We start from the raw sequence: 287,643 nt of genomic DNA on the forward strand, positions 1-287,643 counted from the left end.
TCTCCTTACTTCCTCTAATCTGCTTCTCACCCCCTGGCAATGATTTTCTGCTTTTTTGCTGTTTGTGTTTATTCTCAAATTCTGCCTTGCTCTTTAATCTTCCCTTATAAGTCTTCCAGCAGACGGAGACAGAGAGAAAAGACCTAATGATATTTGACCTGACAAGACCCAGACACCTACACCAAACTCGATCAAAGGGTGAATAATAATACAGTTCTTTCTTTCTCTTTCTCTCTTACACACACACACACACACACACACACACACTGGCAGTGGTCTCAGATGACCTGTTGTGTTCTACTTCTGTCTCTCTGTGGGTCATTAGCAAAGCAATCTTAACAGGTTATAAAGCAATCTGCCCCCTGAGACTCCCAGCATATTGAAAAACCTCATGCTAAAATTGGCCTTTTAAAACACTGTAACATAAACCTGGCTGGTGCTCAACATACCACAAACGGCAAACCAAAATAATCTGAATAAAATAATAATTTAAAAAACAGAATTCACGACAGAAACACAAGAGCTGAATGAATCTGTCAACGGGGATTTAAGGATTAAGTGTTCAAAGGACAAGAATGTTGCTAAAACTATGAAACAAAGAAATCTTTGAAGGAAGGATCTTTCTTAAGCGTCTGTAAATGAAATAGACACGAGTCTTAGATATGTGAGCTGTTACGACAGCCACTAAAGCTAGCATGCACACCTGGATCAAGTGCATGTACATTGTCCAAAATAAATGACACTCATTTCTCTCTTGTATTGTGTTTATAAACATGGAATGTTTGAATCTGTCGCAGATACATTTCTGAAACTAGAAAATAGATTTTTATTCTTTTTGTGTACTTCCTGTCTGAAATGTAATATTTTTAATATTCAAACTAATTTTAATCTGCAAACGATCACAAAGTCAATGTATTTAAAGTCAAAAGGATTTAATCTAAAAAAATATTGCCATGTTACTATCCATTAAAATAAGACTGAAGAGCAAACTTCTCACAAAAGACTGTGGATGTTTAGAAATTGATTCTCAGTATCTCAGTACAGGAGCTCAGATTTCTGAACTTATAGACTCCATGCTTTGGCATCTGACCCCTTATTTTAGCAGTGCTGATTTAACATGTCTGCCCCCTAATGGACAGTGACCTCCATGGCATGTACATTTAGCTTCAGTGCAGCATTCATATACGTTTACAGTTTTGGCAAGAATGTCACAATATTGTGCAGACAGAAATAAAAAAAGCTTCTGAGAAATGTCAGTTTAAATGTTCTTTAAACCACAGAGCAATGTTGAAGAAGCAGTCAGTTTGAGTGTTGACTTTAGACAGCGAGTGACCCTCATCACTGTACCACAACAACCTGAGAAACAGACAAAGAGAGAGAGAGAGATAGAAAGAGCAGGCTGAAGAGTCAGTGGTATTTTTTAATACATTAAAACTTATATTACGTTAATACTTTTATTAATATTTTATTATTAATACTGCGCTTGTATTAATAATTTTATACATTAATACTTTTATTACATTAGAATGATTTAGAGTGACAGCAAAGACATTTATAAATGTTAGAAAATATTTCTATTTCAAATAAATGTTTCTTATTCATCAAAAAATCCTGAAAAAAGCATCAACATTGATCATAACAAAAAATCTTTTTTGAGCACCAAATCAGCATAGAATGATTTCTGAAGGACCGTGCGACACTGAAGACTGGAGTAACTATCCAGAAAATGTTCCTTTGCCACAACAGGAATAAATTATATTTGATAATACAATAACATATGTTAATGGCCAAAACCAATCATCTCAAAATGGGCAAATACTGACTGTTTAAATCAGCCTGGTCTATCAATATTATTAACAAATAATATGAGTATTCAGTATGTTTGTATATTAAATGATGGTGTTTGTTTGTGTGTTTGTACCTGACAGGTGTATTCCTGCTCTTGAGTGCTCTGTAGAGCTCCAGACCCTGGTGAGGCGATACTCTCCTGTCTCTCCCGCCCAGCATTAACAAAACAGGAGCTCGGATCTAAACACACGTACACAGACCACATTAAGGTTTAATATATAAACCTTAAGCTTATTATGCAACACAAGTAATCGTAAATTAATCACTTTTCCTATGACAAGTTTGTACTCCAAAGAGTCCAAAACCTAAGAAATAATCCAAAAACCTCCTTTTAGGGTTATCCTCATTTGTAAAAAATTGTAAAAAAAATTAAAAATAAACCCAAAAATTCAGTAAGTTTTAGGGTTCAGTATTCATAACTATCTGTACATAAAACCAATAGAAGTCTATGTGAAATCCCTAGTATTTAGATATATATATATATATATAAAATGTGTGTCAGTGTATACCTGTGCAGCGTGTATTATAGGTGACTTCTCGAGCATGGAAGTGAGGGACTGTGATGTGGGCAACTGGTCAAAAGCATACTGAAGCCCAACAGAGGAATATCTCCTGTAGGGGCAGTACAAACACACAACACCATTACAGTTACCTTTGGAATAAAGTTGAATAAAGCTGTTATTTTTGGCTTTTTTGAGCACAAAAAGTATTCTTGTCGCTTGATAAACTTATGGTTGAGGCACTGTAGTCACTCTGACTATTTTAACAATGTCTTTAATAACTTTCTGGGCCGTCAAGTTTAAATTACAACGGAAGCCTATGGAGGAGTGAGACAGAGCTCAGATTTAATCAAAAATATCTTAATTTGTGTTTCGAAGATGGACGAAAGTCTTACGGCGTAAGAACATCATGAGGGAGAGTAATTTTGGGATGAACTAACCCTTATAGAGAAACTGGTTCTATGCTTTTAAAGACCCAAATCAAAATGTACTTTTTTATATTAAAGGAATGTTGCCATTATAAATAATTTATCTGTGTACATTATTTAAAAAAATGCATTTAAAAAAAAATTGTGTCCTCTTAATCAATGATGATATACGATGATGATGCAAGAGTTGTTGCTTTTTAATGTTTTTGTTAGCCTATCCATTTGAACTCACTAGGGCAATGCTGCTGCATTTTTTTTTTATTCAAACCATTGCAGAAATTGACTCTAAACAGAGAAAAGATCTTGGTTACGTCGAAACCATAACCAAGCCTTTCACACAAAACACATTTTTCTGTTCTGCTTTTCTATTGTTTCTCACATCTTGCACTTATTTAGCTCATTACACCCCCTTGTGGCCTCAGGAGACAAGACAAAAGTGAAATTATGCCTTTTAATTTTCAATATTAGTCATATTTAAGTATAAAATTTGAATGTAGTTTTTCAACCATTTTTACAGCCCTAGTAATAATGAATGTAAACATGATACATTACCAGTCTATGATATCACTGGTCCCGAGCAGCGTGGCGGCATTGATGACGGGGTTTCGTGCTGCACATGCTTTGTAGAAAGCTGGATACTGACCGACCAGATGGCAGGCCAGGAATCCACCATGAGAACCACCCATTACTGCCACTCTATCAGGATCGAGAGTAGTCTCATTATGCAAAGCGCACAACACTGCTCTCTGGACACAAAGAATGACAAACAAGCTAATGCAATACTTTTTTTTAACAGGCACATGTTATTTGTGCATATACACACCTGAACATCTTTGACGTCCTGACTGCCAACATTTCCAAGCAGAGACTCTATGCCATCTTGACCGAAACCAGTGGAGCCTCTGTAGTTCACTTTAACACACAAAATGTAAAAATACTTCAGTGCACATTTTCGATTTTTTTATGTTGTGACAGGAACAAGAATTGACATATGAACACTCACCCATAAGAACAGCAAAGCCAAGTTTGGTTAAAGCAGCAGCTGTGGCATTCCAGTCAGCAGCGAAATGAGAATGAGGACCACCTGCAGAGAGAAATACTTTACTAGAGCTGCGTTTCCACTGGAGGAACTTTCCAACAAGGGACTTTGGGTGGTACTCCACGTGTTTACACCGCAGGAACCAGGGTCTAAATGAAGTTCCGGTAAATATTTACCCCTCCGAAAGTCCATGCTCATAAGGGTAGTACTTTCAGGGGTGGGACTTGGGTGCTGAACATGCTGATTGTTTGCGTTCATGCAGGGAAAGTTCCTGGGACTAATTGTTCCAGGTAATTTCGGTTGAAATGCGGCTTAGGTATGTTTACATGCAGTAATTTTCAACAATCCGAATTAGTCCAATCCAATTTCAGATTCTGAAAGTTATGTTTATATGAACCCTAAACTTTGCAGTCCAATTTACATTTATGTATTCCAAACAAAGCATTAGCACAAACTTTACTACAAAAGGGGGCTCTCGTAAACATGCATGCATCATAGCACTGCACATGTGCGCAAGGTATTTTTGAATCTGATAACTGTATTCAAACATTAAATAGGCCTTTTGCGATTATTAAATGACCTTTTGATTGCAGTTATTTGGTTTAACGTGGTTATTTCAGACAACCGTGATTAGCACATCAGTATTTTCACCCAAAAAATGGTTTTAAGCCAGTTATATCTTTTACAGCAGTGTCATTAGGAAATATCAGTTTACATATCCAGTATTTCTTTTGTCATCAATTGTAGTAATGAATGCACAAGAAGTCTGACAACAGCAGGTATGATCTGATCTCACCATCAATTACATCAAGAAACAGAAAAAACGAAACAGACTAAATCCAGAATAACTGTGGCAACATCTTAGATATTTGAAGAAAGGGAAATTTGAATTAAAATAAAATAAAAGAAGTACCAGCCTTACCGTGTATATTCACCACTAGAGGAGTTTTTCTTCTCTCTTGTGGACTGTAAGGCTTCAACAAAATTGCTCCGAAATACAGTCCAGCTATATAGAGGCAGCGAGGAGGAATGAGAAAAATCACAAAGAAGTATTGCTAGTAGCGGCTGTATATATGATGATAGATCCATGTTACTCACAGAACTGATGGTTCTCCTCTTGAGAAGAGGGTGTGATCAACATGGGCTGCCAATAAAATTCCTCATACACATCTGCTCCACCCAGATTACAAAGTTGCAAATCCTCAGCCTGATCAAATGTTGAGAGGAAGCCAACTCTCTACAGAAAACACACAAAGCTGTGTCATGCAGTATCTTCAGCGAAGGTGACTATTTTAAGTGTGTGCGTGTGTGTGTGTGTGTGTGTGTGTGTGTGTGTGTGTGTGGTTGTACCAGGCAGGGTGGCTGATTTGGAGACGAGCAGCTCATCACCATCAGTTCTTTTTGTATTGTCAACAGCTGCACACTCCCGAAATCATCTACCAAACACAAAAATACAGAATTGAAGTCACAAATGCAATGACACTGAGAGTAAATATAACAAACAGCCTGAAGTCAAAGCAGTCATGACATCACTCCATATTCACACTACCTAGTCTTAGCACATCCAGCCCGCACACTTGTGAGACTCTTCCTGTGGTTCTGTTGACTGAGAAAACTGCCTAAAAGAACAGGTGGAGCAAAAATCACAAAATCTTAACATCAGGAATTAGAAATTCAGAATCCACATTGTGAAGACAAGGGACTCACACAGGTTTCTATGCAAGCTTTTTTGCACTTTTTTATTATTTTGGTAAAGCACCTGTATTTTTTTTGTCCTCAGCTACATGCACATTTATGTATTTGTTAACCTTATTGTTTTCACAGGCACTGCTGAAGAAGATTCTCTCACTGTCTGCAGACCAGCATTGAGACGGCAGTGACTCGTATATACCAGCAAACTGACCTGTGAGGAAAGAAAACATTGTGAAAAGTGCTACACAAATTAAACTGACATGAACTCACTCTTCAATGTGTGCATGTGTTTTTTATCCAAGTACCCTTTTCTGCTCTCCTGACCACATCTACCAAAACTGAAGTGCTTTTGTTCTTCATATCATACTAAAAGGGACAAACAAAAACAGAGAAAATAGTTTAATAAATGTAATAATAAATATAGTATGCATAATATAATTTTAAATGCGCGCGCGCGCACACACACAGCGGTTCAGAAGCTTGGGGATAGTAAGAGTTTTGAAACGTCTCTTATACTCACCAATTTTGTTATTATTTTATTAAAGTAAATATAGAGTAGTGAAATACTGATACAATTTAAAATAATTGTTTTCTATTGTAAAATATGAAAAATGTATTTCTGTAATGGCAAAGCTGAATTTTCAGCAGTCATTAGTCTTCAGTGACACATGATCTTTCAGAAATCATTCTAATATCCTGATTTTCTTATTATTATCAATGTTGTTGTTTTTTGGAAATCATGATGCACATTTTTTCAGGATTCTCTGATGAGAAGAAAGTTTATAAAGCAGCATTTACTAACCCTTTTAATCAATTTAACACATTCTTGCCGTGTAAAGGTCTTAATTTAAAAAAAAATTAATAATAATAATTATCCTTACTGGCCCCTACCTTTTGACCAGTTGAGTATATAATATAATAAATATTAAACAAAACACTAAAGTTTAGCATTTCATTAAAACATTCCTAGGTGAAATATTATTACATTATATGTTAAACAATTATTTGCATTCTTACCAACATCATGCTCAGGCACTGATGATGCGGTCCAAAGACCTGGCCCTGTAAGTAGACGATCCAACACGAGTCTGGACTCATCCGAGGGCTTGACACAGACATGCTGTCAGATGACAAGCACTCTGACCAGGTCAAGGGTCAAATTGAACAAAAAGGGGTTATAAAAGTGCATACATACAATAATTTCTTTATATATATATACAAATATTAAAAAAAAAAAAAAAAAAAAATCTCACCACAGTTCCCTTTCATATTCAAGTAGAAGAGAGCTGATCTTGAAAAAAAAAAATCACAAAATATTATATTTTAAGACATAGTATTTTAAAATCTTGGCACAGTAAGCCAACTGAGATAAGCATCTTATTAAATAGTAGCACTTGAGGATGTAAATATAACTGAATCAAGTTGTTAAAGGGATTGAAGCTTTTTCTAACTCTGCCTCTCACCTACGATTGGAGCAGAACTTCAGACCCAGTCTAAATGGCTCATTCCATTGGCCCACAAACACTACACCCCTTCCATTAGGCCCCCACAGCGCCTTGAGAGAGGGAGGAGTATTTAATAGTTCAGTTATTATTTAAAGCACTTGAATTTGGGATTACTGAATCTGATATAACATCTACCATTTAAAGCCAATATGGCATAACATAACGATAATCAATTGGGTAAATAAGAATAGTGAGATATCTCCGTCTCACCTGTCCTGGTGATATATTAGGAGGGATGCCAGCATACACAATGACAGCAGCTTTATTGAGATCAGCTACACACAAGACTGGACAGCTTTTACCCACCAGCCCCTCACCCCAGTCTTCAATATACACATTCTTATCCTGAGAAATGTCACAAGCTTTTTAAAACCTCAAATGCATTTCTTTTAACATCTAGTTACAACAGTTATTAATGCACAAAGCTACACATGGGATACGCTCAGTTGAGAAGATTTGATAGACAGACATATCACCTGTTCCTCAAGCAACACTAGCCCTCCATCCTCACTGACTGATGCAGATGACGATTGAGCTGACGGCTCCAGCCTCTTCTTCTCAGCCACATACAGTAACTTCTTTTCACATGGTGACCAGGCCAAGCATGCAAACTGAGCTAATGATGCACAAAAAAAAAGCCACTGATTCACTAAAATTAACCATTAATATCCAAATTACAGAACCACTCAATATACCTGTCTATTTTGAAAGATATTGAGAAATCTTATGACATATAAGGCTTTTGAACATCCAGCAAGTAGCATAGCTTAAAACATCCTCCAAAATATTAACAAAGCATTTATTTAATCAACCTCCAAAAACAGCTTGTTCTGATATTGGGTGACCCGTGACATCATACTGGCAAATACATTTGCATATGACTGCCTCCAGAGCAAGACATCAACGAAGATTTATACAGCATTGTACCATAAGCCAGATTCCATTCAGTCACAAAACACAAAAGAGAGAAGTTTCTTGTTTTACAGTTGTAGACTGATATAACTCTCACAAACCTGAAGTGCACCTCATGTAAAGGTTCCTGGTTCATCCCAAATGAGACATGACTGAAAATGTCTTATGGTCCAGTGAGTGAGTAAGTTTTTAGATTTAAAGCCTCATTTTAGACATAGGCCTGATTCACAACAAAAAAACAAGCTCAATAGTAATTTGTTCACAATTAGCCATATTCGGCCCACGGGCTAGTGATTCAAGACTCTTGTTTTGTAACACAGACAATAAAAAAGTGTTTCTTATCTTACCATCTTCGTACACTTTCCCATGCTTATTCAGAGCTATGAGGTCTAAGCTGTTCTCCAGACCATTTTGACCCCAAACCTACCAAGAAAAACAAAGAGAATTAATATATTTTATATTTTCCATATATATTTCATAGATATCAGTCATTACCTCCAGGTACTGATGTTCTGCTACCTCTCGGATGACAGCTTGAAGAGTCCCAGAAGGAGACTGGCAGCTGAGCAATCTGAGTGAGAGATGAATTTTGATGACGGGCGTGCTGTCTACTTGTAGTCAAAGCTATCTTTCTTTTTACCTCTTGAGGACACATGAATATCTGCATAAGTGCATATTATATATATATACACAGTTACACACACACATATATATATATAACTTACTCTTTCTCTATGTGTGAGCTTGTTCCAGATGGAAGAACATGCTCTATTGTGTCGTGTGTACACAGTAGAGACCATCTTTGAGAGAAATGCAGTTTCACCCCTCTCTCCAAATCACACTGACTCCACCCTACAGAGAAAGAGTGTTAAAACTCTAAACTACGCAAATTCACCATAAAAAACAAACAAACAACAGAACTCTCCACTAAACTCACGGGCCAATACAGTAATGCACCGCTTGTCAGTGGCAGTGTCCATAAGCTCTTCAGTGACCACAGAGGCCGAAATGGGCACAGGAAACCTGATACAGTGTCTGAACACATCTCTGATCGTGCTCTCCATTGCAACCTGAAACCACAAACACATTAAACTACAAGTTAACAACATGAAACCCAAAACAACATGAGTAAACAAACCTGATGAGCAGCCAAACCTGAACCAGCCTTACTGTACTTGCAGGAACAGACTGTTAATAACCCATTTTTTTTATACTTTAGAGCCCCCTGACTAGAGTATATAAACTGAAGTACATAATGTGTCACATACTAGTACACAACAGTATTCAAAACTTGTTACATGTAATGTAACTAATTTTTAATTAGTTACTTGTCCCACATGTAGGCAATATTTCTTGCCCCATTAAATAACTTCTTTTTTTTTTTTTTATCTCACTGGCCTGTATAACGTTATGATAACGATACACTTCCGGTAAGCTCATTAAAATGTTTATGCTGTCAATAATAAAGCAACATATTCATAAAATATACGTTAATATAACCGTTAAAAAGTAGCATCGTTTCCGATCGCACCTAACAATGAATATGGGCCAGAAAGGCGCAAACGAAATATGGCTAAACAATAACAACAGCCACTCCTCCCCAACGCATGTCAACAACGATGAACCGCGCCGTTCGAGTGAAAGTGGACCGTCGTGACAGAAGAGTGAGATCGGTGGAAATCGCTGGAGTGTCGAAGGGGGCCGATGTTTCAACAGCGGTCAGAGAGCTTTCTCTGCGGACGCATCCATTCTGCGGCTATGAGGGGTGGATCGGTTTATTCATCACACTTTTGACACCATGCTCTTTATTTTTGACTTCGCCAATATTTAAGAACTGCTTGTGTTTAAGAATAATAATATAACCCATAGTATCAGGAGCAAAGTATTGGGTTTGCTGCCTTTTTATGATATTGGCTTTTTTTAGCTGCATAAACTGCAACGTTGCTATTTATCTACTTATCTATTTTATGAACCCGTGGGTCCAGATGAAAAGGAATTTCAGACATACAAATATGTAAATGCAGAATGAAACCAGAAACTGCATAAACAAGCGACAACACAACAAAAATACCCTACTAATCTCTATGCCATATTTTCATATTAGTGGTTGATGGTTGGTCTAACAAAATCCTAATTTAGAAAAAATTAATAAATAGTGTACTGACTTTTTTATTTTTTAAATAAACCCTTTAGCTGCACTTATTGCATTTGAAATAAGCCAAGTGATTTATAGGTATACAAATTTACAGTGTACAATTAAAAGATTGGTTAAAAGCTGTTTGAAATTTGGATTTTGTTAGACCATAACCTCTATTATGAAGCCCCAATTTTAGCTTTAATGTGTCCTTTATATAGCCAAGAAACAGTGTTGTGGAATGACTTGGCTGACTGAAAATTGTGTGCGTCTGTTTAGAAGAATAGCTGGAATCTTTTTTTTTTTTTCCCTAAATAGTAATAGTAGTAATAACAACCAACAGACCATTGCACTCAGTACGTTTCAAATGGGTGGATAGACAAATTTTGTCAGTACTATTATTATTCGCAAGATAAATTTGCAAAGGAGTCAAATACAATATCATCGCCTGAATTTTCTTTCAAAAGCGCAGGATTTTTTTTTTTGTACCAAATCAACGTTCTCCCCAACCTATAGTAAAATGAGGTGGGTGACATCTTTTTTTTTAGTATATGAACGATCAGAAATCCACTTATTTCTGATAACCTCTGATAGACCTTCCCTATTGAGAGATGTCTCATCTTTAGTAGAAATTAGAATGAACAATAAAAATAAGACACTTAACTAATGACCAAAGATAAATGAAATGGATAGTCTCACTGATCAACTTCTCTGTAAAAACTCAATGCAGTAATTGCACGTACACCCTTTTCAAATCTTTTCTAATACACGGGCCCTTTTATGGAGATGTGCCCTTGTATTTTTCTGAGCATGTACAGGTCTTACTGGTCCAGTGACTGTTCCTCCAAAAGCAGAAATTCCATTTGTGTGGTCAATGCACGTTGACGGACGATGGTGATTTATATTAACATCAGGAGTAAAAAAGGAATGACGTCTTTGAATGTGAGTTTTGATGTTTTTTTTGTTTAAAATCCTGTTGCAAAAGCAGCACATTGTTCGCTTCAGCCTAGACTTAAGTATTTTTTTGTTACTGGTGGAGATGCATTTAGTTGGGTTGGCAAACACAATATTTTGATTGTCCGAGGGCGTTTCAATTGTAGGACGTAAAACAGCAGTCTTCAAGTCTGTCAAGGAACTCGGTGTACGCGGAGTGCTAGAAAAATCTTCTGTTTCTGAGGCACTGTGGTCAACCATGCATGGCGCAGAAATAATGGGAGATCCAGAAGTGCTTGCGACTGGTGGAGAAGTCAAATCTCGAGGTAAACCTTGAGTGGCTAAAGGTTTAGGGATAGGATCGCATGTGGCAGATACAGTTGAGATGCTGTGGGACGATGGAAAGTTAGTTGGTTTTAAAGCACAGGTTTCTCTGGAAGGTTCTGTAGATGGATTGTGAACTTTGGTTGATGCACACTTCTGCACATGGTTAATAAATACGTTTTTTCGAATTATTATTTGACCGCAGTAGCAGCAGTGATAGTGTCCACTATCTATACATCCCAGGTAGCATTTATACATTTTATACCCTGTAAAAAAAAAAAGAGAGAGAAAAATATCATAAAATACTTTTATATATGCATATGCATACTTTTACATGCAGACAATCATTTCAGAGACAACACGATTTTGTCCGCTTTTATAACATTTCACAGCATTACTATAAAAAATAAAAATAAAACATACCTCCATGCTTGACAACAGGCCTCTCGTGGGTCTGTACATGTGCCACCAGAGCAGGATACTCTCCAGTCTTTTTACAAAACAGGCATTTGTACTCATTTTCAGCAAGTGAAATAGGTCCAGGAATACTTCCCTCATTCCGGATGGTAACATGAAACTAGAAATAAATTAAATATTTAATGGAACTCCTTAAAAGTCCACATTACTTATAATAGTCACAACCAAAAAGACGAACATTTAATTTACAAACGTTTGTGTGAAGATAGGGTTTCAATACTAATGAACGTATTAAGACACGTCTGACTCTTGACACAAACCGGGGATAAAGGAAACTAAAGACTATTTACAGTTGTACCATTCCAAACACACTTAAATTGAATGGAGACATATTTGACATCTATTGCAGAGCAGTCCACACACGTTAGGTAAACTAAAATTCCACATGACGTATCACTTTATCAACAACAACTAAGACAAAAAAGCTAATATTTAGTTCAATAACTTACTTTCTCATCTCGACATTGAACCATCTTGACGACATAGAATTCGCGCGTCTATCGTTGAAGCGGCCGTGGGAACGTTGTTGTTGCTGGAAGGCGTTTCTTCTTCTTCTTCGTGTTTAATGGCCATTCACTCCAGGCGTATTTCCGCCACAGCGCCACCTACTGTTTAACTTTCATAGGTGATAGTAGGCGTTTCTTGTAATGGACGCAGACAGAGACAGACACTTCTGTCTTATTCTGGTCTTATTGGCCGCCAATATTTTCAAGGGTTCATAAAAACATATTGGTACAGTAAAAACTGTTCAAAGTTGTTTCTTTAGTCCATTGCCACTAGTAAAAGCCTGCATGTTTGCTTTAATGTTTAACCCACCATCTGAGTCAATAGAAACGTACAGCGAAATGATTCTGCAAGTTGCCCCAAATTTGTTTTGTTTTCCCATAAGAAAAATATTGTTCATAAAATATAGGCACACGCTTGTGAGCATTTCTGTTGTATTGTGGTGATTCGTTGTGTTAACTTGTGTTTGCGTTTCACTGTGTTGTGCACTACTGGGCCACTGTGGGATAGTTCAACCAGAAATTAAAATCTGTCATCACTTTTATGTCATTGAAAAACTTGTATGACTTTCATTTGGAATACATAAAAGGAGAAATTTTGAATAAAATGAGAGAGAATAATGGGGTGAACTGTCCCTTTACTCTAAAGCAGCTTTCCCAACTTGTTTGTTCAGAAGAACCCCTTTGAACTAAAATAAGGGCTTACCCCACAAAGATTTTAAGTTAATATTTCAATAATTTAACAATACATAGGCCTATGCACATTCACAATTCTCTGATGTCAGTAAATGGTCACATGACAGTTACTCTTTAAGTGTTTTATTTTGTTTTTATTTTTAAATTATTTATTTTAACTGTCCATTAACAAATCCCCAAGGAATTCATAAACCACAGTTTGGGAAACTCTGCTCTAAAGAGTAAAAAAAAAAGCAGAATAACTTTGCAAAGGATGAATTTCTCCTCTCACCTTCTGTTGTTTTCGCAAAGGGAGTCTCTGTTGTTTTGGGTGTTTCACTTGTGCAGAGGCAGGTTTCTCCTGGTTTAAAACTTGATCTGGGTGCTTCCTTCTTAAATGCACCTGCAGATTCTTCCTGTGCAGCATTAAACCGCAGAAAGGACACAGATCTTGTGCGTCGGATCTGGATCTTTGTGGGATGGTGCTTTCAACAGGTGTATGCCCAGTGAACATCTCATTTACCAAAGTCTTTACGGCAAGATCAGCCTCCATAGGATGAGGATTGGCCGCAGAATTTGAGAAAGTGGTTTCTGTGACATTGTGATCCACTACAGAGAGATTTAGCACTGAAGGATCTCCTTCATCCACTGGGGATTTAGATGGCTCATCTGCTCTCACCTGCTCCTCCATAATCCTTCCTTCACCTGAGATTAAAGAGAGTAAAAATATTAAGGTCTCTGATCAGAGCATGCTAATATATAAGACTCACTATACATTACACACTGGATTTCATAGTTCTGTTTTTTGGCTAGCCAGACTTACGAAGAATCAGATTTAAAGTCACCATGCAATCAAAATTGACAATTACTGGGGATTTTCTTTATAGAACATTGCAGTGTTCATTATTATAAATTATTAATCCGTGCACATTTTTTAAAACTTTTTGTGCCTTCATAATCTTTAATCAAAATAATTTCTGTTTACTGGTGTGAAGGCGGGACAACCTGTCACTCACATGACATAACAGCAATAGCAAACCACAACAATTTAAACAATCCAATCAATTCCCAATGGACAAAAGTCTCACCCTACATTTTTTCATTGTTTGACAAGTCATTTCATTTGGATATAGCACAATAGAGGGAAAAATGACTATACAAACTCTGGAATAAAATGCACTGCACTACTTTTAAAAACAGATTTTTAAAACAGTAGGCATTCACTTAATGGTCTGAAGTGGGGGAAAAAAAAACATTTATTCGGTGCCCACCATACATTTAGCAATTTTCTGCAAAATTCTCTGACTCTGACTTCTCAAAATTTGTAGACTGGCTCTAACTTTCAGCAACTAGCATTGACGCATTCAGACTGCATAAATGGGCAAAAGTGTTTTTTCCAGCCTAATCTGCTCATTGATTTTAGAATATTAAAGACGTTTTAAAACACCTATAACATCTCAGATTGATCCTAAATGTTCAAAAATATTTCTAATGATATATGCCCTCATCATGTTGTTTAATTCAGCAAGTGGAGCCTTGCCTTAATGCTTTGTGTCTTTATGTTAGCACTAAGATCAAATAACAAGTCAATAAAAATATTCTTATCTCTGTGCCTGATATCACTTCGTTCCTTTGTCACACTGGAAATGGACGGTCAAGACAAGCAAAATTCTGCAGAATGTTTTCTGTTTGATGAGGCTTATCACCTGTGGACCCTTGGTCTGCCATCTCTGAATCAGTGGGCCCTGGGCTCAATGTCTCCTCACTTACAGCCTGCAAATGCACAGGATGAATTTAAAACAGCTTTAAATTTCCACAGCTTCAAAAAAATGATGAGATTTAAAAGAATGATTTTTCTGCTATCTATTTATGATGATTCATCTAAATGAATCTTTTCAGTGCATTAGTTTTAGGGACCATTTACACGACTTTTGCCATTTCTGCATTTTGCCCATTCTTTTACACAACAACAGAGTTTTGGTCGCCTGAAAACACAAACTTTTGGAAACGGGTTTCAAAGTGCAAGTTCTTAAAATGATACAGTCTCCGTGGAACAAAAATGCAAATCTGTGAATATGCTGACTTCTTATACATGCATATTTTGTGTTCGCTTAATAGGCGCGTAGTTTCTTTACAAAGTGACATTGCTAACTACTGGCCTGACATAATTGTTGTGTAAAACGCAACCTTAATGTATATATATATATATATATATATATATATATATATATATATACACATATGCATTTACATACATATATACATACCGGTATTTACATATACATCAGATCCTTAAGGAATCATTCTATGTATCATACTGATTTAGTGCGCAAGAAACATAAATGTGTAAAAAAGTTGTGTTGCTTAATATATTTATGGAAACCAAGATACATTTTTTCAAGGATTTTTGATAAATAAACATTTGAAAAGAACAGCATTTATTTAAAATAGTATTTTGTAAAAATGCCTGTCAACCTTTGTCAATTGCCTCCTTTTGCTGAATAAAGTATTACTTTCTTTAAATAAAAAAAAACTTTACTGACTCCAAACAATGGTGTATACATAAGATACATAAAAAAAACAAAAGTAAAAAAAAAAAAAAAACGTACCATTTTAGGGCACAAGTATTGTTCAAAGTTTGCTTTTCTTCGTCTGATTTTCTGAGCATCCTCAGAGATCCGGCTATTGTGTCCATCACGGTCCATCTCCACAGAGCTGCCAGACTCAGATGCAGTCAGATGAAGGTCTGGTGCAGGTGAATTCTTCTCTGATTTCAACTCCACAACTGTTATCTTGGGTTTTTTGTTGTCACACATTGCCAGGTGTTTTAGAAAACCATCTTTCCTCACAAAAGTGGATGTGCAGCTGACACAGTGGAAGTGTGGACCAGTTCGGCACTTTAAATGACATTTGAAAATGAAGAATTCTGGAAGAGAATAAAAAGGAAAGGCGTCCTCTATTATAGACCCATTATAGTAAAAACAAAGAATAATAATTTATTCTTGTGATGTCACTACCTGAGACTTTAGGTAATCAACATTCAATATGCATGTAATTTCTCACACAAATTATTTAATACTAGCCTTTGTGTCGTATAGCTCTTCTTCTGTGACCCTGTACATGTTTCAAACATTTGCTTTTGATGGTGGGTTTGAACATCTCAGGCACACAGAAAGGGCAGTGGTACAAGGAACAACAGTCTTCACATCTCTGCAGAGTTGGCTGCTCCTCTCCTCGTAAAATTGTTTTGTGTAGCTAAGAAGTGAAAATATAAGAACAAAACATCACCTTAATGTGATACTGGGCTATGTAGCCTACATGAAAACCTTATTTATTTAGATAAATAACCCATGCCAAAATTATGTTTGCTTGCACCAAATCTATCTGAATCTGCCTTTTTTATAAATTAAAAAGGGGAATTTCAACTTCTAAATCTAACAATGTAATTTAAAGCAAAATGAATGTCAAAATGTGGACAGGCCCCCAAAATAATACGTTTAAAGGTATATTGGTATCTGTATAAGGCGGGACAATGCATCTATTACAAAAACTCTCTGAAATAACAGCTGATCCTTTGATGGACTTCTCCAGCCAGGGGCCGATTAGCAGGTCTGCAGTTGATCGCTGCATCAGACCGTTACTCACCTGTAGCTTTTCAAACTCTGTATTTTAATACGTTTGCTTATTTGTTCATGACACAATTCAAGGTGATAGATCTGACCTTATTGTTAAGTATGCAGAAACTTTATAATTTACCTCTGTATGTTGACTTGTATGCCTGAACATTTTAGTCAGAGCCCGATTTGTTTGGTCTAAAATCTCGCGAGATTCCCATGAGCGGAGACGTCGTAAATGGCTTTTCAAAATAAAGAGCTACAAAACAAGAGTGCTGAACCATCACACTCAAATCATTCCTAATATATATATATATAAATGGACTATCAAGCGCATTTTAACGATATACAATTGAAACGGGAGACCCAGGAATGTGAGATGAATTTTAACTGTATTTTGGTTTAATGAAAGCCTGCCATAATGTCTTACTACTACAAATACAATTTTTCTGTCAAAAAAAATTGCAACTCTGTTAAGGATAATTACATAATTTATTTCTCTTCAAAAGTCTGGCTGTTGCATACAGTACTTTCACTAAAAAAAAAAAGTCAGGACAAGGTAGGTTGATATTTAGAAATTATTTCAACCAAATGATAGAAGCATGATCTAAATAGGCACAAATAAGCTTGGGGATAAGAATATTAATTTACTGTGTCACACTTGGAGCCAATAAAAAAAAACCCACACTTTTCAGCAGATGAGTATGATGTAAAACAGATGATTTAGTGGCAGTGAGAAAGGTTTAACAAACGTCTACACTAACTCAGGAAAACTGCAGTCCAAGATGCATTTTCAATTGTTTGCATCATGAGATCACAGGTGCATCAGCATAGTCCGTTTATAAAATTCATATAGAAAAACTACAAAGAATTCATTTTTCTTGGCCTCTTTCTTTGTTGCAGAACTGTAAAAAGTTCGTGAAAAGTGTTTATGATAAAAATGATTTTTCTTTTCCCCCAATAACTCTTGAGGTGGTAAACAGTTTTCAACAGAAAAGCTTAATACAGCCTTACAAAAGGTTGATACAAAGGTACAATATTTCACGTTTTGTTTAATTGCAGAATTCCTAGATTCATATCACACTGTGATGTTAAATAAAAACACCGCATACACACACCCGGCCTTTGCACTCGCACACTGGCAGACATACAATCAGTCGCACGCAAATTTTATCAAGTCTCTGGCTTGGTAGTATGTCAAACTATAATTTCAAGTGAGCCGAGGGGATTTTAAGGATGTAGTGTTTCTCTCTCTTTGTCGCCTTCATCCTCACATCACATCGGCACGTTTGTCCCTCACTTTGTTCCTCAATTTAGTCCGAGCTTTGAACGCAGCAGAGTTGAACAGATGCTGTGAAGAGACAAGCCCAAAGTTACATAAATATCTGTGCAAAAACTTAAATTTAGAATAAAGGGTGCTGCTTTTATTTGCATGAATTGTCTTGACAGATAGTTCAAAAAATAACTGAATCTGACTGCAAACTAATACTTTTTATGATGTTAAGTGTTACAGTACGTCCAATTTATTACATTAATAAATGAAAAGACGAGAGATTACCCTCTCGGTGCGGGAGATCCTGCTGGCTTTAACAGATGCATCCAGGATAAGAGGAGGTCCAAGTCCAAAAATATCCCTCAGCAAAGGATTAAACTACACAAACAGACACAAAAATTCTTTATAATAAACACTTTATAGCAGTGGTCATCTATCACAGGCCCTGGAGCACACTACGAAAGCTCAGCAAAAGGGCTGAGCTTCAAAAGGGGCCTTTAGAAGACAAGACAAGACAAAACATGCATTAAATAATAATAATTATTAATATTATTTATATACACACACATCTAAGTGTTGGACAAGTTACTCTAAAAAACTAACAAACTAATAATGAATTAGATTACTTAATTAGATCACTGTACTAATTACTCCCTCTAAAATGTATTGCATTACTCAATACTAATTACTTTCATCAACTTCGACCAGGTGAACCATACAAAAATTGCCATGAAAAGGCTGTTTTAATTTTTTCAAATAAATAAAATAGAAAATTTAATGATTTGTTCTTGAAATGACTGAAGAATTATGTTACATCAGAATACATTTTAACATATAATTAGTTAGTAATGCAATTACACCCAACAATGTATATATATGGAAATGACAGGTAAATTATTCTTGTCTAGTGAAACAAACAACTGAAAAAGTCATGTAAAAATCAATGGTTAAAAAGAAGGGGGATCTCTGAAAAAGATTCAGCTTTTCTGGAATTCTTAAACTTGCACATTTTAATTATTATTTTAACGGAAAATTTAATTATTTAATTATTATGTACCAGAGGAAAACTATTAATCTATATACAGGGGCCTTCAAATATTATTCTAGACAATGGGGAGGCATTGGAGTCAAACTGCTGCTGGAGAGCACTATTAAACAATGATTTTCTCATTTGTTTTTTATGTGTATAGATTAAAAGATCAAATTTGAATTTTAAGAAACCATTTATTTAAGATCATTTTAAAAATATAAATTGGAATAAAATCTCGATTTGTCTCCAGTACTACATAGTGTTATGTATGCCAACAGTGAGTGGTCCTCCTCACTTGTAGGTGGTGTCTGACTCCAGACTCGAGCACCTCCTTGAAGGCATCATAAATCCTGTGGCGCATCCAGCCATCAATGTAGATGGCCTCAATCCCAAACTGGATCTTCTCCACTGTGAAATCTTCATTCTGAAAATGGAAGGGAATGATTGGTCTGGTGTATGAACATTTTTAAACCATAATCATCTATGACAGTCCTGGATCAACCATATGCAATGTAGCTATAAAATATCTGAATATAATTAACTGACATGATTTAAAAATAAAAAAGCCTCAGTAGCAGATCTCCTTTTCACCTCAATGTAGTGCAGCACCTCTCTGAAGATTGAGCGCTGTTTCCTGCGGTCGTTTTTAGCACGATGTTTGTTTCCATCAGTCGCTAGACTCTTTAGACTGTCACACAATGCATCACAGTCCTCATACTCGAACTCCTGAGGCACAACACATATTATATACACTGCCATCATCCTGATACTCAAACCTATTCAACACTACACAATACACACCTGATCGATGTCACGGCCCAGTTCATACAGCAGAGCGATGGTCTCTCCCACAGCGATCCTGAAGTCCACATCACTGCTTTCTAAACACGCATGCAGACGTGGCAAGTGGCTGAAATATAGACAAAGAGAAAGATTATATTACAAACAAATTGGACTCTCTGTATTCTTATTTGGGTGAATAAAAAGCCATGTGACAACACCCAGATAAAGTATTACATAAAAACATTGGATGCGTAAACCTGTCTATATCGGCCCAATGTCGGCATCCGAGTTTGAACAGGTGAAGGTCTCTACGCATTACTGTCTTTCCGTGTGGCAAAATAATTTCATTCTCTTTTGAGCTTTTGTCTGACTCCATTTTATCACAACCTCAAATTTAGGTTAGATTGCCAACTGGTATTATATTTCTGTTAAAACTCTTTACTTTGTTTTACCCCTTCATTAGGAATCTATGCGGACGTGGACGATTCGGAATCGATTCACAAATGTCAAAAATTGATTTTAAATAACGTAATATTGACAGAACGTAAAAGTCTAAACTCTAAAGTGCAGTGCCCAGACAGTCTGTGGCATGCACATAACAGAGACGCATGATGGCCGAGCACGAAATCTGAACGGCACCCTCTTTCTTAAAAGCTAACCTATGGAAAATTGGCATAATTTCATTGTGGCCAATTTTATATTTTTGTATGAGAGCTGCTTTCTTTGTTTAGTTTTCACATCGATATGCTGTAAAAAAAAAGTTTACTGTAGCCTACTGCCCTCCAGTCACAGTGTGTATCAGTGCAATGCCAGTCACAAAAAGTTACATTTTGACTGTGCTCTCTACAGATGATCATGTATTTTTCTTTTGTATAAGCTGTTTTTAATTATTCTCTACAGCTAAAATTTCAAGTAATTGTTTTTGCAAATAACAGAAGGATGTTGGTTAGAAGCCTAACCCTAACCCTATTATTTTATCTTAGAGATCCAGGAATATGCTGAAGTTCGTTTTTACATTTGTTTATTCAATTTCTTGTATACTACTGTTAAATACACCTACTGTGAAAAAAAGGTTTTTATTTCATTTGTATATTGTATTTGTAATATGCATCTTTGTTCTTGTTTTTAATAACAAAGATAAAATAATCACCCACCCCTACTTTGGCCTAAATGGTTTTATATTTTGTTACCTTTTAAGACAACATTTCTAAAACAGGGAAATTAGTTGGATGTTCTGCTCAGTCACTTGCAAAATAGTAAAACCAACATGAAAAAAATTGTGATAAAATAATAGTGATTGTCCTGAAAATAATGGCGATATGATATTTTGGTAACGCTTCCTTTTACAGTCCAGTTACCCATGTAAATACTATGTACTTATTTTAGTAACTACAATTACTGGGTAATAACTAGTACTAATCTTGAACCTACCCCTAAACCTACCCCTGTTCCATGTACTTACCCTATATTAGCCAGTACTTTCTAGGTAAGTACACTGTAAGTACTGTACTGTAAAAGGAAGCATTACCGATATTTTTGCCCTTGTTATTAAGTTTGTAGAGTTTATACAAAGATGTGTTTTCTTGCATGTCAAACTCACTGGTTGAGAATGGTGTCGATGCGTGACGCAGGGCAGAGGGTGCAGAGCAGAGCCCAAGACTGTAGGGCGGCGCTGTGGAGCGCAGGGGTCCCAGCTTTGACAGAGGGCAGAGTGCCATCACCCAGGGGATATGCAGCCACAAACACACTCTCCAAATGTCCAAGAGATTTTATCAGGTCCTGAAAAAGACAGATGATACTTCTACAAACATGCAGACTATAAATATTAATAAGCTTTTTACGAGATCTGACTGTACCTCTGGATCGTCTGAGGCAGAGACGTAGCAGCAAATACCTAGAGCTCGAGCGCACTGACAAAAGATAGATATATAGTTAATCACATTTTAAAAGACAAAGCAATAGATCTAATAAGAGTTTATGGACCTATTTTGAGGCATCACTCACACTCTGTCGCGCTGAAAGGCTGGCACAGCTGTCAATCAGGATGGAGCTGAGGATGGGGCGGAGCATCTTGAAGCCCTCCTCACCTTCGACTCCCCCCCCGAGCTGCCCACACAAGAGAGCACCCACTGTGGCAGCCGCCGCCTGCTCCTCTCCTCCACCTAAAGGGAATGAGACTTTACTCAGCAAGTCAACTCAGTTCATTTTTCAAGTGGAAGAAACAACAGATACATGTCCATGCGCAGCTTGGGATTTCTCTCCACATAAATAATCACACACTGCAAGCATCAGTACAACAAAACAGATGTTTAAAGGTGCCCTAGAATGGGGCTGTTTTATTATTTTTTACTATTTTCTGGGTAACCCTTAAAATGTTAGTGGGGTTTTTTTTGGATCAAAAATAGTCCTAATTTCGAAACAAGGCATTTTTCCTAGCCTGATTTTAACGCTCTGTTTGAAGCTGTGGGATTCAGTGGAACCGGCCACTGCTGTGATTGGCTAACATGCTTGCATATGAAATAGCTATGCATTACATGTGAAATTCGCAAATACTTTTACAACAGCTATTACTATTACATCTATCAAGATTAACGAATCGTGAGATGTTTTTAAAGTATTTAGATCTATTCCCATCACATTCCCATCTTCAGCTGCGCAGTTCCGCCTGTCATTGAACATGGGCTGGCATATGCAAATGATGGAGGCGTACATATTAATGATCCCGACTGTTGCATCACAGTCGGTGTTATGTGGAGATTCGCCTATTTTTCAGGGGTGTTTTTCAAAAACGATATTTAAATAAGGAGAAAACAATGGTGTTTGAGACTCACTGTATGTCATGTCCATGAACTGAACTCTTGGTATTTAACTATGAAGCACATACTAGGGGCACCTTTAATGCAAAATAATGTAAAATAAAATCATTTATCATCTTTACAGTGCTTTTACTTAAATTCTTACAATCCCGTTTTACTAATTCACAAAAGATAATCAAATATTTATGTAAAACAGTAAATAAAATGAATCATTAAAAACAATGAAACATGAGTTTTGATTAAAAAAAAACATACATTAAAAGGGATACTCCACAAAGTAGAAACAAATATATACTATGGAAGTTTATGGGAGCAGAAACTGTCTGGTGACTGATATTCTTCTAAATATCAGAAAATTGGCTGAATGGATTCGAAAATGGTAAAACCCAACTCTGGGGAAGTTGTAAAATGAGCCTATTTTCCAAAAAAATGTGGAGTATCCCTTTGACAAGCATATACTACAAAAGCAAAAAAAAAAAAAAAAAGTACTAATTCCAACCTTTCCTCAAGCTCCTCTCCAGACAGTCACTAATGGTGAAACGTCTCTCTAACAGGAATTCATACAGGACTCTGGAGGAAAACGCCAAGCGCAGACTTTCCAATCCAGACAGACGGGTCTTAGCACTGAGAAACATAAAAAACAGAGTGAAACAGCTGCAGAGCTTATACGCCTTTCAGTAATTGTGTAATTTCAGACTGTTGTATTTTAGCGTATTGATACCTTTTGTCCATCAGATTGTCGATGCATTGCTTTAGTTTGTCTTCTGTTTCTTCCTGAGCAGTTTGTTCATCTACTGCCTCACCTGCACAAAGAATCAATGTGTGGATGTGCTAGGGGCAATTCATATTTGCGGTAGTTTGTGCATTTATGCAACTGTAATTGTGCATGTACCTGTGCCCTCTTCTACAACAGATGCGCACTCACTGGTGCTGCTGCAGTGACTGAGAACATCAGACGCTAAATCGTCATCACTCACACCAGAATCGCCTCTCACCCCATTCCTCCCTGAAACAGAGAGAGACAAGAATGAGAGATACACATTGAACATTAGTTTAGTGGTTTAAGTTAATAAAAGAGGGAACACAGAAGGGAATGATCATAGGTTAGGGGGATAGATGGGTCAGTGTGATCATGTATGTTTCAACTGTCAACAAAGTTCATGTACCTAACCTAAAACAATCCTATATACAATGATTCACTTCAGTGCTTCAGATAAAACAAACAAACACGCATGTAGGATTGCAAAACCAATTCGTGCCATTTGTTTTAACAATCTAGTGTACCATTGATTTTAAATTGACCTTTTGACAAAGTTTGAACAGTCTGACTATATAGGAAACCAATAGAAAGACAGACCTTTTTCACTCACATATAAACTCAGGAACCCTAAGCCACATCTAAGAAACAAAGCTCTAACTGCAGCCAAAGTTCAATGGGGTGTCTCTCAAACACACATTCGTCAGAGACAGACAATTACCTAACTATTTTTCCCTGAGATACCAGCAGCAGACCTTAAGTACATAGCATGGAAGTATCATGATTAAAAATGACCTAAAATGGAGTGAAGAAAAACATGAATCAATAATCCAGTGGGTGCTATGAGACTCCATCCTCTTTAAATCAGTGTCTCCTCACTGATCCACTCTGGATCAAGAATCTCCCGAATCAGGCTAATCTCTGAAAGGTAGGTTCATATAGTTAATGCTCTTGAAAAAAAATCAATATTGAAACTTATTTATCTGCCTTTTATACTACTTTACTAGATATCCAAAATAATATAGTTAGATTGAATTAATCATGATTTATCTTGATTGGTCTGATTCACTTGGGAGAAAAATTTTAGTGAAGATATTCCTCATTTATAAGTTGGTCTGCTTAATGTACATAACTGTTCAAAAGTTTGGGGTCAGTAAGATTTCCTAATGGTTTGTTTTTAAATGAAGACTCTTATGCTCACAGTCTGGCCACAATAAATTAAATCTCTCATCAATATCAATGTGATGGCTGAATAGACTTTGAAATGGTAGTGCATACTAACTTCTGTACTAATATATCAGCAAAACAAGATCAGATCAGCTGGAATGAGATGGGAAGCAGTAGTGCATTCATGATGGATGGATTTCATGTGGAGGATTCCAGAATAGTTTGGAATTGGTGGAAAACATATCTGAGACAAAATCAAAATAAGGATAGGAACAGTTGGCCAAATATTTTGACTTGAGTTCCAGAACTTTCCAGAAGCTTTGTCACATAGTGGAGCTGTGTAGCCAAGGGTCCTTTGGTATTTCAATCCTACCATTGAAAAAGTGCAAATGACTAATTTTGGTGATCATCCCAGTTTATTTATGATTGGAAGAACAGCCAAAACTCATGAAAGATGAGCTTATTACAGAAGCAGCTAATTGGTGAGAAAATAGGCTTTGAAACTGACAAATTATTTCCAGTAAAATAGAAGACAAAAGGAACACATTTCTGGCTTGGTACCAATAAAAAAAGTAGTTGACCTTTACTGATGTGGTTGTACAATAGACCAAAACATGTTGGGAAACACTGATCCATAGGGTCTGTGTTCACAAGGAAGCAGAAGTGATGCTTGTGGGGAATGTTGGTTCTCAAGTCATGAAAGGCATTAGAGAAATGAGAGATGTAAACAAATACAAATGAATGGACATTGACATGCTGCTGCTCATTACAAATTAATGGGGTGAGAGGCATGAGGTCACAAACAAGATCAGGTCACGCTACCTGGACGTGACAGGACAGTTTTTGACAACTGCAGCTGAAGCACTTCCTGTCGAAGTGAGCCTGCTCACAGTGAACAGGAGGAAGAGACAGATTAAACTACTCACAGATCTTATTTGAGATCAGTTTGACATTTCAAGTTTAACTGCAGGACAAAACCAGCCAACACAGAACAGTAACTATTGCAGTAGCCTCAAATGACTTCCCTAATCGTTCAAAATTACAGCCATATTGAAAAACACCTAAAATGGTGTGCTGGTCTCCCAATCTGGTCATACTTACAGGGGTTGTACAATGAAACTGAAACACCTGGTTTTACAACACAATAATTTGTTAGTATGGTGAGGGCCTCATTTTGCATCCAAATACAGCACCAATTCATCTTGGGAATGACAGATAGAAGTCATTCACAGTGACCAGTGGGATTATGAGCCGTTCCTCTTCCAGAACAGTGTCCAGGTCACTATATGATGCTGGTGGACTCGCTTCTCCAAAACACCTCAATAATATTTAGATATGGTGACTGTGCATGTTCAACGTCACTTTCATCTTCATCAAACCCTTCTGTCACAAGTCTTGCTGTGTGTGTTGGTGCATGATCATGCTGATACACGGTTTGAGCATCAGGTGCTCATGATCCTCCAGAAGGGTTTGGTAGTCCTCGGCAGAGTCGTGTCCATCAAATACAATCAGGATTGTCATGATATTGGAGCTCAAACCATCACTGATCCACCTGTGCTTCACTCTGAAGATTGGCCGCCAGGCATATAGATGTGAAACTTCCAACATTGGCCAGTGTTTCAGTTTCATTGTCCAACCCCTGTACATGGTTAGCTGGTTGTGACATTTTTCAGCTGATTAGGATGGGAATTTACTTTGTCCACCAGCTTTCTACAAACAACAATCTTAAAAGGATACCCAAAAAAGAAAATTCTGTCATCATTTACGCACCCTCAAGTTGTTTCAAACCTGTATGAGTTGTTCTTCTCACGAACACAAATGAAGATATTTTGAAAAACAATGGGAACTTTGTTACCATTGACTTCCATAGTATTCTTTTGGAAGTCAGTGGTGCCAAAGAACTGTTTGATTCCGATCGTTCTTCAAAATATATTTATTTGTGTTCAGCAGAAGAAAGAAACTCATACAGGTTTGAAACAACTTGAGGGTGAGTAAATAATGACAGAATTCTCATTTTTGAGTGGAGTATCCCTGAAACCAGTGAAGACCAGAAAACCACACAAGATTAGTTTAACCTCTTTTGTTTGTTTTTTCCAGCCAGGACAAAACACACAGAAATGTAATCAAGTGATTTGACAACTTTAAAACAAAACTCTTCAGCACTCATCACAGTGAATTCTGTCACGAGAAAGACTAGGGTCTTTTATAAAGTGATGAAAATGTCCTGGTTTTCAAACAACTGCTGGGAAAGATCAGCTCTACAGCAAAATATAGATGAGAAAATGAGTAGGATGAGGAAGAAAAACAGGATAACAATGAAGAGTATTATATATAGTCTATATATATACACACATATATCTATCTGAATTTGTGTCTTGAATTTTTGTGTCAATTTTCTATCCATAGAGGAGGCATAACCTACTTTAAATGTACTGAAATTAATAAGGCATCTTTGAGTAAACTTCGAGTATCATTTGAGTATCTGTTTGCCGGGCAGACTGTCCTGGTTTTTGGTAATCAAAATATGGTCACCCTAGAAAAACCCATTTCTACCTCTATGAATGCCTGGGTGACGAGATAAATGCAGGTACACGCGCACAAATCGTGCTTGCATGCTTACACTGCACGTGACGCTGCTCTGCACGTGAACTTAACAAACAAAAAAGTGTTTTTTTAAAAAAAGGGAAGACCTATTGTTCGAGACGAACGTTTCAATGTTTAATCCAAAATTCCTGTAATACACCACGCGTGAGTGGTCCTGGAAGGCCCGGTTTTCGTGGCTTCGTAACACTTGGGCTAAATATACACGAGCCGGCATGAGCTGCCTTCACCTGTCATGCTGCTGACTGAATAACCCTGACAGTCAATCACTCTGCTTCTATCCTTACTTCTGAGGTAAAGGGAACACACAGTTCCCTAAACAGTCATAGGTAAATATTTAAATATTATTTACTCATTTGATTTAGTTTATTTATAATTCAAGTTTTTTGACGGCTGTTTCTTGAAAGCTCAGCTGTAAGGTGCTGAAATGGTTACAGTTACAGCCACATCAGGAAGACTAAATCAAAGCTATTTGGGTAATGCCTGAATAAAATTGTAAAATAATATGCATCATTATTTCAATATTTTGAAAGAGAGAGAAAATAAAGTTTCCAGCCGGTCAATGTCATCCAACCAAGCACTGATTTTACATATCACCCTATTTTAAAAGGTTACATTATTTTCTTGTTTTAACATAAATGACACATTAGTGAGGTTCATTCTTACAAGAAAAAAACCCAACGGTGTAGGAACAATAATTCAAGAGAGATTGAAAACGCCTCTTTACACAGTTTATGCAAGTACGATGATATTGTTTTCAATATAAATGTGTAAGACAAAATATATTTTGCCGTGTGATAGTGTTATTTTACTGACTATGACAGCAGGTGTTACAGATAAACTCACCCTTACTCGAACTGTTCCCACCTCGTTTCCCCTTCTTGCTTCGTGGCATGCTGACGGCCGCTCCAAACACCAAATGACAGATTATAGAGAACACACTGTACACAGTAACCTGTATATAAACAATCCCAGTGGAGAAATCCTGTCCAGATTATCAAAATACTGTGATGTGCAGTTTGGCCCCACGTCTCAGGCACCACAATGTAACTTAAGGTGCATCTCGCACCGAAATCAAAATAATACTTAAAATTCTATCTTAGTTTTAGTATATATTATCTATGGTTGTCCCCGGGTAACCGATATCTAATACCAGGTTGTGATGGTAAATGTTGTTGGAAATGTTTGGGACGGAGTATCGTGCACGTTGCTGCTTCAGATTCCACCATCTTCCCATCGGTAACGCTCGCACACCCGGCATGCTCCTCCTCTACGGAGTACATAGGAGCTCGGCATTAGGGGTAATGTAGTTCGCTGTAGGAATTCCAACTGGCTTAATTCTATGACAAAGGTAAAATTGAGAACTACATTTCCAACAATGATCAGCCATTTAGAAATGTTTGGATTGCACAGTCTGCAGAAAAGTTACAGCTTTGTAAACTTTTCTGCTTGAAAACAATGAGGCTAATCAGAACTGTCAGTATACCCTGACATTTGTTTTTATGTCGCTAGTAATTCTCATATACTGAGACGGTGGTACACGTCACCGGTGTACAACATCGGCCATTAAAATTCATTCACTCTTTAACAAGTTAATTATTCACAATACCAATACCCACTTTTTTTCTGTTTATTAATTTACTAAGATTAATCATCGTAAAACGTTACATGCTTTACACCCAGTTCCTTTATAACAGTCAAGCTTATTGTCTGCAAATAACCCACATCTAATATATTATAATTTATTTTTAATATAAATTATTTTAAATCATAGTCCACAGTACAAACAGTATTATCACTGTATTACTATGTTACCAATCAGGTAAAGGTTTATAAAATTCTATAAAATAAAATAGTATTATTTAATCACATCCCAAACAGAATTTAAATGTTCTTTCAGACAGAAAGGTTTCACACTGATGTGGTCTGAAATTAAAAGATGATGACATTACATCATAATAAACTATACCTGAGGAATTAGGCACTTTTCTAATATCGCAGTATATATCTAATTCAGACTAATATTGTTAATTATCTTATTGTCTATCATAGAACTATAACACTAAAAAGTACACTGGCATAAAATGAACCAGATGTGTAGAAAACTTTTTAAATGAATCTTACAGAGTTCTCTTTAAAACAATTTCACCTTCCCACATTCTCCCATTTTAAGTGCTCTATGTTAGACACACACACACTAACAGCAAGTGGTCCTATCCCACATCCAGAAAGTCCATTTGATTTGAATTCCTAGTGAAGTGGCCATACCGTTGTGCAATTATTGCAAAATGTTCTGGAATGCAATTTACAGTACTTGAAATAACACAAAAGTAAATTGTGTGTTTAAAGTTTGCATTATGGAATGCTCAATGTTGACGTGTGTCTCAGGCTTTACATAACCTCAAATTTTGGTTTCCATTCCAGTGCTAATCCAGTGCTAAATACTTCCAGACAGATCTACGACAGACCCTCTCTAGGTCTACTGGCCCATGTAGTACTTTGTGGGCACGAATGGCATCTTGCTGACCACTGCTGGCACTGCTTTTTTCCTCACTTCCACCTGGATTGATGTGCCCAATTTACTGAAGCCAGTTTCCACATAGCCCATGGCAACATTTTGCTTGAGGCAGGGGGAGGGGCATCCACTGGTGACCTCTCCTAAAATAAAGTGGACGGGAAAGAACATCATATGGGTTTGGAAAGACATGAGGGTAAGTAAATGATGATTTTGTTATGGCATTATGCCATTTTAAATGTTCCTAATTTTGTTTTGGAGGTCTGATATAATATGTTTACATGCATCCAAGGTAAAAAAACTCTTTCATTTTCTCTTTAACAATTTAATATACATTGCAGCATGCCCTCTTTTTTCACAGTGTCTGAAACAGTTCAATAAAGGATTTGGACTCTTTAAACTGCTCCTTTCCATAAGCCTACTCTGCTTTGATTGGTATGATGAACCAATCTGTTATGGTTGGTCTACCATTTACAGCACATGTCAAAAAACATTACTACATCAGAATTCAGCGCTTCCCCTGTACTTACATAATGATACAAACTCCGTATTAATGGTGTCATCTTTACTATATTAATTCAAGCCCGAGTCCTCATCCTATGGAAGTGCATGCAAAGTGAATTTGCATTCTCATCTTCTCAACATGTCATGAATCAAACTCGATGGTGGGTCAAAGTAGACATTGTCTGCGGGCAGCTAATGAAGACTTGGCACAATGCAAATTTATTACAAACCTACACAGGTTCATGCAGAAACTATGACTAAATTCTAACTTCGTTTCAGGCAGTTCAGAATCAGTTCTTTCTTTTGAGAGACAATAACTATTGTGCACTTTAATTTTTGAAAATTAGCAGACCTTTTACATTCACAAACAGCTATACGATACAATACATGAAGGTAATATCTGAGAAAGCATAATACTGGCACTTTAAACACAAATGCATTTGTTACCTATAACCCTCCCATCAGTTGACAGGATGGGTGTGTGTTGTCTGACAGGTGGTCCAGTGGAGATCAGTCCCACTCTCTTTCTCTGAGTCTTTGCCTTTATTTGTGGAACAATGATGTCAGCACCAGGGAAATCTAGTGCCTGTCGACGGCGCTTACCTTAACACAAACCAATATGTTAACAACCAATACACTTTCATGAGAACTGAAAATAAAAGTCTTTACGCACCTATAGTCCAGACAAGACTTGCTTCCACAGGTGTGGTGGTCTCATCAATGTCATTGCCATAGAGACAAAGTCCTGCCTCCAGCCTGAGACTATCTCTGGCACCGAGACCAGCGAGCTTCACCTCACTATTGGCTAACAGCTTTTCAGTCAGCGAGACAACGTCTCCAGGTGGCACCGATATCTGAATAAATCATATGTACAGACAAGAAATGTAACTTTACATGTATGTAACAAAAAATAAAGACACCAAGCCTTGCCAAAAAAGTTTTTAAGACTATCAAATTATTTATGTTAGATAATTTTTTTTGATCAGATCTAATATTTCCTTCATTGTAAAAACAAAATATGAGATTTGGCCTTCTAATTACTTATAATGGTCGTGTTTTTGGAAAAAAAAAGTATCCTATGCTCACCAAGATTTTTGATCAAAAATACATTAAAACAGTTATATTGTGATGTTTCAGAACTATTAGAAAACACAATTTTCAGAGTTGGTGCTCAAGTAAAATTTCTTATTATTACCAATGTTGAAAACAGTTGTGCTTCTGAATGGTAGTAAATAATATCAGGATAGTTGTCCTACAATCAGATGGAGATCACACACACCTCAACTCCATCCTCCCCTGTATAACCGCAGCGTGTGACCCTGCAGCCCTGGATGCCAAACACTGTGGTCAAAACACTGGTCATAAAGGTCAGCTTCCTGAGGTCATCACCCACACCTTTCTGCAGAACCTGGGCCATTGATGGGCCTGGGTACATATAGATAAATATACAATCAGTCGAATGCCTGAAAATGTACATCATACATTCATCCACGTCCATCACCTTGTGTTGCAGCATGATAATGCACGGACCCACACACCTGTGCAATAATCATACTGTCTAATCAGCAACTTGATATGCTACAGTGAGGTGGATGGATTATCTCGGCAAAGGAGAAGTGTTCACAAACACCAATTTAGACAGATTTGTGAAAAATGTTTGAGAGAAGCAGGCCTTTTGTGTACATAAAAAAGTCTTAGATCTTTGAGTTCAGCTCATGAAAATTGGAGGCAAAAACAAGTGTTGCATTTGTAATTTTGGTCAGTATATCACAGAACCACAACTTACCCTGCAGAGCAATGAGACTTTCTTCCATAAACTCTAAATCTACATCATGACCCGCTGATTTAAACTCCTGCAGTATGGCCTACAAACAAACACAAACATTTGAGCAAAAAACACATAATTAAAACATAATTAATCCTAAATAAACATTAAACTACATTAAAGAATCAGATTCATACACAAGACTATTTATTAAAACTGGAAGTGAAAAAAATGTTAAGGAATTTGGCCCTCTTGTGGCGTTTACGGTTAATATAATCTTTGCAATACATACATTACATTTTCAGTCATTATTAAAAATATTTAAATGCTCATCATTTGATTGTGATTGGTTGATCATGGCATTTTATTTTCATGAGCTTTTACTGGCCTGCATATGAGCAGAGTCTTTGTCTGCACAGCCAGCATTGGAGACAACATACAGGTACTCCTGATCTGTTTTGGTCACAATCAGATCATCCATGATTCCTCCTTTAGTGTTTGTGAAGAGGGACAGAGTGCCCTAGGGAAAAAAAATGGTTTTGATGACTAAGCAAGTTGTATTGTTATGTAAAGCTGGTGTGTACCGGTAGCTCTTAGTGTAAGGGCAAATAAAAAAAGACCTTTTTGAGACCCACAAAAACCATGGAAGTTACAAGAAAAAATAATGATGTGCACACATAATTCATTTATAATATATGAAGAGTTCAGATGCAAAAGCCTCAAAGTGCCATTTGAAATTTTCTTCTAGAATGATAATTTTTATCAATCTTGTATATTTAAGTTCAGTGATTTCACTTAAATGGCAATGATAATTACCTATTAATTGTTATTTAAGTGAAATTACTGAACTTAAATATACAAGTTTGATAAAAATCATCATTAAAGAAGAAAATTTCAAATGGCATTTGGAGGCTTTTGCATCTGAACTCTTCATATACTTCAATATTACAAATAAAATTCCATTAAAAAAAACAAGAATTATACATTTTGATTTCATTGTGACTGAATTTGCGGTTATTACCACTGTGTGTGCATCATACCTGGTTGTCTTTTAGTTCAGCAATGTCTCCAACAATCAAAGACTCTATAAACTTCACTCTGTCTCTACCATAGACTTTAGTCTGAGGAGAAAGCAACAAATCCAACACATTGAATGAATATTGGTACTTTAAACTGATAGATGTCCCACTTTTTTACTCTATTAAAATCAGCATTGGGTAAATAAATTTAAAAAAAATCACATGGATTGGTCTACATACACCTACAATGTCAGTCCTTTGAATGTCTACACACTGACCTGCAGCATGTGACTGACATCAAAGATGGAGCAGTGCTGGCGTGTGTGCATGTGTGAGTTAATGTGACTGTCTTTGTATTGCACAGGCATACTCCATCCCGCAAACTCCACCATCTTACCACCCTGAGCCCTGTGGAAATCATATAGCGGGGTCTTCTTCAGTGCCACCTAGATACAGAGAAAAAGCAGTGCAAATAAATCATTTAGGACAAAGACAGTTAACATTTATTTAATTATAATAAAAAAGTACAATATAGTTTTTTAAAAACTATCATTTCCATGAAATCTTATATGTTGTTCAGCATGGGTTTAAAAAATAAATTCCACAATGAATAAGAGATCATGTGTGTGATACTAAAGTAGCTTATGATCTAGTACTGTGACCTTTGACCTCAAGGACTGGCTCCTGCCTATGTGTCCAGCCACTCACATCACATTAGGCCACATTAGCTATTGATAGTTTACGAAACCAGTCCAAAGTCAACTAAGAAGTCTGAATGAGAGACTAGGACACTATCTGATCTACTGTGTGTGCGAGTGTGTGTGTTTGAGCTTTTATCTTTATTACTTTAGGTGTCACACACTGTTTAGAAGTTCAAGAAAATTCAGTGTCCCGTCACCCTATTGCCAGTTCAATGATTTTAATATGAGTTTTTGCAAACAGTACACATGTAGTTTTCACAAGATCATATTATTTGAGATACTAAAGGGAATATGTTTGATTAATTTGTAACACAATGGGGTCACTGGAAACGAACTAGCAAAGGCAGAAAGAATAGCAGAGCATGATCTAATACAATTTCGTATTTAAGTTTTAACTTTAAACAGGCCATGGCATTTACATCTGTCATACAAAAAAACTCAAACTGCGCTATTCATTGTCTGCGTTTGATGACGTTATGGGTGTACCCATACGGGTGTTCCGTATAAAATAAAATATTGACAAGTGAAGTGAACTTCTACTAAGAATGCAGAGAGAGTGAGTGAGAGAGCAGTGAACACTCCGTAGGGACCCTATTTGAATAGCAGTGCATCGTTGTGTTTTTCAGAGATTCAGAGTGAAAGCCGCGAGGACCCTGAACGGATGAACGCTCTCGTGCTCTTAATTAGCGCAGCAGCTCGCACTGACAGCAGATGCGTGTTCCTCGTGCATGAACTGTTAAAAGCAATACATTTAAAATAAGAATTACACTGAAATGCACCATGCAAATTTCCCCATTATACATCTTTAGTCTTTGTTCACGGTTTTGCAAAGACTTGTTTATTACAAGTAGTTAGCAGATGATTTTGATGATTTTTTGCCAAGTACCGTGCATACCTCTGTGGAAGCTTGTCTGTTTTGCCTCCCCTTTCCCCCCAACCCGACAGTCCGCGAGGTTTCCCTTGAAAGTCGGTAACAGAGTCCGTTTGCAAAAGCCCGAACAAGCATGTTGTGTTTTGTTTAGTTTCACACCAACTCTTCAAAACCCAACACAGGCAACACGACCTCAGCACGTTTGAACTCGAATCTCTGCTTTCACTGCAAAACAAGGAGCGTGCCGTATGAAATCAGAGAATCCTGGGAAATGTAGGCTAGTTAGAATTCCTGACGTGCACGTGCGGTTGTGAAATTCCCACAGCCGACAAGAAAAATCTATATTAGAGGTGACAAAAGAGGTGGTGACCCTTATAAACAAACAAATATGGCCATTGGCAACATACAATTATTTTATTTTATCTATGAATCTGTACGCACGATGTGAATCAGAACTCGTTCTAGTTGTAGGGAACTAATTCGCTAGTATGTGAAAGAATTTCTGTCATAGTTTTTATTCTACCCCAATACTAATAGAAGAATAATATATTTCGATCTTTCTCTAACGCTAGCTAATGTCAAAGTTTTAATTCGTGCTGTATCACAAAATATACACAGCCTGCATGTGACTGAATGATTATTTGGCCCCAAATCTATAAATAACCTCTCTTCTCGTCCATGAGACTATAGCTATTTTGGGCCAGGGGATTTTGAGCTGTGTGTAGAGGTGCCAGGCGGACGAGAGGAGATCGTCCAAATCTGAACGGCTTTCTCTACCTTTTCTTTAGTGTTTGTCAACAACGCAACCACGAACAGGGGTCTTCTAACGTTTTATGACGCCAGTCTGAGGGTAAGTTTATATACGCACAGCACAGGCATCAGTTTACCATGTTAAAATGGTTTAGCCTACTAGAAATGTGTTACGTATCTGGGCCATAGCAGACATCAAAAAGTTTACATGAATTCACCCGATCTCAGTTTAATCTATTCAGTCAATATTAATCTGACACAATCCGAATGAGTCCTGGTTTAGTGTAATATGATGAGATGTTTGGTGAATGCAGTGCACTTGTGTTTACTGTCTTTATCTGAGGTGTAGGGAATAAGGGGTTGAAAAGACTAGATTTTGAGTGGCATTGTGTCAAACAAACAATTGTCCGTTTGTTCAATACATTGGAGCATATCACTGCTGTTTCCAGGCTTTGAAAACTAACAACACAAGTTACATGGATAGTCATGCATCAAAGTTGGCAAAATGTTTGTGATTTAATTATGTTAAAAAGACAGCACAATTACATCACATAGGTAAATAAAGCTGCAAAACGATACGGCACAATTTAGTGTTTATTCATCATGGGGTTGGAATATGTAGTCATGAACACATCTAAATGTCTTCCCTTTATTTGTTAGGAAGAATAGTTCACCCAAATTTTACAATTCTGGCATCATTTATTCACTTCATCATTTATTCAGAATGTTGGTTGACATTATAGCCATAAACTTCCATAGTAGGAAAAAAATAACATTGAAGTCAATGGCTACCATCAACTGTCTGGTTACCAATATTCTTTAAAAAATTTCTTTTGAGTTCAAAAGAAAAATAAAACGCATAGTTTTGGAACAAAATAATGAGTAAATGATGACAGCATTTTCATTTTTGGGTGAACTATCCCTTTAATGGAAACACAAAAGGAGAAAATTTGAAGACTGTTTCCTTGCAATTGTCCCATGAAATTCCAGTTACTGTTATAGCTTAATGGAGCACAATTTCTGACATAAAGTTCACATAGGCCTATGACAAAGCCATATGGACCATATGGGGCTTCTGTGTCTGTAGCCAGTCCCTATTAAATGTAATTGCGGGCAATATTTCATGGAAAGAAAGTCATGAAGGTTTAGAATGGGATGTTTTTTTTTATTTATGTTTTTGAATATTTAAATCAGGTTTGCATTCTATCTGTTTCTCTGTAGTGGGAGTGATCATGAAGTCCACTCCTTCTCCTCCTCCATTATTTGTTCGTGTCAGCGAGCGAGACCTGACAGAGATTGAGCTCCATTCGGTCGAGTCCATCAATGACCTGCACCGCACACACTCTGAACAGCACAGCAAAGGTATTTGTATGACTTTAAAATCCTTGTTGGTTTCGATACAACTCAAACCTACCTCTCACTGTCAGGTGTTCAGCCACCCCGTCCACCACCTCCTTCCTCCAACGGGAACCTCCAGATGCAAGATCGGGCAGTTGTCTATCAAACAGGTCAACCAGCCTGTATGAGCCGACTGAATGACATTTGCACTTCCACTAGACGACACTATTTCTTAGCATGTGCAGCCATCATTGCGTTTCTCCTCATTCTCATTCTTATCTTCAGTTTTTTAGGTGAGAATATCTGTTTGTTTTGCTAATGACTGTGTTTTAAGGGTAAAATGAAAAAAAAAAATGTTTGGGCTTCAATATAAGTTAAGATCCATAGACTGCTTTTGTGGAATAATATTGACTTCTACAGAGACCCTAAGTGGACACAATAATGAAAAAGAATATATGAGATGGGAGAAAAAAATATATTTCAATGCTTTTGCATTCTCTCGCAAAAGTATTGTGTTCTCCCGAGAAACTATGCATTTTTTACGGAGCCCCTAAAGGGACAAAAATATGATGGTAGAAAAAATGATGTTATTTGCTTTTGCGTTCTCTCTTTCCCTGAGGAACTTTGAATTCAGAAATTTTGTGAAGGAATGCAAAGTTTCTTGGTGGAACACACATTTTTTTTTGAACACAAAGTTTTTTGTTGTTAAAGGGTTAGATCAGTGTTTCCCAACCCTGTTCCTGGCGGCACACCAACACTGCGCATATTCTTTGTCTCGCTTATCAAACACACCTGATTCAACTCATCAGCTCATAATCAGATGGGTTAATGAGCTGATGCGTTGAATCAGGTGTGTTTGATTAGGGAGACAAAGAATACACGCAGTGTTGGTGTGCCGCCAGGAACAGGGTTGGGAAACACTGTAACGATTAGATCAGCCAAAAATGAAAATTAGCCAATGATTTACTCACCCTCAAGCCATCCTAGATGTGTATGACATTCTTCTTTCAGACGAATTGAATCAGAGTTTTTTTTTTTTTTTTTAAATGTCCTGGCTCTTCCAAGCTTTATAATGGCAGTGATAGGCTGTATATTTCCTTCAAAGTGCATCCATCCATGATAAAAGTGCTCCACACGGCTCAGGGGTTTAATCAATGCCTTCTGAAGTGAAAATATCCATATCTAAAACTTTATCGACTAAAATAGCTTCTGGCAGACGGCCAGACGCATCGATTTACGGTGGAAGACTAACGCTTGACCTTGACGCAGAACATAATGACGAACATGGAATGCGTGAATTTTCATTTTTGGGCGAACTTTCCCTTTAAATTGTCAAAATTACTTTCTGTGGTAATCCTCATTCCACTGAGCTTTTTAAACACATTTGAACCTGGAACATTAATTTAGAGGGCCTGTTAAACTGTTATTTTACCAAATAACTTGTGTTTTCTTTTACTAACCCTCCAGTCCTGCAGAGCAATGCTCTCCACACACTTCTGGAGATGGTGAAACAGAAACAGGAAACAGCTGAGGAAATCTCCCAACTCTTACAACAGCTGCAGCAGAGCAGAGACCATAAGAACATATCACTCAACAGCAGAAACAACTCTCCACTGTGACAATACTGAGAGAAGAATAATCAACTCTGATTATGAGTCTGCTAATGATCCAGAACTTTACATCAATGTGTGTGACTTTCTGTCTTAAAGGCTTCTATTTCTCTGCTGGAATCCATTAGTCAATTATCTTGCTCAAAAACATTTACTTGTCCTGTTTGTGGAGTTTAAACAGATAATATAGTGATTTAAGTGTTGTTGTTTTTTTACCGATATTTTTTTGTACACGTGTTGGCAACTTGCACATTAGTTTCACTACAGCAAATGGTAATACAAAACCACATTAGGAAATTTGAAAAGGATATGTAAAATATATTTTAATTAGTCCATCACTGTAAACAAACATATTAGATTGTGACATAAATCATGCTTTGAATGAGCAAGAACATTCACTATGGTGAGTGCTTTTGAGAGCACAATGACTGTAAATAGGTATATAGACCATGATGTTCTATTTATGAGAAAAAAATAATTTAAAAAGAATTAAAGAGTAAAAAAGAAATTCTACATGACATGGCTCTTACATTTTGCACTTCAGAGTTGACATGAAATCAAAATTGACCCAATTTACTTTTAATTATGTCCCTGGTCTTTTTGACTATGATTTATCTGTACTTTTAAAATGACTTTCTTTTTCTGCTTATGTCACTCAGGCCATGGGGTTAAAGATACAACAGTCAGGTTCCAGAAGTAAAAACCCCATTTGTTTTCCCCAAACCTTTAAAGCTTAAACCTTTGTAAGCTAGCCTATGTGTTTGTTAATTGATGCACTGTGTAAAAAGAAGAAAAGTACAATCAACTTTAATGTATAAGTAATTTCAACTTAACAGTACATTAAACTGGCTTAAAAATTATTTGAATTTGTATAACTTGTACAATAAGTTAAAGTTTACAGTGTGGTATGTTTTTGACATTTTTAACAGCGTGATTTCTGGTGAAAAACTACATAGCTTATAATTCTGCGATTAAATCTCCACTAAATCAGAAAATCAAACAAGAACATCAGGGCAAAAAACAAACAAACAAACATTTAAACCAAATCCATAAAGTACTGCGAATGACCAAGTATAACCAAGTCTCCCAAATCCAACTACTTTGTTTTTATTTCAATAATATAATTTACAATGCTTCATTAGATTATAGTTATTTTCCTCATTATAAAGCGGTTGTACACAGTCTTGAAACTTTATTTTCAAATACTTTTTTTGCTTCAAATTATTAAGTTGTGCTTCATCTTGTAGCATGTTGGTTTGGTTAATAGCTAAAAACGTTTGAACACTTTTTTAAAAAATCCCTACAGTAAACAAAAAAAATGAATGAAAAAATGAATGGGAAAAATACTTCCAGAACTGTTGCACTCAATTGGATCATATTAATAAATAGCAAATATTCAAATCTGACTCCATTCTGGTATGTAACACCCACTTTTAACCATCTAACCAATTCCTGATTGTCCCACTCTACATCTCTTAACTTATAAATGTCACATTACAGAAATGAAAAATGAAATGGGTTGCAAACTGTTCTTAGAAATTATTTTGGTCACATTGTTCTCCGCTCCATCCTTTATAACACATGCACTTGAACTTTGACCTCATGTCGCTAAGAGCTTCATGGGTATCAAGTAGAGGGATCATGTAACCTGAGTGAGGGTCCAGACGAGCACAGCGTCCCTGGGCGTTACACATTCTTTCGCTGCAGTTCCTCACACTGGCCTGCAGGGCGGTGACATAGTCTCCTAATACTGAGCCTAGGTAATCACGCAAGAGGGCGCACTGTCGCTGGAGAAAGACAGAAATGTATTATATATCATAACAGCTCCAGCAATGATGAGGCATGTATATAGAATATTATACATTTTCAGTTTGTATATATGACAGAACTTATTTCATTAGGTTATCACACAGTGGTAAATCCAGACCATAAACTTTCAAACACAGGTTGACCTACTGACCTTGGACTTGGCGAAACTCAGCTCGCCCCATAACACAACTCCAGCAGCACCTAAAGCAGCACTCTCACCTAGTGTGTGCTCCAAATCCGTCTGAAAAGATAGATACACACATATTATGATTAAGTTTCACACAGTAATATAGTTTTTAATGTCAGATCAGCCTAAATTAAGACAAGCTTGAAACGAATGTATGAATGCTTTAGAATGAGTCAGAGCACGTGTTGTTGAAATGTTGTTTATGAAATAAAGCTGAAATACAATAAAATATGAATATAATTAAATGAAAAACTTAAACCAAATGAAAATGAGATGTTTGCTTTGCAAATAACTGAAATAAGTTAAGCACTATAATGATAAACTGAAATTAAGGAAACTACTTAAAAATGTTAAAATAAAATGTAAATATTATATGGAAAAACTAGTACTAATATATATATATATATATATATATATATATATATATATATATATATATATATATATATATATATATATATATATATATATTAAATGAAGCAAACAGTAAATAAATTAAAACCATTTAGAAATATAAAACAATAATTAATGACAACTACTAGAATGTAAACTAAAATTAAGTAGAAATTTAAATAAAATAAAAGGTAATATATAATAAATGATACTACAATAAAAGGGGTCAGAACTGAGGAATCACAAATTTTATATTCTGTCTGTTTTTGAATTATGTTCATAATCTCGTGGCCTCAAGATACTAGATTTATTTTTTATTTTTTTGACAAAGTGAGACTAGAAAATTATCATTTTAAATGGATAACCATTTTGAAAGTTTGCTAAAACTTACATTTAACAGTGTTAATATTTTTTTTTAAAAAAGATTACATTTGATTGAATCTATCGCCCCCTTGAGTACAGACGTTAGTTACAGTAACAAAAATGCATGCTACGTTTGTAGAGTAGCCTAATGCATTCTCATGCACTTACAATTCATTAGCCAAAAATTCACATACTTGAGCTTGGATCTGGGCTAAAGGAGAACCATCCACTTGAAGATGAGGATGAAGTAAGTCACTATTACTGTACTGGGAAAAAGCTCAGAACTAAACCCCTCCTCTTTCAGTGTCTATTCTGGGTGGAGGTGAAGTGCCCACTAATGCATGATAAGACTGGAGCTCGGAGCTCTGACCTTCACAATGAAAACCACCATGTGGAAAGCTCAGGGTGTTCTTGTGTAGGTACCTGATTCAGGAAAGTTAATGTGTGTGTGAACGCCACTCTGGCGTAGGGAAAAACAGGAAGTGCTTCAGTGCCAAGTGAATGCTGGGATGCCACACGGAGGGCTTCAAGTACACGATGTCTCACCATTAGTTGAGCATGTGTATGTCCTGCCAGCTTACGCCACAGATAAATGCTGGGATACAGGGCGGTGGAGTGTTGCCATAGAAACGCCAGTCTATCATTCAAAATCGCTGTGCCATTGTGACACTGCCCCGTGTAGCCGCTTTGTCCTTGGCCATGATTGTTATAGCAACCGGGAAACCCATAAAACCCCCATAATCCCTCTGGGCAGAGACGAACACCAAGGCGAAGAGTCTTTTCCATAAACGCTCTTGCTGCTAATTCAAACTCAGCCTTCGCCTTGGATTTCACTTCCTCCTCTGACATATCTGGATGTTTCCACCTAACCAGCTTTTTCGAAAATTTCCGATATGCAATTCTGGTCCCGAAGTTCCACATCCATATGGGCTGCCACGCCTCCCAATCTAGCACAGCTAATCCGCTGAACATCTGTCTCAACACTTCAATGATCTGCGCCTCAGCCAATGAGAGATGAGCCTTTAGGAATCCTTGTTGAGGCAGGCCACCATTTACTTTTGACCCCTGACGGTTGATGTAGGGGTACAGGCCCAGACGACGCTGATAAAATATGCTCATATTCTGACCCTGAAATCTCTGCTGTGAGTTATGTACAATGTTGTACTGGCGCAGCGGCAGGGAGACTCCGTACCGACGCTGACATCGAGCTGTGGGCATATTCCATATCACTGAAAAGCCACGCCTCCCGATGACAGACTCCGCCCCCTGAACCACATTCTGAACAGGGCTGCTGAGAAACAAAATGGCTGACAGGGCTAAGGTGAGGATGGGATGAATCCAAGATCTCAAATGCATGCCTGTGAAATACACACAATTAGTGTTATTCATTTTAAATGACATACCATGCAGCAAATAATCTTGAGTCTGGAACAATTCAAGTTGTGAATTTAGTTTAAGAAATTAACTCCATCATTAAGAACAAAATACTCCATCTAAAACTGCTAATGCTTTAATAATTATTTGTACATCATTTTTATCATCTCATGAGATATTTTACATGGAAGGTTTATACTGTAAGGATGAAGGATTCTGGCTTATTTTACACAATCTGAGTTTGAAACATAAAATATCATTACATTTTAAAATGTATTTATAAATATAGGAAGTGTGTGTGTGTGTATATGAAGAGTTCAGATGCAAAAGCCTCTAAATGCCATTTGAAATTTTCTTCTAAAATGACCATTTTTATCAAGCTTGTATATTTAAGTTCAGTAATTTCACTTAAATGACAATTAATAGGTAATCTTCATTGCCATTTAAGTAAAATTACTGAACTTAAATATACAAGCTTGATAAAAATTATAATTTTAGAAGAAAATTTCAAATGGCATTTAGAGGCTTTTGCATCTGAACTCTTCATATATATATACTGTATATATATTATACAGATTTATTGCAATATACTTCTTATTACTGATATATTTAAAACTTACTACAATATTTATTTTTGTATTATACTGTATGTTTAATATTTGTGTCATAAGTAACACTGTTTGAGTTGTTGTATAATCCGGCACAAAGGGAGGCACTTCCTAATTTCGTTAAACATGTTTATAATGACAATAAAGTTTATCTAAATCTAAAAAAAAATAGTCATTTTAAATGTAATGATATTTCACAATATTACTGTTTTAATGTATTCTGGAATGAGCAGAGAGCATGGAGACTTTGACCCCAATTGAGCACCTGAACCCAAACTTTTAAACAGTCGTGTGGATTTTAAAATAAAATCGCAATGTTGATAAAAAGCAAATGCCCATAGAAATATCACGCATCAACAACCCAACCTCAAATGTGGTCCTAAATGACAAGCACAAAATGTGAAGTTATACTGTTTTTATTTTTATTTTTTAAATAACCATTTGAAAGCAACACAAAATCTCAGCATATACATTTCCTTTAGATGGTTGTGATAAAAGATTTACCTTTCAATTCAATCATTTTTTAAAATATTAAAACAAAATAAATAACAGTTGACACAAAGTAAACTCTGATTAAGGCACATTCAGATTGTCACAGTATTTCACAGTCAATACAGTTCCAACAGGATCTTCCTTGAACCTGTAAACACTGTTTGTGTATCCCTGAATAATGACAGACTGAAGGAGTGTAGCCTGAGTTTCAGATGTCCTTGTGCATCCAGAAGATGGGCAACCCTCGGTTGTCTGTGTATGGCGTTTGCTCCAAAGTCTGAATTACCGGAGCCCAGGATGACGGAGGACAAGATGGAGGAGGTGGAGGAGCAGATATAGGGGGAGGACAGGAAAGTAGAGGAGGAGGAGGTGGAGGTGGAGGAGGAGGTGGTAAAATAGATGGTGCAGGACTGCTAAACAACTTAACATCACTCTTCCTCTCTTCCTCTTCGTTCTCTGTGCTTCTACAGAACTTGTGCAACACCTCCATATGCATGAAGGAGGCCAGCGTCCCGACACTTTGGACAGGTTTGGACAGCACAAACCCCAGATGGGCATAGAAGTGTTGCTTATCATGGGTGGTTAGGCACAATCGGGTGCAGCCCCGTCCTTTGGCGTAGCGTTCAACAGCCTCCATCAGGATACGCCCGTACCCCTTCCCCCGCAGCATGTTGCACACCACCACCGACTCCACAAACAAACTACGGGTCCCCAGAACACGGGACAAGCGGGCGTGGCCTATTAGCATCTCGTCTTGACTCCGCCTCTCCCCCTTCAGCAGCAGGAGACACACAGGATAGCTGTGGCTCGACTGGCGGAGCGAGTGAACTCGCGCTCCCATGCTGCGTTGCCATTGGGCATTGAGTAATTCAGCACACGCCTCCACTAAGTCCCAGCGCTCATGAAGAGGTTCGGTTCGAACTACTGCGCAGCTCACGTCGCCATCGCACCTGCACACACGCCAAGGACACGGGGTCAACACTGGGAGTGGCGCTTTTGAACAGCTTAGGAGTTATTTCGCAGTTTAAAGATGTCTTCATTAAAAAAAGTTAATTTCTAACTAAATCGTGATGTTTCAAACCTATGTAATATTTGATAAAAGTTTTTTCTTCTCTGGAATGTTGTTTTGGACCCCATTGACTTTAATTGGATAGAAAAACACAGCTTTTAGTTCAAAATATCTCCTTTTGTGTTCCACAGAAGAAATTTCAATACAGGTTTGGAATCACGTGAGAGTGAGTAAATGACAAATTTCCATTTAAAGGGATTTTACACCCAAACATTACATTTTTTTTTTCCTCCGTTACGTGCCGTGCAATGCACAGAACAGAGGAGTATCATCCACTTGATTTATTTACAATCACTTATTATCTACAGTTATTTCTTTAACTTGTTGCAACCACAGTCAGTTGTTTTCAACGCTCAACAGTTCTCATAACATCACTTCCACATTTCATTTTCACATGCAGACTAAAGCTAGATTGATAAAATCATTGTAAGTAATTCTGAGCACTGAAGCGATAAACACGAGCAGAAACAATGGCAATGACCAATTTCATGAGTAGGTTTTTTTTTTCATATCACATTTTCTTAGCTGAAGTTAAAATAGCAGAAACAGCTGTGGGTTTGATGTGTGGCTGTTGGGTTTGTCTGAATGTGTGATTCCTGATACACCACATTGACTTATGAACTAGCCTAAAAAATAATATATATAAGATTAAAAAAAATGTAGCTTTGAAATTTGTGTTCAAGTTCAGACACATATTCAGTATGTCTCTGAGCTATGCGAATTTGCTGGGAACCATCTAATATGTTTTCAATGCACCTAAAGAGCAGGGTGGGCAGTGGTCAATATAAAACTGATATATAGGACTAATATAGCAGTTCATGACCCCAAATAAGCACACACACAAAAAAAACAGCTAAAATTGAACAGAATTCTATTTTATGTTGATTAGTTCACAAATGGAAGCATGGTTTGTTGACCAAGGGGATAAAGTTTTCGACTGATAATCACAAAAATATCGGACATATTATGACATACATAGGCTACTTAATATCACCATGCTGGATGGGTCTGAATATTTTGATACATATAAATAGCTAGGTGTCTTGTTAGACAGCTCTCTCTCCTTCCAGTCGCACATTAACAAATTAAGATCTAAACTTAAATCTATGCCTCCTGCACTCATGCTGCCAAACTTGCTTTGGCAAAAATGACTATCATTCCAATGTTCGACTTTGGCAATGTCATTTATAGAACTGCCTCAAACATTTTGCTAAAAACTGGATGTGATTTACCATAGGGTCATACATTTTGTTACAAATGCCCCTTACAACACCCACCACAAGGAACTTTATGCATTAGTCGGTTGGCCGTCATTAACTACTCAGCCTTTAACTCACTGGTACTAACTTATTTGTAACTTTCTGCTAGGCAGATTCCCCAGGTACTTAAGCTATCTTGTTAACGAAAACACAGAGAAGTTTGAGAATAAAATAACCAGCCTCACCTGCGGTGCTCGGAGAGACAGAACTGCCAGTTAATGTTTCAAAACTATCTCTCATGCAATTGAGGGTTAAAATCAGGAAACAAGAGGCTTAAGCGATCCATTTCTCTGTAAGCTTCCTTTAACACTGGCCTGGAGTCAGTTTAGCTGGTATTAATTATTATGGTTTTAGTGTGGAGAGACTGGTTCTAGATCAGTAATGAAAGGAAACAGCTTTCAACAGCTTTTTTATCTTTAACATGACAAGTGTGAAATGCTGATGGGAAGTGTGGGTTTTTGAAAGGGTTGTGCTATAAATGTTTGCAGGCCCTAATATGGTGAGAGGCGCAGTAAAGCTATCTAAAGAAATTTAACAAGTCCAAGGAATTGCATGTCCATTTTGTCTGGTTTAGGCTACTTTTAAATCAATTGCCTTTATGCACAGCTGCACTACTTCCTGAACTTAAGCCAGCTCCTTTGTTTCCTGTCTGCCATTATTGGACAAATTGATTAGTTCAGGTGTGCCTGACCTCAGTAGTCACGGCAACAATAATCAGACACACCTGAATTGATCAAGCTTGGCCAATAATGGCAGACAGGAAACAAAGGAGCTGGCTTAAGTTCAGGAAGTAGTGCAGCTGTGCATAAAGCCAATTGAGCTTTGGTTTTAAAATGAACCATATGATCCATTTATTTCATTCAGACTGATAGTGATGCTCAGCTGGATGGAAACAGCTTTCCTCTCTCAAGTAGGGGTATAGGCTATTCAGGATAATTGCAGAAAAAAAAAATAGGTCATCTCAATGGCAAAAATAAGTGTCCCAAATTCACCAGCATTGATTCTCCAACGTGGGAGTCATTTTATCGTCAAAAGCAAAGCGACTCTCTGACAAGAATTGAGGGGAGTTTTATTTAACATTTTCAAATATGGCAATAGTTTATGTGCTATCATATTACGTTTATAAAATTAATTGCTAAAATATCCTTCTTTAAAACAACATTAACAGCATGCCGCAACAGTCAAGAGCACAACACGACATAGCCACGTCAGAGAAGTGAACAGATAAACAAACAGCAAGCGGTTAAGATTCCCGTTCGACTGCTTTTGAGAGACACATGCAATTTATTTTAGATTTAGTTAATATGAGTTCTAAACTGCGATACCTACATAATGAAAACTTTATCGCTGTCACATCAGCAGTCTTCCTCTTCTTCTAGTGGAGCAAATGTAACAGCACGAGTCGTTCTACTGCCACCTACTGAACCAGCTCTCCAGGTCTGCCCTTCTCATACACCCGATACAGTAGGCTACATGACTACAATTTGTTGCAAAAGTGACAGAAACGTTGCAAGTGAACAGTTGCCTTGTTGTACACAGTAGAAAATGAGTGGGAGCACCCCATCTGAATCTAAACAAATTAAACAATTTCTCTTTACCTAAAGACAGTTCAATGTTCCTTCAACTTCCTTGAATATGTTCTAGCAAGTTTGGTAGTTCTATTATACAAAAAAAATATCTGTCGATATTAATAGGGGAAAATAAGATTTTCTTATCAAAAGTTTAAAAAAAAGAGTCACAAATAAAACTCAATTTTTGGTCAAGATAAAAGCCATTTTTGATTAACAGGTGAGTATTTTCAACCAAAACCTTAAAATAGGTGTCATTTCTTGACAGTTAGTGTTACATAGCCCAGTAAGTCATTCTCGGAGTAATGATGAAGACAATGGAACCAGTTGGGTAAGACTTGTCAGAGCATTTCTTTGCACAAAATGATACAGGAGAATTACCAAATTATTTGTAAGCGTGAACATATAGCAAACAATAATATAAAAATTCGGAAAGAATTTACTTGTGACAAGTTCCTTGAAATAACCAGGCATTCACTCCAGGCCTTCATTTTGCGATAAGTGAAGTTTGCCAAGAAAAGAGCAAGAGTTTTGAAGTGTCTCTTGAGAAGAATATTTTAATCTCACACAGTCGGACGCAACCAGACTGTTTCTAAACACAATTAACCTGTGATAAACTAGAGACAAAATGGCTCAGTTACTCAATAGAGCCCATTAGAAATTTGAAAACAATAAAGTGTCAATTTAATATTTGACTCTCTGGTAATTGTTGGGAAAAGAAAATGATAATCAATAAAGGCACATTTCCATCAACTCATTTAATGTAGCCCATGTAAGATAGTGTGTTTCAGAACACTTCCCATTAAAAAAATAAATAAATCCCCCCAAAAAAGTAGACACCCTGATTTATCCAAAGTTTATTAAAAGTACAATCTGTAAATGCTGAAACTAGCCAACCCTCAAAAGTGATAAACTAACAATAGCCAGCTAACGCCCTAAAGAAAAAAAAACACTCCATTCCAAAACACTTGTATGGTGTTTCCAATCAAAAGATTACAAACAAAACTGATTCCTGATATTTAAAATGGCACTGTTCCTGTAATAACAGACCACATCGTCCAACACACACACACACACACACACGCACGCACACAACCATTCACAACATAAGAGTCTAGCAGGTTACCAAAATGTCTGCTTTATTTATTTTTCAGGACGACTCATTCAGAAAGACTAACGGGGAAAATTCGCACTAGATTCGGCCTCGCATCCTCCAATTAGGGGGCGGTGTAACAGCGAGGCAACCTTTCAACAAAAATATGTAATAATAATAATAATAATAATACATTAATCAATACAATGTGGAGTTTAAGTAAGGAGAACGAGTCACTGTGGATACCACCAGCAAAAAACTTTTATGCACCAACAGCAGGGAATGAAAACAGGTCATATTTAAACAAGTTTATCAAAGCTTTGCATTGTCATAAAATGCTCTAAAACGTTAAATTTTTGCGCTTTTTTGCATTTTTTTATTGAAAGATATCAACTTTTTTCTTGTTTAAACATAGATTCTTTTATCTGGTCTCTTTTTCTTTTTTCTTTGTTGTGACTGCAAGTGACCATGAGAAAGGATGGGTCCTTGGCTAGGAATTTTTGGTGAAAGTGAATGTGTGTGTGTGTATGTGCGCATATGTCCTCTCCAGGCTGTGGTTAGTTCAGGGTCACAGCAGTTGAGCTGGTAATGCTTTTATTTCGTACTGAACAGCTGACGCAATAACAGGTGTGTGTGTGTGTGTTTGTGAGGTATGATTTGAAAGTGTGAGTGTGTTTGATGGAGTATGAGTGCACATAAAAAGGAATGTGTGCCTACAAAATGTTTCGAATGTATAACCTATGTGTTGTGTTGTATAGTGTGTGTGTGTGTGTGTGTGTGTGTGTGTGTGTAAGGCACGGCCAGTCTGTCTCAGTCCCTCAGGTCCACGCTGGATCCAAACAGAGCCACCAGCTGCTCCTCATAATGGGCGATATTCCTCTTCATGATCTCCTTGCAGGGTCCCAGCAAGCGCTCGAAGGCTTGTACATCAATCACTGAAATACATAAACATCAGTCATGTGATGTTGTATGAGCACTTGGCACACATTTTACTTCAAGACATAAATATACGTCAAATGCCCACAGAGACACTTACCCAAGCATTTGATTTCCCCTATAGCATAGGCAGAGGCAGCACGTGGTTTATTAGTGACGAGAGCGAGTTCTCCGAAATACTGCCCTCTACTGCAGCGAGTGATCTCGACCTCAGTGTTATCCTGTCTGTCTGCTTTCGTCTGGGAGACACAGAAAGAACCATTAAAAAAATTAAATGTTGGCATTAATGAGGGAAAATTAAAGAAAGTTTTTACATTGCTACAATCATCAAGTAGAACTGCAAAATGTATTGGTTAGCCAAACAAATAGTCCCGCCCCAAACCTAAGCCATTGGTTAAGCAGAAGTCTCCAGCTAGTCAGACTCAGTATGCTAAAATTTTAGGGGAATCAATCGAACAAATAAACAACCTAAACCTTTAAAAAAATGAAAATTGTACAATATAACAAATGTAAGAGAGAAAAGAAAGATAAAGAACTCACTTTACTCTTCATCATAATCTTCACTTCTCCAGACTCCACAATGTAAAAGCAATCAGCTTTATCACCCTGGTAATAGAGCAGTCCACAATAATAATAATGATTAATGATACAATAGCATAAGTCAGAGTCCTGATCTTCAGTTCTGCTCTATTATTATAGTGCTATAACTACACTTGCTGTGTGTGTGTGTGTGTATGTGTGAGAGAGAGAGCTGGTTCTTTTAGACATGATCAAGTATGTAAGATCTGAACAGAGGATATCTCAATGGTTCTCAATGGCACGGCCCACAGACTTACACAAAATTAGTGTGATTTGAAAGAAAATAATTATTCATATTAAGATTAAATAATTAAGTTCTCATTAAGTCAATTTACTTTTGTATAGAACTTTCCACCATACACACATTTTTTCACAGAAACTTTACAGAAATTAATATGAATTTATCATAATGAAAATATTTACAGTTTATTATAAATATAGTCCATTTAGCAGTTTAGAGCTAGGCGATAGTTTAAATATGAACAATCAATCAGATGAGATTTGCCATGTAGTATAGATTGCTTTATGTGAGTTCACTGTATGGCATTGTATTTATATATATATATACGACGTTCTACTTTTTGGGGCAACTGCAAAGCTCACCTGCATAATGATCCTCTCTCCATCATGAAATGATTTTACACCCAGCACATCAACAATCTTCATCCTCTCAGATAACTATGAAACATGGGGTAAGTATTCATCATATGATTTCCGGTCAACAATGAATGCAACAATGTTCTTCTCTTTCTCCTAAAGTTTTTCTTCAATGTTTATTTCAGCTATACAACCCTGAAACTCTTTCACAGAACCAGAAAGCAACACATTTGCTAACAGAATAAATGTTTTTACAATCATTCTCTCACCTCCAGTGATTTGAGCAGTGGAACAGACTCTATGAAGATTTCATACACCCTTCTCTTCTTTGCATTATTCTTCACAACAAGTCTACGGAAAGTCGCCCGATCCTGAAACAGACACAACGTTCAGCTGAAAACTCAGTTGTATTAGGATCTGGATTTATGCTTCAGTCACACTTATTGTCATTTCATAATTGCTATGAAAGCACTATAAAAGTGAAGCAGCAGTCGTTCAGTGTTCTGACCACAAGGCGGCGCTGTTACAGAGCACTTTGTCCACAGGGTATGGCATGCTCTTTCACACACACACACACACACACACACACACACACACACACACACTCACCAGTCCCCAGAGGGCTCCAGCCTCTGTAGCAATGATGGTTGCAGCACGTGGAGTGTTGTACATGAGGGCCAGTTCTCCGAAACTGCCCTTATTATTATACTGACCCACACAATCCGTCTTTACCACAATATCATACACGCCCCTACAAATACACAAAAACATACATTCAGTTAGTGCTGTGGTGGCAATTATATTCTTGCTACACTTCATTCTGATATTCTGACCTTTAGGTATTGACATTTAAAACGAGGAACATCACTATGGTTTAAGATAAACAATGTATAGGAATGAGCTTTTTTTTTACTCCCATCATAATCGATGACGAGAGTAAAAAAAGTTATTTTATCAAAACACCGAGTGAATCAACTACATTAGGGCTGCTTATAATTAAATAAAAATCACTGAAAATAATTGACAAACATGTAACTTTGCAGTAGTGAAAGTCAGTTCAAAGAAGGTTATAACCATATTTAGATTTGCTTGGCCAAGTTGCCATGTCAAATGCAGTTTCATGTGGTTGAGATGTGCTTTTCACTAGGACATGGGATACTACTGTAATATAACATAATAGTACTGTAAAATTCATATGTAAATGTGTTATTAAAAATTCAAAATAATACAAATGTTGCCATTTTGAATAAACTCTCCTAACAGCAAGCAAGTGATGCTGCTGTTCCCATTCGCTTCAAAGAGTGTGTGTTTATGTCCATAGACAGAGCTCAATTGTTTTCATCAAAACAACTAGTTACTGGACATTACATTTAGCTTTACGTTTAAACATGTAATGCGCAGTGCATACAGTAGGCAATGCAATTACATTTGTATAAATTATAAAATTTTCTTTTTTGAATTTGCTCATTATTAGAAAAAGAAACTTTTTTACACAAAATGCTGTAAAGTAAAATGTCAGATTTTTTTAATCAACAACTGATAGATTAATCAAAGATTAAAATAAGCGTTTGAAACATAAGTAAAACATTGCACAAGAATACCATACACAAACTGGCAGCCGCAGCACACATAAATCTGTTTAATTGCCCCTATTATGCTATTTTAACGGTTCCAGACTTTGTTTTGGACTTCTCCTACAATAGGTTTACATGCATTTAAAGTCAATTAGGGTTGTTCCGATTCCGATACTGGTATCCAATGCCGCCGATACTAATAAAAATTCTGGCATCGGGTTCGGAGAGTACTTCTACCCATGTACCGATCCGATACCCTGTTCTCAAACAATAACTAGATATGCACGCTAGCTTTGTTAAATGCAGCAAATCAGAGATCAATTCTTCTTCGCTGCTCTAAACGGTGGTTGCTTGTGGCAACACAGGAAGTCGTGCTGTTGCCACGAGCAACCACTGTTTAGAGCAGCGAAGAAGAAAGTGCGTGCTAGCAGTATGAACGCTGTTTGGCAGTATATAAGTCTGGACCAACCAGCCAGTAAAACGGCGACATGTCTCACATGCCATACTGCAGTTTCGAGGGGTGGAACAAGATTAGCAGCTATAACAATTAATAAAGCATTTGAAGAAGCGTCACCCCACAAAACACGATGGAAAGGGCAGAGAAGGACGAGCCGCGCCACAATCAACAATTTCTGGAAGCTTCATTCAAACGAAGAGACAAGTTTTCAAAATACGGTCAACGAGCGATTAATATAAACGACAAAATGATCAAGTTTGTTGTTCTGGGTGACCAGCCGCTGTCAAAACTGAAATGTTGTTTATATAACAAAATTGTTCCTGGACTTTAAGTTATAAAGAAGTTATTTTCATATATTTTTATACCCTGAATCCAGGTATCGGAATCGGTATCGGGAAGGGAATATACATTGCACATTACCTCATTTCTCAAAGGGCCTAAAAACAGTTTATTCAAAGATTCAGGTGGCTTTCAAACTGGGCACGTTTGCTGCGGTCCGAGCACGATTGTTCTCCGTGCTTACTGTTGCCTTGGACTCGTTTCACACTCAACTTGAATCTATCGAACCCTGGTGCAATTGCGTTCATCTTACGCCATATCACAGACGTGCACGCCGCAAGAGAGAAAACAGAACGTGGCTAATATATTGTGTTTTTTTATTAATTTGATGCTATTATGCACAGCAGAGTAAACGACACTTGGGTTTACTGTATGTGTGTCGCATGAAAGCGGGATTCTGCTGCTTTTAAACAGAATATTTAGCGGAGACAGCAGATTGACATTAATTTGCCGCCCTGATTGCACTTGCTGAGCAATTACACTGCAGGTAAACGCCTATTACCATATTTCAATTTCAGCTCCAGAGGCTTTCTCAGCACTTGATAGACAGTGATAAGAACAGTAACGATGAGGTCGGTTTTTATTTATCAATTCCAGCATGAATCCTCATCCCATCGAATCGCATGCAAAGTCTCAACACGTTGACAACATGAACCAAACAAATGCAAATTTGTTTCAGTCTCAGCTACAATTACAGTGTATGAGTGCAGGTCAAAGTAGACGTTCACAGGTAGCCAATGGTAATCACAAGCACAATAGAAATTAGTTACGTTGTTACATAGCCAGTAAAACTGGAATTGTTGACGACTGGTTTCGGCAGGTGAGAATCAATTCTTTCTTTTAGGATACAATTCAATTTATTGTGCACTTTGATCTTTGAAACTTTGCAGACCTTTTACATTCAAAAACAGCTATACTACACACTATATGAAAGGTAATATTTGAAAAAAACACTTTAAAATACACACCTCTCGATTACATAAAAGTTATCCCCATCATCTCCCTGATCAATGACGTGATCTTGTGGCTGCACAAGAACCTCAAACATGGCGTCCAGCACCTCTGAAAACTGCTCCTGTACCAGAGAGAGACAAAGTGTCTGATGAAGGAAATGTGCTCTGAATAATATTGTACAGATTTATGCAAAACTACATATTTAATACAAAATGTATATTGGCAAGTTTCTTATAGTTCACACAACATCTAGACAGAGTGCAACAGAATGGAACAAAGTGTGAGGGTCCAGACATGTTTCTATTTTTTATCTCGACATGCCATCTTAAAACCTCAACACTCATGGTGCACGATGCTGAATGAGGAAGGGGGCGACAAAAGAGTGATATGCAGTTCTATGCCAAAAGATACCCACATGCAACTAGTGAACTACCGTTTAAGTGCAAAATGAATGCAAGAATGAAAAAATAATTTGACAGACATTCAACTTATTTCATATAAATTGTAATTTTCTTGAAATTTAGGGTTGAAGATTCAAGACAACTTTTCATTACAAAAGTTTTTAAGAGGTGAATTTAAAGACGTAACTTTTTTTTACCATATTGACTCTCTGCTAAGTTGCGTTTTTTAATTTACTGCAGTGAAACTACCACAGTTAAAAAATATTTTATTTATATAAAATTAAAACAATCAACATCGCATGTTTATGTGTGCACCAAACAGGGAAAAACTGTGTTTGGTTATATGACATAAGCAGAAAATTAAGAGTGCTTATCAGTTCAAGTAACAGTGTGTTCAATAATTTCCTCCAACAATGAACCAACAGTGACTGATTAAGTAAGGCACGTGTGATCAGTTGCACATGCAAACCAAACCAGACTGACTGGCCTGCACACACAACCTGGATGACATCTGTATACAGTTTAATAGCCCTCATATCTGTGTGTGTTTGTGTGTGTACCTGATCTAGAGCCTTGAACAGCAGAATGTCCTTGCAGGCCTCCTGTAATCTACAACGCTGCTCGTCTGTTTTTGGATGAACAACTCTCGGCTCAGAGTCTTCCTCATCATCATCAGGGTTAAATGCCTCCGCACACACTATGAAAACAAATTACTATTTAATTACTTAGAAGTCTTCACCAAAGCCACATGCATGTGAATCAAAAAAATTCAAAAAGGGTTATTCGAAAGACCCAAAATGTATCCAATTATACTATTCAAGAAAAAACATGTTATAATAAAAACAGCTTGATATATCCAATTTTAAGTATATGGCTATTCACACAAAAAAAAAGCTTAAAAGAAAACTATGGCAAAAATACTGCACAGCACTACAGTTAAAATGTTTTTTTTTTTTTCAAAAGAGAGTAGGATTTATTGTAAAGAAATTAATAACTTTATTGAGTAAGACAGTAAAGATATAATATTACAAAATATTTATATTTTAAAGAAAATGCTGTTTTATAAACATTGTATTAAATATGTTTAAAAGAACCCTACAGTTTATCAGTTTATAAAAAAAAATATTAAGCAGCACAACCATTTTCAACATTAATATAAAAAATATATATATTTTAGAATTAGAATAATTTCTGAAGGATCAGGTGACACTGAAGACTGAAAAAAATCAGCTTTGACATCACAGTCAAGTCATCCTCATTTATATAGCACTTTTAACAATGTCAGAGATAAACTTGGTTTGGTTTTATAGCGGTTCTTCAATAATTTTATTTTCCTGCTAAAGTTAGTTTTGATTGATTCACTTCTGGTGAAATGATGATTTCTTATTAAAATTAGGGGCCTCTAAGACGACATCTTTTTTTTAAAAAAAGGCTTTAGACGCGAAGCTGTGATAAACGCCGCTTCGCATTGGTGTATTGTGCCATTCAAATGCGCATTAAGCGAAATAGTTAATATTAAAATGTTAATAGAAAGTTATTTTAAGCTATATTTAAAGTAATTTTGAATTGTAATAATAATTGATAATATAACTATTTTTACTGTATTTATCATCAAATAAATGCAGCCTTGGCGAACAATGTCTTTCAAAAACAATTAAAAATCTTACTGACCCCAAACTTTTGAACAGTAAATATACCAAAGAAACAATTTTTTACAAACAAACAGATAAACAAACTACATATTTAATTCTCTTAACTATTGAGAAGATGTTTATTTTGTATGGCAAACATTTTGTAAAACATTTTATTTTCTCTCAAATTTTCCACAGGCCACATAGAACCCTTTTTTGGGCTCTCCGGAGGTCCAGTTTAAAACCTCTGCTCTAGAAGCATTTAATTTAATTACAGAGATGACTGAATGGACAATGCTTAACTTCACACTTATGAAAAAAAAAAAAGAAAGAAAAGTATTCTTCTCCATGCATTAAATATGTCTTTAAAGTAGCATATCTAGATTCCTTCATATGATAATGTGCAAGAGGGGACTTTTTTTACTGGAACACAATTGAAAGGGGCAGAATGAGTGGGCATACTGGTCACATACAGTAATTACAATAAAACAAACACTAGGGGAAATGACGGAAAGGCAGAACACTTATCTGACACTCACACACACACTTTAAACCACATGATTAGTGCAATGACGTCAAACAGAACTCACCCGACACTCTCCGGTTAAATCTGCTGGGGGGAGGAGCTGTGGAGAGAAAGACAGAGAGAGTTAATGACTGTTCAAATTCCCCTATGCTCGCTGAGAACTGCAGACTCTCAGACAATGTTAACGATCAAATTTAGTCTCTAAATTTCACATGTGCCCTTCAGTAACTGTGTGGGCGTGTATTCAGTAAGGTCAGTAAAAGGCCTGTCCTACAGGCTGTACCAGTTTCAGGAGATTGCAATTATGTGTGTACGATCACAACTGAGTGCACTAGCACGACTCTCAGGAGCCCTGCAGGTCCGCGCACCCCCTCCTCCTTTCCCATGGCACTGTTACAATCCATCACTCCATTAACTCTTTGGTGTAAAATTAGCAATGAGCTAGTTTAAAATGAGCTAGTTCTGCTCATAACCTATAGCTAGCTCTATAAGAAACACAGATTTTCACAAACCTAAATGTATGATCATATTTAAACGCATTCTTACAGCAATAAACTCAATACATGCTCACGTTAAATGCCACAGAATTATGTGCATTCACACTAAAGCAAGCATTCAGATTTACACCTCTTTGCAAATTACTTAACACTGTGTGTGAGCAATACCCAGATAAGGCGGCTTAATACACAGACTTGTTGTGAGAGCACTCAAAGAAATGAGTGTGTGCATGAGCGCGTGAAGTGTAGTGAGATGGGGTGCTTCAAACTCACGTGTAGGGGATTTCAAGTGGACAAAGTTGCCATGACAACAAAATACAAGGAAGACTATAACAAATATCCCCCCCAAATACACACCCACTCACTCTCTCTTGACAACCAGAGAGAGAGAGAGAAGAAAAGGGAAAGAATATGGGTGAGGGCAATAATATACAAAGTCGGTCCATTTTGAATCTTTAATGGATAATTTACTTTGAAATGAAAGTTGACATTTACTCACCCTCATGTCAGTAGAATTAGTTTGATTTCTCTCTCACACACACACACACACACAATAACTATTTAAAGCTACACTGTGTAACTCTTTTAGTTTATTCTTAGCTAAAAACACTTAGTTATTTCAAAAATATGTGTGCTCATTAATGTATCTTTACTTCGTTCAAGTAATAAAGTATTCTCGTGAGTGTATAATATGCCCTTGAAAATACATACGGGTAAGGGGTTCTAATGTCGGTCGCCATTTTGACGCTCCATCTTGAAAGTGCATTAGCCAAAGAGGGACATACCCGTTAATTCAAGCTTCGCCTTTCGCGTTTACGTTTGAGTTAACATTCATGGACGAGGTCGAACTGGAAGCCATGTTAATCTTGGACTACATTGGCCACCGTAGGAGTTAAAACGAAATCGGAATTGAGAGGAACAGAAACTAATATTCACTGGATGGTCATATATCTTTACACCGCTAGATGGGGGTAAAAATCACACAGTGTAGCTTTAAAATAATTTCCCATAATTGATTAACCTCTTAAAAATTACAAAATCCTTAACAACCAAACAGTCCTGAAATATATAACGTTATTTACTGAAAATCTTTCCCACCAGCATTGTTCTCACATTTCATTTGCAGTTGCATTTTTGCAGTATGGCTTCAGAGGAGATATAGCAGCACACAAATATAGAAGCACACAAGATACACTACAGAGTCTAATATAGCAAGATACACTGAAGTCTAATATAGCATGAGCATCGTATAGTGATGCACCGATGTGAAAATTGTGGCCGACACCGATAATAACCAATATTATTATTGCTACCTTAAATTCATTATTTTATTCAGCAAGGATGCATTAAATAGATCAAAATTGATAGCAAAGACAATTGAAGAGTTCAGATGCAAAAGCCTCTAAATGCCATTTGAAATTTTCTTCTTTAATGATGATTTTTTTATCAAACTTGTATATTTAAGTTCAGTAATTTCACTTAAATAACAATTAATAGGTAATTATCATTGCCATTTAAGTGAAATTACTGAACTTAAATATACAAGTTTGATAAAAAATCATCATTAAAGAAGAAAATTTCAAATGGCATTTAGAGGCTTTTGCATCTGAACTCTTCAATTGTAAATGATTTTTTTAAATGCTGTTCTTTCTATTCATCAAAGAATCTGAAAAATGTATCACAATTTCCACAAAAATATTAAGGAGCTGAATGTTTAAGATAATAAGAATAATAAGATAATAAGAATAATAAGAAATGTTTCTTAAGCAGCAAATCAGAATATTAGATTATGATTTCTGAAGGATCATGTGACACTGGACAAAATACAGCTTTCCATCACAGGAATAAATTTTAAATATTTAAATTTATTTTGAAATATAATATAAAATAATAATGTTATTAAATTGTAATATTTCACAATATTGCACTTGTTGAACTGTATTTTTGATCAAATAAATGCTGCCTTGGTGAGCTTTCAAAAACATTTAAAAAAATCTTTAGTCTACATATAGTCTACAAAAACAGTAGTCTACATATTCTACATGATTGGAAAAAATTATAATCCATGTGAAAACTTCTACTATAGGACTTTTTCATCCATTTTCAATATGACTGCTTTAAAAAAAAGTCAGCAAGTCATATGATTTGAGGTATTACATAATTATAGGGATGCGCGATATATCGGCCAGCATATCGGTATCGGCCGATATATGTTCGTTTTTAATGTTAACGTTATCGGCCTGGTAAGAAAATGTGGCCGATATATTAAAGCCGATAAATAATGTATTATTCCCTTCAGCTGAGACACTTGTTGAGCACTGTTTATGTTTTTGAATTTCTTGAAACATGATTGAAATCTCTTCAAAAAATGAAAATACAGTTCGGTACAACATATGCACCACAAATCTGTCATATCGGCAGATTAATTGTGAGACTTTTGTTTCTGTAATGAAGCTCTCAAAATTAGATAAAAATTTGGATTTAAGTTTATCGGCAGATATATCGGTTATCGATATCGGCCAAAATTTTCATATCGGTGCATCCCTACATAATTATGTATAAACCTGCCCGTTTTTAATATTGTAGGATTAGAAGTTTGTTTAAATCTGTAAGTTTAAGTATAAGCAATAGTAACTACAAGCAACAGAAACCCGAAATGTGTCCTTTCTTCTTATCTCCCTCCATGTCATTCTAGATATCCACATGCACACACAGTCTTATCACTCTCTCATTGCTGGTAAATATTAGCAAGAGAGAGAGCGAGAAAGAGAGAGAGACTAGTAATTTTAAAAGTAAACAGAATGTGTGACATCTCTGTGACGGTACAGCAAACATCACTTGTCATGTGAGAGTCAGCAACTAAACTACAAACAGTTCATGCTTTCTCTCTCACTCAACATGCATAAACAACTATTCCAAACTATGATAAAACAAATCAATTTATTTGCCATTTATTTGTGGGATGGAAAAGCTGATTTTTCAGCATCAACACTCCAGTCTTTAGTCACTTTCTGATATGCTGATTAAGTGCTCGAGAAACATGTCTTATAATAATATTATAATATATATATAATAGTTAAAAAAAATTATAATCTAACTCACCCCAAACATTTGAATGGTAGTATATGATATTATTAACATTTATATTATTTGATAAAAATAAAAATAAATAAAAAATCAAACTTTTTAAAAGAAATAAACCCTTTAAATTTGCCTTCAGTGTGTTGTGTAGACATCCGTTTTCTCCAATTTAGGATTTTTCTTGCCTAGCGAGCACTGTGATTGGTGGTCCAGCAGTGAAATTACAGAGAGCTAAACCATAGAAAATCAATGAGAGATGAATTTCAAAATGGCAAGAAAATTGACCAATCATATCGTCCCTTTAAATGGGTGGGGCTTGTTATCACAAGTTTATGAAGCGTTCTGTTCACTTTGAGGAACACAATCAGGGGAAAAAGCTGATCAAATCAGATAAAAAGCTAGCACTTTTCACTATGGAAACCACAAATTTTGTTAATTTAGCATTGCCAATTTATTATCCATGCTGTTTTCAAGTTCAACTTTTAAGGAAAGCTAATCGGCAAAGGAAGACTTATACCAGAGCTTAATTTTGTGCAGAAAGCTTGAGTTTTTTTAAGCATTTCAACCATAGCAATTATAAGCGATACCCCTGGATGACAGCATCAATCAAGATGCTAAAGCTAAAGCTGCGTTAACACTACAAGGCGTGAACTACACGACATGCAAATTCTGTACATTTTGGGCACTTTTTTTTTTATCAAAAGTGTGCCTTCACTTTAAGAAAAAACGCTCCTGCTCGACGCTCACGCGCTGCTCCCAGTGTGAATGCACTCATTTCTTAACATGCAAGCTGAAAAAAATATGCACCGCTCATGCTTGCGGTGTAATTTAAGGGGTGACACGGCCGTAATTCACTAAGTTTCCTACATGTGCACGTGTGATACTGATGTTCTGCGACGTTAACCATGCAGCGCCTGAGTGGATTTGACCGGCATAAAAACGGCATATGTCAGACTGACCGGCCGATCATGGCTGATCACGTGAAAAACGTCCGGTTCCGGTCACGCGCCGGTGAATCGGGTCATCTCTAATCATCAGCTAATTTCAAGATCAAAGACCGCAATAGGAGAGAAAGCGGCATGAGCACTGGTAAAATCATTTAGTCTCTATTTTGAATGAGCTTCAGGATGCAAACTTTGTTTCATTTGTGGCAGTTTGTGCGTTGGCTTGCTGAAAAGATATTTGCTCAGCTACTCATTTGCCACAGGTCATATCTGTGGCGACAGAGGTAGAGCTGTCATATCTAGCTACCGTGAGAATTTACATATGTGGCCTCAACAACCAGATGCATTTTTACTTTTTACGTATCTTATGAAATGAGTTTCAAACCACCTCCTGAAGTGGTTTGAGAGGTTGGATTTAAATCCATCTCGAATAGCTGTCCGATCAGAGGAAACGCATAAAGTGACCAGGTGTAAACAGGCCCTACACACACATTCACAAAAGCACAAGGGAGTAGTAAGCTGCTCGACTAACTAATAAAATCCCAAACAGCTGTACAACTTGTAAACAAGAGGAAAACACTCTCTTCCCTTCCTGCTGTAAGCAATCAATCTTGATGTCTGAATCCCCCCCTTCCCTTACTCTCTAAAAACTTTGTCTATCTTTCTCAGTGATCCATTTCTCCCTTTCTCTCTCTTTAGCCCTTATAAGGTAGTGTGGATCTGTCTAACACTGTGCCTGTGGCTTTAACCTCTTACTAACATCCAGAAGATTACTTGCAGTGAGAGAGCATGCATGACATGATCAACAGAAGCAGACACACTAAAAACACACTATAAACTTCACAAAAGCATATGCAAGGATTCAGTGGGGCTAAAATATCTGCAAATGTGTGTTTGTGTGCATAATATGAACATTAAAGGCGAGGTCAGCTCTCCCTCTGATTAGACAAGGCCATCAGTCTGCTTAATCTGCACCCTGACTGGACAAGGTCCCTGTCTGTTTTTTTTAACCCGTCTCTGATTGGCTGATATGGTATTATGTGGTGCTAGTTGAAGGTCAAGGCATATCCAATCAAAACATACACCTCGCAATCGGAGTCCTCCCATTGGATGCACTCCTCCTGTCCCAATGACCTCCTCTCCTTGAGCCACCACCACTAATCAGACTGACCTGGAAACATCTTACAAAGGCTGAGGAGTAATCTTGTGTGTTTGTGTGTGTTGTCATTAGCAAACATGCAAAGCAAGGGATCAGAACAATGTTTCCCACTCTGTTGAGTGGTTAGGAGAGAGGAAATTAACAATTAGATTTAATTGGAGACAAAAATAGTGTAGGTAACAATGTAGATCATGTGCAGGGCTTCCACATCCTGTCTAACCTTTGGCCTTACCCATGATGTCTTGAGAGGGAACAGCCCTGTTGCACTTTTGGACAGATGGTTTATGCAATAAGTGTATAGCAATATGAACTCTTAAACCTAATTAACTTAACTTATTTTCTGTGAGTGCAGGACTTAAAAATGCATAAATGATTACCTGAAGTCTATGACCAACTGCTGAGATAACACTTCATAAGCTCTTATGACCACACTATAATGCAGCTTCTGCAATCAATGACCAGGGTGGGAAGAACAAACAGGGTCAGGGTAGTTAGTCATGCTGATAGATAGATAGGAGGAAGTACTAAAGTCCAGATTGTTATCGGAAACCTCAAACATGAAGAATAAAAGATAGACACACCCAGGCATACAAAACACACAAACAATACACACATAGACAGGAAAACAATACCAAAGCATTTTCTCTGATTGCCAGTAGCTGGTGCGTATTCTTAATATGTGACTGGACCTGTAGTAAAGCCAAAAATATGTAACGTTTACTTTCTTCTTTCTGAACTTTAAATAAAGAAAATGGATTAAAACTCAAAAAAGGTCAAGTAGAAAAGCATTTACTACTGCAGTGAATTATTTTTTTTCTGCACCTTAAGAAATATATAGTGCAATCTTTTTCTTAGTGTAAAGGAAAAGAAAATTATTCATGTTACTTTTATGGTGGCCATTATTTTAACTAGTGCTGCCACTAACAACAAATTTTCTAACGACTAAGGGCCAAATGTCACCTGCTGAAAAACATTAATAATCTTTCAAATCACATTCTAAACATTTTTGTATTCATTACTTCAATTAGCTTCTGCCTTAAATTAATACATAAGTACACATTTTTAATATGTAGCCTACGTTTCAAAAATGCATAACTGATCAGGGTGTCACGATTTCGATTTTCGAAATTAATTCACAATCTCGAACTTCGAATAAAAAAATGGAATCGCCGATGCCCCATGTCACGTCCCTTCGGCTTGCCATGCGGAAAAAAAACAGCATATTGAAGTGCTGCGAGTCCATGGTCAATCTCTTCTAACTTAGTTACAGCCATTCAAAAGATAGCCTGGCAACTGCAGATGCAGAAAACCCATCGACAGAACTTGAACCCCTACCTCTTTCATTGAAGTCACAGGTGTGGAAGTTTTTTGGATATCCAGCGAGTTAGGTTGACAACGTTAGCGCTTCAAAAAAGCCAGTTTGCCGACATCCTAAGTCTCGCGGAAGTTCCGGGAGTCTCCCGCATATTGATAGCGGCTCCCTGGTGCACGCAAATTGGTTCTCAAAGCAAAATCTCCCGGAATCTAGAGTGAGCGAGCAAGAGCGAGCGTGCATGCCGAGAAATTATCGCTGGCGATATGTCCGCGATAATTTATGCGGTATGGCTCAGCTTGTCAGTGAACTACGGCTCTTTGTAGTAAATGCTGCTCCATCTGAAAGCAGGTGAAGGTGATTTACTACTAATCAAGGAACCGGCTTTACTGACGAGAAGCGCATAACAATGTGATGCGATATATCGCCTAGCCCTAAAACAAATCCACGCAAATTTTAGAACAAAGTCCTGCACTTAACACAAATTGAAACTCATAGGCCTAGTTGGATGGGGGTTCGAAAATTCAATACCTTGTCAGATGACGTTTATTACTTTTTAATGCCCTTAATTTTGGCTAATTTCATTTCCTACCTTTTAATACTTTTTACAACACCGCAGACACCCTGCCAGGGTTCGGGAGTGCCGGGAACAATCGCGCTCGAACCGCAGCAAACGAGCCCAGTGTGAAAGAACCGTCGCCTGTCTCCGCAATTTTTCATATCAAAGCAGTGAAGGTGGGGGAGGGGGAAGGAAGAGGATAGCATATTAACCATCAGGTGTTAATTACAGTGAGCCGTTAGAGACATGAGACCAAAAATAGATAAGCGGTCAATTTTAAAATGCGACACGTCGACTAAAAAAATTGCCACTGACTAATTTGCGTGGTCGATCACGTGGAGTAAGTCGACTAATCGTTGCAGAACTTTTTGTAATACTAATTATTCAGGCCCTTTATTAATATTTATTTCTCCACAAATTGCAAAAACATGATTTTGGCTTTAGGTGCATCACAGTAAAGGACATGAAGACCTTCTCAGACACAGCACATCATGGTTGAGACAATGCTAACTGCCTGAAAAAAAAAAAGTACAGTTCTCTTTCAAGGTTTAGTTTCGTATGTCTGCAATGTGAAAAAGGTTCACACTCAATACTGAGTTCGAGATGACGCAAAAACATTATTGCATGGTATGTCCTACGCTGACAACAGGCAACTTGACTGGTAGGAGCAGCACAAACAGGTTCTTTGACACCCTGTTAGGGTATTTGCAGGTTGTATCTGACAAGGACTCTGAGTCCTTAAAACAGCTGACTGATTATCCTGCTTACAACAAAGAGTACACTATCCTCCAGACAGACAATTCTTTTATAAATGTGTGATATATATTGAATTGTATTATATTATTGATGTAGACAACGTAAGGACTGATGGAATATACTTACAGTTTTTCATTTAACAGTTCGTCTTTTAAAATGAATGCGCTGTCGATTTCTTTTACAACAGACGTGATAGCGGAATCTATACATCTCAATTCTCCAGATGCAGTCATCTTTGAGAAAAAACAGTTCAACACAAGTGCTCTATTACCCATTTTCCATCAAAAAAGAACTGGTGCTGGTTCAAAGTTGGTTCGGAGTTGGTTCAACTTGCAAACCTTTTCAGAACCTGTTTGTTTTTCCACTGACTAGAGCGCCCAGGGAACAATGTCGTTACATCACTGTGTACGTCGCCATACGTCTTAGCTAGAAACGCTTGCAAGTACAACATTACTTTGGGATTATCTCTAACTTGTGTACCAAGAAGGCTTTAAAAACAATTGAAATATGTAAGTCTTTTAATCTTTTCATTTGATATGTAATCTTTTCTGATTAGTTATGTATCCCTTTCTTGTGTCTTTTTTTTCTTTCCATTTATTTGTTCTATATTGTGACTGTTTTCATCTTATGTTTTCAATAATTTTTTTTCAAATAGAAGCACTTGCACCAACTTCAAGCATAACAATTAGAAAGGCGGACTACATCGTGTTTCTGCAAATGTTTCTCCTGGCTTTGCGATCCAATTTTATGGTCAGAAAAGATGTTTAGAACGCATCTAAAGCCGCCCCCAGCCCCCGACGTAAGCATGACGTGGTAAAAGAACGGTTCTAGTCCAGGAAAGAGTTGGTGCCCTTTGGAACCAGTTTTCCTGGCCGAGAACCGGTTCTTTGGCTGTCGAAACACAAAGAACTGGTTCGCGCACAGGCACCGGCTCTGAACCGGCTCTCAAAATGCTTTGGTGGAAAAGGGGTATTTGAGAAAGTGATGATAACATAACTGCAGATCATCTGTCCATCATAGTATAAAACCCACCCTGACAATTTGATTGGCCCGACGATTTCTGAACCGATCATAATTACTCCTCAATGAATCGAGTCCTGATCGAACTTCCTGACCAAAAAATGTTGTGCGCGGGTTTCAGGCTGGCATCCAGGCTAGTGGAAATGAACAAAACAGCTGAAACTGCTAACAAAATTTTTAAATACTCTTTACTCAAAACCAATTGTGAGCATATATTTACATTCTCACAGAAACCAACAATATATGATAAAGCACTGCACATGATAAAGTATTCAAGTCTTCAATCAGAGCAAATATGCACCATATGCAAGCCATCAAATCCATCCAAACTTCTGCATGATACATTACCAGTTTTTAGGGATGTGTAGATGTTTTCTCGACAGCATGACGCAAAGTAAGAAAGATCAAGGTGGGATGGTCTTACCTATGCATTAACTCTTCAAACATGCCCAAGCATGCTCTGCATTCCTCAGCTCACAGAAGGTCTGCTATGGAACAACACGTGTCTAATGCAGAACCCATCTCACGATCATGATTGGATGTGTGGACGACTATCTTAGCAAATTAACTGATCTACCTGAACTGGATCAATACAAACTCGTACTTTGTCTGAAAATGCATTCATATTTAATCTGCCATCTTGGCAGTTGGCACTGTCCATTTTCTCAGAAGTTTTTGGTCTCTGACATCCTAACAATATCTGTGAAAGTAATCCACTGTCAAATAATAATAACTAGTGACTGGTGTCAAAAATATTGATATTTCGATATGTGTCAATATCTGAAACGATTCCAATACTATTTTTCTGCAGTATCGACACACCTATTTCAGCAGCACTTTCTCAATCTCATTTCTCTCCAAAGGCGAATTTAAAGTTTGACACACACCTGCTTACTCTTATAAACCCGTTTCATGCGTTCTGGTTGAGTAGTGTTGGTGTTACAGGGCCTGAATGTGGGTATTGTATTTTCACATAATTTTACTCATACCATCCTGCAGTTTTGTGATCACAATAAAAGAGCACACACCACTGATGATATAAGAGGTGCATACATAGAGCCGCCTCTTAAACCACTCAAGTACCAAATTGACTTCTTTCTCTTAGCTAATTGCCCTAACCCATAAGACATTTGTTTATCTTCAGATGACAAAAAAAAATATTTTTAATTCAATCTGAGAGCTTTCTGACGCTCCATTAACAGCCTACGAGAATATCACTTTCAAGCCGCAGAAAGGTAGTAAAGACATCATTAAGGTAAATCCATGTGACTTGAGTGGTTTAACCTCAAATTTATGAACCAAAGCGAGTGCTTTGTTTGTGCAAAAAACAAAATGTACCACTTTATTTACAAAATATTAATCTCTGTTCAACTCAACAACATCTGCTCTCATGTCAAGAACACGCATCCTTGACTCGTGGTGGTCTAGTGAATATCTATCATAACGAAATTAGAAATTCCATAATTGTGACAACAATAAGAACAATAACAACAAATGTCTTGGTAACTACAACTCTTGCACTAGAAAAGCCACTCAACTTTTTCTTAATTTACCAACCTTTCAAATCTGAAAGCTCGTTAGCTTCCCACAGGATTGTGGGATATGAAACTGGCTGCACACTTCAGAATCTTGTTGGACACAGTGCATATTAAAAGTGGCCTATAAAATGGTCCAACCAAATATGGTAAATATTCTGTCAGACTATAATTTTTCATAGTGATTTTTGCATTCAATATAGCAGTGAAGTATGAATATTAGGATGTGGAAAGAGAATGATGTACCTGCACAAATTCAAACCACTGAAAGAGCACATAAACCTTCACACTCACTGATCTGAGATCAGATTTAACACACAGTTGGCATTGATTTCCCCAATCCGTTTTGTAAGAGGATGTGAAAACAATTACATAATTAAATATTAAACAATCAGCCTAAGACAATCCACACAGACTGTATATCATGCGGTTTGATGAAATATGATCATAGCCTAATGGGCCTAAGCGATTTAGGAACGTGTAACAATCCCTGTATCCATTTTCTCACTGTTCTCACAGATTTCACTCAATGACTTCTTTAAAAGAATGTTTTAATTCACAAATGATGACTTACATGTCTGCCAGTGAAATCTGCCTGCTATTGCAGCTGCTCGCTCTGCACTGCACTGCATGAAAGGAAAGAGGAGCTGCTTTGATGTGCGCGAGCGCACCTCTCTCCATTATGAAAAATCTCTGTTAGCATTCTCAATGGCCATCCAGCATCCATTCATTCATGCAATTCATACAGCACGAATGGGCTAACAACGCTAGACCGATCACACACACCACAGCCGTCTCTATTCAAGAACAGATATGCATAAATATTAATGCAAATCTATTAAACGTGCATACTGTCCCATTTTAATTTTGCATGCATTCTGGGGATACCTTGTGCGGGCGCCACTTGTCACTCTGTCAATCAAGCGCTTGGATGGGAGCTCGAGCGAGTGCCATGGAAACAGCCTAGATAAGGCTTTTTTTCCTCACGTTACCCATCTCAAGGGAGATCTGACACCCTTGTTAGCCGTGCAAACACGGTATACACTAAACCATACTCAAGCAGCAATATCTTCCTCTTTTACAGGTAGCGTAAGCTGATTCAATAAAGAAGGCACTCACGCTCAAAGTCTGAGTCATCGTCCTCGTCCTCGTCATCGCCGTTCGACTCAGTCTGCATCGGTTCGCCATCAAACATCACTCCCTTCCCCCCGGTTTTGGCGGTGGCGACCCCGGACCCGTCCTGGTTCCTGGTGTCCCGCAGACGGGTGAAATACTGCACGGCAAACTCCACCAGGTCCGGCGGCCTCTGGCGCAGCACCTCCACGGTGTAGCCTTGAAGCAGCTCCGTCAGACCGACTGGAATCTCAATACTCATGGCTAAACAGTAGTAGGTTTGTGCAGATATTTGACTAGATAACTAAATGGCTCCTGAACTATGGTACAAAAATATAAATCAAGTCTTCCCCGTATCAGTGCATGCAGCGGGATGCTGCGCAAGAAGCTCGCGAGGGACTTAGTTAATTTTGGTAGCAAAGGTCAGCTGAAACAAGCACAACACATAAGATTCTTCACCGGGGGGGTTTGTTTCCCAAGGTTGGAGTTAATCAGGCCGAGTAGTAGAAAATAAAGGCTGACAGCTCTGTTTCCTCCTGCTTTAGCTCAATAGATCTCTTGGCTAGGAATGCCGTCCTGTGCGTTGGACGTTAACAATAAATTAAAATAGCTTCGCTATTGTGTTGTATGGAACAAAATAAGCGATGAATAAGAGTCAAAAGAGCGGTTGATAAGATTAGAAGCTGATTAAACCCAGCCTGGGAGTTAGCGATGTAACGTTAGCTATCGGAGTTAGCAGACGAGGCCTTGCCTTTGCACAATGCGTGATTAGTTTGTATAATTGACTTTTTGTCGTCTATTACCTTTATAACGGATATGCTCGAGAGAAGAAGCCAAAAAAACTCAATATGTAAATTCAGAGATCTGTTGAAATGTTGTATGACAGCTTTGTCTGTCTAAGTTATATCACCCGTGCACAGATCCGCGTCTCTCTTGTCCGTTATTTCTCCTAGGATCCACTGGTTTTGGTAGTTCTAAACACGGCAGGTGTTTTAGAGGAGTGTGGGTAACTGGCTCTACCGGGGAGGTAGCTGTGTAGTCGCCGGGAACTCGGTAAGGAGCGAGGCCGCGCCGGGGTGAGTGTGCAGGCTGCCCGGCACTGACAGGGACACCCGGTGAACCAGAAAGGGGGAGACAGATCAGGCGTTCTAGTCTTCGGAAATCGAACAAGTGTCAGCTGTCACCAGAAAGCACGAAAAGGCGCCCACGGAGACGACGACACCGGCACTCGCGCGCCTCCAAGCTCGAAACTGCTGTGAAAATCCTCGGTAAACTCCAACTGCTGAGAGCTGCGGATATTCTCGTCGCCTGTCGCTGTCAGAGCCGCGGTCCGGAATGAATATGTTTCTGAACGTCGAATAAAACTAATTTCGCCATGAATGAGCTGAAATATTCTTGTTTTTTTCCGATAAGAACAGACCGTTGGTGCCTCCTGAGAAGGCGCGGACACTCTCTCCTGTTCCACCGCGAGCCGCTGAGCCTCGGGGGCGCGGTCAGAGTTCGAGAGCGAGCGTCAAGCCCTGATGGACTTCGAAAATGACCAATCGTAGAGAAGCATGAGACTGAAGCTCCACCCCTTTTGAAGCGTGTTCGCGAGATTTAGGAAGTGGGTGAAGAGGCTTCTGGGGTGGTTTCAGGGCTAAATTCTGAACTCAAGCAAAGCTGAGCGTAGAGAAATATACGGAAGCACTCTCTGTAACATAAGTGAATAAAAAAGAACACAAGTATCGATAAAGTCCTCTCAGTGGAGCAGTTTATTTTACACGAATCTTCGGTCTTGAGTCGTGAATTCTATAAGTGCGTTGTATATGCAAGCAACTATTATCGAAAGTAAAAGCTTATCTTTTGATTTAGGCTACTTTGAAAACACAAAGCAAAGCTACAATCTGTGTCGATTCCTAGAAGTGCTCCATGGCAAAACATTTTTTTTTTTTTCAGATTAAAAATTCATGAAAATTTCAAACGCCAGGAGAGGAGTTCCCTGTCAGTAAATATAGAGCAGTTGATCTATTCCTATTCTCGGGTCTCCTCCATTCAGGTCGCAGGTAAAGCCGTTACCATGGCCACACATAACCTACCTTTAAATCCTCCAGTTATTTTCCTCGAGGAACCCATGCGCCCCCTGCGGGGCAAAAAGTAACTCATAGTAATAATACCTCAATAGTTCTTAAAGGAGTAGTTCACTTTTTAAAAAAAAAACTTTTGCTGATAATTTACTCGCCCCCATGTCATCCAAGATAACCATGTAATTCTTTCTTCAGAAGAAAAGAAATTAAGGTTTTTGATGAAAACATTCCAGGATTTTTCTCCATATAATGGACTTCAATGGGAACCAAACGGTTCAAGGTCCAAAAGACAGTTTCATTGCAAACTGCAAACTGTTCAAAGGGCTTTAAACGAGTTCAGATGATGAATAAGGGTCTTATCAAGCTAAATGATCTCTCATTTAATAAAAAAATTACAAAGTTTAAGTTTTAGTTCATTCAACGAACAAAATGAACAAGTTAACTCTGGAAAAGATTCGTTCATTTTGATGAACGGGTTCGAATAGGAGAGTCACGAACGCACATCACAGAACAGAGGAAGGCTTTTCAGAAACTTTTCAGCTGTGTTTAACACATTTGGCCATGTTTAAATTAATAAAATAAATATAAAACACAGGGAAAAGGCAGCAAATTCCACATGGCAGTCTAAAGACTGACAGTAAATCACACGCCTGTTGCCTAGTTAGAGAAACTAGGACAGATGTGCACCAAGGGGAACATGGAGTAGATTCATGAATTCAAATGACAGTTTTCTAGAACAAATCGGGGTTACTAAAAAAGATCTTTATAGCGAATTTTCACGGGACACTACAAACTATTTTTTTTTCCAGGCATAATTAGTTCTGGCTCTAAAATCTGAAAGATGCTGCCACAAATCTCTGTTGTATTATATAAAAGGGGCTTTTAAGAAGCTTGGGGATTTTTGGTACCTTAGCCTCAGGGGCTTAACCATAACTCATATGACCCAAGTCATTGCACATCTTTGTAAATCTATGATAATTTAAACACACACATGCATGCAATCACTCCAATCAATCAGCCAATCAATAAATCGATTAATCAATCAATCAACAAACCAATAGAAAAAAATCTTTCACAGATAATTGAACAAAGTAGAGTCCACAGTGCTGGGATCATTTTGAAAAATAATAAATACACATAAGCCATATATCATTTAGCATTTCTAATTTATTATTTTATAGAATTTACAATTCAGAGACCATATTCATTACTATTTAAATCACATTATATATTTGATTTCAGTTTTTAATATATTACAGCATTTATGCAAGCATTCAGAAAAAAAATCTATATTAAATGTGCCATTTACTAGGACAGTGCAAATGTAGGAGAGAATTTTAGATGTCATAGTAAAGGCAAGCGACTCAAATGGACAGTTCTTCAAATCCAAATGAATAATGTGTTATATTTATTGCCCAATGTAAAGATAATGTCCTTGAGAATATTAGCCGTGCTCCTAGCTCTTTCACCTTAGGAAACAGTCAAAGTCACAAAGGATTATCAGTGATAAAGATTTAGTTCTTCTACAAACTCTCATTAGATGTATTACATATCACGTACATGTGATGAGATCCATTTCAAATGATGGAGAGACAATATACTTTACGTGTGAAACAGACATCCATATAGCCTATCTCTACATAGTCTCCCTCCAAAACCCACACAAACATGCACACTATTTACAGTCTTGTGCTGGGCATTTCAGTTCTGTCCATGTCACGGATAGCGGTCATTTTCCTTCTGATCTTAGTCAGAGCGCTAAATGACAATATATAAAATTCAGCAAGAGAAAGTTTTTGCGTGTAGCTTCCATTAAAAATGTGCCACATTCAGTGATAAAAAAAACCTTCATTGATCCATATTCATTGATAAAATGCCTTAACAGGAAAGATAACAGGAAAATCTCTGTCACAAAACTCCCCTTTGTCAGAATCAAAACAGTCGTGTTAAACGTTAAGCTGGTGTGAACGACTGACCTTTTACAATTTCATGTTTAGAGCTACGAACCCCATGAGAACCCTGAGGCGTAAAATGAGGTCAAAAGCTATTGTGAACATACTATAATTATCAACGGTAACATATTAATTTAGTAACGTAACACTTTCATAATAAAAGGAATGAGATATTACAATTCCAGAGCCTACAAGGAAGAATCAGCTGCAAATAGGTTTCATGTTCAGTAAATACAGCTGCAGAACAGCCAGTTCTCCCTTTACTCAAAGGAATGGAACAGTCTGGGGTGTTTGAAACAGTCAAACGACCAAAAGTAACTCATAAAAGCCGAAAAACGTTTCTAATTCTCCTTATTGTGGCTATATATAGTGTACATGTGGGAATCTGTGATCTCCTGCATAGATGTGTCTGTTAGAGATTATCTAAAAATTGATCTCTTCGAGAGCAATTTTAAAATTGTCCAGCAGACATTTTGCTCTCTCAATGTCTCAAAGCATTACCATATTCTCATTCTGTAGGTTCAGTTTGTTTTTCTGCCAAGCCATAGGCAATGGTTGAGTTGCCTTGGTAACTGTGCTCAAAGCAGGATGCAGTACTGCTGTTGTCCAGCGGGGGCAGCACTGCACCTCTAATGAGCAGTGGACATCACAAAGAGCAAATTGTAGCTGTGTTCTATATTGCAGTGGCACCATGCCCTGTTGTGATACCTTTGAAGTTTGACGGAACATAAACTCCCGAAGAGCCCTTACTGGCCATACTAAAGCGTAATTGGAACTTAAGGTCAAAGGCCTCTTGCATCACCAAGGTAATTTTAATGAGGGTAGTTTAGTTGGCATGTAGTGCAATCAGACATCCCTTAGTCAGTAGAGATGAAAGATTTGATAGAGGGCGGGGCTTAGCCAAGTGTGCATGCGGTGACTGACAGCTAAGACCCATGGGGGGTGGGGAGTCTCTCCAGGATCCAGGTGCTCACCTCCTTTAAGACAGACTCAACTGTGTCGGGTAAGTCATGATGCAGGGCATGGTAGGCTTCTTCATATACCTGTTCATCATAGAAACACACACAGATTTTGTGAGTTCTTCAGAAGTTGTGAGGAATTTTGAAACATGGAGGGGGATTTATGTGGTTTTTATTTATGTGGAATACAGAATGTGCATCTGGATCAGGTTATTCTGTGATATCCGAAACTACTGCCACAACAACAGCTCAGACCGTTTTCACAAGTTCAAAGGGACCCCCATGTCATTCCAAACCTGTGTGACTTTCTTTCTAATGTGGAACACAAAGTAATATTTTGAAGGATGATATTTTCAAAAAGTCAGTGACAAAACACAGAGACATTATTTTTGTGGGTTTTCCACAGAAGAAAGAAAGTCATGGAGGTTTACATAGACATGAGGGTGAGTAAAATGATGACAGAATTTGGTCAATGTTTATGCACGTTTGATTCACCTTGAGTTTTTTATCAGTGCTCTTGACCTCGTTATACATCAGATGAGAGCCTCTGATGTCACAAAGCTTGTCGGCGTCGCCATGGAGAATAAAGAAGGGCCACGTGATGTTGGGTAATTCTCTCTCAATGCGAGAAGCCGCATCCATCAGCTGCATTCCGAATGAGACGCGCAGCCCTCCATGATAATTTAGCTCATCTGTGTCATATGCCTCCACCTAAGGAGGAGAAGATGTAGGATTTAAAATATGATCTTAATAGCAGTAACTCATTCCTCAAGATTATACTTCATAAACAGGGAACAATTAAGCATATCAAATTTCTTTCACAATTCAAATTAAAATTATTATTGTACTGTAAGATGTTTATGTTGTCTACTATGACTGAATAAATGGCACAAGCTGTTATTGTCAATTTAACAGTATTCCAGGGCCAAGCTATGAAGAAAATTACATTCATGTGTGTTTTCATCCGTATGTACCTCACTCTGAAAGAGTATGTTTACTGTGTAAATACTGTTTCAAAAGCTTACATAACATAACAACATTGCCAGAAAGTCTACTTTACCCTATTCAAACATAAACTGTCAGTGTGAAATTTACACACATTCACATTTCCCCACTTCTACAGAAGACCTTTCGCATACATTCCTGTACCTGTTTGGGATCCCGTGAGACCCATCTTGACTCGATCGAGCCGAGAGAGAGTTTTGGAGTCAAGCGGCTTAGAATTTTTGCTACGAAAACCTGCAAAGAATCCAAGAACACACAGATGATTTACTTCAGACACCTGAACGTCTAAAAGCAGCAGTAACATTTCTGTTGCATCAGACACTGAATGACTGAATTGACTAAATATTTACATATTTAAAATTCTTCATAGAAACATTCTAAGATTTACAAATGAAACAGCTAGTAAAAATGAAAATGTTCAGTGATTAAACATACCGTTGCCTAAAAAGGTATCTGGACAAATACTCAAAAAATCTATCCATAAGTCACGTTTGTTATTATTTAAAAAAAAGCAAAATATTTTACAAAACTGTGAGTACAATAGTTACTTTTCAAAATCTGTTACATGCGATTTAAACATGTTTCGTTCATAGTTGAAATGTGATGGGAACTGATTTCATACATGCACTAAAAAAACAGAATTTAAATGCCATTACAGAGAGGCATCTACGATTGAATAGATGAAAACACTGAGCTTTTCTGCAATGATTTGACAGCTGACATTTAAAAGCTATTGTTATTTGATTGCATTTAACCGTCTGACTGCAGGGGGCAGCAGATCTGATTTATAGACCATTTCACAAGATGTAAACAACACTGGTCCAGAAGCACTTCCTGTTTCAGTTTTTTAACACTACATAAAAGCTGGGATAAAATACAGCCAACAGAACATTTAAAACTGAATCAAAAAGTTAAACAAACATCTTTAAGATGTTTTCTTTACATGTGAAATAAAGAAAACAGTTACAAACTGAAACAGGAAGTGCTTCTGGGCCAGTGTTGTTTACATCTTGTGAAATGGTCTATAAATGGAAACAATTGGGAAGAAAGAAGAATTTGCAGTCACTATAGTGTTTAGTGACTTTTTACCTTAAAGGGTGTAGCAGATTCAGCGTTCATTTGAATCATGGGAGCAATGAGAACCACACCTGCAAAATCCTGCGGCCTCTCACATGCGGTCAGAATGGAAATGGCCCCTCCCTGTAGTAAAAACAAACAGACCCTGTCATGTTATTGAAAACAGATTATTTAAAAAAAAATACTTAGTACTTCTAAATAGAAAAATTATATTAAATTATATTTATACATTTAACAGCACTCAAAGTAGGTATAAAATATTATGGCAAAATAATATAAAAGCCATAATATGCTTAATTGTAGGTGTCTTGCATACATGAATATATATAGCTGCCTATATAAAAGTTTGAAAACCCCTGCATTAAAACTGTGTCTGTAATACACTGAATAATAAATATGACAATTTTACTTCCACACGTGAGTAAATCTGAGTGAGAAGCCCCTAATTTGTAATTTTCTGATGCTCTGCTCCTTCGCTTTCTTCATCTTGCTTCTATTATGAACCTATCTATGAATATTCAGGAGTAGAGGCCAGGATTCAAAAGAGGTGGAGAGATTAAAGAGCAGTTCCCACCACATTTCTAAGAGACTCCAATAATGGTCTGTTTAAAGTAACGCACATACACACAGTCTAGACACACAAACCCAAACACACACTCAGTTTAGACACACACAACTGCATGCACATTAACACTAAAGCGTCATCAAGAAAATAGGTGGTCTGCTTTGATTTGATTATATGAGGTCATTGTTTTTTAATTAGAATTGATGCCTCACTGGGAGTAACTGGGAGTAAAACACACTGATCTGTACATGCCTTTCCTTCAAAAACACATTGTATTTTCATGTTTTATAGTTATTCTGTACAAACTGTTTATTCTTTCCCCTTACACTAACGCTTACCCTAAACGTCACAGAAAAAAAAATTATAAGCTGTTCCTTATTCCTTATGTGAACCAAAAAATGTCCCCACAAGGACAAGGACAACATTTTGGATATTGCCATCTTTGTGGAGACATTTTGTCGCCATAACAGTAGGGTTTAGCAGGACACACACACACGCTATTATATGACACTGAGCATTTTCCTATGTAAACGTGATAGGAAAGCAAATGTTTATTCAGCCGGTAGCTTCAGTTCCTCAGGTCACAGAGAGCGAAAAGTTCACTCACACAATCCCACGACTGGATGTAGCAAGAAATAATTTCATTTTCTTATTAAAGATTTAAGGCTGTAATTGATTATATAAGGACCAAACAGCCTGTTGTTCCATCAGATAATAGATTAGCGAGAGAAAGAGGGGAAGAATTAAATACAGTTCAAGGAAAGTGAGGTAGATGGAGAGCAGCAAAAACATATTACATTATCTAGATTGATAATCTGCTCTGAAGGAACATGAGAGAGGTGCATTATGGGCATTAGCAGTAGATGAAGGATTTCTTATTTTACCAGAATGCCCATCACTACAACACAGCTTTGTATTGTTCAAAAAAATACAGCGTATAGATACATCCAGACACATTTCTAGTCTACTGTATATGGCTCATAAAGTGTCTTGGGTATGCAGCTGGTCTGTTTTATTAGGAACTGTTGGATAAAAACAAAACTAAATAGCTTTCAGCTGCATTCTTGTTTATATTCAGTCATCCATAGTTTGGGTTTAACACACACTGAACATGGGAAATGGAAAAAAAGCAAAAGCAAATGGTTCTTCCTGTGGCCTCCACCCTGTGAGTCAGTCTGAAAGACAGTCTGAAATAGTTTACTTTGACTTTATCAACAGTTGTAGTTGGCTTTGAATAGTTATTAAACATAGTATTAAATGTTTTTGTAGAAATTTCCAGACAAAAAATATTTACATCTTTTTGAGATGTCTGCTTCTTGGAAAGAATTTTAATATAAACGTAGGAAACCTGTAAATATGTATATGAGTCCTTTGCATATTTGTGAGAATGCAGACAAATGAGCTGAAAACTTGGTTGCTAAAATCGAGCTGCATGAATGCATGAATACAATACAATGCAAATCAATATGTACAGTTGTCGTATAAACTTTAATCGATAAGATTATGTTTATTAATTATATTTGATATTTCTATCATGTGATAAAAACTATCATATACTTCCACTTTTTTGTCTTAAGGTGACTAACTTTCCATTCTAGATCTAACAATAAAACAAGATAAATCTTACTTCCTTTCCATTTAGGATGTAGCCATGAGATGAACTTTCAATATGAACAAACCAACTAACAAACATTTGACTTAATGTAACTTTGAAAAGGAACTGAACGTTCTGTTCTTTTACTGTATTAAGACGTGATTGACTGAAATGTTAACCCCTTACAAACTGTTTTTGAGGATATAGGATATTTTTGCTGATGTCACTACAAAGGATGATGAGGGGATGGGGCTTGCTTTAAACAATGTAACCAATCATATTGATAGAGTGTGACATGATCAGTCACAATGAAATAATTAGTCATGGTGATTCTTTTTTATGTGTCTGGCATTATTATATAAAACATGTGTACTTCTTCTTTGAAGTTGAGTATTGCTCGAGAACTCCCTGCTGAAATAAAGAGCATCTGAAGGACATTTACTAAAGCCTGTCTGTCATTTAAGCTGCGCAGCAAGAACAAGTAAGTTAGAATTATTAGTACCCAGCCGACGTCGACAGGAGACGTGCTAGGGTTAAAGGATTAGTACCCAGCCGACGTCGATGTGTAAACACACTAGGGTATAGGATAGGTTTAGTACTCAGCCGACGTCGATGTGTAGACACGATAGGGTATAAGACTTGGCCGACTGTGAGTATTATTGTAGGATAGTCAGGTTCAGGGAAAATCCATCACACAATAAAATATTAAAATGCCTAAAATCTGCTAGATAGCGGAATACAAGTGCAGCTTTATTTCTCTTGCCTTAAAGTATAACCACTTATTATTTCTTGTTATTATTGTTATAATTATTCATATAATTTATGCTTCTTTTATGTTATAGTTTTATTACTTATCTCGTTTATTTTGCATTGGTCTTGTACTTTTTAAGTAACCTCAGCCACAGCTTGTATAATGAAAATGTAGGATTGTTTGTCATGCTAATAAACAACAAAAAGCAGAAAATAGCTAAAAAGAGACGAAACAAATATAGGGTGATGGTTTCAAAATGTATATTACCATTGAGTGTCCAATGATGAAGACAGGCAGCTTGGGGTACCGGCCCTTCATGATGTCAATGTGCTGAAGTGAGTCTCTGATATAAATCTGGAAGTTTTTGATATCCATTCTCTCACCTTCACTTTGCCCGTGACCAACTGAGACAGAAAGAGAAAGAGAATGACACTCCAAACTTATTTTTCCCTCATTTCCCCCTGTCTTTATATATCAGCTCTCCTTTTAAACAGCAGATAACAGAGGACTGTCAATCACAAAATTATGTCAACAGCTCACAAAGAGCTCAGGATTTTTTTTTTTTTTTTGACATGGCATTTAATCAAATTAACATAAAACGAATAATGGAACAACTAAAAAAATAATAGAATAGATATTCGAAAAGCATGTGGTGTGTATATACTGTATATAATGAGAGGTGAAACCGCTTGTCAAAAGGAGCAGAGAGACAGAAAGAGATCAAGAAACAGATAGAGAGAGACTGACTGTAATGATTTCTGTTTGTTGTATTTCAATAGAACCAATTACTCACACAGAGATACCAGACAGTCAAATCACACACTCACAGAACCCCAACTGCTCATCACAAGGCGGCTTGCTGTCTCTCTGTGTGAATCATTAGTTACCATGGCACTGCCACAAAACCTCTTTAACATTCTGTACACATAGCACCTGCTATATATTCTATATTCTCTCGTTTAATTTCATTTCTGTCATTTCTCAACTCCATCCCCCACTCTAAACCCAGGATGTCCATGACTCCATTCCCACAACATCTGTTATGAATGTCAAGAAAACAGGGTGGATGAATTACCAGGAATCAAATGTGGGCGTAAATACATTTTTCACCCCACACTCTCACAGCCTCATAAAGAGCACGCCCTCCTACACCACCCAAAACACTGCTGTGCCGTTGCTAACCAACAAATCTGTATGTTGGGGATTTCAGAAGTTTGATAAGGAGTCTGCCACTAACCGTGGTCGTGGGCGAACGCCAGAAAGCCATGCTGGGTCAGACTGTGAGCAATGTCAGCATATCCCCCACAATGCTCTCCTGCTCCATGGACAATAAACACCAGCGCCCTGAGGGAGGAAAAATGCTAATTATTGAATTGGGCTAAGAATCGTAAAGAATGGAACAGAGATTCTTCCTAACAATTCCAGTTCCTTAACAGTTTCTTTAAGAGAAATAAACATTTCAAATGCAATTTCATTGCTAGATGAGGAGACATCTTCAACAATAAATTCATTTACAAAAAATGTGTTTAACAAACAAATGGATATACACAGATTTACAAAGTTACTGTATGTGTTTGAACTCTTGACTGTCCTTGAGTTATTTTCATCGGGAATCGATGAATTTTCACACTCGCTCTGTAATTGAGCAACAATGGTCACGCTGTCTGTTTCAGGTTGTAGATTCAGTGGCACTGTTGCAGCGAGGTGTTCGTGAGAAATCGGTTTCCCTCAACTATCTGCTATAAATTGTATGCTACTACGTACACACAAACGACATTGATATATATATTTAATTGCTTACTATATATTGTACAATTAAAAAATAAAAAAATTTTCACTTGATAAACTGTTTATAATAATAAACAAATAACTGAACCATTACATTAATCTTGAAATACTGAATTTGATATTGAAAAATTGCATTATTGTAATGTAGTTCAAGTGACATATCACAAAAATTAAAATCAGCCACTAAAGAGAGTACCCATTAAAAGTTCATTAAGCCAAAGAGATCACTTGGGGTCCTAATGGAGACCCAATTTCGATGGAGGACCCGGCCGTTTTCTCGCGATTGTTAAATAGTCTGCATCCGCATCGGTGGGAAATGTACGTGCAAGAACCGTTAATGGAAGCGAAATTCATTGCTGATATTATTCAGAACTCTTTCTCAGTTCCCAAAGTGAAATACAGACACATCCTACGTCTCACACCAGAATAACAAAATACACTCATTAGTATCTCACAAAAAAACTAAAACATAGACAAAATAAGACAGAAAGAGATGAAGGAGGGAGATGGGGAATCTAGATTTATTAGGTCTTCACTGTTGCAGATTTTGTTATGACCTCAAAGCAGCCTCTAACCAGTAACAAAAAGAGTCTTTGTAAATGTATAATGGGCTCACATGGTCTCAGAGGACTAAGAGTGTGTAGGTTTATTTCTATTTGCAGAATCTGCTAATCTTTCAATTCATTTCCCTATCATACACAGAAATATTCACTCAAGCCACTCAATTTAAAATGGAAACGTTTGTAGTCATGATTATGTTCAGATTAAAAGGTTTTAGTCCTTGAACCCTGGGAATGGAGTTTGCGAGGCAGACAGAGAGGACACTGTGTGTATTTGCTATGTGTGTGTGTGCACGTCTTTGGAATTCCAAAACGGATCTACAAAGCAACAACCATCAAAGCAGAATTGAGATAAATAGATAATGAAATTCTGTGTGCACGTACAGTTTTTGGCTACGCTAGCGAGGGCCGAATTCGTGTGTGTCTTTTGGCATTGCACTGGCAGCTGTATAAATATCCATGTTTGGTAAAGGAATTCTTCTCCAAATGCCATTAGACACTAGAGAATGAAACACGCTGACTGGCATGACCCAATTATCAGACTGTGTAAGAGTGTGTTTCACTTCACTTTGCTTGGGTTCAATGCCCAGATTATCTATTGAGCGATCTGTCAATCATTACAGGGGTCATACAATGAGCTACTGTGGTCTTTTCAACTTTCACCCACTTCCTGTTTCTCTTGTTGCATCTGGCAGCATCAGCACTGGACATGAACATGTAAGCGACTGTAAAGAAGCAGTGTAAGATGATGTCTGGACTGTGAACAGAGGCATTCTTCTTAAGCCAATCGCTGAATTTGTTGTAAACAGTTTGTTACTTCAGCTGCTCACATTAATTCTTTTAAGTGGAAGTTCAACTTCCAACAGAGAACCCAACTACGTTTATGTTTACTTTCAAAGGTTGGTTTGATGTCACCTGGGTGCAAGCGAGTGCTAGAAGGTCCAGAAAAAAAAAGGTTTTATAAAAATGTACTTTTAGGCCTGTCAATGCATGTTCATTTAAGATATTAACATAAGCGTAAATTTAACGTGAGTTTAGGTAACCTAAACGTAAGTTTAGGTAAGAGTATAAGCGGTTCAAACAAATAGAGCTGGGCAACAAACTCAAGCATTTCTCTTTTTAATTCTCGTTTTAGACTACTAATTCTCAAGCAGTGTTTTGTTTTGATCTATCCTCTGCGCTTCAGTGTTCGTCAATATAGGTCATGTGTCGGGTCAGAATTCATTATTCGGTTGGAAATCGACTTGCATGATAATGACAACATGGAAAATTACATTCATAATACATACATTCATACTATACAGAACATACTTTTTTAGCAGTCATAATGAAATTAATAATTCAAAATAAGTATCTACTCAAGAACATATACGATTTTTGGACACAGCCTTTGATTCGAGTTTATAAAATTATAAATGGACATTTTTCGCTTCAGAAGGCTTTTATTAACCCAATGGAGCCGTATGGATTACTTTTATGATGGATGGATGCACTTTTTTGGGGCTTCAGTTCAAATCACTATTCACTCCCCTTATAAGGCTTGGAAGAGCTAGGATATTTTTTATATAACTCTAATTGTGTTTGGCTGAAAGAAGAAAGTCACATCTAGGATGGCTTGAGGGTGAGTTAAATTAAATGTTATTTAATTAAATGTTTTGTAACAACTGTATAATTGTGTTGTATTATAATATCAAACATTTATATTAATAACAAACACAACCCTTCAATTTCTTCTCTGCATTTTTTTCTCTTTTCTATCTTGCTTCCTAAGTTTTCAATTAAACCTGGTATTGTATATTATGGATATTTTTGGCAATATTTAGAGAAATTGATTCTGTTCTTTTGTAAGTTGCTTTGCATAAAAGAGTCTGATAAATGCATAAATGTAAATTTAATATTATAATTTTTTTACTCACAGGGTTACTGGCATCAAAAAGTTTGAAAAGAGCTGATATAGAATATATAAACTCTCCAAGAGCAGAGTCTAAACATTATCTTATCAGGTGGGATAAAAATTTTCATTATTTGACCATTTGGATGCTGTTACATAAAATAAAACAACACATATTGGATCAATTTATTGCTGAATGATGCAAAGCATCCAGAGTTTTCCATGCAGTAGAGCCCTATGCGATCATACAGGCTGAATATTTCACCATAAACAGAATGAAATAGAGCAACACTAAAGGGGATCCTGATAGCGTTCCCTCAGATGTTTGATATAAATATGTTTGATGGCTGTAGACGTTATTGGCTCTGAATCGAACACATTCAGTCACATGGGAAATGCTACATCTTTAACATTCCAAAACAAAATATTTGGGGTTTTATAACATTTAACTGAGGATCACATGGTTTGTGGTTTACCAGTTCACTGTTATTTATTATGCACATGAGCTTGTACAGATACACACACTCTCTCTCTCTCCCCCTCTCTCTCTCTCTCTCTTTCTCTCGTCATATACACTCACACGCAAAAGAGATCAAATTAGTCTGAGAGAGGAAAAGAGGTAGTAACTATGGTAACGGCATGCTCCCCTGGGCTACACTAAGACCACTTCTGGGCAAATAGCTGATGGTAAAACAACAGCTCTGTAACAGAGTTTAACCTGTTTGACATAAGCATGACACACACAGACATACAACTGCCTGAATGGGTGCAGTAAGATATCCACAAAACCACATTCTCAAAATGACCTATTTTACAATTACTGTGTGTGTGTGTGTCTATAAGTGGTCATAAAGAGGCCATGAGCAGGGGCTTTCGACTCAAATTCTGCATGGAAACCAAGACATTTTCTTCAGCATTCACTGCATAGATACTTATGGGCCGCTCTCTCGTTCACTTTAACCAGATGAGTTATTTAGGACAGTATATTCTTTTAACATGACAATGTTTATGGGGAACTGGCTTTACATCACTTGAAAACCAGTGTGAGTGAAAGCAGGCACTGCCTGTATATGATGTAAATTCTCAATTAAGTAAACATTTTATTATTAAGTCCGACAATTGTATGACAAGTCATGTCAGCAGGGCAGAGCCCATGAGGAACCGACTGAAAATAAAACAGCTTTTTCTAGAAGACTGATATGACTGGAGTCTTCATTTAATGACAGTTTACATCAACAATGTAATTTCTCCAAAGTGCTGTTCATTTTTCAGTGAGATAGAATGCAACCAATGTAGCCCAATTCATGCGTATATTTCTTGTACTGATTCATTAAAAAAAGACTCAGGCTGCTTCTGAAATCGCATTCTCTCTGAGTAGCTGATAAGTACTTAATATTTGAAAAGTCCAGAATGTAATCTGGACATACTATATTCTTCATGTTGTCATGTGTCAGTATCAATCACAAATTCCTCTCCTGTGGCCTCAGAGGATAGTAAAGTGTCCTCTGGATGCAGACTTCACTTTTTGTGAGAAAAAAACAGAGAATAAAAGTTTAATAAAAGTTTCAATAACATAGAAGCCTATGAAGGAGTGAGACAGCTCTTAGATTTCATCAAAAAATATCTTAATTTAATAATTTGTGTTCCAAAGATGAAGTCTTACAGGAACTTGGAACAACATGAGGTTGAGTAATTACTTACAGAATTTTTGTTTTTGGATGAACTAACCCTTTAAATCAGAAACATTAGCCTGACATCTTCATATGACAACATGGTTAAAGATACATTTGCAACAGCATTTTATTTATTTATTTTTGTCATAAATCATTTTTATTTGAATAAAAATGCATAGGCTACTGAATTATTTGGTGAGTTCATGTGTGAGATATTTTATTTAGCATAGCTAACACACACACACACACACATATATATATATATATATTGAGGGGGGGGGTGGTGTTAAAAGATACTTCCCTCGTCTATTTCCTCTCTCACCAACTTAGACATCACGTGAGTGGGCCAACAGTTCTTTTATCTTGTGATAAAAGAGGAATTCTGCGGGAAACCGCAATCAACCAACTGTTAACGTTTACTGCAATATGAACCTGCGCTGTTATAGCCTATTTGTAGAAAGCGTGTCGGGATTTAAATGAACTGTTTAGTTTAGATCAGTCAATGAATTGCAAGTTAAAAATGAGCTTTGTGAACGCTTCAGCCTCGCGTTCTGCTTTACCCATAACGGAGGGATAATTCACTTTGTCCCAGGAGGCCTGACCTAATCTCTGTGTCTGTGTTGTCATGTCTTGCACTTACTTCGGCGGACTGTCGGGCTCCCAGTAACGGCAGAACAAATGCAGCTCGTCGGCGTTGACGATGTGCGGCAGTTCGGTGTAAGGGACACCTTGTGGTGACCGACGAGTCCCTTCGGGTTCCGGCATGTCCCCGCTGAGGGCTGAGTCTGAAACAAACAGACGGAGCGCTGTCAGAAGCTCACTGCTGTACCAGTATGAAACAGCGGCGACTAACAGGCAGGTGGCTAACATATGCATTCCGGGAATTTCATTCATCTGGTGCACAGCACGGTAGGCTACAGCGACCGGTATGTGTTTCCAATTACATTCGCTGACGTCAGGACCGGAGAGATAACACGGACTGTCCTGACCCCTTCACAGTATTCTTACATGCACGCGCGCGCACTTTGAAATAGACCGACGGTTCAAAGAAAGGCTATTGTCATCGCTTTGAGCGGTTTCCTGTAAGCAAGTGAAACGTTACACAGAAGAAGCAAAAATAGCACGCGCACTGCGGCGGAATGGTTGTGACTGAGAGCGTGTCAAGCGGGACAGAATGAGAAGCTGCCAATTCGAGCCAATCTATGTACTTGGGTCGATGGAGAATCAAGGCCAGCACAGATTGATGTATAGGTATAGACCTCCATAGACAAATATGTCCATCTTTCAGCTCGGAGAAACATAATGACAGGACACCCGTGCTTTTGTGCGTTATCATAAATAGTTCTCGACCAAGCTGCTGTTTTTGCTTACGAGATAGAGAAAATTGTTAACTGTTTACATAGCTATAGCTAATCATGCATAATCTATTAGCCTATTAATTTGACAGAATAATGCTAAAACTGTGCAGTGACACAATACAAACATTAGGCCTACGTTGTGAATATTCTATTATTAATAATAGCCTAGCTATTTAATTATTAATGTCGTTATATTTACATGTTTGCCATTAATGGACTTTTTATTTTCACAGCTCATCTTTTGTCTCAATAGCTTACTAAGTTCAAAATGTAGGCTATGAAAATATCTGTAAAAATGTCACCAAACCGATTTTCTGTCATAGAGGCTATAGGCATGATAACAGTTCATATGAATTATGAACGCCTTTAGGCTATTTGCAAATCCATTTGCCATCTAAATTGACTTTTTGTTTCTTTCTTTTTTTACAAATATTCCACAGACTGATTTTAAATATCCGTAAAATGTTACCATATAGGCTATACTAATAATAATATAATAATATAGGCCTATGCCTATTTGATTATCGTCAAGCTGCTAGCCTATACTTTTTAAGTGGAGCCAATTTCTTTTTCTTTTCTTTTTTTTTTTTTTTTTTTTTTTTTTTTGTTATAGCCTATACATAAAAAATATAATTGATCATACATTTAAGCTTGGAAACAATTGGATGATATAAAACAACATGTTTTCAATCCCTAATCACAGATGGTTTAAGGAATTATGAATTCGCGTGAATAAAGCGGCTCTGATCAAGTCTTGGCCTATATAGGCTACTTGGCAAATGTGACTCCCCCATGTCTAGCTATTTACTATAAACATTTACTAGATATCAAATAACAAATCCAACCAGGCACTTACCTGAACCTGCTACAGACGGAATGCTGGAGACAGAAATCAAGTCAACTTTTCCAGTCAGTGGTCCGGTTATACCGGAGCCGATGGTTGACAGCGGCGCTCTGCTGCTGTTTCTCGCACTGGGCTCTAGGCTACTCTAACTCTGATCCGCACACACCACAGATGCTGAGCGGCCGCCTGATGGGAGGAGAAAGAAGGAAAGGGGAGCTGTGTGAGAACCCGCCAACACACACACAGAAACACACGCACAGAAACTCTCTCTCTCTCTCACGATTTTTCTTTCGTTCGTTGCTTGCTACTAGATTATACTTATTAATCTGGGTGTCAACTGTCTTTCAATAAGAGCTAAAATTAAAATATGAGATTGTTCACTACAGTTTTGTTGTTGTTGTTTTTTACAAGACTTGATGTCGTGATCAATATATAACACATAGGCCTATTCTTTCTTCACCTTTTTGTCCAAGTCCATTTCACTCCGCTTGTTCATTGGCCACAATAAAGGTGTACTCTTGAAACAATGCGCTGCTGCTGGTTGGGCAGGTTCCACATGACCTGTCAGTTTTGGGCAAATGCTGGAATGTTCAGACCAGTTTCTCTTAAACTTGTTTAGGAAGACCTATACATTTACATAAACACACCATTTTTGAACTCTCTAAATGTGTCTTCATACATGAGAACAATTTCTTGTTTAGAAATGTTTGTTGAATTATTTAGTCAGAACCAAAATTACTGATAGTATAACACAGCAGATATAACTGACTAACAATTTCACCAGAAGAGTAAGAAAATGACTGTTTATTTAAGTTACACTGATTCTAAATACACATGCATACAAAAAGTTAACACATATATAGCATACATAGCTTATACACACTAAAATACATAAACTGAATTTTATATGGTAATTACAATAGGCCAAAAGTTTGATCAAAATTTTGGGGTCAGTAAATTTGTCATGCGTTGGAAGGATGAACCCAATTGCAGACAGCAAGTAACTCAAAATAAGGTTTTATTAATGACAAAAACAGAAAACAAAACCCACGATGGGGCAAAACAAGAACAGGTAGCAAACACTAAACTAAGACTCCGATAATAAACTCACAGACAAGACTAGATACACACTTCTTACAAGATGATCAACAGAGAACTTACAGCTAGACTCACACGAGGTTTGACAAGGTAAGGAAGACAATGTACCGACACAGGACAGCAAACACAAGAGGATTAAATAGGGAGAAACTAATGAGGGAAACAGCTGACACTAACAGGGCAATAATGACTAAACAAGGATAACAAGGGGGCGGGGTTATGAGACAAGACAACGCAAGCACACAGCCCAAACAAATGGCCATGTGCTTACACAGAAAACATGGTTCTGCCATGATCCTGCCACAAGACTAGGAAAAATAAGCGATGTGATGGCAGAATCATGACAGAACCCCCACCTTAAGGAGCGGCTACCAGACGCTCCTCAAATGGACACTAAGCACAAGACAAGACAGAACGAGACATAGACAAAAACCAACAGAACATAGCAAACATCAACATTGGCAAACATGAAAAAACTATAACCGGGTTCGGGTGACACAATAAAAATAACAAACACGGGAGGGGGGGCGGGGGAACAAAGGAGTTCATAGGAGGAGGTCCAGGGTGGATGGGTGGACTAGGGGTCTTGGGCTTACGGGACGAGGGCTGAGGGCGAGGAATCCGGGCAGACTTGGATGTGGACACATGAGGCACAGTCTTAGGGGAGACAGTCCGGGGTGATGTGGTGACAGGGGTGACCGGGGAAACGCACAGGGGCACAGAGGGTGAAGAAACAGGAAACCAGACCGGGGGAACAGCAGGGGACACATCAGGACACATGACTGGGGATGTTGCAGGTGACCGGGGAGTGTTGAAAGGCAATGCTGGGCTCTCGGATTCTGTTTCAGAACCAGCGCTCTCCATAGCAGACTCAGACACATCGTTCTCTGCAGTAGACTTGGTAATTGCCCTCTCTGCTGCTGGCTTGGGAGCAGTGCTCTCTACAGCTCTTGGCACAGGGTCTGGGGACAAGACAGGGACTTCCAAGATCTGGGCAAGACGAGACAGGTATTTGGACAGGGCTCTTGCAGCAATAACAATCGGTATCTCCTGATTAGCTGAAATAGAGCGAATAACAGCCTCAGCAGCAGAATCGACCGCCTCCCTCTCTGCAGCACTCACAACTGTAGACTCTGGGACGGCGCCTGCTGGAGCGGGCTCTGGGACGGCGCCTGCTGGAGCGGGCTCTGGGACGGCGCCTGCTGGAGCGGGCTCTGGGACGGCGCCTGCTGGAGCGGGCTCTGGGACGGCGCCTGCTGGAGCGGGCTCTGGGACGGCGCCTGCTGGAGCGGGCTCTGGGACGGCGCCTGCTGGAGCGGGCTCTGGGACGGCGCCTGCTGGAGCGGGCTCTGGGACGGCGCCTGCTGGAGCGGGCTCTGGGACGGCGCCTGCTGGAGCGGGCTCTGGGACGGCGCCTGCTGGAGCGGGCTCTGGGACGGCGCCTGCTGGAGCGGGCTCTGGGACGGCGCCTGCTGGAGGACAAGAGGCTCCCTTCTTCCTCCTCCTCTTCCTTCTGGGTCGTGGAGCTGAGTCCGTAGCCAGGCCAGAGAATGGTAAGGGGGGCAAAGAGGGAGACGAAGCAGGCGCTGGGAAGACCACCGCAGGCAAGGGGGACTCCGTGGAGGATGACTCCGACGCGGACTCCCACGACAAACGTCTTCCACGCTTTCCACGGGGGCTGACGAACACGGGTGGTGGGTTGGGAGTCAGGGTGGAAGAAGCTTGGTCCTCAAGTGTCACGACAGCTAACACGTGACCCTCGGGGATGATTGGAAGAGTGGCAGGAGGTGAAGATCCAGTGGGACCTAGCTGTTCCTTACGAGACAGGTAGTCCACCATGCTGCGAAATGGACGGCGGACCAAACTCTCTCGTTCAGCAAGGGGAGGGAGGACCTTGAGACCAGCGACGAGGTAGCGGTTGACCAGGGACTCTGGTAAGAGAAACCTTCTCTCCTCAATGACCTGGGCGTACCTCTTTAGGGTCAACTCACCCTGGGGAGGGAAAGGAAGCTTGCCATTGGCACTGTCGGCAATAGCTGAGCGCCACCACAGTTCCGGGTCAGAAGGCTGAAGGCAAGCGGACAAGGACTGCACGTCTGCTGGGTTCGATTTTGGTCGGTACATTCTGTCATGCGTTGGAAGGATGAACCCAATTGCAGACAGCAAGTAACTCAAAATAAGGTTTTATTAATGACAAAAACAGAAAACAAAACCCACGATGGGGCAAAACAAGAACAGGTAGCAAACACTAAACTAAGACTCCGATAATAAACTCACAGACAAGACTAGATACACACTTCTTACAAGATGATCAACAGAGAACTTACAGCTAGACTCACACGAGGTTTGACAAGGTAAGGAAGACAATGTACCGACACAGGACAGCAAACACAAGAGGATTAAATAGGGAGAAACTAATGAGGGAAACAGCTGACACTAACAGGGCAATAATGACTAAACAAGGATAACAAGGGGGCGGGGTTATGAGACAAGACAACGCAAGCACACAGCCCAAACAAATGGCCATGTGCTTACACAGAAAACATGGTTCTGCCATGATCCTGCCACAAGACTAGGAAAAATAAGCGATGTGATGGCAGAATCATGACAAAATTTATATATTAGTATGTATTTGAAATCATTTTCTTCCAAAGTTGCATGTATTTGATCAAAAATGCTGTAATATTGTGAAATATTATTACACTTAAAAATAACTTTATTCCTGTGATGGCCAAGCTGAATTTTCAGCATCATTTCTTCAGTCTCCTAAATTCTTTGATTAATACTGAAAGTTCAAAAGAACAGCATTTATTTAAAAATGAAATATTGAAATGTCTTTACTGACGCCAAGCATTTAAACTGTAATATAATTGCTAAAATATTGTATAATTTATATTAAAACTTTCCAGTAATTATTTTGTGAGAAACTTAGTTTACATTCAAGTATTTCAGTGTCATAAATGTACCTGGAACTCTACAGTGCCATGACCCGGAATAGCCTGTCAAGAATTGCTTTGTTTTGTTTTTTTTTTCCATTACAAAAGTTGATTTACATGTTACTTGTACAATACAACTCAATGACAGATTCTCACATTCTTAGACATTTCACATTAAAAAGTGATTATTATTTTTTAAAAACAAATTATCATCAAAACATCTCCTTTACTTTTTTTTCTTCCCCAAGATGAAATACACAATAAATAACAATCCAATAACAAATACTATTTGTGTAAATAACAATTGTGTTCTGGGGTGTTTTCCATATGATGTTTGGTGTTTGGATTTACAAATGTGTTCCCTGCAAAACCTATAAAAGAAGAAAGGCAAGAAATTAAGTTTATTCATGCATGTTTATTTCTAAATACTGTCTGGGCCACCAACACTCAGCACATGTCTGATTACGATTAGAACCTCTGACATTTGTGTATGTGTGTGTGAGATAAGGATGTACTGTACCTCCTTGCTGTTTTCTTGCTGGCAATAAAGAACGGCATCATGTACCGATGAGAAGAGAATCGATTTAGTTAGTTTCTCATTGAAGAAATCACCATTCTCCATACTCTCTACAACGCCTCCTGAAACAGGAAGTGAGATTACAATCAGTGATGACAATCTTGACATGCATGCTCAGTGTTCAGGTGTCTATTCAGACATAATGAAGACAACAAAGAGAACACATGACATAGAGGAGTACACTCTTAAAAATAAAGGTCCTTTATTGACATAGTTCCATGAAGAACCTTTAAAGGGTTAGTTCACCCAAAAATTATGTCATTAATGACCCTCATGTCGTTCCAAGTGCCGTAAGACCTCCGTTCATATTCTGAACATAGTTTAAGATATTTTAGATTTGGTCCGAGAGCTTTCTGTCCCCCCATTGAAGACTACGGTATACTGTCCTTGTCCAGAAAGTAAATAAAGACATCATCAAAGTAGTCCATGTGACATCAGTGGGTTAGTTAGAATTTTTTGAAGCATAGAAAATACAGTTTGGTCTAATATAATACAATGCTGATTAAAGTCGTAGTTTTTGTTATTTTTGGACCAAAATGTATTTTTGCTGCTTCAAAAAATTCTAACGAACCCACTGGTGTCACATGGACTACTTTGATGATGTCTTTATTTCCTTTCTGGACATACATTTTCAATAGAGGGACAGAAAACTCTCGGACTAAATCTAAAATATCCTAAACTGTGTTCCGAAGATGAACGTAAGTCTTACGGTGCTTGGAACGACATGAGGGGGTGAGTCATTAATGACCTAATTTTAATTTTTAGGTGAACTAACCCTTTAACATCCATGAAACCTTTCCATTGAACAAGATTATGATGTTTTCACAAAAAGAAAAAATGGATGCACTAAAAGATTGTTTGGGGAACCCAAAATGGTTCTTCTATAAAATCATTGCAAAAATAACCCTTTGAAATCACTCACTCTGGCAGCCACATAAGTACACCTGCACACCAGCCTCTCCATAATCTTTATAGATCTGCCATTAAACAAAGAGTTTCAACAGGGTTAAAACACATTACACATTGATTAAGTCGTTTTGTACTCATTAAGTACAGATCGTGTCTCACACTGCGTATAGTTTTCACGGCAACTGTATCCAGGAAGTTGACTGGGCTCAGGTCAAGAATGATGGCCTGTGGGAGCGTAGTGTCAGTGTCAGAGTCAGGCCCCGCCTCCACAGTTACTACATCCTTAGGCTCTTTAAATGACATCTCATGAACATCCCCATTTGCCCCTGTGTGTGACAACTCTGGCTCCTCCCCGCTTTCATCTGTGTCCGACAACTGCACATCTTCCCCCTGGTTTAAAGCAGACGAATGGCTCAGTCAGAATACTCAAACACACATATTATCTCACACACCCACATGCTAACACACAGTCTCTTCAGATGCAGACCTTAGTAGCTTGAACGGCGGCTTCTTTAGCTTTTTTCTTGGCCTCTTTCTTCGCCTTCTTTGCGGCTTTCTTTTCTTTTCGGAGTCTCTTTGCTTCCAATTTTTTCTTGTGTGAGAGAAGTTTAGCCACGTCTACCCCAGTCTGGACAACAACGCACATTTATTTTTACAGGATGAAAATCCTGACCTGTACTTTTTTTTTATACAGTAGCTTGTTTGGTATAAACTCACAGTGCATGTTTATGTTGGATTGTATGTTTAGGATGATTACCCTTACTTACTTTGACAAGTTAAAGCAATGTAAAAACATAAGTTGTCATAAATTGTAGATCATATAATTTTTTACAGTCTTGTAAATACTCTTTATATACGGTAAATGTGTGTGAATAAATATGTATCAGAGAATCGAAGTATGGTTTGCATATGTCTACCTTGTCATAGAGTGCATCGATGTACATTTCAGCGTTGGCAAAGTACAATGTTGCAGATGAACGGAAAATCATTATACCGGGAATCTCCTTCACCTGTAAGTAAAACAGACAGTGAAAAAAATTCTAAATGATTTGGATGCGCAAACTTTGTCAAGCATTGTTTCATAATTTTCTCAAATTATCAAAATTATTTATGGATGCAAATACAACTGAACCAAAGTAAATGTAATGCCTTCTGACTAAAGCTCTAGAACAGAAAATCCTGAAAACAAATACCAATCATTTAACAGAAGCAGATGTTGATGAAATAGTTGTTTATTGGCTGAATATTTGTCAATTAAAAAAAAATGTTTTGCTAAAGGTCAAAGACTGTGTAACCTGTGGTCAATTACATTTGATATGGAATTGGAATTTCAAAATAAAGATTTATTAGCACTACAAGAAACTGACCACTTTATACTCCTGATCACCTGCAACACTCACACACTCCATTTTAGATACTCTATAAATACTATTTATTATACATACATACACTAGGTATGCACCAACATGTTACACAATTGACAAATGAAACTGCAACACCCACACATTCAAACGCTTGCTTGTTAAGAAACTAAAACAATGCAACTACAACAAGCCAAACTATTACTGTGCGTCATGTTCTTGCGAAGTCACACGTCATTGATTTATCAGATATGTATAAATGGAAGAGCAGGTGTTTCAGAAAGTATGCTGTAATTCAGGTTTTCTTTTTTAACCATGAGTGCCAGGCAGTTTCATGAGAACAGAAATTTTAGGATGAACTATGCCCTTAATCCAGCTTAACCATTTGACAATTGTGCAACAACACCTCTGCTGTTTCAAATATAACAACATCAAAACTAAAGAATCAGTTGAAGTGATTTGGAATGAAGTTGTGGTTGGTGATGTCATGGTCATGTTCACCTGATTGTAGTCCTCTACTGGTCTGTAGATGTCAGTGCCAGGAACCTGGCCAAGGAGAGAGTATTTCGGGCTGTTGTAAGGAGAAGAAACGGGTATTGAAGGAAAAGAAAGCAAACAAAACAAAGAGGGACAGATGGAGAGTTTATAAGCAAATGCTGTCAAGAACAGGACGTTCATTATATGGCCAAGCTAAGGAAACAAAATATGACGTTCGAAAAAGCTTCTCTTGGGATCTTCAACAGTGTAAAGTGAAACAGGAGACTACCAGAAGATAACCAGTTTTACATTCTCATTTAATCATTCAAATGGTGCACATGTGTGTGCTGTAGTTTAGTCATTTAGGGTTTAGGATCATGGGAATATGGTGCATTTGTGAATTATTTAGGCTTTGTCTATGTGGTTTCTGTCACTCACAGCTGAGTTCTGAAGACGACGGTGAGGATGGAGAAGGCGATAGATGCAGCCAGTCCCAAATCAGGATTGAACAACACTGTCAAGATCAAAGTCATCACCCACACCACCTAAACAAACAAGCAATAGACACAATAATGTAACCGTCAATTCAGATCTCTCTTTTTTACTCCATTCTTTCTGTCACTCTATTCACTCCCTTTTGCCCGCAGTCTTATTTTGTTTAAATATAGGTCTATTTTGAATGTGTTGCATAAGCTTGGCTTTCTCCTCCTCGTTCTCTCTCACCATATCCACTTTATTGGTCCTCCAGAGAGAGCAGATGTCTCCAAACTGCTTCATCATGCCTTGCAGGTTTACGTAGATTATAGCAGCCAGCACTGCCTAAAGAAACCAGCAAACACATCAACAATTTGTATTGATATATTCCTATGTAATTGGACACATCCAGTCATTGTTCATGACTTCAGCCCAGATATTTTGTACTATGAATATTCATGACAGGCCCACACAAGAGCTGAAATAGGGTACTAACCTTTGGCAGCTCTTCAAAGAGTTCTCCAATCTTTAACAAGATAACCAGAATTACCATAGCAGAAACTGCTCCAGCCACCTGAAAGTTTGACAGAGAGAGGATTCACTCTACAACTTTTACTCTACAAAATAGAATTCAAACATCGATTGAATTAACCATCCCCTTGTGAAAAAGAAGTACACTTTACCGTACACTGTAAACAATAATTGTTGGTTTAACTTAAAAAATTTGAGTTAATACAATGGAGATTGGTCTAATAAATAGAAAATAAAAATATTATGTTATCTGAACCACATAAGATTTCTTTTCAACAAATCATGAACATCATTTTTTGGAGTCTAGCTTTAAAAAGTATACCAATTACATAGAAAACATTTTGGACACTTAATTGCATGTTTTATGCAATTAAATTAAAATAAATTATACACTGTAAAAAAATATTGTTGGTTTAACTTAAAAAAAATGAAGTAACCTGGTTGCCTTAAAATTTTAAGTTCATTGAACTGGAAAATTTGAGTTAATACAATGAAGGAGATTGATTTAAGCATCAGAAACTCAAAATATTATGTTATCTGAACTACATCAATTATTTAAGTTGATTTGACAAAAGAAAAAATATTGTGATTACAAATCATGAAAACATTTCTTTTACAGTGTAAGTTGTTTTTTGACACTTAAGTAAACTTGTGTCATGTATTTAACATATTTGTAATTACACATTTTTAATGGTGAATCTGAAATTTAGTGTATTTAAAAATATTAACTTTAAATGTAATAATAAACGACACTACAGTTAAAATTATAATCAGGTTTACTTATTCTTTTGTGTTATCAACACATTAAATTAAGTGCACTTTTTTCCACAAGGGTCCATCCATCTATTCAGAAACAAGTTAGGAAGAGATAGGTGTAAAAGGAAATGTCAGTTTTTATTTTGTTAATGTTCTCACCTGTGACTTCCCCCCTGTGCTGACCTGCACCATGGTACGAGACATAGAGCAGCTGATAGCAAAGCACTTGAACAAGCCTCCGATGGAGTTAGACAGACCCAAAGCTATGAGCTCCTGATCCAAGTGAAGAACACATTACAAGTAGTAAAGATGTTCAAACGAAACTTTTGGAATTGTGTGCAAAACAATTGTGGGTTGAATCAATGACTTTCGGCTTAGCGAAAAAACAAGAGACACAAACTGCCAGTTTTTCAGATAAAATTGGGTTTAACTAAAGTTCCAGGAAAATATGGTGTAATGCCAGTTTGGTAATACTTTTCTTTTTTTTTTTTTTTTTTTTTTACAGTCCTTGTTACACATTACTATTATAATAATAACAGTAAATTATGCATAATTGCATGCAACTAACTCTAAACCCAGTCCTAATCTTAACCTAAGTACATGTTGTTAAATTAACAATGCTCAGTACTTAACTGTATGATTTCCCTGTAACAATAACACCTTAAAATAAAAAGCAACTCCCATTTTTGTATGTGACCCCTTTTCCTGTTTTTCAAGGAACAGCTTTTCTCTAACAGAGTACGAATTGTGCATTTTAAAAATCAATCAGTTACTGACCTCTCTCTTTGCTAAATTCTCCCTGTTTGTTTATTTGTGTTTGTACTGAGATAACATCCAAAAACTTAAATTATATCACTTAAAACCATATTTTCCAGGCTGGCAGTTTTACTATGCTGTTGTTGACACTAAATTTGACATGAAAAGTGAAAAAAGAAAAGAAAAAAAAAGATATTAGCCATTACACCAGTCTTCAGTGGCTTCAGTGCTGCCTATTTTTTTCAGGATTATTTGATAAATATAAAGTTCAAATGTACAGTACTAATAAAAAAAAAAATGTGTTTTGTAAAAATTAAAATAAATAATAATAATAATTATATATATATATATATATATATATATATATATATATATATATATATATATATACTAAAAAAATACATCTTTTATAGCCATTTAGAGTCTCTTACCTGGTTACTGTCGACTTTGTAAGCATATTTAAGGGCAAAAATTCTACCCAGTGAGATAGCAATGCCATAACCAACAACAGCCAGTGCAAAAGCATCACCGACCATTGAACTCATCAGTGAAACAGCGGGTGCCACAGGAGCCTGCAGACTGAAGTGTGAAGAAGAGGTAGATGAGTATTATGAACATAAAGATGTACTATGGTTCTGAACATGCTTTTGTGGCTGTACCATAACAATGCTATAAAGATCCTTAGAGTGTTGTACAGTCATATTTGTGTTGCATAGTAGTGTGTTGGACGTACCCAGATGGAATTTGTCCAACCACTTCAACATTGTATTCTGTCTTCAAATCCATCTGCCATGACACCACAGTAGCGATAATAATCTATATACAAACAAGATTAAATCTTTAAGATACCCTCAAAGAAATTTACCACTAAACTAGAAAAAAATCTATTTTTGATAGAATACAATTTTTGAATGAAAGGCTATATATAATATTATGTTATATTAGTCAAAAGTATATATACAGTACCTGTCAAAAGTTCAGAAACATTATTTTTTTTAAATGTTTTTGAAAGAAGTCTGTCACCAAGGTTGCATTTATTTAATAAAAAATAAAAAAATATATAAAATACAAAATACAGGAAAAACAGTAAAACTGCTAAATTTTATTTAAAAAAATTAAAACTTTTTTTTTTTTTTTACATTTTTTATTTAAAACAATTAAAACTTTTTTATGTGTCACTGAAGACTGGAGTAATGATGCTGTAAATTCAGATTTGCTATCACAGTAATAAACTACATTTATAAATTAATTAAAATAGAAAACAATAACTTTACCGTGTAATAATATTTCACAATGTTGCTGTTCTCATTGCAGTTGTGATTAAATAAGTGCACCCTTAGTGAGCATAACTTTTAACAGGTACTATATTTATCTGCTAACACTTTACATTAAGGTTCCATTTGTTATCTACATCAATATGAACTTACGATAAAAGTACTTCTAAAGCATTTCTTAATAATGCAAATTGCAAAGTATAATGGACTAGTTTCATCTGCTAATATTATTTAATATATCAAACATGAACTAACAATGAACAGTTGTATTTGATCAACTAATGTTCACAAAAAACTATACTGTAATAAATGTATAGATCATTGTTAATTAATGCATTATATTATTGTATTACTGTATTTTATCAAAAAAGTGCAAGTCTCTGTCCTCAATTCGCTGTAAAAGTAAAGTAAATGTGTGTGTACATGTGTGTGTTAAACTGTATGAAGTAACTCACGGTGATCAGCTCAACAGGAATAGGGACAGGAATTTTGCGTGCTGCCAAAGCACTAAGTTGCTTTGCACAGATCAGGCCAATAATGGTTACAATGCTAACTACCAGAGTACCAACGTTAGTCTTTCCAAGCAATGCACAAATCTCTATGACTGTCTGGAGAGAGAAAGAAAAATAGTGAAAGAAGTATTAAATCATCCTCATCATAGCTTTCAGAGCATAAGTCATGACTCCAACCACTAGGGGGCACTAAACACAAATTGCACAAGTGGAGATGGTCCTCACTGCAGAATACAAAATCCAGGGGGAGGAGTTGGATCCCACTTGACATATACCTAAACCTACCCATCTCCGCCCCCTGATCCCTAACCCCACCCCTAATCCTACCCATCTCCACCCTTTAGATCTGGATCCAACTCCGCCCCCTGGATGTTGTGTACTGCAATGAGGTGCTACTGGAGAAGTGTGATGTCTAAGGCCTTATATGTCCCAGTTCACCATAGTCCTCAATGAAGTGTTTGGGACTGTGCCACCATGACATCAGTCAATGAGAATTGATGCTCCAGAACAATTAATCACATGCCATTTATTGTTATACATATTGCATGTGTTAATACTCACATATATAAGAGACAAAGGTCCGCTATAGCGCTGTGGGTTGATGCCGAAGGAATATTTCAGCTGGGAGACGATAACGTGGATGGCGGCTGCTGTTGTGTAAGCTCTCACCAATGGCTCTGACAGATACGTCACCACAAAACCGAACCGAACCAGACCGAGGAGCAACTACAAACACAGACAGCACACAAATACTTAATCACATTCACACCTTCAAAGCTACAATCAAATTCCATTCTCAAGAGAGAACCTACCTGGAAAATGCCAGATAAGAAAGTCACAGTGGCAGCGATTTTGACCCTCTCCGCATCACGGCCGACAGTGTCTAAGATGGTGATGTTGGTGTCATTGCCTGGCATCATGAAGTCCGAGTCTGGAGCCAAACGCTCTGTCACGCTGCCAATCATAACGCTCATAACTGCATATGTACCTGTAGACAGCAAATATTACCCACACTTTCTAATATTTCTCTGATTGTGGGGATCAAATGTCTAGATGGAATTGAAAAATTTTAAATCTATCATTATATTCTCACTCATCCTTAATCAACAAGATGAACTGTGACAAAAGGCTGTCAATCACTAAAAAAAAAGGCACTAGAAGCACCATACCTATTATAGTTATGGTGCAATTATAAACATAATTGTAGTCCATACAACAATATCTAATGAGCTATGGATATTTAGACACAAGATGATATTTTGGACATAAGAAGGTATTTTGAAAAAAATGTCAGTAACAAAACTGTTGATGGACCTCCATAGCATTTTGTCGCCACATTGTGGAAGTTAAAGGGGTCCATCAAATGTTTGGTTACCGATATTCTTTCTTATAAATATCGGAAATATCTGCTTTTGTGTTCAGCAGAGGAAAAAAATTCATACTGGTTTGAACAACTTGAGGGTGAGTAAATGATAACAGAATTTTCATTTTTATGTGAACTATCCCTGTAAGAACTTGTTAATATGATCCTAATGACATCATGCTTGTAATGATTTATGAATAGTTCACCCAAAAATAAGAATTCCGTCATCATTTGCTCGCCCTCATGTCGTTCCAAACATGTATGATTTTCTTTTGTCCGTGGAACACAAAAGAAGATAGCTTGACGAATATTGGTAACCAAATAGTTCCAGTTCCATTGAATCCCCTTGTGTTTTTGTGATTACAATGGAAGTCAATGGGAACCAAAACAGTAACCAAAATTCTTCAAAATTTCTTCTTTTGTATTCCACTGAAGAAAGTCAGTCATGCAGGAGAGTGAGCAAATTATGACAGAATTATCATTTTTGGGTGAACTATCCCTTCAAGAACAAATTAAATCAATGAAAGTGTGTGTTCTTACCCACAGAGATGTGTTTGGATGTTCCAAATATGAAATAAATGAGAATGGGGTAAAAGGAGGAATAGAGACCAAAAACAGGAGGGACAGCAGCCAGCAACGCATATGCCATACCTACACACACAAAATACATTACACGTGACATATGATTGTTTGTGTTTTTGTTTAGGTCTACAGTATCTCAAGTAACAGGTGTGCTTTGCACGTGCTTGTGTTGGACCTTGTGGCAGGTGCATGATTCCCACACTAATTCCTGATATCATATCTCCAATAGCATTTTCTCGAAATGGGTATCGCGGCAGCCATGCCAGGAGAGGAACAAAGGATAGGAAACAGCTCTTAAACCGTGGGCCTGTACATCTGACAAAAAAAGAAAATAGAACAGTTATAAAAGCAACTTAGAAGTGGGGTTTAAAAGTTGGAGACTTCTCCAAGATGTTGTTGCTTCCATTGAAATATTCTCAAATCATACTAAACATGATCATTCTTAATGTTGCAAATACAAACTGTAATGGAAAGAATGCGAAAGAAGCGTTTTCACAAGTATATTAGTAATTTAAGCTCAGCACTAAGACAGACATACGCACCTGACAGCATCTTTGAGTTTTTCTTTTGATGAAATCTTGACATCTGATTTGTCAGCAACTTGGTCGACACTGAGCTCGTCCAGTACATCTCTGTGAATGTGATATGGTACCCTCTTCCTGAGCTCTGTGTCATTCATCTCTTTTTCCATTTCGGAAAACTCAATTGAATATTCAATTCTCTATTCCAGACGTGAATGTGAACCTTTACTAAATTTCTCTCCTCACACTCACTGTTCAGATCACCTCCAGTGTATAGATCCCAAAAGCATGTCCTCACAATGAAAATGTAATTCTTAATGTTCTCCAGTGAGAGGTCTTCAGGTCTGGTTGCGCAGTGAAGTTTTGAACTTCCCTGGCTCTTCTCTTCTATCACAGGTTGTGTTAATGTGTATCCTGCCCTTTCCGATAGCAGTCTGATCCATTCACACACTTACTGACAGACTTCTAGTGTGTTCATATGGGGTGCAAAGTCCCAAAAACACAGGGGGGGGTTCAATGTTGGACACTTTCACACTAAAGATAGACGCCACCTTATCTCAGTCTGATTAGATAGAAAACGCTATACATTCATTTCATTCTGTCAAAACAATTGGTTTGCATTTGAATTTGAAATTGTTAACGCTATCTTTGAAACACATCTTTGTCCTGCCTCAAGATCTCTGAAGAGTTTTGATCTGGTGAAGTAGAGACATTTCTTATCTTTATTTGAGAAAATACATACATTGTATATGAACATTCATTGTATATGAAATTGTAAATATGTAATCATGTAATAGGTGTTCTTTCAACTTGATGTGTATATGTACATTACCAATAGTTTGGAGACAAAAGTGAACTAATACTGACTAGACAAAATTTTGGGACGTCCACAATTGTAATACAAAATTTATTTTATTAAACCAGAAATCCTAAAAATACTAAAGATTTTCTGAAGATTTTCTGTTTTAGGATTAGGGTTAATCTGTAGTGATTATGATTAGATTTATATAATATAAGCTTATATGTCCCCAGTAAACGTGTGAGCGATGAGCTGCATTAAATATTAATGTGGCCTCTCCCCAGTACCTGGCCTGAGAACAAAGTCTCTGCTAATGACATTTATGGTTCAGTTCACTGGGGTACAAGAAGAACATTACCACAACATACTTGAGTGAACTCTACATATATTAACTGAATTGTAATAAGCTGGTGGAGTTTAGTTGTTGTCAGACACCCTGGTGTATTATCTGGAGTGGTAATAATTATTTAGATCTTTATTTCCCATACTATTCGTGTTTCTACATGTTCTTCTAAAAATATTTGATTTATTTTACTGTCTACAAACCAAATTGGTCTCTAACATAAAAAAACATATGTTAATAAGAATCTGGGAGATTACAGCACCACCATGCAGTACATAAAGTTTTGAGGACAATTATAAATTATATATTTCAGCATTTTGTTTTTAACTATTTCAAACAGCAGTCTAAACTTAAAGAAGAAAAAATGAAAAAATAAACCATATAAAATCTGTTTATGGTGTCAGATATAATTTCATGTTCAACAGCTGTTGCCACATGTCACCTTGAATCCAGATGAATGCAAACAGTTGCTCCAAACCATTAAATCAAAATAGGAAGTTCTTCTCCTTTCTTGTTTTGTCTAGAAGTTTCATCTAAACCCCAGTGTTGAAGGGTCCTTTCAGGTTTGCAGGTTCATGTATCTGCTGTTTATGAAGCGAGGTCATTTAAGGTCACAGCTCTGTAACATCTGTTCCTGTGTTCTGTAATATATAGATGTGTAATTTAATTAGAACAGAAAAGGCTATTGAATTACAGCAAACTACAACAGCCCTATACAAATAAGTAAAAATGAGGAAAAAAAATAGCAAAATAACCAGACGACGCAGATATAACAGCATTTAAACACACACACACACACACACACACACACACACACACACACACACACACACACACACACACACACACACACACACCTGTAGCCCCTGGTAGTATAGGATTGCATGATGCACTGAGGGGGAAAATGAGGAATAAGAGAGAATATCTGGAAACAAACCATGGTTCTTTGTCTGAGATAGTAAACCATCTAGAAACAAACAAGAAATGCAGTCTATATGTGCATTAAACATGTTAGTTATTAAAAATAGATCAGTTCTTGGATGAACTATTCCTTCAAAGTCATGTTTGATCATGTGAGAGAGTGGCTGTGTGTGTGTCAGACGTGCTACCTGGACATGCAGCACAGAAAACGAGGTCTGTGTGTTCTCAAAGTCCTGAACAGTGACATGCAGAATATAAACTGCCATTCATTAGTTAGGAGTTCATAAGTGTCAGTAACAGGTAATCTATTTCTGTTCATCTCTGGTAAAATATCAACACTTCTACGTGTGTGTGCGTGTGTGTTCTGCAGTGTTGGGAGTAACGCATTACAAAAGTAATACATTACAGTAACATATTACTTTTTGCTGTAACACAGTAGTGTAAGGCATTACTAATCAATTTTCAGTAATATTTTACTCGTTACATGTTCAGTGAGGCTTGTATTACAGTTGTATTACAGTGTATTGTCTGCTTTTACTTCTTAAAGGCAACAGACTATGTGAAAGTTTTAAAGCAGTCTTTTAGTGCCAGTTCAGTGCGGTCACGTCTGTAACATTGTTTTTTCCTCATAAATGCGAACACGAAAACTAAAATAAAATGAATATTTTAAGTTCTATGGAGACTGCAGAGCCAACCCTTCCTCATCTGATTTGCGCAGTGTAATTAACAGAATTACAAAAAATATATTTTGCCTCCAATTTTTTTTGTCACGCATGAATGTGTGTCTTTTCCCTAATATTAAAAATAAAACATAGACTGATATTTGTCTAATGTCTGGAGTCCTTTAAGGAAGTAGCCTATATAAGTTTCAATACATGTATTTTCTGAGGCTTCTGTAGGTTTCGTGGATCTGAGTCGTGTGGCGAATCGCGATTTCGGTTTCATATTGCATATCGTTACAGCCCCAAAGTTAAGTTCTACTTAGTTATTTTGGTGAAAGTAACTCAAAAGTAATACATGAGTAATGTAACGCATTACAATTCTGAGACAGTAATATTGTAAGGTAATGAATTACTTTTAAATAACAGTAACAAGTAATACCTAATGTATTACAGTTTGGAAGTAACTTGCACAACACTGGTGTTCTGTGCCACTAACTGATTTGAATGTGCCCATGGCCACTGAGTCCATGAAGGTGACTCCACTGAGCTCCAGAATAACGCAGTGCTGCACACTCTGAGCCCCCTGCTGGTCTGGAGGACTTACTTCATGATTCTCCCTAATGCCTCTACTAACTGCCTGCACATATATATATAATAATAATAAGGAGACGCTCCTTATTATTATAAGAGAGGGTGGGAACTTTTGTTTTCAAAGCTAGCTTGCTATTGCTAGCCTCTTTGCAATTGCCTATCCTACATTTAATACAGCATGTGTGTGTTTTATCTGCATTAATCCACACAGAATGGTCAACTGAGCTGCAAAGGCCACTCTCATGCTTTCAGCCTCAATATCATCACTCTCTCCTCCGCTGCCTGGCAAAACCACATCACCCGTTACTCTACCGACCATGATGGAAAAAGGATGGAAAAAGTACCTGTGGATCAGACAGATCATCAGATAGAACTGAATGAATGGCCAATCAAATAAGAACCAAGCCACTTGATGGACTACAAATATTTATTTATTAAATAATGTTTAATATGTTTTAATTTAGTTTTTTTTATAATGTTATTTTATATTACATTGTAAATGTCATTGTAGTATTCATTACTTCAATGAGCTAATTGTTTCTGTCTTAAATTACTACATTGTTTAAATTAATACATTTTTAGCTAACTGTGATTTTGTATATGTACATAACTTTTACATTTACCTCTGATAACAGAACACTCTAAATTGTAATGTGGAGTTTTCTGTAAAGCTGTTTTGAAACAATGAGTATTGTAAAAAACGCTATACAAAAAAAAGGAGTTGAATTGAAGTTCTATATAAATATATTTGTATATTTTATTGTTATTAGTTGTTTTATATTATTAGTTGTTTATATATTTTATTTTAATATGTTTTTTTACTTTGTTATTTTATATATTTTTATTTTGTGTTATTATTAGGGCTGTGCAAAAATTAATTGCGATTAATCGCATCCAAAATAAAAGTCTGTGTTTACATAATATATTTGTGTGTACTGTATATAATTATTTTCTATATAGAAATACACACACATGCATGTATATATTTGAGAAAATGTGTTATTCATATATAAAATATTTATATTTATATAATATAGATTATGTATTTATATATATATATATATATATATATATATATACAGAATTTAAGCGCAAATAATTCTTAAATATATACATGCATGCATAGGTATTTATATATAAAATAATTATATACAGCACACACAAATATATTATGTAAACACAGACTTTTATTTTGGATGCGATTAATCGCAATTAATTTTTGCACAGCCCTAGTTATTATATTTACAAATCCATTATTGAAAAAAAATAACAACACATGAGCTTGTTACAACATTTCATTTTTTGGTTGACTACTCCTTTAAAATCCTTTAAAACTCCTTTAATAAATTAAAATTTATCTTGCAAAGTGGGATTATGTACCTGGAAAGATTTTCACGTATGTGTACTTACCCACAGAGATGTGTTTGGATGTCCCAAATATAAAGTAGATGAGAACAGGGTAGAAAAATGAATACAGACTAAACACTGGAGGAACTGCAGCCAGCAATGCATTAGCCATGCCTAAATGAACAACTTGTGTGTAGAGGAGTGTGTGCAGATCTGTACAATAGAATTAGTCATTACATCCACTTTATCTGTCTGATTTGAACCACAGTGCATTGTGAGGAAAATTATTGGCTGCCAGACGATAATGCAGATCTGTAGGTGTCTATTATGAAAAACAGGGCGAAAAAAAAATCATAATCGACCCCTCACATCACAGGCACTTCAAGTGGCTACAATCTCAGAGAACCCTAAAAATAGACCATGATTTTAATCTACGTCAACTCTGATAACATCCTTATAAAGTTTCTTGCAAGCCATATATATATTTGTAGCATATATAGCAGATCAAATATCACAGGATTGTGTGTGAAAGTCTTAAACCTTGAGTCAGGCGCATGATTCCTTCACTGATTCCTGATATCACATCCCCAACAGCATTTTTCCTGAGTGAGTATTGTGGCAGCCATGACAAGAGAGGTGCAACAGACAGGAAGCAGCTCTTGAGCTTTGGACCTGAATACCTGATGCAAAACAACAGAGAAATGAATGGTCAGCATGTATATTTCTCATGGACACTGTGCCTATTTTGTGAACACAATTATCTTAAGTATGCATGCTTCTTAAAAAAGCACCTACTCTTCTCACCAACACTCACCGGCTCTTCAGCTTTCCACAAATTGTCCGATGCGCCTTCCACCTGCGCTGGCCCTGGATATCTAGTTGTGCTTCATTTAGACCATAAACAGGATTAGTATTGAAATTCTCACTCTGTAAAAGTCTTTGATTGTCCATCTGTGAGAACAAGAAAAAGTATCTAAAACAGACACAATCCTAAAATGGAGTGTATATGGTTATGTTTCACATGTGCTAAGCTGTTGTGACATGGCCTTGAACTCAGAGCAAACTATCTATTATCATTCCTACAAGCAAACACATCCAAACCAATTAAACTGGAAGTCTATAATTGGAGAGAGAGACTGATTCTGCACTCTTTTCCTCCTCCAGACTTCCAAGGTGTTATTGTCTCAAGTGTTCACAGACATTCATCTTTGGATCAGCTTCGGTCTGACTAAAGTTTAAAAGATTTTTATCTACCACTCCTGAGAACAGAGGTCATATTACACATCACGTGAGCAAGTTTGTACTCAACAGACTTGTTACAATTTTTACTGTAGTACTTTAATAATGATCTCCAGAATCAGATAATGATAATGCAACTTCATTGTAGGAGGCAGGGCTGTATAATCCAATAAGAAGACACGATACTCTAACAAATAATGTTTATTAAAAAATTGACCTTTGACTCTCTCTCTCTCTCTCTCTCTCTCTCTCTCTCTCTCTCTCTCTCTCTCTCTCTCTCTCTCTCTCTCTCTCTTTACGTCTTGCTTATTAGAAAACTGACCTTTGACTCTATCTCCCTTTCTCACTATATATATATATATATATATATATATATATGAAGAGTTCAGATGCAAAAGCCTCTAAGTGCCATTTGAAATTTTCTTCTAGAATGATCCTTTTTATCAAGCTCAGTAATCAAGTTCAGTAATGGCAATTCATAGGTAATCTTCATTGTCATTTAAGTGAAATTACTTAACTTAAATATATAAGTTTGATAAAAATGATCATTTTAGAAGAAAATTTCAAATGGCACTTAGAGGCTTTTGCATCTGAACTCTTCATATATAGACATACGGTACATCAAGTCTACATGCAATGTTTTATTTATATCTTTATCAGTAAATGGACAGAACTGAATACAAGCAGATGTTAAACCAGAATAAATGTTGTACCATTTTCTGAAGCCATATTTATATGTAAAAGAAATTCATTTTCTAACACATAGTATTAGTTTAAAATGTATAGAAGTTACAAAAATTTTGTGGGATTACACTAAAAAAATTATGTAAAATATCTGGTTCCAAAGGCTGCAGTCTTAAAGGAATAGACCACCCAAAAATGTAATTGTTGTCATCATTTACTCACCATCAAGTTGTTCCAAACCTGTATGAGTTTCTTTCTGAAGATTTAAAAAATATCTTGGAAATCAAACAGTTGTCGGTTGCCATCCACAGTAGGAGAAAAATACTATGAGTCAACTGTCTGGTTACAAACATTCTTTTGTGTTAAAGAGAGAAACTCATATAGGTTTGGAACAACTTGATTGTGAGTAAATAATGACAGAATTTACTTTTTTTTTTTTTTTTTTTTTACACGTTTTTGGGTGAACTATCCCTTTAATAGTGTGGAAAGATATCAGCAGCCAAAACAGATAACACATTCAAAGCTCATCTGTGACTATCGGCACCTCTTTGATAGGAGCACACGTGAGGATAGTTGAGTGTGCAATAAAAGTGTAAATACGCTTGTCAATTAGTTTTTTTACCTTGTCAAGATAATTCCCTGAATTCTGTTCTGTGTGCCTGAGAAAAGCATTTTATTACCTTTGTGCACATGACCCGAATAGTTCAACAATACCTCTGGCCACCTGTGCGAGGTATCTCAGCTCAATGTCTCTCCTTAAATATCTATATTGTTTTCTTTTGTTTAAAGGCCTGATTTATAATATGACCTCATATATAATTCATCACAGTCAGATGCTGTCTCCACCCTACATAATAATCATCATGGTAATTTCCCCCAACTCTGAGTCTCATTGGTTAATATAAATTTCAACAGTGCTTAGAATTCAAAAAGGTTGTACAAACTCACAACCACGCATCCTCTAAATATACATTTAACAACCTAAAAAAAGTAGCAAAAACAACAAACACAAGCTGGGGAATTTCTACTACTCACTGTAGGTATATAGTACATATACATCAAAGAATCCTGCAAAAAACCTAAAACAGTTTCTTATAAAATAGTAAGCAGAAGAACATTTAAAATAAGAGATTTTTCTTGAGCACCAAATCAGCATATTAGAATGATTTCTGAAGGATCATGTGACACTGAAGACTGGAGTAATGAATGATGCTGATTATTCAGCTTTCTATTTTAGGAATAAATTACATTTGAAAATATGTTAAAATAGAGAAAATATTTTACCTGTATTAAGCAATATTTCACAATATTCATGGTTTACTGTAAAAAACAAAATGCACCTTGGTGACCACATATACAGTCAGTGCATCATAAAAAATTACAAAGTGCATCTTTAACCTTCAGTACAGCAGCAGAAATGTGCACCACAAACAGAATAAAAAGCCAAAAATATATCCAACATTAATCTGAAATTCTAATTAAGCATATAATGCTGATGTGAAGTCACGTCAGATATTCTGCCCCAGATGTAAACTCAGTATTGAAACTGCCTCAGGAGCACAGTGAGATCTCTGAGCCGCTCCGCTCTGCTCCGTGCAGACTGGTGAACCGGCAGCTCAAAAAAGGAAAAAGTGAAACTTCGAGAAAAACTAAGATTTGTTACTTGCCTCAGAGGGGGTAAACGGGGAGGTCTAGAGGGGTGTCTTGGTGGGAGGGGCTTGCGTTTTACTCTGGCACTCTGTCCATTCTCAGGTTCAATGTCTTTGATTTGAGAAGGGGGTGGAAGGGGTAGCGGAGGATCTGGTGCTGTGATTGGCTTCGAGTGGGCAAGAGGAAGGGGTGAAAGCGGAGGGGGGAAACTGGTAAAGGAGGACTCGGAGTGGGAGGAGCCTTCCCAGGGTGCCATGCTGTCAGGGGCCACAGATGAGATGGGAGGATGACCACGTTTTCTCATGTCGTCCTGAGGAGGATGCTGGGGAGTGGATAGAGAAGGCCTTGCTAAAAGCAGAATAGATGAAGAAATAGAATCAGAATTTCCACATTAGAATAAAAAAAAATGTGAGACTTTATTTTTTGTAATAGCGGCTACATATTTCTGAATTGCGACATTCTTACAAATGTAATTTTTTTTTAATTATTGTGATTTTTTCCGTAATTGAATCTATTATATTTATGTAATTGCAACTATTTTTCATAATTGTGACTATTTGCAAGTATTACAACTTGTATTTGTTGGAATGGAATTTGCAACTCTATTTCTCACAATTGCTACTTTCTCAGATTTGCGACTTTATATCTTATATCTTTATAGATTTAATTACCTGTTTTGCTGTAAGAGACAGGATCACATATATTTAACTTTATCTCACACACGTTCAGTTCTAATTATCCCCTCACCTAACAAGTCCATTACAAAGGCACATGTTGGGACAAAAGCAGCTAATTAACATAGCACCTCCTGAATATCCTTGAGTTTATGCATTGTCTATTGATGAGCTCAGATAACATTGTGTAGACAGGAGAAACAAAGATCAATGTAAACACACAGTTTATATGTTATGCATGAGGACTGATTAGCAAGTTATGAAAACATTTTATTTCCAGTCAAATCAGTTAATATCTGACAACATCTTGCCATATCCTGTATTAATGCAATGATTCCATGTAGACTATAAAAGTCATTTAACTAGGTGATGTATTTACTATACCTGCAGTTCTGTTGCCTGATGAACCAATCAGAGGAAGCCTATCTTTCGAGATCAGTCTATTGTCCTGTTGGGTGATATCACACACATGATCATGACTGTTTAATGAATCAGTGATACTGTACATTCACTTGTGTATTCAATCCATTTTCAAGTTATTTTTGTGGAACAGCCATACCGTGTCATTTTCAGCTTCCTTTTTCTTTCGTTTTTGAGGCATCTTAGGGTTCTTCTTTCCAGATTCGTCCTCTTTAACGGTTTTCCTGAACCGTGACATCCTTTCTCAAAAGATCAACACATACAGTAGGCTACACACAGTGACTCACTTCAAACAAAGAGACACATCAGCATTCACCACAAAACATTAACTGAAATAAAATAGCATGCATAAAGACGTTTTATTTCAGCTACTTTCTAGTTGTTGATGTAGTAAAATAACTCAAACTAAAATAAAAATGAATAAAACATAAATAACAAAAACACACAACGAAATGACTAACTAAGATTAAAATAAAAATCAAAGAAATAAAAAATAAAGACTAATTCAAAATATCCATAAAAACTTAAATGGTATGTCAATTATACTAAAGCAACATTGGTTGCTATTGCAGAATTTTACTCACATTAGTCATTATTATACTCACATTATCCTTTCAACTTTTGTCTTCTCACATTTTGTCACTCCTTTTTTACATCATGTAATCAGAAAATATTCGCATTCCTTTTTCAAATTCTGCAAACCTTGTGGCTTTATATCTTTGACTCTCTCACGTGTTTCCTTTCATATCTTGCTTCATTCGTTCAGCTGTGGATTACAGGGACGGGCCATCGAGCTGCTACGATGATGAACAAAAGGGAACTGGAGAAGGGGGTGAAATATTTATACTTAGTTGCACAGTCAAAGCCCCCCAACACACTGTGTACCCTCTCTCTCTCACTCACCCACACACACCTGCTGGCTTGTAGCCCAGGAAAAGCATTGATCCATTACACACGCATGAATATCTCTTCAAGCCATAAGCCACTCACACACGTACACAGTCGTAACACATTCGGTACACCTGGACACCACATGGACACCTTCTCATTCTTTCCATATTCAATAATATATTTAGCATTTTAGAATAATAGTCACCAAAACCAGAACCCAAAACGTGTAGCCTACAAACCAAATCAAAACGATCCATCAATCATCTTTAGGTTCTTTTTAAACAGTATTGAAGGCGTTCACACGGCTCGGCCCAGTTCATCGATTTCATTTATTACAATTTTATTTGTCATTTATTTTTTATATATAATTTATATTATTACAAGCACAAGAATCTTTTTTAGCAAGCATATACTATTATAGTTTTTTATTAATGTTTTTAATTGGCTTTCATTTTGATATCTTCCCTTTTAAATTTAGTTTTAGTAATCTTATGTACTTTCGTCATTTTTATTATTTAGACTAATTGTTTATATATATATATATATATATATATACATATATATATATATATATATATATATATATATATATATATATAATTTTAGTACTTCAATGATCAGTGTAAGTTTTTCATTAAATATTTATACTGCAGTCAACATTTGAAGTGGATCAAAACCTTTCATCAGAGTTATACATGAATTTTGAACAATACCCGTTCTTGTCTTGGACAACTTTGATAAACTTTTTGATCCACTTCAAATGTTGACAACTGTATTTTATTTCAGATCTACTTCAATTAGCGAAAATGTTTTTTAATAGTTTTACATTAGTTAACAACAACACTAGCTTTATATCAAAATGTCTGTAGGATGATGAGAAACAAATTCAGTAAATCGCGTGTTCAAAATGTGACTGGTCCTGCACAGCTGTATAGACATTCATTGTTAGGCTATATTGATAAAATACTTTCTCTGGCACAGTAAAAATTTGACATATTAAAAAGATCTTTATTTGAATTTATTACAATTCTTTGGTATCTTAATTTATATATCATAAAAAAGAGTGCTGATAGTCAGTGTCATGTCCTTGAAACACGATGTGAAAATATCACTTTCTTTCTTTCCTCTTCTTTTGCACTCCTGTTAACAGTTTCATTTGGTTCATCCATCTCTCTTTCCGTTAATTGAAACAATTGTAAACCCTGGCCACAAACAACCACCCAGGCACCTCCTTCTTGTCCCACCCCAAACCACGCCCACAATCCAGCAGCATCTGCGGTGTGTGAGAACAGCACCTTCAGTGGGAAGAGGCCATCGCTGTTCACACTCCACAAACACAAGCGTTGGTCTGCCGAGGTGGACACCAATAGGGTTGGGCTTAGAAAACATAGCCCAGTGAGAGGGGAAGAGTGTGCCAGGGGCACTGACCTATGAGAAAGTAGCTGTAGAGACATGCCACCATTCTCCTGATCTTTCTGTTCAATCTTGATATTCAGTAGAGACAGCTTTCCATCATCTCCACCACTGGCCAATGAGATCATGTTTTCCTCAATTTGCATCTCTCTCTGTGTTGACAAGGCAAGTGTATTGACTCCACTTTGATGGACAGGTATAGAAAAGAAAGGGGCTGATGGGCCTGAAGCAAAGAAAGGGTAAATCATTATTGACAAACACATATTTTAAAGTATTATTACCACCAGACTCGTGGCTCAAGGCACCCGACACTTTGGGGTTTTGGGACACCTTCAAAGTTTTTTTTTATACATAAAATTTTGTAATACTCTTGGGTTTGTAATTGATAAAATAATATTTGTTTATTTATAACAATACACATACTCCATTTTTGAATCAGAGAAAATGACACTTTTGGAGCCTAATAGCTGTGGTCACAATGAGATGTTGTTGTATGTAAAAGAGTTGAAAAGGAAAGTCTAATAATAATGAGTAAATAAAGAAAGTTTTTAATTTTAGAGTAAACTATACCTTTAACATATACAACAAATAAAAACATTTTTTCTTAACCAAAGCAAAAAACAAAACAAAAAAAAAAAACAGTGTTTATGTTCTGGTGCATGTATGACTCACCCTGCCAGCTGACACCAGCCTTACTGTTCAAAACTGCTGTTAAATCCCACACAGATATACAACCATCTGTAGTGGCACTGAACAGCAACAAAAGCCTGAGACCGAAAGAGATGGACACATGCAAATAAGTGTAAGAAATAATGTAAACATGGAATCACAAATGTACAGCGTTTCCTTACTTTCTGCCCTGGGATTCCTCCAGCTTGTAGGTGGCGACACTGAGCACACACCTCTGATGGTAAAAACACTCCCAAAGCATGTCAACACTCCTATTGCTCTCAGTCACACTGAACAGCCTAAAAGAGAAAACACACAGTCTCAATGCATTAATCACAGAATGTAAAAACATGTTTTAAACTAATGTTTTTAATCTCAAATCAAGTTACCTTACTGCACCATCACTACAGCCCAGAGCCAGAACATATTCAGTCCCATTACGCACCACAGACATAGACATGTACCTGCAAACACGAGAAAGCATTTGCAAAGTAAATGGGAGTACATTGTATTGTCCGCTCTCTGGTGGTCATACATTTTCAAAACAACTACTACCAACCATCAAACAACACTGGACACCCCTAAAATTCATACATGTTTGAAACAACATGAAGGTGAGTAAATGATGACTGAATTTTCATTTGAGAGATATTCCTTTAAGACAACACAAATGACTTCCCAAACCTAACTCTAGCTCAAAACTAGGAAAGTCTTTTGAGAAACACATTCGTACCTCGTTTCTGGGTCCATTTTGATGGTCTTGTGTCGATTCCGCTTTCGTTCCCACTGCTCATCCAATCGATGGCCAGCTATTTGAGTGACCTGACAGATCGGCTGACCCTGCTGCTCATCCAAACTAATCAAGAGCCGGTAACACTGCAGCTGAGCCCGGCCACCCGCTGAGAAAACCAAAGAAGACAAGGAGGTATCTGTCCGGTCACCTCTCCCTCTTTCATTAGTTTCTTCTCTTCTGACGGCAGCCAGAGCACGAACATTTGAAATATGGTCTGTTAGAACTGTAAGCACTTTAACAGTTCCACTCTGTGGATTGACGGCAAGTACACCCACTGTGGTATCCTCCCCTCCGGTAACAAAAATCTCCCAAAGTTCTGACAACTCTCTAGTCTTTGTGAGACTACCAAGATGACACACACAGCTGATGCCTCGCCCATGTAACCCCTCTTTTAGGGTGTGTCCATTCACATCGGTATCTGTGGACGCTAATGAACGTGATGCCATGACAGCTCCATGTTTGATGAACACAAGTGTACCATGTCCGATTGCATGTGCATGAGGATCCGTGTGGGTGTGTATCGGGCATTTGTAGGCCCAGGATCGATGGCCGCCTCCACAGGCAACTGATAATAGCTTCTCTTGTCGGTGAGGGTCCCATATAATGAAGTGGACAGAATGGAAGCCAACCATTGCAAACCGAGCCTCAGCTACGCTTTCACTCTCTTGATCGATCTTCCTCTTCTCAATTCTCTCATTCGGCATCTTTCCTTGTGCCTCTGGTTCATCCAAGCCCAGAAACAGAACCTTCTCAAGCCACTCCATGCCACTGCAGGCCCGCTGAACTCTACGCACCTTCAGGACGTTTTCTTCAACAGTTAGTATTCTTACAGATCCATCTCGACCTGTACTGTAACATAAGTCTTGATACTCACACACGGAAGTCACACCTTGCTTCCCATGGACTCCGTAAAGGGTACTGATGGGAGATATAGGCCCGCCAATTTGCGTTTGTTGGTTTTTGGTTTCTTGATCTTGTAAGTCCATTCTTCTTTCTCCTCCATTTCTTGTGTCATTCTTTTCTCTTTCGGCATAGAGCAGTAGTGACCCTCTCCGGTCACCACACAGGTATAACCCTTTTCTTTGTGGCAAGGCAACTACAGCAGTCAGCCAGCGTTTGGCACAGGGTGGCAGCAGGAATGGAAGAAGAGTTTCCTCTTTCATATGCAGGCCTGATTCATCCTCCATCACCTTTATTGTCCACCGGTACACCAATCCCTCAGAGCCTGAAGCCAGAAGACACCAACTCCAGGACCCTCCAGACAGTCCCTTGACCCAAAGTACAGAGTGAACTTTACCCTGTCCAGCTTTTAGCAAGACTCCAATGCCTGGCTGCTCTATAAGGAACACTTGGACACCTCCGTTCAGATTAGCCACTGCACACACCCACACAGTGCAATTTGAATTCTGGACTTGGATGCTTGTGATCTCCATCACACAATACGACTGGAATTCTGCTCCTCCTTGCCAGATGACATCCCAGGTGTCACCCTGACTAAGGCACACCTCTCCTTGATCAGTACAGACCAGAACTGTATTCGATTCGTCCTCACCCACTAATCGAACCACTTTTGGACAACCTTGCCCTTTAAATTCCAGATCCAGCTGAGTCTCTGCCTGAGTTTCCTTGCTATCTTTCATCTCATCTGCCACTCTCCACACTCTTACCCCACCATCTGCACCTCCAGTAGCCATCCATCCCTCCCGACAGCCTATACTTCCCCCGCTGACAGCAAGAGCCTTCACTCCACCAGACCTATGTCCTTTAAACGTACATCCCACCTTCCCCTCCCCTCCCCATTCCCAGAGCAGGCATGCTCCATCTTCTCCTGCACTGAATACACGGTTGGGTGTAAGCTTGACACAGAAGACCCGTGCCTGGTGCCCGTAAAGCACGCGAAGACATGTTGGTGTTTCCTCTCCACAACCTGCATCTCCACCCAATGTGCCCACGCTCCACAAACGAACGCTGCGGTCATCCGAGGCAGACGCCAGCCACCCAGATTTCAGATGGTAGCAAAGACTGAAAATGACTCCACTGTGGCCCAGTAGACGTCTCTCCACCTGGGATTGGCCACTGGGTTTGGTCCCTGTGGGCCTCCACAGCACAAGCTGGTTAAAAACAGTCCCACCCACCAGCACTAAAGAGTCCCAATTTGGACCAATCATAAGTGCCGAGTAGAGAAGACAGGACTCTTCACAAGAGTAGAAGGAGAGAATGCTACCAGATTCTGCTTCTAGGAGCAGCAGGGCATTGTGGGCCAAGGCTATGCCTAACAATGTGTGGGGTTGTGCTTTCAGCCACTGAATGTCCAGCACCCAGTCTTGAAGCTCCAAGAGTGGACCAATCAGCTTCAGGCATTGTCCTGCAGAACTGAAGCTGACAAGCCGAACTCCTTTTCCTCCAAAAACAATTATCTTCTCCTCGTCATTGTCCCAAACAGAAATTTCAGATGAAATTACACTGTAGAACTGACTCTCTTCAGACTGATGTTTTCTACCAGGTCGTATCCCATGGATGCGGTAGTTATGGAGAACATTTAAAGATGCACATTTAGTAGATTCTTGAAGACTGTAAACAGAGAGGATTGGTCCCTCACCTAAAAAATGCCACAATTGCAGGAAAAAAATCGAATTAATAACTTGTTAATAAAGATAAATACACATTATGAAAATTGAGAGACATTTCTCAAGCACCTTATTCTTATAATAAAGGAATGAAATTCAACAAAGGAAGAAAACCAAGACTCTCTTTGTCAAAAGATGGAACCTCTGACTTATCCCATTTGACACTTACAGGTGCAGTGGTTTTGGAAAACCACCCTTTTTTATTTTGTAGTTGATATTATTAAATTTCAATTATAGAATTTACAATAAAATATTGTTTCTGTAAAAAAAATGTGAGGTTATATTTTAAAGAAGGTACAAACCAGTTCAACGCAAAAGACAAGTAGAAAAAATATGGAAGGTGAATTGTACAGAGACATTATTATCTCAGAATTGTGCAAAATCACTTGACAAAAACAGTTCCAGTACCCATTATATGTTTGATGAAAACCAAGGTTAGGGGTAACAGTATACAAGGTGTTTAATATTGTAATACATGTGGCCTACATATCAAACTCTTATGATCTGTATGTCATGCAGGTTTTAAAGACTTTCTAGTCTCTAACTACATATGATATTATAGTTTTTAATGTTAACCAATGGATTAAATAAATGTAAACTAGATCAAACAAGAACATTTGGAGAACCTTATGGTTGCAGAGAGAAACCATCTCAAAATTACCCATGAGTCATATGCTGCATAATTGAATCCAAAATGGATGTTTAGTTTGATAATTTGTTACCTGTTCATTAAAAGAATGAATGTCAGTCACCTGTCAACAGGAAATCCTCCCCCAGGAATTCCAGCGCAGTCACTGGTGCAACAAGCACAGCGATCTCCTTCACAGCAGACCCCATAGGAGATGCCATCTCACCCGTCCACAGCACAGGCTGAAGACTTCTAGAGCACAACAAAAACATTTACAGCATTTTTTTTTAATTACTGTATGACTTCCTGAAGTTTTTTTACATGCAGAAGTCTCTAACAAATAAATAAATAAATTAGAATAAATGTATAATGCTCACAATGGCCTTTACTATACTATTAAATCAAATAAGTGTATGGTAAACATAGGTGAAATAATTGATTCTGGGCCATTGAATTATAAGAAAATAAAGCACATGACATTGCACAACATTCCTCATGACATCTGCCAACATTCCATGTGCATTCGGTTTCACTTTATTTGGATGGTCCCTTTAACACATTCAGTTGACTATAAGTAACGCTGCACCTAACTCTCACTAGAGTGTTAGTAGAGTATTAGTAGACTGGTAGGGTTAGGGATAGAATAAGTTGACATGTACTTGCAAAGTTACATATAGTCAGTAAATTGTCTGTTGGAAGAGCATCATAAAGAGTTGGCAGATATTAAGCAGACAGTCTACTAATACTCTAATGTTTGTTGTGTTTAAACAATGAATGTCAAGTAAACAAATACCATTAATTGAGTAAGTGAACAGTACTAATCTTACCCTAATGTGTTTTGGAACATGACAGTTGGTTCTAACTGGCCAGAGATTAAAAATGGTCCAATCTTTAACATTATTAACTGGTTTAAATGGGAAGTTTAATTTAAATGGTCAGCTAACGTACACGTTCCAAAATATAACAACTAAAGTAGGTTTTGTACCGGTTTGCTACCTTATTGAAAGTAAAACTTCAGTCTCCTTTTAACAGAACACGGTTGTATTTTCCAGCAGGGATAATCTCCATGATTTTATCATCGTAACAACACCTCTATCGAGCTTAGTTTCACTTACGCGTCCCCTGTAGAGATCGTGCCTTTATTTTGAGAGGAAGTGAAATTAAAAACTCGTGTATTTTTCTTTCATACTAGATCCAGACCATTAGCCACAGTCGCATCTCTGTTCAACATGTTTCGTGCATGTGTTTCTCGCTTCCTCGTTGAGATCGCGCAGCGTCCAATCGCGCGGTTCAATACTGCACAGACTGCACCACACTGGCAGTCAATTGGATGAAACGAGTCCTGCGCTTTCGACTGTTTAAACGCGTAGATTTGTATATTTTGCCTGATGCACAAACCATATGTGTTGAACAGATCTAATGAGAATGGTATACAAATCATATGAAATGCACAAATGGGTGAATTGCCTTTCTTTTTTTTACGCCCGGAGCGTCTTTTTGCGCATGTGTCTCCAGTCTGTTGTTTAAATTTCTTACGGACCGCTTAAACCCAGGGGGTGGGGACAAAGTGTAATATATTCGGGATAAAATCGTCAGACTGATGATTGCATGTAAGTAGGGTCAATATAAATGATATAATATCAGTTTTTCATAGCGGTTGTGTAATGCACGAGAGCTTCATTAAGAACAGTCAGTGAGCTCTAGCTTTAGTCTTACGTCGCAGATCGCAGCTCGGGTTTACTTCTGTAGTGCGATGCTCGGGTTTAGCGCTGTGGCTAACCAGACAGTGGATTCGTAATTATAATTATTCAAATAAAATGCAGCCTGCTCCACCCACACCTGTAGTACTAGACAAGTCATGGATTTAAAAGCTTATGTTTGCTTTGTGTAAAAGCTTATGTTTGCTTTATGTTTGCTCTTGCGTGTAATAATAGCGATGCGATTCCTATACGAATTATTATTTTGAGTCCGATCGATGCAATGAGTCGGTTCAGTCCGGTTTTGTGAACTGATTCACAAAACCGGACTGAATCGTAGTCAAGAAACGAGCCGAGAATGAAAGCATAGGATTTGAGCTATATTACTTAAATAACTAAACAGCAGATTTGCTACAAATAAAACTGCGCATGGAAATATGTGTACTAACTATCAACACAAAAATATAATTTTTTAAATGCATAAAAGTAAAAAGCTGCAAAAACTTTATTTTTAACCAAGAGATGTGAATAAATTACTTATTTTTAGTTAATTAAAGAGCGAAATAATGGTTGTTAAAAACTTTGACAAATAAAATTAAAATGAAGATTAAAGATATATAATATTTACAAAATGTAATCGAAAAAAGCCAGAAATATACAGCAACATAATAAACGGCATTATATGTTTTAACGACGACAGAACTGTTGAACGAACAGTTCAAAAGAACCGATTCTCAGAAATTAACTCATGGAGCACATGTTTTTTCCCCCCAAAAATCAAATGTTTCATTCATTCTTTAAAGAGTTGGAGCAAATATTTAGAATTAAAAAACTAGTCCCTTCATTTTGCTTTCTGTCTGCTGAATTACAGACTTCACATGTGTGCCTGGTGACCCCTTGCGCATCAGGTGGACCCCAGATGCATTTCCGTTGAGCACCGATGATCAAGCAACCTCACACACTCGTATTTACCTGTGGCATCCAGAGTTTAACATATCACTGCACCTGAAACTCTGGAAGCGCACTGCACACAACGGGACCAAACCGACCTTACCTTCCTGTAATGCTGGAGTGTAAAACTCAAAAACTGACACTGTGATACTGCCAATGTTGCCATCTAAAACTATACATGCAACACTTAAAGTTTTTAAACTAGACTGTTCTGTTGAATATAAAAACAAATAGTGATTTTATAGATTTTCTATAAATGAAGTAACACATAGTACCTCAACATAAGCCTTTGTACCCAGTAACACACAAATACACTCATGCTGACCACCATGACATACCGCATGCCAAACTTCACTCTGGAGCAAAAGCTTTTCCTGCTTCGGAGAATCCATGCGGTGGTGGACACAGTCCAGGACTTTCGGAAAGACACCAACACTACTGTGCACCGGAACGCTGTATGGGCAGAGCTGGCTCAGGCCTTCAATTCGGCGTTCCCTAGTCGACCGCCCAGCAGCATCGGGTCTCTGAAGACGCTGTGGAAACGACTGAAGGTGGAATGTCGAGTAGCGCTGCAGAAGAGACAGGAACAGCAGGCAGCTGGGCATCCTGTGTCTGCCCTCACTCAGGTAAATTGAAATATGTTTAGAATTCAGTTAAATGCTTTGGAACTTCGAGTCGCAGAGTTCCGTTTTTCCGAGTCAACGCAGTGTGGTTGTGTGTGGTTCTGTCAGGTGCAGAGAGAAGTCATTGCCCTGGTGCCAAACCTGATCTCCTGTCTGGAGGAGGTAGATGGAGATGGGAGCTATGCCTCAGTTAGGAGCGGCTCACCTGGAGCAGGTAGTTAATAGTCATGTCATCTCTACTACAGGATGAAATACTACTCCTCTGCCCAGCTGTCAACTCTGTAATTATACATGGAAGGAGATTAATTGAGGCATTCTCTCTTTTGCAGTGATGGGGCTTTCAGGCTCTAATGGGAGTGAGCATGAAGATGCTGACCACAGTCAAAATGATGTAAGACAGAAATCGGCCTTGAAATGATTGCTAAAATGCCTCTTAAGCTAAATGTTTTCTTTTATATTGCAGATTTTCTTAACAAAAAACATGATTGACGATGTGTCAGGCATGTTAAAATGTAAAGTGTTACAAGGTCAATATTTTACATGCATTTTGCATTGGAGAAAATGAATACATATATTTATATATATATATATATTATAAGGGTAAGTATTTTTTTGAGGAATTCATACTTTTAGCTTGGATTAAATTGATATGTGACAGTAAATGCATTTTTAATGTTACAAAAATGTGAAAAAAAAACTCTAGAAATAAACATAGTTATATAATATTCTGTATTCCATACACTATTATTTTCACCAGTGTGAAATATCCTGTTTACTTCATGTACTACATGCCTTTTTGAATTTATTGCAAAAATGTACAGCAAATATGATGCTGTTCAACTTACTTTTTTTACAGGAAGTAGACAGCAAGGAGAACTTAGCCATTGAACTTGGTTTGGCTTCACCTTCTCACCTACTTTTCAACTCTGGGATTCCTCCTGGCACTGTGTCCTCTCCTCTCTGCTCACAATCAGTCTCTTCCAGGTCCAGTCGTCCCTCCCTCATCTACCCAACCCACGCAGGAAGCACCTCAGGGCTGGCATCAGGGACTAGGGGTGAAAACTTTGAGATCATACACAGAGAGCCTGCGGTGCCACGTGCTCCTGCCAGAGGATCAGTTGAGAATTCATTGCCGCCGACGGACTCTTATACCTCAGACTCAAAATGGGAGTCACGTCGACAGGAACTGTTTGAGCTGGAGCATCAGCAGAAGATGAGTCTGTTACTGCTGCAGCAGTGTGTGTGGGAGGAGAAGAGGAAAGCAGTGAGACAGAAAGAGAAGGCGGCACGGGCCAAGAAGAGATATTATCAAGCCAAACTACGGAAGATAGGCGCGGATTATCTGCCCTCCAGTAGCGACAGCGAGGAAAACCAACATCCACAGACATTAACACAGATGTTTATGACATCTTAGCTATTTTTACTTTCATTTGGAAAGTCATTTTTTTTATTCGATCAATGTTGTTTATTTACAAAACAATATATTTTTTTGAACTTAATTGGTGTTTAGGAATGTACCATGTGTATCATATGGAGGGGGAATTCACTCGAGCAGGCTTCGTTCCATTGGCAGATAGAAATCTCATCTCCTTTTATCCTCTCTCTCATCAACACTGGTGCTGCATTCCATTCAGTCAAAAGTAGGATATTTCTACTTAAAGGGACCAAAATTCCCTAATTGAAAAATTCATCATTTACTGACCGTATGAGACTTGCTTTCTTGTTTTGAACACAAAATAATATATTTCAAAAAGAGTATAGTTTGTCCTTAAAATTAAAGTAAATCAGCTCCTGTGTTATTTTGGACCCCATTGACTTTCACTGTATGGACAAAAACAATTTTTGATTATAAAAAAAGACACATCCATCAAAAAAATACATTCTGTGTGAACGGCCCTAAACCCTCACATAGTCAGGCCAGAATTGAGCAGCGATATTCAGTCCTGCTTGATGGGAAGAGGAAATGAATTGAAATGAGATTTCTAATGTTACTGTATAGCATTTTAATTTGATGATTGTATCAGGATCAAACCAAGGATGGATTAATGTCCTGCAAGGCCCCCTTTTGATGCAATTGTGATTCATAATGTCTAAATAGCAGGAAATTATTCTGCAATTATGAGGAAAAGTCAATTTATAAAAGTGCAATTGCAAGAAAGCTATTGTCAGACCAGAATCCTTCCTTGGGTTTAACCGTTTTAGGACAGTGTTTTCAGGACCAACCATTTGATTCAGTTTACTGTAGCTGATTTATACTATGCAGGTTTTTTTCAGGTAAACAAGTGCTTCTCATAAACTTTCTACTCATGGACTGGTTGAATTTAGTGTTGTTCACTTGTCTTAAACAGTGTTTGGCAGATCCCTCTGTCCTTTTCAAGTTATGAAAAACCGTAATTAAAGGTATAGTATACAGTGTTTGGCAGATCCCTCTGTCCTTTTCAAGTTATGAAAAAGCATAATTAAAGGTATAGTTCAACCCCCCATCCCTATAAATTGTTGCTTTGATTTTTGGATGAACTGTCCCTTTAAGGAGTGTTACAATAGTAGCCTGGAAATGGAGTGTGTAAATCAGTGAAACAAAATGAGAACTAGTGGAAAAGCAGATTCGAAATTTAAATGTAGATGTAATTTAATTTGATTCGATTGAAATTTGACGTGTAATGTGACGAACAAGTTAGACTTTTTTTTAACTAAAGAAGTGTTTGTCTTGAATATTCAAAAAACACCAGCATACAGAAGCATGGTAGTGTTAACTCTTTTATTGACGCCCATCGGGTCTCGTTTTCAACTCCCATTGGTAGCAGATTTTTTTTTCTGATAACCCCCCCCATCAGTAAAAGCAATACAACATGTCCTGTAATAAACATGTTGAGCCATTATACATTCCCCTTTTCTCTCTTCCACCCAATCATTGTCTTCCACTGCTCTCTCTCTCTGATGGACAGAGGACATTTCTTTTCCCAGAAAGCATTGTGAACAGAAGAGGAGGGGGACATATTAGACAGAACATATAGAAAAATTTCACACATAAAACATTTGAAACAGATGAAATCTCGCTCTTATAAAAAACATAACTCCCACACGCACTTCTTTAGAAACACTTCGGCGATGATTATGGTAGATAAATTAATTTCAATAAATATTAATAAATAAAATAAATTAATTTAATGTCTGTACAAGATAAAGTTATGCAGTCATAAATAAAATATAAAATCATGATTAGAAAAAGTACTGGAGCACTTTATGACAGGTAAGAAGAGGTATAAAAGGGGTGACAGGGCACTCTTTTTGGCAAAACTCATGGTAATACTATGACTAAAGAAATAAAGTCATATGATGAAGCATGATTTCCCTTTTTAACAGGATCCTGATATTTTTTAGATGATCTTGACTGTTTTTAACTCATATCACAATGTTCCTTTCTCTGAAGTACTGTATATTCAATACTTAACAGTGACCAATATTTAGGTATTTTAGTTAGAAACCATACAGTAGATGGATTAAACAGTTTCTCAATCGCTGATTTGGGATTTTTGAGTAATTTTGAGTCACTAAGCAGTATTTGAATTATGATAAGTCTGGATATGAACAAGGTTTTATGAATATAGTCTTGAATATGCTTGCAGGCTAATAACACAACTAAATAAAGGTCTCTTCACACAGCTGCAACAAACTTCAACAAATGCAGAGCAGTTTGGCCAAAAATACTTCAGAAATTGGTCAGGCATCTCATACAAGTTTGTTGGAGTTTGTTAAAGAAATGTGTTTAGAGAACCCTAAAATCGTCCAATCAAGTCACCCTTCTGAAAACAATCTCTTGATTGACAATCATTACGGTCCAATCATATCTTCTGATTCATAATTCTTTAGATTACAATCACTGTCTCTGGAGTCTCCCACCAATCCCATGTTTGGGCCAATATCTTCCACATTTACATGAACCAATCGTAGACTCTCTCCCAGTTTATCAGTGGGCGTGGCTTGTTTGCATAAACACATGTTGGAATATAAAGATTGGAGTGGGAATGTTTGGGGCTGTTTTGGCTCGGAATGGGTTTGAAAATGTTTTTTCGATCCTACCCATTTAAACATATATCCACACAATCATCAAAAACATCACTAGAGATTTTCTTCTTTGTTCTTTGATGAAAAAGATACAAAAGTATAAAAATGTTCTGTACAGTTTTGTTTCTCTCTCTCTCTTTCTCTCTGACCAGTCCTCTCAGCTGTTGGTCTGAAATTTGAGGTTTGCAGTTTGGACAAATGAAAATCATGGAAATCATCACCTTTGGTTTGATTTCCTGTCTGTTCTGAGGAGGGTGATATCTCAAGCCCTTGATGAACAACTTCACTCTCATGCCCTGAACACTTTCCAGGGTGAAGTGGGAGTCCTGATCGCTCCGGCTGGCTATGTCCTGTGATTCTCTTGAGCCCATCTGCATAGGTGCATTATGGGACTGTGAAGGAATCATCAAGATTGTCCGTCACTTCTGTTAACTCTACAAAGAGACAAAAGATGAAAGATGTCAACATCATGTACATACTTTTTTTAAAGGGGCACCAGAGGCAGTCCTAGCTCACTTAGTGCCCTGTGTGAGATATTGTGTGTATATATATATATATATATATATATATATATATATATATATATATATATATATATATATATATATATTAGGGCTGGGCAACGATTAATTGCGATTAATCGCATCCAAAATAAAAGTTTGTGTTTACATAATATATGTGTATTTCTTAAATATATACATGCATGTGTGTGTATTTATATATACAAAATAATTATACACACTACACACACATATATTACGTAAACACAAACTTTTATTTTGGATGCGATTAATCGCGATTAATTGTTGCCCAGTCCATATATATATATTCATTTGTATACACACATTACTATTTTATTAATATTTTGATAGCATTTATCATGCTATATATTTATATATATATATATATATATATATATATATATACACACACACACACACACACACACAATTTGCAACTGATCACCATGGACGTTTGTTGCATTTTGTAAATAGCTCCTTTTGTGTTTCACAGGGAAAAGTCATGAGTGTTGTGAAGTGTGAGAATGAATAGATGATGATAGACAGCAAACAAAGTTGCATTTTCATATCATTATCAGGAGAGAACTAATCAGTTTTATGAGAACAGAACCAAAGATGACCATAAAACAATGTGGAATATAAACGGACGAACAGCGAGACAAAAAATGGGCTGGACTTACTCAGAGTCAGGTGACACTTCAGAGACGCTCTGAGAGGTTGCAGAGAGAGGAGGCGGGGAAGGGGAAGGGCCAGCTGAGGCAGGGTTAGGGGGCGGGGTTAAGACAGAGGAGCTGAAGGAGGCGAGTATGGAGGAGAGGATATCCAGGTGTTCACTAGAGGGTGGGCGACTGGATGGGGCTCCGGGTGCAGCTGCAGATGACGGGTACCTACATGATGGGGCGGAGTCTAGGCGACCACGGCGCGAGGGCAGGGTTTCTTGGGGTTCCTCTGTGATCGGTGGAGGGGGTGAGGAGGGTGGGTGCGGTTCGGGGTGTGAGAGCTGTCGGGGCGGCAGGGTTCTCAGCCACTCCCTGCAGGGCTGCGCTCCACCGCTAGACTCCAACTGCTCTCGTGACCGACTGCTCATGAGAGCCCCTCCGAGGTGCTCCCGAGAGGCCTGTTGCCTCGTTAGAGTGTTGAGCTGTGTTCTCGAGCCACTCAATGAACCCTCTGCCCCCATTAAACCCACCATACCACCCCTGCCTACCAGATCCTCCCTGGAGGCATGGAAACTGTGGACAGGGCCCAGCCTCTCTCTGGACTCACCCAGATGTTCAGCACCAAGTTCGCGTCGTCGCGGCAACAGGTCGAGGTTTTCACGGGAACGCTGTCGTCGTGCAAGTGAATCCAAGTGTTCGCGGGAAGAGTATCGGGAAGCGGGTTGGGACAGCGAGCCAGTACCGGAGTACATACGACCGTAGGAGGCAGCTGGGACGCCTCTGTGACCCAACGTGGAGGTTCTGTACCAAGACATCTCGCTGGGAGCGCGACCCACGGCAGACAGGCCCTGCAGGGCAGGAGGGCAGCCCAGACGATTCTTCAGGATTCCTGAGAAATGGAAGCAGAGAGCTTTAATATGGCGTTCTAAGCCTTATATCGATATAAAAATTCTGGCTGATAACAATAAACCGATTATTGTTTTATTTCTAAAATATTTAAAATTAAAATACCATTATTCTTTTTTTTTTCAAGAAATTAAAAATAGTGCAAACACTAAAAGATAAAATGTAATTTTAAATACTACAAGAGAATATAGACATCACAACATTATAATGCACAGTATGGAAAATGGGTATTTATTCTGAGATTTGCTGGAGTGTACATTTTACATGTTATTACATTTTAAGATTAATTTTAAGAGTGAGATAATCAAAAAGGTAAATAGGGGAAATAAGCTGATAAAGAAAAAATGTCATTTTTTGTAAATAAATGTCTAATATCAAAGTGTTTTTAGTACCATTGAGACACAATTAGATTTGTATAAACAATTTGAATTGGTTTCCATTTTCATACACTATATTTTGATTTTAATTTTAGTTCAAGTTTTAATAATTTAGTAATTAATTAAATAGTAATATTTTAGTGTGTTTTACCCTTTATTAGGTTTTTAATGTCTATATACTTTTCATATACTTTCGTATATCAAGTAAAACTACATTAATTTTTTTTATCTAATTTTCCAGGCTACCTTACTCATTTTAAGTTTTTTTTATATTTTATTTTTAATTTGTTAATTTTTTTTTTTCAGTTTTAGTTAACTATAAATAACTCTATAATTGGCCCGTAGCTTTTAAAGAATTTGTAAGTTTTTAAAGATTAATTTTAAGAGTACATTATGCCAAATTAAATATCATCATAAATTGGCCAATACTGGAAAACATCTCAGATGAACGTGTGCCTCACCCTTGCGGTGTCTGTGTGTGAGCCCATTCTCATCTCCGCTGGTCAGCGCTGCATCTGGCTGGTTGTTATTAGCTGCGTCCTTGCTGTAGTCGCCCCCTAGGCGGCGCTCTGAGCCCCATTTCTGCAGAGAGTGCGCCTCACAGCCTTCCAGCGCTGGCCAATAGGAGAGCAGGTCATTGCCATCCAGATCTGACACATAAACAGTTCCATACACTAACAGTTGGGCATCATGAAACTAAGAATGAAACTAATGTTCTGCACTCGTTTGGCTTCACTATCAATAATATAGGCACCTGCAACAATGATATCAGTACCTTTTCCACCGTTGTGGGAGGGCTCTGTGAGTAAACGTTCACTATGACCAGTCCGTTTGAAGCGTCGCTGGATCCGTCCACGCAAGCGCACATTGTCCTCACTCTCCGATGACGGGATGGACAAACTTCTCTCCTCCTCCAGTGAGAGATCAGAATCTGAATCTGAGTCTTCACCTGACAGACAGACAGAGTAAGAGCAATAAAAGAAGAAGAGATAATGTCACTAATTCTGACAGAGATTTGTCACAAGACATGGCCACTAGCGAATAAAGATTGAATAGCGAGTAGTTAAGGAGTGTGTAAGTGTTGTGTGTGTGTGAATACGTACATGCATGCAGGTTATTGTGTTTTAGTGTACCTCCGTTGCGGTGGAACATTGCAACGTCCAGGTCAGTGGCCCCTGTGTGAGCTAGATTGTGTTCTAGAGTCTGCCGTGCCAAGAGATTCTCCCTGTCAAAAACATAAAGTTTGTTACATACAGATACATACACAACATGTTTCCACAGTTACAATAATGTACACTGTAAACTAATAAAATAGTGATATAATCTACAGATATTTACAATTTAGAATTCGGTCTGCACAGTGCTTCTAGGTTGCACGTCACATGCATCACACACATAACCAGCGTCAGCCAATAGTGAGCCTACGTTTGACGTACAACCCAGAAAAGCTGCGCAGTTACATTACGTGAAATATCTCGAGGCTCACAGAGAAGGAAATGATTAGTTGTAATAATAAAGTCGTTAGTTTTGTTTGTTTTTTTGCACACAAAAAGAATTCTCATCGCTTGATAAACTTAAGATTGAGCCTATTTTAGTAATTTGGACTATTTTAACGATGTCTTTAATAACTTTTCTGTGCTGGCAGGTTTCATGAAAGCTTATGGAGGAGTGATCCAGCTCTCAGATTTAATCAAAAATATCTTAATTTGGGTTCCGAAGATGAATGAAAGTCTTACGGGTTGGAACAAAATGAGGGTGAGTAAATGCAGAATCTTCATTTTGGGGTGAACTATCCCTTTAATAGTTAACATAGTTAATGAGACCCAATGCATTAACTAATGTTTACAAACTGAACCTTATTGTAAAGTCAAAGTGTTACCATGTTATTCCTTAATTACGTTTACATCGTAATCCTTCTTTGTTCTAAAAGTTGTTAATTTTGAGATATACATTTTGCTAAGAATATTAAATCTAAAATTGATGTGTTGACAGACCTTGCACTGCTGACTGATGAGATCGTTGAAGTTCCGAGTGTGATCCGATGTAATCCGCTCTGTTCCAGCAAGGAGGCGCTGTTGAACGGGTTTTGGCCCTGCACACATAGAGCAGGTTACAATTCCCCATGCTTATTTTCACTCCATGGGTTTAAATATAGGTGTGTGTTTGTAACTGTGCACAGAGTGGGGGGTCACATGTTAATATACGTGTTTATGTTCACTAACGGTAATCTGTGGAGGTCTTTGAGGATCTTCACTGGGGCTTTTCTTGCCCAGACAGGCCAGTTTCCAGGCCTCCTGCACCTCTGAGTTCAGGAGAGTAAAAACCAACAGAACTGCTAAACCCTGAGACAAGCGAGTAGGAGAAGAACATTATAATACATTATATAGGACACAATTAATCAAATTTACAGCTAAAAATGACAATGACAAACTCAAGCACACACACAAAAGAAAAAGATGTGTAAGAGAGCCAGTACACACACTTACCTGTACGCAACAGAGGACAATGAACAGGTAGTGGAACACCAGGACACTGTTATTAACAGCCATAAGACCAAACAACCAAACACAAGAACTCAACAATAACAGGAGGAAGGCACTGCGGATAGTAGAACTGAGAGAGAGAGAGAGAGAGAGAGAAATAGAAGAATAAAAGGAATTAATGTAGAATTAAGAGATGAAAAGCATTAATTCTGTGGTGAAAACACAATCTGAGTTTTATTAAAAATACCCTAAGTTCCTAAGATTTTGAAGCCCCAAAAAAGTGCATCCATCTGAAGCAAAGCCCGCTTTTTTGGGCTTCAAAATCTCAGTTACTATTCACTCCCATTTTTTTTAAATGTAACTCCGATTGTGTTTGGCTGAAATAAGAAAGTCATATACATCTAGCAAGGTTTAAAAGTGAGTACATTAATATGGGATAATTTTTGGGTGAACTACCCCTTTTAGTCAGCTATTTAATACTGTATTCATGAAAATATGTTTTATAATATCCTCTGTCCCACTTTCCATTTTGAATGTTCCTGAATACATGCATGTTGTACTTACATCACAGGCAGCTTTTTTATCTCCTTCTGAGTGGGGTTGCATGTCATACGCAGGACCATTAAGAACATCCCACCATTCATCTGTAAAACAGAGAGAGAGAGAGACTAAGACCATCATTCCTGTACCACATACATCCAAAACACACAGAGAGAGAAATAAAAAGATGAGATACTTTAAATGTCACAAACAACACACATAAACACACAGAAGAGCACAATACCAGTATGACGACGCTAACTGGTCCCGCAAAGCTCCACATGAGCTTATCGTACATGGAGATCCAGCAGAAATCTGGGTTTCCGTACCCCTCTGGATCCAACCCGACTGCCAGCCCTGCAGCACACATACATGTCACAGAACATATATAAAAGCATACATTTGTGTACGTGATGTGGTGATGGTGCAGTGGATAAGACACATGCCTTTGGTGTGAGAGACACAGGTTCGAATTCACTGTGAGACACCAATGTGTCCCTGACCTCTGACATATATAGCAATTGTAAGTTGCTTTGGATAAAAGCGTCAGCAAAATGAATAAATGTAAATGTAAATGTACGTATGTGTCTGTTCATACCTGTAATGATAGCAGGGACTCCCCAGCCAATAGCATAGTAGAATCTCATGGCTCCATAGTTGATGTTTCTCACTTCTGTCTGCATGCGGTAAATATGCAGAGCTTCCACAAACAGCCACGCAAACGTTGACATGAAGAAGTAATGGAGCAGAATTGCAACCACTGTGCACAGGAACTGCATCAAGCAGAGACAATAAACTATTTAGTAAAAAGAGAACATAAAACAGCATATTGGATGTTTATATACTTGATAAAGGGCTTCAAAAATTACAATATGCATAACATTTTCAACACTCATTTTAACCCTCTGATTTAAAGTCACCATGAAATAAAAATTGTCAATTTTTTAGTTTTCTGTGTTTATTACAAATAATGTATCTTTTTTTATTTTATTTATCCATGTGCCCTCAAATTCTTTAATCAAAATGACTTCCCCTCCCTCTTGCAGCAACATCTCTTCTCTTCTCTGATGAAGTGTTTACTGATACGAGGGCGGGAAAACCTGTTACTCACATAAAATTAACCAATAGAAAACCACAATGATCCAATATAATCCATTCCTCACGGACAAAACCAAAGTCCCACCCACTGATCTATATAAATGTCATTTATATACAGAAGATCAGAGGTCCCGCCCAAGATTTTGTCTTGTTCAAGAGGCCATTTCAATCATATATACATCAGCATAGGGAAGAATCCACATCCAGCTCAAAACAGTTCCTGATCCCATTCCTATACTGAATGGGCTCTATGCACGGCGGTATTTCCGGTGAAGCATTAGGGATGCTCGATAACTTCCGCCGATCATAGAGTCCAATGCAATACCGAGAATTTATATTGAATTTTATACTCCATGGTTATACTAATGAAACGTTAGTCACAAAAACAGATAAAACAGACACCCCTCGTTGTGTTTATGCTTCTTTTTAAAATTATATTAAATAAATATAACTATATATAAAATTACATCTAAACGTGTGTACGTTTCGTTTCAAAGATGGGAGGACAGTAAATTTTGAAGACTCTGCCATAATCCCGTTTTCCTCGGTTCTCCTCCGCTTAAATCTACACAACCGGAAATGGACGAGCATCCTTACGTCAAATGCGGAACTTATGCGTGCATATAGCCCATACTATCTGCTGTAGTACCAAAAAAAGAGAGAATATGAGGTCTAAAATCAATACACGCAAGCAAAGTGTTAGTCTGAGAGAGAAGATGAATAATGAATGAACACATACTCTATCACAGATACACACCCACATCCCAGTCCAGCAGTTGAAATTAATGAACTCAGCAGTAACAGGCTTTTAGTGTAAGTGGTTTGCTCAAAAAATGGCGTTAAACGGCTTTAGAAAGAGATATAATGTGTGAGTGTCTGTCTGAGGAAGAGAGACACGGAAAGAGTGTGTGTCAGAAAAAGTGTTTAATAATGTCGGATTCCCAACTCACTGTGTGGTGTAAGTGGTTTTTGAATCATATTGCGCTAATGGCTGTAATGTCTGTTTCTGAATGACAAATGATATTCGAGCTGCTTAGTGCTTTATCCTGACAACCATCTTGATACTGAAATATTCATGATTTTAATACCTGCTGTTACACTTGGCTTTATAAAAGCTGTAAAATGTAAAGTGTAAGTGGGCTCCAAAATACTTCAAGTCTAAGGATATTGGTATTTTAAAACAAAGAAAAAAAAAACATATGAATTACTATGTTTACACAGTATAATGAAAAATTTGTGATAAATCATAATAAATAAATCTTTATTATGCTGATACACACACAATATTTTATATATATATATATATATATATATACACATATATATTCTTATTACTATAAATGTTGATTACTAACAGTAGTGCTTGTTAATATTTTTGTGGAAACCATGATATATATTTTCAAGGATTCTTTGTTGAACAGAAATTTCAAAAGAACATAATTTATTTGCTATAAAAAAATAACATTATAAACGTCTTTACTGTCTCTTTTGACCAGTTTATTTATTTACTGATTGATTGATTGATTCAATCTACAAATACCATTCAGCATAAAGGAGACTACACAGACTGTGTTTTTGATTTTTATAGTGTTTTTGTGTTCTTGCCAAACCAGACTTTCTTTGTCTGTTTTACTAACCCACATTTAGATTCAGACACACACGCAGACATCTCTCTTCTCTGACCTGTTGTTCCGTCTGGTTGATGCCCAGCAGGTATGTGAAGTGGGAAAGTAGAGTAGCGGCAGCCATGTTGGAATGAATGCTGCGTGTGTTTGATTTTAGTCCCCTCAGGCACGATAAAACCACGACTGTTAGCAACAATGCCGCCATGGAAACTGAGAGCGAGGAGTACGTTACTATGGCGAGGGTCTCCAGGTCACCCTCTAACTGCTGCTTAACAAAGAGAGAGAGAGAGAGAGAGAGAGAGAGAGAGAGAGAGAGAGAGAGAGAGAGAGAGAAAGGAAAATATATATTAGCAGTGATGATTGTGCTGAAGGAAATTGTCACTATGGAACATCCTGTTGCTATGTATTATTGAAAAACTTGGAAAATGTGAATCTTTTTGTGAAAAAGAGCTGTATAGTAGTTATGTGGCCTTGATTGTTCTGTGTGTATCTGTGTGTACTGTACCTCTCTCTGTGAGCTGTCCATAAGGACTCCAAAGGTTCCCAGTCTGTGGCACTGGCAGCGAACATGTGACATGTTCCTATAGACCACACTACAGTCCCTCACAGTCCAGCAGCCTCCTGTTAATACACTGAACACACGTTCAGAGTATTTACCATGTATTCCATACAGTTACAATATACACAAACACAATAAACAATTTGGGTCAGAAATATTTTATGTGGTTAAAGTCTGTTATGATCACTATGACTCCAAAAAATACAGTGAAGTCAGTAATATTATGAAACATTGTGACAATTTAAAATCCTGAAAGCTGAATTTTCGGCATCATTCTTCGAGTCTTCATTCTAATATGCATCTAATTTGCAGCACAAGAAACATTTCTTATTATTGTCATTCAATGTTTAAAACGGGTTTTGCTGCTTAATATTTTTGTGGAAAACTTGATACATTACCTTTCAAAAGTAATATATAAAGTACAAAGATTTCTACTTCAATTAAATTCTGTTGATTCTTTATATCCATCAAATAATCCTGAAAGAAGTGTATCAGTGTTTTCCCCCAAAAAATAGTTTGATCACCAGATTAACAAATTAAAGGGTTAGTTCACCCCAAAATGGAAATTACCTCATAATTTACTCACCTTTAAGCCATCCTAGGTGTGTATGACAAACCAAATTAAAAAATATCCTGGCTCTTCCAAGCTTTATAATGGGAGTGAATAGTAAGAATTTGTGAAAGTGTAATGTCTTATGCACGTTTTTTCCTATTCTACTTGAATGCTTTTTTATATTTTTCTTTCAAAAACGATTCGCTTCGCTTCAGACGGCCTTTATTAACCCCCTGGAGCCTATTACTTTTATGAAGGATGGATGTGCTTTTTTTGGCCTTCAAAAAGGTTACTATTCACTCCCCTTATAATTTTCATTTTGGGGTGAACTAACCCTCTAATTAAACAAAAAAAATATTTTGACTGGTAGTTTAATGCAAGTATAATGCAATTTAATGATTTGGTCAGTCGAGTTTGTCCCAAATAGTGGTTTTATTTGTTTTTGAGACATAAAATTGAGTAAATAAGGACAGCAAACAGACTCACGAGCTGCTGTGATTCCACTGCACACACAGCGGTTTGCTGCGGTTGCTGGTCTCTAGAAGACGAAACTCCAGCAAGACCGGAGTGTCCAGAAAACCCTCCACGAAGGTCTGGTTATTATACACAGACACACTCACCACAGGCGAGTTCAACACAGGGTGTCTGGGTAACCTGCAGAGATGAACATACATGGTCAGAAAGAGGATCAAACTCACATATATACACATTATCTGACTCTGAAGTGATCTTTAATTTAGACCATTTCTAACCTGACGCCGCGACGGTCTGTGTGGTATTTAGGAGGAAGTGCGGCACCCAGGCTTCGATAGATGAGGAGGATGACAATAGAGACAGGCGCCTCTTGTAGGGACAAAGAACGGCGGGGTACCGTCGCATCTAGCGTCTGATTGGCCAACAGGTTTACAGGGCCAGCAGGAGATGGAGCTGAAACTAAACACAAAGTAGTGCTCAATAGTTTTATGCCTTTTATGCGATCTTAAAGATAAGAGACTGTGAATGTGACTTACAGATGTTGCGTTGTGGCACTAATGCAGTAGGGGGCAGCACAACATGTGTGTGAGCATCCCAAAGCGCTTGACCTCGGAACAGAGTACTGTGATACCGTGGAAAACGCCGCCGCACATGTGTGTGGTTGTCAACACGATCCAGAGTCATGACTGCAAAACACAAACACACACTGTGTGAACTACAGGATTCTTTTAATAGATCTGCTCTCTGTAGTGCTGCAGTTGCAGTTTCTGCAGATCATTCCGAAGGTGCACAGTGCAGGTGTTAGTCTCACATTGATCTTTCTCGGCTTTAGCTCACACTGCACACGACATAATATTTCCAATATTTACTTCACCATCAGCTGGCTAAGCCTCTATGTCCTCCAAATTTGAAGTGCTTTCCACACACCATTTACAGTAATATGTCCATCAACGTAAAATGATCAACAAATTATTTAATGATTAAATTAAATGTATTAAGAATATAATTTTAACAGGATATGTTTAAAGTGGGGATTGATATTTAATATCTGTTTTTATATATGCAGTCTGCTCTATCGTTACTAAAATCCTTTTGATTTTCACAATGTTGTTCCATCAATTTAATTTTGATGACTATTTTATTATATATTATAATTCATAATTAGTTTGTGTGTGTATGTATATATACTAGGGCTGTGAAACATTTAATCGCGATTAATCGCATCCAAAATAAAAGTTTGTGTTTTCATAATACAGTACATGTGGGTGCACTGTGTATATTTATTATATATATATATATATATATAAATACACACACATGCTTGTATATATTTAAGAAATATTTACATGTATATACTGTATATAGATTTATATATAATTTATATATTATATATAAATATAAATATTTTATATATAAATAATATTTTTTTGTTAAATATACATGCATGTGTGTGTATTTATATATATACAAAATAATTATACATACATTATTATATATATATATATATATATATCATTTGTTGGTCTTGAAACTTTCAAAATTGAAAGGTTCCTTCACAAATAAAAAAATAAACAAATCAACAGAAATGCTTTAAATGTTATAAATGCAGTGAAAAACATTTTGTGTATTTCAAGAAAAAGAAAACATTTGATCTGAAAACAATTTTCAGAGAGGTAGAATTTTTACCTAACTTTTCACCCTCTTTTCACTTCAGAAATACTACTAACATGCTGATTTGGTACTCAAGTAATACCTACTATTATCAAAATGTACACTTATTGTTAAAAAAAAACAGAATTGATGTGAAATTTTTTGTAACATTATAAAATGTCTTTACTGTCACTTTTGATTAATTTAATGTATCCTTGCTGAAAAAATTTCCTTTCTTTAAAAAGAAAACAAAAAAAAAAATGAACCCCAAACTATTGCATGTAAGTGTATGTATTTGTTGTGTATTGATGCTGACCGATGTTTGAGGCGACGAGTGCGACAGGATTGAGGTAGGTCTGTTTCATGTTCTGGGCTAGTATGCGGGAGTACTGCTCCAACAGATCAGCCAATCCCGCCGCTCCGCTCTGACCTGAACTTTGACCTCTCCACAAAGCAGCGCTGCCCGGACCCAACAAAACACTACAGCCCCGTAACACATTCTTCAGATAGAGACACAGTGTGAGAGAGAAACGAACAAGACGTTAATCAACTAGTCTCATTTATCTGAAAATGTGAATTTTAAATTTCAAGCTATTCATCGGTTTCCCTAAGGTAACGCACACCTCATTGAAATGTGCATCCTGAGTGGCTGTTAACCCAAAGCCTGACTGGAGGCTCTCAAAGGTTAAGAGGCGAGACAGCAGCCGCTCGGCTATCTGAAGGTCATTTCCATAGAGACGGGTTGTTGCCTCTGTGACATCACGAAGCTGATGGGCCAGTTTCTTCTCAATGATGGTACTGAGTTCTGTCTCATTTCTCTCTAAGGCCTCCAGCTACACACACACATTGAAAAAATGGTTAAATAATGTAGACAAGCAGCTCCAATACTCTATGCATCACTGTGAGAAAGTTATGGACCTTAGCTCTGTTTTACACTGTCTAAATGAGCTATGTGTATTCAATTCATTTATGACGATTAAAACGTTTCAGCAACACTTTTGAGATTTGATTTAGTTTCATGTAGATTAATGATTTGTAGATGTTATATAAATATATGTATTACATGTGTTTGTAATTATTCTTAAAACCAAATCCTAATAAACATTTTTATAACTTGCAGGCTCCATTAAAATATATATTATGGATGCATAATGTTTCGGAACCATATCAGTTAGATTTTTTTTTTATCATTCGGTCGATATTGGACATTAAAAAATAGTGCATGCTCATTTTTCTATTTAAATTAGCTTTGCCGTAATCAAAAATCACAATCAATTAAAATAAATCTTTAAAAAAACAAATAATTTATTAAAATGTTAAAAGCAATCTTTAGAAAATCAAATTATAAATAGTATAAAAATAGTGTAGAACTTTAATATCAACCTTTTTTTAGTTATGAGCCCCAACATGAAAATAATAAGTGGCAATTATATAGAATTTTAATATCCACACATCCCTACATAATTTTCAATATTATAACAAAAAAAAAACACACTTTATTTTCTGGAAGATGAAAAAACGGTGTTAAACAGCCCTTAATATAGTAAATGAATAATAATGAAATCATAGCTTCTCACGGCTGTGTTTAGCTCCACAAAAGGAGGAGAGGTGCAGTTGTACAGATCAGGGTCCAGCCATCCTCTCTCTCCATCACAGTGCCGGATTGCAGTTCCTTCAAAAATGAGATGGACAGATGGATTAGATGGGCTCCAAAAAAGATACATAAGACACAGATATGAATCTACAAGCTCACCAACTGATCCTTTGGGACAAGGGACAGCAGCAGGCAGGTTGAACTTTGTTCTGGGCCACCAGATTGCTGATGTTATGGTCTTAGGACAACCATCATAGATCACTGAGAAAAGTGGGTGAGGAAATGATTAACAAATATCTGTTACAAGGAGGCATTACTGGTTGGTTGGTTGGATGGATGGGTATGTACCTTCACAGCCTGTCTGTGTGACCTCAGCAAACGGATTGTCACAAGTGTTGCACTGTCGGCCAATCACGCCGGGTCGGCACTGGCACTGGCCGCTCTCGGGGTCACACGACCTAGAAAAGGAGCCCACTGGGTAGCAGTCACATGGCAGGCAGACGTCACTGCCCCGCCGTCGGTAATGAAACTCCTGATACACACAAAAACATCTATATGAACACATGCATTTACACAATACTGATTAAAAATAATAACAATATATATATTTTTAAATCACAAACCATAGTAAAATTATAACATACACAAATATTGGCATGCATGTTTTAAACATAATAGCTAGAATTATAATAAAATAATTTTTAAAAATAATAAAAAAATTTCCTTTGCGATTGGAGTGTAATACACGGATATTGGAGAGAGTAATACATGGATAATGAAAAGCCTGATGCAGTACAGTGTAAGGGTGAGTAATGCTTTATTATAGCACCCCAGAGTGGAGAAACATCTCTAATCCCTTAATTACACTTAAACACACACACACACACACACACCAATTAACACTTCCCTGACCAGCAATTCTGTATGCAGTAGGCATTTACTCCTAAAAATAGTACCAACTCAAAACAAGTGTTCATATTTGAATACATGTAAATACATGTTTGTTTTTGACTATAACTAGTTAGTCCTATATAAAGAGCAGAACTGGAAGATATTATCTGTAAATGGCAAAATGAGTGTTTGTGAAAACTCTGAATTTATGTTATTTGGTAATGCAAATAAAAGAGGAATGTGTATATTAAATGTAAACTGTGTGTTTAAAAGCTCTAACAGCAAAAATACACATCGAAAAATCAGGCTGATCCTGAGAAAGTCTGCTTTCACTCCCCTGGAACTCGGAGAAGGACAGGAACATGAAGTGCTCTCTGAGGAGAATAACACTAGGCATGCTTATGAAGCTACTGTTGTTGGAACAGCTTTCATGTCCGTGACAGCTGATCCTGAGAAAGTATGGCATGTTCTTATGCAGCGTGGATAGAGTAGTCTTGTGCATCTCTAAGAAGGTTTAGGAATCGAAGAGGATTGACTAGTTGCAGGTAAGTGTAATTAAATTATGTTATTAAATTACAAAATGAATGTAATTGTTTTTAGTTGTATTACTGAGGTAAAATATGTAATTCAATTAGTTACTAAACAAATTAAAAGGAAATTGCTTTACATTGATAAAGTAATCCAAATAAAATAATCCAAACCACATTTATAATGGGTGACTTATAACAGTGAGCAATTACATTCCCAAAGTAACCTTCCGAACACTGAATATATGTGAGATTCAACACATTCTTTCTGTTGTGTGACTGTGTGGAATTTCTTTGAATTGCCATGAATTTAATTCCACTTCCTGTCATTCCAATTCCAATTCAACTTCCTGTGGGGTGTATAGTCAATTCAATTCAAATTCCAATTCATGAATTAAATGCAGGCCAATTCTGAAATTCAGAATTTTGCACAAGCCTGGATCATATTTATTATATTATTATTTCTTAGGTTGACTATTTATTTGTGTATACCTTGCAGTGGCAGTGTCCAGTGGTCTTATTGCAGTCTGTGTCAAAGCCTTTACTTGCTTCACAGTGGCAGGGTCCACATGTCGGGCTGCCCCACCATCCACGAGGACACTGCTGCTCGATCCTACAAACAGACGCACAGTTAGATTTGATCAAATACCTATGTATCTAGGGCAGATCAGACACAGACAGCGAGCCAGCATGACACCAAGATAGAGAGAGATGGAGCCGACAGATAAAAGAGACCAGATTGCAGAGATTGCCGCTGTTGTGAAGGATTTGGCTGAGCGTGTGTGTGTGTGTGTTTGAAGTAGGGGTTGATTTAGGGTCATGAGTCACATTCTGTCGGCAAACTTAAGTCTACTTTCATCCGTTCAAAGGCATCAAACCTTAAGCACACACGCATGCATGTGGTTAAGCAGAACAAATGCATCATTAACATGAACACAAACCTACACGCCATACACATCCAGCCTTTTGGATAAGCTTGAACACTGGATTAGTGTGACAAAAAAAAAAAAAAAAAAAAACTCACACACGCTCACAAATTCGTCCGTAAATCTGAATGCATCTATAAAGTCTTTGTCCATCTCTCACTGATTATCTTACTGGTACATTTGCTTGTAAACTTATTAGAGATTACAGATCAGAATAAGAGTAACTGGGCTAAAGGACTGAGGAGGAACACGGCAGAAATCCTTTTCAGTATTTTTCTCTTGTTTCCCATCAAAATCAACCTTATTACAAAGTTACATTTTCTTGATAAAACTGTTAATTTAAAAAGATTTGTTTTCAGAAAATATATCTTGATGTAAATATATTTCCATTAACCCATTGGTATGATTCAAGTATAAATCACACTAAATTTGGTTACATTTCTGCTTAAAACAAAGGGGGGAAAAAATGGGGGAAAAAATTAAAAGGTAAACAATACGTAACAAAATTTGCCTTGATTTAGGTGTGTAGCAACAGGACAATGTTTAAAGGGGTCATATAATCCCATTTTCATACAATTTAATTTGATTCATTAGGGTCTAAATAAAAAAATCTCGCCATTCAAGTGTCTTTAAATGATAATGAGCATTTCTCACCCCGCCTTTCTGTTCTGTGGGGCGTTTTGACAACACACGTGGAGTGTTGCCTTGACAACAGTTGAGGGTATATTTCGGAGAAAGAATGGCAGCGGGAGTCTCTGAAGACGCATCTGTGCAAACGTATCAGTTTGAACCGAAGTCGAACCCGGAACAAGATGACGCCCGAAAAAGTTGGACAATTAAGTCTCGAACAGGGCGTTTCTGAATGGTTGGTTAACGTAATGTCACTTTGATCTATCTTTGTATGTACCGGCAGGGTAGAGCAGAGAAATACGAATGCTATGTGTTTACTGATGTATACATAGACAGTTTGTAATAACACAATAACCACGCGTTCATTATAAATGTGGGATTATGAATTATATTGAGAAAGTCGTACATAGAAAACATGCCGTAATGTACCCTGAGTGTAAACCTTAGTCCAAAATTTTAAAGGTTAATAAAACTTTACACACTTCTTCTGGAAGTGCACGAATAGTTGGTACGAATTTTTTTTTCAGGAGCAGCTTCTAAGCAAACCCCCTTGACCCTCGTTTAGAAAGCAGTCTGGTGAGAAACGATTTGCATAAACATTAACGCATTGACGTTGCTTGTGGGGAATATTCCCTTCGAAAACAAAACTCAGCCACTGTGTCTTCAGCGGTTTGGATTTAGGAACATCAACATGACTGCTGTGTTCGATATTACACCAAAGAACAGAACACCACAATCGCTTAAACGCCATTCTGCTCTATGGATCAACAATGGCGGACTATGATGACAGCTTGCTCAGGGCGGGTCTATGTTGAAATGCTGCTGTCAATCAACAATCGTGGGAGGGGCGTCCGACCATGTGACTCGATTTGAGAAAGGGGAAAACATATAAGGAGATTAAAAAAAAGCACTGGATGGATTTTTATCAAAATATGAAGGTTGTGTACAGGCACTGCCAACACACATTTCAATACAGTCAACTTGAATAAAGTGCATGTACCATTATATGACCCCTTTAAGAAAATAGGAGAGCGTGAATTCAAGTAGTGATGTGTTTGTTAGTGTGTATTTGCGCGCATTGTGTGAAAGGGTTAATTACGCATGGTTTTGGTGTGTATAATTGTGTACCTGTGTTGGCAGTACTGTCCGTAGTGACTGTCCTCACAGTCACAGATATATCCATGAGAGGAGCTGGGCTTCCTGTGACACTTTGCTTGATTCTCACATGGGTTCAGCTGACATGCATCCATACAACTTTTACCATAGAATCCTGTATTTAAAAAAAAAAGTTGCAAAACAAACCTCAAGTATCATTGATATTTAAAGATTAGGTGAGTAATTTTTTCATCTTAAAATGCAGAGAGGCTGTAAGTAAGCTATTCATATGTTTATTTCACTGAAAAGTATGATCACTGTGACTGCTATCAGTTGGCTCAACCAATGATGTGAATTTGGGGGATCACCATCTGTTTGACAGATGGATGGAGATGGCTAAAAACACTTTTAGTGCTCAAAAGATCATTCATTGAAGGTAAACTTCAACTTTCTGACTGATCACATCAATTCAACCATGACAGTTTGAGCGACATGCTTCAAAGTGAAATGTTTTGTGAACATACAAAAATGTAATGCAGAATGAAGCAGTGCCAAATATATCGAATGCGACAGCAAACCCTCAGCTTATGCTGTTACTCATTTCTCATGGCTTAAAGGCAAAGCAGCAAAAAAAAAACATGCCAGTTTAAAGAGTAAAAAGGAATCAAATAAAATACAATTAACATAATTAAGTTAATATCAGGGGGGTATTTCAAATTATGAAATCCAATCTAGATAATGAAGAAAATTATACATATGCCCAAATGAAACCTACAACTAAATAAACTTGAGGGGAAAAAACCCTTCACATACATATTTATTTGAAGGCATAAAACAGATAGAAGCTGACTGGCCAGAAAGTATTTCACTCTCGACTCATAACAACACCTAAAACAGCGCATGCAGCCTTGATCTTATCTTCACCAGAGTATTTCACTCTTGAAAAGCCTTTATCTGCACGACCACTGATCAAAAAAGACATGTATAACCAAAAATAAAAAGAACCTCCTTTCTCTCTCTCTCCCTCTCTCTCTCTCTCTTTCAGCAGAGAGATGTTTGTACTACTGAATATAAATGTGTGAAAACCCTATTAAGATGAATGAAGAAAAGCTCATCAGAAACGGAATGCAGTAATACAACCATATGCTCTTCCAGTGAAGCTGTCCATTATTTTAAATGATATGGAAATCACTACAAGATTACAATAAAGCCCTCAGAAAAAGTGACTTTATTCTAGCACTAGCACACTGCCGTGCATAGACATATTAAGAACGTTAAATTACGTATGGGAATCTAACAAACAACAGAGCAAGAAGGACAGAGATAGTTCTTAAATTTAGGCACTCTTGTGCATGTGTGTGTGAGGTTGTACGTGTGGGTCTACTCTACCAGGAGGGGGTCTGAGAAATTAATTCAGAGTTTATGAGGGGAGTCTTTGATTTCTTTTTCTGCACAGCACTATTAATAACACTGGGCTGATGCAACTCTCACAGCATAATAATGAAGTGAACGAGTCTGTATCTTCATTTAGACATGATGGGAGCTCATACAAACACAGGCAGATCTTGAAAATGTAAATTTCTTATCTGTGTGGGTGAACTATCAGACTGTTAGCATGGAAATCCCTGGCATGCTCAATGTATTATTAATACATATTATATATGCAGGCATCTAACACCACATTGAAAATATGTGATTAAAAAACTTAAATCTGGTTAAGTTTACTTACAAACTTAAAACTAAAAAAAGTTTTAGGATACTGAGTGATTTATTTATTTTTTAAATTGCAAATTATTTTGCTGGTTATATAAATTGTAATGAAAAATTGCGTTACATTTTAAAAATGCAAGTTCATTAGTGAAGATCATTGTATGTTTTTGAAACATTTTCATTTTCACAACTCATAGCTTACCTGGTTCACAAATACAGTTGTGTCGATCCCATTCGTCCGTACATTGGCTGTGGGCAGGACAAGGGGATGTGCTACATGGGTTTCCAACATTACAGCCAGTCTCCACTTTGATGGTTCTGGAAGGGCGGGGTAATGCAGGGGAATCAGGACGCACCCCCAGACGCACACCCTAAGGACACATGCCAGCACACATACATTAAAAATACACCCAAATGAATGACATTTAAAAAAAATTAATACATATAGAAACATACAACCTTCAGATCAAAAATATTACTGTTCAAAGTTTTTTTTACAAGAAATCAATACTCTTATACAGCAAGGATGCATTGAATTGATCAAAAGTAAAATTAAAGACCTTTATAATTTTAACAAAAGTTTTCCATTTCAAATAAATGCTGTTCTTTTGAGCTTATCAAAATGTAAAATGATTTCCCACAAGAACATTAAGCAGCACAACTGTTCTCAACACTGATGATTATAATAAGAAGAAATAAGACAAGGGTAAAAATAGAAAACTTAAGTAGAAAATTACATAAAATAGAAGTTAATAAAAAATATTATATAATACTATTTAATAATATTCTCAGTATTACAGATTTTACTGTATTTTTGATCAAACAGATACTGCCTTGACATGGCTCACAAGTAGTGTTCAACAGTTGACCTTTGACATTAGCTAAATAAATATTCCATTAATAAAATTAAAATCCTTAGTTTACAGTCTGACTTTTCTCTCGAAGTTCTTATTACCGGTAATTATTCAACTAATTGCTGAAAAATGAATGACCCCGTTAGGAATTGATAACTATCAATAATTCATACATTAAAGAAGGTTACAGAAGTGTGATGAGTACAGTTGAGGATACATTGGGTTATAAAAACAGACTGCAAAAATGACAAACCTGAATACAGCCACGTATCCCATTTTGCACCTCTCCTGACCCTAAAACTCCACCCACATGCAGGTGCTTCACCTTTACACCATTAATCTCATTCCCAACAATGACTGTTCCCTGTGGCAGAGAGAGAGATTTGAAGAGATACAGAGAAATAAAGTGAGATTAAATTAGTCCATTTTAGTGACATCGCATGTATTTCAGTGTTTGATCACTGGACCAGTGAGCTGTGTCTGATTTGTAATTTAATCCACAAAGATTAAGATCTGATATTCCAGATTATGGATTACAACACGGGATTATAACAATGAGTCATAAGGGGTTAGCGGATCACTTATGTGTGGGTGTATGTGTTTGTGTGTGAGTGTGTGTACCTGATACAGTCCAAAGTCCAGTCGTACTGTAGCAATATATCGAGTTTCTCTGCCACTCCTGACATCACGGAGCTCGAGCTGTAGGTCATGCCAGTGTCCATCACACACCTGAACCTGATCCAGTCTCAATCTGACCGGCCGAGTCGAACCCCGTGCCACAGAAAACACCAATTGACCAGAAACCACCTGGAATCAGACACATACTCATTTCTCATAGGATATGCGAGTTATATTTGATCAGCTAAGTATCTGGAGCCTTTGGAGTTCCACGCAGAATTGTCTACTTCAAAGTGCTATGGGAAGTCAAGCTAATTTATGTAATTAACACTGTGCTTCTAGTGAAGATGTTTGTTTCATTCCCTCTTAATGAATTAAGATATTTCTGGGAATATTTGAAGGCAAACAAGGCCAGGTTTTTCCTTATTGCCAGAGAGCATCAGAATACCACAGGAAAAGCTTGGTTCATAATTCATGGAGGATTCAATCCTTTGATTTTACTTAGTGTTTACCTTTAATGAATATTTCTTCTATTGTTTTATTACAATTAAAATGAAATGCTTATGAAAAAATAGTAGCTAAACACATTAAGAAACTACAACTACAATTGTATCAAAATAAAGTGGACTTCCTCCTTCCACCAATTAGATCATTTAATGTGAATCTACAAAACTTCTGTTTAAATACCAGTTACGACAGTAGGGTTATTACGGTTAAATTTGATTAAAATTTAAATGAAAAAGAAGTCAAATTTAAACATGTAAATGTAAACTTAACGAATTAATTTAAAATAAAATATGTTTGTATAAACATTTCTCTTAAACTTTATATATACATATATATATATATATAAATTAAAATATGTTTAGGGCAAAAAAAAAAAAAAAGAAAACAGTGCAGGAAAATAATGCATCTCTTTAAGTTCTTATTAGTAATGAGATGCAGAACAGACCATAACTTTGAAAGGGTTAAAGCTTTTCTAGTTTTCCTTTCTGCATGCATTTCTATAAGTGAGCATACCTGAAAAATCAAGTTGGTGTACTGTCCAGCTTGAGCCTGCAGGAGAACTCCCTCTTTTGATCTGGTGCGGAACACCAGGCCCATGTACCAGGGTGTGGTGATGGTGACTTCATTCTTCAGGTCCCACCACAGTGCACTGCTTCCAAGGAAACGATGGGGGTGGGACATGACTGTGGAAGAATCAGTCCAACATTACCACCATAAGCAATGCCATCAAGACATTAACATTTAGTAATAGTTCCTGTTTGATACGGGCATCCTGATTTAAGATTTACGTAAAGATCAACAGAGAAATCATTTATGTCGGTCTCACCTAAGCTGCAGTCCTTCCCTCCAAATCCAACAGGGCAGTCACAGGAATACGTCTCCCAGCTCACCCGACATGTGCCGCCATTCTGGCACGGGTTTGATTTACAGAAAGGCAATTTGGCGCTGCAGCCTAATAAAGACAGAGCATTACATCACTAATGCTGCAGCCAATCACAGAAAAAGACAGTCACAGCAAAATCACCATGACAGCACACAATAACAGGCCAAAAATGACAAAACGCTACACATATACACTACCATACAAAGGTTTGGGGCAGGTGAGATTTTTAATGTTTTAAAGAAGTATCTTATGCTCATCAAGGATGTATTTATTTGATCAAAAATACAGTAAAAATAGTAGTATTGTGAAATATTATTACAATTTAAAAGCACTGTTCTCTATTTTAATGCATTTTAAAATGTAATTTATTTCTGTGATGCATTTTCAGCATCATTACTCCTGTTTTCAGTGTCACATGATTCTTCAGAAATCATTCTAATACGGTGATTTGGTGCTCAAGAAACATTCTTATTATTTTCAATGTAAATAACAGTTGTGCTGCTTAATAAGTTTGTGGAATCCCAAACTTTTGAACGGTAGTGTATGTTGATGTCATTACAGGGATACAGAACGTCACTATCATCACATAATGCCCACACACCAGGTACAGTGCCATTATTAGCGATGAATCCTGCCATATCCACTGGTCTGTTATCAATGTGCAGGTCTTTCATGCAGCCAATAAATTCTCTTGTGCCAAACGGGAAATTCTCAGGCAGGTTAGGAACTCCACCCAAAAACAACGGGCCAGTCAGATCCAAAGACCTATGAGAGAAACCATACAGAATGAGAGAGATGCTATACGAGTTTTCCTGAGCAAAACCAACATGTGCAAAGTGAACATATAAATGTGTATGTGTGAGTGTGTGCACGCTCACTTCTTGCTGCTGGTCTGTCTCCCCTGTGCAGCACAGCTGTAGTTGCCGAGCTGAGTGCCAAACCTCAGAGAAACGGCCGTATCACAGTCATCTACACTCAAGACAGCGACCTTCTCATCAGATGGACCCTGAACCTCACCGCTAACACTTCGCTTTGGCTAGGATAAATACACAAAAGTTTCCCCATGAGTACACAAATACAAAGCACACAACTGCATTCTGAAGATTAGGAAACTACCAAAAGTTCTAGACTAAAAAAGTCTATAGTACAGAATAGTCCAAGAGCATTTCACTTAATTCCAAGTGCATTTTCTCACCTTGTTGTAGTAATGGATGTGAACGGTGTGCCAGTTGCCATCACTCACTCCACCAGGAAGGAACGGACTCACCAGAGTAGACGACTCGCCTGTGGAAAAGGAGATCAGAAGTAGATATTAAAGAGACAGACTCGCAAAATTCACACCACAACCCTTTCATATCCCAAATTTGGACCATAGATGGGTCCAGTATTTATTGTAAAACTCTTTACCTGTGGAGTATTTAAGAACCATTTGTCCATCCAGTATCTCCAAAGCAAGGAAGTCGTGCTTCTCATTAAACCGGCCATTGTAGAAGAGCAAACCATTACTTTCCAATGTGGCAAACCTACAAAACACAATTAAAGCTCATCAAAGATCTGGAATGAATCAGTACAGGTCCATTTAGAGTGTCATAAGCTAATGCCCACAAATTGTCTTAAAGTACACTCAGCAGAAACTGATCTCTAAATGTGATTCAACTCAATTTCCAGTCAACATGGGATGGTTTCATAGCAGCCAGGGAGATCAGCAAACAATATCCATTAGAACTTTCAAAGTCAAAAAGTGTGCACATTTAGAGCAATATTGATGGGTTCTTATGAGTTCACATTTCTGTAGAGAAGGCTATTAATCACGTAATTCTTTTTAATTACATTATGCACTCTGAACCAGCGTTATTAGTCAACTAAAACCGACACTAAAACCGTTTCGCCAATTATTTTAACTAGTTGCCAAAGCAACTTTTCTCATTTTCATTTAGTTTAACTTGATCTACTAAAATAACTAACACTAAAACTGGAAAAAATAATAATAACTAAATAGACCTCATGTTAAAAAACTATTAAAAAGGACAAAAACACACAACTTTAATTAAATAAAAAAACTGATTCAAAATATTAATAAATAAAAACAAATAAATAAGATTTATTAATGTTAAGTCAAAACTCCTCTGACTGCATGTTAAATAAATAAAATGATAAATAATTATTTGTATTTGCGATTTGCAAATTTGAACAAAGCCAAAATAATAATACCTCTTTTTGGTACATGCATTTATAGCTGACATGCCTCTGGATGTCCTCTGTGGAAAGCAAAACAATTCACAAATGCACTAGTTTGGTCCAGACAAAACGCTGACAATAGGCCTGAGCTGTAAAAGAGATGGACCCTGTTTACGCTCTCCTGAGCAAAGACTTTTAGATTTAAAAGAGTTTTTTTAGGACATGGACAGTTGGTAAATTGCACACTGTAGCACAATGGTTATCTTTCAGTGCAGAGAGGCCAGGCTTTAACCGAGAGAGAGAGAGAAGGATTTAATATTCTGGCGTGTCTAGGGAGATGAGAGAAGGCTGTGCCCTTTCTGGATGTGTTGATATTTGACCATTTTAATAAATAATATAGCTCTGTTTTAGTCACCCTGGAGATTACAACAAACATCCATTATATTACCTCTGTGCCACAGCAACCAAACCCTGACCAATCACATCAAACACATGACCAGAAAATAACGCTCACAAGGGGAAGTAGGAAAAAAACGGGATGAAAGAAGAGTGCTAAGGAGCTTTTCTAATGAACGGAGCATGAAAGAGAGAAAAGAAAATGCAAGAAATAGAATACAGAAGGGAAAATACGATTTATGATATATAAATAGTTATACATTCCTATTTGCATTTATAAACAAAATATTAATATTTTTACTGTCTTAAATTAATCTCTCCTATCTCAGGAAAAAAAACATCCTAAATTATTTATTTTTTTTGTGTTTTTTTTTCTGTCATAGTTTTGGACTTGACACATGGCTGAAGATCAGACTACATACCGGTCCATTATACAACGTGTCCATGTATGTACTTACGAGAGAGAGATGGAGAGGTGGAATCGTTGACGGAGCCCCCTGAACATCATGAATGATTTTGGCAGGAAGGATCTGGTGGTGACAGAGCAGTAGGGCTTCTCATAACCTCCCGCAGGACACTCACACCTGAATCCCCCTCCGGAGAGCTCGCGACACGTACCACCGTTACGACAAATGCCTGCCACACACCGTCCACCACGCCGGTCAAACTCACAACGCTCGCCTGCGACAGACAGAGAAAACACATCCAATATACACATGCACACATTGATATTTCCTCAATTAAATTTGGCTGATAATTAGATGCTGAGGCGCTGATATTTTGAAGATAATTTTTTTACAAACCCCAATAACTGTTGAATGTAATCTTTAGTAAATCTCAAAAGAAATATCCTTTTTTTGTAAATTCAGCTGAAGCATTTCAAATGATTGACCTTAATTGTTAGTATTAAATTTTGATTTATTTAGACAAAATACTTCATAATTTTAGTTTCGGCCATTTACATGTATCAGTTATTGGCCGTAGCATAAAAAAAAATGTGTATTGGTATTGAACAGAATTTTTATTTCAGGCATAAATACTTTAAATAAATCTAAAATGTCAAGTTGTCGAGCCTCAAAATCTGTCCATTTTTAACACACACACTTATTGTGATGAAATTTTCAATTATTTATTTATTTAAAGTTAAAGGAGTAGTTCACTTTTAAAAAAAACTTTTGCTGATAATTTACTCACCCCCATGTCATCCAGATGTCCACATCTTTCTTTCTTCAGTCGAAAAGAAATTAAGGTTTTTGAATGAAAACATTCCAGAATTTTCTCCATATAATGGACTTCAATGGGAACCAAACGGTTCAAGGTCCAAATGAGAGTTTCAGTGCAGCTTCAAAGGGCTTTAAACGACACCAGACGATGAATAAGGGTCTTATCTAGTGAAACGATCGCTCATTTCAAAAATAAATAAAAAAGTTTAAGTTTTATAAGCACAAATGCTCGCCTTGCTCTGTTCTGTGATGCGCGTTCGTTACTCTCCTGTTCAAACTCGTTCATCAAAATGAACAAATCTTTTTTCGAGTCATCTCTTATCCTAGATAAGACTCTTATTCATCGTCTGGTGTCATTTAAAGCCCTTTGAAGCTGCACTGAAACTCTCATATGGACCTTGAACCGTTTGGTTCCCACTGAAGTCCATTATATGTAGAAAATCCTGGAATGTTTCCATCAAAAACCTTAATTAATTTTTGACTGAAGAAAGCAATACGTGGACATCTTGGATGACATGGGGGTGAGTAAATTATCAGCAAAAGTTTTTTTTAAAAGTGAACTACTCCTTTAAGTTGGCATGAAATGAAAATCTATGGAATCTATTTTCTACACGTATGTTATTGTGCAACATACATTTTTATTATATCTTGCTGTGAATGATTCATTAACGCAAATCTTTTTTTTATTGCTAAAATTTTTTGAGCTAGTAATTTTTAACAAACAAGGCAAATAAATCTTAGAAATATCTTGATCTTCTAGTAATACAACAGACTTGCCAGACTTCTTCGATCATTTAGAGCGCTTAAAACCCCCTCACATTCAGATTGGATTTTACAATACCAAATGTGACAACAAAACCAGCAACAAAATGTAAATAATACTGGTTAACACTCCAAAATGAGACCCTAATAATTATTCATACCCTAGTGCATGCTGGGAAAAGAGAGCTAATGGAACTAAACCACATTCCGAGTTTTTTCAGAGTTCTATTTTTACTTGATCCATGAATCATTTCTCACAGCTTTGTGTAAAATTTGAAAAGCTGAACATTAAAGTAACTGTTTTAAATCATTTGATACAATTGTACCATCACTGTATCAGCAGTGATCTAGCTTACACACATACACATTCTAGCAATGTGTATAAACCTGTAGACGGGAAACCCCCAATGGACCAATAACAGACAAACACACACACACTCCTTCATAAAGCAGCTTGTTGTTTGGGTTTTGAAACATCAGCAGATCCTGCCCTTGGGCGTTATGTTGCTGAGCCAAATGTGAGCCAAATTCTGGCATTGTGATGTTCCAGCATTGTGTTGGTGGTGAGCCTCTGCGGCACTGGTTAAATAAAGCACATTAACGGGCATGCATGTACAAACCTCTGGCACAGACACACATGTAGACATCTCAGCCTCCCTTTAGTGGGAGTATGAAAATACTGCCTTTAAAAGCACTTCAAACTTTGACCCACTACAGATACATACACACATACAGCAAAATGCCTTTAGGACACACATATGGACAGACACACATCACATGCAAACAAACAATGTTTACACTACAGTAACTGCTCAGTATGAATACAAACCAGCCACACACACATATAAACAGACACCCAAACCCACAAGACACATGGACTTGCAGATTTAAAGAAGCTCCGTCCAGCCTTTATCCTACTGGGTACTTAGTTCTCTGCATATTCAATATGAGGCATTAGCATATTCATCATAGCTTACAAACATATCACCTGCAAAGGCAAAAGGATTTAAGCACACATTCCTCTTGAAAGCAGCACTGAATATTCAAAAGCCAATTTAAAATAAGTCGCTATGCCCAGAATAAAAATATATAAGAACACCTTACACCGGAACACATGAAACCAAATATATTACCAACTAAAATATATCATAAATTTATTTCACAAAAGAGAAAACCCTACATTCATTATTTAATGTTACATGAAGTAATATAAATTATTGTCATGGCCTATATGAATACAATTTGTGTGATATTTAAATGATTTTTAATAATTTGCTAGGCCGACTTTTTTGTGCAATTTGTGATTATTACAGACAGACAGTGAGCATAAAATCAGTTTTTACATTTTTATTCATTTAGCTGACGCCAAAGCGACTTGCAATTGCTATATGTCAGAGGTCGCATGCCTCTGGAGCAACTAGGGGTTAAGTGTCTTGGTTAGGGACACATTGGTGTCTCACAGTTGATTCGAACCCGGGTCTCTCACACCAAAGGCATGTGTCTTATCCACTGCGCCACCACCACCCCAAATCATGGCAAATTTCAATTCAATACATATGTTGATAATTCAGATTCACCCTAACATAGTAATCTATTTACCAGTCTGTATAAGAGACTACTTATGAAACGTTTAAACTACTAATTAAAGTGCGTCTTGAAAAATGTTTTAAAGTCGAAACATTTCGAGAATACAGTCTTCCGTTGAAGCTGCGTGTGTGCTTGCCATTGTCTCACATTGCCGGACACACATGCATTCATAATGGTGCATAGCGAGTGTTTGACACAGTGTGTGTGTGTGTTTGTGTGTGTGTGTTTTGTTTCAACAAAAGAAAATTCAACAGGTGCCAATCTACCAGCATTAGGCTACCATTATAGGACGTTATTAAATATACTGGGCCGGAATATACTTTAGCCTATAGGAAAACCAACCCAGAAAACACTTTTCAGACTGGATGGAGATATCCAGCTATATCTTCCGTATAAAGATTTAAGAATGTTTTTGCAAATAAATGTGTGTTTATCTTCTCCTTAATTATACACTTTTTTAATGTAAGTAGACGTGCTGATGTATAAGAAAGAGTTATTATTGCAAGATATATCATAAGAATGTAAATTGCTTTTAGCATGTTTTATTATTATTTAACAAGTTTGCCAATTCCATTTTCAAAGTGTTTCTCCGTCCCTGGCCTAGTTAACCCATATGGACTGTTTGACACGAACACACGCAAAACATTTCACACTGACTGCTCCTGCTCACAGAGCACTTACTGACACCAAGACAAACAGCAATATCTTTAAACTTCCCAACCAGAACTGACAGAAAACACACACACACACACACAAGCTCAACAATACAAACACGTTCTCACAGTTCACAATTACCCCTTTTCCACCAAAAAAGAACTGGTTCAACTTGCGAACCCATCAGAACCTTTTTGTTTTTCCACTGACTATAGCGCCCAGGGAACGACGTCGTTACGTCACTGTGTACGTCGCCTCTTAGCTAGAAACGCACTGTGTACGTCACCTCTTAGCTAGAAACGCTTGCAAGTACAACATTACTTTTATTTAATTTTTTTATTTAATTTTATTACTTTTTATTTGGGATTATCTCTAACTCGTGTACCAAGAAGGCTTTAAAAACAATTGAAATACTATGTAAGTCTTTTAATCTTTTCGTTTGATATGTAATCTTTTCTGATAAGTTATGTAGGCTACCCCTGTCTTGTGTCTTTTTTTCTTTCCATTTATTTGTTCTATATTGTGACTGTTTTCTTCTTTGCATGTTTTCAATAAAAAACATAGAAGCACTTGCGCCAACTTAAAGCATAACAATTACAAAGGCGGACTCCGTCGTGTTTCTGCAAATGTTTCTGCTTGCTTTGCGATCCTATATAATGGTCAGAAAAGATGTTTAGAACGCATCTAAAGCCGCCCCCAGCCCCCGACGTAAGCATGACGTGGTAAAAGAACGGTTCTAGTCCAGGAAAGAGTTGGTGCCGCTTTGGAACCAGTTTTCCCGGCCGAGAACCGGTTCTTTGGCTGTCGAAACACAAACAACTGGTTCACGGGCAGGCACTGAACCGGCTCTCAAAATGCTTTGGTGGAAAAGGGGCTAATGAGGTATACAAGTTCATCTTAAAGTCCAAAAACAAAAAAAGAATTGTCTTCACTGGCCACAACAAATACAAGTGGCAGCAAAGATAGATATTTATATAAGCAAAGAGAATTCAAGTGCGCTTATCTAGACATGGACAAAAGGTGAGCTTTTAAGGTCATACACATGCTCTCACACACACCAGCACACTTAAACAAATCTCTATTGATTCTAAGATGCCTCTAAATCACTTAAAAACCAGCAGGGAAAGGCTCTAAAACCCTCTCTGCAAATATCTCTCCATCTTTAGTCTGTCTATCTTTAGTCTCTAGATACTTTTGTCCTTTTATATTTGTCTGGTCCTCACTTTCTCTCTCTTTTCTCCAGCTGTCCACTTTCCTGACTTACTATTAAGAGCACTTCACCCTCTTTCTTCCTCTCTCTTTCTCTTTCTGTTTCACTCCACTCTCTATACCTATCCAGAGTATTTGGTAATGTATTCTCTCCCCTTCGTTCAAATGATGTTTAATTCATCAAAGCTATTCTTCTCCTCTTGGGCTAAACCACCCTGCCCAACCCCCACACACATGGTACAGCCCTCGGGGGGATCCCGCATCTGCCCCTGCTTTCATCCTTCCGTTGGATTTCTTTTTCTTTCTTTCACTTTCTCTCATACTGCAGCGTTAGTATTACTAAGAGTTGCTCATTTTACTTCAGAATGACTTCACTGCTGAGAGTGTAGGTCTGTTTAACCCCAATGGCCACACACACACTGAAAAACAAACTGGCTGTTCCACCAGGCACCACCGTCTAGTCTCAGCATCAGATGGTGCGCCCACGGACCGCTCACAGCCCCTTCACTGGCCATCTGATGCATACTGAACAGAAAACTGGCAATGTTAGATTGGCAGGCTGCTGCACAATTTGAGTGCTTCTTTAAACAAAAAAAATAGTAACTGGATTTGGAAATGTTGGAGGCGCACGTGGCCAGGGCTGGGTTAAAATATTGATTCTATCATTAATCGTGATATTCATTTGAACGATCTCAAAAAAAAAAAAAAAAAAGATTTCTACTGATTATTCAATAATCAATATCGAAAATCCGAAGATTGATTGCCCTCAGCAAAAAAAAAAAATCTATTTATAGACTACCAGTATTTTAAGTCCAAAAATTACCACCTTATTTTTACATAAGAGCGGGCGCGATCATTTGTAAATTTAATGTTCCTGGCTTCCGGGGCAAACTGGTATTTCTTATTTAATTATAAACACAATGGTTTGTTGCGCAAATAGTTTTTCCATAAAAATAAAATGTTATATATTTAAAACAGTTTGTTTAATTTAATCTTTTGAAATGTAGTTCAAATAATAAATTAATAAATCTTTTTTTTTGGAAAAATGTGTCAATCAAGTTAAAATGCCATTGAACAATGTAATCGTAGAGACAACCAATCAACCTGTCACTAGTAGTTCATGTTCATGAGTTTAATGTATTTATGTATTTATGTATTTATGTATTTATATATGTATTTAGTTATGAAAAACATTTTTGCATTAGAAATGCAATTTAAAGTTTACTTGGTATCCACAGAGCTGTTTTTTTTTACCATTTAATATTTTTATTTAATATTTAATATTTTAATATTTTTATTATATTTAATATAAATAAATAGTAATCGAACCCCATAGTTTGGACCCTGTTTTACCGTAAATTCATATTTTTACCAAGTATATTTGACCTTAAATAATTTAAAGTATTAGTTTAGAATTTCTTTCATATACATACTATATATATATATATATATATATATATATATATATATATATATATATATATATTAGGGCTGTGCAAAAATTAATTGCGATTAATCGCATCCAAAATAAAAGTCTGTGTTTACATAATATATTTGTGTGTGCTGTATAGAATTATTTTGTATATATAAATACCTATGCATGCATGTATATATTTAAGAATTATTTGCGCTTAAATTCTGTATATATATATATATATATATATATATATATATAAATACATAATCTATATATATATATATAAATATGTTATATATGAATAACACATTTTCTTAAATATATACATGCATGTGTGTGTGTGTTTATATATACAAAATAATTCTATACACCACACACAAATATATTATGTAAACACAGACTTTTATTTTGGATGCGATTAATTGCAATTAATTTTTGCACAGCCCTAATATATATATATATATATATATATATATATATATATAATCTATATGAAAGAAATTCATAAAAAAGAAATATATATATATATATAATATATATATATATATACAAAATGGACATTACAACTGATATATCTGAAAATCAAATTTCAAATTTTTGAAAGATCTATTTTGTCCTTTTCCTGTCTAACCAAGAAACATCAAAAGCCAAAGGTTGTTGGGTTTATTTGATCCATTGCTGTCTCTGTTAGGCAGTACGAACATGATTCTCACAATTCTACTGTACATCCAACAGCCAAATTTAGTGCATGTTTGAAATGTTTGTTTTGGCAGTGTGAACCAGACATAAGTGGGCGATTCTTGGCCAGAATAAACCGCAAAGTGCGTTCTTTTGCAAGTCTTTGCAAGACTCCCCATCATCTATGAAGACACAATAACACATCTCTTACTGAAACACACAATCCCACTCTCACCTGTGTAATCCTCCCGGCAGATGCAGGTGTAGCCTCCCTCTCTGCGAGCGCACACTCCTCCATTCATGCAGGGGTTTGAGTAACACAGGTTTATTTCAATCTCGCAGTAATCTCCGGTAAATCCGGCTGGGCAGCGGCAACGCAGGCCTGTGATGGGATGGATGGGCCGGAACAGCGTGGAAGGGGAGGCGATAAAGGGAGCGGAGCTGTTGAAGCGGAGGACGCTGATACACTTCATGTAGTTCTGACATGGCTCACGCAAGCACACGTTATCATCAAACGGGAGAACCTGCCGTAACACACAGCAAAAGGTGCTTTTAAGTGCTTTCAACTCAACTGGCAAATGGATAAATAAAAGTATTTGGCAAAAGGATGAAGAAAATAAATTTGTAATTGCAAAACTGTTTTAAGGAACATTTATGTTTTAATTTATTGTTTCATTTAACTATGCATTGAATAAATAACTTTAGATTTACCTTTTTTCTCAATTTGAAAAGTACTACCGTTCAAATGTTTTGGGTGAGCAAGATTTTTTTTTTTTATTCAGCAAGGACACTTTAAATTTATCTAAAGTGCCAGTAAGCAATTCAAAAATTCTTTTTCAAATAAATTCTGTTCTATTGAATTTTCACAAGCAGCTCAACTGTTTTCAACATTGATAATAATAAGAAATGTTTCTTGAGCAGCAAATCAGCATATTAGAATGATTTCTGAAGGATCATGTGACTCTGAAAACTAAAGTAATTATGCTGAAATGTCAGGAATAAATTAGATTTCAAAATAAATTAAAATAGAAAATAATGATTTTAAATTGTAATAATATTAAATTTCACTGTACTTTTTACAGTATCTTTTATAATATAAATGCAGCCTTAACAAAAGACAACCAAATTATAGATACACGACATTTACTTAAAAAAAGATTTGTATTACATTATCTAATACAATGAAATTGATTCGTTAAATGTGGTTTAAATGTCTAAATACTCTATTAGGCCACTCATAGAGAGTGTATTTGTGTGAGTGTTACCTCCATATGTGCAAGGGTGTTAAGTCTAGGTCTGTTGAGGTACAGCTGTTCCTCCAGAGCCTCTGATGGGAAAAACTGCCCTCCCGGCATTGCCGCGGAGAAACTAACATTGAGCACCTTTCCTGCATCTGCATCCGGCTGCACGTTAAACACAAACACATCATAAGGAGAGACTGAAAGCACTGCTGACACCCCTTCCAGGAAGTGAGTGAGCAGCGGGGACAGGAAGTGCTCCTGGGACATGTTCTGCAGTCGCACAGTGATGCTGCTGCTGAGCATCTCCTCCGTAATGATGAGAACCCGCAACACACACTGAGCGCTGACGCTGTGAATGCCATCTGAGAAACACAGAGAATGAGACAAAGGGAAGATGAAGTGAGTTAAGGCCTGATAATAAGCATAAAAATGACAACATCACAGTATGTGTAAAAGCAGAATGTCAAATCACTTTAGTATGTAAGTTAAGTGATAAGAACATCTCTGACAGCTCAATCAAAACATCACTTCAGTTTCTCTGATAGTCACAGTCTATGTTTTACTTTATTGTAATGTGAAACATCTCAATGCTGCTGTGAGAGTTCAGGGGTCCATCTCAACATGAAGTCGGGTCGGTGTCACTACAGCCTGACTTCATCTACAGCTCACTGACTGTGAAATTAGCAACATGCTGCACAGTGAATCATGTGTCCATCAAATGCACACGTACTTCATGCTCATACACTCAAATGCATATACACTGCATACAACTTTGGATATACACAGTCACAGATTGAAAAGAGAGCAAACTGGAGAGATGAAAAGAGAAAATAATGAAAAGATTCAAGGTTTTCTGTGACTGATCAGAAAATGTGTGGGTGTACCTAATGTAACGACCAGATTACATTTCAGACACTATGTTTTGAAACATAGTGTATCATGTATTTTTTGAATGAAAGATGCATATTTATTTTTACAGCCAGTTTTGATCATATTTACCAGGGGTGCCATTAATTCTGAGCACGACTGTATTTAAATAATATGTCATTGTTGATGTTGGTCTGTTTTAAAGTCATGACTGTTACGGGAAATTGTATTAATTATCATGAAAATAATGCCCCAATGCAAAATTTGGGCTTTTTATTTCTTTTGAGAGGTTGGAGGTTGAAATATTACCCAGACAAGTCCTCAGGAGATTCAGCTTTATACATCCATATTTGTTTGGGTTTAAATATTACAGCCACAGGCTTAAATTTTGGCCCATGCACCACTTATTGGGCTGTGAGTTTGAAAATACACACCATTGCACTATTATCATTACAGTGACCAGTGAAGCATGCTAGTGTTTGACAGACTTTGATACTCCAGTACCGCTAACCCCCTGCCAGTCCAAACAATTCTGAATCGTGTTATTCAGTATGTCCTTGTACAACTATGATGACATTTTCACAGTTGCTTTTCCATTTTCTAAATGATTTTTCCCCCTCAATACATTAAAAATGTCTTTCCAATTAAGTGCACGAATATGGTCTCACTGTAAAGTCGATTTAAATTGAGTGAAAGAAAAGAAGAGAAGAAGAGAAGAGGAAATGATTCAGCAGAGATTGAGCGGGAGAGAGAGATAGAGAGAGAGAGTTGGGGTGAGGCTGCTGGATGCTGGTGAGGAGTCAGGGATGGGAAAGAATAAAAGCACAGAAGATGAAATAGGGGGAGGGGTGAAAGAGAGACGTTAGATCATAATGTCATCCACTTAAAAGTCATACCTTTCATGCTGATAAGCATTTCTCATAAAATACACCTTCCATCCCCCACTTCTCTCTCTCAAACACAGAGAGAAACAAAACATGCTTTCTCCTCAACCACACCTGCCATATTAATCCATAACCCAAATTTATAACAAATTGGCAATTTTTAAAGGTAAAGTGTGCAATTTCAGTAGGCTACTTCCATGATGTAAAAAAAAAAAAAAAATCCTGTTAAATTTAGGGTACAAAACAAATAGCTGTGGTTCATCTACCAGCTTGGGTAAAATAAGACGTTATTCACAGGTAGCCAAAGAAGATCCCAGGCTGATATTACAATATTACGCAAATGTGTTACATTGTTACGTATGTAATAGGAAATAAGACTCATTGCAGCAGTTTAGACGCGATTTCTTCTTTTAGGAGGCAATAACTTTTCGTATTTGATCTTTTACATTAACAAACAGCTATTATACACTGCATATAAGGTAATCTTCGAAAAAGCATAATTGAGGCACTTTAAAAATCCTTTAATCTGGCTCACCACACCAAACACTGATTGTATGTACTGTTTGTAAATTACAGTTTAGCTCAAAATATTTGCACAGTTTTTCCACAGTGATGAATTGTTTAACTGAACTGCTGTGGTAGCTGGAGAAAAAAAGTCTTGTTTGTCAAGCGCAGTGTGTGAGCATCTACAACGCGTGAGGACGACAGCCGTGGCTTGAAGTTTTTAATGTCACTGGATGTCTCAGTGTCTGAGGAGATTAGATCCTCCTTTGATGAAATGCCACCCTGCGCGACAGTGAGAGAAAGAGAGAGATGGAGAGAGTAAAATGGACTAGAAGAGGAAGGATGGAGGCAGGGGAGCAGGAGTGTTTACATAACCGTCAGAAAGATGAAGGCAATATCAAGCAGACAAGAGATCTGGGAATGCGTGTTTGTGGGAGACTGAGATGAGGAAAAGAAGGACAGAAAGAAGGTGTGTGGGGAGAGAACGAGGTATGGAGAGGTAGGGGGAAGGGTGCAAGGAGGCAGCTGGTTTGATTACGGGATTATAAGGCAGTGACTCCCTACTGACCTCCCGAAAACAGTCCCCATCTCTCTCTTTAACACACCATGCAGCCATTAAACTAATGCACTACAAAAGCACATGGCGCAAAACACAATGGAAGCAAACCACCAATTTCTTATCTTATCTATCATTTTTCTGTCATATTCCAGTAAGCACTGAGGTCAAACAAATAATATGGCAAATTGACAAGTAAATAATTGTAATTACTCTAAACGGCCATAACATGTAACCTAACACACCGGTAACTCATCATATAGGCTAAATAAAACTAAACAAAACATTATTTAAATGATTAATGAAGCTTACAACAGGAAAATATTATTAATCATGCTGATTAAATCAACACATTCGAGCTCCCACAGAGGATAAGTCAAATCACCAGCATGTGTGTGTGTGTTTACTTGCTCTTTGTTTAATATCTGTTTATGACATCTGACATTAGCAGTCAGTGGAAGTCACCGGGATTTTGCCAGGCAAGATATATAATTCTGAACATATTATTTTGTTGATCCTGAAACAACATTCCTGCCCAAAAATGTAGTGCCAACCCACTCCCTACCCATAACTTCTCATGACATGTGAATAACACTGAGGTAGTAGTCCCTTAAACCTTGTTGTACACCTAAACTTGACATAAACAGTAAACTTGTCCCTCAAATCAGATTGGTTGATGGAATGTTGTTCCAGGATCAACAAAGAAGTTGATCCAGGGACATGTTGTACATATTGTATTGTTGTAAATACTAAACTCAATAAACTGATCTACGCTTAGATCAATTGAACAGGTCCCAGAGTAATTTTTTTTTTTTTTTTTACAAAAGTAAAGATTGCTCTTCACTGAAAAGAATACTGAAAAATGTATCAGTTTCCACAATAAAAAAATAATAATAATTAAGCAGCACAACTGTTTTCAACATGGATAATAATAAGAAATGTTTCTTGAGCACCAAATCAGCATAATAGAATGATTTCTGAAGGATCATAATGATGCTGCAAATTTTTAAAATATATTAAAATAGAAAACTTTAACTTTAAATTGTTATAATACTTCACAATATTACAGTATTTGATCAAATAAATACATCCATGGTGAACCCAAGGGGCTTCTTTTAAATTAAAATAAATCACTTTTTTTTTTTAATCTTACTGTCCAACTTTTGAATGGTAGTGTATGTCATCTTTTGGTATCAATAAAATGGTTATTCTTTTTAGAGAATATAACTTAAATTAAGTTTTTAACCTGGTTGACAAATTGCATGTGTATGTCTTATCAATCAAATTTTTCAAAAGGTTGTGAAATGTATGCTTAAAACAAAAAGAAAAAAAAAAAACTATTTGTCAATTTTCTTATATCATACATTTCAATTTTAATTATATTTATCTTGTTTATAAGATTTTTTTTATATTTTACTGGAAAACCAGATTCAAATACTGGTTATGAAGATGATTGAAAGTGCAGGCACAAATAAGCATTGCATTCAATATAAAGTATATTAAGAGCTGGTTGGTTTCAAAGGGGGCAATTTTCAATTTCTTTCATCTGAAACAATTTTCCTTCAGCTGTTCAAAGCGCAGACCTGAACTCAGTGAGTCTTTCCTCTTTCTATTCCATCTATTCAATCACTCGTCAGTCATTCACCTCCCTCCATTTCCCAAGTCTCTATTCCACACTTCAGTATTTTATTATCTTCTCTTCCTCAGTCTGTTTTCTTCTTCCTCTTATACACATTCTCTAAACCCATAATTTCTCCTTTCTTCATTGTATTTCTCTCTACTTCTCTCTCAGACCCTTTTAATCTTTTATAAGCTAGCTCCCTTACCCATTCTAAAGTGACCTTTATTTTAGGCTTGTTTTGCACAAGGGGATTGTTAGAAATAACTTTCGGTGAAAGTGTGTTTGGTGTAATTCTTGCTGGGGTCGTAAGAAAACAGGCAAATGTCTTTTTACCAGCTCACAAAAACACTACCTGACACATGCACATGCTGACAAATTCTCACAACAGTACCTCTCACATTTGACGTACTCCCGAACATTGAAATTACATTCCAAATTTGTAAATTACAAAATTACTACTGTAGCATGTCCAAAACAGGCACTAGGTGTCATGGGTCATTGTTTGTGTGGTTTGTACACAAAAGGAAAGTGAAATGCTTAGATGTGTTTGCCCTTCATAGTTAGAATTAGTCACATGGAAATATATTTCTACCCCATCAGCCAAATGGCACTCAACTACAAACACTTACCCACTCACAAACAAGTGTGTATAAACACAAACTTAATATATGCTCGAACAAACAGATGTAGGCATAAACAATGTAGATGGCTGGATGAACGAATAATAAACCATCTGATTACACACACACACAATCTCGGGCACTAGTTTGACAGCTGATTACTGTGCTCCGTTTGTTTCCAAAGCCAGGCTTCCCCTAAGGACGTCCTATTACACTCAAAGTAAAGTAGAACAGAGAGAGAGAGAGAGAGAGAGAGAGAGAGAGAGAGAGAAAGAGAGAGAGCGAGAGAGAGAGAGAGAGAGAGAGAGAGAGAGAGAGCATGCGAGATAAGAGGGCTGTATGTAATCCTCTATTAAACTATATTTACCAGTATGCACACACACACTTATTTTGAAACATGCATTATCTGAGACCATCACATCATTACATGTGTACATTTGTACATCACATCATTAAAGGTATAACAAAATAAACACTACAACTAATCACATGCAAGCCTTGCTTGGAGAAAAACAAGATAAAAGTGACATTGAGCTTCAAACCATGTCATCTCATCTTACAGACAATGAGCTGTGCTCATTAGGAAACTAACTGCTGTTTCTCTGGGTGAATTGGAATACAAAGGAATAATTTCAGAGGAAATTCCTTCAAATTAACCTTCCGTTTCCCTTGGGACATTAAAACTCTGATAAAGCCAAACAATGCATAAGCTGTTCCGCTCATTTAGAAACACATATTTATACTATTTAACCCAACAGCAAAAAAATAAATAAATAAATAAAAATATTTGAGAAAAAAAGGAAAGAAAGGGATAGAAAGCAAGGAAGCAAAAATGAATGAGGAATGGAGAGCAAGTGGGGGATGGAAATGGAAGTGTGCTTTCCTCATAGGAGAGAGAGGTAGAATTTTACCAGAGGGTAACTGAGCTGTCCAACACTGCAGTCTTACAAACTCCCCAATCTATATGCCCAACACACACACACACACTCACAGCCAGGTAAGGTAAATAAAAAATCAAATCAGCAATATTTTTCAAGTCAAGTAGGACATTTTTTCTAAGTGCTAAATAAACACAAAACAGCCACAAAACCCCACACATCTTGATAAATTTACATTTCAAAAGCCACAATTATGTACACTTCCCAGCAATGCCATCAACAACATCAGCCGTTGTGGCCAAGCAATGCTCTTCTCAGCACTTACACTCTCTCATGTTACAACTGAAGGGTATTGTTACCTGCTAATATCAGTAAGAAATCGTGCCAGCATAAAGTCATTTACATTGATCGCTAAATGTCTTTAGAGGGAAAAATGCAAGTCAAGGGTCAGCTCTCTCCAAAGATATCTTCTATTCTTTCATTCCATTTTGCCACTTACATAGTCTCTGCACACTGACACATTGCCTTCAGGAATATTTCATAATAGAGCTCTGAAGAAAAGAGTTAGCAAAACCAATTTGACCTGATTTGATTTCATCCTCGTGACCTTAATAGCCCTTGCCTCATTTCCCCATTTCATCCTTTTCTTTCTCCCTCCCCCTCTCCCTCACATCTTTCCCTCCGTCTTTTGGTCTTACCAGTGACAGTGATGAGCATCGGGGCCACCAATGGTCGGTTGTTGTCCAGTTTCCGGCTAAGGCGGATCTCCCCACTTGTGTGGTTCAACAGCAGCAGGTGCAGCTCATTTCCACGATCTATAGTGTAGTAGAGACGATCTGAAACATCTGGGTCGTGGGCAGGAACTTGTCCAATAACCCCACTTGGGAAGGTGTTGGATCGATTGGATACAAAGTTGTTAAAGATGATTTGAAAGTCTTGCATTTGAGGCCCATTATCATTTTGGTCAACCAGTCGAATGCGCACAGTGGCACGACTGACTAGTGGCGCTGACGTGGCCTGGACAACGATTACATATTCGTTCCGTGTTTCATAGTCAAGGTCAATCAGGGAGGTGAGTTCTCCTGAAAAAATGTCCATCTGGAAGATTTCTGGAATATTGCCTTCCACAATCTGATACATAATCTGAGCGTTCTGGCCCTCATCTGGATCAGTTGCTGTAATTTGAGCTACGACGGACCCAACGGCGCTATTCTCCTTGACTAGAACCTCAAAATCGTCCGCGGGGAACACGGGAGCATTGTCGTTGACATCCATAACACTGACTTGAATGTGTACAGGCGTACGCTGAGGTGGAACACCGCGATCCACGGCAAATGCAGTCAGCTCGTAGAAGGGAACACTTTCACGGTCGAGCCTCCTGACGGTTCGGACTATCCCAGAGGTTGGTTCAATAGTGAAATCCCCATCACCATCCTCTCCATTTTGGAATGTATACTGGACACGGCCATTGGCATGAGCATCACGGTCAGTAGCAGAGATCTGCAGAACACTAGTGAAAGGTGGAGCATCCTCACTGACTCCACCCTGATACCTGGGGCTCAGGAACTGAGGTGCGTTGTCATTTACATCATTAACGTTGACCTCCACATATGTAGTGTCAGATTTCTGTGGGATTCCGTTGTCCCGAGCAGTGATGGCAAGAGTGTAAGTCATCTGGTCTTCGTAGTCTAGTTCGGCTTGAAGTGTGATCGCTCCGGATGCAGGGTCGATACGAAACTGTGGAATATTGTCCTCCAGGTAGTAAGTGATACGTGCGTTTTCTCCAACATCATCATCTGTGGCACTTATGACCACCACGGTGCTGCCAGGAGGCCGGTCCTCATTCACACTTACTGAATAATGAGCGCTCTGGAACACGGGCCGGTGTGTATTGGCATCTGTGATGTTGACGTGCACCTGACAGGTGTCGTGGAGAGTTCTGTCAGAAGCAGTGACTGTTAGCACGTAACGACGCTCCTGTTTGTAGTCCAACGGCAGTGCTAGGGAGACAAGTCCTCCGCCACTGGCTGTGCTAATGGCAAAGCGGTTACGTGTGTTTCCACCAGTGATTTGATATGTGACGGCGCTATTCACATCACGGTCAACTGCTGTTACGCTGACCACACTTGTTCCAACAGTTGCGTCTTCATTTAGTCTAACGTAATACTCTTTTTGTAGAAATTCTGGGCGGTTGTCATTAACGTCTATTACTGTGATCGTAACACTTGCTGTGGCGGAAAGAGGTGGGGCGCCATAATCTCGAGCCTCAACCCCGAAGAAGTAGTGCTCTACCGATTCACGGTCAAGCTCTGAGCTCACTGTGACCCAACCAGTGGCAGCGTTGATCACAAACGGTGTATCTGTGCCAGTCCCTGTCAAACGGTATTCCAGACGTGCATTGTCGCCATTATCTGTATCAATGGCTTGTATGTGGAGAATGGAGTGACCGATAGGAGCGCTCTCCAGCACTGAAGCCTGGAAAGGTGTGGATACAAAGATGGGTGGATTATCGTTGACATCGGTGACCTGCACACTCACAATTCCAGTGTTGTTGGAGAGAGGGGGGCGTCCGTTGTCCTGAGCCCGCAGTCGCAGCGTGTACTCACGTTCTGTCTCAAAATCCAGCGGTGCAACCACCTGGATTTCTCCAGTTACACTGTCAATAGCAAACTGTCCTCGGCTGTTCCCACTGATTATGTTGTAGTGCACAGCAGCGTTCCCATCTTTATCCTGGTCCGAAGCACTGACTCGGAGGATTTCGGAATGTGGTCGAACATCCTCTCTAACTGCAACCACGTATCGCTTTTGACTGAACTGTGGAACATTGTCATTCTCATCCAACACCGTGATATGGACGCTAACAGTGGCTGACCGTGGGCCCGGCTCTCTCCCCTGGTCGCTTGCTTCCACCAGCAATGTATAACGCTCATTTGCTTCTCTGTCAACAATACCTCGTGTTGTGATCAAGCCTGATCGTGGATCAATCTCAAAAGCAGAGCGTGCAACAGGTGCACTTTCTCCAATAAATCTGTAGCGTATATTGGCATTTGTCGGTGAGTCAAGATCTGTTGCTCGTAGCTGTAGGATAGGATATCCCTCTTCCACATTCTCTCGAATTGTTTCGCGGTACTCTGTTTGCTCAAACACAGGAGAGTGATCATTACGGTCAGCCACGGTGATGGTCACCATAGTTGTTCCAGAAAGGTGCGGTGAGCCGTGGTCTGTGACTGTAACTCTGAAGTAGTGCAAGTCCATGTGTTCACGATCCAGAATGTGTGTGGTGGCGAGAAGGCCAGTAATTGGGTCGATTTGGAAGTAATCCATGGACCTGCTGTTCATTAAAGCGGCCATGCTATAACTGAGTCTGCCTGCCTCACCAGCATCAGGGTCCTCAGCTGTCATAGTTATGACTGAGGTACCAGGAGGCTGGTTCTCAGCAACCTGAACCTGGTAGTTATATTGGGGGAAATGGGGATGTCGATTAGCAGCTCTACGGGAGCGCCCAACAGGAGGGATACCTGTCTGCTCATCGTTGTACTCCTGCTCCTCTCCTCTCTGCACTTCAACGCTCTCTACTGCTTTTAGTTTCTCAATGTACTGCTTTTTTTGTGTGTTTCTCAGCCCATCTACACTATAAGCAAGCTCATTTTGTTCAGTATACAGTCCCCCTTTGTTTTCATCACTCTCTGTTTCAGACTGAAAGGTGCCATTGCCTTGACCTTTTTCTTTTTTTCTCAGTAAATTTGTCTCTTCTAACACTGTCTCTTCCTTTGTGTCTTCTGCAATCACCCACTCTATGCTTTCCTCCCTTTCTCCCTCTACATGCTGTCTGCCACCCTCCCCCCTTCCCTCCTCTTTCACCCCGCCCTCTATCTGTGCCTCCCTCCTACCGCACTCAGCCGCGGCTTCCAGCTGCCCTTCTTGCTGGCTGACACCCTCAGCTTGTAATGACACCCGTTTACCGGACTTTAATTGCGGCCGCGTGGCTCCCCCATCGGCGCTTAAGCTGTCGTCGGCGCTGAAGTCATCACACTCTGAACGCGCACCGGAGCAAGGGGAAGGAGAGCGTGCGCTTTCCTCTTTAACAAAATCGCGCTCTTCGGTGCCAGGAACATTTTGAGTTTCAGTTGCATTTTGATCGCCAGGCCTGCTGCTGTTGTAGTGGTTATTATTACGATTTTTGGCGCAGTTGTTGTTATTGTTACTGTTCCAATTCCTCAGCAACAAACTTTCAGTAAAGTCACTCGAGAAATGCACGGAGACCGGCGCTGTCCACTGAGCGGGTGCTGAATATTCTCTCGCGCGCTCTGTGTTATTGCCTCGCATATGGATGTGTGAGTCACGAGAACGTTTAGGAAAGTTTAGCTCGATTAAGAGGTAGATATGTGATGCATTATGACCCCTGGGAGTGCCAGTAGCAGATGAGTCAGAGTTGTGTACATCACCGATAGACGGAGCAGCGCTGATACTAGTTGATCTATTATAATGAGTCTTTCTGTGATCAAAGCAAGTCCCAGTTCTGACCCAGTCAGAATGTGTCATTAAATCCGGAGCATCAGTCCGCTTGCGTGTACAAGAATACTTCACAGGACTATTCCGATCAGACTTTGCATGCACAAATTGTACTTTTGAGTTGTTATTTGAAGATGTGGTGTTAGTATTTTCTCTTGCTTGACTTTCACAAACAGCGTAGCGCCCCAGAGAAATGTTGAACCGGTGCCAGTTACTGCTGTGCCAGGCTGGATGCCTTTCCGAACAACCTGTGATCCGGTGTGACTCGAGACAGCTGCTTGCTTCGCTTCTAAGCCCCAGAGAGAGCTGCCGCGCGCACGGTTCCGAGCACCCGCGGGTTTTTTCAAAGCCTGACCCGTTCCAGTCCTCTCTGGTGGGATCGATAACATTCAGGGTGCCTGAAAGGGGACGGTCCGCTGTCGCTTTGTGCAATTTATTGGCGTCCGAAACCACATTAGAATGAGAATAGGCTTTTAATAACGACCGAGTTGATGTCTTGGCAGCGGCAAACTCCCGTTTTAGGTGACATGGGCAGTGCTTAGGCCTGGATTTGCTGTCTGCGGGTCTAGAGTTATCCAACAAGCTTTGTACAACAACCCTCCCGGTGTTGAGGCGCGTCTGTGGCCGCGAGCGCGTTCTAGTCCTTTGTATAGTCCTTTTTTTGCCATACTGAACCGGAGAGGCGAGAACACGAGAAACAACGCCCTTCTCTCCGCTGCCACCGTTACTCCAAAAGGGCTGGGGATGACAGCGTCCGGTGTGCGCTGCCGGTTCTGATACCCATGTACTAGAATTCAGGTAATCCGTACTCAACGGACTTGAGGAGGTTCCCACTGTACTAGACCGTAAGCATTGCAAATCCCGTCCATGCGACCGTATCGTCCGTGCAGGGTGGATCTTCCAATCGCCCCCAGCCAAAGCCCCCGCTACCGTTCCGTCGGGCAGGCTGGCGATTTGAGCGTCTCCGGGGGCTGGGTGGGTGCACAGAGAGCGGCAGAACGGCCCTGCTGTACTCCCCGGGATAACAGTGAACAATGAGCTGAGGATAAGGAGAAACAACAGCGGCGAAAGCGAGCCCAAGTCCAGTAGCAGTGCAGCCATTAGTCTGGTGAAATCCTTTCTCTCTCTCTCTCTCTCTCCCCTTTCTCCACTCACTCTGAACCGAAGTGTCTTTCTTTCTTTTTCTCTCCAAACGCCGGCTAAGTGGCCAGCTCATCCACCACCGCCCGACTCCTTCCGCCGTGCTCCCCGGTCGCTCGGTGATCCCGGGAAGCTCGCATCTACTCTCGGTGTTTGGTAGAGCTCCGGCTAGCAGCGACACGAGCGCAGCATCTCTCATTCACATCCAACATGGCTCACAGCGAACCCGGTGCTACCCTCACTCCTCCCCCTCTCGCTTCTTTCTCTCTCTTCTCCCCTCTCTCGCTCTCTCGCTCTTTTTCTCTCTCTCTCTCATACGGGAATGGTTCGTTCCAGTGTGCGCAAGGCTATTTCCTCTCAGATGACGCCATGTCCATCACTGGTGAGGTAGTCTAGGCGTGACAATATCAAAATGATATAATTCATTAGACGCGTGAAAACGGATATTTTATATATATCCATAAAAACTCAATAAATCCATAGATTATTTAAATTATACTGTTAATAACAAAAATATAGGCAACTGAAATCTTCTATAACATCTGTAACAAAAGGTCACATGATGATAACGAGTTACTTTTCCCTTGATCGATAGCTGAGACAAAAATATATAAAACACAATGCAATGCAAAAAAGAAAAAAATAACTAAAAATCATAAAATGTAACAAACTCAATACAATTTTACCATTGACGAACTAGCCTGTATTAGTTGAAATAAAAATTTCATCAGCAAAATGTTAACATATTGTTTATTTTTTAGTGTGCAAATTATCATTATTATATTATTGGGGGGGGGGGGGTAAACTGTAAAGAACAAGGCTTTAGCTGTAACAATCAATTGGTGTCCACTTGTGACGTCATGCCTTATATATTTTTTTCTACCTCTACCTAAATGTACTGTTTGACATGGAGACGTTTTTTAACTATGATTTTTGTTTTCCTGTTTTAAAATCACATGGCATGTGGGAGAATTTCAGAGGCGCGTGTCACAGCCCTGTTCGGCGGATGTGAAATCCTCGCTTAGTCAGAAATAGACTTGCGCTTTACAAAAACCAATCTGTGTCTCGCAGTCTGCCTGCCACTGACACGGTTGGAACAAATCCACGAATGTTGAAAAATTCATACGGCTCAATTATACTGTGCACGAGCCCTCTCCCTCCCTCCCTCCCTCTCCCTCTAAGCTGCCCTCGTGCCCCACTGTTTTTTCGTGATGTAGTCTTATCTGAGCAGTGATGACTGTGGTAAAGACTTGTGCTTTCTTTGTGCATCTACCAGTGATGTCTAAGCAGAAAAAAATGATTTGCGAATTTTCCTCGTTGACTGTGGAGGATGAGATTCATGTCTCTTTCTGCAGGCGTGCCTGTGTGTATGTCTAGACGCTTGATGGTATTATATCACACAGTCACGGCAGACCTAAATCACATTAAGTGAGGAGGAGAGGGATTCCCATAACTGAGAGCTTCCTCTGTGAAACCTGAGTGATAGACTGATGGGTAACACGCCTGCAATTCAGCGGCTCGCCAAACACCCTCTCCCTCTGGGAAGTGCAATGATATTTAGTGTTACTCATCATCCCCCAAATAAAGCAGAGCCCATAATTCAAATTCTTGCATGTCATGAAAATCCGTATGATCTGAATTTCAGCATTTCTCAATGCCCACACTGGTGAATGATTAGACTTTTTATACACTAATTTTATAAGGATTTATATGAGCATTCCTGTAGCTCAAACAGTAGCAAGGTCATGGGTTTGACTCCCATGGAAAGCATGCAAGTCACTCTTAAAGAATGGAAAGCAAGTCATTTTAAGCATCATGATCTGCCAAATGCATAAATGCAAATGGATCAAATGCGAGTGCAACTAAGATACTTCAAATTACTCAAGGAAAAACATTTAAAAACAATAATCCCTAAACCAATAGTATGTTGGGTCCATGTTGTCAACAAACCAGAAGGTTGGTGGTTCAATCCCTGGTTCCACCAGACCAAGTATCGAGGTGTCCATGATCAAGACACCAAAACCCAGCTGCTCCAGACAAGCTGGATGGCGCCTTGCATGGCTGACACCGCCATCGGGAATGAGTCAGTGAATGGGTGAATGTGAGGCAAAAGTAAAGCGCTGGTGGACATTGGGTCTGCGAAAGTGCTATATAAATGTAGTCCATTTACCATTCATAAAATTACCCCAAACAAGTTCATTATTTTTTTTATCTAAACCAGTTACAAATTGGTGATTCTCATGAATATGTTGGATCTAATGTGAATGCAAAAATTACCCAGGGTAAAAATCTTCAGAACCAGTGAACTGTATCTTGGACTATATCTTGGAGTAAATGTGAACACACACAAACACAAATGAAATGATCTCTAATGAAATTACTAAACCTCATGATGAATATCTGGGATCAAATGTGAATGCAACAATGTAAAGACTGAAAAAAAAAAAAATCCCTGAACCAAAGGAGTGTACAGCACCTGATCTTTTTCAGACAGCGCTCATGTCCTGCTCAATTGGTGTTCTGCTGACTGCTGAGATCCATAGCTCAAGTCTCACAGGCATTGGTCTCTGTAGATTTTGAAGTTGGAATTCAAAGTAAGTGAAAAAAAAACAGTCTCACATATTTCTGTGGGTCCAAAACCACAAGAGCCAATATTACAGCGCTTTAATATCAAGCACAATCTTGTTATATTCATGCCTGCATCAACTTTGCACTAAACAGCGTTGCACAAAATCATTAATAAGATGCCTATCTACATGAGACTAAATAAAACACAGTCTATTCAGCCTTTGTGTGTGCAGGTTTTGAAATGAGAAGAGCTCTAATGGGCTGATTTGTAATCCCCAAAAATCCAGCCTGTGGATTAAAGGGGCGCACACTTCACAGAGCACACCTGGGGTCCTTTAACACACATACACTCACACACATTCAGGTAAGCTGTCAGCTTCAAGGCCAGCTATTCTATGAGTTACCATGGGAACGGCAAGAGTAGGGGGTACATTCCATCAAGAAGAGGGGTTTCTGTTCATGTCTCACCAGCACTGTTGATTTGTAATTGTTTGCATCTGGCAAACCCCTTCCCTGGCCCCACCCCCCCACACACACACCCCACACCAAACCCTGTCTTCTCTGCTAACTCCACTAACCCCTCCCCTGTGGCCATAGCAGCAGGTGTCCTCGGCCCAGTGAGCATCTGTCACGGCTGGCCCTGAACGGGCAGGCGGACATAATACATATTCACAAGAGAGAGTGATAATCGCACACATACTGTGTGATGGCCATTTTTATTGACTAGCCTGCCTATACATCTGTATAAGCGTGGGTGCATGTAGAAAGGTTTAAATAATGCAGTCTCTTTGTATATAGTACAGATCTCAAGCATTATTTTTTTTCTGACACCTACACACACTATCTGTCTCTCAAAATGCAACCGCCTCTTCAAGACACACAGACCATTTGAGATATATGGGTGAAGGCATATGGTGAAAATTGGGCGGAGTGTGCTGTGCCGAGCATGGCGAGACTGTTACCACACCAAGTCTGTGCCTGGTGAGTGAGAATTAATTAAAATGATGAGCACGTGAGCTGAACCTGAATATTCAATATGGCTCCACCACAACCAGAATCCATAACAACAAAGTAAACTCAACAGCAACACACGTCCTCACCACAGGACCCGACCACGGCTGTTGCACGGGAGCATATAGTGATGTCATTAGCAATTTTAGAGGATTATAGGATTAATACGAACTCTGTATGGTCGTTATCTGCCGCATGGTTATTGGATTTCGACATGGAGATCTAGTAATTTAACTTCCGAATGACTCTTAGAGCAGACCATTCGCTCTCTGACTCGCTGTTTGCATGAAAAGTTGTAATTAGTCCATCCGTGCCCGCGCGCGCACCCTTCAAAAAGTGTTATCATCGGATTACTGACGCATCACTCCTATTTCATAAACAAACACAGCAATCTGCTGTTCGCAGTGTTTCATGGCAGGGAAATATAAGTGCAGAGGGCTGAAAAAATGAACACACAAACACAGCCGAATGATAAAGTTATAGTAGGCCTAATGATAACATCACGATCGAATTAACGCTAATGATAAAGTAAACGGGAGCATATAAAACAGGCCTATTCATGGAAAAAGGAAGGCTCATAGGCTAATGGAACGTAAAATTTCTGACACAAATGTTTAACTTATTTTACTTTAACTTTATTTTACTAAAAATAATTATTGATATTTACTGAATTATACTGAGCTTTCAAATAGCTACAGCAAATCAATCAAATTTAAATAGATGCTCTGTGACAGAGCAGAGGGGTTGTGGTTCTTTCAGGTTCTTGGTAATATCATCTTCATTTTTCTATATAAATATTTCAAGTCACAGAAAATGAATTGATATGAAAACACAAAGGAAAAGAGAGTGGTACAGCTCATTTTTAAAAGACCCAACAAATGATGCCACGTGAGAATGTGAGAGATTTGTGCCGCTGAGTGCTGGAGTGAGAGGAGATTGTGTGTGTATGCGTGTAAACTAATGCTGCTGAAAGGGGAAGGTTGTTTATAGGCCAGCTGTGAGTTGTCTCTCTTAGTCAGCCAGTGACCCAAATCAGCAAATAAAAAAAAAAAAAATAGAGGGAATGAGAAAAAAAATAAATGGAATGAGAGAGGGAAAGAGAAAATGCAGGCGAATGAGCAAGCAAGTTACAGTGTGAAAGTAAGAGGAAGAGAGAGAGAGAGAGAGAGAGAGAGAGAGAGAGAGAGAGAGAGAGAGAGAGAGAGATGACATTTAAAAAAGCCAGAAAAGCCAGAGTTATTATAATGCAGCTATAAATATTTTCTTGCTTACCACCTTTCCCCAACACTCAAAAACACAAGTGTCACAGCACCAACACAGCAGATTATATGTGTATACATTCCAATATATACGAAACTGCACTCCATGCTAAACACAGAAGATAAAAATAGGAAAATCCAAATGATTTAAAGCGATAAAACATAAAAGAGAAGCATGAATCTGTGCCTAAATCTAAGAAAAATGGCAAAACATAATATTCATACATAAATACATAATTAAATTGTTAAATATAACACCAGTAACATAAAACCAAAAAAGAGTATACATATATTAAAAATCCTAAACACTAAAAAAAGAGCCCCATTCATGCCAAAAAGGGGAGTACATTTAATGAAAAAGAATTGGCTATGCGCCTTTAATAGGTCCCTAAAGATTATGCCATATTATATTAATGAGAACAAATCTTACTGGATCCTATTACATCTAAAGATGAGGAGCACTTTATATTTTCATTTATAATTGCCTTTATAGAGCAGCTATGTTTTAAACACACTTCAGTCATGGGCATCCGTCATCCCTAACATGAATCTGAACTAATCCTGTTTGAGTGTGAATAGAATGTTTGGACTGAATTCAGATCAACTGGAAGCCGCTCTAGTTGTGCTCAGAGTGAAAGTGAACTGGGATTAAAGTGGATTAGCAACAGATGAGAGAGGTACATAGCTGTCTTACTCGGGATTTAGACCTGCTTAAACTCCAATCCAGCTAGTTTCTCACCCAGCTGCTGGATCTGAAGCCTGACGGACTCAGAACTAGATGACGACACACACACACAGAGAGAGAGACAGAGACAGTGAACCATGAATTCCCAAGCCCACAAACAAAAACAAAAAAATGACCATCAACATGCATATCAAGATAGTCAAAAGAACACCCGTCGCTCATTATTTTTTCACATAGCAAACAATCTCTTACATTTTTTGAGTCTTGTGGGGACACAACTCACATTTTAAGATGTGTTATCTTCAGAAGACCAGGGAGATCATCCTCTCTGAAGGAAGATCTGTGAACATGACATGGTTAAGTAAGAGACAGGACATGGTTAGGTAATTCTAATCCCTTTTTATCAGCAGAGGAGCAACAGAAGGAGGGAGAAGAACCTGTTGCACAAGGTCCTTATCTGTTAACACACACATGCCTGGATGAGTGTGAAATACACTACTGACTGCTAGCATCTGTATTTCCTCGGCAGAACTTGCTCTCAATCTAAAACCAATTCTGCGCAACCCTGTATGAAATACTATGTCAAAGTAATACATTCAGTATGACACAGATTCATAAAGCAGACCATTTTCCAATAAACAACCTTTCAAAAACAAAAAAGGGATTTTTTTTTCTTTTGGTGGTTAAGGAAAGATCACATGAGGTTGTTCTGACACAGTTTTAAATGACAGATTTGTGCAGTCTCAAAGATCTCAACACATCAAGAATGATTTCAGCTAGTCTAAATTTGTCAAACTATCAAAAGTTTCAGCTGAGAAATCTACATCAAATACGGTGCCGCAATCTCTAAGCTTCAGTGTTAGAGGGAACCCAAAGGCTTTGAGAAAGATTTTTTTTCAGCATGATGTCGGAACACACGGCACACACACACACACACACATCTTTACTTGGAACCACTAGAAGCTTGACACACTCCAGTTTTGTTTTAATTAGATGCTGCGGTGAGGCACACTCTTCTGGCACTGCAGTCTCGGCTGATATTTGAGGGGAATGAACAGGAGAAATTAACAAAGAAATGCTAAATCGGTGGTGTAATTCATCACCTTTAGATTGATTTGTGTGTCGAGGCAATAATCAGAAACCATGCTGAGAAAAAAAAAAAAAATAAATAAAAAAATTTAAAAAATACAATACCTGACAATATTTTGAGAAAATTTAATCTGCCATTACACGTCATTTGACCATATATATATATATATATGAATGAATATTCAGCATCATTACTCCAGTCAATGTCACATGATCTTTCAGAAATCATTTTATGCTGATTTGATGCTCAAAAATATTTCTTAATATTAATCAATGTTGAAAACAGGTTTACTTTTTTGTGGCAATTATGGTAGTTTTTGCCCCAGGATACTTTGATGAAAAGAAAGTTAAACAGCATTTATTTGAAATGGAATTTATTTTATTATTGACTCCAATCAGTTGACTGGTAGTATAGGACTTTGTTACAGTGGAATTATTTAGCGCAGGTCATTGTGTCACTTGCTGCATTGGTCATTGTCTCTCAATTACATTTTCCATTTGAGGTAAAAGTCATTGGAAGACGTGTGAATTTACATCAGCAAGGTTCAGACTATAATTAGTAGAACTCTATGTAAGCCATGTTTTGAACAAGCTCCAGTCAACAGCTGAAGGGCATGAGTCGACTTGACCCTGATATGAATCAGACCTAATCCTGTTCGAGTGTGAACAGAACGTTTGAAGTGAATTCAGATTTCCTAAAAGCCTGTTAGTTGTGCTCAGACTGAAAGTGAAAGAGGATTAAAACGGATTAGCAGCTCCTAATAAAATTACTGGCCAACAGGCGAGATCCTCCATTTTAGATGCTCACAAAAGCCCATTTTTACTTCGATATGGTGCTTGAGTGTTCATTTCGGACCTCTCATGTGCTTCAAGCCAAAGGCAAAACCCGGTCTACCTAAAACTGCAAATACGAGGCCACTTTAACAAAGGACATTAACTCTGCTAGAGCGACACTTACAGATATAGTAACAGTCTATCTCCATTCTACCTGTCATTTCCCAGCACTCCACAAACCACACCCACTTCACACTGTTATTTAGCGTCTAGGGCTCCACACCAGTCAACAAGAACAACATACATCAATATCACTCTCCTCAATCATCTCCACCCCTCCTCTCTCCCTCCCTCTCTCTTCCTATCTCTCTGACAACTACAAAAATCATTCAATTCCCATGGGCACTTCTGACCTCATTCATTCATCTCGCTCACACACACACACCTATTGAAAAGACAGCAGTTTTGCTTGTAGCGATTACACAGCTTACTCTCCTTCATTCTTTGAACTCCTTTCATGCACTAGTCTCCTTTTCTTCTCTCTCAGTCCTTTTTCATCTCTCTTCCCTCTTTTGTCTTCAAGGGATGCCCAGCAGTGATGATGACTGACAGCATTACAAGCCATACACCACATTACAGGGACAGACAACGAACTAGATCTAGCTAGAATCGAGATTGCTCTCTAGTGGTTAGATTACGGTATTACACCTTCAAATAACTGTTGATATCCGTGGGTGACTTCATATGGCCAGCGTGGCTGATAGTATTCTGGAGTTTAAACCAATAAATGATATTACTCACTGCACTGCCATTTTCTAGCCGTGTGGCTGTTATTAATGTTTCAGTCCTGCAGAGGAGCAATTTATTACAAACTCGAGCTGACTCGAAGCTATTATGGAATGTTTCGTCATGCCGGTCGTGGTCATAATTCTGGCTCCACTTCATATTTCATTAATAATCAAATCATACAACGCACTGATGAGTTCCGATGGCAAAACTGAAACAGTTCAGCTAAAGGAAAAGCGTCAGTTAGATGACGCGGGTAGGTTTAGGTCTGGGGTAGGGTTACACGCGATCATAGGGTGTCATCTAACTGACGCTAAAGGGCGCCTAAAGCGTCAGATATTGAAGCATGGTCAAAATGCTTCCCAAGGCATCAATTAGGTGCACCTTGGGGGTGAGAATGGGCTGTCAATGATGAAAACAGTGAAACAATGAATAGAATTCTGCGAAAAGTTGAAAACAGGAGTTCAAATAGGAATCTTTTGTAACACTATAAAAGCCTTCACTGTCACAATTTAATTTTATTGCATGCATCGGTGCTGAATAAAAGTATCAATTTCTTTAAACAGTTATTGGTTTAATTAACGTATTTACGTATAATATGGATAATAAATATATTATATATTGTATATTATATATATATATAATATTTTTATTTATATTATATCAATATATTTATGGCATTGTTATAAACATGAAAATAAACAATAAAGTCCTATACATTAATAATATTTCATGCAATTGTGTGAAATAAGAATGAACAATACTTACAGAATTTGCTAATCTAGGTAATTTTCATTTCTACATACACCTAAAAAACTAATTTGAATGATATAAATTAACATTAGTTGGTGTATTATGAACAAACATTAATAAATAAAAATATTGTTCATTGTTAGTTACCTAATTAAACCTCATTGTAAAGTTGCACCATTAAAATAGCTTTGCACAGGTGAAAGACTTGTGTACAGGTATAGTAGTCACACATTTGCATCCGTTCAAAGGTTGAGGCAGACACTCTTTTAATTAGACATTCTTTTAATTATTAAGTCTCTGTGGGTTTATCTTTTTAAAATACATTGAGTGAGATCACCACTATCAAAAACTTTGAAGAGTGAGAAAAACGTGTTTAGTACTCTCAGGATTTTGAATACTGTGACATATGGCACAGATCTGTGAAACACTCTCTATGGCACACAAGGATTCTCAGTAGTACACCTGTACACTTACAGTGGCACAAACAGTGATGGACACTGAGGGAAATTAAGACTTTATATTTGGTACAGATAAGACTATATTTATATTCAAGGCAGTAGCATCCCAGATCATGACATTTCAAGAATACTGAATGATTGTGTGAAAGAGCCAGCCCTGTTGACATGATTCCTAATCAGAAACAGAGGTGACGGATACCTTGTTGTGTGTGCATCTATCAGACTGTGAGAACAACTGTGCTACACTGTCAATATGTGTTCAGAGTTGAACAAACAGAGCAGGGCTCTTACACTCATTAAATACTATTACATAGAATACATTGTCATGCAGGAGGGCAGAATCTATGAATATGGTACAAGAGAATTCAAATTCACTGTGAATGAAAGCATCTTGCTTGTTGACATTTGCAGGGGTTGCAGACCATTTGTCATTTGCAGACATTTCCCCCCAAAAAAATGGTTAAATCATTTTTTGGATGAAAGGATGAAGAGTAACAGTAATTTTGGGATCTATCCTGCCTTGTGTCTATGACATTTAAAACAACCTTTTTAGATGAATATTGGACTATTTGGACAAAGCGGTCAGGCAATTATGGGTGTGAGAAAGGAGAAAGTGTAATAACCAAGTCAAATGGAAGGGTTCTGGCTGTTAGGGGAGAGAGTTTGTGACTATTCGAGTATAATGTCTGCAGTGGAGATGCTATAGTTGGGGGATTGGGGGCAAGTTAAGGGAGTCCAGGGCGCTGTGGTAAAGTTCTCTTAATGCTCTCAGCAACAATAAACGACAAAACATTTGATTAAAAAGATGAGGCAGGGGCTCCTAAAGAGAAGGGAGAAAGAGAAAGAGAAGAAGGAGGAGCAGAAATTTAATGGCCTGAACTTTATGTGAACTTGTTTAGTTACATTAATTATTGTAAATGCTGATACACACACAAATATACAAAATACAGACTTAAAGGCCCATTCACACCTAAAGCTATAAAGATAACTATATTACATCTACATCAATGCAGAATATCGTTCTGTTTATTATAAGCACGCGGTGCAGTTTTGTCATCTGCCGCTTTAAATGCTTGAGCGCTTTGAAGCAGAATGGATTCTGATTGGCTGTTCTTTTTATCGTTCATTACCTGGGAAAAAAAAACTCATTCTGAAAGCGATTTTAACAATATAGAAACTATTTTCTGTGTCGTTATCATTATAGGAACAATAGGAATCTGCTATTCTTTTACATTTAGAACGTTTTTTTTACATTTTTTTCTTTATCGTTGACCTTGGTGTGAAAATTATTTAAATCACCTGGGCCCTAAAAAGATTGTAACGGAATCTGAATTATCCTTGGATAAATAACTACTGATTGAAATTAAACTGATTCACAAACAACCAAACAGTCTTACCCCAAGGACGTGAACTCTGTTGTAGTAAGAACTAAAATCTTTACTGAGAGACACCAAGAATCTGCACACCTGATGGACAAACAAAGAGTAATGAATGAATCGTTTTTAGAGATAAAACTCTTTACATTCGATTATCATGAAAACAAATCTCAGAGAACGGTCGACTAGGTACCAATGTGTTTTTATACCAAAGGTTCATTTTGCGCCGGAGTTCTCCTTTAAACCAGGACAGCAGATAGCATACGACTAAATTATATTAATAAATGAATTAATTTACATTACGAAAACGATCTGAGCAATCAAACATTTATAAGTACCTGTTCTGTTCTTAAATTTACTCTAGCTCCGCCCCCTTCATGCTCCAGGACCTGTCCTGATTGGTCCAGTAGCTCAGAGAATGGAATAAGGTAATTGAAGAGAAGAAGCCACTCCCCCTAATAATGAAATGGCAAAATTACCATCACATCAACAACTTTCTATGCCACCAGATCATAGAAACACTGTAGGTATATGTCTTTATACAGTACATAGCACCTTGAATACTTTCAAAAAGGGGCTTTTACACTGGGCTCGCTTGCTGCGGTCCGAGCCCCCGAGTAAAACGTAAACGCAGGTTACTTTACTTCCTGAACAAGTGTGCACCCGAGTACATGTTGCTTTCACATTCACGCGAACCGCAGCACTAGGTAGTCTCAGATTCGGTACCCCAGTGTGCACCCGAGTCCCATGACGGCGTTCACATTAGCAATTTTTCATGCAAACCGTGCCCCGTTCCGAACTAAACTGCCAGTGTGAAAGCCCCTTAAAAAGGAAAAAAATAATAACCATGTTTGAGTTTGCTTGTACAGAATTTTATTTACATACCTCCTCTTTCAGGGCAGAAAAGTCCAGCTCTGTGCCTCCAGGGATTTCTGGATAAAGACCTACGTGTTTCAAAATTGACATGGATATTACTCACAAATAGACACAATATTTTTTGTTACATTCCTACTTAACATGCAAGTAATCAAAAGGCCCAATGGAGAAAGATGGGAATGGATTTCTCCATTTCAGTCAAATCACAAAATTGTACACTGCCCTAAACATCATAACCAATCAGAATGGGCTTTATGCACAGCTGCACTACTTCCTGAACTTCAGCCAGCTCCTTGTTTCCTTTCTGCCATTATTGGACAAACTTAATTAATTCAGGTGTGCCTGATTATTGTTGTTGTGACTACTGAGGTCAGACACACCTGGATTGATCAGTTTGTCCAATAATGGCAGGCAGGAAACAAGGAGCTGGCTGAAGTTCAGGAAGCAGTGGAGCTGTGCATAAAGCCAATTCGATCACACTTTAGATGAGGGTCCAATTCTCACTATTAATTACGTTTGCCTCAAACTAATTAATAGTTAGTAAGTAGGGTAGTAGTTAATTTAAGTATTGGGTAGGATTACTAGATGTAGAACATGGTCATGCAGAATAAGGCATTAGAATGTGCTTAATAAGCATGTTACTTAGAAACTAGTTAATAAAGAGAATTGGACCCTAAACTAAAGTGTTACCTAGAATTCTGCACCTCTGTTGCCAGACTATATTATTGCCTATTGTTCTGTACATTTCATCTAGATTTTGTCTTTAGTCATAGACCACATGTATTACCTTTCAATGCTTTTCTCTTAGAACAGTAACTAGCAGTAAAAAAATAGCATTTGGCTAATAAAGTTTGGACTTTAAACATGTATACAACAGCAGATCGTTAAGATTTGGGTGTAGTCATACTTCATACGCTTTAAAAAACAACCTCTCCAAGTTACTGTCTTGACATTATTACTTTGATCATAAATCAGGTCAAAACATTACAGTATGGGTGTGTTACCTTGCTCCACCCCTTTCTCGTAGCTGCTGAAGAGTGTATGAAGACGAGCGCAGTTATACATGACAAAGACTCCACCCCTAGGGCCCTTTGTGGACACACCACTGTCCCGCTGCACATCTAAGGTCACCTGAAAAAGATTTGTCAATCAACACTGATGCAGGACAATATATTCCATGCATGCATGCAAACATACTCACTGGACTTGTGTGTACGGTGGATAGCAGTTCAAACCTCACGGTGGCCGAGGTCATGACTCTGATGATGTCATCCCATGTCTGACCTAAAATAGTTTAAGGAAGAAGTAAATCGATATCTAGCACACAGACGCAGTTGAAATCTGGTATTAACATGCATCACAAATCTTTATTTAGCTACTACATGAACTAAAATAGCTTTTTGAACACACCTTCAACTTGGTCTCCATACTTCATTTCTGAGGCTTCTTTCATTTGAGCTTTTCTTAACCTATAGCAGTACACAAACAAACACTGTAATTCTCAGACTTAAAACAGTAGTTTTTTTGATATAGAATTACGAAGAGCTGTTGTAGAGTTGCTGTTTTAAAGTTTTCCTTACTGAAGATACTGAGCTGCATTCATCTGAACGCCGGGAGTTTTAACTGGACCACAAATCACCAATCTCTAATAGAGAGGGAGAGAGCAATCATTCAATTAAACAATCCGCCATCAGAGATGGTCTAAAATGTAGTCACACCCAACTGTGCATCGTTTGAGCTAGAAATTGTGCAAAAAAAAACTACCAATTATACAGACATAAACATTGATCATACCTTTATCCAATCAAATGCTCTTTAAATGAGCTTGATCTTCACCAAAATTACAACTGCTACCAATGAGGAGGGAGCAAATCATGTTTTTTAGGCTAGCTGTGATGTAACAAATACAGAGCGCTACACATGACATATATACTCATTTTATTACATTTAGAAACTATTTCGTTCCCTCGTTTTGATTAAACTATAACAAGTGAACAAATTACAACATGGTCATGATTTTGTCAAATAAGGGGGAACCAATTCTGGCCTATTTCATTCACTCATTTGTGTAATTCGTTCCTTTGTTTTAGTAAATCGGCAAACAGACGAAGCGTGTAGAATATGACAATTTTTACAAAAGAACTTTGTGTTTTTGTTTATTATAATTTTTTATTTAGTAATTTCTGCTTTAAAAATGTTAGCAATTATTTGTTTTTTTGCATTGGGTACGATGTGGAATAACATCTTTTTTAAATAATGGATTAAAATGACCTTTTAATGTATGATAATTTCTAGATATTTAATTTAATTTAGCTGAAAAATAATTGACAGATTAATCGATTATCAAAATAACCGTGAGTTGTAGCCCTAGTGGCCACTATATAGATTTTTTCCTGCATGTCATGTGCGGGGCTCTGTACTAAAACCTATTGGGGGGAGGGATTAAACAAGTCTTTCGATATGTCCCAACCAAACTTCCTGTTACAGGACAGAATATACAGAAAACAATTGTTTAGTATGTAAAGCATGCTGATACAGCTAAATGTGTCTGTGTGAGCAGAGGGTGTGAAACCTGCACTGCCGTTACACCCGTTGCTCTCCACAGCATGGCTGTTTGCTGCTGACGAAACTCATCCTGACAGGAAGTGACATGCAGGGCTGTTGTCGTAGTGACCTGAAGTACAGAAATCCATTACAAGTGTCCATCTAAAACATGGTATACTATAATTTAAAGCAGACGGAGACAAGCCAGACAGAGGGTTCTTTTAACTCACAGGGAAATCTGCAGTAGCGCTGTCCAGCTGGGCCAGATGACACAAAGCTTCTCTCTGCACTGAAAAGAGAGAAATCACTGACTGAGGAAAACTGAGGCTATCCAACAGACCAGTCATTTAAACACTAGGAATGACTCAGTTCATCTCATCTTGATGCCTCTGGTGCGACTAGTTTGAAAACATAACTGAAAATTGTAAAAATGTTAAAAAGAAAAACAGAACAGAATGTTGTGTTCTTTTTCACAACATTAGTATGTGACAAATCAAGTTTAAACGCCAGTAGCTAAATATTATTATGTAATTTACATATATATTTTAAGTGTTGGTACTTTGCATGTCATTTATTTTCATCAAATTTAGGGATTCACATATATTAAAATCATTACTAATAATCTAGCAATAATGTTATGGCTGATAAATGACTGGTATTCTATAGTATATACAATGATATATCAATTTGTTTACCATTTCGTCTATTAAATTAAAAATAAAACACAAGCTAAAATCATCATATTATTTGTAAAGCCAAACGTGAATTTAGGCATGACATTTTTTAAATCAATACTTATTTTGAGATTTGCTAGAGATTACATTTACCACTAACAGTGTTTTACCACCAATTTAAGTATTAAGATGATTGCAGGAATAGCCTGATCTAAAAGTAAAAATAGAGGAAACAATATGCGTATTTAAATAACCAATATCGACTAATGGTGATAAAATAAAAAAAAGCTTTAATATCAAACGATAACCAACCAATATTGCTTAATGCTTGTAAAAGAAAATGAATCTTTTTAAAAAAAAAAAATCAATTTTATCAATTTTGTGAAACTCAACATCAAATATCCTCATGCAATCCTAATAATGACATTTACTGACAAAACAGACACAGATCTTGTACCCGTTACATCCTTAATAAACACACACACATGCTCAAGTACTACAACTCACCTGTGCAAGTGCCAAGACTGGGATCATAACCCTGAAGATTCTCGTCCTGTACCACTTGTTTAAGGTTTATCCTAACTTCCTCTTCTATCCCTCTCTTTTCTCCCTCTATTTCCTCTCCCCTACTTCTCCTCTTTCCCCTCTCCATTTCTCTGTCTCTGTAGGTCGAGTTCTCTAAAGCTTTTTTCATCTTCTCCTCCCTGTCCTCATTGGTCCAGCTGACAGGGACTGTCGGCCAATCAATGCCTAGTGTTTTCAGGAAGTTCACAATGTCACTCTCCTGTGGCAAGGCTGGACAAAAGGACACAGTGTACCTAAATGTAATAAAGTAAGAGTTGATTACTCTTCCCATTTGGTCAAATGTATGCCAAGATAAGGAAAGTCAAAGCACATACCCTTGTCTTCTGAGCTGTGCCCCGAGGTGGTCAGCAATGAGAACAGTTCGTAGCTGCCCCAGAGCTAGCGTATCGGGAGATGGCACGGCTTGTTTGGTGTGGAGGGCAGGGCAGTTGATGAGGACACAGCCCTGTCTCTGAGCTGCGGGTCTCAGATACGGCATTATTCCACATAAAACACGTCTGAATGCTGTGCAGCGATCCACACACACACGCAGCCCTTCTGCTGTCACCTCAGTGGCTCCTATCGGCAATACACCGCTGCCACGAAGAGAGCAAATACCACTGAGAACATCACAGGGAACCTGGACAATAAACCAAAACTTTTGTTGAAAAAATGGTTAGGTGATTCGAAAAATGTACAAACACAACATGAATGCAAAGATTATAACATCACTGTGAAATCAAAATTGACAATTATTATTATTTTTTTTACATTAGTATTTATCATCATTAATGATTTATCTGCACACATCCTTATTTTTAACGTCCAAAATGTCTTTTTAAAATCTTGACCGCCTTTTAAACTCATTGAATTATTCACACTACATAAACCAAACAAGGTTTCTTGAGACCAAATGACCAAAAGAATCAGGAAGTCGTTATGACTTTGCGGTTCTCCAAATGCGTGTTATTTTTATTATTGGCATTCCCTGACCCAGATGTCACGGGCAGTGAAGAGTTAATCATTTCTGCCGCAGGGTTCAAATGTTTTGTCGATGCGACCAATGTCAACAGTCTAGCTGGCGCCCTGCGTGTCTGTACAGAGCTCGGGCTTATACATTCTGGCAATTCTGATGCATAAATACACGTCCAAGCAAAAGCTTTATACATCCAACAGGGTGCCTCAAGCCATGCGTAAAATCCCCATGCGGAGAAGCGCATCTGTCACTGATGCAGGCCAGAAGAGCTCATAACGTAGAAAATAAATAAACGCACATGCACATATTTCAGACTGACCTCTCCACCCGCGTACAATGTCGTCAGAACTGTGTTGGGTGACAAGAAGTCGCGATTTCTCAGGTTTTTTGCGCTGCTCTCCTTGAACCATAGCTTCTCTCGCTCGCGGATGATTTCGGCTTCATTTTCAGCATCTCCCCGCAACGCGCCGCTCAGCGCTTTGACGGTGGACACGATGCTAAAAGGCACTGCTTCCTCCATGATTAAGCTCAATATGTTGACATTGTTATTAGTGCCTGAACTCGCGGATTGTTACTGAGACTTACCGTAGCGGCACTGCGGTGCTCTGCTCACATTGATCACCAATAAAAACAGATGTATGCATAGGGACCGGAACATTAAGAAATGTCGCTGGTAAGAGGGGGACACATTTTCATGCAACACTAGTTCCCGGTTGCAGTTGCGACCTTTGTAAGGCGCCATTTTGGGTGTGGCAAAATCAGATCTGTCAGTTACAGAAAAGAAAGTAAAACTGCTATTCTGATATAATGCGTTTCGTTCATAAGCTGTAGTTTTATTTTCAATAATTTAGACTACACTTTTAGATATTCCAGGGGTTACTTTCGTTATTATCCTTTTTTTCTTTGTTCTTTTTTACATTTTAATGTAGGCCCTAGGCTATTCTTCACCCAAAAATACAAATTATCGTTTTTTTCCTCTTTTAAAAAAAAAACTAAAAAACAAACAAACAAACAAACAATTACAAGAATAAGAAAATAAATAACAAGACATTTGATAGCTTTCGGTGAAGAAAAAAGCATTCATGTCATGTTCACTACAAATCTTGCTTTATGCTGACGTATGGTCACCATTTATTCTTATTTTATGGAAAACAGCTTGGACATTCTATAAATTTCTCGTTTTCTGAACTGAGTAAATGACAGTGAGTAAATGATAAGAGAATATTCAATATTGTAGTTTTAGGGTGGTGACATATTCCTTTATACAATTCACAATACACATTCCTCTAACAATATTCAAGCAAAGCTTCACTCTATTTAATATTTCAACTGCATCCGAAATATTGTTTCCAGTAGCTATAAACCGTTTTAGCAACAACAAATGTTTAACAATTGACTTCTTATGGAATACTAAAATATTTCCTATAATGTGACAGTGATAAAAAAAAACAATATTTGTAAAGGGTTTATATGAATCTTTAGAAAAATATATCAAAATGAGATCTGGTCACTCTTCATACCAAGGCATATTTTAATGCTGGTTGTTTGGTTGTTTATTTGAGTACTTCCTCTTTGTTTGAGGCAGATAACAATCACCTGAGCTGAACTTGGGCCAACATATAGGCTACCACTTGTTCCTTTACAGTAAGATTTGGATTTGGTCCTCAACTAAAACAGCAACACTGACTCAAATATTTTACTATATATCCTCTGGCCAGAGTAAAATCTACAAACCAGCTCAGTCAGCTTTTTTAAAAATACAAACCTCTGTAATTAATGTCTATAACACCATGTAAATCTAAAGAATTATTCAGGCCTAAAAATGAAAGAGTCATCACGTGATGTTATTACGAATGTTCTGAATTTATTCAAGAATTATACAGAGACAAAATTGAAATGTCTGAAAAAGATTGTGTGATTTACTGAACCCTGAAAAGTGGTAAATTCTGAAGATTTTTGATTGTCAGGAATTGATGTCAATCTTGGCTGACACGAAGTTCCCGGTGGCGTAACATATTGTTGGCGATCCGGGAGAAAACGTGTCATTCCAGAGCAACATCAGTACTTTGTCATATAAACACAGTTTGCACAGACATACATTTCAAAACAAACTTTTTCTTACCATTAAGTAACTATTAACTTAATATTGAATATAGGCATAGTTATATTCAAAGACATTTCAAGAGTAATACAGAAGTAGCCTACAATATCATATCTGAATGAAGCCAAAATACAATTGTCAACTTTAAGCTCCTGCAAGAAAGGAGGGCCACAGAATCCATAGCCAGCTGTCAATCAACCAAACAGCTGCATTATGGGTTCCGTTACCATCCAGACTGCTGTGGCCATTTTCACTGACACACCATGGATAAACACATCCAGCATACTTTGTCATTATTCCATATCAAAATTTCTACCCAATTACATTCATCATGTGTTCCTTAGCCTACTGCAAGTGAAAATGTAATGACATTGAAACAGCTTTTACCACAAAGAAGTTGTGATGTTTCCGCAAAAGAATCAAACTTGTTTATTTATCTTGCTTCATCTGTAGACTTGTATCTTGAAAAACCTGTTCCATATCAGAGAAAGAGTGGGCAGAGGGAGGGAGAGAGGAGAAGGGAGGTTAAATGCCAGTTAAATGAAGACAAGATGAAAAGAGAGGATATAAAATTAACTAAATTAAGTCACATGAAGTCAATCATAAAGAGGAACTAAGTTCTAAGAAAAATTCTCTTACTGTCTTTCCGTCTTTTATGTGAAGATTTCCTTATATTTCCCAAACACAGCGTGACAGAGTCAGTGGGAAAAATGAATCAAATGATTAAGAGAAAGCTTGTATCAATGCACATTTACATGTTTATTTTTCCATTTCAGTGGGATCAACTAACGTTACAGCAAAAGAGAAGATAAGTTAGAAAATGAAAGAAACAAGGAGGAAAGGTGAAGGGGAATGAAAGAAAACAACTTGTCACTATGATGAACAACAAGTGATTAAGAAACATTGAACATAAGATAAAAATAGACAGGTATGAAATAGATGAGACGAATAATTCTATGTTACCTGCTTCTGTCATTCCTCTTTCTTGTGCGCACTCCCTGTTTCTCTCTCTCTGCTCCCTGGCTTGTGTGAGTTTGTCAAAGATCGTTTGCGTATTTATGCCTCCTGACTTCCTCCTCAGAAATCTGAGGAACATTTTCACTTTCACTTCTTCACTAGGCTACCCACAACCTCCCCCTCCAAACATCTATGTCTTTCCCTTCTCTTTTCTCTTCTTATAATTCCTGTCATCTCTCTCTTTTGATTGAGATTTTTCTGTTAATCTTTGAACTTTGCAAAAATATATTATGGCTGATTAACTAATTTCATTGTAGGTGAAATGAATTGATGTATTAGGCTATATACATATTATTTACATATAGACACGCATATATATATAGACTTCTAAATATAAATCTATATGAGAGCTAGATATGTGATTTTTCTAATATTTTAAAAATGTTTTAGTTTCCTCAGAAAGCAAGAAAGACAATACTGCAGCACACAATCATACACAACTGTCAGTCATTTTTTGCTGTGTAAAAAAAAAGCATTAAGAGATCTGGTCCCAGCTGGGATGAGTTTACTAACGGGCCAATATCATATTTCATTTATGAGGAGCCACCTGGTGCTCTCAAGCCAACCTGTCCAGGTGCGGGTCCATTAGTGAGCATGTGTGAACGCCTGTTTGGAAAGTCCGGTAGTTTTGGAGGTGAAGGCTGGTTCCCTTGAGATGCGCTTGCAAAATGAGGAATAGTGTACCAATGTCAATGTCTAGCAGCCACTTACCCACACACCCACAGATTCAGGATTTGAAAATCAATTTATTATAACAAAAAAACACACAAACATTCAAGTCAAAACTAGGTTATAATTTACATGTCACATGCAGATTTCTATGAAGGTATTCACATGCACACACCTAAATTGAAGTGTCAGTTCTCTTTTTATAACAAACTTAACAAATCCCATTAAAATAAAACACTTCCTGTTTCACACAGATTAAACTGCACTCATTCATCTGGTTTTCTTCTCAGGACTGTAAATGTTGACTGTTTTTTTGCTTATAATGATGCATATGCAGGTATTTTTGTATTTTATGAAACAAGACAAGAGTCAAAACGTATCTGTGGCATAATTTGTATATTTTTAAACAAAACTTGTCAAATGATTACAATCAAAAACAATTTTTGACATGTAAGGCATCTGATACATACAGCAGACATTTACACACGGGTTCTCTCCTTACTAAGAGGAAAGGCGGCTGGGAAGACGAGAAAGAGGAAGCTGAGGTTCTCCGTGTTTTCGGGTGCCTGAATGTGCAAAAGCACGTGTGGAAGTTCATTAATGGGGGTTAATGTGCATTTGGCTGTGCATGTACTGGCATCTGTAGTGTCTTTAAAACAGGCGCTTCTCATAGCTGAAAGAACAAAACAAAAATCATTTTTTTATTATTAAATGTCATTTAAACGGCAAAGCAAAATTTTCTGCATCATTATTTACTCTAGTCTTCAGTGTCCACATGATCCTTCAGAAATCATTTTAATATGCTGATTTTGTTCACAAGAAACCAAACCACTTTATTGTAAAAAAAAAATATATATATATATTTTTAAGTTATTATTTTAATTTTAAAATTATTTTTAAGTTATTTTTTTAAGTAATTAAGTTATTATTTTTATTTTGTATTGAAAACGGTTTTTCTGCTTAATTGTGTATACCTTGATAAATAATTCTTTGATGAATAGAAAATTCAAAAGAGCAGTATAGATGTATTTTCTATCACTTTTGAATAAAAACTTTGAATGGTAATGTAATATATCTTCAGACTAAGAGTATGAATGTTCAACTACCTGTGTAGGCTGTGCACTCCACCCTCCATTTGAGCTGACATTGTCCTCTTTTCAAACCTCAGTTCACCAGAATACATCATTGCCCTGAGATAGATGTAGAAAGGGGCAAAAAGATAATGAAAAATAGTCTGTAATGTAACTCAAACATGCGAGTGTCTGTTTTAGCATTGCATTAGTGCGTTAAAAGTGCAGTGTATAATTTCTGTGCCACTAGTGGCATCAATCAGATTTGCAAAAATAAGAAATAATTGGTTTTGAGGAAAAAAAAGCACACTTTGCACAATTTTGTTTGGCATCACTAGAAATGATACACTGCACATATAATTGCAGGTATGCGAGTAATTAGTGTGTTTGCATGTACCTCAGCTGTGTGAGGCTCTTAGCACCGATGTCTTGGCAGGAATGCTGTATGCCAACGAAGAGATATGGAACAAACTTATGGATGGAGCCTTTATCCTGAACTGCCCCTGAAACTCCCTGAGCAACTTTAATTTTATCACTCTCACTGAAAGAGAGAGAGAAAAAGAGAATGAATTTGATTTATTTACATTCTATAGGGTTTTAGAAACCTCAAGATCCGGCTAATTATCATCATGCATTAGTCTGTATAAGCAGCTGTGAAACTGTAGTCAGCATGAGGCAAAGCAGTTTAAAAAAACATGGGGTAAACTGTAATTAGAGGGTAAACTGTAGCAGGAACTAAGTGCAATAAATACAGCATTGTGTTTGGGAGACAATATAATCACGTGTGCTACCTGAAGTATCTGCTTTGTGAGCCAAGGTTCTTGTCCATGGCATCCAGTGAGCCCATCCCTCTGTACTTCTTCAGACGGATCCCATCCGAAAAGAAATATTCACCGGGAGCTTCAGATGTGGCAGCGAGCAATGACCCCATCATTACTGAGGGAGATATTTAGTTTCAATTATGATTTTAGTCTAATACTTAAGATATAATTATCATTTTATTAAAAAATAAAACATCAATAATAATAATAATAGTGATTATTATAATTAGCTGGTGTTATCAAAGACAAACTATTTTTAAAAATTGGTAATTAAAAAAAAGATGAAAAAATAAAACGGGTATTAGATGAAAATTATTTAATGTTTAATTATTATAATAAAATTAATTATAAAATGATCTTGCTTTAACCAACTAAAATAAGTTAAAGTACTGAAAGTACTAAAGCACAAAATAAATCTAAATATAAAAAAAATGCAAAATTGACAAACTAAAACAAAGTGAAATTAAAATAAACTTTAAATAATCATAAAAGTTAAATATGAATAAATACTATAACAATATGTATTAAAACAAAAATACCACCTTCATTATTTATATATAATCTACTTCAGTGATTGCAAGTGAATCTACATGTAACCCACATCTCACCTGTAGATGCTCCTAATGCAAGTGCTTTAGCAATGTGACCGACTGTCTGAATCCCCCCATCCGCAATGACGGGCACGCCAAACCGCCGAGCATATTCGGATACCTTATACACGGCTGTTGCCTGCGGCCTCCCGCATGCCAGCACTGTGAGGACAACGAGAAATAGAGACCTGGTTATACTTGACCCTTACTTACAAATGACCATTACTTTTAACTTACTTTACACTTGCATATTCTACAAAGACTAAGTGTGCAGATTAGGACAATAATATGCATTAATAATTTTCACTAACTGTGGTTCTGTCACAGACATCCATACTCTCTCTCACACACACGAACAAACAGACTGTCACGATCAGTGTATTCTTTACCTGTGCATTCATGTGACTTCAGTCAGTGACAATCAAAATTACGAAGACAGTATTACACATGAATTTATAATTAGGCCAAAGCAAAAATGAATGAAAAAAAAAATTCAGAGTTCTAAGACAAGGTTATCGATAGATGAAATATGTGGATTTATAAAAGTGGAATTTGAGATTTTCTATCAATTGTGAGAATAATGAGAGGAGAAAAAGACTTGCAAACCCTTTGCAAGTTGACAAACATGAACGTCCGAGACCCTGAATAGACAAAACAAGGAAAATGATTTGAATTTTTCTCCTAAAATCAACTAAATGTTTTGTTCCACTACCATATCTGTATGTGTGATCTTATCCAGGAACGCAACAAAACCAATAAAACAGCAGAGGTGAGCATGTTGTATGCACACACACCTGTCAAACCAACATAATTATCACTGTTGACAGAGTAAGGTCCAAAAGACCACTAGTGAAAACACTACTATCTTGATTAATGCAACTATACTCATTAAACATTATATTAATTAATTAGCATAACAATTAGTGAAAAGTCACATGCGAGATGCATGGAGATCCATGCTCTCCTCCTCCCATCTTATTCAACAGAACTGATGCCTGGTTGCCAAATGATTTTTTGGCAATTTTGCATTTTTATTTTAGAGACAGTATGAGAAGAGACCAGAAATGAAGGGAGGAGCAAAGAGAAATGAGTCATCCATTTACCCATAACACACTTTCTATGGTCACACCATCTACACTACATACTGTAGAAATGAAAAAAAAAAAAGTGTGACTTAAATTAGCAAAAACTAAACTGAAATAGAAAACAATGACCTTTACTGCAGTAATACTTAAGACTGCAAAACACTCCGCTTTGTTAACAAGTGCACTTTATACGCTCCAGTGCTCTTTCAGAAGCTCTAAAAAGGTATTTGGACACTTTAGCCATTCTTTCATCATTTACATTATACATATATAAAACATTGAAGCAAGTGACATAGAAACAAACACTGCTATGGCTTTTCTCAGAACTAATTTTACATTTAAGTTTGTTTAAGTTTTACATTTAAGTTATTCTCAGAACTAGTTTTACATTTCATTCATCTAAGTTTGACTTGCATGTCCAATTACTTTTCCGGGCCACTGCACAAGCTAGTTCACATATGTTAGTGAGGGATTCTGGGTAACAGACTAAGATCAGAGGAAGTGCCAAACGCCATTACTGACAGGTTAGTCAGACAATGACAAGCATCCAAAACCCCAAAAACCAGCAACTACTTCTAATGATGCAGAGGATTTAACCAATCAATGCAGCAGGCTGTAGGAGAGGGCAGGCAGAGTGAGGTAGTGAGCCAATGGGGTCTTTGTATGGGGATCAGGGGGAGGGACTTACTGGAATATCCCGTAACAGTAGTTGGGGTTTTGGGGCTGTGGAGCTTTAAACCAGGAGGAACACTGAGAGGAGCTAGAGAGACATAATTATAGAAAGGAAGATAGAGACTAAGAAAGAGAGCACACTGTAGCTCTGTTGTAAAACCTAGTGAGCTGCCTCACTGCCTTCATAGGCAGCTTCCTTCTGAGGATGCATTCTTACTAATGGCTATGGTACTTCATAAGGAATTGATTTTGAATGCATAACAAAGGTTGCAACTCTGCATGCCACACAGCTAGCGCTTCACAGGAGACTCGAATGGCGATTGATTTGAATGGATTTTGATTAGCATGTTGTTAATATAACAGCATGATACAATAAAATATACTTAAAAACATTTAATAAAAATGTTACACTCAAATGTTTGTTAAGATAATACATTCGAATTACCCTGAATCAATTTTACAGTATTAAAAAATAATGAATAAAATAAGTATCATTAACTTGTCTCTTGCTTTGTCAGCCATCTTAGATTTGTTAACAATGCATATTTGGGAAATGGACTATTTAAAAAATGTTAAAAGAGGACCAGAGGAGGCACTGGACGTTAAGTGCTCCCGTTGGAGAAACTGATTGTGGAAACACAGCCTGTGATTGGTTGAGGGGCAGGGCCAGGCAGCCAGAAGTGCGATTGGTGGACTGACCTTCTTGTGTGATGCAGATGGAGCCGCTGCCCATTCCCACTCTCAAAGCATCCGCTCCAGCGTCAATCAAATTCTTCGCCTGAGCCGCAGTCACCACTACAACAGAGAGACAACTCTGTATGTTAACGGTGTGTTTGTAGATGTCATGTTCAAAAAGTGTGAGTTTAAAACTAACCATTGCCACCAATGACTTGTAGGCTGGGATATTTCTCTTTTATATACTTAATCATATTAATCTGAAAGATGGAATTTCCTTGGGAAGAGTCCTAAAGCCAGGAGAGAGGAAAGAAATGTAACCAAACAAAAATACATTGATACACAGAGAAGTATTAAGCCCAAAACAGTCCTCACCAGAACGACCACATCTACGCCAGCCTGCACTAGCAGGTCGAGTCTGTATTTGTCATCATTGTGTGTTCCGATAGCGGCGCCACAAAGCAGCTGTTTCCGAGAATCCTTTGAGGCCAGCGGGAAATCTCTGTTCTTCTTCAGATCTGTCCGAGCGATGATGGCCACCAAACAGCCCTCCTCATTTACTATAGGAAGCTTGCCTACAGAAAACAAACACTGAGCGTAAGAATTTCACATAGGAAAATTATCTCGCAGCGTTCCGACTTTTTTATGGCTAAAATAATTTTAAAAATGGGTAAATAAATTAATTAGCCTTTAAAAGTAGATAATATAAGAAAATTACACAGGTAAATTTTATTATTTTAAAAGATATTATAAATGCACTTGAGAATAAAAATACTAGAAGTTTTCCTATTGACACTTTACTAAATGCAGCGATCTTTTTCTGATTTAAAAAAAATCATTAAATTCATTAAATTGACAGTAAAGACATTCATAATGTTACAAAAGTTTTTTTTTATTTTAAATAAATGTTGTTTGACTTTCTTCCACCAAAGAATCCTGAAAAGAAATAATCATAGTTTACACAAACATTTTAATCAGCACAAATATTTTAAGAATTAAATAATAAAAAATGCTTCTTGATCACCAAATCGGCATAGAGGACTGATGTAATGATGCTGAAAATTCAACTTTACCATCACACAATTATTGAATTACATTTTAAAAAGTAAATAACATATTAAACCGTTTTTTTTTAAATTGTAATAATTTTTCACAATATTATCTATTTAAATATTACCCATTTTTATTTTGTTTTAATCAAATAAAAACAGACATTTAAATGCAGGTTAATTGAGTTGTTAAAAAAATGTAAAAAACAAAACCTTACCAATCCTAACCTTTTGAACAGTAGTATATGGTGCATGTAGCCAGAAAAAAACAAAACAAAATGCAAAGTCAAAATGCAAAGTGATTGTCTTGCAGTTATTTTGTGGCAGTGCTAAGATAGATTAGATATATATATATATATATAGATATATATATATAGATATATAGATAGATAGATAGATAGATAGATAGATAGATAGATAGATAGATAGATAGATAGATAGATAGATAGATAGAATAAAATAAAACCAACCAAACAACTCATAATATACCTTTTTTTAATTAACGTGATAAAAAAAAAATCTTAATCAAATCAAAACCTTTTTAGGCATAATCTAATCTTACTAAATAAGTCCTTAAGTGAAATAACTTAATAAAAGAGCATTCTAATTGTATTAAACCCAGGAAAGTCCAATAAAATATGTTTAACAGAGAGGGGAAAATCACAAAACATGCATAGAGTTGTGTCTTCACCTTTAAGGAAAAAAGCATGAGTCAAACTTGTAAGACCTACACAACATCTGGCGAATACCACTTGATCAGATCTAGTTTTAAGAGTCCACTGCCAAAACTGCTACATAGGTTCATAAATTTTTAACATTCATTTGAATGTTTTATTTGGTTCAATGATTACTCCAAAAACTATCCTCAGCAATAATCGGGTGAAGAAAAAAAGGTTATGGAGCACTCTTAAACGCTCTCATAAAAGTCTACCCCACCTTTCTTGCTCCTCTGAAGGATTTCATTGGCTTCTTTCAGTGTCACTCCTGCGGGAGCTACAACCAGATCATCCCTCTTAGTCATCACCTAAGTGACAAAAAGATAAGATGAGTTGAGTTCAGTAAAACTGCTTAGCCCTCACCCTCTGTGTTAAGTCATACCCACCTCACTGAGGGGCAGGTCATGGTCCGACTCTTTGAGGAAGTCGATATCTCGTGATGAAATGATGCCGACCAGACATCCGCCCATCTGTCCATTGTCGGTGATTGGAATCCCACAGAATCCGTGTCGAGCCTTAGCCTGAAAGACGTCTCTTACCCGCTCATTAGGACTCATCACCACAGGATCTGTAATGAAACCCTGTTCGTACCTCTAAGCGGGTTCAAAGTGGAGGGAAAGGAAGCGAGAAAAGCGAGGAGGAGTAAAAAATGATGTTCTATTAGGCATTTCTATTTGGGTGTCACATTAAAAGGATAGTTCACATTGAAATTAATTTTGGTATGTTTTAGTTTTAACCTCAAGCGCATCCAAGAAGATGTAGGTGTCCGTTTACAAGAGGTAAAAACAATCTAAATACTGTTTGTTTTCTCACACAAACCGCTCGTTTCGTGTCTTAGGCGATCAATGTGTACTTACATTTACAAGTCATTAAATCATGTTTAATTTTGACTCTGTGCATGCTCTTTGAGGTGGTGACCATAGACCTCCATTATATGACTGATAGACAAGAACGTATATTGAAGATATATTGACCTAAAAATATAAAAATTGAAACTATTGGGGAAACAAAGACACCTACATCTTGGATGCCCTTGAGGTAAGTTAAAACATATCAAAAATTTATTTCAAAGTGAACTATCCCTTTAATACATTTCACATAAACAGAATTAGGTGTGGATTTCTTATTCAGAAGGACAAAGCAACTGTGGGGTATGGGTCAGAAGAAAAACATTACAAATGAGTAGAGAAGAGAAATAATACACAAACATAAAAAGACAGATGGAAAGGCTCACCTTGACCTTGCGGACTTCGTTAGCCTGGAACTCAGGAGTGCAGTTATGATGAATGAAGCCAATCCCACCAGTTAGCTGTGATGAAACAACATTACATTAGGCCTTAGAACATAATCCTACTATATGCATAAAAGATCATTCTTTGTAAATTTAAGTTTTGATGAATTCCCTATTGAGGAATGAGATGTACCAAAGGGATGTACCTTTTTTAAAGCTAGTAGTTCATTCATTCCCAGCAAAAAACATACATTTGCTATTGCTAATCAGTGGCATGTGGTTTTGGGGAGAATAAGACATTTTTTATCTTTTTTATTAATCAATATTTTGCTCCCCTTTCCCGGAAGAGAAAGACTGTAAACATGTTTATGGCTGCTAAAGAGATTTTTTAATAATCTTTTAGGACTAAATTTGGTTCAAAAGCTAACAGACATAAATTTACAAGGCACAAAACTCATGTCTTAATTCATGGGTCTTTAATTGATTTTATGGATGTCAAAATGAGGCCATATGTTTGCAAATTAACTGTTCAGGTTCTCTTGTAATGGTATATACACACATAGACATTGGTGCTTATTTAAATGCCTTTGCAGTAAAACCACTTTGTGATGAATTTTGTCAATCATCCACTATCTTACCGCCATAGCAATGGCCATGTCAGACTCTGTGACTGTGTCCATTGGCGACGAGACCAGTGGGGTTTTCATTGTGATCTGTTTGGTCAGAGCTGATGTCAGGTCCTACAAGGAGAGCAAAACAAAATTAAACCATATCATCCATCCAGAAGAGAAAATATTATTTAGTGAAGATTGTTAACTTACCACCTGGTCAGCAGTGAAGTCAATGTACCCTGGCAGAATCAGGAAATCACTAAAAGAGAATGGTGAAAAGGGGCATACGGGTGTGAAAATGTGAGTGATGGTGATTAACTAATTTGAAACTTTGTGATTCTTAATACATAATGTATCCCTATTAATTGACAGATATAACAGAAAAAAGGTACCATGAGAATGAACATAGACAATAGACTTGACTGCAGAATTTTCTTTTGACAAACTAATTACAGGGTTGTTTGGAAAACCTATTTGGAAACAGTGCATTTGTTATTCAAGAAACATTAACACTATATATTTGCAAGGTTATTCTTGCAATTCGGCAGAAATCGCTGTTTGGAGTTTGATATATCATAATATATTATAATGATGGGAGTTGTTGACTCGAGAACCGCTCTAACCGATTTGGTCCAATCGCCAAAATTAACCTCTAATCTCTATGTATGATACACAGCATGTTATGTTACAAAGAGTCTTTTTATCAATGTCACACACCATGCTGTTTGTCAAGTAACGCCCCGTTTTATGACAATACGGAGTAGGCTACGTCAATGCTGCAATCTGTCCAACGTAAACACGTTCCTTGGCGTACAATTCTTATGTTAGATGGTAAACAAAGGCCTTTCTGAAGACAAAAAAAAAAACAGCTTTAACTCGGAGACGTTAAATGCTTTACATGGCACCAGAGAATCTGTAGAGAAAACAACCACAACATACTTCACAAAGTTCAACCTATTTATAGCACATTTGGAAGAAAGGAAAAAGCTGCTTGGGTTGTCATGGTTTAAGAATAGACTCAATGCTTGTTTGAACTTGGCATTATGGAATGTCAGCAGAAGACCTCAGTGCTGAATCACCCACAGTTCATCAGTACTTCCGAGTTCCGACATGACTTTTGTGAATCCACATTGCAAAGGTGACACCGCACTGACGTGCCTTCCACGAAATGGAATTGCATAATAGATGAAGGACAGTGTGCTGTCACAATATAACATGCTGGATACTAAACTAGATAAACACAGACCGACAACGACACCTAGCTCATTAGCTCTGCATACTGAGAGAGCACATCTGCAGCGCTGACTGCCAAGCCTGTTTAATGTTTAATAGCAATCATATGGATAATGCACAAGTGGGAATGTGGCACAACTTGAGGGCTATTTACTTGTAGGTAAGTCCGTCTCCGCAGTTGAAGAGCTGCTGTCCAGTTAGACCGTCGTCAGGCACGTAGCCCGTCTGTCCGCTGATTAAATAGTCCGCCATAGTGTATGAAATTAAGCGTCAAAGTCCAAATTCTCACAAGAGTTTTTCAAGACAGTGAGTTCTGTTCTTCTCTTAGCTTCAATCCGACACGGTGTTCAAAGCCCTTAATGACATTAAAAATCGCAAAAAGCACAGTTTTTTTATGAAGAAAACCGTTCTGAATAAAAAAAAAACAAAGTGTACTCTTGTTTTTGGGACTGAAGCTGCCCCGTAGTGCCCACAGGCATCACACGTGTCTGTGGAGAACGTCCTCGTCTTCCGCAGATATAAATAAGGTGTCTTCAAACGTCACTTCCGGGCTGTTGCAGGGGGGCGTTTATTCACTAAAAACAGTTTGAATCAAAGCCAGTGGATGGTGGGCTCTGGTGGTTATGTCGCGCGCATGTGTGCACAGCACGAGGGGTACTTCGATTTAATTTTATCTCGCCACTCTGCTGCTGACTTTATTTGGCATGAGTGAACTGACCTGCATATGAAGGGCCGGGAGCGCGCGATGACACACAAGTTAATGCCCCTCGAGTCTAGACTCTAGACTGGAGCACACAAACACCGTTGAAAGGTTATTTTTTTTTACTGTGAAATAGTTTTATTTTAACATTTACTTCTTTACTAACTCATTGGAATATTTAAGTCATGAACAGTCAATCTTCACTAGTTGATAGTAAAATTAAACATATTTTTTACACGTTCCAGACCTTGTCCTTTTATTGACCTTGTAAGTTTTTTTCTCTAAAAGAAATTTTGACTTTGCATCTGTTTCTTGTTCTGTATGTTTGGCTTTTGATAAATTAAAAAAAATTAAATAATGTGCCCAGAGATGAGCTAAATCACAAAGTGGTTCATAAAACACTATTGTGTTTATTCACTTCTATAAAAATCTAATGTTGTATTTCATGGTCATGGTTTGCCTATAGTAATTATCTTGTAAGAACAGTGCAAGTATTCAGTTTGTGCCAATGTGCCACCTTCAATCCAGTCTAAAACATTTAGCATAAAATAAAATAAAAGTACTCAAATACGGCAGCTCTGACATTCTAGTAGTGTCACAGGCAACTCTGGTTGAAAAAGTCTGTGGTTACACATTCATATGCCATTTCAAATGCACAAACTACATTTACTCAATGTTATTAGTACACTGATGGACTTCATCCCTCCGTCTAAAAGTACCCAGAAAAGCGTTATATAAAATGTAACAAATTATTATTATAGTTGAAAACTCTGGGATCATTGATTCAAAAAAAAAAAAAAAAAAAACCTTTAATTTAGCAAGGATTCATTAAATGAATTTGAAAAGCCAGTAAAGACATTTGATGTTATAAAAGATTTCTATTTCAAATAAATGTTTAACTTTATAAAAAATAAATCCTGAAAAAGACTGATCATATAATCAGTTCTTCACAACACATTTAGCAGCACAACCATTTCAATTGTGGTATAATTTATTAAATTATTATTAATAACAAAATAAATTAAATAATTTACTAATAAAAAAAATCTTCAGTGAGCTGATCCTACAAAATCAGCATATTGAAATGATTTCTGAAGTATCATGTGACACTGAAGACTGGAGTAATGACGCTAAAAAATTCAGCTTTGCCATCACAGGAATTACTTACATTTTAAAATATATTAAAATAGAAAAGTTATTTTAAATTGTAATACTACTCACAAGATTACACTTTTTACTGTTTTTTAATCAAATAAATGTACCCGTGGTAGAATTTTTTTGTTCTTTCCAAAACTGTAGTGTTGCGCAAATACATCTTAAAAAGTGTGTGTACACAAGAAAACACAAGAGTCACTGTCTGGTTTAAAAACTTTCTCTCAGTAACTCTATTTCTGTATTAATGTACAACCGTTGAAAATTACAGCATCATTTGTTTTTCACCTTTTTTTAAATTTTCAGATTTTTTTTAAATGATCTAACTATCAACAGCCATTTTCAAAGAAAAAAAAAACACGAGAAGAAAGCAAGAGAGAGAAGAATAGAGTTATGGCAGGAGCAATGGAGAAGGAAAAGATGAGTTAGACCATTTTGGTGGAGTGTTTTGAGTGTGTGTGGGTGCGCATGTGTCATGTGTAATGTCAGCTGACGTGGGGATGTGAGAATGCAATGTTTGTGTATGAAAATGCTAGGATACACTGTGCTATTCTCAAACCCTGCAGCCAAGTAAAGATTACAAAGCAAAAAAAAAAAAAAAAGGGCACGGATGAAGGAAAAAAAATAAAAAGGATAAAAATACAGCTTTGAAAAGAGATGCTATAAATGAGAAAAACAGAGATGGACAAAATATTTTGAGACGCAGTGTAGTTGAGACAAAAAAAGTGGAGGGGTATCTTTGGAGAGAAGGGGGCAAGACAGTTAAGAGAGGAGCGAACTTGACGTAGACTCTCTGGATGGATGTTCAGGTGTCGTGGAAATCCTTCAGCAGTGTCCGTCTCTTCTGCTCAGCAATGTGCATCTGATTTTCCAGATCCTGCAGAGAGAGAAAATAAAGAGATTAACTTGTGCTTTTATTTTAGTTCCTGTTCACAACTTCCTTCAGTCTTTCTTCCATCTCTCACCCCTCTGTCATTAGCACTTGGCTCTCCTCTCTCATAACTGTCTGCTCTCTCCACTTTCCATGACAGGTTCTCGATCTCCGCCTCCAGCTGAGCCTGCTGATACTCAAACTACAGGGAATAAAAATGAGATTTCCCATTATGACAGATCTTAAAGAGATTTGATCTTCAATGAGAGACACACTTAACGCAGTGGCTTACCAGTTTTTTGAGGGGTCCAGACTCCATGTAGTAGGCATAAGGATAGGTGTACTGCAGTGTATAACGACACTAAGAGAAAACAAATACAGTGTGAGTGTGTGGAAACATGGACGCTTGTGCATGAACACTTGTGTCTGCAGAATAGGACCGTAAGATTAAATCAAAATAAAACCAAAATCACAATATAGCTAATGTCAAGTTCAGACTGCACATTTTTTCAGACTGCATGCTGACAGGTTTTGAGAAATCGCTGACAAATGCCCGAATTCACAGGCAAATCGGCGCTCGTTCACGAGAGTGACAATCACACAGTGTGAATGAGCAAAGACGCGATCTGGGAGAATCGCCGACGAGTCGCCAACGCCTGCGATTCAAAATCATGCTGTGTGAAAAGTGTTCTGACTAAAAACTACATCGGCGATTACTGACAGCCAATGAGAGAGCAAGATACTGAGCAGCGGGGAGTTTCGGTGAGGAGTTATAGATCCCATATCAACATGGCATTGTATCAGAAAAAGTCTTCTTCTATTTGGACCCAAAAAATGGAAGAAAAATTAGTAGAATTGGCAGGAGCACTTGTGTCTGACGTTTCATCTGAGCTGTACCACAACCTCACGTGAGAAATCTGGTCTTGCACGTGTGATGTCGCGTTGTTTCCTTGTCACATCTCGTGTGGTTGTTGTGAAACGTATGTAGTTTGCGCGCTAGACAGAGTTGTCAGTGATTCTTCCTGTTGTAAAGTCATGCAGTGTGAAAACTTCTGTCGCCGATCCATCGTGCAGTGTGAACAAAGAAGCAACTGAATGCTGGCCAAAATAGTCATGCAGTGTGAAAAGAACAGCAACCCGACTGCTTTGAAAATCGTGCAGTCTGAACTCGGCATTAGTGCGACAATCAAAATCGCAAAGGTTGCACAGGGTGTTTTAGAGCGGCACTGTGTTCATTTACATGCGAGCAGCTCATAATCTGTGTTTTAAGTTCACAGTAAGTTTAGGTCACTTATAAAAGTGCATTTGGGAAAGCAACATCTGCCAACCAAACTTGTTATAAATTCAATTTATAACTCAATTTATATTAAATAGTGAAATATAACAATAATAAAAGGTCTGTTACATTGTTTATATTTTTATTTAGTAATAATAATAACCAAATATATCTTAATAGTTATATTAGTAGATATATAACCTTGGCCAGTAGCTTGGCAGCATTCTGCAGGTACTGCCAATCGATCCAGGTACCCAGATTATTCATGACTCGCTCCTGAATCTTCTCCTGGATCCGCTGGTATGTTTGTGCCTCCAGCTGCATGCTCTTATTGTGGTTCTCCCACTGAACACACACAGACAATACAAGGATTAATGCTTGCATTTAAATATTTAAAGTAATTCAAAACAGTTAAGATAGTAGATAGATGCAAGAAAATAGTACAGTCAAATCAATTATTTGCGATTACTTGCATTTAACAAAAGTTATATATATATATATACATACACACACACACACACACACACATATATACAATATATAAATTGTATATATATATATATATATATATATATATAAATAACTTGTGTTAATTGACAACACTAATATAAATACAATGATAAAATTGCTCAGTTCCAAAATCTAGTGAGCTCTCGTTTCCCTAACAGGCAGCTTTCTTTTTGAAACAGAACACTATATAGGCAGCAACTATAGACCATTTCACAAGATGTAAACAACACTGGTCCAGAAGCACTTCCTGTTTCAGTTTGTAACTGTTTTCTTTATTTCACATGTAAAGAAAACATCTTAAAGATGTTTGTTTAACTTTTTGATTCAGTTTTAAATCTTCTGTTGGTTGTATTTTATCCCAGCTTTTATGTAGTGTTAAAAACTGAAACAGGAAGAGCTTCTGGACCAGTGTTGTTTACATCTTGTGAAATTGTCTATATGTGCACCACAGAAATGGACTTGACTCATAATTCCTCGTAAAAACGATGTTTGTTGTTAGCATGTTGCTAAACTAACAGCATGCTACTCTTAGAAAAACAAAACAGAAAGAACACTTATTGTATTGTTGAGGGGGGGGGGGGTTTCCAGCGAAGTCTGTAGCGGGACAGAGAGGCGGAGCCAAGCGGTAAGTAGGTAGGTCAAGTGCAGATGATGAACACCTGTGTCTGATTGCAGTGATAGGCGTGGAGGGACCCGATAAAAGCCAGTGGGAATGAGCGCGAGGTAAATAAATCACGAGTCCAAGTCACGCCAACCCGTCTTCTTCCTTACTCAAACACTGAACCTCATCACAATAGCTTTCTGTAACGATTAAACTATAATGTTGCTGCCTACTTTTTGGAACAAACTTTTGTGTCAGGATCACTCCTGAAGAGCTCATACTAGGTTTTAGAACAAAGATAATGTTTAGCATGCCTGTCTACCCTATATGAGTGTGGCCTTTGGTCTATCCTCCTGGAGAGATTTAATTCTGATTTCTCATTTTTGTCTTACCCTCTCAAAGTAGAACAGGTATTTCTTTAGGGCCTCTCTGGCCTGGGCCTGCTGGCTCTGATTCACTATGTCTGGGTTCTCTTTGTAGCGACTGCACTCGTAGTACTCACTCCCATGAGTCTTCCAATCACCCAGACACATCCAGCAGAAATCTACACACAGCCAAAACAATGCAATTACAATCAAGACCACTTTACTAATCAAAAGGGATTTCAAGTAACAAAATCACTGGGAAGAAACATACCATGTTTACACTTTGAGCATTGCTGGAAAGAGAAAGAGAGAGAAAAAGATATGTTAAGTAAAACATTCTCAGTCTGAACATTCACTGCAATTCAAAAGTTTGCTCTCAGTTTGATTTTTTTTTTAAAGAAATTAATACTTTTGTTCAGCGAGGATGCACTCAATTAAACAAGCGACGGCAAAGATTTTTAAATTATTACAAAAAAAATATATATATATATATATATTTCTTGAACCTTATATTCAAAGAAGCCCCAAAAAAATGGATTGCAGTTTCTACAAAAATCTTGAGTACATGAATAAAATTTAGAAATGTTTCTTGGGCATCAAATCAGAATGATTTCTAAAGGATCATGTGAATAAACTACACATTTAGTATTTAAACCATTTTTAAGACAAGGGATCAAATGATAAATTATTTTATATAGGTTAAATTGATTACATGATTATAGGGATTTTATCTGCTCTATTAATAAAAATACTTCATTCGATTTGAGATTTTTGGAATGCACACTAGCTTATTTTTCATCAAGAAGTTCAAATTTAACAAACTGCATTTAAATTAGGTCAGATCGCATTGGTCTAAAGTCAAAAAGGGCAGACAGGCTGAATCAAAATGTAAATCCACTCTCTGCCAGTAAGTGGCACTACTGGAACAGCATAATTTGAGATTTTTCCCTGGTAGCCTCTGTAAATGGAGGTAAGATGAGAGAGTAAATGCCATCAAAACTTTTCTGAAGACAGTCGGTTCCCTTTGAAGATACATTCACATAATTAATTCAGTCATAAATTTAAGCAGTTGTTGTCGTATTAAGGCCGTAAAACATCTCACTGCCTTCCGCCATATTTTCACACAAAACAAAACCTATGCTGCACCAGGAGTTTAAATGGACAAATCAACAAATCTATTTTTCATAGAATATTGCAGTATTTATTATAAATAATTAGGGCTGTGCAAAAATTAATTGCGATTAATCGCATCCAAACTAAAAGTCTGTGTTTCCATAATATATTTGTGTGTGCTGTATAAAATTATTTTGTATATATAAATACCCATGCATGAATGTATATATTTAAGAATTATTTGCACTTAAATTCTGTAAATATAAATAAATACATAATCTATATTATATAAATATTTTATATATGAATAACAAATTTTCTTAAATATATACATGCATGTGTGTGTATTTATATATACAAAATAATTATATACAGCACACACAAATATATTATGTAAACACAGACTTTTATTTTTGATGCGATTAATCGCAATTAATTTTTGCACAGCCCTATAAATAATTAATCCATGCTCATCATTATTAATATTTTTAAATGAATCTCTTCTCTGATAAAGCGTTTCCTGGTGCGATGATTGGACAACCTGTCACTCGCATGACATCACAGCAATTTAGCAAACCACAACCATCCAATGATCCAATCAATTCCTGATGGCAAAAATCAATTACCACCCATCACAATTGTATTTCACCAATCACAATTTATTTCATTTCATTCCAGTATTTACTGTTTTTTGTTTGGTTTGTTTTTTAATCGTGTTAATAAAATACGGTTTTAAATGACAATAAAAAATATATAACAGTAATACTAACAATCAGGAACTTTATTGTGGTTAGTGATAGTTTCATCACTATTTAAATTGTAATAATATGACTGTTATTACTGTATTTTATTAAATAAATGCAGCCTTGGTGAGCATAAGAGACCTCTTTCAAAAACAAAACAAAAATCTAATAAAGTAGCACTCACATGCTGGGCGTTTTAAGTGCACTACAAAGTGTGCAGGTAATGGAAAAGAATGAATATACTACTCACCATGTGGTTGCAGCCTCCATTCTTCTCAATGCAGATATTGCACTTAGGGCACTGTGGACAAAATCCAAACATTAGGATAAAAGGATATTAATGATATTGTAACCATCAAACTTAACTAACTATCGACAGTATATATACATGTAATTTGACCATTCTAAATGTATTTGTGTGTGTTTTTTTACGTCTTTAGTGTGTGCACTGATGTAGTTGGCCGTCTCAGAGTCATCTGCGCATTTCGTCAGCCATTTGCGGATGATAGCACAGTCTGTGGGGGCGTGATACATCTGTCTGCACTTAAAACTGAAGCCAGAAGAACAGTCAATTAAAAAACACACATGCAATCACGTGCACTCTTTCACATCACATGTATTATGCTAGGAATTGAAGAGTGTGTGCAAGTGTAATGGTGTGTAATACCAGAAGACTTCTTGGCAGCGGCTGCATTGGACTCTACGAGCTCGAGGTTCCTGCACCTGTATAACTATCGGACAGTCGGCACCAGGACACAACTGCAGCTGGAAATGACTCTGCAGACACAAACAAACATGAACAGGTTAAGAGTCATCAGTGACTTTCTAGAATGTGATAAAACTTGAGATGTCATCATGATTCATGTTATGGCTAATAACCACTATAAATGGCCAATATAAAAATAAAACTAAATTAAATGTTTTTACATTATAATTTAACACAAACTACCATTCAAAAGTTTGAGATCTGTAATATTTTTTGTGGTTTGTTGTAAAACATGTTGTTTCCAGCATCCTTATGCCAGTCTTCCGTCACATGATCCTTCAGAAATCATTCTAATATGCGTGTTTGGTGCTCAACATACATTTATTATTATATTTTTATGGAAACCGTGATTCTTTAATGAAATGTTCAAAAGACCAGCATTTATTTGAAATGGACCAATGTGAAAGTTTTACTCAATTTAATGTATCCTTGCTGAATAAAAGTATTAATTTCTTTTAAAAAAAGGAATTTATTGACTGGTAGTGTATAATAATTCAATGTTTTAAAACTAGCTGTTAGATGTAAGCAAAGTAATTCGATATAATAGGCTAAATTAGCTCATTTTAAAATGAAAATAATCTCCAAAATTGGCAGATAACAGTTATGGTAGCAGATATGGTATGGTACCTCCACGTAGTCCCTGAAGAGGTAGCGTCTGTATTTATCTTTCAGTTCCTCGCTGGGCAGCAAAGGAAGAACAAAATCCTCTGGTATGCGAAGAGAGCATTCCTGTGCCATGCAGGAGATCTCTAAAGACAAACAAAATCCATAGAGGAGATCAGATAACCAGATCGTTCTAAGCAGCAATGTAGACTGCACACTGTGCTCAATGTAGTGCACGTGTATACTCACCGACGCCCACACCATCTTTGACAAGAACAGTGCAATGCTGCTCCCAGCATGCCTTGCAGAAGGAGTGCTGACAGGGTAGAGAGAGGAGAGAGTCTCTCCGGACCAGCTGCAGGCACACCCCACACTGCAGTGACGTCCCAGCCTGAAAACATGTCACAGACATGTCAAGAGAAGAAAGTACTTCTAAGATACAGTAATGATTGAAAACAGTCTAATCAAACTTTTGTCCCAGACAATCATTTATTCATAGTTGTGTTGGTTTCTTGTATTTCAAATCTCTCTCATATAACAAAATAAATTCAACATGAATCAATATTTCATGTCCATTTTTTGATTTGATGAAGTATAGTCAGCTGGTCATTATCACTTTTCACTAAAACTTTGTACACTGCACACACACAATACTCAATTCATTCTGCAATTTGACAAAGAACAGGTTTCAAGTTGCACATTTTTAATCACTTTAACATTGCATTTTAAAGTTGAGTGTCTTGGAACTAGGCCCGTCACGATAACCAATTTTGTTGGACGATAAATTGTCCAAGACATTATTGCAATAAACTATAATATTGTTGTTCTGAGACCATTTACATCTAAAATAATGATAATGGCATAATAATGCGGGTGCACCTTTTCAAAGATCAATTAACTTTTATTTCTAAAGACAATTTAACACTTAAAATGGAAAACATTTTAAATATCTACAATAAATGAACAAAACAACCAAAAACAATAAAAGCAATGGACTCATTCCATTAACAAAAAATGCACTTGAATATATACCAAAAACAATAAATAATTGTCATCCAGTCTCTTTGGTAGAGAGAGAGAGACGAGAAAAACAAACAAGCATGCAAATGGAAATTGCGGCCAGAAAAATTTATTTATTGACTATCGCGACGGGTCTACTTGGAACTCAGGTTTAGGGGTTTTGATATTTGATCAAATGATAATGTAAAAAGGAGCTTTAAATGGACATACATTATGTGAACTCACAATGAGAGATCTGCAGGCGCTTGTGGGCTGGGTGTGGGCTTCACAGAGCAACTGCGAAGAGTTGGACTTATACCTTCAAACACAAGAAAAATATCGAGACAGACTATTTTCAACATCAATATTTTCAGAAAACAAATATTTGAAAGTAGTGATTATTTTAGCAGTATTAGCAGTAAGGAATATTCCACCCAAAAATACTGTAAAAACAGTAATATAATAAAACAATTCAGTTTGAAATAATTGTTTTCTCTTTTAATATTTTAAAATGATATTAATAGTGATGGTAAAGCTGAATTTTCAGCATCATTACTCCAGTCTTCAATGTCACATGATTATTCAGAAATCATTTAATAAGCTGATATTTTTACAGGATTCTTTCATAAATAGAAAGTAAAAAAAAATGAATTTGTAACATAACTGGTTTTACAGTCATTTTTCATTTTCAATGTGTCCTTGCTGATTAAAACCAATAATTTCTTCGGTTACACCTTATTTTAAAGTGTGATTGTTACAGTGTAATTATGTATTTAAGTACGGAGTAATTTAACACTGAAAATGGAAAACATTTTAAATATCTACAACCATTAAAATGCAAGAAGTAATTAAACTACATTCATTAATGCATTTACTATAGGATTTGGGTACGATTAGGTTTAGGGTTGTAACTATCCATAATTTACTGTTGTTATTATTATGGTATGTATTGTACATGTAACATATGTAACAAGGACACCATAAAATAAAGTCTTACGTTTCTTCTTCTAAAAAAAAAAAAAACCTCTTACAGCCCCCAAACTTTTGAATGGCAGTGTAGTCTCTCAGATGTCATAAAATAGCATGTGTTATTATACAAGGATTTGAAAAAAAAAAGTTTAAACTTTAAATCATTTTGAGATAAAAATAATTTTTAGATAAAAAATAAATAAATAATAATTTTTAGATGAAGTTTAGAATATCACACCACTATCACCATTTAACTTTTTAAGTCAACTTCCCAAGTATGCATATTTGTGTGTGCATGCTTTGCTGTACTTAATTACCTTTCGAGTATTTGAGACACTTGCCAGTGAAAATGTACAAGGACCAGTTTGGCTACAGCTGGTGACACCTAAAAGGAGAGGAAGGGAGTGTCTTTATTTAAAGTTTTTAATATTTTATACATTTACAGTGTCTTTATTTACAATATTACAACTAAATATTGTCAGTCACAACACTAATCCTACTAAACATTGTCACTCACCTTCAGGGCACTGGCTACATTGTTGACTTCCTCAGTTAGTACCTTCTGACTATCTCTGTAGGTCAAGCAATTGAACTGGTACTTTTCCGGGTCAAATGGTTCTTCTACCGCCACGTCGTCATCAAGGTCTTCATAATAATCAGGGATATCGCCCTCTACGATGTCTTCATCATCTTCGAATTCCTCGTTACTGTCTGAGGCTTGGCTACTCATATCCACAGACATAGCCCTCTGGGCCGACCTTTCCCTGACTGACAGATGCTCTCCACTAATCGGCAGCTACGGAGCTGCTCCTCTGCCCCAGATTGCACCACCAATCCCAGGGGGGCCTGTGGCTTTTAGCAGCAGCGAAAAAAGCAAAAGAAATCGCACTCCCCGTCACTCATGAGGAACTGGAGAGAGGGATTAGCTCAGACAGAGAAAAAATACTGAAAGAGAGAGAGAGAAAAAAAAACACATTATTTTGTATATTATAAAATTTCTCACAACCTTATAGTGTCTAAATGTCTAAAAGCTTATGCTTAAATGGTCAACGATTCTATGAATTTCTATGTAAACCATTTTTTGTGAAATCGACCGGTTGACTGTACCTTTCCCCATTTAATACACAGCAGTAAATACATGGACATGAAATATTGATTAGAGTTTTTTATAAAAATATTTATACATTCAATCTAGCAATCGACTAATCAGAATCAAGTATTCCACTGAGCCACCTACTCAGCAGCCTTGGAACAAGAAGTATTTTTCCAATAGGGGTAGTTAAAGTCTAAATTAAGGTTATAAGCCATGAGTTACAAGGTGAATAACATTTAAAATAAATTGTCAGCAATAAATTGACAAAGACAAATGTGAGACTGTGTTGGCTAAAGCTTTAATGAGCATTAACCTACAACCTCGGGCAAGGGCCTCCGGTCAGTTTTACATCAAGGTCGATCACAAATGCGTCACACAGCTCTGAAACCTTAAAGAGCAATCGACTGGTACCAGTCAGGTGTAAACCTGGAGACTTCCTCGAGTGCCTCCTCCTCAGGATGTGGAGCGCTGAAGCTGACGTGTGGAAGTATTTTGGCTTCTGAAGTAAAAGGGGGAAAGGAGCTGGACAAGACCCACACTAGTTGTACGCTTTGTAGAATTAAACTAAGGCCGTGTTTCCACCAAAGCGTTTTTCCATGCGCCTGGCGACTGTTTTCAATTGTTTTCAATGGGAGCGCCGTGTTTTTAAACGCCATGAGCGTAACGAGGCGCTGAGCATTAAAACGAAACGATCATCACTGTCACTTTTTACCCAGCCGTCCAATCACACTGGAGGAGAGGTGGGACTAATACCACATTGACCAACTGTCACAACATTCTTTCAGTACATCTACATCAACCAACAGAGCTAAACGAGCAAAATGGATGAAAATTTAATTTTGGTATGCTTAGGCCTTGTGTCCACCAAAGCGTTTTTAGCCACCTTAAAACTCAAGATGCTCTTCTGAAGACGCCATGCTTTTGGCGCTTGAGAGCGTTTTGGCAGCGCAGCGTTTTTTTCCGTTGAGAGGTTTCGTTGCTATGATACAGAATATCCGATTCCGTAGCACAGTTTACTTGAAACTGATTTCGCAGATAATTTGTTTCATACTAAAAATTTATTTTTCATCCATTTTGTTTGGTTAGCTCAGCTGGTTGATGTCATTGTACAGAAAGAATGTTGTGACAGTTGGTCAGTGTGGTTTAGTCCCGGCCCTCCTCGACTGTGAATTGACAGCTGGGTAAAAAGTGACAGTGATGAGCGCTGCGTTTTATCCAAAGTTGAACATTTTTCAACTCTCGGCGACCAGTAAAAAACGCTGGGCGCTCGGCGCTTCAGCGTGAAAAAACGCTCAGCGCTTCGTTACGCTCATGGCGTTTAAAATATGTGGCGGTCCTCCTATTGAAAACAATTGAATACATACGCCAGGTGCGTGCAAAAATGCTTTGGTGGACACACGGCCTTAGTTTAATTCTACAAAGCTTACAACTAGTGATTAAACTATTGATAATGCCGATTAAATCGATTAAAAGCTTGCAATACATCTGTCTTTAAAGGTGTAAGTTATCATTTTTTGCACTCTATAATAATGAGTGGGTAGTTGTGTCCAAACTTGGATTGGTAGGTAATTCCAAGAGAGAAGTTAAATGGTAAAAGTGGCCTTGCAAGTGTACTCAATTTCAATGACACTCACTAAGCTTGAACCACTGGTCAAGGAGCTGTTCTTGTGAAGGTTGTACTTGTAGATGTTTGTCTCCGTATTAACGGTCACCAAGAATCTCTTTAAGCGCAAGACAATCATAAACTCACATGCAGAGCGGCTTAGTGCTTCGTTTTAACGGATTACACGGTGTACTGACACAGTCCAACCGGACAGCAGGAGCAGGCCAGGCCGCGTGTCCGCACACCAGATGATCACAGAGATCAGCGTGTGCGCGCGCGCGCCTGCTGATGTGATGACAGTCACTGATTCCAACTGAATAAGCAATCACTGCACATTCGAGTCAACGTGAGCACGGGGTCGGTGAGCGGCTGCAGCTGTCCGGTCCGGTACCGGATTGGTTGGAACCCCACAGTCATGGGACGACCTGGCCCAGTCCCACTAGCGCGGGCACCGTCTTACATTTGACCAGGGACTATAAATAGCGTGCGGCGCTGGGTGGCACGCATAATATCACTCTCAGCTGGGTTAGGGATCATGGTTTAAGTGCGTAGGTGTCGGGTGGGGGTGAGCAAAAACTGCAAACTCACAGTACGGTTTCTGCTTTGTTTACTCCAGTCAATATGAATTGGGCCGCACCAGCTGTTGCTACTCTAGATCAGCACTGCACATAGCAGCGCGATCAATGCGCAGAATCCTTTCTCCTTCTTAATGTTTACTGTTTCAATACACATATCCCGGGGTTTGAAGTGCAAATAGTCTAATTCAACGTGTTTAAGCGAATGCACAGATCGTTTAACATCGTTTTAAAGGCTTTATTCACAGTCATCCGCTAGCGCGCACTCCAACTCGGGGATTCGCATGTAAACAAGGCCATTTTTGTTCGCTCGATAAAGCCGCTGCTCTGATCGTTTAAAGCCCCCCGTCATACCCAACATACTGATTTTACTCACCTCCCGGACCGTGTCGGGTCGCCACTCGACGTCGGCTGAAGAGAGATTTTGGGACAGATAGCCGATCCGTTCGCTTAGAGGAGTCTCAGCAGAGCCGAAGATCGGAAGTACGAGGGGATTCTAGAGCGGCGTCACTTCCGTGTTCGAGTGAGGCTGTTTTCCACAGTGAGCAGACGCTGTTACTGGGGAGGGGCCACGAGACACACGAGCTCACATACTCAAAACTGACATACATACTTGCAGTCAAACACACACGCGTGCGCGAATCCAAATGTAGGTCAACAAAACAAGAAACCTGATTTATAATGTGCAACGTGCTTGTAAGTGCAAAGGCAAACAGAGAAAAGCACTCTCATTAAAAGCACATGCTTTAAGACCTAACTGCTTTAACATTGAAGATACAATAAGAAATCAATAAAAATATCGTGTATTATCTATTGTACGTATGTAGTTCACAAAATTACCTTACATATGTATTTAAAGTCAAGAGGTCTGTCCCAGTACCCACACTTGCAACATTTGTACAACTTTTCAGTATTTTCCACTTTAAAATGAAGTTTAAAAAGTCTGTTTAGTAGTCCCTATGTAGCAGACGGCACTGAAGTGAAGTGACATGAAGTGAAGGCCAAGTATGGTAATCCATACTCGGAATTTGTCCTCTACATTTAACCCATTTAAGTTGGTGCACGCACATTAGGAGCAGTAAGTAGTGAAGCCACAGTAGTGAAGTTATTCCTGCGGCTGCCAGTACTGAGAATCGTAATTTAATCGAATTAAGTGATTAAAAGCAGTTTCAAACATTCACAAAATACACACTCATCTCAGCACAGAGAACAAAAAAGGCAACACTTTACATTTACTACCAAATAATATGTAATATTTAATGAATTTAATGTACATTGGAATTCTTGAAAATGATGATGATATGCTTTGGTACTCTAGTGTGTGTGGCATTAGATATAGTTGGACATGGTTCATTATTTAAGACGTTTTGAAATCGCAGGACATTCCTTTCCTGTGTTGCTGTATTTCCTATTGAAACAGGAAGTTTGACTGAATTCAAATAACATACTACCATTATACTCATACCATATAAAGATATTGCAGAAATCAAGTGATATAGAATTGTGCTTTTCTGAACACAGGAAAGAAAAGTCCTGCGATTTCAAGACGTCTTTCATAATGTGTTAAGTATATTCAAAAGTATCCACTAAATTAGTCTGAAAGATTCATTTAAAAATGGTAAATAATCTACTGGTAAAATATGAATTATATAATTAGCTGTAACCGTTTGAAAAGATACTTTCAAATGAAATTTGGTTTCCCAATTATCAGCCAAAAGTACTATTCTGTGCACAACCAGATCAGTAGGTGGGCACCTATAAAGAGTGAAAGACTCTAATCAATGCCCAGACCTGTTCGAAACTCATTCACGGACACAAAAAGCTGCAACAAACTATTTGTTTATTTGCAAGGTTTTGTTTTTCAACAGCATGTTCTATAAAAATAATGTATTCTTTTAGAAAAAAACATGTAGAGTCTTAAATGATGACAAATGCTTGACATCATCAAAATCCCCTGCATATGCACCTCACTGCGATTATACAAAGATTGTGGAGAGTAATGGAGAGAGGCTCACAGTTACAGATACTGTATGCAAGAAAAGTAATAAAGGGCAAATTCAGTCACACTTTTTCAAAAGGGAAGAGATTTTTCTGCTCTCCTCGTTTCTCTCGTTTAGATACACGCCTTACAATCTTTTCCTCTTGTTCCTCTTGCCTGTTCTGCGGCCATGAACAAGCCAGAGAGGGTGGAGCTTTCTGATCCCTGCCCTCTTCCTCCTCATCGGAGGACAGTCCTTCAGCCAAGCCTTCTTTCCCTTGCATAAGCTCCGTCCTCGATGCGAGCCCCTGTTGCCCATAGCGACGCTTCAGCCTCTCTTTAATCAACAGGCCTTTGACCAGCAAGGTCCAGTTAGCCACAACACGCTTCTCACGTTTCTGTTCAAAGATTCAAACAGTGATATCAACATAATATTTACAAAAAACACAATTTTTTCACATTGAAATCAAAACACACACCTCTTGATCTTTCTTCTGTTGGATATCTTGCTCATTTTCCCAGGCTGCTTTCAGGATTTCTTGGTGTTCTTCGCAGACAATATAGCCATCGTTACTGAAACACAGTGATCCAGTCAATTTACAGATTGTACAGAATACATGTTTTATACAGACAGAAATGTATTTGTAATATTTTACCATTTATGAAATGAATGCAACAAGAACTGCCCATTTCTTACTTTCCACACTGAAAGTGAAACTGCTGTGAAACATCACAATCACAGCTAATCAGTGCTGAGTTCCAATTCGCCTACTGTGCCCCAAATCATAGTATGTTAAAATGAGTATTGCAAAGGTAACCAAATATCCATGCACACTCTAATATTGCCCAGAATCATTGCAAATGCTACATGTGCGTGTCTGAAGGTTTAGTAGAGAGGTTTAGATAATATAGTTTGAGTGATTGATTAACAATCACTCTCACCTCATCTTGTGAACTTTTATAAAGATGTGTTTGGCAGATAAAGATGCTACTTCTTTTCTAAAAATCGATTGATAAGACCCTTATTCATCATCTGCAATCGTTTAAAGCCCTTTGAACAGTTTGCAGTTTGTACTGAACGTGTCTTTTGGACCTTGAACCGTTTGGTTCCCATTGAATTGCATTATATGGAGAAAAATGCTGGAATGTTTTCATCAAAAACCGTAATTTCTTTTCGACTGATGAAAGAAAGACACGGACATCTTGGATGACATGGGGTGAGTAAATTATCAGCAAAAGTTTTTTGAAAAGTGAACTACTCCTTTAAGAAGGTGAATTGCATCATGATGCATGAGTTTGGACCGATCGCATTTCACCGTGGGTGGGGCTACACAGTATGAATCTGTGAAACCCAAACAAAGCAAGTGACAAAATGCCCACAAGTCCTGTCACTCAGTTGTGGTTGGATAGGAAAAAACATTTATAGCTTTTATCGTATTGCACCTGGTTAGGGAATGTTAAACATATAAAAAAAAAAACTTACACTGCATGTGCAAATCCACAATGGTAATCAAAACCCGTCACTGCTGTAGCGCAGTCTATGTTCAGTTTTCGAGCCACTCTGTGCAGATTTGGCAAATGCAGGTGAACACATCCTACTGGTAACATGCACGACTTAAACATGTACACATTCCCAAACTCATTACGTGGTACCTGAAACACACAAATTCAGATTAGAACTTCAGCAAAGAAAAGATCAGTATATCTCATGCAATTACGTTCTTAAATTTGATTTAAAAAAATGAAATAATTCGAACCCACTTTGCCATCAACGGCGATCGGAGGCTGGTACTCTTCAGTTTGCCAGACTCCAAAAAGAGGCAGATCTTTGACACCTTTCTGCTCTGACATCATCCTGGCCTTACGAGAACGGTTGGAAAAACCAACCACCATCTAACAGACAGCACTTAATATTAAAAACAAGTCATGGCATATTTATTGTACAAAGGTTAAATATGTATGAAAAAACATGTTAAATCATGATCAAAACAGACCTTGTATGGCTCTTCTCCTAGTCGAACTGTTCGTGCTTCTTTCAACCAGGTATCTCTAGAATGGAGCGTCTGCACACAGTCTCTAAAAAAATAAAACAAACATCATTAACAAATGGCCTGCATTTCTATTTGTTCTAATATCTCAGATGTGGGAAATATGTCCACAAAAATGGAAAAGAATGTATCCATAGACTTAGATCACCTTTGCCATCATCTGATGCTCACATAAAGTGTTGTTGTTGTTAACTAAAACTATAAAAAATAGTTTTTGGTCATTAAAATAAGAATAAATCTGTAATATTGTATAAATACTAAAATAACACTGACTTAAAGTTTAAAAATACTATAAAGATATTACGATACCTGTTAAATGTAATCTTTAACGAATATCAAAATGAATATCCATTATTATACATTTGTTTGATAAGTTTGATTTTAGATTTGATGTTTTTGTTTAATTTATTTAGAAAATGGTATAGAGTTTCAGTATTGAATCAAAGTCCCTTTCAAGGAAAGTCATTTCAATCTGCAGCAATATTTGAAACGCCTCCGGGCAGCTATTTTGGCCAAGACGAAGCCTACTTCTGAAATCGTATACTTCTCTACTATACACTAGGCAAAAAACACTATGTGACAAAAGAAGTATGCCTGAGTTCACAGAACTCATTAAAGAGTAGGCAAAAAGTACTCGGATGACCAACTATTATCAGTGTCCATACGATGGACACTTTACTATTCCATGAAGCCAAATCTGGATTACATTCATACTACACAAAACCTACTTTTTTAGTGGTTGTTTAGTAATTACTTATTGAAAATAAGTACCTATTCAAAAGAGCATGCGATTTCAGACGCAGCCCAAGTCCTATCTACTTGAATGGAGAAATCCTAAAATCCTTGTTTAATTCACATTTAAATAACATATTTCAAATCAGCAACAAAATCTGAAATAAACAGCCCCATAGATGTTGTTTCTTATGCTCAAATATTGTTAAAAGGCTTGACTAGCCAACCAGAGCTTTGAACGGCAGCTGCAGTGGTGCAATTTGCATTTTCCCCAATTCATAAGCAATATGAGTGCACCGTCTTTGTATATCTAAAGTCTTTGGTTTAATATCTTTGTTTTAAAATGATATTTGGTTTCATATCTTTGGTTAATACTGGTTATTTGTCATAACATCAAAAAAATTGTGGTTTATCTGTATTAATATATTTTATAATTCAAACAGTATGCCTGTGTTCTAAAGCAGATTTACAAAAGGAATATTCATCCATCTTTCATATCGTACATTATTATATTGTTGTGATACCTACATTCACTTGTAGTACACAAAATATATGGGGTTTACCGTGCATAAACTGGTTCTCCTCTGCAGTACCCCAAGACAGCGGCTGTAGAGGGGTAGAGGGCCTCGTATTTAAGCAGGTGCCTCTTAAGCGCGTACAGCGGATGGTTCTTATATTCTGCGATGGATGTCGGCAACGGCTTGTTCAGTAACTTAGCCTGCATCTGATGATGAGGAGCACAGGTGAATCTTAAATGCACGTCACATGTGATTTAGGCAAGTTAGTGTGTGAACATTACCGTTTAAAAGTTTGGGGTTGGTAAGACTTTGAAGAAGTCTCATATGTTCACCAAGGCTGCATTTATTTGACCAAAAATCAGTAATATTATGGAAAATCAATAAATACAATTTAAAATAACAGTTTTCTATTTGAGTATACAGTATTTTAAAATAAAATGTATTGTTGGCAAAGCTGAATGTTTAGCATCATCACTCCAGTCTTCAGTCTAACATAATTTTTTAGAAATAATTCTATTATGCTGATTTGTTGCTTAAGAAACCTCTCTTCTTATTATCTGTTAAAAACAGTTGTGCTACTTCTTTTTTTGTTTAAACTGTGATACATTTTTCAGGATTTTTTGACAAATGGAAAGTTCAAAAGAACAGCATTTATTTGCAATAGAATTCTTTTGTAATATTATAATTGCCTTTAGTTTTACTTTTGATCAATTTAATGAGTCCTTACTGAATAAAACTATTAATAATGATAATTAAAAAAAAACTTAGTGACCCTAAGCTTAAAAGGGATGGTTCACTTTGAAATTATTTTTTGGTATGTTTTAGCTTATCTCAAGGGCATCCAAGATGCAGTTGTCTTTGTTTCTGCAGTAGTTTCAATTTTGATATTTCAAAATTATTTCAATTTTGTCTATGGTCATTGGTCACCACCTCAAAGATCACTTGGATGTGGCTGTGGTTACAAGGGGTAAAAATGATATAAATACTGTTCGTTTTCTCACACAAACCGCTCGTTTTGTGTCTTAGGCCATCAATGTGTACTTGCATTTATGAGTCATTAAATCATGTTTAATTTGGACTTCTCTATGCATGCTCTTTGAGGTGGTGACCATAGACCTGCATTATATGACTGACAGAGAAGAACGGTTTGACCTAAAAATATCAAAATTGAAACTACTGCGGAAACAAAGACACCTACATCTTGGATGCCCTTGAGGTAAGCTAAAACATACCAAAAATGTATTTCAAAGTGAACTATCCCTTTAACTTACTGACATCACAAGTATAAGTGAGAGTGCAAACGTACCTCCTGATCCTCCTTCTGTCCTCGTTCAGTATCTGGAGACTTGTAGAGCTCCATAGTCTCCTCCCACCATTCGGAGTCGACGCGCCGTCGCCGTGATGATGTCAGCCACGTGGGGTCATACCTGCTGCTAAGATCTTTCAAGTAGCCCTCGTCATCTACGCCCACCACATAAGTGATCGGTTGAGTCGCCTGATCGGAACAGAGTTGGCCGACTCCTTGATCCACATCAACACACACCCACCTCCCAGTACTTTCCAAATAAACCTCCAACCACTCATCTATCCCTTTCCCCTCTTTTCTTTTACGTCTTGGTTTCTTTCTCTCTTTCTCTTCCTCCTCCTCCTCCTCCTCTTCACTTCTCTCCTCCTGTTTGACCTTGTTCGAACTCTGAGGAGCCCCACCTTTGCTTTTCAACTTTGATTTTCTGCATATTTTCATGGGCCCATCAGAGTCTTCACTGTCATCCTCATTGGTTGGCTGAAACTCCTCTTCACTCTGTTCCTCCTCCTCCTCGCTGCTGGCTTCTTTGTAGGACACTTTTGAAGCTACACTTCTTCTTCTGCTGTTTTTGGGTTTCAGGCCGCCTGCTGCCTCTTTCTCTCCCCCTGCCTCTTTCTTTTTCTTTCTCTTTCCGCCTCTTTCATCTTTTACTGCAGCAGTCGCTGATGATGGGCGTTTGGATCCAGAGGATATCTTAGGCTTTGGAGAGGGTTTCTCTGATGGATCTTTCTCTGGAGAGCTCTTGGTAGGTGTGGTCTTGTTCTAAAAGCAAGAAAAAAATGCTCAGTCCATTAAAAAATAAAAATAATTTCCACAAGCAAAAGAAACAGTGAGAATCCAAAAAAAAATCACCTTGGTGGCAGGTGGTGGCTTCAGAGGAAGAGGTTGTAAAGACAGCACCAAGCGACAGAAGAGTCGCAATGACCGCAGGACCAATAAGAACAGCTATAGAAAGTGACATCACAGGTCAGAAACAAACTCAGTTAAACATCAATACACTACCACTCAACTCGGCTCGCCTTTGTTTGGTTTTCCACTGTGTAAAAGTTGTACCTGTACCTGTTATTGGGTACCTTTTTTTGTATCACCTCCGGTGAGGTTCTGAGCAAGCTAAGGCGATAGTAAAATGTCACGTGAAAACAATACCGACTGCTGATTGGTCTAAGTGAATCATCACCATTCACTGTGTCATCATTGTACGCACCAGATGGAGTATCCAGAATAACCCTGCCATTTTTAAATAGCTTGGCCAGAGATAGTTAAACCTACTACTATTATTATGGCAACTCGGAAGAATACACCGTGGTCAAATGAGCGGTGAAGACTTTCCTTTGTTTGGTTGCTAAAGAGAGGATCCAGCGAGAGCTTGAAAGGGCAACGAGGAACGAAAGGCGTCGCTATGACGACCGGGTACTATTTGTGGCGGTACGGTCAGCAATGGAAAACGGAGCGAAAAGCGAGCTGAGTCGAGCCGAGGCGAGTCGAGTCGAGCTGGTACTGGTAGTGAAAAAGCGGCAAAAGTTTGGGGTAAGCAAGATTCTTTTTAAAGGATTTAAAAATTTTATTCAGCAAAAATATAGAGCAGCACAAATGTTTTCAACATTGATAAATGACAATAATAAGAAATATTTTTGGAGCTTAAAGTCAGCATATTAGAATGATTTATGAAAGATCATGTGACTGAAGACCAGAGTAAACATTCAGCTTATCCACCACAGGATTTAATGAAATGTTAAAATAAAATAAAATAAAATAAACTGTTATTTTAAATTGTAATAAGATTTCACAATATAATTGTTTTTATTCTATTTGATCAATTAAATGCAGCCTGGTTGAGCATAACAGACTTCTTTCTAAAACATTTAAAATTTCTAACCAACCCCAAAACTTTTGAACAGTAATGTACTGTAGCAAAGTTACATTACTTTTGTACATGATTTATGCATAATTCATCCACTATGAGGTCAAGGAAAGTAAGATCTCTCTCACATAGGTCATCTCCTCATGGTCCCTTGCTGATAAACAGCTAATTCGTTTTTCCAGCACCGTCCTCAACTCCACTCCCTTCTCCTCAGGTAAGGCGGGGTTTAATGTAAACGTCCCTTGAAACCTGGGAGAGGGTCACACCGCAAAAATAATTAATTTACATAAAACACAATAAGAGATTACTGATCCAATATTTGCATATAGCACAGGAATACTTGATAAAATTTGTCGTTTGCAGATGCACATTTTCCTGGCTAAATGTAAATTGTCTAATTCAAATCAGAGAGCAATCTGATTATTTAAGAGCCTGCTTAGACCTAGTTACTTCAAATGTTTTACTGACTGGATAGTTATCTGATTTGTTAAAAGGCTTCCATTTACCAACAGTTATGAGCAGCATTTTATCTATCATGATCAGCTAATTTCAAGATCAAAGATCACAACAGGAGAGCGGCATCAGCACTGGTAAGATCCTTTAGTCTCGCTACTTTTACACTTTGACGCATGTATTTTTTTTAAATTTAGGGAGTAAAATTTACAAGTGAAGAGTTCAGATGCAAAAGCCTCTAAATGCCATTTGAAATTTTCTTCTAAAATGACCATTTTTATCAAGCTTGTATATTTAAGTTCAGTAATTTCACTTTAATGACAATTAATAGGTAATCTTCATGGCCATTTAAGTGAAATTACTGAACTTAAATATACAAGCTTGATAAAAATGATCATTTTAGAAGAAAATTTCAAATGGCACTTAGAGGCTTTTGCATCTGAACTCTTCAAGTGTCTTTAACAACCAGATCCATTTACACTTCTCAAGTTTTGCCTGGAATGCATCTCAAACCACCTCTATCAGTCTCAAAAGCATTTTCATCTCATGATTGGATAGCTATCCGATCAGAGAAAACACATTAAGTTCCCCGGTGTAAACAGGCACTGAAACCAACCCAAAAAGAAAAATTCTGAAAAGATCTTTTACTCACACGCATATAGCTCTAAACCTGTATGACTTTTTTCTACTTTGGAGACATTTCTCAAATATCTTCTGATATGTTCAACAAAAGAAAGAAAGTCATACAAGTTTGGAGTTAAATGAGGGCGAGTAAATGATGACATTTTAATTTTGGGGTGGAATATGCCTTTTAAGTGACCGAGTGTAATTTCCCCCAAAAAGGGCTTACCATTTGAGAAGCCCCTCCAGGAAGCCTGTGTTTATGCGTTTTATAGCAACTGTGGTAAAGTGGGCAGGCAGTATTGACAAGGCAATAGCCAACAGGTCAGGCTCGCAGATTAGTCTGTTTCGAAACAAACCGCCAGCCAATAAGCAAAGCAAATGAACCTGTTAGAAAGAGTGAATAAGAAATCAATCATATACCAGTACAATACAAGTAAGTAAAAAAGTTTAAAAAAAAAATATAAAGTGAGACCATCATATCGGCTGTCGATTTAACCAGTCAAAAAAAAAAAAATGTCGAAAAAAATCGTATTCAGAAAATCGGACTTGGCATCAAGAGAGCTTCAGCAAACATCCACATCACCTATGATCAGATGCTTTCTTAACTACCGTTTTCGCATTGCTGAATTTTTTTTGTGTGTTTATTTTGTTATTGAAAATGAAACTTGCAGCAACATATTAACAAATTCATTTAAAGGGTGGTGTTCGGATGTTGGATGTTCCCAAACTGTATACGACTGCTCACGTATTTTGAACTTCTTTTTACCCCAAAAAGAACTTCGCTGTGAGTATATCAGCGCCTCAAGGCTTTCAAGCATTTAGTATGTGTATGTTTAGTTGGAAAAAGACAAAAACAGACATAAACACTACCTTGTGGGTATCCACCAGCAGCTCCTTGTTAAATCGCTTTACCGTTCGACGCAGATAAGTTTCAAACTCTGCCTTCCTTTTCTCCCTGGAAACAGTTGTCATGGTGTTACAATTTTCCTTTTAATCTTTCTAACCCTCACAGCTCCTTTTGATCTTGTGGGCATTTGCCACATTAAAGAATTTCATCACTTAGCAATCTGCCAATACACTCTATCTCTCTCTCACACACACACACACACACACACACACACACACTCACTTCCTCTGCCTCTTGCGAGCCATGTCTGGAGTCTCGATCTCAATCTCCACAGGTTTTGACAGTTCTGCTAGTTCTATCGAGTCCACAGGACCCAGTGGTTCTGCCATCTCTGCGAAAGCACACAGTTCAAAACAGGGTATCATCAGTGTTTATGAGTGCTGAAAAACACACCAGCTTAGAACACTTACGTAATGAAATTGAAATGCATTAACATGTACAGTCTAAACAAATATCATGATTTCACAAAATGAGACTATGCACCTTCCACTTCCTCCCAGTCTTCCTCATCTTCACTCTCTTCCTCTTCTTCTTTCACTTGTTTTGATGGGCTCATCTCCTCACTGTTGTCACTCATGTCCTCTGGCTCTTCAGTTTTAACTTGGCTGTCTCGGAAGTACTTGCTTGTCCTCTCGTCAGAGTCATCTTTGACCTTTTTGGACACACGGGACGTCACCCTGGAGTTTTTGCGGTTGTTTTTGTCCACAATACCATTTTCTGAAACAGACAAGCAGGACATGGATGACAGCAGAACAAAGATGTACTAGAGAGCAGAAAACATTACCTCATCAGTCAATGCAGGACACACTTGACTGACATTTCAGTCTCCATTTTATTACTTAAATGTGTACTTTAGTCTAAAATGTTTTTTTAGTTTCTTTCTTCTGTTGAACACAAACAGATATTTTAAAGAATGTTGGTAAACAAACAATTGTCAGCCACTGACTTCCATTGAAGGACAAAAATACGATGGAAGTCAACTGTCTGGTTCCCAACGTTCTTTAAAATATCTTCGTTTGGGTTAAACAGAATAAATAAACTCTTATATTGTTTGGAACAACATAAGGGTGAGTAGATGACAGAATTTTAATTTTTGTGTGGACTATACCTTTAAAATTAACTCTATAGCACCCAAAACACACATGATACCAAATATGTTCGCTGGACACGCCCACAATCATATTGGTGACCGGTGACATTCATTCAATGAACTGACAACAAGAAGGGTGTCATTTGAAATGCAACAAGTAACGTTACCGCAAGAGAACTCGTGCGAGAGTGGCTGCACACCTGCACTGCAGCTGTCTGCATCAACCGTGCACTAAATTCAAAATATTACTGTTCATTCATATTCATATTATTCTAAGTTTGAGCATCAGAGAGACTAAGTACACTTTAATGGAGCGTAAATAATACCTTTGTTTTTTGGGGTTTTGGATGCCGGTTTTTTCTTTGCAATCTGCTTCGGTTTCTTTGTGTCCGTTTTCTGCTGTGTCTCTTTTCTTTTTGCCATTTGCTGTTTCTGTGTGATCGCGGACTATTTCAGGACAAATGAACTCTGATGCGTTCAGAGAAAGAGTGATAGACTTGCATTACACGTCAACGTCTTGTGTAATGTAACCTGAAGACCACTGTTACCCAACACAATCCCTTTCCCACCTTTCATAACACCGAAAGCATGCACTTTGCTTGCCGAAGATACGTCACATCCGCCTCTTCTAATGTTGTATAATTGCAATGTGGTGATTTAAACGCTAGGAGGAGATGTTGCTCAGACTTCTTTTAATTGTTAAAAGGTTAGTTCACGCAAAAATGATGGTTCTGTCATCATTTACTCACCCTCAAGTTGTTCCAAACCTGTATGAATTTTTTTCTTCTGCTGAACACAAAAGCAGATATTTTAAAGATTGTCGGTATCCAAACAGTTGATAGACCCCCTTGACATGCATAGTATTTGTTAGAAGTCAATATTCAAAATATCTTTTTAGAAATTCTACAGGTTTGGAACAACTTGAGGGATCTTCATTTCGGAGTGAACTAGGCCTATCATAGCATTAATCTCTAGCTTGATAATGATGATTTATATGGTTTTGACCATATAAAACCACTAGGATATTTTTAACAACACAATTGAATTTTACGTTTTATAGATCAATAAATGAACACACCCAGACAACTGTAGTTATTGTTTTATTAACTTGGGAAAATTTGAGCTATGATAAACACTAATCAGTGAGTGATGTTAAACACAGGTATCATAGAGATCATATTTATGATGTGGTGTGATATTAGCTTGCCACAGAACAGACAAGAAGTGTTAATGGTATGCAATTCTGTTAATTTATATTCAAAATTGCTGCATTTCATATTATATAGGACATTAACCTCATTCAATCAAGTTCATTAACATTTGGGCCTGACTTTGTATGTGTATGTGTGTGTACCTGATGCAAATGAACAGCTGTTTTAGCATCACTTGGCAGCAGATGTCCAGCTAGTGTGTGTGTGTGTATGAGAAAAAGACTTCAGAGAACCGTCTGTGTTCTTGATTGGCAGAGCAGAATCAGATATTCTCCCTGCAGCCAGCCAGACTCAATGGGCATCTGTGCCGGGACCGATGCCAGGACAGGTGTATGTGTGTCACATGATTGGCAAAAGAAAGAGTGGTGTTTGGCACCAAGTCTCTATGACGACACAGTCCCCCAGCCCTGCATGGCTTCCATCCCTATATGAGTCCTGAGCACTCTCAGATAGGAATAAAAAGCCATACAGGGCAAAGAGCAACGGGAGAGATCTCTTTCAAACGTTTACACAAAATAATTCCATCTAATCTTTATGCCAGGACACAGAATGTGTGATTCCTTTTGTATGGTGTAGCGCGACATCCAGTGGACATGTCCGGTATTACAAGTTTCCCGTGGTCTTATATCGCACTGCAATCGTCACCACAACCGTTGTGAGTGTGACCATTACAGGACAATCTTTCCGATACAACATTGACAAAGATAACGTCATATCCCTAAACTTTACAAAAAATAGCGCTAGATTTTACCCGCTGGAGCTAAATTGTCAACGCCAAAGTGTGAGAATAAACCACATTTTTTTGTGAATTCATTTTCCCTATGCCATAAGGTCGATGGCATCAGTAGACACATTTTTATAACACGGATCTCTGGCACATACACCTGTTGTCCAGACATTGCGGTGTCTGAGAGTAAAAACGTGAAAGCGCTGGCGAGTATTTTCTTTCCATCCGTGCACGCGCAACAGGAGGAGTATACAAAACGAGTCTCTCTGCATTAAAAAAAAACAAACTAGTAAAATAGATTAAATACAAGGCTGGTTAAGCAAAACCACACATCGTGGTGAAGGTCGAGCTATGTTCTCCAGCGGTAGACTTACAGTTCGGTGCGTAAATATTAGCCGCGCAAATCGCCTCCCGTCATACATGTCATTAGGATGACCAACACATGATGATGAAACGACTGGAAACGTCCGTGTGACATCCTTGCAACATTCCTGTTCACATACTGGTAGGCTAAATTAACATTTATTCTTTTTTTTACCTCACTAGGTTAGCCTACAATACAATTTTTCCTAATTAAATATTATAACTGAAACTATTTGACTTTAGATGTAAATAAAACATTAGGCTAAGACTAAAATGCTAGGCTACTAGTAATAACTGGGATAGATTGTCTCATAGGTAATAGGCAACTAATGGTAGGTAGGTTCTTGAAAAACTACAATAGGCAGGAATAGTAGGCTATTAACTAGGAATATAATGAGTACCTAGGTAAAACTATTAGACCTGGAATATGTACAATCATTAGTTGAAATAGTCTTGTTGGAAAAGAATAGTTTACATAAACCATCTTCTCATAGGTTTCAATTACAAATGACAGTGAAATAGTACTCGTCACTATTTGGATAATAAAGAGTAGCCTACTGGAGAACAATTTAATTATAGCATCTGAACATGAATAGTTAACAAGAAATGTGGAATTGATCGTATAGAAGACAGTAGCCTGACTTTTATGGATTGCTAGAAGGCTAAATGTTTTTTTAATGCATCAACAATATAAAAATAAAAGTTAAGGAATGAATGTTAATTGCGTGCCATACTATACCTTCTTTTCTGTTTTAACTGTTCGACGTAGACTCATTTTGACACAAGTTTTGCCCTGTAAGAGATAAGTGAGTCAGACAGAGATAGACAGAATAGCCCTTGATCGATAATATCAGTGACCGGATGAGAGGAGCCATGGCGCAGCAGTCTGACAGGAGAGAGGTGATGAACGGTGAAAGTCCGGCTGCTCCAGACTCCGGAGGGGAGAAGTCTGCGATAAAGCAGCGGCTGAGGTGAAAAGTTAGCGGAACGGCATTCCTCATTCCAAAGCATGGATCGGAACACGTCCTCCCGACCCAAATGCCCGTGTTTCCAGCTCCAGTGCTTCATTCGGATGATCATGAATAGGTATCGGTATTAGCGACTGTGAGCCAGCAGGTGGATGTCGCCTCGCCCAATCAGAGTGCCGGTTTCACGGGGCACAGCAGCGTCAGTCAGTCAGTCAGTCGTAGTTTGAGCAGCGTTGAGCAGATGTGCGCTCCTCCATTCACTCTCGCGCACAGAGGCGAGGGGCCGCCGCGAGAAGGGGTGGGGAGCGGTCAGACCCCCCTCCCCTGAAGTAGCCCGGACGACCAATGGCAGGCGAGCAGCGAGAACAGAAAGGACATCATACCTGAGCACGAGACCAACCTCCGTGTGCGCGCGGGGGATTTTCCCCCCTCATCTGTTAGAGAAGCGCGCGTTAATAAAGGGCTGCGGCCGCTGAATAGGGCCTTTTTTTAACCCTCTTTTCAAATACCGCCAGAAAGCAGTTTCTTTCTGCCTCTAGTACAGGAGAGACATTGGGAGTGTGAGCAGTAAAATATGTGTGTATGGGTGTGTGTGTGTGTGTGTGTGTGTGTGCCTCCAGTTCCTTCATCTTGCCCCTTCATTCTATGAACACCTCAACAGGACACCATGCACTTGCTCTGTCTCTCTTCCTCCCCCTTTGCTCTCTCCAATGTATGTGTGTGTGGTTCCCTTTTTATACTTTCTCTGGCATGTTGGTTGTCCTAACAACACTGTAGTGTAGACTCAGACCCTTGAGACAAAAGACAGCTCCAAGTGTCTAGTGAGAGAAGAAGAAAAAAAAAAAAAACCCTTCCACAGCCATTTGGAGGGTTGACTGCCCCCCTTCTTTTCTCCAGCACATTCCACAGTGTTTTCTTGCGCCCTCTCTCCTCTTGCCCCTCCACTGCTGTCTCCCCTGAGCCGAGCGGGGCACATCACGGTGGAACGAAGAGGGAGAGGGATGGAAAGATGGGGTCGAAGGCCTTTTTTTTTTTTTTTTTTTTTTTTTGGAGGCTGAGGATTTCTTTTCTTTAGGCGATGGCCATTTGAGGCAAATGTCAAATGATGTCACTCTTCCATCGGCTGCATGTTGTTTTTGTTGTTTTGCATTGTGACTGTTGAAAAAAAATAATTGTGTTGGCACTGGAAGAGCCTGGCTCGTACTTCCACTGCCAATTGGGATAAACCTGATGCCTTTTTGAAGTGAGTTGTGGTCATATAAATTCTATACTAAATAACTTAAATTAAATTTAAAAGTTATAGTTCCTTAGGATTCATAAAATTCATAATGCTAGGAAGATGCATGTTACCTTGTTTTACTTTTCTCTGATTTTTTTTTTTTAGTCTGGCACTCAAGCGCAGGTTTTGTGTGCATAATTTATTCATAATGCAATGCATGCGGGGAGCTCATAAACCCAAAACAAATCAGAAACATTCTCCAATATGAAACTAGTTCAAACAACTCTGTTATGTTGGATCAACATTAGAGGAAAATAGTTGGTTTATGTTTTATAAAGATTCGAATCCATTCAGCAGCTTTTAAAAAGCCCTGTAATAGGAATAAATGTAACTCCTTTTTTATCATAATAGCAAAAGAACAACAAATCTTATACTTTAGAATAATTCTGATGAGGTTTGAACACGGAGAAGGTGTAGAAAAATAAAACACCCAGAGCACTTATCCACCCAAGAGACACTCCCCCACCATCAGTAATAAGGATAAAAGAGCTGAGACACAATTGTGCATTTTCTTCAATGATAATGGTGCGAGTTTGCATGCTTGAAGGACCCTGAATTAATTCTCCCAGAGAATGCAGGTGTTTGAAACATTTGTAAGTGTCCACACAAACCTGAAGAAATGCAAATGGCAATTGCGTGGAAGGACAAGACTCGGTAATAGCCGTATTTACAGAGTGCTGATCAGTAATTAGGAAGCCTGTCTCTGTCGGTTTACCAGGCAGAGGACTGTGGTGGTTTCTCTTGTGAAAACCACTACCTGAGTTTCACAGCAGAAAGTTGGACACACCTGCATGTGTGATTAGACGGAGGGATTGTGCGAACAGCAGCGTCGGCCGTTGGAACAAAAAGAGGGACAGGAAAACCATGAGAGTCATCTGGTCTGCAGCGAGGCTCCCCGTCAGAATTCCACGCTCAGCTCTCTGGACGCCGCACCAGCACAACCGCACAATGAACTGCATAATCAACTGGGATTTACCTAACAAAGAACAGCCCGCCACACATGGGCACACATGCACGCACACACCAGGGAGGGACAGACACGCATGGCACCTGAAACACACTCGCTCAAGCACAAACACACAAACACACGCACAGCTGAAATAAGCATCTACTAACAGTTTTAGAACCACTGAATCAGCAGCTAGACCAGTGCCAAATGAGAACACGACCGCACACGACTACACAACATACTCACACGCATGTACACGCTTTAATTAGTGGCTGTGATGGGATTTATACACGTAATTTTAAGTAAAGAGCTCTGTGTATACACTAGTGATATGGATGGTTGGGTAAATACGGTAGTATGTGTGTGTGTGTAGTGCCATGTGAATGGCATTTTATGTGTGTATGTGTGTGAGCATGAGGTGTGAGTCTGATAGGGGGTCCAACAGCTCTTTGATCATGACAGCCTGCGGAAGAGAAGTTCTGACAGAGCTCTGCAACCCCTCCCACACACACATACACGCGCACACACACATGTAAACACTATTTTCAGTGCTTTCAATTGTAAATCAACCTTTTTATGTCTTCGTAATCACTCCCAAACTCAAAGTACAATATGGATGAAAGTAATCATCAGGGCGCATTTATTTAGTGAGAGAGGAGCATGACTGGTAGTAACGTCTGCTGTTAGATTTCTGTCAGGGTTGAGTTCATAAGACCATCTCCTCATTCAGTCAAGAGTGAAATCTCTGTTTCTTATCTTTTTATCCAGAAATGTTGGGAAAGCAGTCTTCTCAACTCAGACCCCGCAGAAGCCATTTCAATTCCTGTTCAAGTTAGTGGTGAGCTCAGTAGGGTTAGAATTGGCCTGCGGAAGAAAGAACAAGATATCGAACAAGACCATGATTTGGCCAACAATCATGTACTTTTAAATGTTTTTGTAAGATGTAAATCGTTTTGTACTGAGCCTCACACATGACATGCAAAGACAAAATGGATTTCCATGACTTATTTATTTGCTGCGTTAATTCATTCCACTGTTTTGGTTAAATCATGGCCAAGTTGTACTAATTTGTTCTCTTATACACTTTAAAACATGGCCATGAAATAGTGAGTGGGAAAGAAAACGAAAGAAAAGTAGTGGGAAAGAAATGTTTTATTTGTGGCCACAATATATATATATATATATATATATATATATATATACGCATGTCATGTGTGAGGCTCTGTCCAATATGATTCTCGTTATACCATACACTGTATGTACAGTATAAATATTGATTTTCAGCAAGAGTACAGGGTTTTGGGCGAAATTATTGCTAGGGATAAACCAGTGTCACTGAATATTGGTAGGGTCACGTCCCTAGCGTCCCTACTAAATTCTACGCCCCAAAAATGCCATTTTCACAAGATGTAAAATAAATCTCTGATGTCCCCAGAGTGTGTGTGTGAAGTTTTAGCACAAATACCCCACATATACAGTATTTTTATATAGTATGTTAAAGTTGTCACTTTTTGAAGGTTTGCAAAAACGAACCGTTTTGTCCCTGGCCCTTTAAATGCAAATTAACTCCTGCAGAGGGCAGGGTTTCAAGAGCTCATGTGTGTTAGCAGCTGCGATTTCCTCACGCAGACACACTAAAATGACAGAAACTGTTCTCCCTTTAATGTTAAAACAGAGTCAGTTAAAGATGGAAAGACTCAAGAAGAAGGGACAACATGTAGAATACAACAGGACGTCTCTGAATGGTTAGTTGATGAATGGGGAGTTAACTGTCTATCTTCAATTAGGATATTCTGTCATGTAATCTATAAATCGCTCATATAGGAACTGTTGTGAGATGCACACAGAGTGACTTTCTATTGCATGTGAAAAGGATGCAAATGTTTGAGCTGACTCACAAATGTACTCTACTCTTATACAACCACTCTTCCTCTTCTCAACATGGACTGAGTGTTCCCGGGGGCGGGGTTTATGTACATCTTAGGGTTGGTGATGTCACTAACCCAGGAGGAATGTCATGTAGACCCTACTGTTTCTTAAAAAGCAAATATCTTCCTTTGCTATGAAATTTGAGCATTGTAACTTTGATAATGTTGTTTATGCTCAAACAGCAACATCTAACTTAAGTTAGAAAAGTGAATTCATACTTTACCACCCCTTTAAGTCAACCATAATCATATGTTGGTGAATACATGAGTTGGTTATTTTATATGAATTTGTACAAAACATACAGTTTTTAGAAAAGAAAACTAAAAGTAACCTTATTTAAACTAAACTTACCCCTCCGTGTAAACATACAAATGAGATTGCATGAAAAAAATACAAGTTCGCCACCAATTTGCGAAACCATAAAATAGTTACAGTTGCCCACAAAGATCACAACACAAAGATCCTGACGATCAAGAACTCCACCATCAAAATTATGAAGCTTTTAAAGTGCACAAACAAACTCTAAGAGCAAAAAAAGGAAGAGCAAACAGAACAGTAATTTCATGCAATGGACGAATCAATAAATACCAGTAACGTTTGGAACAATTGGAGGAAGAATGGGAACATACAACGCATTCTCACCCCAAGGCGTCACCTTTGACCATGCTTCAATATTTGACGTTTTAGGCGCCCTTTAGCGTCACTTACATGACGCGATCCTACGGCGTCATCTAACTGACGCTAAAGGAAAGCGTCAGTTAGAGGACGCGGTTAGGTTTAGGTGTGGGGTGGGGGTAGGGTACACGCGATCCTAGGGCGTCATCTAACTGACGCTAAAGGGCGCCTAAAGCGTCCGATATTGAAGCATGTCCAAATGCTTCCCAAGGCGTCAGTTAGGTGACGCCTTGGGAGTGAGAATGGGCTGGAACATATGGAGGACCCACTTTGGAAATGTGTACAAAACAACTGAATAAATCATGCTCAACATAAAACTACCCAAGCAGTAAATAAAAGATAAACTACATGCATTAAAACCCAACAAGGCGTGCGGCATTGATGGAATATTGAACAAAATGATTGTTTTGAGTGTAGGATGTTTTCCACCCGGAATCAAGGCCTTTAAACAAGGAGACAATTTGATCCAAAAAATTACAGAGGCGTATAAGTCAAAAGCAAACTGGGTAAATATTCTGTTTGATTATCATAATAAGACTGCACAACTTTCTCAAACCCACAAAATCCTGGAGAAATGTCACATTTAAAAGTCTTTGCTTGCTGCTTTTGATTCAATCTGGCACAAAGGACTCCTCCCAAAACTACTGGAAGTGTATAATGGCGCAGTGGATAAGACACATGCCTTTGGTGTGAGAGACCAAGTTCGAATACACTGTGAGACACCAATGTGTCTTAACCCCTAGTTGCTCCAGAGGCGTGCGACCTCTGACATATAGCAATTGTAAGTCACTTTGGCTAAATGAATAAATGTAAATGTACTGGAAAATTGGTTCGGAGGGAAAACATTTGAATTAGTCAGCACCATGTATAAAAACAATACATATGCTGTAAAAATAGGTAACGAACAAAAAAATGTTCTCTCAACAGTGAGTCAGACAAGGTTGCCCATTGAGCCTCACTCCATTTAACATTTACATAAACAAAATAACCAAAGCATTAACTAATTTAACTGCCTCCGGTCTAACCCTGACTGAATCAGAAATTAAATGTCTCCTCCTTGTAGATGATTTAGTCGTTCTGTCGAAAACAAGAGGGACTAACAACAGCTCCTTGACATAGAGACTTTCAGTCAAACGTGTAGCTATTAAAATGAACCTATAGCAAAAACAAAATGAACGTCTTTTCAAAATTGATTCAGGTGTAGGGAAATAAATAAACATTCAGAGCAGGAAACCAAGTCTTCCAACACACCCACGAATACACCTATCTGGGGCTAAAAATAAGTTTACATTTGAAGAAACCTCAATCGGGCTCTGAATGAATTGAAAGCAAAAGCAATGAGAATCTTCGATATGATTAAAAATACAATTCAATATGAAATTCCAATTCAAATATGGCTAAAAATAAGAATCAAACAAATTGCACTATTTGCAGTGAGATACAGGGACCCCTGATTTTTGAAATGGAAAAAAAGAGAAAATCGAAACTGCATACTCAAATTTGTAAATGCATCCTAAAAGTAACTCGTGCAGGGGGACAATTAGGGGGAGAATACCCCTAATAAATCAGTATCCAAAAAGAGCTCTGAAATTCTATAAGCACCTAAAATGCATTGAGCTGAGCTCATACCAGGCGGAAGCCCTGCAGTTCCAGGAGCACGCTCTCACAGCTGCTGCTGAAACTACATCCAATCCAGCACAGCACAATCTGGCCCAACCAAATTATACAATTATACAATTACAAAAACAAAATTGCATTTTCTATTGGAAAGATGCCACTAAATTAAAAAAGAAGATGGAACTCTATTTACACCTGAAAAGAGATTACAAGCCAGCAGAATATTTGAGCTGTGTGAAAGAACTCAAAGTGAGAAAGAAACACTTTCGTCCAATAATTGCTAACTTTCTTGTGTGCAACTGACTAACAACTATAACGTTCGCAGCACCCAAATGCAGCAGGACCCAGGTCAGATATGATGTGTAGCCTTTATCTCAACTATATATTGAATGTATTGAAAATGTCTGCCTTATCATTCATATTTCAGTTAGAGCCACACAGAATTCGTGTGCAGTAATGTTATGTGAAAGAGCACTTGATTGTAATAATTGTAAGTCATAATTATAATAATTACTTTTACACCGCTATGTGGCCTTTTTACCATTACAGTGTACATGATTACATGGTATATTTAGTTTACTGTTTGAGTATGGTGCCATTTCAACGCATTCTCACCCCAAGGCGTCACCTTTGACCATGCTTCAATATTTGACGTTTTAGGCGCCCTTTAGCGTCACTTACATGACGCGATCCTACGGCGTCATCTAACTGACGCTAAAGGAAAGCGTCAGTTAGAGGACGCGGTTAGGTTTAGGTGTGGGGTGGGGGTAGGGTACACGCGATCCTAGGGCGTCATCTAACTGACGCTAAAGGGCGCCTAAAGCGTCAGATATTGAAGCATGTCCAAATGCTTCCCAAGGCATCAGTTAGGTGACGCCTTGGGAGTGAGAATGGGCTGGCCATTTTTATTGTTACCACCACATATTTGACATATTCTTGAAGATATCTTTAAGTCTGGTTTGAGACCCAACCTTAGGTTATCCAACCTCTCTGGTCTCGACTCAGACTTGACCCTCTATGGTCTCAGTCTCGACTCTGACTCGACCCTATCTGATCTCGGTCTCGACTCGGACTCGACTCTCTTTGGTCTCAGTCTCGACTCTGACTCGACCCTATCTGATCTCGGTCTCGACTCGGACTCGACTCTCTTTCGTCTCGGTCTCGACTTGGACTCGACCCTATCTGATCTCGGTCTCGACTCGGACTTGACTCTCTTTGGTCTCGGTCTCGACTCTGACTCGACCCTATCTGATCTCGGTCTCGACTCGGACTCGACTCTCTTTGGTCTCGGTCTCGACTCTGACTCGACCCTATCTGATCTCGGTCTCGACTCGGACTCGACTCTCTTTCGTCTCGGTCTCGACTTGGACTCGACCCTATCTGATCTCGGTCTCGACTCGGACTCGACTCTCTTTGGTCTCGGTCTCGACTCGGACTCGACCCTATCTGATCTCGGTCTCGACTCGGACTCGACTCGGACTCGACTCTCTTTGGTCTCGGTCTCGACTCGGACTCGACCCTATCTGATCTCGGTCTCGACTCGGACTCGACTCTCTTTGGTCTCGGTCTCGACTCGGACTCGACCCTATCTGATCTCAGTCTCGACTCGGACTCGACTCTCTTTGGTCTCGGTCTCGACTCGGACTCGACCCTCTCTGTTCTCGGTCTCGACTCGGACTCGACTCTCTTTGATCTCGGTCTCGACCCTCTCTGTTCTCGGTCTCGACTCGGACTCGACTCTCTTTGGTCTCGGTCTCGACTCGGACTCGACCCTATCTGATCTCGGTCTCGACTCGGACTCGACTCTCTTTGGTCTCGGTCTCGACTCGGACTCGACCCTATCTGATCTCGGTCTCGACTCGGACTCGACTCTCTTTGGTCTCGATCTCGACTCGGACTCGACCCTCTCTGTTCTCGGTCTCGACTCGACCCTCTTTGGTCTCGGTCTCAATTCGGACTCGACCCTCTCTGTTCTCGGTCTCGACTCGGACTCGACCCTCTTTGGTCTCGGTCTCGACACGGACTCGACCATCTCTGGTCTCGGTCTCGACTCGGACTCGACCATCTCTGGTCTCGGTCTCGACTCGGACTCGACCATCTCTGATCTCGGTCTCGACTCGACCCTCTTTGGTCTTGGTCTCGACTCGGACTCGACCATCTCTGGTCTCGGTCTCGACTCGACCCTCTTTGGTCTTGGTCTCGACTCGGACTCGACCCTCTTTGGTCTCGGTCTCGACTCGACCCTCTTTGGTCTCGGTCTCGACTCGGACTCGACCATCTCTGGTCTCGGTCTCGACTCGGACTCGACCATCTCTGGTCTCGGTCTCGACTCGGACTCGACCATCTCTGGTCTCGGTCTCAATTCGGACTCAACCCTCTCTGTTCTCGGTCTCGACTCGGACTCGACCCTCTTTGGTCTCGGTCTCGACTCGGACTCGACCCTCTCTGGTCTCGGTCTCGACTCGGACTCGACCATCTCTGGTCTCGGTCTCGACTCGGACTCGACCATCTCTGGTCTCGGTCTCGACTCGACCCTCTTTGGTCTTGGTCTCGACTCGGACTCGACCATCTCTGGTCTCGGTCTCGACTCGGACTCGACCATCTCTGGTCTCGGTCTCGACTCGGACTCGACCATCTCTGGTCTCGGTCTCAATTCGGACTCGACCATCTCTGGTCTCGGTCTCAATTCGGACTCAACCCTCTCTGTTCTCGGTCTCGACTCGGACTCGACCCTCTTTGGTCTCGGTCTCGATTCGGACTCGACCCTCTCTGGTCTCGGTCTCGACTCGGACTCGACCCTCTCTGGTCTCGGTCTCGACTCGGACTCGACCCTCTTTGGTCTCGGTCTCAACTCGGACTCGGAAAAGTTGGCATGAAATGAAATTTCACCCTATTTTGTAAATGTATTTTATTTTTCTTATTGTAAATTAATCATGCATATGTTTTGTTAAAAACATTTTGGCCTTGCCATTTTTAATCAAAATGTCATAACTCAATGTTCTGTTGAAATGACAGATTTATCTCTGGTGATGTGTGCCAGATCATTTAGTCTGCTTAAACCCCACCTCTCCACAATCGACATCTTCAATAATCTGTTTCACTCGGATAAATCACAATACAGAAGAAGAAAAAAATCGGAGCAAATTCTTTAACATTGCGACTAAAGTTTGTTGCTGTCAATGCATGTCTTATGCATTGCAAATTGTCCCCAGGCTTTGAGCTCTTAAAATGGTCATTATCTGTCCCTGTGGAGACTCTTGGTTCATGGACTTAACATTAGAAATCCTTAACGGTCCCCTCCAGGATAATTTCCTTCTTTCTCTCACTCTCCTTCTGTCTCACTCTTCAATTAAAGGAAGCTTCATTGCCAATTCACCTGGTGGAAAAAGTGTTGCCAAAGCTTTTCGACAGCAACAGCAATCTGTTAATGTGTCCACAGAAACCATTAATAACATTTACAGGCATAAAGCAACAATAAGTACACAGTGCTAGTTATGCAGCTGGAGAAATAACAGTTGAACGGTGAGAGGTAATCAATACCTTTTTGAGGCCTTAGGCTACTGTCAACTATGTAACATCTTTCTCCCACACTCTTATGTCCAGGTTATGGGGCAGCGGTGTGTGTGTGGATGTGGGTGTGTTAGTCAGTGCGTGCGTGTGTTTTTGCGTGAGAGAGGCAGCTCTTCCCGCTGAGTGGTTGTCATGGCTACAGCAGGGAGATGGAATGCGGTAAATATCTCTATTTCCCAATCAGCCACACTCAAACACACACACTCTTAGTCTTAATAGATAAAGGTCAGAACATGCCAGGAGACAGTAAAATACAGAGAGAAGTATAGGCAGTAAGTGTGGCAGTGGTCTACGTTAAATGTTTTGGATGTTTTTTCTTTTGCTCATGCGAACACACTGAACTTCGAGGAACTTAAATGAAGGTTGAAATTTTAATAACAGAAAACTGTAGTTTGGCTGAGGGCTGAGGAGAACATCATAAAACTCAACACCTAACCTTCAGCCAGAACTGATGCTCGCTGGAAGAACTATTGGAACGGTTTTATTAAAAAAAATCTAATTATGAAGCCAAACTAAAAACAAAAACAAAAACAAAAACAAAAACATAAAAAGTGCAGTGAGAAAATCAGGGAAAAAACAAACCTGCTCTAAAACATGAACATCCAACCATTTTTATATTTTGATTTGTTGGAATGATCCATAAAACCAGCACTTATCTAGCAAGTCGTAGGTTTCAAGTATTCAAGTTTAGCTACGGGTGTCCAGGCTCTAGAGAGTTATCGATTGGACAAAATGCATCTGTTAAGTAGCCTACTTCCTAACCATTGTGGTGATGCTTGCAGGTTGTGTACAATTAAGCAGACATGTTTTCCAGTGTGTGCATGTTATTATTCGCTAATAGCTGCTTGGGGGCTGAAATCTAACACAGAGAACTTTATGATTAGGTTTATGAAATTTTGCAACCCAATTAAAGACACTCGATCAATGTTAGAGACTTTGCTAAATCTATTCCATGTAATGAACAGAAGACAATTCCTATGTTGACCATGCATGAGTTGCTTATTGAATTGTCTACGCTCATCCTACATACAAAATTGCCTTCATTAACATCTGTGATGATGCAACCATGCTTGATACACATTGCTGTTTAATTTTTGCATCATGCATTCATTTGATTAAAAGTGACCACAAAGACATTTGCAATGCTGCAAAAGATTTATATTTCAAATAAATGCTGTTCTTTCTAACTTTTTATACATTAAAACCCTCATCCTTCCCACCCACTTTGTAACAAATCACTTCCCTCAAAATGACCCGAAGCCCTAAAATTATTATTTTGTTTAAATAATAAAAAAATTATCCAGAAAGCTTATTCCACTTTCAAATTTTTTATGCATTTTTAAAATTTGATTTAACTTTAAATTACTAGATTTTATCAACAAACAATAAATAAATAATAATTTAAGAACAATCTTTTACATTCTTTTAACTTAAATTCAAACTAACAACATTACATGCATACCCCTGTTAATTCAGATCAAAATATTTGACGTTGGGAGTCTCTGCTGACCTTTTGTGGAAAAAAAAAATAAAAAAAATCTCTCTCTCTAATATATATGAAGAGTTCAGATGCAAAAGCCTCTAAATGCCATTTGAAATTTTCTTCTTTAATGATGATTTTTATCAAACTTGTATATTTAAGTTCAGTAATTTCACTTAATGATAATTACCTATTAATTGTTATTTAAGTGAAATTACTGAACTTAAATATGCAAGTTTGACAAAAATCATCATTAAAGAAGAAAATTTCAAATGGCATTTAGAGGCTTTTGTATCTGAACTCTTCATATATATATATATATATATATAAAATTACATGAAATTTTATGACTATTGATACTAAATGGTCTTACTATATGGAGTAAATGAGCTGTTCCGCTGGGTCCTAAAGTCAGTACTGGATTTTTTTTTCTCTTCAGAATGCATACAATTAATATATAATGTAGACATTATAAAATGACTTTTAGCTAAAGATTCGTTTTAATTTTGAGCATGTTTTAGGTTTTTCTACATATACTGAAGCATTCCACTCCTAAGGGGGTCAAATTGTCCCACAAGAGAAAGATTTATTCCTTTTTTTATTTCAAACACATAAAATCCTTGAATCCAGTCAATTTGTTATTGTGTGTTTTCGTAATTCAAGTGAGACAAAAGTCCTACGGTCTTGGACCAGAACACTCAATTTTTAAAAAACCTTTTCATCTAGAGTCAAAAAATGAAGCAGCACAACTGTTTTCAACATTGATAATAATAAATGTTACTTGAGCTCTAAATCAGCATATTATAATTATTTATAAAAGATCATGTGACATCGAAGACTGGGGTAATGATGCTGAAAATGCAACTTTGCATCACATGAATGAATAACATTCGAAGCATTATTGTTACACTCTAAAAAATGCTGGGTTGTTTTAACCCAATTTTGGGTCAAATATGGACAAACCCGAAATGTTGGGTTAAAAATGTAATGTAAAAATTTAACCCAACGGCTGGGTTAGTCCATATTTGACCCAAAATTGGGTTAAAACAACCCAGCATTTTTTAGAGTGTATTCACAATATTAATGTTTTTACTGTATTTTTTATCAAACAAATACGTAATTCATACACATTCTAAGAGTTTGTTTCTAGTTACTTTGCATATTTTGCTATGATTAATTCTTCTAATCTGAACAGTTGGCAAAAAGCAGTTACCTGTTATCATGCCACCAAAATCCTATACATTTTAATTAAATGTGACAATAGGAAACTTACAGAAGGAAGATGGAAAAAGGGGATAGATGACCAGTGTGGGGAAAAAACAGTGGAACAAAAACCAAAAAAGTGAAAACAAGTGAAAAGGGAAGAAAAAGAAAAAAAGCGGGACTGGTCACCTGGAGATCCCTGGCCTGGGCTGAGCCATGGGGAGGTGGTAGCGGTCGTCATGGAGAGGGGCTGTGGTTTCCATAGTAACAGCTGGGCCGGGGGTCAGCGGCTAAGGGAATGTGTTTGCACACAGAAGTGCATGCTGGGAGGAGAATCCTGCTGGGTGTGTGTTTAAGTGAGAGAGTTTGAAAGAGAGAGAGAGCGTTCTCAGTGGTGCCTTCAGAGTTGAAAAACCCCTGTGTTGCTATAACAAAGAGGAGAAATTAGTTTGGGGCTGTGAGGTAATTGTTGAGGCATTTTGTAAAGTTCTTTTAAAGTGCTAGATGAAATAATTTGTTTGATAAAATGTGAGGCACGGTTGTGATATGCTTCAGTTTTTGAGGTATAGCACAGATACACTCTTTATCACAGCTCAAAATCTTCGAAATTATTTAAATCCAAAACCTGTTACATATGGCAAACATACACTTACATGACCCCAGTAAACACAAGGACATCCTAATTGATCTTCCTGAGCGAGACCAGAATCTCCACACACTCCCACTCTCCACAGACGCAGATGTAGAGAACCCTGAAATCGAAAGGCCATTTCTGTACCCACACAGACCTAAACCGAGGTTCATGAGTCACAGAGATGTCAGCAAGACAGCACACATGGATGAATTCACGGATGAAGGTTTCTTTAGATACGTGGATGGAAGAATGGTTCAGATGAACACATTTAGTACATTCAGAGTTCAATAGAGTGGAATACAGCGTGTTTTCGTCCTTTAGAACATTCCTTTAGTGGCTTTAACAGCTTTTGTGGCATTATGTTGATTTAAAATATCATTTCAATTTCTCCCTTGTTGAATTTATTGTGAGGAGTACAGTTTTACAGTTTTTTAAAGAAATTAATCATTTTATTCATCAAGGATGCATTAAACTAATCAAAAGTTAGAGTATAAGACATTTATAATGTCACAAAATATTTCTGAGGATGCGCCAAGATGAACATTTTGGTCGATAACGAAAACATTCTTTATATTTGAAAGCTGCAAACTGACATATTGGCTGATAAATCTATTTTTTTTTTTTATATGTTTAATTCATATAATTTTTTAGATGTTCTCATTAGAATTTTACGTATCAGCACCTGTCACACTTAACTGTTTTTTCCTGAGTCATTGGTAACACTTTACAATAAGGTTAATTAGTTAACATTAGTTAATGTATGAACTAACATGAACTAACCGCAATACATTTGTTGCTGTATTTGTTACTCTTAGTCTTTGATAACGCTAATAAAAAATACAGTCATTCATGTTTGTTTAGTTAATGCACTGTGAACTAGCATGAACAATGTTAACAAGATTTTAATAATGTAGTAAATGTTAAAAATTAACATTAAAAAAGATTAATAAATGCTGTATAAGTGCAGTTCATTTTTAGTTCACTAATGTTAACTAATGAACCTTGTTGTAAAGCCTTACCTAAACATTTTTTCAAACAATTCAAAGCCATGATTGAATCTTTCACAGATCCTTTTGTCGAATAGGACGTTTTCAGTTATTTTTGGTCAACATCAATCAAAAGTGGCCTCACTGTCTAGTGGGGTTCCACAAGGATCCATTCTGGGCCATCCAATTTTGTTTCCGTTATATACCCTTAGGGTCTATTTTTCTTTAGCATGGAGTATCCTTTCATTGTTACGCGAATGACAGTCAGGTGTATTTATTTACTGTTGCGAGAACAGGACAAAAAATATTTGGAGTCACTAATTAGACATTGAGTCACTAATTAGACATTACATTTTATTATGTGTTTGTACAGCACATTGGTCAACATCATGCTGTTTTTATTGTGCTTTATAAATAAATAAATTAAATGAAAAATGAAATGAAATCATGGCGAACAGAGAGCATCTGAAGTGTCTCAGTTGAAAGAAATCATCCATTGTTTATCAGCTTTAATAGCCTGTATATCAGCCAAATTTTCTTATCGGGACGATACCGATAACATTAAAAACGTACATTTATATCAGTCGATAAAGACATGGTGGCCGATATATCGTGCATCCCTACAGATTTCTATTTCAAACTTTCTATTCATCAAATATCTATTTTAATTTTTTTTATTAAATAAATAAATAAATGCAGCCTCGATATGCATAAGAGACTCCTTCAAATACAGTATTAAAGTAAATAAAAAAGTATACATAAAAGTATTATTTGACTGACAAAATGTTTAAATTATTGTTTGGGTTTTTATGGTGTCATGGCAACAAAGTTGAACAATTGGAAATAACTTATCCAGAAAGGTTTAGTGAGCATTTTTTCCACACGTATATTGTTTACTTCTTGTGGCAATACTATTGAAAAAGTTACTACCTTAACATTTACAGATTGGCCAAAATTCCCTTCCATTGTAAGTGCCTCACGGTAACCTAGAAAAGGAGGGACAAGTTGAAATTAATTTTGTGGTACATTTGCTCACTCACAAACACTTTCCAAACTCCACCCACACTTGTTATATTCAAAGCCACCAAGTTCACAGAGTCAAACGCATAGAAACACACACACAAACTCTGCCACACTCTTGAGCGATGTTGCTCCCAGAGTCGGACTGTCTGCAGGAGATGCAGTGAGATGGAAAACTTTAATCGCATTAAAAGAAAAACCTTCTCCTTTCATTTGGAAATTCCTCAGATTCCCCCTTTCTCTCCCACCCTCTTCCCTGTCCCTCCACTTTCCCAGTTCTCTCTCTTTCTGACCTTCCCCCTCCTCCTCCAGCACTTATAGCCACTTCTATTGCTCCTGAATACCCCCCCCCCCATCTGCTCCACCAGTAGAGAAATTACAATCTGCTCCAGTCTCTCTCCCTGTTTCGCTCCATCTCCTTCACTGTCTCTATCTCTCTCGTTCTCTTTCTCGCTTTCTTTTCGTTTTGCTCCTGTGATTCTGTTCTGCCTCTTTCAGAAAGCAGACAGATCAAAGGCTTAGCCCCTCCTCTCTCCTCCAGAAGGTTTTGTCCCCATCTCTCTGTCACTCGCTCTTTGTGGACCTTTCCGGTTTCATGCCATGTTCAAACTCTCCTTTTGTCATCTGGCTCCAAAACACATTTACACACACGAGCACACAAATACACATGGTCACACACAACGGGGATAAACCACCTGAGGAGTGAGAGGGATTTTCAGTGTGGTTCAAAGTCTTAGTGACTGGAGGATTTTTGGACCTACAGTAAGTAAGGGTTTTTGCGGGGAAAGTTCACTGTTTAGACTCTTACACTCACAGAAAACTTTGCAACGTTTCATGGTTAAGATGGGTTTAATTTTGGTGTTTCAGTAGCATCAGTGAACCTCAGAAATCACATGATCATAGTAATATAACTAAACTCACATACATCAAACTGGATGACTATGCCATCAGAGAGCCTGTCAACTCAAATAATCACAAGAGGGCAGTGCTGCACAATGTTAAAGTGATATTTCATCATTTACTCACCCCCATGTAGTCCCAAGCATTTGAGACCTTCTTCTGTGGAATACAAAAAGAGAAGTTATAAACAATGTACTCTTTTCAATGCAATTACAAGAAACAGGAACTTTCAGTCCTAAAACGGACAATAAAGGAACAAAGTATCATGAAAGTGATTCATACAGCTTGTGCGTTTTATTCCAATTACTGAGAGGCTTTAACGTTTATTCCAGGACAATGCTTGCTCCATCAACTTGCACTGAAAGTGTATTATACTGTAAACACATTATTTATTTTATTTTAGCAAACATAATCGAGATTAAGTATTAGTCATGATTTATACAGTATTAAAGACATTATTATGATTTAAAATTATTTTCTGTGGATACTGACAGCATGCTGCCGTCCATAGAGCTTAGCTTGTAACGAACCCGGAATATTTCTTTAAATTAAGGTTTAAATTAAGGCTGAGGCTTGTTTTGAGGCTGAAGTGCAGTCAAGTTTATTTTTATTTGTCATTTGCTCAGCTTACACAGGGTTCACTGGGCATTGAATGCTTGTGACAAGGCCCAGACTGCAGTACGACAGAAGTACAGACAGTTGCAAACTACACTGACGTTGTATGAAACAACACACAAGAGCTAATGCAAATAAAGTGTCATTCAAACGTTTGGGATATTAAGATTTATTAAAGCTTCAAAATGTCTTTGTTGATTAAAAGATAAAAAAAAGTTTTAAAGTGTATATACAGGGTATGTGCAGAATAGAATAGCACAGTATTGTGACAGTATAATAAAGTGACCGTGCTAAGAAAAATAGTAAACAGCATAATAAGCAAGCAACGATCAGTGACGTGATAGTTCAGGTTGAGAGGTCAAAATTGAGGTTCAAACTAAGGTTATGAAGGTGTTTTTTTTATCTTCCGGTTAAGATTGTGGCTGTGGTGAGTGAGAATGAGGCACGGGTTAAGGGCAAGGCTGAGTTTGAAGCTGGGACTGAGAATAAGCTTTGTTGGTTTGAAGTTAAAGTTGGGATTCAGTCTGAAGTTAAAGGGATAGTTCACTTTGAAATTTATTTTTGATATGTTTTAGCTTACCTCAAGGGCATCCAAGATGTAGGTGTCTTTGTTTCCATAGTATTTTCAATTTTGATATTTTCAGGTCAAACCGTTCATGTCTATCAGTTATATAATGGGGGTCTATGGTCACCACCTCACTTCCGGCGCTTTCTGGCGCTTGTGCAGACCGAAGCGTTGCCTGTGTCTTCAGATCACTTCGACGTGGCTGTGGTTACAAGAGGTAAAAAGGATATAAATACTGTTCGTTTTCTCACACAAACTGCTCGTTTCGTGTCTTAGGCCATCAATGTGTACTTACATTTACGAGTCATTAAATCATGTTTAATTTGGACTTCTCTGTGCATGCTCTTTGAGGTGGACCCAGGGTGAACCCCATATACCTCCATTATATGACTGACATAAGAACGGTTTGACCTAAAAATATCAAAATTGAACTGCACAGACAGACACCTACATCTTGGATACCCTTGAGGTAAGCTAAAACATATCAAAAATTAATTTCAAAGTGAACTATCCCTTTAAAGGAATGCTCATGGTTCTGTCAATAACATTTACAGAAATGTGTCCATTTGCTTTTGCTAATGAAGTAAGCCATGCAATAAAAAAATAAAATCACATTCCAAAGTTATGGAATGTTATTTTATGTTGATGTTAAAATAACATTCCAAAGTCCATAAGTATAATTTAAAATAACATTCCAAAGTCCATATAGCCCAAGTATAATTTATACTTATAACTTATATTATTATGTATACTTCTACTTTTAAAGTAAAATATTAACTATGAGCCGTTCAAACAGTGAGGAGCATTTAAAATGTCCTCACAAGTTAAAACAAAATTGGCCCTCAACTACAGTTAAACCTCTCTCTCTCACACACACACACACACACACACACACACATGGTCCATCTACAAGTTAAGATGATTGACCTGGTGATCCAGGTGACATTTCAATCAAACAGAGAAGAACATGAGCCTGTTTCAAAAAAGAAGAATGTTTCAAGAGTGGTGAATTCATCACCTAGATACCAGACACAAAAAAAATTTGCTCATATATACTAGAAATGTGTCCTGAATGTGATCAATAGAGCTTCTGTGAAAGCAGTAAAAAAAAAAAAAAAAAAGGTAGTTGAGAAAAAAATGCATAATATCACAGAAGCTCTATTGGTCACACATTTAAGCACATTTGATCAAATACAATATTCAAAGTCCTACCGCTCACACATTTTCCTGGTATGACACAAATATCCACATGAAAAACATTTCGCGGAAAACATCAGAATACTGGCTATTACTAAGAAAGGTGTTATGCATGTTGTTTTGAAGATGATCAACCATTTTTCTATCTACACAGAAGTCATACACATGCTCACATATAAAATAAATTATTGTAAAATACAAGGTTTACATGGTTTAATGGTTTAACTGCCTAGCAAGAAAACAGCAAAAACACAATGAGCTGTGATTCGTGGTTGTGTAAAAAGCAGGACTTAGAGAATGAATTGGAGTAAAGAGGTGTTTACACTGACTCAGTGGGGAGACCGAGGTCAAGTCTAAGCCTCACACCTGTTTCCATCTGCATTAACAGAGACAGGAAGAAATAACAAGCGAGTTAGATGTTAACTTGAGGGGAGTCTGTGTTCTGATTATCTGTCTTTTTCACTAAATCACTTTTCATATCATCAGTGTGTTCAATTTAACTGCGCATCAACCATGACGACATAAAGGTCAATCTTAAAAAAACAACAACACGCAATCACCGTCAAACCTGCTACAGTATCACATGCGCACACACATACACATCCTTAACCCCCATCCGCTGTCTGGGCCGGACTCATCTGAGCCGTTACCATGGTGACGGGACCTGGAAAGCAGGCATCACCTTAGATACCTCAAACAGATAATCTCAACTAAACATATGCACAGCAAACACACAAAACCTTGACCAGGTAACAAATTCACACACACATAACATGAACATACAACTGATAACAAAATAGCACCGAGTTTAGATAACAAACACAAGGGAATCTGAAATTAGTGGACGGTTTCAGATTATTAAACAGAGAATAGACAAAAACTAATAAAAAAAATGTGTGAATCATACAAGATCATATTTCCCCACAAAAAAAAAAAAAAAAAAAAAATCCACATAAAGAAAATAAAAATAAAATCTGTTTACTAACCGTTGTTTTAAATATTATTTTAAGAAAGCAATATAAATCATCTTGTCTGGACATGCATTTTTGTTCATCAGAATAAATTAAATTCAGTTCAATAAATACTACTTATACAAAAGTGTTTTACAAATGTTTTGTTTTTTTATGATTCTTCCTAAAATTATTAAATAATCAAAATTTAAATAAAGCATAAATAATATACTACAATTCAAAAGTTGGGGGTGGGGGGCAATGATTTTCAGCATCATTGTTCCAGTCTTCACTGTCATATGATCCTTCAACATTCATTCTAATATGCTGCTCAAGAAATATTTCATATTCTTATCAATGTTGATAGCAGAACAAGAAAAATTAAAATCTTTTGCAACATAGTAAATGTCTGTATTGGACATTTTGAACAATTTAATACATCTTTGCTAAATAAAAGTAAAAAAAAAAAAAAAGACCTTGCTGTCACCAAATGTTTGATGGTAGAGTGTATATATATATATATATATATATATATATCACTTCCTCTGCTCTGTTCTGTACAATTTCAACCCTGTCAAGATAAAACTACCCCTTAGTTAACTTTCCAGAAAAAATGCTCAGTGTTTAGACACCAAAAACTTCACATTTCAGTCTAGACATAAGAACTACCAAACCTTCAACCTAGAATGACAGCAGGCGCAAAAAACAAATCCTCTCTTCTCATATCTGAAGTAATACAACAGAGACTTCAGGATTATGCCAGATTATCTTTGGATGACATAATTGTGAACAATCTTGCCAGTGATCCTCTTCAGGAAATAGGATTAGACTTTGAAAAACTGACAGTGAAATAAGAAAAAAAAAAAAGAAAAAAAAAAGAAACAGAAGAAAGGCAAAAATCAGAGATCAAAAAAGTAGAGGTATGAAAGTCTGATAGGGTCATCCATGAATGAAACCTTAATGTTCAGTTTCATGACATGTATGATGTAGAATAAAAAGAAAACAGGAATAACTAGTAAACTACTAAGTCTTTACCTAGTATTTACTTTTTTGAGTAGGTGTGTGTGTGTGCGTTTGACTCTAGGTGTGTTTGCTGTTTGGAGGGAGTGATGGATTAAGGGATTATGGTGAGTCTGATCATGTGATTGTCATGGTCCATGGTGACCCTGCTTACAAACAGATTACCCCGGTGAAGGTGAGGTAGCCTGATTTTCTTTCTATTTCCTATTTCCGGCACTTCATCCATCCTTTTGTCAGGACAGCCTGTCTTCTCATCCCTCATGGTTGGGCTGAAGTTTCTCCCTTCTGTGGCATCCTGTTCTGAGCCACCCGACCACTCAAACCTGCACAGAATTATTACTATTCTTATATATTCTATTCTTAAAATTCGTATTATTACCCATCCAGATGAGTGCTCTTCATCTTGACCTTTGCTTCTGGATTCTTTGACCTGAAGCTCCAGGCACACACACCTGATCTATCAATGCAGAGGTGAGTAACACAATCCCATCTCCTCAAGAAACTGATGAGGGAAACCAAACCAAGCATCAGTTTAAAAAACAAAGTGAATTTTTAAATTTTATTTCCTTTTTTAAAAGGAAAGAAGTTTTGCTCAAAATGTTAGATCAATCGGAAATTTGTAGCACAAAAGCTTAGTCAACTCCTTAATGCTTACTCGAAAGCAGGAACTGGCCTAAAACTATCACACCCAATAACAAAATGTTGCCAAGTTTAACTGGATGAGCGAAGATTTCAGGTAATTCAGTTTCAATTTTAGATAGCCTTTTCAAAGAAAGACACTCATTCGACTCCGAAAGATGTCTTTGCATTCATTTCATTACACATATATAACTGGCTCTCCTGTGTGTGTGTCAGTGTCACTGCTATTATCTGGCATGGTTGTTGTGGTCAACAACAACACTTCAGAGTGAGCACTCCAGCGTAAAATGGGTACATGTTACATTTAGCGTGGAAAGCCACACATTCCTCTCCCCCAAAATACATAATAGGGGAGTGTGGGGTACAGCGTAACGCGGGGCTAATTTGTCTTAAATACTTCCACACTTCCACTTGGGGCATGTTTAAAACTACGTTACAATGTGCCCCTATTAGAAATATGCTATTATATTCTATACTTTTATGAATTCTTTTGAGAAAACATGAGAAACGTGTAAATAAAGACTGAGAGTCAATGTTCTGAAATTATTAATTATTATTTTGTTTTGCTGAATGTGTCTTCCCGTGTTTGTTACATGTCAAATATTCTTAATTATTAAAAATACCATTATTTTATATGAAAAAGTTAATAATTTAATTGTATGTTATTAAGAACATATTTTGGTTTGACCTTTATTTATTTTTTTGATTGGATCAGATAGTATTTTAATCTGTCATAAGGTGATGTTACAATGTGTATGTCCCCATCACATGTTACAATGTACCCCACGGGGCATGTTGTCACACTTCCATTCTTTCAGGGTAAATCAAGAAAAAGTATACACTGTATTAATAAAACATAACCACGCAATTGTACTATGTGGGAAATTAATGTGGGAAAAAATAAATACTCTAAACCCTATTTACACAAACTGAGACAGTCAAAAAGCGTTACGTTGTGCTCCGCTCTCCCCTAGTTATTGTTACTTTTAACCCATAATAACGCAACTGTAGTATTTTGTAGTTTAAAGGGTGAAACTGATTTAAACTAAATCTCTCTCTCTCTGGCAATTTGGGCTAGTATAAAATGGTTTTGTAGCAGGGTAGCTGTATTTTCAAGGACTACACGAACAGAAGAGTATGCCATAGCATGCATATATATATATATATATATATATATATATATATATATATATATATATAATAATTACCGAGTAGGCTACTACTGATGTAAAAAATAAGTATGTTTTCAAAGTACCTCGATATAAATATGTCGCGCCAGTTATGAGAAGCCCTAGAGACGCAGATGATGCTTTGCGCTATGGCGCTCTCTGTCGAGAAGTTTATTAACTGCAGGCTCGTATTAGTGCACAAAGTGATTAGCGCATGGGCAGCACTAATTAATCCTGTTAGCTATTAATTATCCCAAAGCGTCTCCCTTTGTTTTGTCGCAGCTCCATCTTTTCAGTTGGTAGGGAGTAGGCTAGTGGTCACACTTTTACACTGTCTAATTTTGCTGAGTTTTAATATTATTAAATCATATAATAATTTTCCATGGGGTACCCCCCTCCTAGACACACCCCTGACACACACACACACACACACACAATTGGTGTTGACCCTTTGCACATGATCAACATGCCCTTATGTCATGAGAACACAGATCAAATAAAAAATGTTGAGCTGAGTTCATTGTTTTCATAAAAGACAAACACATAACAAATCCTCACAATTTGGAAAAAGACCTCACCAAAAAGATTTCTCCAACCCTCTGTCTTTCTCTCCAGACATCATCCCTCTCCAAAGCAGCTTTTGAGTGAGTTTTTGGGCGAGGGGCCCTAAAACCTCTTGCTCAGCTCCATGGCTGGAAGAAAACACACATTCAACCTCCTTTCCTTTTCTCATCTATTCCTCCGCCTCTGTCTCTTCACTCCTGCATGTGTCTGCGGTCCTGCTCGGGCCCCTCTGCTCGCCGGCCAGCCTTTCCTGGTGCTGTGGGGGGTTCCAGATAAAGACTGTTTGGGTCGGCCAAACCCAGCGGCTTTTGGGATGGAGTGGGAAGGCCGTGTTGCAATATTTTATGAGGACACGCTAGGACTTTACCCGTATTTCACAGCACAGGATCGTCCTGTCAACGGCGGCCTACCACAACACAGCAGCCTTGACCTTCACCTCCAGAGGGTTGAGGGCGACCTGACAGCTTCATTACCCCAGACAGGAGCGCCTGGGCTGGGGGTGCTGCGCTGGCAGGAGTGGGCGCCTCAGTGGAACAGGAACAAGGGAAATAAAGCAAAGTATCTTGTGGATTCTAGGGCACTTCTCCGGGGATTTTTTCCAGACTGGAGCGCAGAGGAAGTGGAAAAATGGTCTCAGGTGATGACAGTCACAACATATAACGATATTACAAAGACCATCATTCTGAATTCTGTTGTATTAATCGATTGCATGATGTCATTTCCTTTCAGGTTGACTTTGAAGCAGCAGCACAGTCCATAATAATGGAAACGCTGTGGGAGGTGAAGAGACTCCGCCCACAGAGACTATGGGGCATGGCCCCGTATCCTAACTGCTATAACTTTGACTCCACCCAGATAGCATTAGCCAATTATACGGGACGGTGCCCTGCGGCGGAAATGGCCCTTAATGATGAGCTGATGTGGCTGTGGAAGCGTAGCGGTGCCCTTTATCCAGTCCTCTCTCTGGAGAAGCTCCCAGAGGGAACAAAAGGGGCGTGGCTTTATGCAACCAATCAGATAAGAGAGGCTTTAAGAGTGGCAGCTCTCGCAGGGACTACTTCTGATCTTCCTGTGTTTCCGATGATCAAGATTGTGTATACATCCTCTAACACCTTTCTCTCAGAGGTAATAAACAGGTTTGCCATATTTTAATATATAGTTTATATAACAGTGTGTGTGACTGTGTATCTATATATATATAGAAAAAAAGTGTAACATTTTGTGAGATAAGTCTGTACAAGTTTTAACTACAAGTCAAAATAGTCAAAATGTATAGATAACAACAAGATATATTGACAAGTGCAAACAAAATATAAAGTCACAATTACAGGATATGAAGTCACAAGTATGAGATATAAATGAGCATTAATGATATATAAAGTCTGTGAGATCTCAAGTTGTAATTGTGAGATATAAAGTTGCATTTACCTTTCTCATATTTTTACGGACAGAAACAGCTTCCATAGGGAGGAGACGTAAAAATGGGTGGGAGAAATTATATATAATCAACAACAGTCTCACATTATAATTAAAAGAGCATGTTGTAGTTACATTAGGTGAATATAGTTGTCTGATTGTATTCCTGATTTGAAATGTTGTTTAAACATTTAACACTTTTGGAGATTTCAGTCTTGCCCCAAGTAGAAGCGAGTTGTAATTGTAATTGTATGACCAAGATGGCTGTCGAGTATACGGACTGTGAACTTTATTGTTACTCTGTATTGTACATGTATCAGACTGACCTGGTCAATACAATTGGAGAGAGTGCTGCTATGGGGGCATCTGGAGTCGTTATTTGGGAAAAATCCTTAGCAGTTAAAACACAGGTAATCATTTAATCATTTGTTCATTTACACTGCGGTTCAAAAGTGTGGGGTCAGTAATAAATAAATACTTTTATTTAGCAAGGATGCATTAAAGGGATAGTTAACTTTGAAACAATTTTTTGGTATGTTTTAGCTTACCTCAAGAGCATCCAAGATGTAGGTGTCTTTGTTTCTGCAGTAGTTTCAATTTTGACATTTTTAGGTCAAACCGTTGTTGTCTGTCAGTCATATAATGGAGGTCTATGGTCACCACCTCAAAGAGCATGCACAGAGAAGTCCAAATTAAACATGATTTAATGACTCGTAAATGTAAGTACACATTGATGGCCTAAGACACGAAACGAGCGGTTTGTGTGAGAAAACGAACAGTATTTATATAACTTTTACCTCTTGTAACCACAGCCACAAAGCACCCTCACCCTCAGATCACTTGGACGTGGCTGTAGAAGAGGTAAAAACAATATAAATACTGTTCATTTTCTCACACAAACCGCTCGTTTCGTGTCTTAGGCCATCAATACATACTTACGTTTACGAGTCATTAAATCACGTTTAATTTGTGCATGCTCTTTGAGGTGGACCCCATATACCTACATTATATGACTGACACCTAAAAATACCAAAATTGAAACTAATGCACATACAAAGACACCTACATCTCGGATGCACTTGAGGTAAGCTAAAAACATACCAAAAATTATTTCAAAGTGAACTATCCCTTTAAATTGATTAAAAGTAAAGATTTGTATAATGTTACAAAAGATCTCTCTTTCAAAACTTATGAAATAATTCTTAAAGAAAATAATCATTTTTCCCTCAAAAATATTAAGCAGCACTACTGTTTTCAACATAAATCACATTGAGCACCAAATCAGCATATTAGAATGATTTCTGAAGGGTCATGTGACACTGAAAACTGGAGTAATGATGCTGTAAATTCAGCTTTGCATCACAGAAATAAATTAAATTTTCAAACTATAAAAAAAACTGTTAATTGAAATTGTAACAATATTTCACAATATTACTGTATTTTTGATTAAGCACCCTTGGTAAGCATTAGAGACTTATTTCAAAAACATTACTAACTCTTACCAACCCCAAACTTTTGAATCATTAAAAAAAAAGTGTATGTCCTTAATGCTTAATGCTTTTCTTAATGCTCTAATCTTAATGCTTTTCATTAGCCTTAACAGACTGCTGTAAGATTGATGATATTTATGTCTCCTACAGAAATCCTGCTCAGAGTTTGGCTCGTACGTCCGTCAGGTTCTCGGCCCTTACGCTGTCAATGTGACCACTGCAGCACGTCTCTGTGGAGTCTTACTGTGTCAGGGCCGTGGACGCTGTGTGCGGAAGAAACCCGAGGACCCCACATACCTGCATCTTCCATCGCCCCACTTTATGCTGCTCCCAAACGGGGCAGAAGGCGTCCGAGCCACGGGAGAGCTTCCCACTGCTTGCGTGGACCTCTGGAAGAAGAACTTCCGCTGCCAGTGGTTCGAAGCCTTGGAGGGTGCAGCAGCAGATCAGGAATCAGGCACAGTGCCTGAAAACAGAGGGAAAATAACATCGCCAACAATAAAGACAGTGATTGAGATAAGCCAGAGTCAGAGTACAGTGCTTCCAGTGCTTCCAGAGGTTCCAGTGACAGTAGTGCCAACCAAGCAGCCGGTGGACAGTGGAAGTTCTGCACTTAAATCTCCCGTAATCCTTTTCTCCTCGCTGGTTCTCTTCAGCTTTAATGTTTGAGGTTTTGGGAGCTGGAGTGTGACGGGACTTTTGTGAATCCCGGTTGGCCTTGATTTTGATTGCCCATTGCAAAAAAATTATTTTAAATTTGTTGAGAGAAGAGATTTAAATCTGAATATGACTGAATGAACAGATCTGTTCTGAATCACCTGCACTTGAAAATTAACAAAATAACTGAGATGCAGTTTTTTTTTTATCTAAATATAAAAGGAATCTGAATGGTTTTTAAACTAGCTACTGTCTATAATGTACTGTATAAAACTAACAGTCCAAACAGATTAGCTAAGTGCCGAATAAATTTTTATACACATAAAGTATGATATTCTTTTGTTTCTGCTTTTAATCCAAAAGACTTAACTAAAGCCAATACCTTATGCCTTCTTTATACCGTCTGTTTCCATTATGAATAGAATTTATTTGAAAAAACTTTTTTTGAAAAAAAGTGATACTTGTATTCAGAAAAGATGCATTAAACTGATCAAAAGACATTTACATCCTTAAAAAAACCCATTATCTATTACAAATAAAAATGCTGTTCTCTTTACTTCTATTCATCAAAGAATCCTGAAAAAATGTCAGTTTCCACATTTATAGTAATAAGAAATATTTCTTGACCTCTAAATCAGCATTTTAGAAGGGTCATGTGACACTGATGACTGGAGTAATGATGCTGAAGATTCAGCTTTGCCATCACAGGAATAAATTACATTTTAAAATATATTAAAATAGAAAAATGATATTAAATTGTAGTAATATTTCACATTACTGGTTTACTGTTTATTTTTTATTAAATAAATGCATCAGTTGCTTAGTGAGCATGAGCATAAGAGTATTCTTTCAAAAAAAAAAAAAAACTCTTGAACATTTGTGCAGTAGATATTAACCCACGTAGCACAAAAAGTTCAGACGTGGGCAAAAAAAAGTTAATTATTTTATTTGCTCATCACATGCTACAACGTCACACCTGTGTAACAGGAAAGCGATATCACCATCACGAGATGTCCTGAACGCAGACGGGTCAGAGTGTAACTGGCCTCTATCTGCCTAAACTTAAAAATCTAATCAAATGTTTAGTCTCCATTTTATCTTTGACTTACAAAAAATCTGAAACCAGTCAAGTTTACACATAATCTGAGCAGCCTGTACAGAAAAACACTGTTCTCCGTCATGAAAACGTAAAGCCTTTTTAAACATTTACTGACAGATATGAATGACTACAAGGCAAATCTGGTAATTTATTCAATAAAGAAATATTAACTAGAGGAGGATGGTAAAAAAAAACTACAATGTCCAACTCAATAATTAACACGTGTGTGTCTCTACATGTTTACGTATCTGTGAATTCATCAGTCATAAGGGCTGACAAACTTGTGTTTTTTATCCACCAGTGTAACAATACCTCTCTCTCTCACACGATAATTTAGCCCTGAATCATAGTGCAGATCAGGATCCAGCTGTACCATAACTTGGACTCTGCAAAAGGAGAAAACTCTCAAAAGAACACAAATGTATGTAAGAGCAACAAACTATTTTAACCCTAAAAATCTAGAACAAAGAGGCGCAGAAAAATCAAGTTAGATCATTCTAGCAAATTTATTTTGTTTTATATAATAATTTAAAATACACATTAATGACAGATTTTTGGACAAATCAGGGTTATAGTTAGCAAGACAGCAATAAAGAGATAGAGAGAAACGGATTAAACAGGGCCAAACGGAGAAGGGTAAAGATCATTCATTTTCAAAAATAAAACTTTCATCCATCCTGTTTTGTTTCACACCCACCTCCGATCTCTCCTCACCTTCCTCTAAATTTTGTGGTTGTTTCTATTGGTAAACACTTGCATACAATAAATCAAGGGGACATCTGTCATGACTCTCAATATGGAAATCAAGAGTCTAAAATTCATAGACGAGTCTATATGGTGCTTGTATTAGGCACAATTCATCCAACAAATTAAAAATGTTTGCCTCATTTAATTATCCTCATGTCATTCCAAACCTGTATGACTTTCTTAGAAGAAGATATTTTGAAGAACATCCTTTCCATGCAATTATTAAATGGAGACTCAAGCTTTCAAGCTTAAAAAAAAAAGACCATAAAAGTAGTCCATGTGATGTGTGCACAATAGCTTTGTGTGAGAAACAGACCAAAATGTACATCATTATACACGTTATGGTATTTTGCATCTGTTTTAAAGCTTTAACTCTCCAATAACCATTCATTGTAACTGTATGGAAAAGAGCAATATGCACATTCTTCAAAATGTCTTCTATGGTGTTCATGAAAAAAAGAAAGCCATATAGGTTTAAAACGGCAATGAGAGCAAGTAAAAGATATCAGAAAATATTTAGGAACTGACCTGGGATGCATAGCATCCATCCTGCAGAAACACTGACGTCCAAGTGGAACAAATACACACAGAGCATGGCTTCCCTACTGGCAAATATTGGTGTTACACTTCTACTCTGTCTTAAATTTGAGGCCATTACAAATAGATGCAATCTGTGAAAACACTCACCGATACGTGCGTTCACTCACTTCATAAACAGGGGCAATGGTAACACCAATCAGTTGCCCAAAAGCCACCAATGACACAGGGTCCTTCCTGTGGTCATGTGGAGGGTGTTGGACGGCATGAATCACAAGGAGAAGTTGATGCTGTTTTACCAGCGATTTTCTAGCGGGGAGGAGCCACAACAAAAAGAGGTGCTTGCTTACAGATGTGGTCTCCGAGGGGAAGGGCAAGAACCAAGCTGTCTCTAAGGGGGCGAGCACTTGCAGAGCCTTGCTAGAAAACATTATAATTAGCTAAATGGTTCCATTGCACAGTATGTAGCAGAATGACTGCAGAGGGCGGGGTCCTCACTCGGTTAGGGGCGTGGTTTGTTGCCATAGTTACTTGCAGATGGTTTCCAGGGCATCAAGGGTTCGTTTGATGTCTCTGATCTGAGCAGCTAGAGTATGTATAGGTTGCATGGAGCGATCCAGCTCCTCACACCGTGCCATGAGTGTGTACATTCCCTGGAAATAAAGAAACAAGCACAAACAGATAAAAAAACTAAGTAAAATAAAATTGAAAACTTCACTAAATAGATGACTATAAATCACTCTCACCTTTATACTCATGTCCACTGACTCTCCCAAACTGTCCACAGAATCTCTATATGTCTGGATATAACCCACACTTAATGCAGTCATCTGAAGAGACAAGAGATTTTCATTCATAACAGTATGTGCACTTCATAGATTTGTATACATGCATATGTTGGTTGTATTGAGGGTCAGCTACATAAAAAGTGACCCGAAAAAGTATTTGGACACTGAAAAAGCTTGAAATATTACTATATATTTATGTATTATTATATATTTAAGCTTTAAATATATTGCGATATTTAAAATTCTATTCATTTTCACACTATTGCTGTTTTTACTGTGTTTGATAAAAAAAAAATGCAGTGTTGAAGAGCATAAGCATAATAAAAAAATAAAATGCAAATATTCTTTTTTTATTATTATTTAATGACCAAAGTTATCACCAATTAACAGTTGTTATCAAACTAGTTATTTTAGAATGAATCATTGTGTTAACAGTAGCCAACAGCCATGACAAAACATCTACATTGACAATCTCTTCCTGGATAAAGACCAGCAAGTATTTAAGAAGCTGAACCATTTTTTTTTTCTGACCCTGAAGAGTTCTGTGGTACAAATCAAATCTGTGTAGCATTTCACTTATGGGCCAGGAACCAGAACTGGAATCACGTCAGTGTAAAAAAGGCAAGTGTGAAGTTGAGTGGAACTGACTTCATAGTTCATACAACCAATGAAAATCACCTTGAGAGCATTTGGGTAAAAACAGGTTAAAAAAAAGCTAAAAAGTTAGTTCCAAAAAAAAAAAAAAATAGCATCTTTTGTTTGCAGATTGCACTTTTTTGATATTTTGTGGCTTAAATTGTCCAAGTACTTGGGTGGCTGTATTTGATCCAGAGTAATACTCACATTCTGAATAGTTCCACTGAGGCTTCGCAGCATCAATTCTACACTCTGAGCCACATCTTGTGTGTGTTTATGCAGGTCTTCCAGCACTGATGGGTCAATGGGCGGAATATCAGCCGGACGGCGCAAAGAGCCACGACCACGTACCACAGGCCCAGAACAGTCTGCTGCAGTGGTGATACAAAGTTTAAATATTAATTATACTGACGACAAAGGCATTGCAACAGATCAAAACAGTTTTTTGACACCCTCACATACTCACAATCAGTGTCTAGACTCGGCCGCAAGCTCATTTTAATCTTCTGTTCAAGATTTTTGGCGATGAAGTGAGTAAGATCTCCATCATGGCTGACGGTTCCCTCCAATTCTAGGGCGCTGGATATGGTGGCTCGGCGTCCTTCCGGTTGGCCTCCTCTAGCTCCGCCTCCACGTGCTCCGCCCCCACACGCCCCACTGATCTCATCCAGGCTTTTACTGTCCTGCATGCCACGCACGACTCGATCTCGCTCTGGGACAGAGCGCACACGTACCTCTGCCATCACGTGAGCTGGGCATGGAGAATCATCAAGGTCTGGCAGCAGAGGGGGTGTGGCCTGGTCAGGGGGAGGGGCTGGAACAAGGGGAGGGGCCTCATCAGGAGAAATGAAAGTATTCGCTTGCACTTCATCCGACGAATCGGGATTAGACCATTCTTTAGGTTCAGAGTGAGTGGGAGGGTGTTCGGTTGAGAGTGCTTCCACTGGCTGTGAATGTGCAGATTAGTTTATTTATTAACAAGGTCCAGATAAACAGCAACAGATATATGCAGCACAAAAATTGGACAAAGTTTAATTTTGTAATTATTAATTAATTGAATGTAATTATTATTTATTATTAATTTATATAAAACTATTATTAATTAGTATTATTAGATTAGTATTTAATGATTATTATTTAAATAATATGTTAAATTAGGTTCGTATTTATTATATTGTATATTAGTATTTAATTGAATTGAGTAGAAAAGCATAGATTCATTTATCACCTTAAATTTAGATATAATTTAATTTATAGAAATTATTTATCAATATTAAAGTAATGAATACATTTCCTAATATTATTATTATTAATATTAAGTTAGCATTTTATTAAATTATATATCAGTATGTAACTGAATATAAGTACCAAAGAACATTCGATTTAACCTCTTACCTGTACAGAAATAAGCGTCTCTTTCCTTTGCTTGATATCTCTCTTGTTGACATTGTTCACCTCCTCCGCTCTCCACTCTTCCAGTTCTCTTTTAGAGCAGCCGTGAGTTAGTTCGGTCTCACTGGAGAGCGTGTCCTCATCTGTGCCATCTTCAGTTGGAATATGTCTGCACTGGGAGTGTTGAACCAGTGACTCTGTAGGCTGTGATTCTGAGTGATCTGTGTGTGGCTGGAGTGTGTGTGTGTCTCTACATGAGTCCATGTGGTGAGGTGTGTGTTTCAGAGTCTCTGACAGGGCAGACGTCTCCATGTGAGGCTCAAAATCAGCCCCATCAATGAACTTTATCCCCTGGAGGGTGAAGCCATGAGATCCTGACCAATCAGAGGCCTTAAGAGAATCAGAGGATTCCACCCCATTGCTTGCTTCCTTCGCACCCTGACCGGTCACAGGAGAGCGGCTCATCCCTCCACCCACTACAGAAAATAAATAAAAAGAATTTAATCATCATCAGTGATGTAAAGCTAAAGCTTTGTGATGCAACTCATATTCTCAATAAAACAAATTACAAATTTACAAATTACAGTTTATCAGCTCTATTCTATTATTTCTATCTAATTTCTATTACATGACGAGTATTCTAGGTATTCTAAGGTACATTTACAATACAAAAAGTGAAAATGATGATAAATTAATTAATCAATGTTTTCCCTCCAAAAACATACCACACTGTAGCCCAAGACTGGTTGCCCACTTAAGCTAAGCAGAGTTGAGTCTGGTCAATACCTGGATGGGAAATCTCCTTGGAAAACTAGGTTGCTGCTGGCAGAGGTGTTGGTGAGGCCAGCAGGGGGTGCTCACCGAGTGGTCTGTGTGTGACCCAACACCCCTAATGCCACCGTCCCTCAGATGAGACATTAAACCGAGGTCCTGACTTTCTGTGGTCATTAAAAGCCAAATTTGCCCCGGCCTTTACCTCTGTCCATCAAGGCCTACTAATAATCCCCATACTGTACACTGATTGGCTCCTTCATCCCTCTCCACCAGTAAGCTGGTGTGTGGTGGCCCTTCTGGCACATTCCAGCATTTTTAAACCTTAAACGTTGCAATTTATTTATTAAATGAGCGATCGTTTCGCTTGATAAGACCCTTATTCATCGTCTGGAATCGTTTAAAGCCCTTTGTACTGAAAGTGTTTTGGACCATGAACCGTTTGGTTCCCATTGAAGTCCATTATATGGAGAAAAATGCTGGGATGTTTTCATCAAAAACCTTAATTTCTTTTCGACTGAAGAAAGAAAGACATGGACATCTTGGATAACATGTGGTGAGTAAATTATCAGCAAAAGTTTTTTCAAAAGTGAACTACTCCTTTAAAATGTATGTAAAGTAACAAAATGTTTGTTTTTGTTTTTGTTTCAGTTAACTATAATAACCCTGACGTAAAATACGTTTATTCTTCGTTTATTAATGTTGCGAGAATAAACTCAAAACCTCATTATCATGAATGATCTTGCAGGTTCCACGTCACGTGAACACTGAGGCATTATGAATTGTCTGTTTCCTGCGTCTGTTTTGACAGCTGTCAGTTCATTCGTTGTTCGTCAATTTAATAGGACATTTACTTAGAGACATACATAATCACTAAAAACCTAAAAAGACAGATTTATCTAGTGATAATGTGCGTGTCTCTAAAAAAGGGAACTGAAATCATGACGATAAGAAAATCACCAAAAACACTGTTTTGCTTATATGACGGGTCTTTATGACATGGCTTACAGACGACGACATTTTCTCAATACTTTAGCATCCCTGATAGACAAACCAGACATAGATAAGCCAAATAATAAATAGAAAGATAACAAAACTGTTTGGGAAGCAACAATGGTCACATGACGTTAGCTTTACGATAAGCTTTAGCTGTAATGCTCGCCTCTGAATTCATAGTTATTCCGCGAGATATCAACGAAAACCGGCAGCTTCACGACAATTACTTTTTGAGTTTGGGTTGATTTGTCATGTTTCAACAGGATGTAATTCTATGGATGATTTGTGAAGTTAAATATTTACCTGCAGCTCTTCGCCCAGGATGAAGGTTGCCAGCTGAGTCCGCCACAAATATTTGTCGTATGGAAACACAACGTTGACGCTATAGTTCCGCATAACAAACAGAGATGAATCTCATGACACAGAAGGCGTGTATTACATTTACATCGCAAAGAAAAGTATTTTGTGTGTTTATATACTCATACCTTGATATAGTTATCAGAGAACTGCGTTTTACAATTATTAAATTAAAAAAATCTGTTAATCTATTCATTAATTTGCAAAAAGAGAGTTGTCTAGACTAGACAGCATGTCCAGACAGACATTACTCAAATTTTACCACAAGGGGCGGTAGACTCCACCGAATTCAATTGATTCAGGAACTGGCGTAGCGTGGAGGGCTGTGTGTGTATTTTTACCCTGCTGTCATTTTATTGGCTTGAATTAGAGGAATTGTCAACCACATCATCAAGAACCCTGACAAAGACCAAAACCTCTAAGACCCTGTCATTATCCAAAAAAATAAAACCTACCCCTGTAATTAAGCCCTTTGAAGTAGAGCCAAAGTAATGCAAAGTCCTAGTCTTGACCCTCACATACTCTCTATCGCTCTTTATAGGGGACTGTAGAGTCGACATGAAACAACATTCTCATTTTAAATCTGTAGTTTGATAGAAAGAAAGGAACAGTATATTATTCTTCAACAACAACAACAAAGTGCAGGTTGGGATGCAGTGGAAATGTGTTAGATTGTGAAAGTAGTAGATTGTGAAGGCAGTTTCATAGCAGAACAAAGCAATTATTAAGAACTTTCTAAAAAAAAAAAAAAAAAACCCATCTAGGCCGAACACTTCCTAAACACACACAACTTCCAAAAAACACTAAGGCTACAAACACTACAGTAACCCCTGAGGAAGCTTTTTGACCAGGATGTGGAGCCGGAAGGACAAGTTCACCTTTGGTAGTAGGCCTATCTTAATGTATAAATCCATATGCTTGTTTGCATGTTAACTTTAACATTAAATTAGCCTACAACATTAAGTATTGGCAAGATTATAGACAGACAAAAACAATTTGGCTATTGGTTAATATTTGCCAGAAGCCAGTGTGGCCTAGATGACATCAGCTGAAAAGGAATTTGTTTCAGAGGTGGAGGAAGTTATTCAAGGAAACTTTTTTTTTTTTTTTTTACTTTGGTATAATGTATGCTGAGGAATTGTGATAGCCTAAATAAGATCATCATGTACGAAGACAGTATTCATTTATTTATTGTCAATATTCAACAACATCAAAGCAGTTATCTTTCTAAACAGATATGAATTAATGTGTTTCACTTTTGATCTCGCCCCCCTCGCCAATCTCATTTACTGTCATAGGCTCTCCAAGTCTATTTGGTATTCAGTTCTGTGAGTGTTTTAAGGGGCAGCCGTATCCAAGGCAACCCGCCTAGTCAATTTCCCAGTGTCCTGTCCTTTATATAAGAAGAAGGATGCAATATACACTGTTGTGCTCATGGAATTTAAATGCTTATCACATCTCAAGCAGAGCCCAGAGAAAATTATGTGTGAATGTGAGAGCGTTTCTGTTTATAGTGTTTGAACTCAAAAAACAACGTTTTTACTCAGTACCGTCCAAGTATCATCAAGTTATGTTTACCACAGAGGCACAGAAGTAATTTTTGTATGAATAAATTGAAAACCCCCATTATAAAAACCCATAGGAAAATATTGAGGAAACCACTGGCAAATTAGTCTTCCAGGATTTTATGTCATCCCTGCAACAATCTATTCTAAATACGCTGATGTTATTATTATTACAAAGCCATATAAGTAGCAAGTAAGTGCAATGTTGAGTCTTCCAAAACACTTTATTGAAGGTTCAAAGTCCATTAATGCAAACCAGATTTACAGTAAAAGGCAAAACAAAGAAAATTATAACTCACAAGGTTCAAATCATTGATGGCAGGATTTACTTCCTTATATGTAAAACATTAAACATCTATTCTACATTTTCTGTTTATGCTATTGCTGTTAACATTTTTTGTTTTATTTGTTTTGACTCTCTTGGCAAACCAAGCTGCTCCATCATATACACAGATCACTGGTTCTGTCTGTCATTTTGGTGTTGGCCTGACCACATTTTAATTTGCTTTTCTCCTCTCTCTGTCTCTACTGTACTCTAAAGAATTTAAATCCTTTTTTCCCTTAATTTATTTTTAATTTTTCCATCCTTCAGAATGGATGCACGTCAGGGCCAGAGCCAAACCTCTTGGCAATCAATGCACGTGTCCAAGTGCAGGCGAAAGAAGCTGGCATTTCACTCCAATCATATAAAACACACCCTTCGTGCCTCCATCGTTCCCCAGAGAAATATGCTGTTAATCAACTCATGGGATCTGTTGCATTCTTTTTTTTGTGAGTTTGCTTTTGCTGATTCATTAAAGTAATCTCTCAGAACCTTAATGAGTGACGTCAGAGACAGAATTACAGCATAATCAAATATCAAAAAGGAAAAGAACCATGTAAAAATGCAAGACAATATAAACACAAAGCACAAAAACACAAGAAAAATAAATACCATGAAAGATAAATAAGACAAAACATTTCAGTACAGATGAAAAAAGTGCCATCAACACTGAAGTCTTTTTAAAACAAAGAACTTTTTTCAGATTCTCCCAAACTTTGGAAGATTTTACTTTTATTCAACAGAAGAGACACCCCCTTGCTTTAGAAGATTTTTCAAATATGCTCAACGCAGTCCTCAAATAATCAATTCGTTTTTTCATATTAAAGTAAACACTTTTCTTGACCAAACCCGTTCCAGATCATTGTTAAATTGCTCAGCGACAGTCCTTCACATGATTCATATATTAACTATGCTCCAAAACATGAGTGAGTGAGCTGCTTCGCTACATGGGCACAATCTCAAACAGTTGTGCTGCTCGTTTTTTAATGGAAATCGTGATACATTTTTTCCAAGATTTTTTGATGACTAGAAAGTTGAAAAGAACAGCATTTATTTGAAATACAAATCTCTTAACTGTCACTTTTGATCAATTTAATAAATAAATAAAAGTATAAAAAATGGTACTAATCCCAAACAATACTGATATTTTTCTTTTTCTTTTCAATTTATCAAAATCTTTCTTTCCTCATGTATTTTGTCACGGAGCTTGATGCTAGGCGCATGCAAGGCAGCTCATTAGGTTTTGGAATGGAGCAAAATCTTAATATGACGGAATACTGCGTGTTTTTGTTGTATTTTTTGTTTCTTAAACACCTGGCTATGCGCTCCTCGGCAGCCTCTGTGCTGAACTCTGCATTCTGCTCCGGTGCTTCCGCCCCCTCCCTTTCTCCTTCTCCCCCCCACCTCTGTGCCGGTCTACTCTCTTTCTGTCTGGTTTGTTATGCTTGTGATCCCCTGATTGCTTGTTGTTGTGACGTTGGCTGAGTTGTTTGCAGTGTCGCTCCAGTTTGCTGTGGTTGATCAGTGCCATCACATCCTGGTACCATGGCTGGGCGGTGCCACGGAAGGGCTGCAGGACGGGGCTCCACACAATTAAACGGATGGTAACGGCTGTCCAGCGGAACTGATGCTCTTCTAGCTGACAGTGATAAACACCATCATGATTGAGTTCAGTCCGGGGAATGAGGATGCCCCTGTCGAAGACAACCAGCTGCTTTCCAGATGTGACCTGAAAGACAGATGGTTCAATTTAGAGACATCTCAATATTGATAACGTTTTTTTTAAAGTGTGCATGCATATTTTAAGGATGGGTGTACCTTATGTTGCTCCAAACTGTTCTCGCCTATGTCTTTATACCAGGTGACGGTGGCATGGTGAGATTTGGGTAGACATTCGAGGTAGGTGCTGTTACCCACAGCAACAACTAGTGTCTTCTCCTCTGCCTCCACCTGAAGACCAGCTGAATAACAACAAATGAAATAATTCAAATCTAAATTAAAGAATCATTTAAATGAAATAAATAGGGCTTTCAAACTGTAATTAATAATAACAATATTATTACTTATTATTATTATTATTATTATTACTATATACAATTACATTTATTTGGATAATAATAATACTTTATTATAATAATACTACATAATTATACTTTATTATTTTATGTGGTTATTTAATCTAAATAAATAATTAATTGAATTAATATTTGGTCTGTCTATGCGCACATGGCATTTCATTCTATGGTCACCTTATTTTTAAGAGCTTTACGTTAATTGTGTTTTTCTAAAGGCTTAAATGATGAGAGATCATAAAAAACATAAAAAATAAGCATTAAAATGACAGTTTCTCTTACCTCCATGTCTGACACACTGGTTCAGCGGGTTGCCGTCATCATCCACCTGACAAATATTTCTTCTGTAGACAGGAAGGAATGTTTCAGATCAGATTTATTTGAGATGTCCCAAATACCAACGTTGTTTCAATGTATGAGAAACTGCTGATGTAATGGATTCTATCAAACAAGCTGCCCATTCAATATGCTTTTAAAATATCTTAGTCAGTTGTAATCCAGCTAAAATATGCCTGAGTCATGTCACCTGTGTGCTGTTGGCATGTATGGGCTGCAAGAGTGCCCGTCCCAAGTGCAGTATGGGTCTCTAGCGAGACAGCATTCAGCACACGTCTGGCCGTACAGATCACAGTGGAACAGACCCAACTGAACCACACCCTCTGCTGATCCAGCAAACAGCCACTGCTGGAGACAAAGCACACACACAACACGCACAATGATATGGGCTGTGATCCTGTTACTGCTTTTTTCAGTAAGCAGGAAAACTGGGCCAGAAACCCAGACATTTAAACCACATTCCCATATACAGCTCCAGAATTACAGCGCTCTTCCATCCTAGATCTTTCATGGGGAAAAATGTGTGAAAACTCTCAGTTTCATTTTAAGTATCTTCCACCCTCTCAAGTTGCCATGGTGACAGGATAGGAATATTTATAATAGCGTGTATGTTCATGTACGCTTGCATGTGTGCTTTCATTGATAGACATTGTACCTTTTTCTTGGACATCGTCATGGCAGTGATTGGTGACTTGTTCTGTTGAATGACAGGAGATGAGAAGTTTGTTTTTAAAGTTTAAAAGGCCATCCTAATGAATGTGAAATGCTAAAGCAGAAGATTACCTTAAAAACCTGCAGCTGTTCCAGAGTGACCTCCTGATTCTGTCCATTAGCTTTAGGAAGGTGAATCGCTTTCAGAACCAGGCCAGAATCTGAATACACACATAAACATAAAACTTTCACTGATGTGTTCATTAATTGATTTTTTTTAATGTAATTTATAGGTTGGAATGTGAATGTAGACATTTTAAATTGACAAACAAAAAAGGAAGTTAAGATTGAGAGTGGCCAAACATAAATATGCTATTCGCACACAAAATGTGTGGGTGTCCTGAGGAAGGCTGTGTTGAATGTTGATCAACCATTTTTTTTACTGTTTTAATCACTCAATTTATTAAAGGCCTTTATGCTTAACCACATCCACATGTGTTGCACACACACAATATCTACAAACTATATGGACATCTCATATAATATACATCCTAAATTCTATTTTAATATTGACCACACACCTGTGCCGATGAACAACACGTCATATTGTCCATCTACCGCCTCCACTCTGTCCACAAGGAGGCGGGTCAGTTTATAAGACACGCCCACTCTGATCAGCAAAGGATGACCCCCAAGAGGATGCACCGGCTCCTGCATCAAAGGATGTGTGCGGCTAAAGAAGATAACGTCATCAGGATATTCCCTCGTTGATTTAAAGCCTCCGTATGTGCTGCTGGGACACTGAATATTGACAGGAAGTTTACCAATACTGTTATTTGTTAAATTCAAAATCCTCTTGCTCACTTTTAAATCTCTGCACAGCTTGTCCCATGGCATCGCGTAGCTTCAATGGGGGGCTGATCATTCAGTGTCATTGCACCCAAACTATGGAACTCTCTCCCCCGATCACTCCATTGTGTCAATACCATTTCTGAATGTAAAATTATGCTCACTTATTTTCTGAATGTCACCATACTACATTGTACTACATTTTGTTGGGTCTGATTGTGTACTGTATGCTACGCATCTACATAATTATAGTTTACTAGAGTTCTCAACAGGTCGAAAAACTCAACAGGACCCGTGGGTTTGGGTCGAAAATATAAGTAAATGACTTGGACCTCAGGCTTAATCTTTTTCGCACAGTGAAAAAAACAAAACATTTATTAATCATCGCTGCTGTTCACCATAAAGAAAGTCTGGCTGCTGCGTGCAACGTACATCGCAGGTGGCTGGCCGTACCATTGAAGAGAGGAGAGCACACTTCAGTCCATCCACTGTGCACATATTACTGTTCCTCCACGATGCCTTATAAGCATACGATTATGTTTGTATGCTAGGCCTATTTTGTTTCAAAACTCGGCAAAAATTGTGTGGTGTGAAAAGTAGCCGCTGGTCATGATAATACTTGTATGAGAAAAAAAGAAAGTCGGGTTTGGGCAGATAATGTTGATGTGTCGGGTTACATCGGGTTCGGGCTTTAAAAGCCAAGGGTCGGGTCGGGTTGTAATTTTCAGGCCCGTTGAGAACTCTAATTTACTGTAGTTTTACTATCATTTACCTACTGTTGTTTTGTTTGTTATCATTATCCATTGGCATTATTGTTGCTTGTTCATTGTAAAACGTTCTTGAGCCCTGGAAAGATGCTATCTAAATGAAACTTTTTATGATTATTCAAAGTTAATCTTTTAAAAACACTAATAATTTAATGACAATAGCAAATCTCAAAATTAATTAAAAAAAAATCATGCACAACATTACACTGTTTTGATGCCTAAATTATTTTGTAGAATTATTGATTTATTTTTTTAGTTTATTTAGACAAAATAGTACAGATTTTGAATATCATGCCATAACATGAAAATAATTATGAGATTTGAGAAGACTCACTGTGCCAGGCCTGGGATAGGGAACTCGGCCTGCATACTCTGTCCACTTGTACTGTTGTCCCTCCCTGTGAAGGAAGTTTCCTTTAAAAGCTCTAATAATGTCCTGCATGCGGTACACGCACACAGCGGATCCATTCAAGACATTGCTGTTGAGAGAGGAAACCAACACAAACATAAAAATAGATACATGACTTATTAATTGATTGAGAGTTATAAGTAGACAGCATCCACACAAGAAACATTTAAGAATCAATCACAATGTATCAAAGCAACAGCATTCATCTTAATCAATTCTCCAACGAGTTTTGACCTATATATCCAATTAAAACCCAGCTCTTGTGGCACAAATGAAAGTGGCAGTGGCACCTGGTCTGAAGTGAATTGAATCTGGGTCTGCCGTGAAAGCAGGAGTCTTTACGAGCCTCTGAGAGATTTAACACACTCATTTGAACAGCTCAACAGAGAGCAATAACACTGTCACTCTTTCCAAACGGCCTTTTCCTAATCCATACTTCATGTGCACTCCACCCTAAGCAACCCTCTCCAAAACCTTGGGCAGACACACAGGCACACATTTTCAACAAGAAAGATGAAGGCATATGCTATTTGAGATGGCTGATGTAAAATTGGTTCAACTTCTAAAGTGTTTTAAACTTCATGGGTGCATCCATTGACCTGCTGGAAAGTATGACTCAGTAATACTGCAATTCCACACCCTTAACCACATACACACAGAGTTTTCAAGATTTTTATACTACTCTTTTCTGTACAATTAAAGTGAAGGCTGACCAGGGACCGTCAAGCTCCAAAAACGACAGGACAGCACCATAAAAGTAAAATTACACTTGTGAACATGACTTCTGAAGCCATACAATAGCTCTGTGTGCAGAAACGTTTTCAGGCCTTCCCACTCCTTAAGGTCTCTCCAGAGCTGGAAAGCTTCTCCGATATTTCGCAGGTGCTACCTCTTGCCTGAACGTAACCCATCTTTGTAATGTTATAAAGGGCCCCTGGCCCTTTCCTCTTTTGTTTTTTTTTCACTGCCTGCCATCTTACTCTTTCTATAGTTGTTTTGCTAATGTCTGTCTTGTGCACTGAGCTCTCTCTCTCCTCCCCCATCATGAGTGTATAAGCCCCTTACTGTTGATTGGCATATTTTTATGATAAAGAGTAGAACCAACATCCTAAAAAACATCTCTTCTTGTGTTTTATGAAATAAAGAAAGTCAAAGTTTGGAGTTTTGGAAGTTTGGAATGTTGTGAGGGTGAGAAAAAGTTGAGAGAAATTTCCTTTTTTAAAGTCAGCTCTTGGTCTTGGTTAAAAATGTGATACCAGGTCAGTGTGTTAGACTCACCCGGTAGTGGTGAAGAGCCCATAGATGAGGGGGTTTGTTTTGTCCTTTCCATGTTGAATGAAAATGTCCTCTATAGAAAAACAGAAAACAGGGTTACAATATTAAGCGTGCTTTGTGTGAGCTTCAGTCAATAATGAGAGAGTGTGTGTGGTCTCTGGTTTCCTCTCAGCCAGGGCTGTATAAAATTATGAAAAGAATATTTACCTGGTCACACTCTCTTTCTCATACAAATAAACGTTTGTAATGCAGCAAACGTGCGGTTTTACTTTTGTTTAAAAACACACACATCTATATCTTCACAATGAACTTTTGCTGTTGAGGGTACGCTAGTTCATTTCTTCATTCTCAAATTCCAGTCATGCCAGATATGATCAAACGCCTTATCAAATCAAACACACACACGTTAAGATAGTGGTTCTCAACTGGTTTTTCTTCAGGACCCAGATTTGACAGTGGATATCTAGTGCAGCCCAAAACATAGACAAAATACAGTTGTTAAAGGAGTTTACTTTAAAAAAAAAAAAAAAAAAAAAAAAACCTTTTGCTGATAATTTACTGACCCCTGCTATGTCATCCAAGATATCCATGTCATAAGAAATTAAGGTTTTTGATGAAAACATTCCAGGATTTTTCTCCATATAATTGACTTCATTGGGAACCAAACAGTTCAAGGTCCAAATGAGAGTTTCAGTCAAGCTTAATTGTAATAACATTTCACAATATTACTGTTTTGGTGACCATAAGAGACTTCTTTCAAAAACATTAAAATATCTTATAAATAAAATGCTGTATAGTTTGATCAAACACACAGTCCTTGACATCAACAAAAAATAAGGGGCATGACCCACCAGTTGGAAACTACATTATTAAACATTCATGCTATACCAGACATGCTACTACAAATTTACTGACTCTCATAAAAACTGGTGGTAGACAAGCAGGGATGGGCTCACACACTCTTACTCACACCTGCAGAAATACACTCACAGTCCTCATATGCAAAACAAGTGTAAAAAACTGGTTTAAAACTGCCGAGAACATAAACTAGATCTGCACTATAAAATGGTTGAAACCTTAATTACACAATGTTCTGCGGTAAACCACACACATACACACAGCCGCTCTGTTTTCCCTCGTATTTTACACTCAAACCAAAATAATCCATTTAATTAAGCATTCACACTCCATCTTTCCCTTTCAATCCCATTACTATCCCTCATTTCTGTCCCACCCCTCCTCCATCTCTTTCTCCTCTCCTCCTTTCCAGATTGTTTTCACCACCCCCTATTATCTGGCTCTTCTTCTCTTTCACTTTTGCAAGGATGCTATTTGTGTCAATTTCCTCCAACAAAAGCTTATGTTCCCCCTGAGGACAGATAGTTTTGTCTGTACTGCACTTGTTGACACTTCTCTATCCTGCCCCTATCCATTCTTATCCATCCTAACCTCTGATTCCCCTGCTCTCTGCTGTCCTCCCTCATCCCCATCTAGCCAGTAGACTATGTGAAAACAGGATGGGGGTGCCACCGTAGACGTGAAAATGCACACACACAGATACTGACGGTCTTCAAAACATTCAGCAGACCACCAAGACAAATGGCATATTCACTGGCACACTCATTTTGAGATATATTCATCACTATGCAGTTCAAAAATGCTAAACATTTAGGGTGGATTTGAAGAAATTAGGCCACTTTGTGACAAAACTTCTAGATCCTATAAAATGTGCATAACAATAAGGAATAATTTCCCTTTTTAGGTGTTCTGTTAATTTGTGTTAAAAAAAGCGTCAAGTCAACATATATGTAAATATCAGTTGTCCTCCTCACTATGTCAATAGTATCAGAATGATTTCTGAAGGATCATGTGACACTGAAGACTGCTGTAATTATGCTGAAAATTACATGATTAAATTACATTTGAATAAGTATTAAAATAGGAAACCATTATTTTAAATTGTGGCAATATTAGAATATTTACTGTATTTTGGTCAAATAAATGTAGCTTTGGTCAGTCACCTTTCAAAAACATTTTAAAAATCTTACCGACTCCAAAACACTCACACACAAACACAAGACTAATCCATGAATGGCAGATAATAAACACACCTATTCATCAATCAAACACACATTATTTAAACTTCTGAACAGATCATACATGACAATTCAACCGCTTCAAAATTAGAGCCACAACAACTAACAGCAACCTAGTAGTTCTTAACTCGCATCTGATTGTCAGTTTTTGCATGCTTCTTCTCATACTCTGCAGTATAAACTAACTATTATTCAGTGTTGTAGTCGAGACCACCTCACTCGAGTCCAAGTCGACACCGAGACCAGATAGAGTCGAGTCCGAGTCAAGACCGAGTCCATAGAGAGTCGAGTCCGAGTCGAGTCCGAGACCAGAGATGGTCGAGTCCGAGTCGAGACCGAGACCAGTGAGGGTCGATTACCTATTTTACTTAGAGAAATCCTTTTTTTTTTTAATTTTTTTTTTTTTAAATTTCAGTAAATATATCTAAAACTTCTTTTTTTTATTTTATTTTTTATTTTTTTTATTGAATTTACTTAGAGTTTAAAAAATATGATCAGTTTAGGGTAAAAAGGCCACATAGTAGGTGGTGTTAAAAGTAATTTTATTACAATTTGTCACTAGAAAATCAGCAATCACTGGGCGTGTCAATCAATTTAAAGACATATTTTATTAACATACATTAATAATCATGAAAAATATTTTGAATTGAACTCGAGTGGACTCGGGAATAATTCCGAGTCCTAAAAAAAAAATGTTCGAGTACGAGTCAATTCCGAGTCCAAATGGACACGAGTCCATGACAAGACCAAGACCATTAAAATATGGTCTCGAGACCGAGTCCGAGACGAGTCCGAGTCTCGAGTACTACAACACTGCTATTATTGATGAACATTTACGGTCTGCAGTGTGTTCTGGCTCATCATAGCTATGGCATCATGAGGGTCCCTGATGTAGGGGGAGATTATGGTAGATGTAGTTGTTTAGGGGCCGTGGAGCACAAAGTAAACTTGACATTGAAGGGAATTCTATGGATTACCACCATAAAGTATAGCTAAGATGAGATGCATATTAGCATTACAGCAGGTTTATAATGTAAATCATTACCACTTTACAGTCAAAGTAAACATGAAAGTGTTCACCAATCAGAACAAAGTTGTTTTGCATGTTCTAAATACTTTGGTAGGCCAAGAAATAAACACATTTCACAACTCTCCAACACTTGAACATAACATGCACTGAGTTAAACAAGTTATGTAAACCTAGCTCTTTAAAGATTACCATGGCGCTGGACAATGAACAGTTCTGTTCAGAGCCGCTTGCAGATTTGATAAAGCTGCAGTCAGATACGGAAGACATTCTTGATTTCTGATTATTGCGTGTTTTATATGATATTTGTGTAAAATTGTTTAGTTCTTAGATATAATATGAGCATGAGATTACAATAAAACTTTAGTCAGACTGAGGATTCAAGAATTGTTTATTCTATGCGAGGACTTTGTTTACACAGACTGATTGATAAGAAACCGGTTTCTGACTGACTCTGTGTGTGGTTTGTGTGTGTGTGTGAGTGTACTGATAAACGTTTTACATAAATCAGGGACGTTTGGGCATAATGACACACACACATTATCAACAGTATAAATAATATTCTAAAAAATGTACAAGCTTATCTCAAAGCCTTATTTAATTTGAGAGATTTGCTTAAACTTTGGTAAGGTAATCATGTGGGAGTGAAATGTTTTTTTTTTTGTGTGTGTGGCATTTCATGTGGCATGTGTATTACTCACGGAGTTTGTCAAAGTGGGTGTGTATGCCGTCAGGTCCTGGTACGGAGCAAACAATTCGAGCTTTCTGAAAGGTGCTCCATTTATGAACCAAACTACGCTGACCACCAATATCATTCTAGAAAGAGAGAAAAAAGAGAGATAAACACACTGATTTAGTACCATAATATCCCCTTCCCTTTTTCAGAAGTTTAAATATACATTTTTTTTGGGCATGTTCTTTATGTAGACATAAATTCCCTTGAGCATGAATATGGTAATCACTCGTTCCGATAACATATATGACAGTGTTATGGCCTTACCATCTGATAACTTTACCACTGGTACCACTATAATACTTTTTGTATGGTTATTGCTAATAATTTTACCATGTTCAAATGACAGAAATCTATAGAAATGTCTTTGTGCCACAGATAAAATAGCTAATTAGGACCTTTTACCTAATTTTTAACACCTTTTCCTCAGAATTGCGAGTTTATATCTCAATTTTATATTTACATGCCTTGTTACCACTGTGCAGGCTGGTGGTGGTGGTGCAATGGTGTAGGGGATGTTTTCTTGGCACACTTTAGGCATCTTAGTGGCAGTTGGGAATCTTTTATATACCAGAGTGGGCATATAAAAGAGCCAACCTGAGCATTGTTTCTGACTGTCCATCCTTTTATGGCCACCATGTACCCATTCTCTGATGGCTACTTCCAATGCACCATGTCACAAAGCTCGAATCATTTCAAATTGGTTTCTTGAACATGACAATGAGTTCACTGTACTAAAATGGCCCCCACAGTCACCAGATGTCAACCCAATAGAGCATCTTTGGGATGTGGTGTATCCTTTCTATATGGCCAACATTTCTAAAGAATGCTTTCAGCACCTTGTTGAATCAATGCCACGCAGAATTAAGGCAGTTCTGAAGGCTAAAGGGGGTCAAAGTACACAGTATTAGTATGGTGTTCCTAATAATCCTTTAGGTGAGTATATATATATATATATATATATATATATATATATATATATATCCAGAGGAACAGTCAGAGCCAGCACATCCAATCAGATTCACAGAGATGGGCACAGTGGCCACACGAGTGCAGTTAGGCACGTAGGAACACACTCCTAGATACCTTACAGACGCGGGCAACTCTAGAATAGAGGACCTTCCCAGCGGCCCCTTCTGCCTCCTGAGCGCGCTCAGTGAAGAACACGTAGACCTTATCATCCTCCTCATTATCGCTCTCTGACATCGCTGCAACATGCACAAATTCCGCGCCTGGAGAGGAATTGGAGAGAGACAAAAATACATTTAAACTAACACTTAAATCTGTTATTGTGTATATAATGTGGTATTTCATTGTGTTTAACCATTAGAGCACAGAGCATTCTTAATGGCTGTCAACAACATGCTGTGTGTGTATATTTGTAAGTCATAGTCTAACTTTTTTAGACTATACTGGGGTGTATGTGGTTGCACAGTATCACCTTGCAGCCATGTAGAGTGATATTGTTCAGTGCGAATCACATGTCGCTTCCCCAAACTCCGAATAAAAGCAGTATCATGACTTAGAAAGTCAGATGAGATTCCAGCGTACAGCTCACCGTCTGAACAAACACACACAAAGATTTGGATCAGAGTTAAACTGGTATGTTCTTACACAAACATATAAACTATACCGCCAAACTATAAACACACTGTCTTACCTATGATAGCTGTAGCTGTTCTCTGGTGAGGGTCGTACGGACATTTTCCCTTCCCTGACTCGGTGTCTTCATACTGCAGCGTTATTTCCTCGGCCTGAAAAACCCAGTTACATTATTTACAGTTCAAATCATTTATTTTTGTCTATACACATTAAAAAAACTATTTTTTTTTTGTTTTAATTATTTTATTACAGTAATATTTATTTTATTGTTGTTTGGATTTGTATGTAACACTTTATTTTATTTTAAGATTTTAATTATTATTATTATTTTATTATTTTCGTTTGTATATGTATCTAGCACATTTTTAGTTAATTAAAAACAATTAAGTAAACTATAAACATTTTAATAAAACAATATTTTATTTTATTTTGGATCTATATGTCACACTTTTTATTTCAATAAACACATTTATTAAATTGTAATTATTTTGATCAAATAATTAATTTAATCTGACATTTTCTATTTAATCACTTGACTTTGCATGCAAAGTACATGATAAATGCACATCAAATAACATAAGTACACAAACACAACAGGAAGCAGTTATGTGAGAGAGGTTCATGGTGGGAAATGTTGTCCTTTTTTACCCTGAGGAAGAGGTTGGTAGGGATGAAGGCACAGCGAGGGTCGAACGCTCCAGTTCCACAGGCGTAAAGATGTGTTTGGTTATAATGCTCTAACACACGCAGGAAGTTAGCACAGTCCATCTGTGACATAAACAGGAAACAAGCACTCATGAACAAAGACTGCTTTTGAGGTCGACTGAGCTTCAATACAGGCAGAACTAATAACCTATCCAGACAGTGAAAATTATAATGATTTAATTTGTTTGTGATTAGACACTTCAAGACAAGCTGTCTCCATGGTCAACTGTGGTACATAAAATCATGTTTTACCTGCAGATTTTTCCCAGCCATTATACAGTCCTGAATCCGATCTAGATTTGCAGGCCAGTAGATCTGAAATACAGTACCAACACACACACACAAACACACACACACACACACACACACACACACATATGAATTTCGTCTCCAAGTATGCATGAAAGCTTCTCTTACTCATATTAAATGTTGATGCATATGCTGATTTCATCAAGTAGCATTTAAGGAATTACAGTTGAATGCCACTCTGGCATTACTCAGATGAAATGATTATGAACACACACTTATGTAGACAAGCAGGGATGGGCTCACACACTCTTACTCACACCTGCAGAAATACACTCACAGTCCTCATAATGCAAAACAAGTGTAAAACAAATGTTTGAAAAACAATCGTACATTTATTGTGTCTTTCAATTTCATATGCTAAAAATGTTTTTTTTTTTTGTTGTTGTTGTTGTTTTTTTTTGTTTTTTTTTAGGCTGGGACAGTTTTTAAGATAAAAACTAAAAGCTTCCTTATTTGATACTGCAGTAATCTGCTGTAAAATCCTTTAATAAAAAATATTGTCCTCAAGTTGCTTCTCTCTTCTGTACAATTAAATTGAACTGAAGTTGAGGTTGATTGTCTAGCTTAAAAAACAACAACTAAAAGTACCATAACATCACTCCATGTGGTTAATATGTGATCTATTCCAAATCGGCTGAGGCCGATATTTTTCTGAGTAACAAGTTGTCTGGATTTTTCTAAGCTTGACAGCCCATGGTAACCATTCGATTTCGTTGTATGGAAAAGAGCAGCATCAACATTCTGTTAAACTTCAACTTTTGTAAAGCACTAGAGTATATAACAAAAGACTTTTAATTTTCAAGTAAACCATCCCTTACTTGAGTATATAAGAGAAACAGCGTGTGTGGGGGTGTGTACATACCTTGCGGGGGGTTTGATTAATATCATCCAGGCTGGTGGACAGCAGATGGTCCTTCATACTAATGTAAAGGCGACGACCGTCTTCATCCGGCAGCAGAGAGTTCAGATCCCCAGCAGGCACAGAGAGAGACATGAGCCTGCCGCTCTGCTCCAGCTCTGTGGCAGAGAGAGGGAGATAGAAAGAAAGAGAACAGGTTATTTTATTATATATATATATATATATATATATATATATATATATATATATATATATGATTGAAGATCCTCTTGGCTGATGTGAGTTCAGCTTATATGCAGGATTTCTGTTTTCAATCACAAATACTTCATATCTGACAGGCCAAAGAAATAATTCAATTTAGCTTTATTGTTTATATAGGAAAGGGGAAAAAACTGAGAAAGATGAGTTTATTCCTTCTTTGCAACACAGAAGGTGAATTTCTGAAGAATATCAGTCAATTTTTTTCCAATGTAATAACAGCATAGAATAACAGTAAATGAGGCTGTCAAGCTCTAAAATGACAAAAAAGAAAAGGGTCTGAAAAGAAAATAGACTGAATGTTAAATCGTTATTTACAGGAAAAAACAGAATTTTCAAATAATAATAATAATTGTTCAGTAGTTAACACTTGGAGAAAACAGGAGAAAATGAGAGGCAATTTTTCGCCCTTCCCTGCCTCTTTGAACCGGAGTACACAGACAAATAACTTTTAACACAACAATAAATATTACAACTAACTCTCCTTAACATGGCAAATACAGATCCCTCTTATTTCTACGATGCAGAAAACGGAAATGAGTCCTCTTGGCACAGCTACATACAGGTTGTTCACATCACATCTACGTCATCAAGCTCAGTTTGAGCTTGCGCAGTACGCTTGGCAATCAGGAAGTGAGTGCTTCTAAATTAATAGATTTCACTTTTCTCCATTGAAGTCTATAGGGTCACTGTGTCCATTTCTTTTACTGTCTATGATATAAAAATATGTGGACCAGACAGACTCACCGTTGGGCGGAATAACCTGTTCAAAAATCTGATGACAGAGAGATAAAATAACCCATGAGATGAATAGAATAGATACAAAAATTGAAAATACGCCAGAGAATAATGGGAAATAAATTTACAGTGAGAGTGTGTCAGTTATTAATAGGCTACACCAAAAATCTAGCCGCTCAAAAATAATATACAAACACACACATATCATGTTGGTTTTTCTGTAGGCTAGCATGTTCATCACTCCTTTAAAATATCCTCTCACCCACACACACACACATCAGCTGTTCACAAGGCACATGCACACAATCTGTCACAGCCTGCAACCTCACACACATTCCTGGCTTTTTCTCAGTGGCACCAGTCCTACTCATTGCCCCTTTTCTTGGGGGCAGTTGCTGTGGCAACAAGGGTGTGTATATGTGTGTGCTAAAATCACTCAAATGTATTATGGGATGGTGTGCACCTGTCTCCTGTGTGTTTAACAGGAAGTGAGTTTTAATGACTAGGTGGTCTAGAAATCCCTAGTCTTAGTTTGACTCATGACCTTTTTAGTCATAAACTAAATTAGACAAACAGTGAGACATTCTGATGGTCTTATACCATTAATACAACTACAACAGTCATTTTACTCTTTTACACACACACACACACACACACACACACAAACACAAAGTCACAAACCCTTTCTGTCCATCACTCTATGACCAGCTGAGGGTATATTTAGCCACATACAGACCTAGTGTTGTATATTTAACCACACACAAGCTGTGTAGGCTATATCTGAACCTTAGATTACCTCAGTAATGAGGAGGGAGACTGATGTGGGATTACTCAATTAATACTACATCGATGCACATGAGCACAAGCCCAACCCCAACCCCAGCAACAATATTTCAAAACTACATTTTTTTTTTATTTTTTTTTTTTACATTTCATCGTGATCTTCCTTTGAACAATCCCGATATCAAATAAAATTCTAAGATCAATATTCTACTTTATGCTTATTTTCAGTGTAATGTTTTTAAAAGCACCATAGATGTCAGCAAAAGGAAATGAAAGTGTAGGCTACCTGAATTGTGAATGTGAGTTTGCAGTTTGTATTCAATGTGATAAAATAAAAATACTGCTTACCATGAAATCACGGACTGCACGCAAAAACTAACATACAACCATACAACGCAACTGTGTGGTCCAACTCAAGGCGCTCGTAGCACGAGCGCGGCAGGTTACGCAATACTCGTTCCCTCTTCTAGAGAGAACCGAGGTTACGTTAGGTAACCAATACTTTCTCTTTTAACATAGCCATGTCTAGGTTTGAGGATGACTTAGTCATTTGGCCTGAACTCGAGACACGCAGCACTGACGGACGGCGCGTGTAAGTCTCCCACGTGTTTAACTGATGACAAAGGCAAAGCAGTCAGAAAACATTTTTCTGACTGCTCCTTTCAGGCGTTTTGAGTGACAGGTACTTGAACTCCACAGAATCTAGTGGCTCAAAGGGAAAAGCTTTCAGGGCCTCGAGGACCAACGAAAGATCCCACATAGGATCTGGCTCCTAGAAGGAAGCGGATGACAAGCTAATTTTTTCCTAGTGACCGGCCGCATGTCGACTCTGCGAACGCTGCAACGGCCGCCACCTAGACTTTAAGTGTGGATGGGGACCTTCCCTTATCCAACAGCTCTTGTAGGCTGTAAGCAGCACCGAGTTCCCTAATCCTCTTGATTACCTGTGGCAACAGAGAGATCGAAGGGAAGGCATACAGCTGGCGTCTGGGCCAGATTTGGGCAGTAAGCATGGTCTTTTGACGCAAATAGGTTGACTTCTGCTTTCCTGAAAAGGCGCCATAGTTTCTGGACTGTTTGGGGTTGCAGGGACCATTCCCCTGGGGGAAAGATGTCCTTGGGTAAGCCTCAGGTGGCCTGGCACATTCGCAGCTCTCAGCGAGCACAGATGATGCTGAGACCAAACATTTAACACAACATGATGACGAATGTAGATAAATCAAACCAAGCTCTTTACAGCATTAGCCGAGAGAGATTCCTTTCCAAGCAAAATGGACATTTTAAATGAATATTATGAAATATCAGAATGAAACCTAAATCGATTAGAAAGCTTATCAAGTCAAGTCACCTTTATTAATACAGATTGTTTCTAGAAGATTTACAGTAAAAGAAAATGATTCAATGATACAAACAGAGTTCATTTCAAGTGTATGCTCACAAGCATACGAAGAGTTCAGATGCAAAAGCCTCTAAGTGCCATTTGAAATTTTCTTCTAGAATGATCATTTTTATCAAGCTTGTATATTTAAGTTCAGTGATTTCACTTAAATGGCAATGAAGATTACCTATTAATTGTTATTTAAGTGAAATTACTGAACTTAAATATACAAGTTTGATAAAAAAATCATCATTAAAGAAGAAAATTTCAAATGGCATTTAGAGGCTTTTGCATCTGAACTCTTCATAGCCTGGGAAAACCCAGACAACTTCCGGCAAATTTGGATTTGCTTTGAAAGTTACAAACTGAGATGGTCAGGCATACACTTTACTGCAAGTGTGAATGAAAGTTAGGGTGTGTTTCCTTGAGCACATATTTTCCCATAGTGCTGCTGGTGGACAAGAACAAACAGTACACACTTCTTGTGCAAATTGAGTTATCAGCTATTACTCCTGAGTCTGCTCAGCTGGTATGTTATATGTGTGTGGTGGAAATGCTAACAGGTGCGACTAAGTCTGTGACTGGGGAGGGTTCATACATAAACACAGTCAAAATAAACTAGCAAACACACATTGCTGTGTTCTGGTATTTCTCAAATCTCTGTCAGTCAGACCTACTAACCTTGACCCTTGATCTGAGAAAAATAGTATACATCATAATTATAGCACTCAAATGCACACACACATACTGCCAGAGCTTAGCTAATTGATTTATGCTCATGTTCAATCAATCACGTCTACTGAAGGCCAATCAACTGCAATTTGACCAATCACAACAGACCAGATGGAAAATAGATTCTTTATGGTTCAACTGAAGGATTTGCTGAATATATATTACTGTATATAGTCAGCAAATATATGTTTGTTTGTTTTTTGTGATATGTGATTTCACTTATGTAATCCCACAAAATTGTTGTTTTTGTATGTATACGCTACTCAAGAGCGGTCATTTATCATTTCATTAAGGAAATCAAGCCAAAATGAGCTGTATAATAATCAACCACCAGACGTTCCCTAACACAAACACACACTTATGTTCATAGCCTTTGAGAGTCTGCGTGAATGAAAGGCTAATTGGGTAATTAAGAAATCCAAGTAAACACAACACAACACACACACACAGAGAGAGAGAGAGAGAGAGAGAGAGAGAGAGAGAGAGAGAGAGAGAGAGAGAGAGATGAATTAGGATATGTATTACTCCAAGAAATTTCTAAACTCAAACACTTTATACACAAATCACATCACATTCACTTTTGTTTGTCACTGATAGGCAGAAAGGTGTGACGGATTAATAGCTGTGCAGGGTTTTCTAGGTCATGGAGAAACGCACAGACATTTTTGTCTGCACAATGTCCCACATGATATACTCCTGTCATACCATGGCTGATTACAGATGACATTAGGGTAATTGGGTTAAAAAGAGAGAAAGAGTTTGTGTGTGGAGTAAAGAAAGACTAAATATTTTTTTTGTATGTGAGTCCACAAGAATAAAACCTAAAATCATATATACATTGTGGAAAGAAAATAGCTTAATGAACATACAAATAATGTCTGGATTAGATTGTTACATGCAGAGAGGGTTATGTTTGGGTTAGGCAATACCAACTGCTCAATAGAAGGTCAGTTGTCTGCACTATGCAGGGCTGCGTTTCCCAAAAGCATCGAAAGCCTGCAAGTTGATCGTAGACACCAATGGTGGTAATTGTTCGACGATCAACTTAAGCTTACGATGCTTTTGGGAAAAGCAGACCAGACCAATAGAACATATTCATTATGGAACTGTGGTGCCGCATAGTGCATTTGATGAATGATCCTATGATGGGCCCCATTGACTTCAGCAGTATTTTTCCCCACTATGGAAGTTAATGGGATCCATCAACATACATTCTTCAAAATATCTATATTTGTGTTCAGCAGAAAAGATAAATTCATATAGGTTTGGAACAACTTGAGGGTGAGTAAATGAAGACAGAATTTACATTTTTGGGTGACTATCCCTTTAAGAGATAAAAATACCAACTGCTCAATAGAAAAGCATCAGAAGTCAATGGAAAGTCAGTTGTCTCACCTTAGTGTTGCACTATGAAATATCCAGACCAACAGATCATGTGGTAATGTGGTACTATATGTTAAATGACCTAAGCTTTGTTAATGATTTTAAATCTATTATATATCAACTACATTGTGGTTGAAAATGAACAATGCAGTGTTAAATGCAGAAAGGTTTGTGTGTGAAAAGTCAATAGAAAGTCAGTTGCCTCACCTGAGTGTTGGAAGTGCATTCGTGGTTTAGATGGTCTCCATGCGTCCGTTAGAGGAGCCGCCAGTGAAATTAAACAGAAGAGAGCCAGCATCCTCATGACTGTCTGACACACACACTATGTGACTCTAGCAAGGAGTAAACACACACAAACACACACACACACACACTGCGTCCTCTGCTCAGAAATAACACACACACAAATGGTGTCTACCTGATGTCAGCATAACACACCTTGTGTGTGTGTGTGTGTGTGTGTGTGTGTGTGTGTGTGTGTGTGTGTGTGTGTGTGTGTGTGTGTGTGTGTGTGTGTGTAGTGCAGTGCAGAGTAATTTGATCCTGCAGGTCAGTTGCAGCAAAATCCTCTCTTGGTCTGTCTTCTGTGTTTAAAATATTGCTGGCATTTCTATTTTTCTTTTCCGTTCTCTCTGTTTTGTTCACTCTGTTATTGTCTTGCCCTCTCCTTCTCTCTGCATCTTTTAACTCTTTATGATCTCTCTCTCTCTCTCTCTCTCTCTCTCTCTCTCTCTCTCTCTCTCTCTCTCTCTCTCTCTCTCTCTCTCTCTCTCTCTCTCTCTCTCTCTCTCTCTCTCTCTCTCTCTCTTCAGTAGTCTCTTATCATTCACTCCTTTCTTTCAAACACTCCCCTGCTGGGAAGGAGGGAACTGTCCCAATTGTGCCCAACCCCTCTCTCACTCTCACTCTCTCTTTCCATCTCTCCTTCCCTCCCTCCATATTAATGTGTATCTTTTTTTAAAGAATAAGACAGCTGCTGAATGTGATCCTCTTAGGATTCATTTGCTTAACGACTGTTGAAATCTCATGTTGGTTCTCTCTCTTTTCATCTCTCACCCTCACTGTCTTGTTTATACACACACACACACACACACACACACACACACACACGAAACACTCCAATTAAATCTAGCAGCATCAGAATTAATGGTTGCTAAATTAGGTCGCATAAAAAAATTTATAAAAATAAGTCTCCCCTAGCAGACTTATAACAGAGAGAGAGAGAGAGAGAGAGAGAGAGAGAGAGAGAGAGAGAGAGAGAGAGAGAGAGAGAGAGAGAGAGAGAGAGAGAGAGAGGGATCATAGTTATTTACAGTAATGAATATCACTGAGAGCATCAGAAATGCAACTGTGTGGATTTGACGCCCTCTAGCGACTAAACTAGGATTAATACACACCCCTCATTACCAGTGGTGGAGGAAGTACTGAATCTCAGTACTTAAGTAAAAGTACAAATACCCAGATAAATATTTACTTTAGTAAAAGTAGAAGTAACACAATGACAACCATACTTAAGTAAAAAGTAAAAAGTACTTTATTTTAAATGTACTTTAAGTATTAAAAGTAAAAGTACTTGCATAACAATTTATTATCTTAATGTCTATTTTCTAATGATTAATAAAACATTTAATTCTAACTCATTCAACCTAATAGCCTACTCCTATAATAATGTTCAATAATGATGGAAAAAAAATGTCACCATTTCTGAAACAAGCTTGCAATTAGGCAATATCATGCTTATCCTTACTATATGTTTAATAACTATGTTTGGCAGTACACGCGATTCATTTATGGTGTAATTCTGAACCTCTTGGCTTGCCATAATCCTAACCAAACGTATATTACTCACGGTGTGTTTCCTATGCATGTAAAAACTAATTTTCGCGTATGAGTTGCATGATAAACACACTGCGTGCAAGACGCATTTAGTGACCGGGTTGATATACTGTATCTATGGCAACCAAACGTCACTGGTGAGACAAACGTGCAACGAACGGACGGTCAGATTACGTTTTGTCAGGGGAAAAACTGATCAGAAAATGTAACGAAAATGTAACAGAAGTTGTAGAAATGTAGTGGAGTAGAAAGTATAATAATTGCTGCAAAATGTAACGAAGTAAAAGTAAAAAGTAGGCACTATTTATTGTACTTAAGTAAAGTAAAGATACGTGAAAAATGTACTTAAGTAAAGTAACGAAGTATTTGTACTTCGTTACATTCCACCACTGCTCATTACAAGTAAAATTAAAGTCTACATGAAACTGAAGTTGCGATCTATTACCTATATCCAAATGAAATGGTTTCTTGAACAAGGAAATATTTAGGGTGGGACTTGATTATGTCCATAAGGAATTGATTGAATCATCGGATTGTTTTCATTTGCTAGTGCTGTGTGATCTCATATGAGATGTCTCGTTGGAAGCTACTACTACATTGAGAAGTCAATGGAAGCTACTTTGTTTTACGTGATAACAGAGTTTTCGTTTAAAAACGCTCTCTGGCCACTCTAGTGTTTGAGGCGTTTTCCGACATTTCAAGGTGGATGAGAAACTTTTGGAAAACGCCTGAAAACCTTATGTGTAAAACCTCACAAACGCTCCCTGAGATGATACAGTTTAGGAAAAATAAATAATAAAGATATCACATAATTCTTCTGACAGGATAATTTTATATAGAAAAATATCTCACCATTCACTGATGCGTCGAGGTCGCACTCAGTCATTTACATTTATGCATTTGGAAGACACTTTTATCCAAAGCGCCTTACAAGGTGTCACAGTCGTCGTCTGCACCATCTTGTCTTTAGGCTTGTTTGAGATGCGCCTTGCCTCTCCTGAAATGTATGCAAGGCGACTGCAGTGAGGGCAGGAGTGAAGAAAGCGCAGGGAAGCCAGACAGGTCTCTTTTCTCGCAGTGGATCAGACACCTGTGAGATCAAAGGCGGATATCGCGGGATTCACGGGATTCACGCTCATGCACAGTGTTGAAAACTGGCAAACTTCTGTTGCTTTTATATGAAAACAAATATAACAAACAAGACACCCAAAGTACTTGTTATTTAATTCCATTCCAAATACGTGTTTATCAATGATTTATTTTATAGGCTACAGATATTTAAAAAAAAAATACATTGAATAACTCATTAGATCGCACTGTCAGACAATCTTACTCACTGTTTGACAATGCGTATGCATCCAACGCACATGGCCCTTTAGCGTCAATATAACACGCTTCAGTTATGGGCAGGGGTAGGGTTAGGGTTGGACCACTAGGAGGCGCCTTCTGGCTCATATATATCTGCGTCTCATATTGACGCTAAAGGGTGCCATGCGCGTTGGATGAATACGCATTGTCAAAAGCGTCAGTGTCTGTATTTAGTTCTCTCTGTTCAGTCTTTCTTGGTCAGTTCTTGTTAGGTGAGGTGAGGTGTGTATGTTATAAAATTGTCCATTTTGATTTGACTTTGAGAAAAGGAGCCGCAGTCTTACCTCTCTGGACAAATTACACATCTTGCATTATACCGAAGAGGTCTGTTTTGTGACAATAACTGTAGGCCTTGCCCTTGTTATACTGCTCATAAAGGCTTACCAAATAAAGTTCTTACTTGTACATTGACAGGATACATTCAGAGCAGCAAGACACAATAGAGGAACATGTTATAATATATTTGATCATATAATGTTATAGTTTGCCTATATCTGCATCCATGTAATTTTTGTCTACTAGCTGGCTGAAATACATTCGCTATAAATAAGACGTCTGTTTTAATTTCTTTCTTGATTCTTTCCAGTTTCTATTTCTTCTGAGAATTGTTTTCTTCTTTTTTCTGAGCGTCTGCTGAATGATTACCATTACCATAGCTTATTTACCATAGTATCCCAAAGGTTTTTCAAAGAATAGAGTGCAGGCTGTTATGGCATCTGTCCAAAAGATCATGGCATTACAATAGTGTTGTGTTTTAGTGTAAGAATACAGGAAAAGGGTCTGCATCACATTCACAATATAGAACTGGATTGAGAACCATCTATACTTTGAAGAAAACCACTAAATACTCGAATAGTAGCATAAACGAAAATACATAACGAGCATGAATGCGGTTAAATAGCCCGAATATAATTCTATTTCAATTATAGAATGCAGAATTTAAGTATAATTATGATGATTGGCCAACAGGTGTCGCCGTTGTATAAACCTAGTCTTTGAGCTGGAAACTGTTGAACAGTTAAAAGTTTACATATCTTTGTTACTTCGAATGATTTATTAATCTCCAAGTGTCATTTACAGTAGCCTGAGCATCATGTATAATGTTGCCTAATCACACACAAAGAAACCAACAAAATAAATAAACCACGATATAGGGAAGTGGCATATATGATTCACACTACATGGATGAATTACAGACTAAGTGGGCAGATAGGATTGTCTGTGTCTCAGTTCAGTACAGCAGGGCATTATACATGTAAAGAGAAGGTGCTCTTATTGTACTGGATGCGAGGGGACATCCATAATGTTTAAATGTTTGGACACTGCTGGAGTCTGGACACTGCACACTATATCCTCCTCTCGGTCACCACCCTCAAGTTCAGTAGTTTAGTCCCCAGGACTATGACAGACCATGCCTTCATCTGAATTTTCTCCATTCTATTGTCATCTGTCTCTTTAATGCATTGCTGATTCTTCAGCACACCACTTCATAGAAAACCGTAGAAAACAGCACTTGCTACCTCAGAGACATAGAACATATTTATCAAGCTACTATAGTGCATATAATGAATGGCCCATGCCTTCTTAATTTTTTTTTTAATTCTGATTATCTTATGATAATTGTCACTATTTAACCCTATAAAGCCTATTGTATCGTGATACACACATTTCTAAGCAAGGCCTCTAAAAATTGACAAAATGAACAAAAGTTTATATTTTTAGCAAGTATTGGCCTTTTAGTATAAGTCTAAATACGTCTCCCTTCAGGTGTCTTTTGCTGTATTGTATGATACTCAACAAAAATGTCGGCTCATGTAAAAATAAACCATTTTGGACTTTTATTTCATACGTCAGGCTTCACTGGGTTATATAATGCATCTTTAATAATGCTGTATTATTATTATTATTATTATTATTTTAAATAAATATTTAATGTATCAATTAATTTTAAGATAGGGCATTGCGCGCTCCCGTACTGCCAGCACGCTTTCCATCAGCTGTCCGTTCATCTCTCTCTCTCTCTCTCTCTCTCTCTCTCTCTCTCTCTCTCTCTCTCTCTCTCTCTCTCTCTCTCTCTCTCTCTTTCTGTGCTTCCCGCCCACGTGCTCACTCTTGTGCTCTGATTGGTCGTGTAGGAAAGCGATGAGCTCATATTGGTTAAAAATAGCTTCACGCGCTGAGGCTAAAAATAGGCGCATATATAAACCCCGGCGTTTCACTGAGACTCGCTGCACTTACGCAGCAGTCGAGGAGAAGGTTGGAGCTCTCCGAGTGACACACACAGAGAGAGAGAGAGAGAGATTGCGAAAGGG

General features: G+C 37.7%; 21 protein-coding genes and 3 long non-coding RNA genes across 40 annotated transcripts; 4 read left to right on the forward strand and 20 right to left on the reverse strand.

The window, feature by feature from the left end:
• Positions 1-915: 915 nt before the first annotated feature.
• Positions 916-16,798, reverse strand: apeh2 (acylaminoacyl-peptide hydrolase 2). Of its 5 annotated transcripts, XM_039678669.2 has the most exons (26): positions 16,727-16,798; positions 16,054-16,225; positions 15,580-15,896; positions 14,677-14,743; positions 13,263-13,675; positions 8,862-8,994; positions 8,650-8,776; positions 8,420-8,495; positions 8,272-8,347; positions 7,489-7,628; positions 7,223-7,357; positions 6,971-7,062; positions 6,761-6,798; positions 6,525-6,646; positions 5,813-5,873; positions 5,624-5,718; positions 5,365-5,434; positions 5,166-5,251; positions 4,914-5,052; positions 4,738-4,821; positions 3,780-3,860; positions 3,600-3,688; positions 3,329-3,522; positions 2,358-2,460; positions 1,922-2,028; positions 916-1,356 (listed from the first exon to the last, which is right to left on the reverse strand). In XM_039678669.2, the coding sequence occupies exons 1-26, from the start codon at positions 16,754-16,756 to the stop codon at positions 1,254-1,256; spliced, it is 3,150 nt and encodes a 1,049-aa protein (XP_039534603.2). In that variant the 5' UTR covers positions 16,757-16,798; the 3' UTR covers positions 916-1,253. The 5 variants fall into 5 exon arrangements, 4 of the variants coding, with proteins under 4 accessions (XP_039534603.2, XP_088975711.1, XP_039534613.2 ...); XR_016146514.1 differs by lacking the exons at positions 13,263-13,675; positions 14,677-14,743; positions 15,580-15,896; positions 16,054-16,225; positions 16,727-16,798 and adding exons at positions 10,884-11,581; positions 11,739-11,892; positions 12,242-12,814 and having other exon boundaries at positions 3,329-3,472; XM_089119585.1 differs by lacking the exons at positions 16,054-16,225; positions 16,727-16,798 and having other exon boundaries at positions 15,580-15,892.
• Positions 16,799-17,057: 259 nt separating this feature from the next.
• On the reverse strand, positions 17,058-28,273 carry ifrd2 (interferon-related developmental regulator 2). Of its 3 annotated transcripts, XM_089119587.1 has the most exons (13): positions 27,858-28,273; positions 25,233-25,292; positions 23,379-23,492; positions 23,208-23,289; positions 22,986-23,110; positions 21,675-21,832; positions 21,527-21,580; positions 21,271-21,449; positions 19,689-19,797; positions 19,479-19,613; positions 19,183-19,311; positions 18,143-18,235; positions 17,058-17,935 (listed from the first exon to the last, which is right to left on the reverse strand). In XM_089119587.1, the coding sequence occupies exons 1-13, from the start codon at positions 27,904-27,906 to the stop codon at positions 17,855-17,857; spliced, it is 1,368 nt and encodes a 455-aa protein (XP_088975713.1). In that variant the 5' UTR covers positions 27,907-28,273; the 3' UTR covers positions 17,058-17,854. The 3 variants fall into 3 exon arrangements, with proteins under 3 accessions (XP_088975713.1, XP_088975715.1, XP_088975714.1); XM_089119589.1 differs by lacking the exon at positions 25,233-25,292 and having other exon boundaries at positions 27,879-28,272; XM_089119588.1 differs by lacking the exon at positions 25,233-25,292 and having other exon boundaries at positions 27,858-28,272.
• A 354-nt stretch (positions 28,274-28,627) lies between these two features.
• Positions 28,628-34,649, reverse strand: amt (aminomethyltransferase). Its single transcript, XM_039678927.2, has 9 exons — positions 34,411-34,649; positions 33,093-33,260; positions 32,836-32,916; positions 32,184-32,315; positions 31,817-31,895; positions 31,310-31,455; positions 30,704-30,884; positions 30,478-30,633; positions 28,628-29,669 (listed from the first exon to the last, which is right to left on the reverse strand). The coding sequence occupies exons 1-9, from the start codon at positions 34,519-34,521 to the stop codon at positions 29,491-29,493; spliced, it is 1,233 nt and encodes a 410-aa protein (XP_039534861.2). The 5' UTR covers positions 34,522-34,649; the 3' UTR covers positions 28,628-29,490.
• A 110-nt stretch (positions 34,650-34,759) lies between these two features.
• On the forward strand, positions 34,760-39,338 carry LOC120483876 (uncharacterized). The gene is made up of 4 exons (XM_039679057.2): positions 34,760-35,236; positions 36,358-36,498; positions 36,564-36,767; positions 37,942-39,338. The coding sequence occupies exons 2-4, from the start codon at positions 36,369-36,371 to the stop codon at positions 38,091-38,093; spliced, it is 486 nt and encodes a 161-aa protein (XP_039534991.1). The 5' UTR covers positions 34,760-35,236; positions 36,358-36,368; the 3' UTR covers positions 38,094-39,338.
• Positions 38,876-47,057, reverse strand: hyal3 (hyaluronidase 3). 2 transcript variants are annotated; one of them, XM_089119590.1, is made up of 4 exons: positions 46,968-47,057; positions 41,260-42,194; positions 40,045-40,134; positions 38,876-39,871 (listed from the first exon to the last, which is right to left on the reverse strand). In XM_089119590.1, the coding sequence occupies exons 2-4, from the start codon at positions 42,190-42,192 to the stop codon at positions 39,617-39,619; spliced, it is 1,278 nt and encodes a 425-aa protein (XP_088975716.1). In that variant the 5' UTR covers positions 42,193-42,194; positions 46,968-47,057; the 3' UTR covers positions 38,876-39,616. The 2 variants fall into 2 exon arrangements, with proteins under 2 accessions (XP_088975716.1, XP_039534818.2); XM_039678884.2 differs by lacking the exon at positions 46,968-47,057 and adding an exon at positions 45,824-46,375.
• LOC148973723 (uncharacterized) lies at positions 42,061-43,880 on the forward strand. Its single transcript, XR_016146515.1, has 2 exons — positions 42,061-42,157; positions 43,496-43,880. It is a non-coding gene; the product is annotated as an uncharacterized LOC148973723 (long non-coding RNA).
• On the reverse strand, positions 43,219-47,083 carry naa80 (N-alpha-acetyltransferase 80, NatH catalytic subunit). Its single transcript, XM_039679020.2, has 2 exons — positions 46,968-47,083; positions 43,219-44,260 (listed from the first exon to the last, which is right to left on the reverse strand). Coding segments are annotated over exons 1-2 (744 nt in total). The 5' UTR covers positions 46,970-47,083; the 3' UTR covers positions 43,219-43,518.
• A 1,730-nt stretch (positions 47,084-48,813) lies between these two features.
• Positions 48,814-69,086, reverse strand: prkar2aa (protein kinase, cAMP-dependent, regulatory, type II, alpha A). Its single transcript, XM_039678952.2, has 10 exons — positions 68,276-69,086; positions 56,358-56,393; positions 54,697-54,833; positions 53,750-53,856; positions 51,021-51,162; positions 50,681-50,782; positions 50,418-50,492; positions 49,776-49,841; positions 49,336-49,474; positions 48,814-49,234 (listed from the first exon to the last, which is right to left on the reverse strand). Exons 1-10 carry the CDS (start codon positions 68,529-68,531, stop codon positions 49,110-49,112), a joined length of 1,185 nt encoding a protein of 394 aa, XP_039534886.1. The 5' UTR covers positions 68,532-69,086; the 3' UTR covers positions 48,814-49,109.
• A 3,980-nt stretch (positions 69,087-73,066) lies between these two features.
• On the reverse strand, positions 73,067-86,489 carry mgll (monoglyceride lipase). 2 transcript variants are annotated; one of them, XM_039678998.2, is made up of 8 exons: positions 86,365-86,489; positions 84,791-84,935; positions 79,476-79,582; positions 78,506-78,642; positions 75,341-75,451; positions 74,396-74,485; positions 73,742-73,957; positions 73,067-73,330 (listed from the first exon to the last, which is right to left on the reverse strand). In XM_039678998.2, the coding sequence occupies exons 2-8, from the start codon at positions 84,913-84,915 to the stop codon at positions 73,214-73,216; spliced, it is 903 nt and encodes a 300-aa protein (XP_039534932.1). In that variant the 5' UTR covers positions 84,916-84,935; positions 86,365-86,489; the 3' UTR covers positions 73,067-73,213. The 2 variants fall into 2 exon arrangements, with proteins under 2 accessions (XP_039534932.1, XP_088975718.1); XM_089119592.1 differs by lacking the exon at positions 86,365-86,489 and having other exon boundaries at positions 84,791-85,161.
• An 863-nt stretch (positions 86,490-87,352) lies between these two features.
• LOC148973724 (uncharacterized) lies at positions 87,353-89,574 on the reverse strand. The gene is made up of 2 exons (XM_089119172.1): positions 88,758-89,574; positions 87,353-88,703 (listed from the first exon to the last, which is right to left on the reverse strand). Exons 1-2 carry the CDS (start codon positions 89,572-89,574, stop codon positions 87,844-87,846), a joined length of 1,677 nt encoding a protein of 558 aa, XP_088975298.1. The 3' UTR covers positions 87,353-87,843.
• Positions 89,575-90,467: 893 nt separating this feature from the next.
• Positions 90,468-101,197, reverse strand: slc26a6.2 (solute carrier family 26 member 6, tandem duplicate 2). Its single transcript, XM_039678770.2, has 19 exons — positions 100,501-101,197; positions 100,134-100,273; positions 99,917-100,027; positions 98,826-99,001; positions 98,575-98,739; positions 97,957-98,109; positions 96,961-97,043; positions 96,659-96,806; positions 95,631-95,744; positions 94,681-94,758; positions 94,434-94,529; positions 94,149-94,255; positions 93,735-93,804; positions 92,790-92,882; positions 92,360-92,500; positions 92,032-92,262; positions 91,886-91,940; positions 90,907-91,025; positions 90,468-90,757 (listed from the first exon to the last, which is right to left on the reverse strand). The coding sequence occupies exons 1-19, from the start codon at positions 100,647-100,649 to the stop codon at positions 90,734-90,736; spliced, it is 2,253 nt and encodes a 750-aa protein (XP_039534704.2). The 5' UTR covers positions 100,650-101,197; the 3' UTR covers positions 90,468-90,733.
• A 102-nt stretch (positions 101,198-101,299) lies between these two features.
• On the reverse strand, positions 101,300-106,745 carry LOC120483892 (uncharacterized). The gene is given in 8 exon segments (XM_089119173.1): positions 101,300-102,588; positions 102,731-102,751; positions 102,754-102,801; positions 103,697-103,904; positions 103,971-104,077; positions 105,176-105,316; positions 105,683-105,822; positions 105,957-106,745. Coding segments are annotated over 8 exon segments (990 nt in total). The 5' UTR covers positions 106,094-106,745; the 3' UTR covers positions 101,300-102,400.
• A 218-nt stretch (positions 106,746-106,963) lies between these two features.
• On the reverse strand, positions 106,964-118,135 carry wdr6 (WD repeat domain 6). Of its 3 annotated transcripts, XM_089119596.1 has the most exons (10): positions 117,946-118,135; positions 116,955-117,082; positions 113,516-116,174; positions 113,172-113,246; positions 112,965-113,081; positions 112,786-112,880; positions 112,129-112,336; positions 109,949-110,048; positions 109,774-109,837; positions 107,541-109,063 (listed from the first exon to the last, which is right to left on the reverse strand). In XM_089119596.1, the coding sequence occupies exons 2-10, from the start codon at positions 117,049-117,051 to the stop codon at positions 108,600-108,602; spliced, it is 3,879 nt and encodes a 1,292-aa protein (XP_088975722.1). In that variant the 5' UTR covers positions 117,052-117,082; positions 117,946-118,135; the 3' UTR covers positions 107,541-108,599. The 3 variants fall into 3 exon arrangements, with proteins under 3 accessions (XP_039534988.2, XP_088975722.1, XP_039534587.2); XM_039678653.2 differs by lacking the exons at positions 107,541-109,063; positions 109,774-109,837; positions 109,949-110,048 and having other exon boundaries at positions 111,690-112,336; positions 116,955-117,079; positions 117,946-118,127; XM_039679054.2 differs by lacking the exons at positions 112,129-112,336; positions 112,786-112,880; positions 112,965-113,081; ... (2 more) ...; positions 116,955-117,082; positions 117,946-118,135 and adding an exon at positions 110,512-110,823 and having other exon boundaries at positions 106,964-109,063.
• Positions 118,136-118,244: 109 nt separating this feature from the next.
• On the forward strand, positions 118,245-123,791 carry LOC120483760 (fibrinogen silencer binding protein). The gene is made up of 5 exons (XM_039678977.2): positions 118,245-118,440; positions 119,399-120,104; positions 120,210-120,315; positions 120,431-120,492; positions 120,958-123,791. The coding sequence occupies exons 2-5, from the start codon at positions 119,796-119,798 to the stop codon at positions 121,513-121,515; spliced, it is 1,035 nt and encodes a 344-aa protein (XP_039534911.2). The 5' UTR covers positions 118,245-118,440; positions 119,399-119,795; the 3' UTR covers positions 121,516-123,791.
• A 255-nt stretch (positions 123,792-124,046) lies between these two features.
• On the reverse strand, positions 124,047-169,041 carry celsr3 (cadherin, EGF LAG seven-pass G-type receptor 3). Of its 3 annotated transcripts, none has more exons than XM_039679061.2 (36): positions 163,820-169,041; positions 157,216-157,553; positions 156,186-156,474; positions 148,879-149,101; positions 147,254-147,369; positions 147,042-147,130; positions 146,725-146,882; positions 146,448-146,611; positions 145,790-145,915; positions 145,477-145,646; positions 144,460-144,645; positions 144,092-144,202; positions 143,187-143,355; positions 141,308-141,449; positions 139,116-139,236; positions 137,554-137,737; positions 137,365-137,466; positions 137,189-137,283; positions 136,235-136,444; positions 135,928-136,111; positions 134,498-134,647; positions 134,240-134,420; positions 133,974-134,141; positions 132,881-133,007; positions 132,434-132,640; positions 130,251-130,425; positions 129,897-130,009; positions 129,677-129,756; positions 129,116-129,242; positions 128,852-128,971; positions 128,624-128,721; positions 127,763-127,854; positions 127,405-127,578; positions 127,091-127,279; positions 125,368-126,235; positions 124,047-124,600 (listed from the first exon to the last, which is right to left on the reverse strand). In XM_039679061.2, the coding sequence occupies exons 1-36, from the start codon at positions 168,732-168,734 to the stop codon at positions 124,573-124,575; spliced, it is 10,989 nt and encodes a 3,662-aa protein (XP_039534995.2). In that variant the 5' UTR covers positions 168,735-169,041; the 3' UTR covers positions 124,047-124,572. The 3 variants fall into 3 exon arrangements, with proteins under 3 accessions (XP_039534995.2, XP_088975721.1, XP_088975720.1); XM_089119595.1 differs by having other exon boundaries at positions 127,091-127,243; positions 127,733-127,854; XM_089119594.1 differs by having other exon boundaries at positions 127,733-127,854.
• Positions 169,042-174,258: 5,217 nt separating this feature from the next.
• Positions 174,259-185,815, reverse strand: dalrd3 (DALR anticodon binding domain containing 3). Of its 2 annotated transcripts, XM_039678805.2 has the most exons (14): positions 185,486-185,815; positions 184,526-184,830; positions 184,134-184,444; positions 183,183-183,241; positions 182,981-183,082; positions 181,989-182,053; positions 181,819-181,877; positions 181,610-181,692; positions 181,413-181,539; positions 180,418-180,476; positions 179,871-179,987; positions 179,554-179,622; positions 174,580-174,636; positions 174,259-174,385 (listed from the first exon to the last, which is right to left on the reverse strand). In XM_039678805.2, exons 1-13 carry the CDS (start codon positions 185,684-185,686, stop codon positions 174,616-174,618), a joined length of 1,578 nt encoding a protein of 525 aa, XP_039534739.1. In that variant the 5' UTR covers positions 185,687-185,815; the 3' UTR covers positions 174,259-174,385; positions 174,580-174,615. The 2 variants fall into 2 exon arrangements, with proteins under 2 accessions (XP_039534739.1, XP_039534738.1); XM_039678804.2 differs by lacking the exons at positions 174,259-174,385; positions 174,580-174,636 and adding an exon at positions 178,611-178,976.
• Positions 185,816-187,008: 1,193 nt separating this feature from the next.
• LOC148973725 (uncharacterized) lies at positions 187,009-188,322 on the reverse strand. The gene is made up of 3 exons (XR_016146426.1): positions 188,231-188,322; positions 187,907-188,052; positions 187,009-187,738 (listed from the first exon to the last, which is right to left on the reverse strand). It is a non-coding gene; the product is annotated as an uncharacterized LOC148973725 (long non-coding RNA).
• A 688-nt stretch (positions 188,323-189,010) lies between these two features.
• Positions 189,011-199,189, reverse strand: impdh2 (IMP (inosine 5'-monophosphate) dehydrogenase 2). Of its 2 annotated transcripts, XM_089119597.1 has the most exons (15): positions 198,861-199,189; positions 197,684-197,732; positions 197,501-197,602; positions 196,866-196,940; positions 196,018-196,224; positions 195,852-195,939; positions 194,242-194,441; positions 194,066-194,156; positions 193,887-193,986; positions 193,208-193,314; positions 191,453-191,596; positions 190,815-190,959; positions 190,421-190,564; positions 190,060-190,143; positions 189,333-189,626 (listed from the first exon to the last, which is right to left on the reverse strand). In XM_089119597.1, exons 1-15 carry the CDS (start codon positions 198,956-198,958, stop codon positions 189,605-189,607), a joined length of 1,656 nt encoding a protein of 551 aa, XP_088975723.1. In that variant the 5' UTR covers positions 198,959-199,189; the 3' UTR covers positions 189,333-189,604. The 2 variants fall into 2 exon arrangements, with proteins under 2 accessions (XP_039534755.1, XP_088975723.1); XM_039678821.2 differs by lacking the exon at positions 193,208-193,314 and having other exon boundaries at positions 189,011-189,626; positions 193,891-193,986.
• A 1,573-nt stretch (positions 199,190-200,762) lies between these two features.
• arih2 (ariadne homolog 2 (Drosophila)) lies at positions 200,763-213,203 on the reverse strand. Of its 2 annotated transcripts, none has more exons than XM_039678850.2 (15): positions 213,022-213,203; positions 209,892-210,319; positions 209,692-209,759; positions 208,652-208,724; positions 207,656-207,797; positions 207,431-207,552; positions 206,705-206,814; positions 206,470-206,587; positions 206,288-206,338; positions 204,453-204,474; positions 204,209-204,360; positions 202,907-203,050; positions 201,722-201,790; positions 201,524-201,631; positions 200,763-201,435 (listed from the first exon to the last, which is right to left on the reverse strand). In XM_039678850.2, exons 2-15 carry the CDS (start codon positions 210,114-210,116, stop codon positions 201,364-201,366), a joined length of 1,476 nt encoding a protein of 491 aa, XP_039534784.2. In that variant the 5' UTR covers positions 210,117-210,319; positions 213,022-213,203; the 3' UTR covers positions 200,763-201,363. The 2 variants fall into 2 exon arrangements, with proteins under 2 accessions (XP_039534784.2, XP_039534775.2); XM_039678841.2 differs by having other exon boundaries at positions 208,637-208,724; positions 213,022-213,161.
• Positions 213,204-214,468: 1,265 nt separating this feature from the next.
• xpc (xeroderma pigmentosum, complementation group C) lies at positions 214,469-224,780 on the reverse strand. Its single transcript, XM_039678709.2, has 14 exons — positions 224,489-224,780; positions 223,556-223,789; positions 223,295-223,403; positions 223,036-223,120; positions 222,392-222,549; positions 221,217-221,337; positions 220,080-220,172; positions 219,228-219,989; positions 217,967-218,127; positions 216,618-216,699; positions 216,385-216,516; positions 216,107-216,276; positions 215,103-215,196; positions 214,469-215,021 (listed from the first exon to the last, which is right to left on the reverse strand). The coding sequence occupies exons 1-14, from the start codon at positions 224,583-224,585 to the stop codon at positions 214,707-214,709; spliced, it is 2,613 nt and encodes an 870-aa protein (XP_039534643.2). The 5' UTR covers positions 224,586-224,780; the 3' UTR covers positions 214,469-214,706.
• A 23,434-nt stretch (positions 224,781-248,214) lies between these two features.
• On the reverse strand, positions 248,215-250,793 carry LOC120483982 (uncharacterized). The gene is made up of 3 exons (XR_005623659.2): positions 250,407-250,793; positions 248,429-248,522; positions 248,215-248,343 (listed from the first exon to the last, which is right to left on the reverse strand). It is a non-coding gene; the product is annotated as an uncharacterized LOC120483982 (long non-coding RNA).
• Positions 248,339-254,600, forward strand: LOC120483668 (hyaluronidase-1). The gene is given in 6 exon segments (XM_039678833.2): positions 248,339-248,491; positions 250,444-251,029; positions 251,122-251,517; positions 252,129-252,218; positions 253,449-253,954; positions 253,956-254,600. Coding segments are annotated over 5 exon segments (1,539 nt in total). The 5' UTR covers positions 248,339-248,491; positions 250,444-250,516; the 3' UTR covers positions 253,990-254,600.
• Positions 254,601-255,541: 941 nt separating this feature from the next.
• On the reverse strand, positions 255,542-261,321 carry borcs6 (BLOC-1 related complex subunit 6). The gene is made up of 6 exons (XM_039678910.2): positions 261,225-261,321; positions 259,158-259,630; positions 258,229-258,709; positions 257,970-258,133; positions 257,085-257,168; positions 255,542-256,991 (listed from the first exon to the last, which is right to left on the reverse strand). The coding sequence occupies exons 2-6, from the start codon at positions 259,617-259,619 to the stop codon at positions 256,866-256,868; spliced, it is 1,317 nt and encodes a 438-aa protein (XP_039534844.2). The 5' UTR covers positions 259,620-259,630; positions 261,225-261,321; the 3' UTR covers positions 255,542-256,865.
• Positions 261,322-263,048: 1,727 nt separating this feature from the next.
• sema3h (sema domain, immunoglobulin domain (Ig), short basic domain, secreted, (semaphorin) 3H) lies at positions 263,049-282,883 on the reverse strand. Of its 2 annotated transcripts, none has more exons than XM_039678791.2 (17): positions 282,335-282,883; positions 276,859-277,013; positions 275,940-276,002; positions 275,631-275,750; positions 275,041-275,134; positions 274,822-274,941; positions 274,467-274,612; positions 273,349-273,463; positions 269,528-269,597; positions 268,175-268,319; positions 266,806-267,025; positions 266,357-266,445; positions 266,229-266,270; positions 265,764-265,918; positions 265,520-265,581; positions 264,984-265,126; positions 263,049-264,894 (listed from the first exon to the last, which is right to left on the reverse strand). In XM_039678791.2, exons 1-17 carry the CDS (start codon positions 282,429-282,431, stop codon positions 264,484-264,486), a joined length of 2,247 nt encoding a protein of 748 aa, XP_039534725.2. In that variant the 5' UTR covers positions 282,432-282,883; the 3' UTR covers positions 263,049-264,483. The 2 variants fall into 2 exon arrangements, with proteins under 2 accessions (XP_039534725.2, XP_039534717.2); XM_039678783.2 differs by having other exon boundaries at positions 265,764-265,921.
• Between the last annotated feature and the right edge of the window lie 4,760 nt (positions 282,884-287,643).

Source organism: Pimephales promelas, chromosome 14, assembly GCF_988280905.1.
Source record: "Pimephales promelas chromosome 14, fPimPro1.hap1.1, whole genome shotgun sequence".
NCBI lineage: Eukaryota > Metazoa > Chordata > Actinopteri > Cypriniformes > Leuciscidae > Pimephales > Pimephales promelas.

Coding starts and splice junctions, on each gene's coding strand:
- xpc (XM_039678709.2), bottom strand. CDS start 224,585: ATGGCAAAAAGAAAAGAGACACAGCAGAAAACGGACACAAAGAAACCG. Junction 221,338..222,391: donor CTGGAGGGGCTTCTCAAATG/GTAAGCCCTTTT, acceptor ACCCTCTCCCAG/GTTTCAAGGGACGTTTACAT. Junction 218,128..219,227: donor GACAGAAGGAGGATCAGGAG/GTACGTTTGCAC, acceptor CCTCATCATCAG/ATGCAGGCTAAGTTACTGAA.
- arih2 (XM_039678841.2), bottom strand. CDS start 210,116: ATGTCTGTGGATATGAGTAGCCAAGCCTCAGACAGTAACGAGGAATTC. Junction 206,815..207,430: donor TCTTCAGGGACTACGTGGAG/GTACCATACCAT, acceptor TTGTGTCTGCAG/AGTCATTTCCAGCTGCAGTT. Junction 201,791..202,906: donor CTGCCAAGCTACTGGCCAAG/GTTATATATCTA, acceptor GTTTTCTCTTAG/TGTCGTTATACACTGCAGTA.
- LOC120483876 (XM_039679057.2), top strand. CDS start 36,369: ATGAAGTCCACTCCTTCTCCTCCTCCATTATTTGTTCGTGTCAGCGAG. Junction 36,499..36,563: donor CTCTGAACAGCACAGCAAAG/GTATTTGTATGA, acceptor TCTCACTGTCAG/GTGTTCAGCCACCCCGTCCA. Junction 36,768..37,941: donor TCTTATCTTCAGTTTTTTAG/GTGAGAATATCT, acceptor CTAACCCTCCAG/TCCTGCAGAGCAATGCTCTC.
- impdh2 (XM_089119597.1), bottom strand. CDS start 198,958: ATGGCGGACTATTTAATCAGCGGACAGACGGGCTACGTGCCTGACGAC. Junction 194,442..195,851: donor CCTTCAGAGGAGCAAGAAAG/GTGGGGTAGACT, acceptor TGTTTTCTGTAG/GCAAGCTTCCTATAGTAAAT. Junction 193,987..194,065: donor ACAAGTCATTGGTGGCAATG/GTTAGTTTTAAA, acceptor TCTCTGTTGTAG/TGGTGACTGCGGCTCAGGCG.
- sema3h (XM_039678783.2), bottom strand. CDS start 282,431: ATGAGGATGCTGGCTCTCTTCTGTTTAATTTCACTGGCGGCTCCTCTA. Junction 276,003..276,858: donor TTAATCAAACCCCCCGCAAG/GTATGTACACAC, acceptor ACTGTATTTCAG/ATCTACTGGCCTGCAAATCT. Junction 265,127..265,519: donor CCAGTGTGTCAGACATGGAG/GTAAGAGAAACT, acceptor GTTGTTATTCAG/CTGGTCTTCAGGTGGAGGCA.
- mgll (XM_089119592.1), bottom strand. CDS start 85,044: ATGAATGAAATTCCCGGAATGCATATGTTAGCCACCTGCCTGTTAGTC. Junction 79,583..84,790: donor GAGCCCGACAGTCCGCCGAA/GTAAGTGCAAGA, acceptor TTCCTCCCTCAG/GGCGCTGGTGTTTATTGTCC. Junction 73,958..74,395: donor TCTCACGGGATCCCAAACAG/GTACAGGAATGT, acceptor TCTCCTCCTTAG/GTGGAGGCATATGACACAGA.
- dalrd3 (XM_039678804.2), bottom strand. CDS start 185,686: ATGGAGGAAGCAGTGCCTTTTAGCATCGTGTCCACCGTCAAAGCGCTG. Junction 183,242..184,133: donor CAGTCTTGGCACTTGCACAG/GTGAGTTGTAGT, acceptor CTCTCTTTTCAG/TGCAGAGAGAAGCTTTGTGT. Junction 181,540..181,609: donor CCACCGTACACACAAGTCCA/GTGAGTATGTTT, acceptor AATCTTTTTCAG/GTGACCTTAGATGTGCAGCG.
- borcs6 (XM_039678910.2), bottom strand. CDS start 259,619: ATGAGCCGCTCTCCTGTGACCGGTCAGGGTGCGAAGGAAGCAAGCAAT. Junction 258,710..259,157: donor AGACGCTTATTTCTGTACAG/GTAAGAGGTTAA, acceptor GCACATTCACAG/CCAGTGGAAGCACTCTCAAC. Junction 256,992..257,084: donor CAGTGGACATGAGTATAAAG/GTGAGAGTGATT, acceptor CTTTATTTCCAG/GGAATGTACACACTCATGGC.
- slc26a6.2 (XM_039678770.2), bottom strand. CDS start 100,649: ATGGAAAAAGAGATGAATGACACAGAGCTCAGGAAGAGGGTACCATAT. Junction 100,274..100,500: donor AAACTCAAAGATGCTGTCAG/GTGCGTATGTCT, acceptor TTTTTTTGTCAG/ATGTACAGGCCCACGGTTTA. Junction 98,740..98,825: donor TCTTATCTGGCATTTTCCAG/GTAGGTTCTCTC, acceptor CTGTGTTTGTAG/TTGCTCCTCGGTCTGGTTCG.
- LOC120483760 (XM_039678977.2), top strand. CDS start 119,796: ATGCTGACCACCATGACATACCGCATGCCAAACTTCACTCTGGAGCAA. Junction 120,105..120,209: donor CTGTGTCTGCCCTCACTCAG/GTAAATTGAAAT, acceptor TGGTTCTGTCAG/GTGCAGAGAGAAGTCATTGC. Junction 120,316..120,430: donor GAGCGGCTCACCTGGAGCAG/GTAGTTAATAGT, acceptor TCTCTTTTGCAG/TGATGGGGCTTTCAGGCTCT.
- hyal3 (XM_039678884.2), bottom strand. CDS start 45,878: ATGAGAGATAGTTTTGAAACATTAACTGGCAGTTCTGTCTCTCCGAGC. Junction 40,135..41,259: donor CATTAACTTTCCTGAATCAG/GTACCTACACAA, acceptor CTATCTTTTCAG/ACGGATTTGGAGCACACACT. Junction 39,872..40,044: donor TGAGTTTCGCCAAGTCCAAG/GTCAGTAGGTCA, acceptor GTCTTTCTCCAG/CGACAGTGCGCCCTCTTGCG.
- ifrd2 (XM_089119587.1), bottom strand. CDS start 27,906: ATGCCACGAAGCAAGAAGGGGAAACGAGGTGGGAACAGTTCGAGTAAG. Junction 23,493..25,232: donor AACTGTCCTGTCACGTCCAG/GTAGCGTGACCT, acceptor TCTCTGTTTCAG/GGAGGAATGGGGTGAGAGGC. Junction 18,236..19,182: donor GAGTCAGACACCACCTACAA/GTGAGGAGGACC, acceptor CTGTTTGTGTAG/TTTAATCCTTTGCTGAGGGA.
- wdr6 (XM_089119596.1), bottom strand. CDS start 117,051: ATGGCATCTCCTATGGGGTCTGCTGTGAAGGAGATCGCTGTGCTTGTT. Junction 112,881..112,964: donor GAGGAATCCCAGGGCAGAAA/GTAAGGAAACGC, acceptor TTTCGGTCTCAG/GCTTTTGTTGCTGTTCAGTG. Junction 109,838..109,948: donor AGGAAGCTGAAAATGACACG/GTATGGCTGTTC, acceptor ATCACCCAACAG/GACAATAGACTGATCTCGAA.
- prkar2aa (XM_039678952.2), bottom strand. CDS start 68,531: ATGAGTATTGAGATTCCAGTCGGTCTGACGGAGCTGCTTCAAGGCTAC. Junction 54,834..56,357: donor ATTTAACCGGAGAGTGTCGG/GTGAGTTCTGTT, acceptor TTGTTTTCATAG/TGTGTGCGGAGGCATTTAAC. Junction 49,475..49,775: donor AGATTATGATGAAGAGTAAA/GTGAGTTCTTTA, acceptor TGTGTCTCCCAG/ACGAAAGCAGACAGACAGGA.
- apeh2 (XM_039678669.2), bottom strand. CDS start 16,756: ATGTTCAGGCATACAAGTCAACATACAGAG. Junction 14,744..15,579: donor AATACTTGTGCCCTAAAATG/GTACGTTTTTTT, acceptor GTGCATTTGCAG/GCTGTAAGTGAGGAGACATT. Junction 5,719..5,812: donor GGTCAGGAGAGCAGAAAAGG/GTACTTGGATAA, acceptor CTTTCCTCACAG/GTCAGTTTGCTGGTATATAC.
- amt (XM_039678927.2), bottom strand. CDS start 34,521: ATGCTTGTTCGGGCTTTTGCAAACGGACTCTGTTACCGACTTTCAAGG. Junction 32,316..32,835: donor CTGAACTAAAAGACAACCAG/GTATGATGCACA, acceptor TTTTTTCCCTAG/GGCACTCTGTCCCTCTTCAC. Junction 31,456..31,816: donor AAGTCTCATTGCTCTGCAGG/GTAAGTTGTGGT, acceptor ATATGTACCCAG/GCCCATCAATGGCCCAGGTT.
- celsr3 (XM_089119594.1), bottom strand. CDS start 168,734: ATGGCTGCACTGCTACTGGACTTGGGCTCGCTTTCGCCGCTGTTGTTT. Junction 147,370..148,878: donor CACCTCTCCATCTCTCTCTC/GTAAGTACATAC, acceptor TGTGTTTTGTAG/GTTTGCCACATTGGAAAGTA. Junction 144,646..145,476: donor ACACCAACTTGATTTTTCAG/GTATGCTCACTT, acceptor GTCTGATTCCAG/GTGGTTTCTGGTCAATTGGT.
- LOC148973724 (XM_089119172.1), bottom strand. CDS start 89,574: ATGTACCGACCAAAATCGAACCCAGCAGACGTGCAGTCCTTGTCCGCT. Junction 88,704..88,757: donor CCCAGAGCCCGCTCCAGCAG/GCGCCGTCCCAG, acceptor CCGCTCCAGCAG/GCGCCGTCCCAGAGCCCGCT.